General features: G+C 40.3%; 2 protein-coding genes across 3 annotated transcripts; both read right to left on the minus strand.

Annotated features, from left to right (window-relative positions):
- Positions 1–75,319: 75,319 nt before the first annotated feature.
- On the minus strand, positions 75,320–147,520 carry TGFB2 (transforming growth factor beta 2; the record flags this gene model as incomplete). Of its 2 annotated transcripts, XM_084245960.1 has the most annotated exons (8): positions 75,320–75,589; positions 77,632–77,785; positions 79,803–79,980; positions 81,486–81,596; positions 81,695–81,827; positions 98,807–98,970; positions 132,890–132,973; positions 147,175–147,520. In XM_084245960.1, the coding sequence occupies 8 exons, from the start codon at positions 147,518–147,520 to the stop codon at positions 75,431–75,433; spliced, it is 1,329 nt and encodes a 442-aa protein (XP_084102086.1). In that variant the 3' UTR covers positions 75,320–75,430. The 2 variants fall into 2 exon arrangements, with proteins under 2 accessions (XP_084102086.1, XP_084102087.1); XM_084245961.1 differs by lacking the exon at positions 132,890–132,973.
- A 15,767-nt stretch (positions 147,521–163,287) lies between these two features.
- RRP15 (ribosomal RNA processing 15 homolog) lies at positions 163,288–193,208 on the minus strand (the record flags this gene model as incomplete). The annotated part of the gene is made up of 5 exons (XM_084245700.1): positions 193,046–193,208; positions 183,882–184,156; positions 181,450–181,547; positions 178,553–178,745; positions 163,288–163,401 (listed from the first exon to the last, which is right to left on the minus strand). The coding sequence occupies exons 1-5, from the start codon at positions 193,191–193,193 to the stop codon at positions 163,288–163,290; spliced, it is 828 nt and encodes a 275-aa protein (XP_084101826.1). The 5' UTR covers positions 193,194–193,208.
- Between the last annotated feature and the right edge of the window lie 95,150 nt (positions 193,209–288,358).

The raw sequence follows: 288,358 nt of genomic DNA on the forward strand, positions 1-288,358 counted from the left end.
CGCAATTGTTTTCACTTTCTTCATTACTCTTGAGATTGAATTATTTCTTGTATGTTATCAACTATTTGTGTTTCTTCTGACAAATGAAATTTAAAATATATACAGACCTACATTTGTTTCCACAAAGCTCAATAAGATAATTGTAAAATGGGGAAACTTGGCTAGACAGCAGAGTCTATGAAAGGGAAAATCAAAAATTCAAGGGGAATGTGATAGCTGTCTTCAAATATTTGAACAGTTAGCATATAGAAAAGGAATCACGCTTAGTTTATATTTTTCCAAAAGGAAAAAGTAGGTCAAGCAGATGGAAAGTTACAGGTTGGCAGACTTGAACTCATCTAAAGAAAAACGTTTTAAACTGTCTCAGTTATTCAAAGATGGAATGGGTTGCCTCCCATAGTGAGATCCCTGGCACCAGAAAGTTCAAGTGCATAAACAGTCAACTGTTGGAAAAGTACTGAAGGAAGGGCGTCCTGTGTTAGGTAGACTGGATGACTTTGTTGTGTTTTTTTTAACCATTTAGTTATCATTTATTCTTTTTTTTTTTACTTATCAGTAGCACAATTTTTAGAACACAGTTGGTTACAAATGAATGGTTGTTATATCCATTAGTTTCTTAATGCAATAAAAATTCTGTAATCTACCAAGTGAAGTTTTCTTCTTGCCTTGCCCTTACCTCCCTGTAATGTAAAAAATGAGAGTATTCCTTTGAAAGGATTTCCTAACGTAAACTGAGACCATCAAGTAATTTTCTTTTTGGAATAGATTTTATTGTGAGAAAATTGTCTAATATGAATATATTCTAGTTTTGAAAACATCATCCGTATTCATAGACCTTACACATCAACCTTATCATGGATGGTGAATATGTTTTTCTGAAGTCATTTTTAAATATATCCAATTTACATGAAGACATATAGCATGAATGTTAACAAATTAGTAATTTCATTTCATTTCAATTTTTATCAAAAGAATCTTGATCTAGGGCCTCCCCTGTGGCGCGGCGGTTGAGCACTGGACTGCGAAGCTGCCAGCAGCCTCTGCAGAGCAGGTTCCACCCCCGGCCGCTGGCGAGGGTCCCACATGGAGCGAGTCCCACATGGCGCCCTCTGCTCCCCTCAGCAGTGTATTTCATCAGTCTGCCTGTTCTGTTCCCTGCTCTGGCTCTGGTGAATTCTCTCACCCTCCCGCGCTTCAGACTGTACCCAGTGCTTGTATAAATAAATAAATAAATCTTAAAAAAAAAATCTTGATCTAGAAAAGCTCTTCCAACCACCAATCTTTGCTATTATAAATATATAAATGTGGGCTCGCAGTAGTTTCTTTACTGAATAAATCACTACCTATTTATTTTATATCAACTACCATGCAAATATGAATGGAAATATCTTTCAAGGTACCATTTTTATATCATCTAGTCAAGAGATTATGGCAGGTTTTTTTTTTTAACTCTTTCCTGCACAAAAACTTAAACTCATTTATTTAGCTACTCATTTATTCAACTTAGAATATATCTCTATTGTATTACAAATAAAATTATGGGAGATATTATGTTTTAAATTAAGTCATTTCTTTTTTTTATAGTTTTTTTTTAAAGATTTATTTAGTTATTTATTTATACAAGCACTGGGTACAGTCAGAAGCACGGGAGGGTGAGAGAATTCACCAGAGCCAGAGCGGGGAGCAGAGCAGGCAGAAGGACCGAAGTACACTGCTGAGGGGAGCAGTGGGCACAGGAGAGGTCTACATGCCATGTGGGACCCTCCTCCAGTGGCCGGGGAGCAGCCGGGGATCGAACCGGTGCTGCAGAGGCTGCGGACAGCTTCACAACCCAGCGCTCAACCGCTGCGCCACCGGGGAGGCCCAAATTAAGTCATTTCTTAAAGCATATATCTATGCCCATAATAATGGACTAACCAGAAATTTAAAGAATTGTCTAGTTTTCAGGCCTGCTAGAATTGGAAGTAATTTATGACATTTACTTTATGTAATTTATGTCCTTAACGGTGATAAAACTATTTTGCATTGAACTAAACTATAGATTTTTTGAAATTAGATGTGCACCCCAACAGTAAAATGAAACTTCTAGTTATTGTAAATGGGCACTATTTGAAATCCACACGTGATAAGATCAAAATGATGAAACATGTCCATCTTTCACTGTCCCTCTCCTCTCTGGTTCACCTGGTAAAGTGAAACCTGCATTTCTTTCCCTCTTTCAAATTCTGAAGAAAGAAGACTGCTGAGCCTATCTATGCCAGCTGAGGGGGTATTATCATTCCAAGAGAACATAGCCCCCCCGTGGCTGCATTAAGCAGTAGAAATCAGCCTTCAAATTTGGTTTATTTTAGCATGCATTGCATTGCAGAGCATTGGGACTCTGGATCAATTAGTCAGATCTAAAGCTTTAATTCATCATAATGCAGAATGAGCTAGACACACTGTGGTATGCATTAGAGCCCCACTCTTTCCAATATTCCACGATGGGTTTTGGGTTTTGTTTTTTTTTTTAATAAGCCCAGCTTGTTAAGTGATACCAGCTTATGTTGTGCTATATGATCCTGCTGATACTGCAGATAAAATATAGCTGCTATTTATTTCGGTAATTTAATATGGTAGAAGGACTTTGAGAAATCGGGCTGTTCTCATGCTATTTCAGGGTAACGTGGGCCCACCCTGATCCAGAGAAATCAAGTTAAACTAGGCCTGGTGTTTTCCATTCTGTTTAGTAGCAACGTGATTATTCTGAGCTCTGTTTAACCCCAAGAAATCTGAAAGCACTAGCAGGTCAGGGAGGGAGCCATAGATTGACTGTTATGGAAGAGCAATCCCGCTTCTACCCTCGATACTGTCTGTATTTTTGGCAAGCCATTTATGGTTTCCTACTCCCATTTCCAATTTAGGGAACTAATAACTTCTTTCAGGAATGTTTTCTTTCTAAAATTGTAAGGGGGACAAGAGTGTATCCGACCTTATTCTTTTTGGCTTACAATAGAAGTATACCTAAACACCATCGGGAAACTCCAGGTGATAGAAAAAAACAAGTCACCCAGAAGACCTTCTCTGTCTTGTTCTGGTAGAGTGAATCTGAAGAACTTTTAGTTAAAAGTTCAGGAGTAAAAACTGACAAAATCAAGGCAAACCAGGCTAGTAAAATATCTGAAAAGTCCTGTACCTTCTCACTTCATTGCCTTTGATATACTATTCTCTTTGCCAGGATTTGCAGTCCAAGTCCTCTGTGAGTGGGTTGGATGGCATCTATACAGAGAAAAGGGGGTTCTGGTCTATGTAGAGAAAGGAAAGGGTCATACCATACTCATCTAGAGAATTTTCCAAATACACATGCGTGCTCTTTCCCTATACTTCCTGCCTGCCCCCACTGGGAAAACTAGTTTTTAAAGTATTAATCCACTGACTGGATTGATGTTTTTACACATTTAATGCAAAAAAAGGTAAGTGAAATAAATAATTTTCAGAGCTCAAATGAACTCTTCACTTCTCTTTTTCTCCATCTACCCTTCTTTTTTCCATTCTGGTATTTTTGAAGGAATGCTATATGTCAGGACCTCTGCTGAGTACTAGAGATGGAGAAATAAATCAGACTTCATTCCTGAGCAATGAAAGGAAACAAAAACATAAATAATTCATGGAGTGGCCTAATTGAGACTAGAGTGAAACATACTTTAAGAGCCAAAGGTCCAAACAGGAGGACAAATGCATGGAGATGGCATGTGAACACCCTTTGGTTGGTGCATTGAGCATGCCTTTTCAGAGTCCCTCCACCCACACAGGACCTGGTGTCCTGCACAGCTGCCGGGAGGATGATTTGCAATCTAGAACTTCAGAAAAATTAACTCCCCAGAGTCTAAACTTTGACCAGTGGGAGACAAAAGACCAGAAGGAACTCAGTACCCAATTCCTCTCTCTGTTATCCTCTCCATGGATGCACTGAAGAGGGGTTCTCCCTACAAACCTACCGAAATGAGGTAGGTGAGTAAACCCCCCATGAGGTGAGTAAACTCACCTGTTGAGAAAGCTACTATGTTTCTTTGCAACTCATTGTGAAGTGATGAAGTAATCCACCATGTCTTATGCTTCTCCATCTTTCTTTGTCTCAGGGTGCCTTTGTTCCTTAATTCCTCTGTCTTAGGCTTGCACCTCCCAAGGAGGTGTTGACATTTTAATCTTTGCCTCAGACTCTTCTTCCTGAAAGATCTGGATTTGTGAATATTCAATGATAAAGTATTAAAAGAAATAAACTCGATTTTTCCTCTTTGAAATCTTGTTTGTTTATTTTATATATTAAAACCAATGTTATTTAAATACCAACAAACTATTTTCTGGTGATTATACAACCAAAAATGAACAAACATTTACCCATTTTCTGGGAAGTGGAATTAGTCTGCTCATTCATGCTGTATTCATAAACTAGTCCTAGCTCTGCAAATTGTATAGAAACTGTTGCCAGATATCTTTTCTTCAGCAGTTGATCTTCTTCAAGGGTTATGTAAGGCAAAGAACCTGAGTGTTATTTGCAAGCTATCAAGAGACTAATCCTCATACATTTGTGATGAAGCGGCCATTTAGGAGCATTTTTCTTCTAAATTTAACCTGTTTCCTGAGCTAATCCTCTCCATTTCATATGCCTTCCGCTCTGCATCCCCCCATACACATGATGGAGACCAATTCGCTCTTCCCACTTTTGTGGTTATCCTTTACTTCTGGTGAAAGTGTAACAGGGTAATCCATAGGAAAGGAGAGATTACAGGTTCCCTGCCCTTCCAAGGAAGTCAGGGGTCATGGCAGATCCATGGCATGATGGGAGTTGTCATCCTCAGTGCCTGAGATCTTTTTTGCATGGATGTGGGGGTGGAGTCCATAAAACATCCCTGGGTAAAGTCCATTCAAGACATACTTTTCCCCCAACAACTCCCCCCCCACTATTTTTTTTAAAGATTTATTTATTTATGCATTCAAGAACTGGGGTACAGGCCAGAGATGTGAGGGGTGAGAGGATCCACCAGAGACAGAGTGGGGAACAGAATAGGCAGACTGACTGAAATACACTGTTGAGGGGAGCAGTGGGTTTCTCCGTGGCCGGGGATCAAACTCGTGTTGCAGAGGCTGTGGATTGCTTCATAGTGCAGTGCTTAACTCCTTGCGCCACCAGGGAGGCCTAACTTCCACCTTTTTATCACCATTTCTATGGCAACAAAGGTCAAATGTGTGCATGTTGGGGTGCTGCCATAGATGACAGTCTATGCTGGGGTTCCCACTATCAAAAGAAATAACAGTCAGTCATAATGCATTATCCATGGAAGGAAGATCTGTTAACTACTACCATTTGCCTTTCTTCTCAACTTCTTACCACTTTGTGCACAGTCCATATGATTTTCCAAATTATTTCTTTATTAGGATATGCATCATAATTCTGTGACTTTTACTTTAATTTTTATGTATGCATACTTGAATTTTACCTCAGTCTCCTTCCTGACACCTGTCTAAAATTTTCCAATAGCCACAAATCGATTATTTGGAAAAACAAATTTTCTCAACCTGCAGCAAAAACTAGTAGTTCATAGAAAACAAATGTTTGAAGAAAATAAACTATTCAGATAAAACCACCACCACTCCCATTCTGCCAGAAAATTAAGTCCATGGGTAACACTGGTCTATTTGATTCCCTCCCCAGAACTTGGAAGACTTACAGGGCCATGAACATTTGTCCAAGAAGTGAATGAATAACTAAATGGGCAGAGTCCTGCTTAGAATTCATGCAAACCTAGAAGCAGGTCTCAATCTTACCCTACCGAAAGAAGTAGTGTAAATATAGCCACTCCAAGAGGACTTTCTTGGATTGCACTCCATCCCTAAGCCACCCTCCATCTTTTGAACTTCCATAATTATTGATCTGCTCATCTTTATGACAATAATCACTTTCTACCTGGAAGCATACTTGCATTAATACATACAAGCATACTTGCATTAGTACCTTTTTGAGTTCTAGTTCAGCTTCCTCTTATCCACTGCATGGGCACGACCTTTGTGCTGCTGAATAGGTAGTTTGTGTGTGGAGATGAGGGGTCATAAAACTGATTTAAAGTATCCCCCTTGGAACTACCATCATTATCCCAATCCAAGTAATATGCATAGATAACAGGAAATTAATCTTGTCTCAGCAACCCAACACATTTTCCTCATATGCTCAGCAATAGCTTACTAAGTCATATAATCCATCCTAGAGGCTTTCAAGGGGGGAGAAAAGCCCAAGGCAAAAATTACATCAATATCGCATTTCCCCAGAGTATATGCCCTGGGCATTCATCTGCTGATTTATCTTCCGCCATGTACATACTTAAGACAAATTGTATTATTATTATCACTTATTAAAGGAAAACACAGGATTTCCCCCTTGTATATTTCTTCTGGTTGACCCCAAATTTGCTCTCAGCCCATTGCTCTAACACTCACTCTGATTTCCCTCTAAACTTCTGGATCATAATTCACCCAGATCATTAGCAATTTTCTTTCCTTATTGCTTGATTTCTGCCTGCCCCTGGGTGGCTTTATTTTAATTAGGAAAAAAAATAGAATGGAAAAGTTTCAATTGTAAACACACAGAGGTTCTGTGGGCAAATATGAGTTTGGCAGGAGAATGGCCCGTGGTCAGCTTAGCTGCAATTTATTGGCTCAAAAACAAGAACAATTTTGAAGGAAATTAGGATAGTTTTTTTAAAGTGACAATTTTCTCCATCAGGTAGATTACACTATTTCCTGTTATTTTATGATACTGATATTTCACTTATACATTTTCTCCAGCTCCCATAAAATTTTCCATCTGGAGCGTACTTTTCTAATTTCTTTTAAAGCCTTTGGATTCAGTTTCTCCTTTTCTTTCTTTCTTCCTTTTCTTTTTTCTTCAAGAGTCAGTCTCCAAGAACCTTTATCAGATCTCAGGGAACATAAGTTTACATCTTAGCTAAGGAGCTTACCTACTCCCAGAAAGATACCCTGCAGGGCAGGGGGTGAGGGTGGAACCAGGCTCAACTACTAAAGTTCCCTTCGCCTGAAACTTTAGCTCATGCCTTGAACAGCTTACAATGAAAATCCTTGAAAATTAAGACTCACCACGGGGCTTCTAGCCGATAGACATTTTTCCACACAGGAGATGAAAGGGCAGGTATAACCGGGGTTTCTTTCAAAGGGGAGAAACAGCCATTGGCTGTGGTCTGTAGGAAAAGAAAAAATAAAGCAAATGTCCTTTCAAAGCTTAAAAAGTACCAAGCAGATCTTTTTCTCCAAACCTCTTTCTCCCAATGGATCTGTAAAGTCTTCCCAGGCAAAGACCTTGCAGAGGAAAAGAACGAGCCAGAACAAAGGCTAAAGCATCATGCGGGTAAAGTTACAGGCTGATTACAACTCATGTGATGAGATTTTATCACTGATGGAACAAAATGGGAAACATTTCTTTCTTTGGGGACATTATTTCCTGTTTCTTTCATTCCAGCAGCTCGGCAGGTCCTTCATTCATCTTTGTTTATTACCCACACGGTGGTCTCACTGTCCCACAAGGCCCTCCTCCCTACTCCTGAGGGCGTGGGTCAATACCAGAATTTTAGGGTGACTACCAGAATTTTACCAGGAAGTCCTGTTTTAAAAAACACACAAGGATGGTAACAAGCAGCTTTGCCAGAAATTTTTAGGAAAAAAGTTGGGAGTGGATATTTAATTCTGATAGGTGAAGTGCTCCCTCTGTCCAGTGAAGGAGAGGACAGGCAGGCTGCTGTGGGGCCACTGGGAGGTCTGCTATGAGGCCTGTGTACAACCAGGGAGCACATACAAGTGCTCCGTGAGCTCATGGGGCAGAAAATGTAAATGATGCCCAAGAAACTCCTGTGGCATTAAGAACCAATAACACTGCTCTCTTCCTTGTCTGTGTTCTGAGTGTCCTCCTGGCATAGGATTCAAGTGCTCTGCTTGTGTACAGGCAAAGTCAATATGAAAGTGACTCTAGTCATTGAGATCATATCTAGACAACTATCTGGATAGTTGATATTAAAGAAAAACTGTTGTGGAGACAGAAGCTTCCCTGTATTTCCATTCAAAGTGCCTCTTGATGGCTTGATATCACATTCAAAATATTGCCCAACGTATTAAATACTTGGTTCATGTTTGCCCAGTGAATGAATGAATGAGTGAGTAAACTGAGCAGATTGTGGATTTCCCTTTTGCTCTCCACAGTGTCTGAAATGGTATGCCTTAGGCAAGTAGATTGAAACATTTTCTATTACAATTTTACTGACCTCCCTCATATATCTTACACAAAATTACAAAACTTGCTAGTCGTTCAGAGGTTCATAGTCAACTTTCATGCCATTGCCTTCTGCATAAGCAAAGCCACTTCTTGAAATAATAGTGTCAGTCAAGGAATCACACAATTTTGGGTAGCAAAAACTATCAAAATAGAGGTTTTGGGGGTGGGGGGGGTAAGATTATTTCCTAGAAGAAAACATCAATTGCAAATTATCCAGAGAAACATTTACAAAGAGAAGGCAATTAGCATTATGCTAAAGACAGTATTTTGGGACATAGTCTGCTAATTTATTAAAATTACAATAATGGTTTATTTGTTAATTTAAAATATCATTTTATCATTGTTTTGAATGGTGGTTATACTCAGAGTCTAAATCGTCTCATCTTTTCAATCCCCCATTTCAACATCAAATATTTTTCTGGCTTTGTCTTGCAAGAATAATGTACGTAAGTAAAATCAGCAAATGCTTAGGAACACTGCCCAGTTCATTTTGTGCAGCTCCTTCTAAGATAGTTAATCACATTTGTTCTCCCTAATGCTTTCAAGAATTCCTATCCATGCACATCCTTTATTACTCTAATTTGTCAAACTTTTACTTCAAAATGTTACATAAATAAGGAGAAACTTTTGTGCTTCTCTCTGTATCCCTATTATCAAAGAAGTATGTTGACAATGAAATAAGATAAATCTAACCACCAAGGAAAGGATGAGGTAGATGTCCCGTAGAAAGGAATTGAAAAATTCCCATTAGACTGACTTTTGGACCCAGTGGAATAATTTGGATATTTGGCATAACCAAATAATTCTTAAGGAAACCAGTTAATAATTTTAGATTGTGTTAGAAAAAAACATTTGGAACCTTTTTTAAAATTGTGGTAAAATACACAAATATAAAATATACCATCTTGACCATTTTAAAATGATATTTCAATAGTGCTAACTAAACTCACATTATTGTGCCATTGAGCTTCAGAACTTTCTCAGATCTATTACACAACTCCCTTCTCAGCACCGGACAATTAGCATCATACTTTCTGTTTCTATGAAGCTGATGACTCTAAATACCTCATATACAAGGAATCCTGCATTTTCCCTTTTGACTGGTTTATATCACTTAGCATAATATCCTCAAGGTTCATTCATATTATAGCATATGTCAGAATCATCTTCCTTTTCAATGTTATATAATATTCCATTGTGTGTATATGCCACATGTTGTTTACCCATGCATCCATGTGGGTAACTCTGATTTTTTTGACAGATTTGCTAAGATGTTTATTAATCTGTTGTCACCATGTCAACAAATTGTATTATCTTGTTCTCTTGAAATAAATGATATTTTCATATCAGAGAGGGAAAATGTGAAATAATTTTTTTGCACTGTGTTTCTCAAAAATGGTCTTGCCTGACCCAATCAATATATAAATAATTTGACTTTTCAAAATTTAGATATTAGGATCATTTTGTTCTGTCTCTCCTTTGATAGTAATAAAAAAGTCATCAAGTTTTAAGAGCTTATTTGTAAGCCAAACTCAAGGTCCATGCTTCTGGAAATTCAGGCCTAAGGTACAGAGCTATCTTTTGGATATTACATCATGTTAAAGGAAAACATATTGGTTACAAGTATACTAGCTGCGCCCTGGTCGGCACAGGCATTGACCTTGCGAAGGAACACTTTTGTGACAAGTAAGTGCCTAACAGAAGGGAGCATTTTTTCTTTTCTACATATGATCTGTTCCCCCAGTTAAAAGTGATATGTAGCCTGGAGGTAGGAAGATTACTAATTTGGATTGAATACTTATGAGTTGCCAGATAAAATACAGAAAAACTGGTTACATTTGAATTTTAACTAACCGAGGGCAGATATTTTTTTTTCGTTTGTTTTTTTTTTAAAGAGGCATGAATTTTTATTTATTTATTTGTTTGTTTGTTTGTTTATACATGCACTGGGTACAGTCAGAAGCACGGGAGGGTGAGAGAATTCACCAGAGCCAGAGCGGGGAGCAGAGCAGGCAGAAGGACCGAAGTGCACTGCTGAGGGGAGCAGCGGGCGGCAGGAGAGGTCTGCGCGCCATGTGGGACCCTCCTGCAGTGGCTGGGGAGCAGCCGGGGATCGAACCGGTGCCGCAGAGGCTTCGCAACCCAGCGCTCAACCGCTGCGCTACCGGGGAGGAGGGCGGATATTTTGGCATGAGTATGTCCTAGGTAACCTTCAGGAAACTTTAAGTTAAAACATTCTTCATTGGTTAGCTGAAATTCAAATTTAATGGGACATTTTCTATTTTTATTTGTTAAATCTGACCCATGGAAGAGTAATACCACCCGCAGGTGTGTACAAAACTCCAAGTGAGGCAGCAAGGACTGTGTGAAGATGGGTGGAACGTGAAAGCAGAGCCACACCTGGCAACCCCAGCAAGAACAGGGCACAGACATGCAGCCAGGCCACCAGCAACGAAGGAAATCCCCAGGCCACCAGTCAGAGAGACAGTTCTGGCTACAAAGCAACTGAACAGCACTGGCCTCAGCAATCTCAAAGAAAAAGTCTAGCTTCTAAGAAGGGTTTCTGAGGTCTCCAGGTATCCTGCCAAAGAGGAGGGGAGTGGATATCTCAGAACTGAAATTCTAACAATTCTGAGTGGTTAGTGGGGACCGCTTCACTACTTTATTTTAATCTTTTTTTTAATCTTTTTTTAATAGAGGCATGTTTTATTTATTTATTTGTTTGTTTGTTTGTTTGTTTTTGTTTATACAAGCACTGGGTACAGTCAGAAGCACGGGAGGGTGAGAGAATTCACCAGAGCCAGAGCGGGGAGCAGAGCAGGCAGAAGGACCAAAGCACACTGCTGAGGGGAGCAGCGGGCGGCAGGAGAGGTCTGCGCGCCATGTGGGACCCTCCTCCGGTGGCCAGGGAGCAGCCGGGGATTGAACCGGCGTCGCAGAGGCCGCGGGCAGCGCTCAACCACTGAGCCATCGGGGAGGCCCTTCAATACTTTATTTTAATGCCACTGCTGTGTCTCCAGTCCCTGCCCCTACCATCACCACCACACCCCACCCCCAAAACACACACACACATTCCTAGTATTATGTTCCCAAATGCCAATGCTAACTAGACTTCTCAGGAACAGAAAATGCTTCTTGTGCACCCCCTGCCAATTCTCTAAGCATCTTTCCCCACATTCTGCATTGTTCTTCCTGCTTGCCTTCCAGTAGATGCCTCCACAAACAGACACATCACTGAGCTGCCCAAACTTTCAGTATCAAGGGAAACCCTTCAAATTCAAAGAAACACGAATAACTCCAAAAATGAGAAACCCAGAAATCACTTAAAAACACAGTACAGGTAAGTCTTGATAAATTCCATTCCAAAGTCTCAGTGCTGAGCATAATGTTCTATTTCATCTTTTACCACTTCCTTCCTGTATCCTTAAAAGAAATATGGGAATTATAAGTAACAGAATCAAAAAGCCAATATTCTCTTCACATCCTCCCCGCAGGGTCAATGTCACTTACTTTCTCTATTCAAGAAGTTTGACAACTTGGAAATCAGCTACTGGGAAGTCTGAAAAAGCATCTACCCTCTACATATACCTTTCTTTAGACACAAAATCCACTTGAAGTCAGTTTGGAACATTAATCTAGGCTGAACCCTTCCCTAGGCTGGGTCCTTGCTCTTAGCAAAAGAGAAAATACAGCAATGAAGACTCGAAGGCTTGCAGGATGAGGTGAGTCATATGTGGAGTGCAAAGGTCCGAGACTTGGTTTATCCAACAGAGGACAAATACGGTTGGCTATTGTGAAGAAAGTTGTTCACAACACATAACTAAAATTTATTCTTTTGGGGAACAAAACCAGAAAGAGAAAATTGAATTAGGACTTAAAAATAATTATTAAGCCTGATTCAACGCTCCACAGAAAGGATCTTGAATTTGCAAGGACAGAGCAGACACAGCAATTGATCTGGGAGGTTTTAAAATGACCCATATGTGAGCCAGTTGCCCATGGGATGGGATTTGAGGGTTTCTGGAAATAACCTTTCAGTTGATCTCCCTTGTGGGCCAGTTGTTAAAGATATCTATAAAAATGCATAGGGATGTAGAAAAATTCACAAACATGCTATATCTCTGAAAGTCTCTTGTCTCTCAAAATATTTGTCAGATCACAACTTCAGCCAAGCAGCTCACCAGAGGGCAGATCTGCACAAAAGCACATGCTTCTGGAAAAATTAACCAAGCTCGACAGTCAACACACAACTAACACATGTCTTGTCTTTGCTCTGTATTTTGCGATTACAGAACTGTCCCAGATGGCTTCACTCACATGTGGAATATAGAGAAAGAAAACAAAGGAACAGACAAAACTAAACCAAAACAAAACCCTAGAAATACAATGGCAGAGTTGAGGCTACCAGAGGAGGAAGGAGGGGAAGCAAAGGCACAGGGGACCCACCCAATGGATGGTTATGGATTATTGGTGGTGGGTTTGGTGTGATAACAAACATCTGAAGAGGGGTGACCCTACACCCCTAAATCATAGAATATTGAAAACCAATGTTACCTCAATAAGTAAAATACAGGGCCTCCGTTGTGGTGCAGGGCTTAAAGTCTCAGCACTATCCAGGGATCACCAGCCACTGCAGCATAAGTTCGATCCCCAGCCAGGGAGCTCACCCCACATGGTGTCACAGACTTCTCCTGTCTCACCTGCTGCTCCCCTCAGCTGTGTATCTCCCCACTCTGTCTCTGGTGAATCCTCTCACCCCTGTACCTCTGGCTTATACCCCAGTTTTTGTATGTATAAATAAATAAAAATAAATCTTATAAAAAATAAGTAAAATACAAGTTTTAAGGACCTAGTTTGTGAGTATTTTCTCCTTTGATTCTCAGAATATACATGGGAGCTAGTCAATTTGCTTCTATTTCGTGTCCTGAAAAAAAAACCCAAATGTCATACTTTTCTCCCCAGATCACTCCTGATCATGTCTTCTTAACACTGCCCAATCTCCTGGACCTTGCCACTTTTCTCATACTCCATGTTTCCAGAAAACTGAAGTCCCCTGCAGTGAAGTGCTGTGCTGGCAGTTCTGGTCTCCCTGACTAATAAGATGCAGTTCCTGCTTGGCAAAACATTCTTTCCTCAAATGTTCATTTAACCTTTGACATCTCAGCTTAAAGCACAAAAACACTTAATCTGAGCCTTTAAGGTCACTGAATGTCCCTAAACATAATCACTAAAATATTGCTTCTCCACGCAGCTTTCAATTCCATGAACACAGAATTCACACCCAGTGTACACAACAGTGTCTAATGTTGGTGCTTAAAAAACACTTGTTAAAACAATGAATGAAGTGACTTCCCCAGCATCCCAGGGAGGTTAATGTCAGGCCTGGAACAGGAATCCAGTCTCTGATTCCACTAAAGGGCCAGTTGTCTATGTGGTTGACTGATTTATGTGTTTTCACTTCACTCCTCTGTGGAGTCATCCAGTTTTTGTCTTTCTCCTTCTGACTTGTTTTGCTTAGTATAATGCCCTCAAACTCTATCCATCTTGTGGCAAATGGCGAGATTTCATCTTTTTTTTAAACAGATGAGTAGAATTCCACTGTACTTACAGATCACATTTTCTTAATCCACCCAACTCTTGTTGGGCACTTAGTTTGTTTCCATAACTTGGTTACCGTGAATAGGACTGCAATGGATATAGGAGTGCATGTATCCTTTCGAATTAGTATTTTCTACTCTTCAGATAAATACCTACATTATGACAAACTATCTCACACCTGTGAGAATGGCTCCTATCAAAAAGACCAGACACAAGTGCTGGCATGAGTATGGAAAAGAAAGTACCTTTGTACAATGTTGGTGCAACTGTGACAAGTTTGGGAGGCTTGAATGGATAAATGGAGTAGATGGAACTGCCATGGGAACCTGGAATTAAGCTTATGATGCAAACAGCTGATGATCCTTTATGCTAATTCAGATCATCTGTCAGGACCCACCTAAGACTAGACACCCTAACCAGTCAATGATGCCTGGAGTATAAACAGAGCCTCAGGACCCTCACTCTATGTAGTAGACTCCTCATTCCTGCCTGCTGCTTCTCTTAGCAGTGTACTTCAATAAACCTGCCTTTTGTGTTCTCTCTTGATCTCTGGAGCATTCTTTCACTCCTGACAGGATGGATTGTTTCATTGTTATCTGACATGCATGCTTTTCTCTCCTTGAACAACTACACTAACATGAATTTTGCAATTCAGAAGTTGGAGTATTGCTTATGGCTCCCAAATGCACTGCTCAACCAGAAACAATCTGATATCTTTCTTTTAAAACAGAAATTTCTAAAATGATCATTGATCATTGTGTTGCTTTTAAGGGGGACACAAGCCCTAGCTCTTCATATTTCCTTGGGAGGAAGGTAAATTCCATTTCTCTCTCAAGAAGGGAAAAATGAAAGAAATGGTTTGTCCTTTCTATCTCTCATTTAGTCCCTAAGAAGAAAAAAGTAGGCTAAGAGATTGGCGAGGCTGGAATATAGGTAACCTTGGCCTTCCAGCAGATTCAAGCTTGCTTGCCATCTCTGCTCCTCCTGTGAGAAGCAAACTTACACAGATGCCCTGATAGACACAACCTACAGAACTAAACTGTGCTGTTCGCAGCTTGGTAAATCAGTTCAACTTATGGGGAAGCAATTAGGAAACTTGACTACAACCTCTTCTTTAAGCCAATCTGCTATTTCCAGTCCAAAAGCCAATATCCATTTATCTTATCCCACTGTCTATCTGGCATAGAATTTAGAAGAAGACAAGGGGATAATTAATTACCACATCTCAACGACAGTCTAATTTTGATGGCCCCTCAGAGCCCTTGTCTTCCATCTCAATGCCATCAGGAAAAAAGCAGGTGTTCATAATTTTACAGCCACCCTGTGGACTCTGCTGCTTACAAGATGTGTGACTTGGGCTGGATAAGAATTGCCTCAATTCTCTGACTTAAAAACAGGACCAAAAGCAGCTACCACGTTCTGCTTTTGTGAGATTGCAATGAGTTCACTACATAAAATATCAGGACGGGGTCTGCATAGAGAGGTCTTGATTTGAATCCTAGTTCTGGTTTCCCCATAGAGATAAAACTAAGAGGACGGAATACAGAGATGTCGTTTGCATTAAGCATACATTGTTTACCTAAGCGGAGAGCACAGTGTTTAAAACTCTCTGGATCACTCAGATTCACCAAACATATTCAGCTGTCCCCATATTTTCCCCTGGGGATCCCCGCCCCCCCCCCCCCGAAATACTGCTAAGAAAGGTGTGTATGCGAAGCTCCTTTTTACTGCAAAGCCAGTAGAAATAGCCCCAATCACCCGTGTGAGTGGCAACTGAGCTGAGAGTTTCCCTTCAAGCCTCCAGCCTGCAATAGTATCTTTGGAAAACTTCACCAGGAAAGCCTCTGAGAATTTTTTTTTTCTGCTCTTACGAGTAAATCCAAGGGGGACAGATAGCTGAGATAAAGCGCTCACACTGGCTCACTGAGACCATTGTGTTTAAGCAAACACCTTGGAAAGGTAGGACAGTCTTTGAATTTTTTCCCCTCCTAGAAACCGAAACTAAGGGTATGTAGGGTTTCCTTATCCTGGCCTCTTGTGCAATTTCCTCTTCACTCTCTACTTCATTTTGCTCTACTTGTCATCACTTCATATTCTAGGGGCTTATAAGCTCTCCTTTGTTCCTACTATTTTCAGCCTCCTCCTTATCACTGCACTGATAGTGGTTCCTTCCTTGGTCAATGGTCTTAGCCTCCGCTCTGAAGTCCCTAGACTGACTGGAGCCGCCCAGCCGAATCCCCCTGGAACTGATGGTGGGGTCCTTTTTCTTGCCTGAGGTATTTTCAGTTTCTTCTCTGAGGTTGAAATGGTGAAAACAAAGGAATGATGTACTCTTTTGTGGCTCTGTGAGCATTTATCCCGACAAAAGTTTCTGTCCAATTAAAAGCAACGGACTGGGAGTTACCCTGCAGTTTTCTGTTACAAAAACAATGGTGTGTGCACACGTGTGCATTGACTTGGCTGATGATACATTTCAACAGGAAGTAGTAACAATTCATATTAATTTGCATCCAAGGTCCATTTTATCCACTTGTGGGTTAGGTAGCTGCCTAAGTTACCTTAGTCTTCCCAGCCTGCTCGCTGAACACCTGAAGTTACCTGAGAGGTGAGAGCCTTTCAATCTCCATATAGGGATAAGGATTACAATGAACATGTGAACATGCAACTGAGTTAGACAACACCTTGATTAAGTCAATGGTTCTCCATCTGGTCTGTTCCCACCTCACATATCTGCAGGGGGTGACACATCCAACACAGCAGTGTTCTTGTAACAGGGTGGTCTCCAGGAAACGGGGAGGTTCTAGGCTTCCTGCCCCACCCAAGAGGAGGGTGGAGCTGAGCAGGGAGAAGAAGCTGCAGAGGAGAATGAGAAGGAAGGAAGCAGGGTGGTGAGCCAGAAGGAGACCTGGGAGAGGCACATGGAGCTGAGAGACACTTGAAAAAACTACACTTGCCTTTTGGTCATGGACTGGGTGAAACAGATGTGGGTCAGAGACTCGTGGGGAGGTGACAATGGCGATTTTTGTCTTGATTTTGATTTTGTTCTTTTCTTCCCAGACTTGCCTGGTTGTTTCTCATCCTTTTCTGTGGGTCCCCACTGAAAGGTGCTTTGGACTTGTAGCAGGCTTTGGGGCCTTGCTTTGGGCCAGTCCTGCTTGGGTCGACTTTTACACATGAGAGGATGGGTAACTTTGGGTGCTGGAGTTAGAAACTATATTCTTTGCCTTTCCTGTATTGTTTACTAATTGCATTAAAGTTCCTTTTTCATTAAAGTCTCATATGTTTTGTGTTGATGTGGCGGATGGCAGAACCTATTTAGAGCAGGCAGGTTTGTGGGGTCTGGGCAGCCCCTCTCCCTGCCCTGTAACATTCTCAGGGGCCTTATTCCTCAAAGGTTGAAGTTAGGGGAGCAGAACACTTCAGGAACCATTGGCATTAATTCCATATATATAAAAAAAAATAAGTGTGATAGAGGGATAGAGACTGGGGGAAGAGAACCCTAGAATGGAGAGGTCATAAACACTGAAGACAGATTTGGTGACCATCTTTATCCTGCCCAAGGCTGGTCTGTCAATATCCAAAAGCAAAAATGCCACCAGGATAACTCAGGTGCTATACCATCTAGCCACTCAGATAGCACTTCTATAGAGTTGTGAAAATCACCCACCTCCCTTTATCTACTCTTAATTGAGTCTCACCAAACTCTTAGTGTGAAGGACCCCACCTTGTCAGAGATCTATCACGCCCAGCTATCTCTACAAGTAGAGGCCCCACAGTACCGTGCTGAACAAAGAGTGGATAAATAGGAAATATTCTGTGTCCCACACCGAAGGAGGGAATTAGACACATTTAATTCTTATTCCTTCGCCACTTACTATAGCTGTGCTATTTTTAAGAAAAGGAAACAGAAACAAAGTATTTAAAGAACTTGATCACACAGGTATTGACCTGGAAGGCCTTCAGTCTTTCTATATCATTTCCTCCTCTTCCTTTATATTCTGCAAAAAGTGCTCAAGACCCACAGATCAATTCCTAGTTACTACTGGAGAGATGGACAATGCAACCCGGTACCTCGCTTGGTACACTTTCAGTGATGACAGAATTAGAAATATTCCTGGGGCCGGAGGGGCGGAGGGGGTGTTCCCTGGTGAGGCACCCCGTTTTGTATCGGGGCTGCCCTATAACAGTGGCACAAGGGGTTTAATGCAAGGGGTTAAAGACGCAGCACTATAAAGCTATCCACAGCCACTGCAGCACAAGTGCTATCCCTAGCCAGATTGGTGACCCATGTGATGCAGCAGACCTCTCCTGACTCACCGGCTGCTCCCCTCAGCAGTGCATTTCGGTCAGTCCACCTGTTCTCTTCTCCATTCTGTCTCTGGTGAATCCTCTCACCCCCCACACCTCTGGCCTGTACCCCAGTTCTTGTATGCATAAATAAATAAATCTAAAAAAAAATGAATATTCCTAGAGCTTCAAGCTGGATACTTCTGCTCTAATATTACATAATCAGGTGTAATAGGCATCACCTCGGAGTGAACTATTGAAAGTGTTCACAAAACAGACCAGTTTGCTCATTCCCGGAGACATATTGTAACGGTGGTCCCCAGGAAAGGGGGAGGTTCCCTGGCCCACCCAAGGGAGGGTGGAACTGAGCAGGAAGAGAAGAAGCTGCAGCAGAGACTGAGGAAGGAAGCAGGATGGAGTGAGAAAGAGACCTGGAGGAGGCACATGGAGCCTAGAGACACGTGAGGAAACTGCGCTGTCTTTTGGTCATGGACTGGGTGACACAGATGTGGGTGAGACCCGTGGGGAGGTGACAATGGCAGCTTTTATCTTAATTTTGATTTTGCTCTTTTCCTTCCGGGCTTGTCTGGTTGTTTCTGATCCTTTTCTGTGGGTCCCCACTGGAAGATGCTTTAGACTTGTGGCAGGCTTTGGGGCCTTGCTCTGGGCCAATCCCATTTGGATGGACTTTTACCCATGAGGGGACGGGTAACTTTGGGGGCTTAATTTAGAAACTAGATTCTTTGCCTTTCCTGTATTGTTTCCTAGTTGTATTAAAGTTCCTTCTCTTTAAAGTCTCATGTTTTGTGTTGATGCGGCGGATGGCAGAACCCATTTAAAATAGGCAGGTTTGCGGGGTTTGGGCTGCCCCTCTCCCTGCCCTGTAACAATAGGATGGAACATCATACCTCTAGTCTCTAGCATGCATTGTGGTCAGTAGCTTGAGGCCATATAACATCCTCACTCTGCCTGCCAAACTTCCAAAAGGAAAGCTGGATTCCTGGTATAGTCTTGGACAGTGACCCTTGAAATGTGATTCCTTAAGCAGCAGCAAAGGCAGAACCTCGGAGCCTGGTGGAAACACAAATTCTCAGGCCAATCCCCAACTTACTGAATCTAAAACTCTGAGGGTGGAGTCCAGCAATCTGTGTTTTAACAAAGAAAAACCCTGCAGGGTATTCCAAGGCACATTTAAGTTTGAGAATCACTGAGCTTCCCCCTTTGCCTTTATAATTCATCATCCATTGGTCCAAGCAATCAGCTAAACCACAAAGATTTAGTGCTCACCAGCTGAACAAGACTTGGTAGAACTGTAAAAAAAAAAAAAAAAAAACCTTCTCTACCCTCAAGGAGTTACATATAGAGACTAAAAAAGCAAAGAACAATTTGCAACAGCACACAAACTCATGCAACATTGTCTAGGTCAGACTGATAGAGAGAACCATGTGGTTGTTACATATGGTTAGCAGAAATCAGCCAATTATAATTCAGGTGAACAGAGAAAATGCATAGTCAAACACCACTTCAAGCAACGCAGAAGATCTGTGGATTGCTAAATCACTGTAGCAGCCAATGACTGGCTTAAAGCTGATCCCTGAGAAATGGGATGGTTCTTGGAAAAAAAGCATAAAGGACCTGAAATTTAAAATCACAAGCAATTCCAGATTCTACACATAATTGTGTTTGGCTGCAAACCAAAGGCTTGCGTGCGCTGCGTGGGAAGTGCTTTTGGTCATGCATCGAGCCATACTCATGCCTGTAGACAGTGATCGTCACATTTAAGGATTCCAATCTCATAGTCTGAGCAGATGACTAAGCACACCAGTCGGTGCAGTAGATAAAATTCAGCGTTTTGAATTGACCCGGGCATAAGGGATTAAGGTGTCATACTTGGTCAACAAAGAATTGACTGTCAATTCGCCAATTTACTGAATGCCTTCTGTATATAGAACACTTATTGGCTATCATACCTACATTTGAGAAGTTCAAAAATGTCACAGGGATGCCAGAAACAACAAATAACCAATTAAAAAGTACAAAAATCAGAACAATGTCAATACAGACTGAACGGTCTTAACTAAGCAGCCTCATCCAAGGAGTAACTGGAACTGGATGCTGTTAGCAAAGGAAAATGGAACTAAAGTATGGAAAATCAACAGAAGGTAAAGACAGGAAAACAGAATGAATAACGGTGGGAGGCAAGAGGGGGAAAGGATTCAAATAAAATCAAGAACCCTGATTTGCCAGAGAATAAAAACAAAGACCAAGCAGCAAGGAGGGACAGAAAGGCCTAGGGGCTTTGAGGAGGTAAACAGCACAGACAATGATGTGGGCTGAGTGGGAGAGTAGCCAGCAGCAGAAGCTTAGTCATGGTGTCTTAATCTGGACTGCACTCGAGAATCACCAAATATCCAACCCAGGCCCATGAAATCCTAATTTCTCCCAAAGATAACAAGATATTTGGCGCTTTTTTTTTTAAAAGATTTATTTTATTTATGCATCCAAGAACTGGGGTATAGGTCAGAGGTGTGTGGGGGTGGGGAGGAAAGGGGGCAATGAGAGGATTCACCAGAGACAGAGCGGGGATCAGAACAGGCAGACTGACTGAAGTACACTGCTGAGGGGAGCAGCAGGCAAGACAGGAAAGGTCTGCTGCGCCATGTGGGTCAGCTCCCTGGCCAGGTATCAAACTCGAACTTGGCAATGGCTGCCAAAAGCTTCATTGTGCTGAGACATAACCTCTTGTGCCACCAGGGAGGCCCCATTTGGTACTTTTTGATCCTTCTTTAGTCGTTTTGTGGAGTTGTGCGTCCTTGGGTTCACTCTGGGAAAGGTTTCACCAGAGCTCCCATTTCAGTGGCAAGTGGCTAGTTCCCCAGGCAGGTTTCTCCACGAGACTGAGATGTTGGTTATATTTAAAGAACAGGTTTATTAGGGAAAAGGAAAGGGACAGGTTTGCTGAGAGAGGCATGCATGATTGCAAGCGGACAGCCTTGAGGAGAGTTGCCTCCGCTGAGGGAGGTCAGAGAAGTCTGGCATGGTACAGGTCACGGGCAGGAAGAAAGCTGCTGCCCTGCTGCCCTGCAGAGGGAGAGAGTGGGTGAAAAGAGGCACCTGCATAGTCACAGGTGGGCAGTGGGAGTGCTGCCCCGGGCCTGTGCAGAAACTGTACTGATATAGTCCTTTTCTCTTTGGGAGGGGTCACTCCTCTGTGGAGTGGCCTGCTTGTTGCTAATGTTGGGTAACAGGCAAAACCAGGAAGGGACCAGAGATTCCAAGGTGGGCCCAATCTCTATATCTTTACCCTCAGGCCTGTGCTCCACTCCCGATAGCAGTCTGATCCTGCCTGGGTTTCATGCCTTGTGATAAGGCACTGGTACCTAAGGGTCACAACCTCTACAGCTGGGTTAATGGTCATGTTATTCCCCTCTACCCCCACCTCCTTGTGTGGGTCAGATTTTAGTTTTGTGAGGCCTCCTTTCCAGTCTTTCTATTCTTGTCCTCCATCACCAAAAGTTACAAACATTTGGTGAAAAGTTATTTGACAAAATCAACTATGAATCACAAATAGATCTTGTTAAATTTGAATTCTAGAGTCTTATCTGGATGACCTCCACCCTTCTTCAATTATGCCAGAGTAGGGAGGGGTCAACCTTTCCTTCCTTGTATAAGTAATGTATTCTTTGGAGAAAATACGCAAATTCAGAACTGTGTGAAGAGGCAAAAAACAAACCCATAATCTTAACCCTCTGAGATAGTCATCAGTGTCATCTGGTATGTCCACTGCCCCCACTCTGGCCCCAACTGCCACTCCCTTTGTTCCTGGACTACTGCAGCCATTGTATGAACCACCAGGCTTCACCTTGTCCACCTGTCCAATCTTCTCCAACAAGCTAAGCAGCTCCTGTCTCTTTTGTCTCCTTCTACAGTTTATTTTATCCCAGGAGACACTATCCCTCTGTAAGATCCCTAGTTCTCAGTTCACATGTCCCCTTATCAGAAACCTTCCATAACTAGTCTAGCTGAAAGAGCACCCCCAACCCTACCACTGCTACAGCATCTTCTGGCCCCTTACCTACTCAATTTTGCTTTTGAATACTTAGTGCTACCTGGTGTGTGTGTGTGTGTGTGTGTGTGTGTGTGTGTCCATTTCTTGTCTCACTGTCTGATTTCTCTCACCTGAGTGGAAGCTCCAGGAGAACAAAGACTCATTCACTGCTCTACACACAGCATATAATACAGCTCCAGGGAAGTGATGGGCCTTCAATATGTGTTTGTTGAATGACTGAATGAGTAGATCAATGGAATGTGTATACACTGTCTTCTTTCAACATGTATTGACACTTCAATTCTGACTGATCTCCAGCACATCTCTTAGGTAGGGCTGGACGTACACCACCTTCAGAATCAGGCACATCTATCTGTAGCCAGGAGGCTGCTATGAGGTCTATGGCAGGTAGAGTTGACTTTGTTCATGCCATCATCCAAATCATCCAATGTTCTATGCAAGTCTCTGCCTGAAGCAGTGTCTCAGCAGCGCTCCAACCACAATAATCAGATATAAAAATGCCATACCACAAAGTCTGGAGGAGTTTCATCTGGTCCCTCATGCATGATAATCTCATCTCCAGTTCCTCTTTTCCCAGTCTCCTGATCAGACTAGAACTTTCCTTTTTCCTCTTGTCTAATCCCAGCCTATGACTGCTTCACTTTATAACTAAGATTCTGCAATTTCTCGCCAGTAAAGTCTCCCCTGTTGATGATGACGATGATGATGATAGGTTGACTCACACTATTTCTCTGATGATTTAAATCCCCTGGTAAGTGTAGTTTGTCAGTCAGTAACATTTATTGACCATCAAGTGCAGTGCAGTATGCCAGCTGCTGAGGTAAATGATAAAAATTTGTGTTATAAATCAATTGCTGCGGCCATGGAAAACACTGGATAAAATGTATGGAGTGATTCGTTATGGAACCCTTTGGTTCTATAGTCGCAATCTTCTTCTTTGGATTATTTTTATTCTAAATCCAAGACATTTTATAAAAATGTTCATTTCAATCCAGTGAACATAACTAATTAGGAATTAGGAATAATTCAAATTAGGAATAAGAGAAAAACCAGATAATAAAAGCTTTGTAAACTTTCATCAGAAAGTATAAAATAAATGGAAAACTGGTTGATTCTCACCAAAATGAACTTTTTGGGACTCAGCAACAAGAACTCAGCTCCCTCTGTATGAACCCTGTATTTCAGATTCAACTTCTTTAGACTATGTGACAATTCAACAAGTCTAAGTTGAATTGTTTTCTTCCATACACATGCACACACACACACACACACATGAGTTTTGTTAAGAGAATGAATGGCTTAACCAAGATCGAAGCAAATAGTTAACCTACCTAAGAGAACAAGGCAGACAGTGTGGGCCGCCCTCCCAATGTGCATTCTTTATTCCACCATCATTACTAGCAGCCACATTTTGTATGGGTCAGCATTGTATGTAGCCCAATGCAGGCATCTTTCCAGAATCTTTGCAGATGGAGCTGGTTGTATCACCTGGCACAGGACAATAAGAGTAAAGTGGAAGGGGGTAATTTGAATGTCCTAATGGTCCAGTGCAGCTGGCAGACACCTTGGTCCTTTTTCCCTTTTCTCAGCCTTGACAATAGATAACATACCTGTGGGGCAGAACAGTTAGCTTGTACCCAGGAAGATGCAAACTACATGATCAGAATAGTGGGGTTTAGGGGGTAGTTAGAAGAAGACTGTGCTCTCAGTGGCCTCATGAATGGCCCTACCAGTCCCTATCCAGGACCTTGTTGAAGCTACTCACTGTCACGTGGGCCTCATGTCATCCCTGCTGACAGGAGAGACTTCCAAGGTCCTGCTGGTGGGAGATTTGATATGGATGTCTCAGATACATTCTAAATAATTCATCCTTTTCTCTCTGGTTGTATGTTTTATCCTCCACCACTCCATCAACCTGGTTCATATCACTATGATTATCTGTAAAATTTTGTTTCTTAAAAATAGCATTTTAGGGCCTCTCCAGTGACGCAGCGCTTGAGCGCTGGGTTGTGAAGCTGCCCGCAGCCTCTGCAGCGCCGGTTCGATCCCGGACTGCCAGCGAGGGTCCCACGTAGTGCGCAGACCTCTCCTGCCACCCTCTGCTCCCCTCAGCAGTGTATTTCGGTCCTTCTGCCTGTTCTGCTCTCTGCTCTGGCTCTGGTGAATTCTCTCACCCTCCCACGCTTCTGACTGTACCCAGTGCTTGTATAAATAAATAAATAAACTTTAAAAAAGGCATTTTAAAGTTTTCATGGACATAGTCCACCTTAACATGATTGTAGCATTATTTTCATCTCAGAATCTAAGTACTATTTGTTAGCTATCTGTTTAAAGTCTATGATGTGAGGGCATCCCTGGTGGCGCAGCAGTTGAGCGCTGGGTTGCTGGGTTGCGAAGCTGCCCACGGCCTCTGAGGTGCTTGTTCGATCCCCTGCTGCTCCCCGGACACCGGAGGAGGGTCCCACATGGTGCGCAGACCTCCCCTGCCGCCCGCTGCTTCCCTCAGCAGTGTACTTTCTGCCTGCTCTGCTCCCCGCTCTGGCTCTGGTGAATTCTCTCACCCTCCCACGCTTCTGACTATACCCAGTGCATGTATAACAAACAAACAAAACAAAACAAACAAATAAATAAATAAATAGATAGATAAATAAATAAATAAACATGCCTCTAAAAAAAAAATCTGTTTAAAGTCTGTGATGTGGAGCATGGAGGAAAGAAGCCTATATCACAGAGTGTACACGCAAGTTTACACTCTGAATCCTGTCTTAGCCCTTGACAAGCTTTGTAATCTTCAATACACTAGTTCACATTTTCTTTCTCTTCTGTCCCATGAATCCTGCGGTCCCACATTCATCATAGCAGTTGCCATGTCCTGCAGAAGTCACTCATGTCCTTTCCTTTCTCCCCAACTGTATGGTGAGTATTTTGAAATTAGAGACAAGTCACTTCAATGATTCTCTTCTCCACAGCACAGACCCCACCCCACCCCTTGCTACCTAAAGGATATTCAATGCATATTTGTTGAAATCAAAAGTAGACCCCACAGCTGACTAATCAACTTCCCAAAAATGACATTTCCCAACAAAGAGAGTTTAGAAAACATGGAATCTGAAGATATTAGAAGTAGCTGGAAGGTGACCGCCATGAGCAACCAGAGGAAATAAACCACGGGAATGCACCCACCAAACCAGCATGGACATAGCATCTCCCATGGAAGGGCTCTGGGCCTGCTCAGTCTTTCTCTTATTGCTTCTTAGAAAAACACATGGAAATTTAAGAGGCTACTCAATGGAATTCAAAGTCAGTTGGAAAGAACATGACACACCAGACCTCAAGTCCATTGCGTTCCTTAGACGTGGCTTCTTTCCTACCCAGGACTGGATGGTGTGCAGGGAGGTAGAATCTTGTTCTCCAGACATATGACACCAGTATTAGTATCTCAGAGCCACTTGCACCTGAGGGCCCCAAGAGCAAGCAGTGCAGAAGGGACTGAGGAGGTGATGCTGCCTCCCTAGCAGGCTCCTCTGTGCCCACTTTCTTCAAAAGCAATTGGCCTGTACCCCAGCTCTTATATGCATAAATAAACAAATCTTTCAAAAAAAGCAAAGCCAAATAAGAAAACTCCTCCAGGACCTGGGAAGGCAGGCACTAATCAGTAAATGACAGGTAAGATTCCTGCTAAGACCTTTTTTTATCAGGCACTGTGCAAATCACTGGCAGAAACATCTTGCAGCACCCTCATGAGATGCAGGCTACCACGATCTAATTCACGGATGCAGAAACAGAGGCCTAGAAAGAGAAAACGAACCATGGGAAGTTGTCCAAGTAGAGAGGGAAGGATCTGAATGGAAACTTTGGCCCATGATAACAACCTCAAAGAACCTATTGTCTAATTGGAAACATGCTCTTGTACACACATAGGTGTGCATATATCTATATATCTATACATGAACTCACACAGATGCACGTATAGACTCACATGCATGCCATATACTCTGTGTACATGTTGACACATATAAATCCACACATATCTATACATACATCATACACATGTATGTTATCATATACACACTCATAATATACATACATACCCATACACTTAGTCATACACACAAACACATACCTACACACAAATATACATTGCACCCACATTAATATAAACACGTATCACATATGTATACACACACATACACACACTCACACTCAAATGGCATCCAGTCCAGGGATGCCTTCCTCTTTCCTTTTCTGTTCCTCATAAAGGTCATTGAGTTAGCCAAGGAAGCTCTCTTAGAGAAATCACAGTGTGTTTAAAGGTTCTGCAAAGAGCAGAGACACAGAAAGATTTTTCAGTCATGAGGTGATGTTTTGGATGGAATGTTTTAAATGATCAATTAATATATCTCATTTTCCTGACCTCCTGAGATGACGTTTTGATCTGAGGAAATTACTTGCCACAGGTTTGTTTTGTTAAAAGTCAAAAGGATAAATACAGAAGACTGTCCACCTATCAGATTTTAAAAAATAAAATCCCCTCTCACTTTATGGAACTGTTCCCCTCTTTTTTCAGTACAAATAGAACATACTTCTTTTATTACACACAATGTCACAGACGGCAAGGAGACTATCCTTCGAGAGCTTCTATTTGAAGTGGTTCAATGAAATGATGAGTCGCATTCTCAGCGCTTTTTTCCAGGTTCTGAGATATTTTCCACTTTTTTCCTTTCCCACAACTAACACAAGGAAAATGGACTGTGGGTCAGGTAATGTAAGCAACAGACAGGGAAATTATTGCCAAAAATGTAACCACCCCATCCACTCCAAAGGAAAATATTCATTAAAGTGACACATGTTAATAGAATTGAACTCCAAACACTTGTTTGGACATCCAGATGTCGGAAAGTGCCATATCCTGATTAGCTGAAATAGTCTCAGTTCTTTCAGATCTTCCTTCCTTATTTTGTTTTTTTTTTTTTTTTAAATATTATCTGGTGTATTTTTTTTTTTTTAAGATTTATTTATTTATTTATTTATACAAGCACTGGGTATAGTCAGAAGCACGGGAGGGTGAGAGAATTCACCAGAGCCAGAGCGGGGAGCAGAGCAGGCAGAAGGACCGAAGTGCACTGCTGAGGGGAGCAGCGGGCAGCAGGAGAGTTCTGCGCGCCATGTGGGACCCTCCTCCGGTGGCCGGGGAGCAGCCGGGGATCGAACCGGCGCTGCAGAGGCTGCGGGCAGCTTCACAACCCAGCGCTCAACCGCTGCACCACCGGGGAGGCCCTTCCTTCCTTATTTTGATTGCAAGTTAAGTTTCAGGAAAATTCTTTCCCACTACTGTCTACTGATCACATCACTAAGGCATGTAAAAATCTTCCTTGTTTCCTATAAGAAGAAATGGAAAGCACAACCACAAATATTTGTGTAACTGTCACCATGTATTATTGGAAGCTTTGTTCAGTCTGGTGGAGAGTTCTTGCAGCGAGTCCTCCTTGCTGGATTGTCTGCAGACGCTTCCGACACGGAGGCCACGCCAGACACACCCACGCCCTTACTCGCTCGCCCTCAGGTTTTTAAAAGTGGCAATGATTTTCCACTTCTTTGATCCTCTTTCTGAAGTCTTCAGATGGAAGGTGTGTGATTTTAAGCCATGGGGAAGAGGAAAAGTGAAGAGGCTACTGTCTCCCATCAACAGCAGTAAAGGGAATCCACAGAAAGAGAGAAAAACATGCTGGGATCCCGGCCAGCCCAGCACCATGGCCTATCAGTCACTGGAGAGGAAGAAAAGAGTGAGAAGCAATAGTCAGAGTTAACTCTTTCCTGGCATGCTCTGAGCCAGATGCCCGGAGTTCCATTTCTATGGAATTAGATCATAAATGGGACCAAGCTCGCTGTTCACTCACTTGTCACCAAATAGCAAGAATGTGATGTCCTAACATGGAAAGAATGTCATGCCCTAAACATTTATTTCTGACCATGTCTTTCCCAGCCTTGAGATCAAAACTTCGGCTAATAGATAAGCATAGGTCATGGACCCTTTCTGCTACCCACTCTTTACCTCCCCTGCTAGAGAGCCCCTGCTTGCCCAGCCTGGCACATTCATGCATAGTTTCGCCTGGCAGGGGCTGTGATGATCTTTAACCTCAGTTATGTTTGTCCAAGAAGTCTGCCTCGCATTTTCTCACACCCATTCATCCCTCTGGTAGGAACACAATTCCTCTCTACATCTTCCCTGGTCTTGCTGGTGTTTCTAGGAAAACCATTCTGTATTTTATGAACTGAGTAAAGACTGCATTTCTTCAACTCTATTACCCATTCATGTTTCTATATGCAGCATGTGTATATCAGGAGATATGTGGGAGGGCAGAGGGATCCACTGGTTTTTCTAAGCACTCAAGGGTTAGCTTGCATTTATTTTTGGGCAACATCATTATATGCCAGAAGTGGCCTTACTGCCGTAAGATCTGTGCTTGAGGAGTGATTCTCCACAACAAAATCAACAGAGTTTCTTTCCCAGTAGTCAAATGCTTTGGTCCCTGAAGAGTCCATTCTGTGTCAGTGGAATGGTACTTTCTTATAGAGAAAATTCTAGGTCAACCATTTTGCCACGGGCTGTCTTTTAATACCATGGCTGTCTTCCTAACCCCATGACTTGCATTTGCCACATGGTTACCCAGAAAGAAATCAGAGGATTTGTTTGATATCAGATTTTCTCAAACTTTAAAAGAAAAAGAGAGAGAAATTCTTTTTTTTTTTTAATATTTGTTTATTTTTATACAAGAACCGGGGTACAGGCCAGATGCACGGGAGGGTGAGAGGATTCACCAGAGACAGAGCAGGGAACAGAACAGGCAGACTGACGAAATACACTGCTGAGGGTAGCAGTGGGCAAGACAGGACAGGTCTGCTTCGCCAGCACTGCAGAGGCTGCTGACAGCTTCACAGCGTGGCACTCAACCGCCTACACCACCAGGGAGGCCCTGAGAGAGAAATTCTTGATGATGAAAAGGAAAACTGGCCAAAATGAATGACCTGAGTGAATTAGTTATTGTATACATATAAATTTTTATTTTGGCCAAAGATCATTTCACTGATAGTTTTACCAAAAAATATTTTCACACACATCACATATATGCATATATTGTGTCCATACCTAGGCATTGTGTGTAGGTATGTGCATATATGCATATTTGTTTTTTCTTTCTCTTGAATCAAATATCAGTGTTCCACAAATTGAAGACACACACCAATGTTTTCTTTTTCTCTAATTATTCCCAGGAAGAAAAAAAAATCACAATAATCAGACTCATTTCAGGGGGTACAGTGACTTGATGTGTCATGGACATTACTGCATCCAGTCTCGGCCAGTGATGTCTTAACAGATAAGTCACTATGAGCACAAGTCTCCCAGGGTTACCAGTAGGAGGCTGTGGTGGAGTCATCCCTTATATTGACTTGAACTGATTCACACTGACCAAGACTTACTTCTTCCTACTGAGAAGCCATCCTTCAAAGAATCCACTGAGAGTTTCTCTCTCTAAGGATAGGAAAACCTAAAGTGCTATCATTGTTTTTTTCAATGTTCATTGGGTTTTCTTTCCTTTTTTAATTAATATCATAAGTTTCTGTCTTATCTATTGTTTTTTTTTTTAACTTGAGGTAACGTTGGTTTACAACAGTGTGTAGGATTCAGAGGTTCAGGTTCACACTTCTTGAGGTCTATGTCACATACTTCAACCACCACCAGGGCACCCATAATCCTCCACCACAACCATTAGGGCCCCTTACATATTTTCATCACTACCCCTGCTATTAGCCTCAGTTCTACAAATAGATTTTTAGGGTTTGTTTTATTTTGCTTTTGTCTGTGCCTTTCTTCCCTTCTTTATATTCCACTAATGAGTGAAATTATTCAGTATTTGTCATTCTCCTGACTTATCTCACATAGCATAATCCACCCTGTGTTGTTGCAAATGGCAACTGTCCATCATTTCCTATAGCTGAGTAACATTCCAGTATGCTTATTAGACCACATCATCCTGGTCCATGAGGTCCCAGTACTGAACATCTCCAGATGTCTCAACACCCTCCTTTCTCCTTTCTACTCTTCTAACCAGACCCCATGAAGAAGTGTTCTAATCAGGAATTTTTCACTTAAAAAAGAAAAAACTACAAACAGAATAATATGCTATTAACTATGTATAAATGCCATTATAATAGGATCAAAGATATTAAAATATTTTCCATTGAATATAATAACTTTACTTTTTTGGCCAAGATTACAGTTCAGCAACTCTGGATGAGGAAACTGCTCTCTTTTTTCTGTTTTGATGTTCCCACACTTTTAGCTTTTTTGATATTTTGTTCTTTAATACCTAATAAAAATACAAATAAAATGTTGCCTTGCTTTTGACTCCCTCATTTATCTAGTAATTCTCCTAATTTACTTGTGAAAACATTCAGTTCATTTTGTTGGTCAAAATATTTCCCCAAGAGAGAATGCCCAAGATGAGATAGGTAACTTTTTTTTTTAAGACTTATTTATTTATTTATACAAGGACTGGGTACAGTCAGAAGCATGGGAGGGTGAGAGAATTCACCAGAGCCAGAGCGGGGAACAGAACAGACAGATTGATGAAATACACTGCCGAGGGGAGCAGCGGGCGCAGGAGAGGTCTACACACCATGTGGGACCCTCACCGGCGGCCGGGGATCACACCCGCGCTGCAGAGGCTGCGGGCAGCTTCGCAGCCCAGCACTCAACCACTGTGTCACCAGGGGAGGCCCGATAGGTAACTTTTTTAATGGGGACTTTTTGGTAAGAACCATTTTCTGTTGACACATATGATATATTCAAATCATTGTCAATCATGACTCACATGTGAGTAATATTATTTTCAGGATCATCATGTTTACACAGGATCCTGTCAGGGGGACAGTGAGAGCTACAATTGTTGCTCTCCTCCTACAATTCAGGATCCACTTAAACATCAGCAGAAAGAAGGAAGAGTGCAAGAGGAGTGAAAGGAAATGAGAAAGGAAAGGAAGATCAAGGACCAGCTCTTTCATGTACATTAATAGGCAAAATTAAAGATATTGAAATCATTGAAGGCTTCCCTAACTCATCTCCTATCTAAAACAGTTCCCATCTGTCCCCCAAATCATTCACATTGGCTGAATTACTGAGTACACTCACCCCTTTCTGACCTGGCCAATATTAGCTTAAATACAGAAAATTTCATCCCAAATATATTTGCTCATTGTTTGAATAAAATCATTCATATTCATTAAGCTCAGTAGGTTTCAATAGCTTTCCCAGCATCTCAAGTTTTCTTCCCATGAATGATGTCTCTTGGTCTTTATAATAACCAGTAAAAGCCATTGCTTTAATTGTTAAAGTAACAACCAAAAGCACTCAGGTCTTGTTATTTTGGCCCTTAGCAACATCCAGCCCCTAGTTTGCTGAAGGGTGGGAAAGGCTAGGGAAAAGCGAAGAAAAAGCAGAAACCTGCTGGGCATTATTCTAATCAGGGCTTTCTATTTGGCACCAGGCACAGACCAGCGCCTGTTCTGCAGGGCACTGGTCCCCGGGGTGCTGGGGAGGAGAATAGCAAGCCGAGCAGGTGCTGGCTTCCCCTACCCAGCATTCAGGAGCACTTTCATTTGGTTTGTGCCAGCGAGTTGGTGGGCAGCTAAAGAAACCCTAAACTTGCTCTGGGGCAGCTCAAGGAGTGTAATGCCAATGAGCCTTCCATGCCTCCAGACCAAGCTGCGAGGAGCACCCTGAGAAAGAGCTCAGAGAAACAATGGCCTTGGTCTGGGGAGAATATTACAGCTATTGAGTCAGCGAGCGGGTGAGAAATGTCTATCTTTCCTTCAAGCAGTAACACAATCTCCCTTCTAGAAGTGTTGTGAAAAGGGCCTCATTGCATGAAAGCACAGAGGGAGATTTGCACTGCACTTTCTCTTTCTTTTTTGGTCCAAGGACGACTCTGGCTACAAAGGGGGATTGCTAAGGATTATGTAAAGAAGCAAGATGGTGGGGTGTAAAGGAAAGAGCACATGGCATGAGACTCAGGAGCTCTGGCCCAGCTGGAAAGACATAGTATCTAACTTCAGCAGGTCTAGGTTTTCTCCTCTGTGAAGTATTATTCAGGTTGTGAAAAGCTGACTTGTAAGTGAAACCATTTTAAGATGAGGCCAGAGTTGGCACTGAAGAAAAACTGCTTCGCTGTCTTGTTTAAACTGGGTCAGACCCTTGGTTTAGGCAAAACTATCAGCATCCCCAGAAGCCAGCAAGAACCAGAATATATTGTTTCAAAGGAGTGAAATTTTCCTTACTTTAACCTTGTGACTCCTCCACCTGATCATTTCACCTTATGATCCTTCAACTTGAACTTGTATTTTGTGACTCCTTCAGTGGAACATTACATCCTTTTCTTTTCTATCTCTAACAAAATCTTTATCCCTCCTCAGGATACTATTTGGGTTTCTACCTAAATCTGTGTTCCCCAAATTGAAATTCTTGCAATGCTTTGATCCCATATAAATGTTTTTTTAATGACCTCCTAAATTTTTAGGTTAATAGACTAATTTGTCTCTAATTCACCTGCCATTATGAGTTTCTGACACTTATGCTACTTATCAGATAGCTGATATTATCAAATATTGGTGCCCAGCTGTGTGGACAACACACTTGGGTGAACCGATATGAGTCCATATTCTGTAAGGTGTCTCTCCTTCATCTGTAACAAAAGTCAATGCTGAGGGAGAGAAAAAGTTCTTGCAATAAAACAAAATAAATTCTAATCTCCAGAATTGGAAATCAAATTAACTACCATAAATTAATAGCTGTCAAACTGACTGAATTGTTCATTGTTTATCAAAATAATAGTCTGAGAAGGAAAAATTAAGACTACAGTATAAATAATACTGAACAGAAAACATTAAACCAATACAACACAATCCATAGTGTATGAAGGTAACACATAAGTAAAATGTGGATAAAAGGAAATGGGTGGAAAATTGCTGGCATTTGATATTGGACTATTGGCAATACTGATAGTAGAAAGATATAAACCAACTCAAAAACTCCCAGAAAATCTTGCATACAAATCTACTAATTATCTGCAGTAACTCTGAAAGATACCTGGTATGAAACCTCAGTTTTGTGGACTCAGCAGCAGTTATCTCATGAATAACCATAATGGGATGCCATTATGGAGGATTAGAGGCAAAAGTGTCACTTCCCCTCCATCTGGGAAATCAGGCAGGTTCACTGAGTGAGAACCCCCAGTGACCCATTAAACTAAGTACAGATAAAGGGTGAAAAAGTATCTATTCAAATCTTCCCTCTCAGACCTGTCTGCTTCTCTGCTGCCTCCCAGGATTTAACACAGACATAAGACATGGAAGAGACTCAGCAAAACTTCATTGAATACATTTGCACACTTAACAGGAGGGTGAGCACCCCTTCTATCTTTTTCATCTTTGTCATTTACTCACTACTCATTCATGCAAATACTATGAATCAATGACTCCACTAGATCAGGGAAATAAAATGTGCTCTAAACAGACTTGATTCCTTTTTAAGGGTGAGCAACTCTAGTTGAAAACAGACATTGACCAGATAATTACATAGAAATGCTGTATACAAATTTAAACGAAGATACCTACCAAGAAGGAGAAGGTGGAACAATGAGAAGAGAAGCCGCAACTTGGTCTTGGCTAAAGGATGAGAAGACTAATTCCACAAGCTTCCTTGCAGCACGGACTGTTGAACTCATATGTGAAAAAAGAGTAGTAGCCAAACAGGCAAAGATGGGAAAAATTAATTTTCCCCCTAGTCATAAGGACTCGCATGAGTAGAACAAAGCCTAGCAGATGGGAGAGAATTCTGAAAAAGAGGTGGAAGTTGCTGGAACACAGAAAGGGAGAAGGAGATGCAAGAAACACAGCAGATGTTGGCAGCAGCTGCATCCTGAAGCCAAAGTCTAAGTAATAGTGAGAATCACCATCCGTAGTAGTCACATACTTTGTGTAGTTCCCTCTGCTATGAGCTGAGCTGAGCATGCCTGGAAGGCAAGGCTCTCTCCCTCAACCTCAATCATATAAAACATCAGGCTCCTGAGTTACACTCTTATGCTTTCCAGCACACTGCCTCTTCCATGTACAAAATCCAGGAGTAGACAAACCTAGATAGAAAGACACAGATAGTAAATGGTTTCTTTTTTGCAAGCCATACATCCTCTCTGTTTTTATTGTTTCACTGTTATTCATTGTGATTATCATCTCTGTTCAGAATTCTTCAAAATCATCTTAATTTTCACACATAGTCCTTTTGAAACATAATCAAAACTTCTAAGAATCTTTGTTTTTTATAGAGATTACCAACAATGAAATGAAAACCATTGGATTTAGAACAGTAGGTACAGGTTTGCAAGTTACTGATTATTGGTTGATCATAGGTAAAACACATTCCTCTCTTCCTCTACATATTTTGGGTCATTACTCAAGTTGCTTGATGTAGGCATTTTTAGAAAAGTTAGACCCCTCCCAGTAAAATGATATCTCATAGCCAAACCATTGTGGGTTTTCTTAACTAATCTGTGAGTAATGTAGGCACAGAGCAAATAAGCCCTTGTCCATGTAAGGGCTGACCGAGAGGCCTGAATGTGCCTCGCCACCATGGAGATTTTTGCAGGGCTTATGACATTAGACCTGCTGGAAGGGCAACCACCAGCCACTACATACCTGAGATGCACAAAGATCTTTGAGGGAAAGGATCTTGCTTGGAGGAAATTCCAGAATCGTTTTCAAATTCCCAGGTCTGGAGACAAAATAAAAAATTCAGAAGACAGCATCCTTAAACTTCTATAAAGAACACATAAAAATATAATACCAGACTTTCCTTAAGAGATTTTCCATTCAGCATTTTCTCATGTTATTTTATATTATAGAGCACACACATGCAATGTTTAGTAAGACACAGATTTTACTCTAAGAGAGCTGCTTGCTGGGTTTGAATTCTCACTATGATTATCTAATAAACTCCTTGTTTATTATTGAGAACTTTATTTCAGTCAACACGTATAAGATGGGGGAAAAAAACAACTGGCTATATTGGAGCACTGAACTCCCTAAGGCAGTGACCTTGCCATTCCTGTACCCCACCATTTGGGCAGGTGCTTGATGAATGGAGGAATGAATAAAGGAGCAAACACGTACCCTAGAGGCCAGCTTTGGCTAGATCCAGTTTGATCCCTCACACAGTTTGTTTGTGCTGTTTTTACTGCAAGATTTATGTATCTTCCCTCTGCTTTTCATTCCGAAAGAGTTAAATCAGTTAACAATGATTCCTAAAATGTTAACGGTTCCTAAAATGTTAATAACCCAGCAACAGAGATATTTATTTAGGATATTACTTTGTGCAATGTAGTTTTTGTATTTTGACTCTTCTTATTTTTTTTCTAATAACAGACCTGTAATTGCTTATCCCCCCTCTCTCATCAGAATGCCAGTCCCTAATGTGAGCTGGGACAGTGTCCCAAAGGCTGGAGATACCAAGAAGGCATCAAACATGACTAAGCTCATTGGCTAGAGGTTGAGATCTGACCAAGCAGGGGGTTATTTTAACAACTCTCTTCTCCCTCATCCTACTCCTTGATGCTGCTAACACTCAGTCATCCAGGTCAGGTCAGTATCAGAATCCTACTTTTATTTAATGTCTCTTCTATGCTTAGCCAATGAATTGACTGGTAATTGTAACATTATTACCTAATGTTCAGGGGTAATATCTTAGGCTGCTTTATTTTTTCCAGCCTTCCCACAAAGATGGTAACAACTGCTCATTCTCTTAGAAAGACAGCCTGTTTCTGGTCCCGGCTGTGGTGGGGCCTTCAGAAAGTCAGGACTTCTCTGAACATTAGTTTCCTTGAATATAAAACAAGATCACTGGAACTGATAGTCTTGAAATCCTTTTTAACTTCCAATGACTGTGATTATTTAATACTGAAGAAATGTTCATTACTCAGCTAGAAAGAATCTCTGGCACCTACAAGTATATTTTGAAGGAAGTGGAGTTTAGTAGTGAAATCTGACCTTTGAAGTACCCTGAACAATAGGGACATACTTTCTGATGCAAATACCCATTTGGTACAAGTGACATAAATTAAGCAATCTTGGAGAGTCACAAGAAAATATAAAGGAATCTACGTTTGCTGAGCTCTGCACCCAATTTTCCCAAGCCAGATGCAAACAAATACTTCAGTGTGGTCAGAGAGACTTATTGTTTTTTAATCTGATCTTCCTGTACTTGGAAAAGTAAGTCAGCGAGTGGTGGAATTTGGGGTTCAGAGCACAAACGGACATCCCAGTCCAGTTTTGACAATAGGGCTAATGATGTTAGGCACCTCCCTGGCTACACAATTAAATGACCAAATCTAGAGACTGCAAAATTCCCAGGCAGTTCTCTCAGAACCTGTTTTTAGGAAGTCTGTAGCCTTGCTATGAACTTCAGAAAATATCCAAATATTTCAGCAGTCTCACATAGCATCCATTTCATAACATTAGATGTCAATAATCCAAAAAGCTGTAATTCTAATTTTGGCTTAAATTACCACAAATTCATAATTTCTTTTGCTCACATAATGCCACATAATGGCTTTCAAATCCCACCTGTGAGGGACAACAGAGACTAGTATCAATGAGCATCAGCTCTGGAGTCCTGACTTGAATTTGACTTATGTTCTGCCCCTGACTACCTTGGTGACCTTGGGCAAGTTGCTTTCAGTTTCCTCATCTTTAAAATAGGGTCATAATCTCAAATTCCCAAGGCTGTTGAAAGAACTCAGTGAGGTAACACATGAAACGAACCAACTAGCAAGGAATCAGTAAAGACATCTATCTTTTGATGATTATTTGTCTTATCCACTCTTTCAGCAAAAATCAAGAGAAAATGGGAGCTAATAAATTAGGTTGCTCAGCCTCTGGATAATTAGACAGAGAGGCAGCTGCCAGGCAGACACAACACTAAAACCACTGGCACCATCAGCAATTGCAGCCCCTTCCCATGGCTTCTGCTGAGCTAGTGTCACAACTGTGTCCTAAAACATGGCAATCGGGAGGCTGCCCACCTCACTCCCCTATCCTCTTGCCTTTTTTTGAGGTAACCTGGTTTTTATAGGATATTCCCTTTCAGATGTTGTTACTATACCACACCCACAACCAAAGTGCCCACAGTCCATGCCCATAATCCATTTGCTTTCCACTTTGTTTTCACCCTTTCCTGTTCCCCTCTGGTAGCCCCAGTTCTATATTCAGCTTTCTGGGGGTTGTTGTTAGTTTGGCTTTATCTGGCCCTTTGTTTGAGTTCCCTGTATTCCACATATAAGTGACACCATCTGATATTTGTCATTTTTCTTCTGACTTTTTTTTGCTTAACATAATCCCCTTCAGTTCCATCCATGTTGTAGCAAATGGCAAGACTTTATCCTTTTTTAATAGCTGAGTGCAAAAGCACAATGAGATTCCACCACACACTTATGAGAATGGCCCACATCATAAAGACCAGAAACAACAAATGTTGGTGAGAATGGATAACAGGATGGAGGTTTCCCATCTTCCTACCTTACTAACAAAATATGATTCCTTATTGTGTAGATACAACACCAACCAGATGCCCTTGGACTCTGTTTTTACTCCGCCTTATCCCATAAGGTATCAGATGGATATGGTTGCTCATGGTGAAATGTCTGAGCCCCTTCATGGCTTCAGAGAAGTTCCAAAAGATGCCAAAAGGAAGCATGATTCCTTCCTCTTGGGACCTTCTTGCATGACAATGTGTGCTTCAGGAATTAAAATAGAAGCTTTGTTTATTGTAAGCTTAAAACTGGCCATCGGGAAGTAGTGCCTTTGTACCATGACTTTCTGTGACTTTTCTGAATTATAAACTGCTCTTTAATATTCATTAGTACAAAAAAGAAGCATTTCTGTTGTTAGGGTCAAAGAATTAAGTGCTGGTGATGCTCATTTACCCAAAGGAACAAGCCCATTGATTTTCATCTGTTCTTTCAAATTCTTCTTTCCTATGATCCTAATCTCCCCTCTAGCTTTACACCTTGTTTATATGTATTTCAGAACAGAAAGGGATATCGAATATGATATCAAATCATAAATCCATTTCAAGATATTTAAATAAGTTCCCACACCTGCATGTAAACCCATAGGAGAATATTCAGGTGAATTCTGTAGCCCATGTCAATAAATAGAGAAATTAGAGAGAGACTGCCAAGAGTACAGTAGTTGTCAGGCAGTTGAAGAGCCAGGGCAGAACACAGGAGCACTCCCTGTTAATTCTATTTAATTATTTCTCCACACTATCCCCTTCAGAGCAAAGATAACACCCAACCTTTCTTGGAAAGCACCATATTTTTCAAGTTATGTTTCTTTTGGAGTTGTTCTGGAGACAACAACATCATTAAAACTTGAGGCGAGGGACAGACATAATGTCAATCTGGTTGCTATTAGTGTTTTGGAAACTCCAAATGAAATGCTTCTAGTTAGCAACTAGAGGTGTTGATCAAACAATAGTTTCCCAGCCAACCTAAAAATTGGATGTGCCCAGATGACTTTTCTCTCAAGCATTGGAATTTGGGGGCATGTGGATAAAGCTTAAGTAAGGATGATATTGACCTTAGCACAGCCATGGAGGACCGCAGCTTATTGAGCTGAGTAAGACCACAAATGTATGACCCAAAAGCTCTCTTATTAAGTTTATGACTTGCCAGAGACTGTCAGTCCCTATGATCTGACCAACTTCACGACCTAAAGCAACTTTGCTCCGATACCCTATGCCTTGCCAGTCTGTGGTAATCTATTGAATAATTAATGAATTTCCCACTCACTCTTGTGATCTGTTTTACAAACTAGAATATACTCAAGGCATGAAAATATGGGCAAGCATTCAGATATGAATTTCTGAAATAAGTGCAAGGAAGTCTCACTGCACACATACAAGTTATGTTGACATGGAAGAATATCTCCCCATCGGTCTGAGTAAACTATTACATAACAGTTAAGCTATAATAAAATCCTGATTCCAAATCAAATAAGTCTCCCAGACTTCTCAAATGAGTCACCAACAGCTTTATAAACATACAAAATACTTGACAAGGAAGTCTCTGATAATTTTTTAGTAATTATGTCTGCAAATTGTTACTTGCTGACATCACCATTCGAAATGGTTTCCCATAAGCTTGCATTGCCTCTGTTCACATCTGTTCATTAATCATTAATGCTTTGAATAGTTCTATCATTATTAGGTAATTCACAGCATTTACATGATTCCACAGCACTCTCCTCATTGGGATTTTTAATCAGTGGAATCAGTGAGATCAAAGTCAGTCTCCCTCTCCTTCCCATGGGCAAATTCACAATACTGACATACCTTGATCCTCCAATCATATTTCACAAGGAAAGATGACACAGCTCTGAACATCTCCAAAAAGAAAAAAATGATAAAGAAGGAGGTAAGGCTGGTGGGAGAAGGGGGCACTTAATTGACATTTTGTGTTAAAAGACATTTCAAAGCCCTGGCGTCATCTCTCTTTGTGTCGGATGTGGAATTTAAACTTCTGCTATGACATGTGATTCAAGAGCTAGTCCTGAGCCAAAATGAATGTCAGATACTGGGTTCCACATACTGGGTTGCCTGGCCAGTGTGCAGGAGAGAAAAGCAAAATAAAACAGCACTGATAATCTAGAATAAAGAGCCATGTCAGCTGGGTATGTGGGTTGACCCTGGGAAGGAGAGCAACATGGCAGAAAATTTCAGAAAAGACCTAGGTAGGTAGTTGGGAACAAGAGGACTCCTTGGCTTACACTAGGCCATTATAATGGATGTGACCCAGAATAAACTAAGTCCTTGACCTCTCTGTAACTGTACTCATCCAGTGATAAACACTGGCTGCCTAGAAGCCTGAGAAAATACAATATTTAGAGGAGTTCAAATGTGTCTAAATAGAATTTGGACTTCTCCCTAAATGACCTGAGTGGTTGGCATGCCAGAAGTTGGCCACTGGAATGAACATGGTTGAACAAGCAAAGGAATAAGCACAGTTGAAAACAGAATTGCTATCTGCATCAGGCCTGAAGCCTTCAGTTTAATATTTAGAATCAATACATGAGAAAGATGTTTTCTATGGAAGTTGAAAGTTTTAAGGGTATGCCTTAGCTTAAAACAAAAGAAGAGTTTTCTGTCATTACCAACCAAGCTAGTATTTGGACTGGCAAAGTAGTGATTATTTCACAACAGGAAGTATTCTGGTAGACCTTGTACTGAGTGTCAATAGGTGCTTCATTCATTCATTTTTTCTTTCATGGTACAGTGTGGTTGCAGCATCTACAGAGCACACCTAAGAATGCACAGATTAATTAGATAGAGTGACTGATGTACAGTTCACAGGATAGTGCATGAGACACATACAGAACAAAAAATAAAGCATATGATAGCCAAGGACAAGCTGACATCATGACCCAACCTTGGATCACATATGAGTTCTGATTTCAGAAGGACCTATGACATGGAGAATGGTATATATTCGTTCACTGGGCCTCTGATTGGTTGCTTTTCTGTGCTTGTGGAAACACAAACCTTCATATCTGTTGACCATGTGTAGGGTAAATGGTTTTCAGGCTTTTCTGCCCTCCTGCCATTAGGATTTCCCTGCCTGATGGGGCACCTGTATTCGTTACTTATTATAAGTTGTGTTGTTTCTTCTGTGGGCCATGGCTCAGTAGTGAAATATTTGCCAAGAGAAGCAGAGGCAGGAGAGAGAAGGGGAGAAAGAAATCCAGAGAAGCCCAGAGTGAAGAATTGCTGGGGTCTTGGAGGCCTCCCGGCCTCCTGGCCCCGCCGGCACCCCAGCCTGCCATGTACCTGGTTGCTGCACTACATGTAAAAGCTCAATAAAAGCCTGAGAAAGCCACCGAGGGCTCCAGGACTGCTCCTTTAACCCATCTGCTCTGATCATAGAAATGCTCCTCCGTCCCATCCTGCCTCTACACCATGTTACTGGAAATAAAAAAAGAGATGTCTGTCCCTTTAATTTAGAGAGGAATGGTGAGTTGGAATAATAGGAAGAGAATAGAACAAGCAGTGCTGTCCAAAACAAGCTAATCAGTAGAGGGGAAGATAAAGGAAAAATAAAATGGTATCGGTAGACTCTTAAAAATCATGCTTTCCATAGCAAAGAGCTTGTTCTCTTTCTGCATCTGATCCAAGAAATAAAAAGCAAATATCTTATCATCATTCTCATTATAAGACCCTTCTGACGCAGAACCATGCATTGACAAGAAAGCTTGCTCTTTCTCTCTCTCAATTTCTCTCTCTCTCTCTCACACACACACACACACACCACCTTTTCAATAAACTAACCATAAAAATGACTTAAAAATTAATAGTCATACAACCTATGCCAGAATGTTTGATACTAATTTTCAGATCCAAATAACAAAATAAATATTGACTGGATAAAAAACTAAAGTTAAAAAAATGAAAGAAAATCTGCCTATTTTATATACTGTCCCTGGAGTAAAGAAACCACAAGATGAGAACCGTGAACCAATGTTAATTATTTTGAGGAACTGTGAAGGACATGAAAAGTGACAAAAGCCTGCAGAGAGAAAAATGTGGTTCTGGACCAAGCCCACCATGGGCTTACTGAATTAAGCAAGAAGAATTAAGTTATTTCCTGTTCTGACAGATGAGAACCTTGACCGTCTGGGAAGGACATTGATAAGGTGAGTCATGATGTCTCTATATCATTTTGGAGAAGATGAAATCGCCCATTGGTTGATGACTTTGCAAGGTCTGTAATCTAAGTGGGGGGGTCTCTGGACAGCACGCACCTTGGAAGGAAGAATCTCATCACAAGCCATAGATATCCTGTCCAAGTTCACATATTTGTTATTGAATTAAATGAGGGTGCTGACAGTGTCCTGATTACAACTCTAGATTAAATAAAACAGAAAGAAACCTATTTAGGTGAGGGAATTCTGTCCCAAAAAAGATTTTGTCAAAGTGGAACATTGGACCACCTGGCAAAGTGAAAGGCAATCAATCTAATTTGAGAATTTTATAGCTGATCTAAAATAAAATCTAATTTCAAAAGTAAAAATAGAGAAATATTGTCTAAGAAGAAGAGAAAATTTGAAAATAAACAAGGTCACTTCATCATCTACTGCCAGTAGGGAAAGTCAATGCCAAGTCAAAAGTCTGACTGTGAAGGGAAGATCAAGACCAAGCGTGGAAATGGAAAGAATGTGGGTTTCAGTACAACCCAAAGAAGAACTTTCTGATATCTCAAGCTGTTAAAAAATGTAATAGGTTCCTGGAGGAGGGTTAGAGGTATTGGAGGGACTTTTCCCTTTGCAATTGGATGGGTCTGTCCTGTCTGATACAAGAGTCACTAAGTACTTGTGACAATTGAGAGCTTGAAGCCTGGCTAGTCCAAATTAAGATGTGCTTCAGTTGTAAAATATACTAACTTTTGATGACTTGGTATAAAAAAAATGAATAAGAAATATCACATTGATAACATGCTGAAGTAATAATATTTTGGACTCGTTGAGTTAAATAAAGCATAGTGTTAAAACTAATCTCACTGTTTCTTTTCACTTTCTTCATGTGGCCATTAAGATGTTTAAAATGACTTCTGTGGTTAAATCTTTGGCTCTCTATTGCTTCTCAGCCTTTTGGCTAAGATCAAGTGTAAATCTTTGGCTCATTCTATTACCAATGGAGGGGGCTGATGTCCAGACAGAAGCTGATGATCCTGGACAGTGTTGAGGGGGCTGGGTTAGGGGTCAGGATGGAGCCCGTTCCCTAATCCCCTTCAGATTCTATATGCCTTACTATAGGTTAAAGAACTGGAGGAAAGCTGTGAAATCAATACATTCTTTGTTACTAGCTTGCAAATGCCTTTCTAGCAGCAATCACGTGTGGGCCTGAGTCCTGCTTAGGTTAAGACCATTTGTGGAAGAAGCTAAATGGCAATGACTCATCACACAAGTGTCTTTGGATTCTTGGCATTTTCTCACAGGACCAACATGCAGACCAGCCTCATGGTGGTATCTGTCACCAAAGAATCCTACACAATCAAATCATTTTCCTTTTAAATAGACACCTATAAGTAATCTTCCAGAATTTTCTAATTATTTCTTACAGTATCTTAGAGATAGGATGTTTAGGAGCTTCACAAATGAATGAGAAAAACAACTTCAGAAATGAGCAAAGCAAGCCAAGCTCGAGTATTTACTCAGTGTATTAAAGAAAATGAAGAGGAGTGAGTAGCATCTATATCCATAGATGGCTTTATAATGAGTGTTCGTCATGTTCCAAGATTGAACAACTTATCTCCTTATCTAGATTATTCCAGTCACTTCGAAATCAGTATGCAAAATTCCTTCTAGGAAGTATGTGCTTGGTACAAGCCACACAGAGATTGCAAAAAGGCTCACTATTTTGGGAAACCATTGACTGTCAAGAGGAATGGAATTTTCAGATAAATCCAGGAAGCTATAGAGGAAGAAATACTGTTTTGATCACTATAAAATATAACCTTCACCTTCCTCCTTCTAGATATTAATAAAACCTTGAATGAATTTATAATCTAGCAAATATGTTCATCATCATGAAATAGAAGATGTGAGAATGGAAAGAGGAAGCCCTGAAACCTACATCCCCTCAGTCTAGTCTGAACTTAAATTCTACCTGCAAGGATTCTGTTCATGAGGAAACCAAAGTGAGATTTTCCCACTTGACATGAATTATCTTAATTGAGGCTGGGCTATCATCCCGCCTTTTTCTGATTCCAAACTTCTCTGTGTGCTGATTTGGGGGAGTCTCAGAGGAGGCCCTGTTTAGGCCTTAGTAAACTATATGTGGTAGAGGGGAGGGTGGGTGGTCCTTGAGACAGCACCAGTGATAGGAGAGAGGGAAGCTAAATGGTTAAGACATAGCTTGTACCCCTGGGAAAGGCTGTGTCTAGGAAGTTCTTGATGCCTCCTTTTCCCCCTTGAAACTTGTATCTTTTCACCTTTAATCACTGTGTTGCTGTAATAACAACCTCTTGAGAACGATGTGTCTGCATTTCTGACCCCAATTCTGTCAAATGGTGTAGGACTCTGGTCACCCTCACACCCAGGAAAAAAAATGCCTGGGAACTCAATACCATCAAATCAGAGTCTTTATCCTAACAATGGGCAGGGGGGTGGGGGGGGGACAGAGAAACCTAGGGAAACCTAAGGAAACAAGATGATGACATTTCTCTCAACATAAAGGGAATGAGGGTCCTCCCTGGTGGCGCAAGGGGTTAAGGCACAGCACTATGAAGCTATCCGCAGCCACTGTAGCACGAGTTCAATCCCCAGCCAGGGAGGTGACCCACATGGCGTAGCAGACTTCTCCTGTCTCACCCACTGCTCCCCTCAGCAGTGTATTTCAGTCAGTCTGCCTGTTCTGTTCCACACTCTGTCTCAGGTGAATCCCCTCACCCCCTGCACCTCTGGCCTGTACCCCAGTTCTTGAGTGCATAAACAAATAAATCTTTTTAAAAAAAGATAACAGGGATGTTTCAAAAAGGTGAGAACACCACCATGTAATGGCTTTGTTGAATCAAGCTCTGCAGAGCAGTCTTCAGAGAAGGAGGAAGGAAGAAGAAAGTCTCAGAGATGGATTTCTCATAGAAGAAAGTCTGAGAAAGAATTAGACATAAGGGCAGAAGCCAGGGACAGCAAGAGCTAGATGGAGGAAATGTCAGGGACAGTGAGACTCAGCTCTGTACAACTCCTACATCCAATATATGACCAAATTTAGAAGTAAACAACAGCTGGAGAGGAAGGGAAAGGCAAGAAAGAAGAGACACATTATTCAGGTGCTGTGAATGTGAGGGGGAGTCGGATATCCAGGATGGGGCACCCTTATGTCAAGGAGAGGACAGAAGGACAGCAGGAAGCCCTGCAGGCAAGAGGACAGCCACATGTCCCACTAGTAGATGTCTGCACATGTTCCAAAGCCTCAAGTGTCTTGACCATTTTGTGCAAAGCACAGTTGTAGGTCCCCTTGAGAGAAAGTGCTAGAAGAGAAGGCATGAGGCAAGAAAAAGGGAAGATTCACGGCAGGCAGGCAGGTGGACAGCTGCATGGATGCCAGGAGCACATACCTCCTGACTTGGAAGAGTTTATTTTCATGCAGCCTTTACTATCTGCTTCTTTGCAACCACAGTTGTTGATTTCAAAGTTGTAATAAATAAGAAGCTGGCCCAATAGTGGTTCCTGTGGCTCATGGGACAGAAGGTGAAAGAACCAATCACTCCCCTCAAATTCATCTTCATCCTCAAATAATAACTCAATAATGAAGGGCTCTGGAAGCAATCAGAGACCAAAAAAGAAAAAACCATGCCTAGAAGCTCTTTACATTAAACTTCAGAGTCCTGTCCTGCCAGTGTCGGATGAGAATGGTTATCTTCCAGGACCATGAAGGACCCAGAAGAGGACAAATCGAATAAGAATAGAAACATGCTTCAAAGGGAGAACTCAGTTGTCAAGGTCATTCAGGAATAACGCCATGCAAGTGCAGATACCTGAATTATCTAACTGAGCAGAGTGAACTGTTGTGTTCGCCCTTGCCAGCAAGGGTAGAGAAAACTAACTCCACAGTCAGTGGCTCATAAAGACTATTTACAAAAAGAAAACAATTCCATATTTAATATCCCATAAAGGTAACGAGCTCACTAAATGTGTATCAAAATGATGGATGACCAATACCATTACCGTTCTATGCATTTATGTATCTGTGTATTTACGTGTTTGTTTGTTTGTTTGTTTATAGCAGAGATATGGAGTCCAATCTCTCTCGCAGAGGCTGGGGTCAACCTGTAATGGAGAATTCCCACACCCAGAGCTGATCTACATAAATAGCATGTGCTAAAATTACCATCTGGTATAACAATCTACATCACAAGATTCCACATTTCCTGTTACCCAGGGTAAGTAAATTTCAAGCATGAGGGAAAATTTTAGCAAGTTTCTCCAAGTACCTTTACTGAGAGACTAATGTGGCTGACACTGAGGGGAGGGGAAGGGAAATTATGAGTACAGTTTTCGCTCTTTCATCTCCCCCTGAATCCCCCCAGACAGAAGAGAAACACCACCCCCAACTCTGACTCCTATCTGCCAGAAGATCAAATCTGCTTCTTTGGTCCAGGCAGACTGTACAAGGATTTGAAACACCATTTGAGAGGAATGGTATGCATTTGAAAAGCTCTTTTCTCTTTCCTTGTGGTCTTCCTGCTGCTTCTTTTTCCCTCTCCTGGAGTGAAGACATCAACATGTGGCCAGAAACACACCGGGGAACATCATCTTGGCATTTTGCATTTCAATAGACGTTCACATCTGAAATCACTCTTAGGCAAAACGAATTTGGACTTTTTTGAAGAGTTTCTAACCATGAAGGTGTTATTTTTGCCATAGCTACAACTGCCAAGCTGTCTACCTGAGGCAGGTAAGGTATGTCCTACACTTTTTAAGGCACATCATGTTTATTTTTACAATGATTTTTTTCAACAAATCATGCTGATTGGGCATTTGTTCACATAACTATAATTTAGGGGGGACACAACTCAATCTGTACCCACCTGCATGAGGCTTCCTTGGGCATTAGTTAAACACCCATCTCTCCTTCTGAGGGCCATCCAAGACCCCCCAAATCATAGAAGCACTCAGGGTGTCTTTCAGAACATGGGACAAGTCAGCTTCTCCTCTCTTGGTTTGACTGTTCTATTTCTCTCTTATCTATAAGAAAGGGTGATACACAAATTAAAAGTGTAAACTATGAGAAGAAACATAACTACGAGGAAAAGCAAATAGTTGACAGCTACCTTTGCTTATGAACAATGGCTATGCTTATTATTAATAATACATATCTCTTTATATCATAATTTATAGGACAGATCAACAGGGTTTTTGTGAAAATCAGATAATAAATATTTATAAACCAAGAAGAAAAGTAGAGGATATGATGCAGGTGCTTACAGAACAAAGTTGAAGACAAATTTTCACAAAACTTTTATTGGCAAAACTTAAAATATAAAAATAATAATGGAGTGCAATTTTTTTCTTTTTTCTTTTCTTTTTTTTTTTTGTAATTTGGATCTGCTAAAGAGAAGAAAGAAACCCCTCTTGGGAAGGGAAAGGATAACATTTTTCAGAGTTGGAACTCAGAGTTAGTGTCCCTTGCCAGCAAACTGGTGCAAGATGTTCACCTACGCACGTCATTCTTGGTTTACTGGCTATACAAAAACTGGCACCAGACTGGATTGGCCCATGGGTCAGAACTCACCAACCTCTGACGTAGAGTCTCAGGAGTTTCAAATGACCAAAATGTTCTCAAATCTACTATCTCATTTGTGCCTCATAATGTGAGGAGTCTAGAAAAGTTCATTATTCCCATATTATAGATGAAGTAGCTAAAACTTTCAAGAACAAAGTGGTTTCCTGAGGGAATACAATAGTAAATGCCAGAGGAAGGACTTGAAGTTGGACTTCTGAACTCAATTTGGGACATATGCTAAATCTCTGTTTCCTGTGATTAACCATGGATAGCAGTCAAATGAAAACCTAGTAATATCTCAAAATAAAAAGTGATATTATCCAAAAGATTTTTGGAATCCCATTTTTTTCAGTGTCTATCAGAATATCTTCAATGGTGGTATACCTTCTTCCTTAGACATAGATTAGAGTTTTGGAAAGAACCAAATCCTTTGATGCCATGATTCAAAACAAGCTAAGTTTGAGTCACAAACAAGGTTTGGCTATAGTGCAATTAGACTTTTTCCTGGACTGACCTCAAAAGTCAATTCTGAAGACAATGTACAAATAGAGACACCACCCCCCACTCCCTAAAAAAGTCTGTAAAGAAAGGGGAGCTTCACTAGACAAGTGTATTAGTCTCCCAGTTGACTAATCTTCCTACACTTTCAGAATTAGGAAGGACATGGGAGATAATTTTTTCCAACTTCCTTCATATACAGGAGAAGGAAACAAGCAATCTCAGAAAAATTACTTTAAAGAATAACACTCATTTGAATTATAAAATCTAATATCTGTTTTTTAAACCCATCTTCAGCAGTAAAAAACATTGAATGAATTCAGTATATGTTCTATAAATAACTCTTAGTGGCATTAAACTAGCAAGGGTAAGATATTTACCCTAAAATGATTGAAAAGTTTGGTCTCCTTAGGACAAGCTAATGAAGACCTCTCAAACTCCATGAAATTATGACACTATGTAAAACCAGCTGTAATCAAAATCAAGCTTTGCAGGTAGTTTTGCTATTTATTATTTCCTATATGCCTTGCATGGTATTCATACCATCCTCAAAATCTTACATGGTAGTCAACATTATCTCCATTTTATAGATATGGAAATCTGTCTAGAGAAATTTACCTAAGATAACATTTATTGCTAGTGGCAGATATTAAATCCCCTAATCTGCTAGGATTCAATAACAGAAACAAAATCACCAGAAGTGATATCTATTTGACCTTATATCATTACAGGTTAAGCAGTATATGCTTCTGGGCTAATACCAGCAGGGAAGGCTTTCAGGAAAGGAAAGATGGGTGTGAACTGGGGGAGAGTAAGGACAAACTAAATCCATAATGACAAGCTAGAACCTATGAGGATAAACTGAAACTAATGGTAACTTCTCATGTAAGCTGCCTCTAAGCTTCCAACCTCCATATTTCATATAACCTGCAGAAAAGCTTGTCCACTTGCCACAATGCTGCATGTGACCCTGTCCAGGCTGTCAACTTCTAGTTTAATGAAATCATTGCTGTGTTGACTCTTTGACTAGCTTAGAGCATTAGACCAACAGAGTAGTGTCAGGAAGCAAAAATTTCTCTAGTTTATCTCTGGGGGTGATAATAAAAGAAACCATTGACATTTCTAGAATAATGATTCCTAGAATGAAGAATCCAATTTAAGGGAGGAAGAATACCATATATTGACCACCAGTTTTGAGCAGATAGGCCATCTTGGAGGATATAACATAGTCTTCCAAGCTATTTACTTCCATTTGACACTGAAAGAAGTCTTCAACAGGTCATCCTACCTATCTATCAGGCCAGCTGTTTTAGAGTTCAGGGAACCTGGTAGAACCAGTGCATTAAATGAATATGAGCCCCACTGCCAAATCTAATTTGCTAAAAATTGAGTTGCACATGCAACTCTCTCTTGTCTTCAGAGTCTGCTTCAACCTGATCTCATACCACTTCCACTTACTATCAGAGTATTTCTATGTATGTCATCTTATAACCCAATTTTTTCCTCTCCCTAGGGCCTTAACTACTGTGCTATCCTACCTTGGAGTTCATAACAAAGTGAGGTTAAATCAATTTGGTATTGAAGGAAGTAACAGATAGCCAGCATTCTTTTCAACATTCTGGAGACATTGTGTTAACATTGATAAGTTCAAATATAAAGAAGATTTCATGGAAGAAATCTTTCAGCAGCCCCTGAAGAAAGAAAATGGACCATGTCTGATTCATAGTCTTAGAGATAATGACCTGTGACCAGTAACTATATAGGAGGGAAGAGCTTGCAAATTACATATAATTTGAATTCTAAATATGTTTTTAAGTAAATATGTGCTTCCCAATTTTTCTGATAATGCATTCCCATTGCAAAATAATAAAATATTCAACCTCTTCTTAATGCTTCCATTTCCTTCTCCAGCTTTCTAAAATAAAACATTATACAATCTATGGTAATTACTCAAAAATATAACAAAATTCTACCATCAACCTTAAAACATTCTGCATAGATTTTGACAAATGTAATAAACTATAACTTTCTGATAACTGGGTTGCCCCTTTGGGAGTTTCTAATTTGATTCAGGCTGATTTGATTCCTGAATCTATGTAGAGGAAGAAAATAGAAGCATTTCCTTTGTAAAGCAGATTGTTTTACAATTCCTTTGCAAAAAGACTGATCCAGAAAGCAGAACTAATACAACATCGAAACACCAAAAAGCCCAGTTTCCATGTTAATGTTACTACTTCACCCATCAGGTATCCAAGTAAGATCCCACCTAAGTTGAAAGATGGCACACCTATGAGTAAACACATTAGACAAGGTAACATTTTACAAGTAATAAGATGGATGTTGGGCCCTCCTTGTTAGCCTAGAGGTTAAGTCTCAGCACTATCACCACTATGGCCTGAGTTCTATCCCTGGCCAGGGAGTTGACACACATGATGCAGCAGACCTCTCCTGTCTCACCCACTGCTCCCCTCAGCAGTGTATTTCTGTAGATCTGCCTGTTCTGCTCCCCACTCTGTCTCTGGTGAATCCTCTCACCCACCCCCTATCTCTGGCTTACTCCCCAGTTTTATACAAAAACAAATAAGAGGTTTTTTTAAAAAAAATAAGATGGATGTCATCTAAAGTGCTCTCAAGGCATTGCATTTACAGAGATTACAATATCCACAGTAGAGTCAACATCCCTAGAAATTTGAATAAGAATTTTCCTTCTAGCCTTGGGTGATTTGGATTCTTCTCCAGGCTTGCCAGCGGGAGCTGGGGTCCTGAAAACCTTGGTCCCACCACCAAGGCTTTTGACAGCTGGAATTTCTTTAGTTTCCCTGTGGTGATTGTCTCACCCTGGCTACTCTTTAACATAAATGAGAAATGAAGTTGAAAAAGCAGTGACTGTCAAGGTCAAAACAAAAAGAAAGAAGTGGTAACTCAGACCTGCAGTTACTGTCAGAGGCAGAGGCCATCTGTGAATTGCACTTAAGCCCAGCAGCCTGAGCACTGGCTTTGGAATGCATCATCTCATTTAGGGAGCCTCCGTGTTGAGCTCTAGCAAATGCGAAAATGGCTCCAGCCTTGGGAGATCCACCAACTCGTCGTTCTGGGAGGCCAGCTCACATCTCACCTTTTTTTCTTCTATTGAGATACAAAATGGACAATTCACATAGATTCATGGAGAATTAGGTTTATATGTTGAGTGGTGAGAAATACTAGTGGGGTGAGGACGAGGTACAGCAAGCGGGAGGCACGTTTTGCATGTATCCAGACACATTACCTCCAATCCCATCTGTAATTCTATGCCCCACTCTGAAGAGGATGCTTACAATCTTCACGGGTCACAACACAAAATCCTTTATTCCCACAGCAAATAGTATTTGAACACGATGCTCCGTGCAATTAAGGTTTTTTGGGATTTTTTTTTCCCCTTCACATATGGCAATATTTATCTTCAAAGTTTTCCTCTTTGGCTCACGGGCCTCTTTGTAAAGCAGCTGGTCCTGTGTGGCCTAATTGTGAGATGATTGTTGTGTGGTTCAGTAGCATTGTTTATTTGTACAGTGGTTCAGTGGAATTTATAAACTGCATAATATTGTTCTAGACTGTTTTTTTGTTATTAAGAAGTCTCATTTGCCCCAGTGTTCATGACTGGGATTAGAATGAGATGGAGCATTCAAAACGTTTTCATCTCTACTTTCTCTGTTAATTAATGACATTAAACAAGAAACTCTTGCCATTCAATGAAAAGAGCGAAGCAAAATATGGAACAAGAATGGGAGAGATGAATCCAGTTGAAATCAATCTTTCTTTTGCCTACAAGAACTTGTTAACAAATGCTCAAATATAACGAAGACAAGCTGTAAGTTATTTCTAATTAGTCCTAGCTGTTCTCAGGAAAATCCAGTCAAATTGTGGAGACTTTCAGGAAAGATCTCTGGCTATTCTTGGTCTGTCCCTGATAAACCCTCAGTAAATAGTCCCAGGGACTTGTCACTCCTGCTTGGATGATGAAATTGTCTCCAGGGTTGCCAGGCCTATAAAAAGTTCTAAGAGCAATATGACCTTCCAATTTGGTGCCTTTATTAAAAATAAGCTGCATGTGGCTTTTTGTTTTTTCCAATAAGAATATTTCAAAATAGAGCATGAACAGAATTCACTAGGGATTTTGGAGGTTTAAAAAAAAAAAAAGTGATGGCTCCAGGACTTGAAACCTTACAATGTTAAGACAACCTGATGCTGAAAAGAAAGATTTTGAGACAAGTGAGATGTCACAGGGGGAGGGCAGTGAGCTCTTGGTCAAGAGCTGACTGTGTGGCATTTTGTGAATGAGTCATGGCCCAGTCTGGTGCTCCACCTTTTCATTCCCACCAGCAGACCTTATCAATAATCCCAGACATAGTCAGAGACTTGTGGAGAGACTCATGAACTAAATTCACAGGAGTTTAATGTGCAAACCAAAAGGTCAGTTACTAATTTAGCAAATGCTTGCCCCTCCCAGCTGAGACACCTCGTTCCAAGTGCTGGATGGTTGGGACGTTGGGTTATTAATCTGAACATGGCTTGGCTAGCATGAAATGAAACAAATTAATAGGAAGTGTCTGGATAGTCATGTCATTTAAACAAAGATACAATTCAATAAAATTTCTATTTTCCCATATGCGGATATCTGTGTTCCCCCAAATTTTGTCATTTTAATCCTCCAACTATTACTTAACTTGAATCATTAACTCTGTCATCATTGTTTTCTATGCTGCATGCTGTATTTAAAAGTGTTAAGATTTTTGCTAAGCAGTGATCAAATGCATCCCAAAAGATACACTGACCATGTCCATTATATGCTTGTCATTTCTTTCATTTTTTTATTTATCCCATCTCTAAATTTCTTGGAGGACCCCTGCTGTCACCCCAATGAATTATAATGAAGCTTCAGGATTTAATCATTCACTGAAGATATATTCATTTATCTGCACTGCATTGAGATTATGTAGGGACCTGGGTTGGGTACAGCTCAAGGCACAAAGGGCAGAAGAGATGAGTTCTGCTGTCAGCAAGCCTTGAACCCAGTTAGGGAGAGATTCTCTCTCTCGCTCTTTCTCTCTCTCTCTCTCTCACACACACACACACACACACACACACACACGTTCAAAAGCACAATGCTGCATAGTACATGGCTCAGTGCCTATAAGTAGTGGAGCTCAAAGGAGGGAGAAAATAGGATTAGAATGGGCAAAGGGAGATCAAGGAGAAACACTACAAATTCTCAGGTCAGGCAGGACTTCTCAGTGTAGGCATTACTAACACTGCGTGTCTAGATCACTCCTCACTGGTGGGGGCATGTCCCATGCACTCTGACATGTCCAGTTGTATCTGTGGCCTCTATCCAACATACCAGTAACATCCCGCCCACCTACACACACACAAGTGTGACAACCACAAAGTCTTCAGACATTGTCAAATATCCTCTGGGCTCGGGGCCAGGGGCGGGTGGGGGGGTTAGTGGGGAAGGCAACTCACCTCTGATGAGAATCATTGGGTTAAGACCTTCAACCCTTTAGTAAAGTATTCAACTGGTCCTTAAAGATGGGTGATCAGTGGCCAGGAGAAGAGATTGGGGCTAAAGATTTGGAACTTGTAGCTCAAGGATGTGAATAGATTTTGTCAGGGAGGCAGGGATAGCAGGGAGAATCTAAGAGAAAAGGTGGGCCTGGGACTGGAAATAACAAAATATATAACTGTAGTTATGAAATAAATTTCTTTTGTCCTTGAAGAGTTATGAAAGTTCTTAAAATGTTTCTATCTTTATTCTGAATTGGTGATTTCTAATTATATGATTCTTCTTTAAAAGGACTTAAAGTAAAAGGAGGGAAATGACTATACACAACTATTTATCTGAGAAGGCATCTACATAACCTATAGGAACAAGCACAATTGTGGGCAGGACCCTAGAACAAGAGATGTTTGGGGGCAATGAGCCCCCACCTCCTTATGTGCAAACTTTCTTGAGAACTTAAAATCTCAAATGAATGCCTGAAATGTATTATGATTACAGAGCACAATTCAAAATGAGCAACATCATCACAGCCCGTGGTAGAATCCCTTCCAGATGCACGTTTCTATCAGAACTGCATGCACATGAGTAAAAGTCTCAGTCATCATCAGCACTCACTAGTTTCCCAAAAATGCATAAAGCCACAGCCAGCTTAGAGAAAGAAATTGTTAGCTGTGCACAGTGTGTGACTTTGCTGGGGACCCTGGAGGTTGGACCCAGGAATGACCCATTGACACGATGGTGGGTCTGTCTATACCCTGTGGAGAATTCAGCAGCTCACTGAATCCAGCAGTCTCCAGGATTCATTTTGTAATAATTTTAGCAGGAAGCCAGAAGCCCCAGTGAGTCATGCAGAAATACATCCTTAAAAAAAAAACCAAACAAACAAAAATCCCTAGTTGACTTTTTGACTTGTTCAAATGTACAGCATTTTTTAAAACTCACCAAATAAGCAGGTACAATGGGGAAACCAGGTTGGGTGTCAGCTAAGGAGATCTATTAGCCTGAGATACGGTGTGTCCAGGAGCAGAAAGGGGCAGAAGAAGGACCGTCCATTCAGCCAGGAAACTGGGATCTAGCTGAAAACGTTACCGGCCCGTTGACTTCATTTCAATTCTTTTTCTTACTCTTGCCTGGACTGTAGTGCATGGGGAGCAGCAGAGCAGAAGCAAGACTGATTCAGAAAGTCTGGTTGCCAGACAGTCTGTCAGAAACAGAAAGATGAAAAGAATTCTGTTTGAGAGGCAAGCTGGACATGGCCGGCCTGCGATCCTCGCCTGCAGAGGAAATAATCAGAATCTCTTGAGTCCAAAAACTCAGAGTAGAAAGCTGCCCTCATTTTGTTGTTTAAGAGCTCATGTTCCTCTGATTTCCAAAGTTCTAGTTAGGTTACAATTGGAAATTTCCACAGGTATGGGAATTGTTCTCACACATTCTCTCCTACACCTCTTACATAAAACCATTTCTACTCAATAATTGTTTCAATTATAGACAAACGATAAGGGTGATCCTTATTTGGGCAGCCCCTTCTTTTCATCTCTGACTTTTTTCCCTCTCCTTCCCCATTCACCACCACTTGCTTCCTTTAAGGAAAGAAGAACCTTCTCCATATGACCTACACTAGAATAGCTTCAAGACCTATTCTTAGACTGCTACATAAGGAATTTGCTCACCACTCCCTTCAGGATTAAGGGGCATTGCCCTTTGGAACACAATCTTTACAAGCTTGTCAGGATATTTTTAAGAATGGGAAAACCCAGGGTATAAACAAGAAGGGTTCAAAATGAAAGTTGTTTTTAGACTTGAAATTCTAAAATATATAAAGCTACAGGTAATTAAAATAGTTTTCATCCTAGCGGTCATGCCCCTCTTGTTTCCTCTACAAGCTCAGCTTATCTTGGGCTGAACATTTGCGTACACACACACACACACACACACACACACACAGAGACACAGACACCCCTTGATCCTCTTCATAAAATCCCACTGCCACCCTCTCTAGATTTGATCATAGCCCTAAAGAAGAGCAGAAATATTGCCCAATTTTCAACAGATCAGAGATTCTTCTTGCCAAGGTATGCCCCCAAAACTGTTCCTTAAAATGCTGGGGGTAGTTTGAGTGTTTCTACCCGCACTGAAATGTTAGTTATGTCTCCAAACCAGTCTTGAACTCTTGAGGGTGTAATGGGAAAATGCCATGGATGTACCTTCCTGAAGTTACCATCAACAACCAGTCTCCGAAAAATGGACAGAGAGTTCATTGAAAAGAATGGAAAAAGCTCAATGACATGACAGGTGTATAAAATCTGCAGTGGAAAAGAAAGAGTAACATTTGAAAGTTTAGCTCATTTCTGATGATCTAGAGGACATTTTTGAGGTTCCACGGGGCACATGCAGAATCACATGCTTATTGCCAAGCTGTGACTCCATCTAATATAAGCTATGATTTAATGGATCTTTTGTTTTCCACTAATCTAGGACATATGGCATCCCCTGAAGGACTAATGGGGGCTGAGGATAATGTGAACTGTTTGCCCTATTTGGGGGGCAAGAACAGCAGCTGTATGTTGCTGGCACCCAGAGGGAATCAATTTCTCTCGTTGATTTTACCCAAATTGTCTGAGTCTGTTTATGTTTCAGGGGGGGAAAAGTACCCTTTTGCAAACGATTTTTAAAGTCTAAGTCAACTGATATGGTATCTGGGATTTGTTGCAAAATACTCCAGTAAGGGAAATGTGTAGAAATATATACAGAACAGTTCTAATTGGGTAAAGAGTACATAAAAGTTTGTTAGACTATTCTTGCTAATTTTGTGCATGTTTAAAATTTTCCATAATAAAAAAGCCTTTTAATTTTTTAAGTAACAATTTATTTTTAATATCAATTCTTGGAGCTTTCTCCTGGCTTAATTGACATAGTGAAAGCATACATGCAGCTAGCTGCCTCATTTTGGAGCATTATGAAGCAGTGTAAGCAATCAGAGAGCTGGTTTCTTTACTTACTAGTAGATTTCAGGCAAAGTCCCTTAGTCACAATACTTAGCAATGTTACATTTAAATTGGAGATAATAATACCTACCTTATCCTAGGTTTGATGTGAAGGTTAAAGAAGTTAATATCAAAAAGAGTCATGAACCAACAGGTGATTCATAAATACACTGTTAGCTTCATTTTTCAATAATGCTGTGATGGAATAAAAATGTTGAGTTTATTTGCCTCCCTGGTGGCACAATGGGTTAAGCACAGCACAATGAAACAATCTGCAGCCTCTGCAGCATGAGTTCAATCCCCAGCCAGCCAGGGAGCTGCCCACATGGAACAGCAGACCTCTCCTGGCTCACCCGCTGCTCCCCTCAGCAGTGTATTTCAGTCAATCCACCTGTTCTCTGTCTCTGGTGAATAATCTCACCCCTCAAACCTCTGACCTGTACCCCAGTTCTTGTATGCATAAATCAATAAACCTTAAAAAAAATGCTCAGTTTATTTCAGACTCCCAAGAAACAGAACAAATGTTCAGTTAGACATGTATTCAACCTACACATATTAAGCATCTTCTGTGTGATTTGAACTGTGTTGGGTATAATGCAGAACAGGGTATGATCATGATTTCAGAGTCAGATATATAAATTAATATCCAATAGGAGAAGAACTAAAATAAGAGTATGAATGAGGAACCCCTGGAGCCCTGGAGAGGCTATTGTGAGCTCACACCACAAGGTCATTGGGTCATTATTTGGGCTTTCAATTGGGGCATCATACTGACCACTGAGCCCTGCTGCACAGCCGCCGGGGAATCCATCCAAGCTCCCAGCCTTTGCCTCCCCTGGCCATATCCTAGGTAACCAACAGACAGCCGCGGAAACGGAGCATACACAGTGGAAGGAAACCAGAACAAATAACTCTGGCATTTCCCTCATTTCAGGACAGGACATCTGAGTTGTTAATAAACAGAGAACAGAACTGTTAGAAGAACTAACAGACTGGAGGGCCTAACTGGGGGAGCTCGGGAAAGGGTTGACTTTGGGCGGTGGGGAGACTGAAGAAGAGCCCTTGAGTACTGGAGCAGCAGCGAGGGAGGGGGTCAATTACCGAGCCCCCAAGGCATCATCAAGATAAGCAGTCTTTCAAAGACTCTGCCTTTGGTCAGGGAAAAAGAAGACTGGCAAATTTAAAGAGAGAAATAGCTAAGTGGCGGTGGTATGCAGAAAGAGGCAATGTGTTGACCATTTCTCCCTCCTATTCTCTATTGGCACACTAAATGCCATTCTAGAATGTTACCGTAACTTAATGAGTCTCTTTTAGGAAGTGTTTGGTAGTGAGTCAGCTCAAAACTATGTATGAAGCTGCAAACCCTGCTTTGATTCCGTGAAGCTCCTCAACTGGCTTTTGCTGGTTTGGAATCCTATTTCTGGGGCAAGGGAGGACCTGTGTGATGTGCAGGCAAGGTCACCTTAGCCACCAGGGTCTCTCAGAAGGTATTTGCTCCTGTCTGCCCAGGGAACTTCCAGGGGAAGAGGGGAGAGAGGGATCAAAACCTGGCTGACAGTGATGCACTCTTAGGAAGAGAAGGCAGGTGCTACTTTCAATGAACGAAATGTTTTCAGAAGAAGACCTTTTGCAGACTACAGGCAACAGACAGAAAGGAAACAGACACATGGCTGAATGCAAGGGACTTGGGGTGTGTGGACATTATCCTCATATATTCTAGGTCCAGTCTCCTCTGGAGTCTTTGCTGTGGCTCTGACCAAGCCTCCATTTTGGCCATCTGCCTATGTAAGCTTCACACATATTCCCCTCCACCTCATGGCTCTTCAGAAAGTCAGCAACAACCATCAGGGGCCACACTGGACAACAATTCTGGTGAAACCATGACCTGACCTTAGAAATGAGGGCCCTTCCGATTATATTTAATCATTTCCAAACTCTGCAAAGTAGGCCATGCTTATTAGCCTTAGGGTCATTTAACTCTTGCCTCTTGAATAAAAATTATTTGCCCATATATGAACAGTACTAATGTGTTTGTTATATGAACATTATAAAAGAAATAGTAACACAGAGGCATGAGAACTATTATCCCACCTATCAGATATAGGAACTACTAAGATTTGGGGAAATTCTCTGCTGAACCTCATAGTGCGTAAGAGGATAGATTTAGAGAAAGTTGCTTACTTTCATATTCTTAGCTCCTGCACTTGAGAACTCTGTGATTTTGGCCAGTCTGTGTAACATCCCATTGTCCCACGTTCCTCATCTGAAGAATAGAAACTATAATAGAATCTATTCCAGGGTGTAATAGCAAAGCCTAATCTCTAGAGACGATGCCTTGTAATCTCCAGGAAAAAACATGTTGTAGTAAAAAATATAGAATGGTGGTTCAGTTATAGCTGAGGAGCAGAAGGAGGGGAGAATTCTAGCTGGCAACCTAAGTAAGTGAATCTCTGTGATGGATTATAAATTGTGTACCTCTGAGCCTCCTGGCAGCCAAGATAAAAATAGATAATCGATGTTCTATATTCCCTCATAATCTCATTAAAGAAAAGCTACCTGTTATGTCAAGAAAGACATAACCTATTAGTAGTTGACTAGAAGAGAAATTATTATATGGTCTTTTATATATGGGGCCATAAAGATCATTGGAAGGGCTATGTTTTCAATTTTTACCAAAAACATAAATGTTCCTTTGGCACCCACCTCTCATCTCTCTTGATGTTCTCCAGGTGCATAATCATTTGCTTTCAAAATTGAATAATATTGGCAAAAACAAACTGAAATCAGCCCACATCCCATGGATTGTCCTTTACTTCATATCTTCTACGTGTTTTATCATAAGTCTGTGTGGTTTAATGTCATATTTTGCTTTTTGGCTACATATATTCCTACTGACACTTTTTCTTGACAGAGACAATGCATGAATTTATTCCCTCTAGGAAGAGAACGTGAGAAACACGAGAGACTGATTATGATGTTAGAAAAAAATTATTTTGCAAAACTTGATGAAATGGGTAAGCCATGCTTAAACATACTTGAGAATAATGGAAAGTTCTTTGTGGGCTATTAACATACCTAAAACCAATAACTAAAAATAGCCTTCTGTGTGTCTTATCTATATTGTTCTGTATAAAATCCCTCCAAATCCTACTATATAACACTTGCTTTCTGCCAGAATCACTGCATTTCACATCCTTGAAAACAAGAATGTTGCATTTTTAAGTGAATCTCATGTAGATTTTTTTTTTATGAAATGGCTTCAATTAATATATTTCTATCATTAAAATAGCACAGGTATGAAGCAGATAAAAGAATGTCAGTGATCAGAACCAGAACTCTAGAAATATGGAAAGTCCCCAAAGCATCCAAGGAGCAGACTTCCTTTTAGAAAAGCTGGTTTATGTTACAAAAGATCACAGAAACATCAGGGAGCATTTTCTCTGTGTGTAAGAATTGTTGAGTAAGAGGGAATAGGATTTGTAGTCAGAGGATGATGTCACAACTTTTCCAAGAGGGATTTGGGTTTGCTTTGTCATCTGTGCATTTACCAGTGACTCTGTGGGGATGGTCTAGTCATGGAGGTGGGGGCAGTGCATTCTTTGTGTGCCACCCACGGGGCACTTCCATGGTGTGAGGGAGGCTGTCAGCCTGGGTATGACTAGCTAGAGGGGACTTGGGTCTAAACGCCTCTGTTCTACAGAAATGGCACTGACTTTTACAGGTTCAGACTCAGATGAGTCATGTCAAGTCTTTCCCACCTTTTAGCAACATGACATGCACCTAACACACAGCCATTTCTCACCTGGCCTTGGTGAGTGTATGGACAAGAGAAATGGGGAGGTCACAGGAGAACACATCAAGCAAGTTGAGGAGAAAATTTCTACTCTAAGGTTCCATGACTGTCTCCAGTTGGTTCCCTTTGTGGGTTTTCTTTCTGGTCTATTGAGGACCTGACCGGCAGCCCATGGAATGTGTCAGCTCTAATTGCCTGTGTGGATTGGCACACGTCATGCCTCAAAATTGGAATGTTGACATATGTAACATAGTCCAGAGGAGGGATAAATATGCCCTGGAAAAATATCTCTTTTGAACATTCCTTAAAAGCAATTGTGTTCTGCTGTGGTAGGGGACAGACTAACTTTACAGAAACAGCGAGCGAATTCCCAGGATGCCAAAGTTCCAAAATGTGTCAGGACACAGCTACCTCCCACAGACGTTAAAAAAGCAGACTTCCTCTTCCCTCCAAGGACATCAGACAATAGCCAATTGCTCTCTGGGGTACTTCGACATGGTGGGAGCCAGGGCGGTGTTCCAAAAAAAGTGGGTAATTGGAGAGCTGTGAAGACAGACAGGGGCTCAATGGACCCGGACTGGCTTGGGGTGAACCTCTTAATTGATGAGCGATTTTCACAAGTGTGGCCTGATGGGCAGGTAATAGCTGTCAAGTGAGCCCTGTTGGAACAAGTTTGAAGAAAGCATGAACAGTCTCTGTGGTGGGTGGGGAGGGGGTGCAGCCTGGGTTGGGGAAGTTTGCCACTAAACAAGATGTCGTGAGGTAAGCATATATTGCAACTGGGGAGAAGAAAAGACACTGAATTCTACCGAGCACTGCTATGTGCCAGGTATAGTGAGTTGGCATTTTTACCAGTTTTACCTCAGACACTAAATAAAGGCCAAGCACCCACATTCTCATGTAGGGTGTGTTTTTCTTGGAAATAAGTTGTGGCAAACTGTGAACCAGTTGAGCAGTAAATATTGGGCCACACAGACCAATCTGTTCTCTGCTTGGAATAATCCCTCTGTTCCTGGCACACGGATGCTGGGGGAGATAAGGAGATGGTTGGACCAAGTATTACAACACATAGGGAAAATAACCCTGTCATATATGATAAACCCAGGTAATGTTCCTCTTGGCTCACATGCATTCCTCATAAAAGGCACATATGCAGATGCCATAGAAGTTGTTAAAAAAAATTTTTTTAAAGTAGTTATTTTGGCTACCTAAGATTAAATCAACTAGCTGACTGATTTAGTTATTGGAAAAAATAGCAAAATTGGTTGTTCTCTTTATCCTGTGAGAGGGAGTTGATTAGAGATGTATGGTAAAGCCAGAACTCTTGTATCCTTTGGGGACAGAGAATCAAGAACTGTCACCAGAGAAGGATTTTCTACAAGAGAGACTTTCAAGAAAATTCCCATAGAAAAACTCAAGTTCACAGGAAATGTCTAGTTGAGATGATGGATCACAGACCACCCCACTTGCCAAACTTCCATTACAATCTCCTGCAGCCACCATCATGTGAAGGAACAGTTCTCCTTTTCATCCTGGGAGACATTCTTCTTGGGAAATGATAAACTGTGGTCTTCTAAACATTTCATGGTTGCTGTTTGACATTTTCCCAAGAGACCCAAGCCTATCCTTACCGGTTGATGGAATGGATAAAGATGCTTCTTTTTTAGAGAGGGGCATTATTGCCTGTGGAGCTCTAACTAGATGTACAAACATCTCCTAGCAGAAAATGGAGTTGAGACACTCAAGATCCCTGGAGATGTGAATGTGGTCTGTTACCACGTGACGTTATTAATTCTTATCTTCTGACAGATAGTCTTTCAAATATTTGTAGGGTCTGGAAACTATCTCTCACTGAAATGGTCCTATTTTTTTATTATAATTTTTTTTTATTTTTTACATCATTGTTCATTTTTAAACAATATTTGCTTTCCCACACCTCTTCAGGTGTAGTCCCCATAGTTTCCTTCCCCAATGCACCCGTGCACCATCACCTCAGTCCCCTGTGCTCCTCCCTCCCTCCCTCTGATCCCTCTCCCTCCTCCTCCCCTGCAGGATATCTCTGATTTATAATTGTCTGTTTTATCTTTGTTGCATTTTGTACAGGTTTTTTTTTTTTTACACTTATGTCTTATTTGGTTCCCTTATATTCCTGCTGTAAGTGAAACCAGCCGATATTTTTCTTTTTCCTTCTTGCTAATTTCACTGAGCATAATTCCTTCTAGCGAAAAAGGAACTCTCCTACACTGCTGGTGGGAGTGCAAACTGATCCAACCACTATGGAAAGCTGTCTGGGGGTTCCTCAGTCTACTAAAAATGGAGCTACTGTTTGACCCAGCAATTCGACTCCTAGGGATCTACCCAAAGGACACAAAAACATTGATCCAAAAGACCACCTGTACCCCTATGTTTATTGCAGCACTATTTACAATAGGTAAAACCTAGAAACAACCCAAATGCCCCAAAATAGATGACGGGATCAGGAAGATGTGGTATATATACACAATGGAATATTATTCAACAGTCAAAAAAGATAAACTCATGCCATTCGCAGCAAAGTGGATGGAGCTTGAAATGGTCCTATTTTTATGAATATTTTCTCATGTATGTATTTCTTCTTGGTTAGAAAGTAATTGAGAAGCTGCATCTGACTTACCTGGAAGAGTTTTCTTGTAATTGTAAAATTGTCTTCATTTTCACTCCAATGATCTGATTTTGTAGGTGTGGGATGGACCTATGAGTTTGTAATTTTAAAGTTCTTCAGATAATCCTGTCATATATTCTGGCCTGGGGTCACTAAAGGCAGACAGACCCTTCCAACGTCATGAGAGGTGAGAATTTAGATCTTCCCAACATTTCAAAATGTCTTACAAGGAGACTAGGTAAAAGAATTTCATCCAGTTGGCCAAATCTTTATTATTGGTTGAAATAACAAGACTGGTAAAGCTCACTTTGTAGAGTTTATTATTCCTTGAACTTCCTTGGGAATAGTCATTCTTCTCTACACTTCTGAGTTAAACTGTTATGGATTAATTGTGTTCCCCCAAAAAGATAGGTTGTCGTCCTAACTTCCAGTTCCCAGAATATGACCTTATTTGGAGATAAAACCTTTACAGAAGTAGTTCAGTTAAAATGAGGTCATTAGGTGGGCCCTAATCCAAGATGATTTGTGTCCTTGTAATAAGGGGAAATTTGGACACAGAGATAGACGTGCATACAAGGAAGACAAAGGGAAAAGACACAGAAGAAGTCAGTCATCTACACACCGAGGACAGGGGCCTGGAACAGCTCCCAACCTCACAGCTATCAGGAGGAATCAATACTCCAGCCTTGACTTTGAACTTCTCTCCTTGAGAACTATGAGACAATTACTGTTTATTGTTGAGCCCATTTATGGTGCTTCATTGTAGCAGCCTCAGTAAACTAATACATAAATACTAGTCAATATTTGGTGGTCCAGCCTGCATCTACATTTCTAATAAGCTTAATTCCTCTCCATTGTAAGTATGTTTCCTGTGCCCTCTGTGAGACCCCTTCTCCCTTCCACTTCCATTAGAACAGAAGTGTGCCCTACTTTCATCCTTCCAGATTCCTGATCAAGAATAAATAAACCAAAATCAAGCCTGCCACCTTGGAATTGTTCCCCAGCCTACACCACTGAGGGGAACTAACATGTACATACATATTTCCCTGGGGAAAATTCTGCAGGAGTAATTCCTCAGATGTGACCATAAGAGCCTGATCAAGTGGGCAATATTCAGGGGTGGCCAGGCCTCCCTGGGGTTCCTCTAGAACTCCCACACCAGCTCCTAGCTGTGTTTTTGCCTCTACAGGCATCATATGGAACCAGTGGTTTCTTGGAGCCAGGAGAGGCACAAGGTGAAGACATTCGTGGTGATGTGGAATTGAGTATATCACCAAACATACAGCCACCATGTGATTTCAAGCTCTCCTCAGATTTCTTACTGTTTAATTTTGTTGCCAGTGAAGAAATGAGTATTATGCCCATATTTGAAGATAAGCCAACTGTATGACTTCACATTACTCTCAGAGCAGTGTTGAGTTACACAACTTCTTCCTTTGTTTGCTCCCAACATCCTGAGATTCGGGATTTTCTATATGATTCAGAATGGAGATTTGGGCCCAAGGAGAGGGCTTCCTCTCCAGGGCTGGCTAGACCTTCGTGATGTCACCTGACTCACACATCTGTGTTCTCTCAGTTGAGTTGGCATCCATTGAAGAAAAAAATTTCACTTTGGGGGAAAAGACTGTGAGATTATGTTGGGTCTTTTTCTTCACCACTAATTTTTGCTTTGCTGTTTAATTATGCCTGTTCTCTTAGGTTGAACGATTTTCCTAGTTTTGATCTCAGCACTGTCTCCCTCAGTACATTTTGTTCCTTTTACTTACTAGGTCTCTGCCCAATTACAGGAACACACTCATTTCTTCTCCAAACAGCCATTACTTGGTGAAATAAAGAAACCAACTGAAAGAATTTCAAAGAAATAAGGAAAATAAGGAGACCATCAGGGAAAGATATAAAGCAATACTTTCATTTAACAAAGGTCATTGGAAAACCTTCCCTTTGCAATTTCAGGTGGAGTTATTCATAGCTGTTAATATAGCTACTTAATATTTCTATTAATTATTTCTCCAGTCTCATAGGATCGAGTTGTGATGGTTCAAAAGAGGCATAAAAATTACATTTCCTCTATTGCCTTTGACATGGAATGTAAGTAGAGTCAGGTCTTATATTTCTTTGTTTAGCATGTAAGATGTGGTTACAGAGACAAGAGGAGGGTTGCAGAGAATGGAGTACTCAATTGAGTAGATTAACAATAAAGAGATGAAATCTAATTTTTGTTAGAATTGTAAGGCAACAGTCTTTGATCGAAAGAAAAACCAGTGTTAGCTTGAAGCCCAAGGCAGGTTTTCGTGAAGGTCTGGAAGCTTACATTGTCCTGGCTTTTTATTTTTATGGGCCCTTTCAAAGACTGAATCGAATTTTGTATTTGCAATTTTGATTCTTTAAAAAAAAAACAAACAAAAACAAAACTTTCTTTTATATAAGGTTCAGGAACACAAAAACGTCCAGTCTGTAGCAAAGGAAGCTCTATATAGTTTATTTCCAGACAGAAAATCACTATCTTCTCTAGACTAGTGACTCAAATGAACACAGTGAGTGTTTGAACTCATTTCCCCCTGGAGACACCCTAAAGAAATTTGTCATGAGTGCATTATTCATAAGGATTTCTATGAAATTTGATATTATAGTCCAAGTAGCTCAGACAGAGTTTGCACTGTCCCACTTAGTATCTCTTTGCTTATATGTGTTAAAAAAGAAACATTTAATATACACACACACATACACACACACACATACACACACACACACACACACACACTGATTCCCAGTGATGCACACCTGAAACTTATATGTTACAATGCATTGTTACTTCAACAAAAACAAAATAAGAAACAATAGGTCCAAAATGGGTCATTCGTGCTGGGCCCCACCATGACTGAATCCATACCCTAACTGCAGTTTTAGCCTCTCCCAAAATGGAAATCTAAACTAATCAATCCAGGTTTTCCTGGTCTGTACTAGAGAGGTCATTTACATGATTAGGGTACCCCTATCTCCCCTATCTTCCTCTAAAGGAAGGTGGATTTGCCCGGAATAATCCTTTTCTCTTATTAATGATTTAATGCCACCCTCTTTCTTTTTTAATTTTTATTTTATTTTATATATATTTTATATCATTTTTCATTTTTGCATAATGCATGCATTTTCATCTTGGTTATAGTCCCCATACAATTCCCACCCCCCTTGTTTTGATCCTACTCTCTTCTCACCCCCGTAGTGTGTCTATGGTTTATAGTGGCTGCTTGATTTTGATTTTTACTTTATTATAATTAGTATTTTTCCTGGTCCCTTATTTAGGTTTTCTAAATTCCTGCTATGAGTGAGACCATCTGGTATTTTTCTTTTCTTTCTGGCTTATTTCACTGAGCATGATTTCTTCCAGTTCCATCCATGTTGCTGCAAATTGCATAATTTTATCTTTTTTGATTGCTGAGTAATATTCCATTGTGTATATGTACCACATCTTCTTGATACAGCCATCTATTTTTGGGTATTTGGGTTGTTTCCTTAGCTTAGCTATTGTAAATAGTGCTGCTATAAACATAGGGGTGCAGGTGCCCTTTTGAATTAATGTTTCTGTGTCCTTTGGGTAAATACATAGAAGTGAAATTGCTGGATCATATGGAAGCTCCATCTTTAGCATATTGAGCTCTCCATAGTAGTTGGACCAGTTTGCACTCCCACCAGCGGCGCAGGAGAGTTCCTTTTTCTCCACATCCTCACCACCATTTGTTGTTGCTAGTTTTTTTTTTTTTAATATGTGCCATTCTCACTGGTGTAAGATGGTATCTCATTGTAGTTTTGATTTGCATTTCCCTAATTACAAGTGATATTGAACATTTTTTCATATGCCTGTTAGCCATTTGCATTTCCTCTTTGGAGAAGTTTCTTTTTAGCTCTTCTGCCCATTTTTTGACTGGGTTATTTACTTTGGTTTGTTGAGTCTCATCAGCTCTTTGTAGATTTTTGTGATCAGTCCTTTATCATTAGTGCTGTGTGCAAAAGTTTTCTCCTAATTGGTGAGGTGTCTCTTTGTTTTGGTTATTGTCTCTTTTGCTGTACAGAAGCTCTTTACTTTGATGTAGTCCCAACTGTTTAACTTTGCCTTCACTATCACAACTTTGGGTGATGTGTCTTTAAAGATGTTACTGAGGTGTATGTCATGTAGTGTTTTGCCTATATTTCCTTCTATATATTTTATGGCTTCAGGTCTTATGTTTAGTTTTTTAATCCATTTTGAGTTGGTTTTTGTGCATGGTGTGAGGTAGTAGTCAAGCTTCATTCTTCTGCATGTAGTGACCCAGATTTCCCAGCACCATTTATTGAACAAACTTTCTTTGCTCCATTGTACATTCTTTCCTCCTTTGTTAAAGATTAGTTGACTGTAAATCTGTGGGTTTATTTCTGGATTTTCTGTTCAGTTCCATTGGTCCGTGTGTCTGTTCTTGTTCCAATACCATGCAGTTTTGATTATTATGGCTTTGTAGTATAGTTTGAAGTCTGGAAATGTGATACCCCCACCCCCCCCCTTTTTTTTTTTCAGGAGAGCTTTGGCTATTCAGGATTTTTGGTGGCTCCATATGAATTTTATCAATATTTTTTCTATTTCTTTGAACAATGTCACTGAAATTTTTATTGGAATAGCATTGAATCTGTAAATTGCTTTTGGTAGAATGGCCATTTTGATAATGTTAATTCTTCCAATCCATGAGCAGGGGATATCTTTCCATTTCTTTGGAAGGAAAACAGACCACCACAAAAACACACGTTGTCTTCTTCTATTTCTTTTAACAGTGTTTTATAGTTTTCTTTGTATAGGTCCTTTCCCTCTTTTTGTTCAGTTTATTCACAAGCATTTGATTTTTTTTGTTTCAATAATGAAAGTGATGGTTTTCTTGATTTCCTCTTCTACAGATTTATTGTTTGTGTATAGGAAGGCTTCTGATTTGTGTGTGTTGATTTTGTATCCTGCTACTTTACTAAAAGGATTGATTAGTTTAATTAGTTTTTCTGTGGAGTTTTTGGGGTTCTCTATCTATATTATCATATCATCTGTGAATAGTGATAGTTTTACTTCTTCCTTCCTTATTTGGATTCCTTGTTGTCTTTCTCTTGTCTTATTTCTCTGGCTAGTACTTCCAGTATTATATTGAAAAGTAGTGATGAGAGTGGACATCCTTATCTTATTCCAGATCTTAATGAAAAGGTATGTTGAGGAATGTCCCTTGTATCCTGAGAATTTCAAGGGCCTTTATCATAAATGGATGCTGTACTTTGTTGAAAGCTTTCTCAGCATCTATTGATATTATCATATGGTGTTTATATTTCTTTTTGTTGATGTGTTGGATTACATTGATTGATTTTTGGATGTTGGACCATCCTTGTCATCCCACCCTCTTTCTAACTATAAAAACCTTCCATTTTGTGTTTTGGAGAGACTGTATTCTTGTTAGAGGGAATGTTGCCCAATTCACAATGCAGTTATGCCAACTAGAACTTTAAAATCAAGTTGGTTGGATTTCTGTTATTTGACATATATAACCATCAATTTTATCAAGAGCTTTGCCAAGGGAGGCTTATATAATGTTTGTATTTTCATGACCACAATTGTTAATTAGCACAAAATATTAGGTTGAACTCTATAGAACTGACAGAATTCAACAATGTATGACCCATGAAAACCACTGTTTCTTAGAGAGAATTGTGTGTGCTATATTAATAAATGAGAATGAAAACCAAGATGGCCACTTGGAAGAAATGATAAATATGGTAGTTTCTGAAAGGCAGTAGAATTTGGCCAGGTTTGTGGGAATGGTAAATTTGATATTTTTGGTATAAAAATTCAGGCCTAGTAATATGGTAGATCTTTTTCTAACATAAGAGGATGTAAAATACTGAACAAGATCAATATACTATAGGTATATAAATGGTCTCTGAAAAGGGAAGAAAAAACAGATACTTACATTGTTCACCGTAATAGAAAACTCTTGAATACTTTACAGGAAATTGTTCATGTAAAGCACTGACATTGTTGGTTTAGTTAGTCAAATAAAACAATGCTCCTATTGATCCATCTGTGAACTTCCACCGTGTATCTACTCATCATTGAAAGATCATGAGTCTTAGATGATTTTTAGTACAATCAGTTGTATAACTTCTTGATGTTTTATTTATGCAAGAAAAAAGATTTATTTTCTTTTAACTGTTTAAATATCAAGCACGGATGACTTGAGGTTTGATGTTAAGTTTCCTACAGAATTTAGCCCTTTGGGATTTGTTTGTTGTTATTGCTGATTGGTTTGGTTTGTTTTTTTGTTTTTAAGCCACTACATTTAATTGTAAATCTCATTTTACTAAGCACATAACAGATTACAACAAATAAATTAAACATATAGAAAAACACCCACCATTCTTATAGGGTCCCCCCTCGTATTGTTCAAGCATAAGTTAATCTCAAAAAAAAAAAGACTGGTAAAAGGACTTAGAGAAATTGTTTAGCTTTTGTTTCTAAAGAAGAGCTACTTTCAAATTCTGCATTGAGATATCGAGTATAAATTGAATGCATTTCAGTTTCCAGAGCTTGGAAGTTATCCCCCCATCCTAACAAGTGAAAAACTGAACAGGCTGAAAATTCAACAATTCTTGACTCCACAAGGGAAAGGGAGGCACAGGGCAAACTGCTGTCCCCAAGGCTGAAGATGTAGGCACGGGCACAAACAAGGATGAGGAGATACTACTAAATAAACATATATTTTGAGTTGTTTTAGGTTTCATGGTATTTGAATGGTAGTTGATGAATTGCTGGAAGGTCAGTGTGGACAACTATGTGAAAAACTCCAAGGGACCTAGGCATAGAGAGGGCCCACAATATTCTGATGTTTACCTCCACATGCTTGACCAGATTCCCACAGTAAATTCTAGAAAAAAATCTCCTAATGTTCCCAGCAAGAAAGGTGAAAGGGACCATTTTGAAATACAGTGAGCACTCTGTTCTTACCAAGCCTGCCCTCAGGGGCAGCTGGTTGACCAGAGGCTAACCTGCTGGGGAATTAGCAGAACCTAACTGACCTAGGGGATGGGAAATACCCAACTGCTGCCCTCTAGCCACCCTGAGCCACTGAGGAGGGGAAACATTGAGAAACTCTTGTGAGGGCCCAGTCCAGAGGCACAGGCTCGCTGAAGACCTGCACCAAATCACAGACTATAGACGCTACCCAATCACATTACTCAGGCTGATTTACAAAGCTTTCTTTTACCAGCTACATCAAGAATCAAGCTACCAAGAAGAAATTACACAATACAAAGCAAAACAAAAACAAACACAATTATAAACCAGAGACATCCTGCAGGGGAGGGGGAAGGAGTGGGATCAGAGGGAGGGAGGGAGGAGCACAGGGGACTGTGGTGAGGCTGAAAGGGTGAATTGGTGGAGGAAATTCTATGGAGACTACACCTGAGGGGGGGAGGGAAGCAAACCTTGTCTAAAAATGAACAATGGTGTAAAATATATATAAATAAATTTGAAAAAACAACAAAAAAAGAAATTACAAGGCTTACCGAAAGGCAAAAAAGAAAAAAAAAAAAAGGACAAATTGAAGAGAAGAGAAAGAGCAGACATCAGAACCAGGCACAACAGGGATATTAAAATAATCCAGGGACACCCCTGGTGGCGCAGTGGTTGAGCGCTGGACTGCGAAGCTGCCCGCAGCCTCTACAGCGCCAGTTCGATCCCCAGCTGCCAGCAAGGGTCCCACATGGCACAACAGACCTCTCCTGATGTGCCCACTGCTCCCCTCGGCAGTGTATTTCGTCAGTCTGCTTGTTCTGTTCCCTGCTCTGGCTCTGGTTAATTCTCTCACCCTTCCGCGCTTCTGACTGTACCCAGTGCTTGTATAAATAAATAAATAAATATTTAAAATAAAATAAAATAATCCAACAGAGAATATAAAGCAGTTAATGCTAAGAGCTGCAATGGATAAAGTAGATGGTATGCAAAAACAGATGGGCGGTATCAGCAGAGATGGAAAATCTAAGAACCAACAAGAAATGTTAAAGAAATACATCACACAGTACAAATGTGAGCCACATATGTGACTTTAGAATCTCTAGTGTTTGTGTTAAAAATGGAAAAGTTGAATTTAAATAAAGTGCTAAATTTAATCCCATATATCCAAATGAGTATTATTTAGACTTGTAAGCTATAAAATAAAAATGAGATATTTTACATTTTCTTCTAAATCTGGTGTGTGGCACATCTCTGATCAGATTAAGCATATTTTAATGGCTTGTGTAATGAACAAGGAAGTTCTAGACTCTCCACTTACAAAATGACTCATCTTGGACATATCATCAAGCTTTCTAATCTGTTCACTTCTCTGTGCAATGGATTCCATAAAAGCCTCTGTAGCCTCTAGTGGAGTATAAGGCTAAGTAGTTGGCCTGGTAGGTACTCAGAAAACCATAATTCCCTTTATCATCACCTTAGGAAATGGGTCACCCAACTAGCCACTTGGTCTTCCTTTGAGATTTTTGTTGATAGACTTAAAAACAAGCTAAATGTGAACTTTTGCCCTCTGTTTGAAACAATTTCTGGTCATGGACCCAAAGGTTAACAGAGTCACAGAATCTTCTTAGGTATAACTGACTACTTGATTCGTCTATAAGATAAAGATCTGAAGGGTTTACATGGTCAGTATCGAGATGGAGAAGCATGGGCCTGAGTTACAGAGTGAATGACAAGCAGAATGCCAGAAACCTAAGACAGAACAGTTTGGGGAAGAGCATGAAGACTAGTGTTCACTAATCATCAACACCAAGGTCAAACACCAAGCAAAGTCCTCCCATGCCCATTCACTTAGCAAAAACAAGGACAGAAAAATGACATGTAGTGGTTCAGAGTGACTGGCAAATTTGCCAAAGCTGATGCAGCTCTTAGGTGCCTTTTTCACTATCCTGCGATATCCTCCTATTCTTACTCATGACAGGAAGGTGATGTGTGCTGCAGTGAGAAGCTGGGGCTAGACCTCTGCAGAAAAGCAGGAACTAATTATTTTAAAGTTAAACGTTCCCTCTCTTAATGGGTTGAGTATAAGAAATCAAACACAGATTACAGAAGAGGGAACCATATTTCTATTCCACCTTAATACTTGCACAAATATTTGGTGTCAATGTTTAGATAACACACCAGCCACGATCTAGTTTTTTCATTGGGTAAAGCAAGACAACCAGATTAAGCCACAGCTCCTTTTTTATTAGTCTGTTTGTTAAGAGACTGGCAACTCACTTGCAAAGTCTGGTCTTGTCCAGAACAGCCAAGGAAACCTGAGGGAAGAGGGGGTTTTTGGTACAGTGGTGTGGGTGAAACAGAGAGCAGTGCTCCCAAAGACCAACCCCAAAGAGCACGTGGCTCTTGTTATATTGCCTGGCCCAGCCACTCTCCAAATTATGGGACCCCAGGGGATACTGTCTAGACCAGTTCTTTTGGCCCTGGGGCTGGCAGAACATGGAACCAGAAAGCCAAAGCATAGTCCAAACATCTCTCTGCATTTTTTTCGGGTAGACAGTCAAGCTGGAGGGAAACTAAATCTCCAACAATTACCCAATGGCAAGAAACAAGAAAGAAAAAGGCTGCATGCACAGCATTTTCTTTAGTCCATGAGCGATGCCCTGGCTCTCGAGCTAGAAAGCATGACCTTTCTGAAGGGACTATTCTCAAGAAAAAAAGCATAATCTTCAAGATGGTGACTTTTCCAGCTCATCGCATCAGAACTGTGTGCTAATCTCAGTGATGACACCAACCACGGTAGGAAAAACACTTCAATATGTAATTGAAATAATTTATTGAGCACTAGAGCACCACAAAAACAGACACACATTGTGTTAAAATACAGCGTAATCAGCCATCAAAATACAAAACGACTATTCTTATATTCCAATTTTTTAACCATGCCAACTGTAAAAAGGTACTGCTGCTTAACACATAAAAACTGCTGCCCCACCCCCTGCTAACATTTCCCCCAGCCCCTCCCCCTCCCTCAGCAATATTTACTTATGGGAAATACAGACATTAGAGAACCCCCAAACTAAAAAAAAAAAAAAAAGATTCAAGAGATCTTAAAATAGAGCATTTAAAATATTATCAGTGCATTCATGAGAAAAGACAAAATAATACAAAACAAAATGTCATTCTGAGAGGAAAATACCTGCAGAAATAAAAGTGATTTACATAGAATGAATGGAAAAGTGGAAGAGGAAATCAAAAGCAACACACTCAAATCTGGGATTGGATTATATCCAAAAAAAAAAAAAAAAACAAAACAGGTTGTGCCATCCAGCCCATCTCTTGCTTTTCCAGTTTTTAAACTCATAAATCCAATTCATCATTTTTTATTAATGGTCAGGAAATTCCACAAAATTAAAGTATACTCTACCCAACAGCTTCACTTTGGATACACACCTCACTGTGCTGCTCTGTAGGTGAAGCTGCAAAGAGTCCATTTGACCGATTTATTTTTATCTTAAAGTTAAATAAGAAGCAGCTGACAAACTGACATATCCTACAGACCCTGGTGTCAGATGACCTTCTCTGCAATCATGTGGCAAATCATTGATTAAAGCAAGGTAAATTCTAGCCTCAGATTATAGATAAATCTCATTCAGGGAAAAGAGTTTTTTGATCAAGGGAGGTATTGACTTGGGCTTTTTCAACCTTCAAAGAACATCTGTAAAAAACCCTAATTTCAGTAAAGAAATCTAAATCACCTATGCTGACCTGGACTTTAGCCTCCCTTTAAAAATTCAACTCAAATGTAAATCTTTCCCCCTGGACACTAAAAGAACTTCCTTATGAACTGTCTGTTCTTAATTAACAACAGATTCTGTGAAAACACTGATTAAACCAAGTTAGAGAAAACTTGCTTAACTCAGTCCCCAAGATTTGGGGTTTCAGTCAGATCTTTAAAAACTGGCTAAAACAAAAACATTTCATCTCCATTACGTACTTATCTCTAGTTTTTTCCAAAATTGAAACTTTAACATCTGAATTGACTAGCAACGCTGCCTGGAAGATGGAGGAAGACTACTGAACTCAAATCGATCCTTTAACAAAGCACATTGGAACAAATACTATAAAACATGATTTGTAGTGCAAGTCAAAATATAGGGGCTTTACTCAAAAGTCCTGGCCAGCTACAGGAAACACCCAATTCAGAGTGATCATTAAAAAGAGCCCAACTTGAAGCCCAAGCCAAATCCTGGTTGACATTCTTACAGAATATTAAAAATATGGTAAAAATTCACACATTACACGTGAAGTAGTTAGTGTTTTGATTTAATAGTTTGCAAAAGAGATCTGCAGACGTGTTTCCATTTATACTGGCTTCTAGGCTCTTCTATTGCAATAATATAGGTATGGTTACATATACCGAAACAAACAAAAAACCCTCTAGCCCAGCTCTATAGCAATACTCGAACGTCTGAGGTTGGACCAGGACGTTGCAAAAATCATCTCAACATTTCACTGGTGTACTAAACTGACAAAGAGTCATTTACAATGAAAAAAGAAAAAAAAATAAAGCCTTACAGACTTATTCTGACTGAAAGTTTCCTTTATTAACAGGCTTTTCAGTTTTGAATCTTACAAGAAGCTTCCTTAGGTGCTTGGTATGGGGTCTTTATCATAAGGCAAACTTGCTTGGTCATCTAGAACTCACAGGGGATTTTGTCCCCCTTTTTCCCTGGCTCATTTGAGTTCAAGCTCTGTAAGCCATCCATGAGCTCCTGGCAAAGTATTTGGTCTCCATTTTATACACCTGTTTTATTTTCCAAGGGCCATGAAATGTTCATTCTATAGGGACACACAATAAATAACTCACTGTTAACTCAAAGAGGAGGAACGGGCAGGAGGCTATTGCATAGCGTTACAGAAAAATCAAGTGAGGCATGGTACAGAGACAGTATGTACAGCAACTCCACTTCACGGGATTTTCCTGTTTTTGTTTGTTTGTTTGTTTTCTTTCACATAATTAACACTAACAAATTCTTCCAGTGTTTATTTTTTTTTTCTTAAAAAAAAAAAAAAAAGGTTTGGCTTCTCGTCTCTCTCACTGACCGAGTAGGTGAAATGCTGAATAAAACCTTCCACTTCTTTTTGTTTGTTTCAGATGCCAGTTTTAACAAACAGAACACAAACTTCCCAAGGGTTGGACGTAGTACCGCTTTTTCGGATGTCGTTGGACGCTGCCGAAGCAAGCCTCCCTCGTGTTTTCTTGTCACAAATGTTGTCCTCGTCGTTGTCATGAATGGCCCATCTTCGGAGAGTCTTAACTGCATTTGCAAGACTTCACGATCATATTAGAAAGCTGTTCGATCTTGGGTGTTTTGCCGATGTAGTAAAGAATGGTGAGCGGTTCTAAATCCTGAGACACACAGCATGGAGAAGCAGAAGCTTCTGGATTGATGGTGTTGTATAAACTGAGGACCTGGGAGGACAAAGAGGGGAAAGACAGCATCACAAATGAGTAAGAGAAAAAAAAAGGGGGTCACTCTTTTATTTTTTTAAAGAACCACCCTCTATTGTTATCAGACATAATGGCAATTCAGCCATCCGAATTATTTTTGGTTGCCCTTGTCCTTTTCTTAATTCTGAATTATAGTCAAATTGGTAATGAGTTCCTCAGCCATCCTTGAATTCATTTCCCACAGAATCCCTTTATCATCCATCTTAAACAAATGCTTCCATAAAAGTTTGATTGGGCAAAACTACTCATTTGCCAGCTTTTTCCAGCCACCCCCACTGGTTTTACTTCAGTCAGAGCTTCCTGCATATATTCCCCAGGCCCTGGAGACCCCAGTCCTCTTAGCGGTTGGTGTCATTTCTACACTAGCTTTTGCATACTGTTACTGTAGCATCCCTGAGGGCAGCGGCAGGGCCCTGCTGGGAGAGTGAAGGGTTCAAAAGCAGCTTGGAGAGAAACTACAGTGGGCAGAACTTAGCCCCCATCTCTAGCAAAGGGGAGCCTTTCACCCACAGCAGGCAGGCAGTAGGCTCCCCACTGACGATGAAGAGACATTTCCAAGGATGCCATTCATGGGCTAGTCAAACAGCAAGTGACCTTTTCCTCGAGATTCACAGCCATTTTTTCAGCCCAAGACAGAAGACCAGTTCAAGTCAGCCACACTGACTACTTTATTAAGCTCCCTCTGGCTGCTTGGGGAACTGTCCAAACCACATATGTGTGACCATGACAGTTATTCTTCCTCTGTCCTTGAAAAACAAGAGTGCCCTCAGCCTTCACACACGCCCTCTGTGTAGCAGGGAGGAGAATTATGTTTCTACTTGGCACCTGGGCTGGGCCCACATCACAGCCGCTGTGGCCACAGCCCTGAGGAAGCAGCCTGGCCAGAGAACTCAGACAAAGGGACAGGCACGAGCAAGTTTCCCTCACGTGGCTGAGCATGTGATGAGCCCCCAGGGCTAAAACCTCCAGGGGAGCTGGAAAACAGCAAGGGAAGAGGGGGGCCCTGTGCATCCATGCAATGTCCAGCACTTGTGGGCATATTTATGTAGAAATCTACTTTGTGTCCCACTCACGCATGATTTTGCATAGGAATTAAAGAGGAATCTTACAACACAGGCTGTCTAAAATAATTGGTAGCCCCCCAGACTTTGAATTCGGGTGAAGGTGTGAGGTGATCTTTCTGGCAACAGGTTCATTTTCCTACCCTGCAGGGAAGGCAATGCTTCTAATACCTCTTTAATAAGCTGATTTACAGTGGCAGAATCTTAACATGCAGCCACGTTTCAAGAATTAAACTCAGTAGACAGTGCAAACAGAGGCCTGGCCATAAGCTTCCAGCCTCACAGAAGTAATGTAATAAAATCTTCAGCTGCATCTACTTTGGGTTCTGTTCAGAAAGACTTAAAGATAATTTTCAAATCATGCTCACATACATCATCTCTTTGTTCTTCATATCAACTCTCAAGTGTGACATTAATTATTTTAAAGATAGTTTTAAATATAGACCTTCTTACAGATAAGAAATAGAGCTTTGGAGAAGTGAAGTGAGTCCCTCATTGCTAAGCACTAATGGTCTTCTGTGACAAAGCACCCACTGATCCCTTGTTCTTTCTAACATGACATTCCCTGATGTGGATGATAATGGATCCTTTTTAAGTTGGTGGTCTGGGTCCCCTCCTATCTTAATGACACATGACACTAAGTGTTATACTGATTTCAAAAAGATTTTTTTTCTAGTTATCTTTTTTATATATACAGTTGTTAAGATATCTAAAACAAAGACAAACTTAAACCAACTGTCAAGTTGCTTGTAATCTCACTGGGAAGGCAGGACCTACTGTTGAAACTGTAGGTGATTTCACAGATAGCCTGCATTCTTCCTGTCATTCAAAAGGATTTCTCCAGCACCCATTCACGTGCAATGATGAGAGGGCACCAGGGTAAATGGAGTTCATTTGGAAATACTCTCAGCAGGTAGAAGAGGCAGGTCCGCCAGTACTTACTCTGCTGTGTTGAGTGTCTGAACTCCATAAATATGGGCAGGCTCCAGCACAGAAGTTAGCATTGTACCCTTTAGGTTCATGTATCCATTTCCACCCAAGATCCCTCTTGAAATCAATGTAAAGAGGACGCAGGCAGCAATTATCTTGCACATTTCTGTTTAAAAAAAAAAAAAAGCAATGGAGATTTTAAAACTGGGTTTCTCCTCCCTGCCTCTCATCCCAAACCAGGGGGTAAAAAAAAAAAAAGATTCATTCATTTATTCAACAGGCATCCAATAAGCAAGCATCACAGGCTGAGTTTTTAGTGGCTTTATCTTAATCTGCAGACACTTTCACGAAGTAGAATGATGGTAATTTGTTGGACTGCTCTCCTTTATGAGTTCTCTACTGGATACCTTTGTCCATGACCTTGAAAGTCAAACCTTTCATGTGAACAGACAGGGTTAAGCAGAGAAATGGTTGGCAGAGGTCAAACAATTTTCACCCAACACTGCAGTTTGTCATTTCAGTTCTATCACCCTTTCAAATGCAAAATGAAAGAAGTATAAGAGCTATTTCCAAAGAGCCATCTAAGGCATTATCCTTTCAAAATCATTTATTTATATCACATTCCTTGTTCTAGGAATGAACAAGAGATAAAGAAACATGGAGTCTTGCTTAGTACAAACACTGGCTCTGGTCACCAAAACATGCCATTTTACTCGGAAATTCTGACATTTTGGGCACTTTATCAGTGAGGACATTTGACTGGCCCATAACTCCCAAATAAAGATGAACAGATGGCCAACAGGCACGTGAAAAGATGTTCATCCTCACTTACACCAAGGGCAATTCAAACTAAAACAATGAGAATGGCTATTATCCAGACAAGAAACAAGAAGTGCTAGAGAGAGTATGAGAGAAGGGAGCCTTTCTGCACTGTTGGTGGGAATGTAAATTAGTGCAGCCATGATGGGAAGCAGTGTGGCAAGCCGTCAAATATCTAAAAAAGGAAATTCTACACCATCCAGTTAGCCTCCTTCTGGGTATTTATCCGAAGAATATAAGAACACTAATATGAAGAGATTTATGCATCCCCATGTTCTTCATAGCATTGCAGAAGAATTGGAAACAACCTAAGCACCTACCAACAGATGAATGGATAAATGTGGTATTTAAACACAGTCAAATGTTGCTCAGCTATAATAAAAAAAGATGGGGTCCTGCCATCTGCAATAACATGGAAGAACTTATTATGCTTAGTGAAGTGAGTCCAACAGAGAATGACAAATGCCTCATTACACTCATAGGTGATTCACAAAGAAATAAAACAAGTGAATGAACTAGATAAAACAACAATAAACTTTTAGACTATAAGAGCAAAGTGGTGGTTGACAGAAAGGAAGTTGGGGGGGGTGGTGAGTAAATCATGTAAAAGGGAACAACTGTAGAGAGAAGGATGGAATTGAATTTGCAGTCTTGAACTTAATTAATGTAGCATATACAGGGGTTGATTTATAATGATACACACCCAAACCTTACATAATGGTATAACATAAGGTGACTTAAATAAAAATAATTTTCTTAAGAAAAAAAGGGCCTTCCTCTTACCAGCCTGGATAAGGAATCAAAGGTGGACATTCACACTCTCCTTCCAGGAACTACCACAAATGGGAAATAAATTCCTCTGGCCCCCATTTCTTTCATATCCTATGGCTACAGGCATGACAAAGAGCATGCCTCTGCTGTCTCTGTCATCTCAGTTACTGAGAATGAGATTTGACCACGGTTTCACTCCACAGTGAGGATGAAGGCTCCATATCAATGGTGAGGCTTCCAGATTAGGGAGCCATCTTCAGGCACCTCAAATAGGCTGAGATTTGCTCTACAGAGCAGACAACTCACTCAACTCATTTTTTTCTTCAGTCTCAAAGAGCTTCAGATTTGGGGGAAAACCAGAGGGCTAGTCTTCTCCTCTCATACATGGTTTGATGATAAAGAGCTGATGGGTGCAGCCCAGGCATGAGTGTTGTGAGCCCCTAAAAGGATGATGTGAGGAGACACTACAGCTCTACTGTATTCTACCTGGCCTTCGGCAAAGAGTGTGTTGGGGTCAACTCGGAATGAAAGAAAGGACAAAGGCAGTATGAGATAAACAATGTAATCACTTTGTTTAGTTTTATTGGCTTTACCTAAAGCAATAGGCTGCATCCAAAGCACGCTTCTTCCGCCGGTTGGTCTGTTGTGACTCAAGTCTGTAGGAGGGCAACAACATTAGCAGGAGATGTGGGCTCTTCCCACTGTTTTTTTTCCTAGTGGACTTTATAGTTTTCTGATCACCACTGGTATGTGTGGAGGTGCCATCAATACCTTGAAAAAATGCATTCGGGTAATAAACATTTAGCTTGACCTTCATCAAATATCATCAGCCATATTTTTTCCCTTTGTCTAGTGTCACAAGCAGCAGAGATGATCGCAGCAGCAGCAGCTGGCTGTGGTCATCCCCACAGACATAGCAATGGCACAACAGGTATACCCCAGGGGACAACTGACACCGGTAAAGGGGGGTCTTGACGGAAGCCAGCTCAGTGTCCAAGAGAGGGCTCCTGGTTGGGAAAATCACTACAGAAGGAGGCTCAGCCCTGGACTCCAAGGATAGTCTGGGCAGTTTATCTTAGTCCATCCTCCCTTTAGGCTGCTTAATCCCTCAATGCGGAACTCACAGTAATAACGCACCCCATCACCACTGGTTCTCTCTCTTAGGATCACAACTAAACTCAAAAAACTTTCCTCAGGAACATAAGCTGAGACTTAACACTAAATTGCAGTGAATTCGGTTCCAGTGAAACTGAAGTCACCCTTACCTAATGCTATTTTGGGGAGATGTGAAGAAAGGGCTTTTTCATTTATTTTATGGCATCCTCAACACTTTCCTGATTCTGCCAGAGATGTAGACACTCACGCTCCCTAAGCACACTCAGGAGGCTGCCAGTTTAAGCATCGAACCTCCACCCTCTGGAGAATCATGACGAGTTTACAGACTAAAAAAACTCTCTGGGCTCCTGGGATGCTTTTCCATAAGGAAGAGCCACGGTAGCCCTCTGCCAGTGGATGGGGATCTCTGGGGGTGCTAGCTAGTGAGGGAAATCAGCTCTCTGACCTGTACCTGGTAGCAACTCCCCTCTCTCCTCCCATCATTTAACAACTCGTTTTCTAGTCTTTTGAGTGACTTGAATCTTGGGCATCTCCTCATTCTCCCTGACTCTGGGATGGTTCACTAAATGTTAAAGAAGATGGGGAAAGTTAAAACTGGCTGCAGGTTCATCAACTCCTCTAAAAGTCTGATATGAAAACCACTTGTAATATTAGGCATTGGATAGGAAGGGTGGAGTGTTCTGGTATCTATAATGTTAGTTACAGAAGCCATATGCCAAGGGGTACTGCCTACTGTGAAACACAGCTGCGGTACTGACATTAGGTTTGCGGGACTATCAATCGATTTCCTTGAATGCACACTACCTTCTTCCTCCAGAATAATAGCATACATGGAAATAATAATAATAGCATAGATGGAAAGCTGGTTTGCTTAGATGGAATAAAATGTTTAACTAAATATTTAATAGTTTGGAGGGTTGGTGAATCAGTTATCAAAGCATCACTGGGCAGTGGGTCACGTACAGTGGGAACCAATCCTTTCCCTCCAAGCCTTCCTGCCTCCATCTGTCTCCCCAGCCATATATTTGCCCAACCAATGAAACTGCCCAGCTCTCACCAGACAACAGCAATTTCACATAAAAACAAACTTCATCCCCCTCCCATGAGTTATCAACAAAGTCCCTTCCCTCCCCAACCTCACAAGATCAAGTTTCCTTTACCTGCAAATCTTGCTTCTAGTTCTTCACTTTTATTTGGGATGATGTAATTATTAGATGGTACAAAGGTGCAGCAGGGACAGTGTAAGCTTATTTTAAATCCGAGATTCCTATCTGGAAAACATTAAGTCAAGGAGGTCATTCATGTGCAATCAACTCACAATAACTTAGGGTCATTGAGCATCTAGGGGGGGAAACAGGGTGGTTGTAACCTTTGTGGTGGAGCCACTCATGAACAGCATCCGTGACATCAAAGGACAGCCATTCACCCTCCGCTCTCGTTTTCACAACTTTGCTGTCAATGTAGCGCTGGGATGGAGATGTTGAATCTTTGGGTCTGAGAATCTAGAGCAGGAGAGAGCAAGAGGAAAGGCTCAGCTGGCATACCGACAGCATGACTAAACCAAAATCATCAACAGTATTCCAACTCATCATCTAAATTTAGCTCCACGCTCATGGATCCATGTATTGTCATCTCAACAGCGACCACAAACGTAAAAACACAACATCAGGCCATTTGGCATGAAAAAAAGGGCTACTAAATCAGCTGTATGTTATGACAAAGGTGACAGCAACCATAAAACCAAGTGTCTAAAAGAAAGTGACAGTAATTATTTTACTTTGCTGACATAAGCTTGCAATTTACATTGCAATATGTCAGCCATAAATTCTATGCTATTAAGTTAATTGTCTTGTTGTTCTGCTTCCCTATGTATTTCATTTGGGGAACAGGGAGGTGGAGAGAAGGGAAATGGAGGGGATCCAGTTCCAAGGATCCAAGTTCTGAAGGCAGGGCTTGAACCCCTGTAGACCGAGGAAAAGCTGGCTGCGGGTTTGGGCAGGGATTGGATATAGCTCAGGGAACTTAGAACGTGGTTTGATTGGTTCCTAAAACACAACCATTAAAAGACACCCTCTGAAGACCTTGAATTATAAATCTGCTTCTAATAAAGAAAGGTCTTAACCCTGGTTCCTAAATCCACTGACATGAAAATATGTGGCCTGCTTCCACTTTTGAGGGAAGTCTCTAGCTGGGATTTTTACCCTCAATGTGACTTGTTGTGATTTATAAAGATATTCCATATCCCGTGGACTAAGAATGAATGTAGGCAGGAGCTGTCTGGCACAGTCCACAGTGAGAGTCTGAAAGCAAATCAGCCTGGACGCTGAGACCTCAGAATGATGCATTTATTTCAAGTAAGAGCAACTCAGTATGTACTCGGGTTGCTATAGGTAAGGAATGGTTTAGGTGGCTTTAAAAAATTCTGTCTTTCAGTGGTTGTGTTTTAGGAATGAATCAAAACACGTTCCTAAGTTCCCTGAGCTATATCAAATCCCTACCCAAACCCTCAGCCAGCTTTTCCTCGGTCTACAGGGGTTCAAGCCCTGCAGTTTTATATTGCCTTTATGACACTGAGTTTAACTCCTCCGTGGCCATTTCATATGCACAGGTTTTGTTTCTCCAGTAAGTTCATAGCTTCGTGAGGGCAGGGATCATGTCTGCAGTCAGATATCATTTCACAGCACAGAGCTCAATGTAATCAATATATATTCAGTGTTACTATCTGGATATCTAAAGATGCATTTACTATCCTTTAAAGCTTGAGAAACAAAAATGCATCATCTTCCACTGATTTTAAAAATGCACTTTATGGGCCTCCCCTGGTGGCGCAGATGGTTGAGCGCCGAGCTGTGAAGCTGTCCGCAGCCTCTGCAGTGCCGGTTCGATCCTGGCCGGCAGGCGAGGGTTCCACATGGCACGACAGACCTCTCCTGTCTCGCCCGCTGCTCCCCTCAGCAGTGTATTTCGTCAATCTTCCTGTTCTGTTCCCCACTCTGTCTCTGGTGAATCCTCTCACCCTCCCACGCATCTGGCCTGTACCCTGGTTCTTATATAAATAAATAAATAAACCTTTAAAAAAAATGCACTTTCCTTCCAGGTCTGAACATGATTTGTTTCAGGTCATTTGGCAACAAATTCTTCCCTGAATGTTTGGTGTTGTAGCAGACATTTTTCCTGGATTAAGCAAGTTTAGAAAAGGAAAAGAGATTCCTATGACTGGACTCTGGGTGCCCTTATGAATTCTAGACTTAGACCTTACTCTACGGATCTGCCCTTAAGGTCCACTAAGCCCCACTTGGTGGAGAGGATCAAAAGGTGAGTATAATTCCACATATGCATCGGAGAGGGTCCTTATGCATGAAAGAAAGCCATGGACTTGATTTGAGGGCTGGGCTCCCTGGCCTGGGGTCCTGGCACACATGATTTCCTTTCATTTAAGCCTTACACAATCCTGTAAGGTAGATTAAGGAAACAGAAATGTGGGGACATTAAGAGCTTTGCAGCAAGCACGTCGCAGAGTCAAAGCAATCCCAGGTCATTGTCCCACTTTGGTGAGGTATTTTGAAGGTCAAAAGAGTGGGGGACTTAGGTTTGGATCAGGAGCTCCCCTCACTTCTTTCCATATGACAGAAAACATTCGAAGACAGAAGCCAGGATTTTTAATAAGATTATAATAAATGTTGGGACAAGACAAAAATTTAGCGCGTGGAATGCACACAGAATCAATGCTGACATTGGCCTATAAATTTAAAGTCATAATTTGACAGCAGGCCAACATTACCCAGAAATTACTCCCAGTTGGGCAGGTAAGATACCATGTATCCATGTATCCAATTCAGAATAAATGATGTAGTTAACCTCACGTAAGATGGCAATGATAAAAAAGAGGTTAAGAAGATGCTTCAAGCATTTCCATCTGCCTCATTGACTAAAAACCAGCAATACACAGAACTCAAGCTTGTCTTTAACCTCCTTCCCCAGATGACCTCTTATAATGCATTACTTCATAATCTTTTATATATTTTGCCATGCTTCTAATTAGCACAGTATATTATTCATCTCCATATCTAGTGTTTAGACACACTGTCTACAACAAAACATTACTTTCATTATTGAATTAGTTATATATATGATGTATGTATTTACGGTTTATGAGATGCTTATGATGTTTATGAGTTTTATATAGATATATAGAAGGCATGATAGATAGATAGGCAGGTAGATAGATTGATAGACTGGTGGACAGATAGCTAGAAAAATAGATAGATGCTAGATAGATAGGAGAGAGATACGGACAGACAGATAAACAGTGTTCCTGAAGACACAGAATTCTTTTTTAAAAAATCATGACCTCATTGAACGAGTGGCAAAAAAAAAAAATACAAAATGAAAAATCTATAGATATTCTTCACCTCATAGAGAAGTAAGCCTAGATTATCAAGTTTTGAAAACTAGCCAAAAGGAACAAAGCTCTGAAACTTTTTTCTGTTTAAAATCTCATTACAAGATAAATTCTGCCTCAGCACAGAGCACTGGTAAATTCTAAGGAAAGGCAATTTCAGATCCTCACATGGATGAAAGGTCATTGATATCTTTTCACTAGTTCAAGAACAGGTCAATTTACACCAGCTAGATAGCCACATAATTCTGAAAAAGAGAAGTGACTTTGGTCTTGTCTGTGTATTTGCTGTCTCCACTTTATGACCAAGGAGTTCTTAAACCCACTTGTTGCAATTTAACTCCATTCTATCTTAACCAGCTCTCACTGGGAAGAGGAAACAGCTGCTTTCCATCACTCATAGACTATACTTCATACTCTTGGAGACTACTATTAAGTCCCCCTCAGCATGCTCGCTCTCCCTCTCTAAGCTAAATAAACCCAGGTCCCTTAGCCTATGTTTAGAAAGGCGGTTTCCCAAACTTTTAATCATTTGGGTCTCTAACAAAGATGAAAGCTACATAAAAGTACTCCTCCCACAGCTTCATGATTTCACTTCAGAACTGACTAGAAAACCTTCTAACCTCATCTTGGTGTCTCAAATCTTTTATTTTTTTAAAATGTTTTAAGATTATTTATTTATTTATTTATTTACACAAGAGCCAGGGTATACAGGCCAGATGCATGGGAGGGTAAGAGGATTCACTAGAGGCAGAGCAGGGAACAGAACAGGCAGACTGATGAAATACACTGCTGAGGGGAGCAGTGGGCGAGACAAGAGAGGTCTGCCGCGCCATGTGGGATTCTCCCCCGCTGGTAGGGATCTAACCTGCGCTGCAGAGGCTGCAGACAGCTTCACAGCGCTGCATTCAACCGCCTGCGCCCCCAGGGGAGGCCCATTGGTGTCTCAAATCTTAACTTAAAAGGCATCTTCTTTCTAAGAATAGGTATGACCTCCCACACTAAATTAAACTGCAAGGAAAGAAAATCAACCTGTTAAATACTATCAATTAGTACTTTCTTAAATTCAGGAGTTTACACAAAAATGACCTGGTCAGTCAACTTCCCATTCTGTTTTAGCCTTTGATATCTGCCTTGTTTCAGTCTGCCAACAAGTTTCATGCCAACAAGTGCATGAATATTAGCAGTCACGGGTGTGCAGCTGTTGTTTTTCCTAAAGCCGCCATTGCTTGTAAAGCCCTTTAATGCATCTCATCATGAAAAAGATAATTTTGTTGAGCAGAAGTTTTCTTAACTGGACTCCATTTAACTGGCTATTGACCAGTGTTCCCTGTCTGTTCTATAGCATAAATTGGCTGATGCTCACAGCTTGCTGGGTTCACTGATAGTAAGCTGTCTTCTGGTATATTCCATGCACCCCTGGTTTTACCTGCAGAGTTGTGTGTGAGCCAGTATCAATTATATATATATTTCTAAACCTGCTTATGACAGTCAGGCTTGATATTGGAATTATACAAATTTATTAAATGATCTAGAAATAGATGAAATACAAGAGCAAAAGTAGAGAGGGTTGTTGATTCTTGGAAAACCTTGTTGAAAGTCTTAGAAAGTTATCAAAAGACAATTTGCTTAAAAAATATTTTTCTTGGGAAATTTTGTTTTCTTCAAAAAGTAAATGTGGAGTTACCATGTAATCCAGAAAATCCACCCCTGAATATATACCCCAAAGAAGAGAAAGTAAGGAGTCAAATAGATACTCGCATATCAGTGTGCATCACAGGGATATTTACAATAACTGAAAGGTGAGACAATCCAGTGTCCCCCAGGAGATATATGAGATAAACAAAATGTGGTATACAAGTACAGTAGAATTTACTTCATCCAGAAAAAGAATGAAATTCTGGTGTGTCACCTTGTTCCTGCTCATGGTCTCCCTTACCAAATGCAAGTCAGAATCATTCTAATGAAAATGATGAGCATTGCTCATCATTTGAAGGAGCAAGGCTACTCCTTCAACAAAAGAGCAGCTAACTGACTATAGGAGAAAAGGACTCCACTGTATTTTGATCTAATCATGAACAAAAAGTCCTCATTGTGCAACAGAAACAAATACACTCCCTCTAAACAATGGATTGAAAATGGATTTGATTTATAAGTGAGAGGACTGAGGGTAGGATACTGATTCAGAATTTCTGCAACATGTAATAAAAGAAGAGGAAATGGCACGAAATCACTGCCTCCTGTGATTTGAAGGCCATTGTGAAGGAAAACAATACAGTGTAAGGAAGGTCTTTATATTAGGACATGTATCATGGCATTGCATGTGCTTATCTTTCTGGACATTTTTACAGCCCTTAATAAAAACATATTAAAATAAAAAAGGAATTAAATTTTGATACATATTACAGCATAGATAAATCTAGAAATCATTATGTTAAGTGAAATAAGTCAGATACAAAAGGACAAATCTAGCATGATTTTGCTTACATGATGTACCAGAACAGACAAATTAATAGAGTGGAACTAGACTTGAAGATACTACGGGTTAGAGACACATGGATTGGGGTGTTATTGTTTTTTTTTTTCAATTTTTTATAGAGGCATGTTTATTTATTTATTTATTTGTTTGTTTGTTTGTTTTGTTTATACATGCACTGGGTACAGTCAGAAGCGCGGGCGGATGAGAGAATTCACCAGAGCCAGAGCGGGGAGCAGAGCAGGTAGAAGGACCAAAGCACACTGCTGAGGGGAGCAGCGGGCGGCAGGAGAGGTCCGCACGCCATGTGGGACCCTCCTCCGGTGGCCGAGGAGCAGCCGGGGATTGAACTGGCGTCGCAGAGGCTGCGGGCAGGTTCGCAACCCAGCGCTCAACCGCCACCAGGGAGGCCCCTGGGGTGTTATTGTTTAATGGTTACAATGTCTGTTTGGGATGATGGAAAGATTCTGGAAATGGATGGTAACAAAGGTGGTACAACATTATGAATATACTTAGTTCCACTGAATTGTATACTTTTAAAATAGTTAAAAGGTCAATTTTGTATTATATATATTTCAACACAATCAAAAACAATTTTTCCTAATTTTAGATGTGGGAGAATTGCCATCAAAGAAATAATTAAAGGAATAATATTAGAAAACCCCAGAAAGATCCTTAACTCAAGTTGCTCAATTATTGTCCTGAAACTTGACTCTTCAAAGAAACCAAAAACTAGAAATTGCAGACAATGTACTGTGGATGTGGTTTATGCAAAAAGAATAAGACACAGATTGTCAAGAGGCAGAGGGTAGAGTCCTTGACCTTGTATAACACTCAGCAGGTAAATTGTGTATTACACATATATATACACATACACACACACTTTTCATTTAAAATATAAGTTTGCATTTCACACCTATACTTTTATAATTACCTGCTTTAACTTTTTCCTTTAAACAACACCCCAACAACCACTTCTGATTGAATTAGAAAAGAGGGCTTCTAAGACACTGAAAATGAAATTTAGCTGCTCTCACTTAGGTACCACCCACAGTGATGTTTGAATGTCACCTTCATCACATTATTGATATATACATCTATATACATCATATCAGCAATATGTACACAATGCCCATCCACAGCCTTTGGCAAGGCTCTCAGCTCTTCACTGAATTGCAAAACTCCCTACACAAAAGGATTCATCCATTGCTTTGCTATTGGAAAGCAGCCAATCAGGGAGAGGAGAGAGGTAAGTCACTGATGTTACCCAACAATTTGGGGGCAAAAAAAAGAGAAATGGAAGTCTAGAAGCAAAATTACAGTCAAAAGAAATCTTAGTATTAAAGGAATAATGCTGTAAAACTTTTCAGGATTCAGCTTGAACACCAGGGAGATTCTTCTTGCACTCCTACAAGACATTGCAGAGCTTATAAGCAAGCACTGGGAATTCCATTTTACTTTCCTATTCAGACAGGAAGTGACTTAGAAAAGAACCACAGGGTCAATTCAACCAGACATCTAAAGGAAAGTTGAACAATAGGGTTGTAGAGAAAACCCCACATCAGATTAACTAGTTATGGGCACATCTGACTATCACTTTTAAATACATTTGATGTTTTTAATGTTCAAATTCATTTAAATGTTTGTGGTGCCTGGAATAGAGTAATTAGCAAATGTTGAATTAAGCATTTATTGTGCTGGCTAAGTATTCTCTCAAGTCCAGAATGTCATGAAATACTAGTGCCAGGTAAACGAGCAGAGGCCATCTGCTCCACTTCCACTCAGTTCGTTCTCTTACATCTGCATCCATGAAGACTTCTCCTAACAGTAAGAGCACCACATTTTGAGAAAGTTCATCCCACTCTTGGACAATTTACCTATTAGAATCTTTCGTTATCTTGGACTCAAAATTTCCATCAACTAGTCTTAGTTGATAATGGTATCATTGCCTCATATTATACAATCCCTTTAGTTCTTCCAGTATGGCAGCATCTTCACATTCTTGGGCTTCCACAAAAACCTTGTGAGGTGGACATCATGGCCCTTGCTAATGACCTTTCACCATTGAAGGAAAGGAAGCCTGGAGCCTGGAGCCCCTACCTGAGGTTCTGGAGGAAACATCTTAAGATCAGTGATGATTGCTTTCCAACAGTGAATTTCACTCTCTGGAACAAGATGTGGAATTCCTTTCCTACTCTATGTCAAACCCCAATCACGGGAGGTGACCTCCCTCAACTGCTTCCTTTAGCAGAAGATTTGAGATGCTTGAGATGCTTCCTCCTTGTCAGGCCCCTTTGCAACATCCCTCTTAAAATCAGTTTTTCAATAAACTGCACATAAAGCCTAGCAGAATATGGGGTGTCGACAGAATATGCCAAATGTGGAGGGGAGGGCCCGTGGCTTCCTTTGTTCTGGTCGCTATTCTCCATGCAAACTATTTACTTTTGGCGGCAGCCACATAACACCATTGAGTCATAGTAAACTTTTTTGTAAAATAAACCCTTTGTTCTTACACAAACGGTTCAGTCAGATTTTCCACCCCAAATCCCTTCTGGCATGATATGGAAAAGAGGGAAAGAAATAAAGGAAGGCAGGGAGGAGGGGAAGCTTGGTTTTTCTAGCCAGTGGTTCTTCAACTTTAGCTTGTATTAGAAATGCCTGGTGGGGGGGGGGGTGCTTATCACAGCACACATTGCTGAGAACCAATCTCGGAGCTTCTGGATTAATATGGGTAAGAGAGGCGCCTCCTGGTGGTGCAAAGGATTAAGATGCAACCTATGAAGCTATTCGCAGCCACTGCAGCATGAGTTTGATCCCCAGCCATGGAGCTACCCACATAGCGCAGCAGACCTCTCAGCAGTGCTGCTCCCCTTAGCAGTGTATTTCAGTTGATCTGCCTGTTCTGCTCCCCATTCTGTCTCTGGTGAATCATCTTGCCCCCTAACACCTCTGGTCTGTACCCCAGTTCTTGCATGCCTAAATAAATAAATCTTTAAAAAAATTATGGGTAAGTTGTGGGTGCAGATATTTGCATTTCTAATAGGCTTGTAGGTAATACACTAGACTTTGGTGCAGGAACTACTTTTAAGAATTGTTGCCCTAGTCAATATCTATGCAATTCATTTTTTGAACCTAAATACAAATTAGGGGTGTGTGTGTGTGTGTGTGTGTATGTTTTGAATTTGTTTGACCTTGGTTTTGAAACTTTAGGACTCTCTCTAAGTTTCAACATACAAGCTAGCCCTTCTATCCACGTACTACCAGCGAGTATATATTCAAAATCTTCACTAGGTTGTTGATAACAATGTTAAATGACAAAGGGCCAAAATCATAGCCTGTTGCTGAACACTTAGGCATTTCTTTTTTAGTCACCCAGTTTCTTTAAATTAATACTCATGGTCTGTTGTATACAGCAGGGAAAAAAGTAAAATTTGATTTGTGTAAGTGAGGTATAGCTTAGGCCAGGAGCTCTTCCCATCTTTGTCAACTGGCAATCCAATCCATTCCACTTGGGCCTCTTGAGGAAAACCCCGAGCTTGCTAAGGGCCTTTGGAAATCATGGCTGCAGTGGAACAGCTCTTGGATTGTTAGATCAAGCAAGCACAAACTGTCCCTGACTGGATCAGGATTTTCCTATTGATGAAAGGGGTTAATAAACCCCACCCTGTATGTTTGTGAAGAGAATTAGATGGCACAGAGCACGCAAAGGGATGAGCACATCGCTTGCTATTTAGCAATGTGAATTATTATAGTAGTCTTGTTCCTTACCTCGTCAAAATCTTCCCGAACCTTCTACTATCTATGTAATAAACTCCAGATTCCTTAGATTGGAGCTCAAGACACAACTTGCCACCAGCCTTTCAACCTAGACTCACCTCCATCCTTGGAACCTAATCTAAACACTGTTCCTAAAACACAAGTTACTCATCCCCATCCCTGTGCTTAGACTGCAACCCCTATCAGGATGTTTTCCCTCTCCTGCAGGGAGCACCTCAAAACAAAAACACACCAAAAAACCACTTTCTTGATCCTTCAGTTTAGCTTTTCAATGACTTGCTTATTTTCACTCTAAAGTCAGTTTTCATTTTCTAGCTCCCCAAGCCAGTGCTGGGCACTCTGAGCCCTTGCATTCTCTGGCTTCAAGGGTAAACCAGCAGGGTCTGTGTGCCAGTTTCCTCCAATGAGCTATCAAGCTTCTAAATGGGAAAGGAAAACTAACTTATTTAAGTCACCACAAGCCCTGCATTCACTAGCAGCTTAAGGAATACATAATAATTAGCGTAATTTCAGAGGAATAGGCTCCCTGGGTTGAAATCTTGATAATGCCAGCATTTAATCTGAGACAAAGCACACTCAGGAAAGAATTTCTTGACTCATCCACAAGAGGAATCGCTGAATCTCCAACAACAACAAAAAAATCAAGATTCCTACTCTGGAAGACTTTCATTGGCTGTAGTCTTTTGCTCTTCATGACAAAAGACAATAAATATAAATCCTACATGTGATAAAATATTTAATAGGGTCAGTAAATTTGTTTAGTCATTCATTCATTCATAGAATAGTTGCTGGGCCTCTTCTATGCACTTAAGGCCCCATTTGTTCATTTGTTTGAATTTATTTTATAGTTCACTTCCTCCCCAGTTAAACTCAAAAGTATTAAGTATTTAGTGTGAGCAAGGCATTACATTAATATCCCAGGACAGTAAGAAGGTTCCTGTTCTTACCAGGAGCTCATGCTATGGTAAGGGAATGCAGACATCTCAGAAAAGACTGAAAGCAACGTGTTCACAGGACTCAACAAAGTGACATAGGCAGCAAAACTAGCCTGTCTATGAGATCAAGGTAGGATTCCTGGAGCAAAGAGAGGATTCACGTGCCAGGCTACTGGGCACTAAGAGAACACAGCCCAGGTAACAAGAATGTGCTAGATCATGAGAAAAGAGAGCCAATCAGTGTGTCTTTCTTTCTCTCGGGATATTTCGTCCTTACTAAGCACTGTGTGCTGGGCCTTCTGGAGAGTTTGCTTGACAGGCTGTCTTAGACTCTTACATATGCCTTAACAAAGCAGCACAGACAGGGTGGCTTAACACAACAGAAAGTTGCTCTCTTATAGTTCTGGAGAGTAAGTCAGAAGTTGAACTGTTTTCCAGGCTGTGGTCCATGTGAAGCCTCCTGCCTCCTCTGGTATCTGGTGGTTTGACATCCTAGGCATGCAGCTGCATAACTTCAATCTCTGCTTCTGTCGTGGCTCGACATTCTCCCTGGTGTCTGTGTGTGCAAATGGTCATCTTCTCATAAAGACACTGGTCTGTAGTATCGAGGGCCTACTCTAGCCAGATTTCCAGTCATGGTCACTAATTATATCCAATGGTCCTGTGTCCAAATAAGACCACATTCTGAGGTCCTGGGGATTAGGACTTCAATATCCCTTTTTGAACAGAACACAAGTCAACCCTTACCAGTAGGTATTCTTACATTTCATTGAGTTGAGCATGCTCTAAATATTTGATCTACCTGTGAAGTCCTTCAGAAGGAAAGAACATTCTGGCTCTTTCTTTTTTTTCCAGTCTTTTTCACTGCAGTTAACATAATCTCTCCATATCAGACTTCATAATCTCTCTAATAGCAGACTACACTAGAAGGTCACACATGATGAAGTGACAGATAAGTCCCTGAACTGTCAGAATTACAGTGGAGGATAGAAAGGACTTCTTGGAATTTTGTAAATGTACACATGAACACACACACAACACAGAGATTAAATAGAGATGATGCAGACATAGAGATGGGGGTGGAGACCAAGGAGGACCAAAAGTCTAAGCAATTTCATGTCATATTTTACCCCATCTATATACTTCATGTTGAGAAAGAAAATGAGGGAGGAAAAGCAAAAGTGTGAACTTCCAAGCAATCGTAAGTGGGACACATATCCATGTGTAACTATGATAAAACATGGCAGCTATAGATGTTTAATACACACACACACAAACACACAAACACAAAAAGGAAAGCCTCTCTTATGTGACAAAAACACCTTATAATTCCATTTTGTTTCCTTCATCTTTTTTCATTCTCCACAGATGGGCCTTTGTGTTGACTGCACATGTGTGTATACAGGTAAATTCATTTCTACAGCTCTGAGGGATGAAGGAGCCCTTTGTGTGAGGGAAACCCTCTCTAAGGGTGCAGCCCAATAGCCTCCATAAGTCCATCCTCTCCACCACACACACAGGACAAATGCTGCTGGACAAAGTCAGCATTACAGGCCCGGACAGAACAATGCAAAGACAGCATTTAATGAAAGTGTGAAGAGGAACTAAGTCAAGACCTGAAGGCCAGTCAGTCCTTGAGGCTAAACCACACAGCCAAGTACATTGGATTATCCAGTAGTTTTCTGCCTGGGCTGGAGATAGGAGTTGTCTCCCAAGACTGCTGGCTCTCTGGAATTGCAACTGATTTTCTTATTTGCTCTCCCCTTCCAGTCCCACGCTGACTAGACACTGACACACACATCCTGAGAAACACATCTCCATCACTCTTTTCCTCCTCCCTGGTCACCCATAATACATGTGGTTGGTAATGTCATCTAAGTCCCTTACATTCAGCTGAGGACTTTGATTTAGAGGGTATGACTACAAAGTAATGAGTTTAAACAGAAAATAAAGTTGTGAGTCTTTTTTTTTCTTTTTTACAAACACACAGAGCTTATGAGTTATCCAAGAATATCAATTTCTTTAATTTATTATATAATTGTTTTACTACAGGCTCATTATCCACTTAACCAATATTAGTGTTGAGTAACAGAAAATGGGTAGAGATATATGTTTCTCCATAAGTAGTTAAGATAGATATCTTTTAAATAAATGTAGTCAAATTTCCAAATCCACAAAAATGAATGCTGTTTCTCATAAGCAATTTCCACAATGTTCCTGGTGCTTGGCTCTTATTTGGTAATTTCTCTTCAGTTCAAAGACATTTATTGAGCACCCTCTCGGCAGCAGGCTCTGTTCTGAGAGTTTCTCTAGAGAAGAGATAAGATGATAAACAAAATGCAGATGGAGGCAGGTCAAGAATGACCAATGATGACAAATATGGAGAAGAGATGTGCAGTGAACAGAGGTAGGAAGCATTGACAGGAGGGACCTTTGAAGGAAGCAGATAACCTTTGAAGGAAGAAAAGGGCAGGAACAAGAGTCTTGTGGGCAGAGGGAACATCAACTTAAGGCCTTAGGAGGGAGGGAGAGCAGGCAGGGAGTTAAAAAGGAAGAAAGCAAAAATCTAATCAACTAAAACTAGCAGTATAACAGGGTGGTCCCCAGGAAAGGGGGAAGTTTCAGGTTTCCTGCCCCACCCAAAGGAGGGTGGAGCTGAGCAGGGAGAGAAGCTGCAGAGGAGACTGAGGAAAAAAGGAAGCAGGATGGAGAGCCAGAAGGAGACCTGGAGGAGGCACATGTTGCCAAGAGACACGTGAAGAAACTGCGCTTGCCTTTTGGTCGTGGACTGGGTGACTCAGATGTGGGTGAGACCCGTGGGGAGGTGACAATGGCAGCTTTTACCTTGATTTTGATTTTGCTCTTTTCCTCCCAGATTTGTCTGGTTGTTTCTGATCCTTTTCTGTGGGTCCCCACTGAAAGGTGCTTTAGACTTGTGGCAGGCTTTTGGGGCCTTGCTCTGGGCCAATCCCGTTTGGGTGGACTTTTACCCATGAGGGGACAGGTAACTTTGGGTGCTTGATTTAGAAACTGGATTATTTGCCTTTCCTGTATTGTTTCCAAATTGTATTAAAGTTCCTTTTCATTAAAGTTGTTACAGGGCAACCCCGATATAAAACGGGTTGCCTGACTGTGGGTCCTCACCTGCGCACTTAAAAGAGACTTATTAATATTCAACTGCAGGCACACACAAAAGGTTAATAAAAGATTTATTTACAAGGGAAGGGAAATGAGGAAATGTACAATTCAGGGAGAAAAGAAGGAAATAAAGTCTTATATGCGTCCTACCCATTCCGTCGACCAGGAATCCCAATGGCACACTGAGAGCTGGTGAAGAGCCAAGAGCCAGGAGGCCAAGAGAGAGACCCAAGGCCCACATGTCTGGATTTATACCAAACCTGGCAGCTTAACTCCACCCTCAGGTCCCAGCAACCCTCCCTTTGGTGATGATGGGATTTGTGTCCTGATGGCTTTGGTCTGGAGTGGGGGTGGAGTCCACAAAGCCTGTATGGAATTAGCTCAGGACAGCCTTTCCCCCCTAACAAAGTCTCATGTGTTGATGTGGGGGATGCCAGAACCTATTTAGAGCAGGCAGGTTTGCGGGGTCTGGGGTGCCCCTCTCCCTGCCCTGTAACAGCAGCTGAACTCAGACTGACAACTACAAAGCTCTACTTCTTTCCTGCTCTCACTGTTCACCAGCCAGGCCAGGAGACTAGCACATTCAAATGGGGTGAAAATATGATTGAAGGAGGCCCTGAGGCAAACTCCAGAAACAGTATCTGAGAAGCCAGACTTTACAGCAACAAGGGTTGGGGTGAGTTGCCATTTTTCAGAGATTTTGAGCTGATCATAAACGTAAGAGACTTTTTTACAAAAGTTTAAGCTCAATACTTTGGATCTGCAGTGACAGAAATAATAGTAACTGTGGAGAAGACAGATCTGTGCTATGAGCCCCATGCATCCTCGCTACACTTGCAAATGACAAGTCTGCCAATGACAAGTCCTTGCCAAATACTGAAATGGAAATGGTCCTGGGGACATGACTTCCTCAGAGTTCCCAACAGGGTGAAGCCATCCCCGAAGCTTCCTCTGGGCCAGCTCCAAAGCTGGTGTTCTTTCTTCCAGACAGGTAACATGGCCAATAGCATGTGGTCTGGTGCCAGGCTGGTTGGGTTCAAATCCTGACCCTGCCTTCCCTGTAGCTGCGTGGTCTGGGCAAGTTCCTTAAACCTCACTATTCCTCAGTTTCCTCAATTGTCAGATGAAGAGAATAATACTAGCTACCTCACAGGGTTATTACTATAAGTATTAAATGAATCAATCTCTATAGAGAACTTACAATGGTGTTTTACCCACAGTAAGCACTCTGGTAATTAACAATGTCATTGCTGAGTCACATTACACAACAGGAATACAGAATTATTACTTACCATTCATGATGATCAACATGTCTCTGAATACAGTGGGGAAGGACTAGTGTTCTCACTAGTTTTGTTTTTGTTTGTTTGTGAGGGGGAGTTTCATCTGCTCATAAGGTTAGCAGACTCTGGGCAACATCACAAACTATGCAAATGATAAAGATCCCATTAACTTACGAGCACGCAGGCCAATCAGTTTGAGAAAACCTGAGATTATTAATAGCCTTGTGCAAACACAGTGTTTATTATACCTCATGGGTTTTTTTTTTTTTTTAAAATGAGTTACTATACTGTGTGTGTCTCCAACGTGGCGCCAGAGCCAGGATCAGTACTAAGGGGATTGTATGCTGTAAAGTTCTGCACAACAGGAGCACAGTATAACTATTTTTTTTCAGTAGCACTTTTTGCAAGTCTAATTTAACAGACAGTCAGTTTTTTTGGCTGACCTCTTTTTCTTTTACACACCCTTGGGCAATATGCAAAATGAAAGCTGAACTGAGTGTGTGCTTGTGTGTGTGTTTGCACACATGCGTGTGCATGTGTTTGGGATTAGGAAAAAAGGGGTAATTTTCATTGACCCCATTAGCGCTGCGGTCCTACATCGATAGGAATCTTGCTTTCAATTTGCAGCATTAGACACCCTTCCAAAAAAAAGCCCTACTCCAACCACCTCAAATTTTCACTGTTAAGTCTTAGGGGCATATATATATATATATATATATATATATATATATATATATGTCTTTTGCAGAGATTTATACACACACATATATGCTGCGATGAAACAGATAAATGTATGTTCATTAAAGTGGCTACTGATTCACTCCTCCTGCACAAAAATCTTTTTACTTATTTTGCTCCACAAACATCCATTTACCCTCTCATCCTCAAAACTGAAAATTCATTTAATATGTATTCTGCAACTTGAAGCCAAAAGTAAATGGATATGAATGACTTAGGGTTCAGTCACTGTTTTGTATATCAACTGATCTCCAAAAATGAGATTTCATCACATTAGATAAAATAGTTACTGACTAAATGTGAATTCAAGAGGGCATTAAAATCCAAGTACTAAGAAAAGAGGTCAGAGAAAACAGGAGGACAGACTTTATTTTATTCTCATTCACTGAAGTTCTGAGAGCATATTCTGCAGAGGGAGGCGTTCCCTTTCAAGGCAAATGTAACTTCAACTACAACTATTGTGATTTCTCTTTTTATGGTGAGGCCCACATTTTCATAATAAATACAAACAAAATTATTATCCAAATTATCAAAAATTCCAAATTTTTAGACTTCAGAACAACTGGAAGTTTCCACATCCAAATGTCAATTTCTTTCCCTCAAGGAAAAGTCATGTTCTCATACACACCTACCCCTTACATACCCCTAACTTTACTCAGGGTCTATTCTTGACCCTCTTTAGTTTTGCTCTTCACATTCCCTGGAAGGCAGCCTTCTATCTGTCTCTCTTCACCTCCCTGGACTGAGACCATCTACCTGATACTTCAAGAAGACCCTGCCTTTGAACAGGCCATTCCTTCAACCAAGAATAACCAGCCCTCTTCACTTCTGAAAGTCCTGCTCCAGCATCTGCTCCCTGGTTATATCTTCCCAACTCTGCCCTCTCTGCTTACACACATTGTAAAACACTATGACACATTCACATTACTTATTTACAGGCCAGCCTCCCTCATCAGACACAGGACTTTTAAAGCAGTTTTCAAGTGCATAAAATCATCAAGAGCTTGTCAAAAATGTGGGTTCCAACTTGGTAAGTCAAACCTAGGACCTGAGATGGTGCATTTCTCACAACTTCCAGGTAATGATGATGCCACTGCCCTGTAAATTCCACCTGAGTAGTAAGCTTTTAAGAACATCTCTGAAATCTCAGTAACCTTGGCACATCACCATCACCATCACTATTACCAACCATCATTACCACCATCATCATCTTTTCACACAGATGCCCAGCAAAATGGATTTAAGGAGATGAGAGATCAGGACTTCCAAAATAAAGGTGATTGGAGGGAGTGGGCAGAATCAAAGGGGAAAAAAAAAAAAAGTAAGATGAAGTTAGTAAAGAGACAGGAGTTGTGAAGGGGGTGTGTGGATATTTTAAAAAGACACAGAAGATAATAGGAAGATGAGAGAAGAGAAAAGGAAGGCCAATTGACTTCTCTCATCTGTTAGGTTGGAGTCCTAATTATCTGACTGTCCAGATTAGAGGGTGAACTGCCTACCCATGCATGCCATTGAAGACCCAAATCCAGGGCTTCACCACTTCATTCTAAAAGGTCTTCCCTCCTGAGTGATGGATGAATGAGCTCTCAGTGTGAGAGTAATAACAGAGGGCCTGGATCCTGATTGAGTGTAGAGAATGGTTTATATCAGCTTAGAAAATTCTAAGACAGCAGAAAGCCTTTTACTCTAAGAACTTAAACTGATTATCCATTAAAACAACCCAAAAAGAAGTTACCTGATACAGTTCGATCCGTTGTTCAGGCACCCTGGCTTTTGGGTTTTGTAAACGGAAGACTCTGAACTCTGCTTTCACCAAATTGGAAGCATTCTTCTCCATTGCTGAGACGTCAAATCGGACAATTCTGAAGTAGGGTCTGTAGAAAGTGGGCGGGATGGCATCTGTAAAAAGTTAGGGCAATCATTGAGAATGATCGAATTCATTGTATTCTCAAAAAAGACTGCGCAGCACGAGATAGGCTCAGGAAACCATAAGGGAAACATCTACAGAACGATTTTGTTTCCAATGGCCAATTTAATACCATTAACAATTTAACCAGAAAAGAAAAATAAACATGTGCATTTGGTTATAGGAGCAGCAGATTAATAGAGATTAACAAACCACTTCCAACTCTGCGGAGGGCATGCAGTTAACCCTATCCTTTGAAAGTTGACAGAGTGGTGGAAAATCCTAGATGGTTATGAATTGGAACAAGTTCATGACAGTTGATGCCTGGAGAGCACTGTCGGGCTTGTATACACTTTAATCAGATGTGCCAAGAAAATAGCTCCTAATGGCAAGCAGTTTGCCCATGTATTTTTTTTCCTTGAAATGTTGGCGTCCAGATACTTTCTGCTGTCCAGGTTCACATATTGCATCCTTTTTGGCTTCAATATCTTGGTTTTTTACACCAATGTGACCAAATACATCCTACCTAAGCTAGGCTGAGGAAATTTGAATTTAAAAACAAAAAAACCATACCCACATACTGGCTAAACCAGGTCAGTCTTAAATTCTTTATTCTGAATAAATGCCCACTGCAGGGAGGGAATGTCAACTAATGAACAGAACAGATGAGCCCAAATGTTCTCTGAGCTGAACCATGTGGAATACAGAGATGCAGACAGCACCAATAATATCACAACATGCCTTGCTGGAGTTTTGTTGTTATTTTTAATAAACAATGACAGTAACCTGTCATTGTCTTTGAATGTGCAACTGAGGCTGCATCAGAACAAAACAGGTGTGATTTTCTCTCCACACTTCACCTATAACACCAACTCACTAAGCCATGTGTCTACAATTTACATCCAAAATCTCCTGCAAACTTACTCTCCTAATGACTCATTCAAATCTACTGCCTCCACTCCTCTTCCCTCTCCTTAGTTCCATTGCTTTCTGACAACCTGATCACTCACAGTTGATGATTTCTATTATTTCTGCATTAGGTTTATTCGTTTTGCTTTCCCCGAACCCCACCCACCCCCATCATCACCCCCATGAAATGTCAAGAACCTCATGGACAGACTATATTGGCCTGTTATTTCATGTTCTCCACATACCACGACAGGGCTCTGTACCCCAAAGTCACTGTTTGAGCCAATGGTCATTCCCAGGAATCTCAAGAGACTTGAGCAGCCAGTGATTGGCCAGACTAGCTTATTAATAAATGAGTCTATCTTGTCAATCTTAAAATGGAAATAAATACCTTTTGTGACTTCTTGGGAAATTCATTCCATGACAATTCTAATGGGAAAAAAATACTAGGGATACACTGAACTTCCTCACCTTAAGAGCTCTGCACTTCCTCCCCCCTTGGGAGATTTTCCCCACCCACCCCCATTCTATGTCCTTATGGGCTCAGAAGGCAGCTCCAGGGGAAGGATGAACTCCAAACGATCCTCTCTGTTCCATGGCTGCTTCCTAAAATGACTATAAATTGAGACTTTATAGAGCGTGAGCTAGATGTCTCAGAAACAAACAGAAAAACCCCCAAACCGAAAGCATCCCTATTTTGAACAAAAGATCCATGCAGACACAGTGATTCAGGCACCCTGTACTATCATGTCAAGATAGTTGGGGGTCAGTTTTCAGGAGGATAAACATCAGTACCCGCAGAAAGGTTTGGGGAGCTCCCCAGCATAGAAAGTTATTTGCAAAGGTAACTGTTGAGAAGAAATTGATCCTCATCTCTCTCTCCTGCAACATGGCCACCCCAGCTCAGTGAACAAGCTGGCAGACCCTGACCAGTCCAGCTGACAGCAGGCTGGATACCCAGGTGGAGATACCTGGACAGGGCTGTGGCCAGGCTCTAGACTTCACACACCCTCTGTTCAGCTAGAACCTTCCACAGGCCATAGGCTGGATGGCCCTATGCAAGGCCTTCCTAGAGACAACAGAAGCTTGCAACTTGCTTTGAAAGAGCATGCTGAAAGAACAAAGCTAAGTCAATGAGCTTCCTGAAACCAGTGAGAGTAAACGTCTCTTTCATTTCCCCATTCCGTTGAGTGGGACCCACACTGGCCTATTCCACGTCCGCAAATACCCATCTTTCACACCCACCCGCCCGGATCTTATCCTTCCATCAAGTTTGTAAATAAGTGCTCTTGAGATTTATTTTTATTCCCCTTTGTGTTTATTAAACTTGGGACTTTTTCCCCTTTCTGGGCTTCTGCCACATGCACACACGCTTTCTTTTTATGGCTGCTTTGGAGCATGAGGTCAATCTTGTTTCTTCTTCTAAGCAATGATCCTGTCCTGGGCTTGTGAGCTCTGAGGGGGCATTTGCAAATATTTACAGGAGGAGCTGGATATTAAGTGCAATTGGTCTGCTCTGCACTATACTGAGGCAAGCCGCCTTCTGCCCCTCTGGCTGCTATAACCATTTCAGCTGTTTATATTTCAACTGCCTGATAACACAGATCTGGATTGTGGGCTCTTGTTTCATAAGGAGAAGCAGTTAAAGCATGAGGTAAAATGACAGCAGAGCGGCCCCCACTAAAGTGACATGGCTTTAGTCTTGGAACCACAGGGAAGAGACCAGGCCAGGAGGACACAGCAAGTCTCCCACCACCTGCCCCAGTCACACGAGAGCAGATGCTTTATGGAGATGGAAGCGGCCACTACTTCCAGGCTGGCCCCAGCTGCCCCTGTGGACATTGGATATGGGTCACCAGCCCCCTGCCTGGCTGAAGAACTTGAGTGATTTGTAAAATATTTCTGCATTTGGTGAAAAAAAAATGCAGAAAATTGTCCCTGCCATTACCTCATGAAAGCTTTTAGATGCAAGTTGTGGGGACCGGAAGTGATCCATTTACACCAGTGAGTGGAGTCCCAGTGGACTGATTTCACCACAGGTCTCAGCAGCCAGAGTGCCAGGGCCGGTGTCTCACTGCCTGAAAAGCCTTGATTCATGCATACAGCCTGGAAGGAAGGCGCTTTTTCTCTGCTTTCTCTAAGAACTCACTTGCTCCTCTGGAACAGGGTCCCCCCATTTCATTCTGGTCCCCTCTTCCCCTGCCAGGTGGTCAGGTCCTTGGGCTCACTTTGCCCGCTTACCCACACTCACATCCCAGCTGGCTCTTTCCTCTCCAGCTCTGACCCACTTTGGTTGGTTCAATCAAATCAATTTGCATCAACTTTGGATTTCAGAATCCCAGGCTGATTCTGCTCCTTTCTCCTGGGAAAATTTTGAGAAGATTCCTGAAGGCCATCAAGCAAGTGTGTCTCCTTACCTCCAACCTGACAACACATTCCTGCTGAGCCAAACTTGAGAAATGGAGAGAATGAGGAAAGTGAGAAAATCTAACTAGCTCTTCATTTACAAGGTAACAATGTACAAAAGACCTAATTATAGCACTTACTCATAAGCTGCTTTTATAAGTACTATGTTGACTTGATATCTCTTCCAAAGAAAATATTAGCTCCTTGTATATTATCTTCTCCCAATGGAAGTGCCTGGAGCTCAGGCATCTTTATTTATCATCCTTTGTTTCTGCACAGCCTGGGCTGCTGCACAGGCATGAGACCAGCGCATGAATGCAATGCTCTGCAGTCACCATCCTGAAATAGTTCATCATCCCAAATCTGAATTCAGACTCTGGCAGCGAAGGCTGATGGGACAGGAGTACGCCCAGAGGGCTTGAAACCTCAACCTAGAGCCTCCGGCTATCTGCTGCCTCCCCAGGACAGATTCTTGGATTTCTGGTGTTTGTCTCTGGTGCCTTCCCAGGGAGACCTGGGGTCAGGCACATTCTCCATATGGTCTCAGGGCAGCCCATGCAACCCCTGTGCCAATCAGGAGTGCCAAATGGCATACCTGGGGCACTGAGGCAGGAGCACCATCCCCTACTCACTCTGAGGTGAGGATTTCCTACTTCACAAGAACTGACTATTGTTCGAAAGCAGAGGGAAAGCAGAAGCACCAAGTCCCTGACAGATTCCACTTAGAAAGACCACCTCCTCTCCCCCTTCCCATCCGCAGCAAAGCAGATAAGTGTCCTTGGCATGTCCTTGAATGGCTGCAGCAAGAGAGAACTTCCTTCCTGCTAGACTAACTTAATGAGAAGGGGAGAAGAGAAAGAAGCTAAAAGTCCCTTGGCAGTTTATAGAGGACTCTGTGTGGGTATCCCCCCCTCCCTGCAGAGAAGATCTATAACCAACCTAAACTCCTTCTGTCAGTCAGGGGCCCAGAGAATTCTATCTTCCCTCCAAATGTCTCCATCAAGCAATACGCCTCCCTGGACAATATTCAGATGAGGGCTATCACAAAAAAATGTTAGTGAGAAGCAAAAGCTGAAGATCTTTTACAAGAAAGTCCAAAATGTGATGAACTCTGACTGGGAATATTGATTTAGGGCCTGAAAGAAGCATTCCAAGGATGTCCAGTGCTCAGCCCTTGGGAGAATCACAGTCCCATCACCAGTCTGCTGTTCATTCCTTACTAGGTTGGTTACCCCGCAAAACTGGCAGGAGAAAAACAGCATGTGAAAGGTTTTGATCCTGGGTCAAGGATCTCTGGGCATTTGTATTTGCTGTAGTGTGGACATCAGGTTGTCAAAGTGGTGTCCCAGCCCCACAGCATCTGCTTTATCTGGGAACCTGTGATTAATGCAGATGATCTGGGGGAGCTCCGTGTACCTTCAAAGTGCAAGAGACACACTGGTGGACTCCCAGCTGCTGGGACCAGTGATACTTAATCACAAGATGCCAGGGGAGAAGAAAGAGACCTGAGCACCCAGCATCAGCTTTCTGGGAGTCAGCATTGACCAGAGCCCCCAGGGGCAATAGATGAGCCCTTGGGGAATTTCCAAGATGAGCCAGGTCAGTGGTTCCAGGTGAAAGGCTGAAGATGGGAGGAGGAGAGGAATTGGTTGGAGCCTGGACTTTAAAGCTTGGTTCCCCTCCTGGGCCTTACAAAGCAGCCCAGGCACCTGTGGATTAGGGAGGATCCTACAAAAAAGGGGCCCTCAAATAGTGGGCATGAGGCAGCATGGTGGGCTGCATGGTAACAAACACCTTGGTGATTCTTATGTACCCTAAAGTTTGAGAACCTATAAACTACAGAAGAGAAAGATTCCACTGCCACAGATAAATAAGCAGCATCCATGATGGACTATATGTTTTTTTAAGTACTGATCACCTAACACACTCCATAATTGACTTTTTAAGTTGGCTGTTTATACCAGCTCATGTCCGCCTAGGATGCAATAGCCACAAGGACAAGAGTTTTTGTTGTTTGGGTCAAGGAAGTCTCCAGCATTTCTGGGAAAATACAGAACATGCAGTACATGAGAAATATTTTTGAATGAATTACAAATAAAAGAACAAGGAGCATCGAATTTTTGGATCAAGCCTCATACATAGAAAAAAGGAATAAGACAGAGAAAAATAGAAATCACAGTGACACAAGCTCTGAGTCCCTGATGATGGAAAAATGGACTTTCTCCATGATTTGCACAAGTTGTCTGCCTTGACTGCACATTTTAAAGCTGAAGGACTTTGCAAGGTCTGATGTCTGGGGTCCAGCCCCTGAGCATCTGCCTCGTTGGTCTGGAGTGGACTGCTCGAAGCTGCACAGGAGATCCTCCTGCCCAGAGAGGACAGAGTTGCTCAAGGAAAGGAACTGATAATACTTCACCTGAAGCAGGGCCAACTCAGAAACAGCCAATTCGGGGTCTTGCATCTGGGAAGTTTTTAGTTTCCTTCGAGTCAGGGAGTCATACTTTGGCTCAAGATATAAGGAATTTTCAAATAATTTGGAAAAGGCAAAAAAAAAAAAACAGAAAGAAGGAAAGAAAGAAAAGAAAAGTAGGGGATGGTCTGTCCTTCGAGGTTGGAAGGTCTCACTGAGTTATGTGAGGTGCACTTTGTTCCAAAAGATGAATGGGCTGACCTAGGTCTGCTGGCAGGCTGAGCAGCATACCCACCCAGCCCACTTTGAGCCCTGCCATTACATCATTTTCCTTTTGACATAAGGAGCCTCCAAATAGTGTTAACTCCCCCAAATCCCATTACATTTTAAGATTGTCACTCACCACCTTTCTCGAGTCATGTGGGGGAGGTTATTCTATGCTCATCACCCGGCTCCATTCCAGACCTACGGGATGAGTCCTGGGTGATTCTGTTTCACACGCAGGTGTGATAACAGCTACCCTTGACTTAGCCCCAGAGAACTTGGCTGGTTTCCCTCCCCATTACTCAGTATCATGATCTGGCGAGGGAAGAATAAAATATGTCCATCCCGTTGTCTGCAACCTATAACAGAATGGCCAGGTCTCACGGTAGCCTTGGAATTCTGCTTCATAGTCCCATTTTCTGATAGCTCAACACAATTCATTTCTGCAAAGAAGCTGTTTCTATTACCCATATCACAGATGAAGAAATGAGGAGCGAGGGAAATGAAGTCACCCTTGGCTAAGGCCAAGGAGAAGTTGGGGTTTCGAGCCCAAGTTCTGACTTTTCACTACGACGTCAGCCTTACACACAAAGGTGCCTCTTTAGCAGATGGCCTCAACCACCTGAGGCAGAAATACCCACATCGGCTTTGGAGCATTATTAAGGGACAAAAAAAAAAAAAAAAAGACCAAAGATGAGGCTCCTTCTCAACTAGAGGTCAGCTTGACTTCACAAGAAAGCTGGAGAAACTTAAATTCCAGACCCAAAAATTTCACTGGTACTCCTTAAAAGCAAGGCCCTGACTTGGAGAACAAGGCGGGAGTTTGCCAGTCTGAGAGTCCACCATGAGAACACTTCGCCAATACCAGCATCGCCCAGGATTTTCTGGACCTCCATGGAGACCTGCCTCGCGCCTCTCACACCAGCAACGTTGCCAGGTGGGCTTCTATCCCCAGCCCCTCGAATGAACAGAACAAACTCCTTTCCTTTTCCAGAAACCACTATTCTTTTCCTGCAGCTCCGCAGTAATTGGCATGGACTTTCGACATGCTTAATGAGTGTGGTGGCCCCTCATTCCTGACATCCCCAGCTTGAAGGGAAGCAGTTTGGGGTTCATTAGACATCCCCCAGTGGGCAGCAAGACAAGCAACCCACCGAATGGTGGCAGGACCATAAACGAGCTTCTATTTGTGTGTGCACAGACACTGCCAGCGAGAAACCAAGACAATTGTGTTTTGGGGTTTTCTGAAATTTGTCTTGGCACACTGGATGTGGATTTTATTTCACGACCACATCCCAAACACAGCTGACATTCAAGTCACAGCAATTTAACACAAAATGACTGAGAAATAAACAGCACATCAGCGGTGGGTTCTGACGTGCCTCCGACCACCCGCCCCATTAACTGTAACACGGCACCGGTGCATCTGCGCTTGCAGTCGGAGTCCCCGAGAGGACCGGGTCAACCTTGACACGCCGTTGGCAATTGTGAGTCTGACTGTGTCAGTCTCGGCTTATGTGACTTGGCCTTCGTGGAACTGCTATTTGAGACCATGCGGACTGTCGGCGTGGGCATGTGGGCCTGGTGGACACGCTGCAAAATAACATAATAATAGTGTGCTGGCCTGGGGGTTGATTTTCTTGAACTGTGACAGACACTGTGTTTCTGGTTTCTACCCCAAAGTTTCCATCACCCTCATAAACCCCCAGCAATATGGACACAGCTCTTTCATTTCAACTCTGCATTTCTCATCCTGCATAGGGTGTATGGGATGTGTGCAGGGTTGGGGGGGCAAGAGCTGTGTGGGGTGTGTGGGGGGCATGTTGAGTACTAGCAGTAAGAGTTTGGGTGATAAAAAGGGGCAGGTCAACTACTAAGCTGAGCAGCCAGAGGTAAGGCGAGTGTCGGAGACATTGGACAATGAAAGGGATGGGGTGCCTGGAAACTCTTTTTCTATCAGGTGAACCATGAACAGGCCAGAGCCCCTTGGGGTGGCAGGCTGTGCTCCCAGTTGGAATAAGCCACTGAAGCAATGCTTTGCTGCTACTGTCTCATTCCTCACAGCATTTGAAGCTCTCACTTTAGGAGGTTTTCTTACCCTTTATCTTTCTTCTTTCTTATCATCTTTCCTTCTTTTGCTCCATTTTTGTTTTCTCTTTTTCTTCTCCTCAATCCCCATGTATATGTCTTTACAATATCCAGGGGGTGAGGAAGTAGTGATTGGGGTGCACCCATGGCAGGTACAGAGATGAGGACCCCCAGATAGTTACCCATACAATTTTTCCAGAATTCAGCTCCCAACACAGTAAATAGCACAAAAGCAACCAGTACATTAATAGATTTCACTAACTCATTGAACTTGGGAACTTGACTTCTTAATAAACCAAAAGCAGGCTTTATTTTTATCCCTTCTTACATTTTGAGAAAGTGAGGATTAAAATCTTTCTGAGATTACACCAAACATTGGCAATGTAAGGAATCAAGTGCAAGATCTTGCGCATTCTTGTTCACCCCTGCAGAGATCATCTTTACCCCACATGAACTTTAACATTCCCCTAGTTTCTAGAAACTACTGTCTTGTCCCTGGAGCTCTGCAATTGGATTTTTTGACATGCTTCAGGGGTGTAGTTGCTCCTTACTTGTCTGAAAAATCTTTCTTTAATCTTTCCAAAATTATAGCAGTGATGCATGTAATGGCCGATGCGTGTCTGTTCTCCATGTTTTCTATAAGCTTCTTGCTTGTGGCCTAATTTCTTTGTCAAGCAACCACCTAATTACTTTGAAGCCCTGTGCTGATTTGTAGTTCTGCCCCAAAGCTAAGCTAATAAGTAGTAGGGCACACCCTGCTAAAGTTGCAAGCTGTTTACCAACTTAATCAAGTGGCATGGGCTGTTATTACCAATGTCTTAAATCCTTGACTCGGGAGGGAGTAAATACGAAGAGGAATAGATATCTGGATTATCTGGTTTGTGAGAAGACAATCAAATATAGCTGACATTCATTCTCTGTGAATCTCTGCACCGAGTTGGAAATGAGAGCAGATGAAGGGACCATCTGACACCGTAGGAGATCTCTCGGTGTTCTTGATATCAAATTCCTTTTTTAAAAAATTGAGGTAATACTACTTTATAGCACTGTATATGATTCAGAGGTACAGGCTCCCACCCCTTCAGATGCTTACCATACCACGCCCACCACCAAGGAGCCCACAGTCCTCAAAAACAGTCCAGTGCTCCCCCCCCACACACACACACCCTGCTTTCCACCCTCCACCCTGCTTTCTTTCCACTAGCTACTCCTGGTAGCCTAAATTTTACAGTCAGATTTCTAGGGTTTGCTATTGGGTTGGTTTTGTCTGACCCTTTGCCTGACCCTATATTCCACATCTGAATGAAATAATCTGGTATTTGTTTTTCTCCGCTGACTTATTTCGCTTAGTATTATCAGCTCCAGTTCCATCCAAATGGCTGAGTACAGTCCAGTGTGTGTATATACCACATCTTCTGAATCCACTCATCTGTCTTGGAGCACTTAGGTTATTTCCACAATTTGGCTATTGTAAATAGTGCTGCCATATACACTGCACTGTATATCCCTTTGAATTAGTTCTTTCGCATTCTTCAGGTAGATACAGAGAGTAGAATTGCTGAATCATGTGAAGATCTATTTGTAACACTTTGAGAAACCTCCACATTGTTTTCTATAGGAGCTAGATAGTCTATCTTCCCACCGACAGTGCACACGGGTATGTTTTTACTCCACACTCTCCCCAACACTTGTCGTTTAGGATCTCTGTGATATGGAATAGGTCTCACTGCTGTTTTCTCTATACAACAAGATAACAAGATAGTCTTTCCCAGGTAGAGGGTGCACACCCAGCTTCAATCCGACCAGCTACACCTCTTTGTCTTGGGCTGGGATTGATTTACCCACAAGATCTATCCCAGGGAGCTAGTCCTGCCCCTCAAGATGATTTACTCCCTTTCCACTTGACCCTACTTAGGAATTTTGAAGTCAGTTCCCCGTCCCTCCATCTCTTTCCCTTTTTTTCTTTTCTAAGCAAACATCTCTATTTCCTTCTATTATTTTTCATGAAAGACTTTACCTTTAGTAAAAATTTCTTCTTTGCGCCTATCTTAAACGGAACGTAATTCTCAAGCAGAATAGAATAGAACTATGCAGTTCATTATGTGGAATTTAGGTTTTTATTACTGCATCCCCACAGTTTCTCTCTCTCCTCTCCCTCCCTCTCTCTTTCCACTCACATCCTATGTTTCTATGTATTTTGAATGTATAATAAATTACTTGTCTTGGGTTCTTTCCATACAAACTATCTTCGAGATGTCATTATCTTATATTTTATACTCCAAATCCTTTTTTTGTACAAATCTTATAATATAATCCTCTTTAATATGTGCTTATTTAATTTGATTCTTCATTCCAAATATGCCAAAATGGATTTAAAGTCTGATAACAAACTCGTGCATTCACTTTTTAATGGCTATTGTAGGGGACAGAGTCTTAAAATGAGAATGATCCTTAGTGTCTTCTAAGATTAGTTTTAGGGCATACATATGAGGAACAGTGACGAGCAACCTCAGAGCCAGTGGGTGGTGCTCAAAGCCAACTCTAATGTAAAAGGTGGAGCTTTTTGGACTCTACATGCTGACTTCCTAAATGGGAGCTGCTGCGATCTAGGGGCACCAGGTGAACCTTACCAAGACTGAACACAGGTATTTTCAGTTTCTGATTGCACCTGCTCTCTGTTCATCAGACACTCTCTACAGGTAGGACAGATGCAATCTGGCCAAAGGCAGGTCAATAATTTCCTTCTGCTTCTCTCACTCCATATGTAAACAAATCTTCCTTTTCTTCCTCCACATATAAATAAATCCTTTCAAATCCCTTTTCTTATTTCTCTCTCAGAATCTGCTTTTGGGTCTTTTCCTCTATTCTTAAGCACACAGATGAAGACTCACAAAGCAGGTCACCCCCTCCCCCACGTTTGCCCTATAAGACGCAGACCTGAATCCATACCACACTTGTTCCTTCTGAGGGACTTGCACTCTCCCAGGCACCACCACTGTGCCACCCACCTCCAGGATAGACAACCAAGTCTATGGGCAAGGAAACTTGGTGCCACACAACATCGCCCTGGTTTCTAATTAGCCCGGTGTGGTGCATGAGCTGTGTCCTACTGTGAATCATCAAAGAACATGGCCAGTGGGTCAGTGCTGAGGAAGATTCCAGAACCTACCTCCTGCCAGAATGCCTATCTTCTATTAATCAGTGCTCAGATTTGTTTCCAATATGCTTCCTTAAAAATCTGAAAAAAAGGTCTGCATTCCTCTCTATGGGGAAAGTTAGCCATGAATGTCCAATATAAAGATGGTAGCGGTCAGAATTGCTGGAAAGGAATTTTCAGTTATCAGATGTCCTCACTGGCATTTCAGTAGATGGGTATTTAATACCTTGCAAAGAATATTAGCACTTAAAAGGATGGTGCTTTCTTAAGGTTGTTAGATGTATTCATGAAGGGTGTGTGCTCTTCCCCTCTCCTGTTTATATTGGCAACACAGCGATGGGCAATTAAGATATGGAACATACAGGAATTATAGGAATCCAGATGAACTGCAGCATGAACAGTTCTGGAATGGAACAGGGAGTGTTACACTTGTTTCGAGAAATCATGTTCACTTGGGTGCTAAGCAGCTCTTTGTTCTTCAAGATACCATTTGTGAGAGAAGGAAAAAATGATCTTTAAAGTAAGAATCTCTACTGCAAACCCAGACTATGGTTAAATACTTTAAAATGTTTGAGGGTAAGTTACTTTTAGTTAATTGAGTTATCTGAGAGCAAGCCCTATAAATTGAATTCTCTGAGAGCAAGTCCTATAAATTCCATCTTATAAAAAGCACACATTTTAATCTGCTCTTGGAACACTGAGAAAAAACCAACTAAAGAATAAGAGTTAATCCAACCCGTGTCCATTTACTTTACACCCCAGGATAGATGGAGGAGTTGTCATTTTGAGAATGGAAGGTAAACTCTTAAGAAGAAAAATGCCAAGTGTCTTCTCTTGGGGGAAACTCAAGTTCTGTCTTTTAGCCCTTGCTTTTCTTCAGATGGCTTCAGAAGTCTTCATGACAGGGTCAAAACTCAGGAGGTTTCTAGAGCTTTCCCTTTTCTCATTTCTCACTGGCTGTTGTGTGGACTAGATGGACAAATGCCTTTATTTAGTTCCAAGTCAATGGCTCTCCAACACTTAAAAAATATTTACTAAGTCCTCTCTAAAGAAGCGTTCTTTGAATATAGCCAGTGCTTTTTAAATGTGTTAAGGTAAAGCAAACAGAATTCCCAGGACTCCACGAAGTGTGTACACACCAAAGTGTGTACAGAACCAGGATAAAACAGCAGCGAAGTAAGGTAAAGAGATGGCAGGTTTGCACAGGCAGCAAGGCTCACCAGATGTACTTGAGGCCCCCAAAAGCAAGACACACATTTATTCACCAGGTCGGGGGGGATTTATGTCACTGGAGATGCCCATTTCTTGTACTGGTCTTATTAGACTGTTTTTAAAGGCCAGACAACACATCTGAAAGATCTCCCTGTGTTTGAGAACTGGGAAGGTAGCTCCATAACCTCTTCTGAAAAAGTAAATGTCAACGTTTGGTGTCCAAGTGAATGAAGAATGAAAGCACTGGCCATGGAGGGCCACCAACACTGTCCCCGCCAGAGATTTCTGGCAAGGGAAACCTGTAACTCCTCTCAGTTCCCTTCAAGTGCTATTAAATACCCCAATAATTCTCGTTAGTGAGGAGCTAGTGGTCATGCTTGGCTAAGGCACTGGATTACTGATGCTGAAGGCCAGGAAGAGTCTGTAGACACATCCATTTCACCTCACTGGGGAGCTGCCTCTTTACCTTACAGAGGTACTTGTAATAGCTGAGAAGTAGTCCAGTGTGTAACCGGGCTGCACACGGACCAGCACTAAGGACTGACACTGGGAGCACTTGAAGGATCAACACTGAGAACGCCAGGAGGACAGTGAGCACCAGCCTGGAGGCACAGACTCTGGGAACCTTGGAGCATGACAGCACTGGGAGCCTGAGAGCTGGGAGCACTTGCATTTTGAGCACTAGCACTGGGAGCACTAGGAGGAATGGCACTGGAAGGACTGGGAGGACAGGGAGCACTAGGACCCTGGGAGCTTAGAAACACTGAAGGGGTGGGGACCACTGGTACTGAGAGTTTGGGGTCATTGGGAGTACCAGGATAATTAGCACTGTGTGTACTGGGAGCGCTGAGAAGCTGGGAGCTCTGACTCTCTGTGGGGCATGGGGTTTTGTAAGTTTCAGGAGCACAGGGGCTGCATCTGTCACTTTCTCACCCTGGTTTTCTAGCTCCAGACCCAAGACAGGAGTTCCTAGCACACAATAGTTGCTTAGGAAACCTCACAAAGCAAAAGGAAATGAATCCTCCTCTCAAACAGCTAAGTCACAGGATGTTGCTGAAAGTCAATCACAATCCTGGGTGTCTTCCTTATGTCTCACAATGCACTTCATTTCATCTAAGTTGATAACCCTATACACCGGGTCTTAGCATCCCCAATACACTGCTGAGGAAGGCACCATTCAGAGGCCAAACAGTTTTATTTAAATTGCTCCCAGGACAGTTTAAAGTGAGTGCTAATCCAAAGATCCCCTGACAACCGGCTGAGGAACTGTAGCCAGTAAGACATAAAGCAGCGGGGTAGCACCATCCACGACACATGTCCTAAAGTGAAGGCCAGCAGGCTAAGATGACTATTTCTGACACCTTCTGGTTATTCCAACTTGAAGAGATTCAGGAACATTCCAACAAACACGCTTTGCTGGGGGAGGTTCACTCCTTGCTGTTATTACGAATCCTAGTTCTGGTGCTGAGAGCAGAAGTGTCTTCCTCTAAATGCATAGCCACCCAAGGGTGCCGGTGCCTGTAAGGGCCCATGCTGGGGCAGTGATTGATGTGAGGGCAGTCACCGTAAGGGCCATGGCCTACCGTGCCCTTCTTTCAACAGGTCCATTGGTATGACCACAAGATGAGAGAGAAATGAGGGGGAGAATTAAGCTCCCCATGTTTCAGGGGACAGTGAGATGTCTTTGGAGCAATCTGCTCTTCTGAGTGAGGGAGATGGCATTAGGGCAGTGGTGGGCACAGCAGAAAAACTCAGTGATGCTGTTTGACCACCACCTTCAATGATAAACTACTCCTCGGTGTTCCGAGCATGTCTACAATTGCCTAAGTTTATAGCACTTTGTAAACTTCCCTCTGGTTTTTGGGAGGCAGCTGTGGCCTCTCTTCTCTCAGGATGGCTGCAGAGAAGCCATTCTGCCATGGACCATCAGTGCAGTCCAAAGACATACAGACTTGTACAAAGCCCCGCTGACCCCTTCGCTTCCTTTTTTGAAACAAACTAACAACATATTACTCATTTTTTGTTGTGGGAAGGAAGCCTCTAAAAGGTAAATATGGCTCCTCTATAGTTGTTCTAATTGTACATTCCATGTAACCCCAAGCCCACAGTTTAAAGTCTTGCAGGGGATACAGACACATGACCTTGCTCTCAGTGGATGTTCTAGACTCATTCATTTCTATGAAGAATTACCCTAAGAGGGTGTTGCGGGGGGAGGTAAATGCAGACAGAGATACAAGCTTTCTGGCATGTTTAGCACCTTGAAATATCTCAGAGAAGGCTCCCAGAATCCTACACACACTTTATGAGTCGCTCACATATATACACACACAGTCATCACGGAGCCAGTGGTATTTTCCCAACTTTCTATCAGACCACCTTTTCTCCACAAGTCAAGAGTGAGAAAAGGGAAGTGAAATTTCAAGAGGAGATGGGTCTTTGGCCCAGGTCTTGAACTCTGAAGCAACTTGGGCCGGGGCGGTCTCACCATTGACCATCCAAAAGCCCTTCAGGTCCCAGAGTTCCCTCACGTCTAAAGAATATTGAACTAGACTCCTCCATCTCAGCTAAGCGAACCATTGCCTACACCTGAGGTCACAGGGATTCAGGGTTAGAAAGTATGAACCTCTGTGGCTCCACATGTCTTTTCTAGCAATACAGACATTGTGCTACTAAGCCGGCTTCCACTCTAAGCCATCCTTTCCTCTCTCAACCTCTAAAGAGTGAAAAGTCTTTGACAATTTTCAAATTCCCCCAAAGAGAAAACTTGGGACTTGTCTTTCCCAAACCATCTTCGTAGCTTCAAGGGCATCCCCCCCTAGAGTCTACCCCCACCCCATGTGTGCCACATTCCAGGTGCTTTTCTAGCTCCTGATCCAATATTGTCTGCGGCAGCTAAGTGAGACGACTTTGGTTTTCACCTCGACATGTGGTTTTGTTAAGCCTTTCAGTAAAAATCTCCCAGACCTCCTGTTTAAAGGGATGAAGGGCATGTGCCAAGGACTATCACTCCTCAGGAAGAATTCCCATGTGAGCCTGAGGCTGTGTTGCCTGGGAGAGACCTTGTGAACTGGTGACCATTTCACAGCCAGAGCCACACTCAGATGTGACGATGGGTGTGAAAAGTGGTGTGTTAAATGCAAAGAGATGATTTGGTGCAAGGAGGGGAAGAAAACACTATTCACACTTTTCCCAGAGATCACACAAAAGTAACTAGCATTTGTTTACATTAGTTCATGTAATGGTCCCCACCCGGACCCCACTACAACTTTTGAGATAGAAACACTGCATTTAAGACTACTCTGAGGCTAAGAGCCTACAACCAGAAAGTACTAGTGAGCAAATTATCAACCCAGATCCTGATAGGCGTTTTTCCATCTCCCATACCGCTCCCCACTCCCGGGACTTGGGAAAACTTCATCAGCATTTCAAAGCAGAGAACCCCAGCATTTTCAAGGTGGTGCCCTGAGGCCCTGATGTATCAGTCTAAGCCACACCTGCACAGGGCCTCACATTCTCTGGGTCCACCCCAGAGACCCATGCAGCCAACCTGCAAGTGTTCTGCAAACAGGTCACTCACCAAGTGTCATTTTAACCATTTTCAACTGATTTGAAGTTTTGCTTTCTGTTCCTTTTTAATGAGGCCCTAAGGATGTTAAAGGACAGTATGAAACTCTGAGCTGAAGGAAAAATGACATGAGACAAATGAATGGGAAACCCATTGCCTGGAAAACCAAACTCCCATCTGCAAGGCACCAACTGCAACAACAGCAGAGAGAATTGCCCGTACTACCTCAAATAAGCCTCCCAGGACTGTGGGAGATAAATACTGTTTTCATTTCCATTTTGCATGAGGAGGTGAGGAGACTAAGGCTTAGCAGGACTGAATAATTTTTCCAAAGTCACTGGTGGAACCAGCATGGAAGCAAGGTAGCAGGAGCTGCTTTTGTTATTTCACACTGGAAGGTAAGACAGACCCATATTACACACAATCTTCTTTATAACTCACAGTAGAGAACTTAACAACTTGCTGTTCTCAGCTTTACAAATACCCCACATACTTGCTAAGGCTTTTTCCAACTCAGGTCATCCTAATTCTACTCCACATACATAGTTATTTAAATTATCTACATGAAAAAGATTAGAGCTTCTAATCCTATGAAAAAATGAAAGACAAGACGCAGTCATTAAAAACCCAGAAACACACCCAGCACATCCAGCACACTTGTGCTACTGAATTCCTTTGCTCTTTTTTTTTTTTTTAAATGAATCAAGATGTTCTGGAAGAAGCGGGGGAGGGGGAGAACCTCAGTGAATTACTTTATACTCTTTGAATAAACCTTAAATAAATTTTCTCTGTAGCTCATCTTTATAGAACTGTCACACCACCACAAGATGGTCACACGGGGCAAACTCTGATGCTGTAAAGAAGGAAGGGGTGGAGGGAAGGCAATCTGGTGCCATTTCACAAGTTGGGGGGCACTCAAGCATGCGGTACTTTTTTATCAGTCCATGTTCATGCTCTACCTTTTTAGGTGGGGAAATTCAGAGGCCACATTTCTTACTGGAAAATATCTGCCATGGAAATTCTCCACAAACTTATGGGTCATTTTGTTGCAACTACTTTGCGGGGTATGGGGTGCCCCTCTCCCTGCCCTGCAACAGTACTTTTTTGTCAGTCCATGTTCATGCTTTACCTTTTTACGTGGGGAAATCCAAAGGCCACATTTCTTACTGGAAAATATCTTCCATGGAAAGTTCTCCAGAAGCTTATGGGTCATTTTGTTTCAACTTCTAATGCCATAAAAACTGATTCCCCGGACAGCCAGCAAAGCTTGCCAGCCCTTCAACATGCATGTGTCTTAAAATCCTCTGGTTAAAAAAAAAAAAAAAAAAAAACTCTCCTCTGTCATGGTGAAAGAGATAAGCAGTTAAGCAGTTTATGCAAGGCCTTCCACTCTTTGGTAAGAATTCCTATTATCCTGTGACACCAATAGGAGCCTGCGTGACAAGACCATGCCCCTGTACCACTTGCTCTCCCAACAAAAAGGAAAGGTGCCTCTGAAGGCCAAGTGAGCCGTCTTGTGATTGCATTTCAAAAGATTCTTGGTGATTTCTTGATGCAGATTCATATTTCCTACAGATGATACATTTGTTGAAGAAAGAGACACAGGTTTTCCTGCCTGCAAGTAGGGACCCTTGCAAAGATGACTTGCAAATCCCGGGAGGATTAGACATTCACAAAACATGGGCTACCGAGTCTGTCTAAATGTGGCCTCATTTCTGCTCACTGTCTTCCAGGGAGCCTCTGCTCACATCATAAACCAGATTCCACAGCTTTGTCGCAACATCCAAGAGCAGAATCTAATCTTTTTGTCCTTACTAGTTACCCTTATACCCCCTCGTCCCTCCCCCTCTTGCTCCCTTCCCTCTTTTGGCCTCAGAGTCCTCACGTGTGTATTAATGTACACTCATTTTTGTGTTTTAGTGTGTCCAATCCTTCACTATGTAACTATCCAGCATTTGTGTTTTTGATTTTGACTTGCTTTATGACACATCATTCGCTCACACCCCCTCATCTTTGCTGTAAATGGCTGCACTTCCTGCTTCCTCAGGACTGTGTAGTATTACATAGTGTAGACACACCACACCCTCTTGACCCACTCATTTACGGGGGAACCATCAAGCTGCTTTCATGCCCCACTTTTGTAGATGGCGCTGCTGTGAATGTTGTCAGAATCTGAACATCAAAGGCTGTGTCACACAGGACCCATCCCCTGCGTGGGAAGTGCCTTTCCTTTGCTTTTGATACTTCCTGGAAACCTTTCCTCATCACCAAGCATTGAATCCAAAGTGCAGTTATTTCCAAGGAGACTCACAACCATTTACAGTAGGTGTCATATAACAGCCTCCTCACGCCCTTGTACATCGTGATCAAACGTGGAGATGAGGACCTGAAGGGAAACTGCACCACACCTCCTTCCACAAACGACCCTGATAGCAGGTGTCTATTAAAAACCATTCACCCTTGGGAAAGTAGCTAAGTGGCTGTGGAGACTGAGGACATCCCGGCTCTGTGTGGGGAGCAGGAGGTGGTGCTTCTGACTCGTTTCCCTGACGCCTGGCTGCTTCACTACAGATGTGTTACCCCTCCTCCCCTTTGGATTTAAGATTTCAAATGGTGGAAAATCCTTCCTTGGATTCAGTTTCTATGTCCAAGGCCCAACAGGACACAGAGGTGTTGTGAAGCCAGTGGAGAAAAAAAACCTGACTTTCCATGGAGCAAAACCCTGACTGCTGACTTTAAGTTGGAAGTCAAACCAATGTCTTCAAATGACCCACTTTATCTGTCCTCAGAGAGAGTGTCCTCCGGAGTGTGTGAGGACCGGTTCACTTCTGCCTGTGGCTCTCTCCCTGCTCAGACAACAATGACCAAAGGGCTTAATTTCATACCTTTACTTTTATGATTTTTCCACCTTGTATTAAAATATTCCTTTTGGGGGCCTCCCCAGTGGTGCAGCGGTTGAGCACTGGGTTGCAAAGATGCCCACAGTCTCTACAGCGCCGGCTCTATCCCCGGGTGAGGGTCCCACATGGCGCGCAGACCTCTCCTGCCACCTGCTGCTCCCCTCAGCAGTGTACTTTGTCAGTCTGCCTGTTCTGTTCCCTGCTCTGACTCTGGTGAATTCTCTCGCCCTCCTGCGCTTCTGACTATACCCAGTGCTTGTATAAATAAATAAATAAATCTTTTTAAAAAATATTCCTTTTGGGGTGAGACTCAACCCAAGCATAAACCCCCCAAGCAAAAGGAATGGAAGTAGAACAGGGACTCTTGGAGGTGCATCGGGGAGAAGGCTCCTTGGTCTCTAATTCCAGCCCCACTGGAAGACAGCCACAGTACTTCGGGGTAGGGGGAGATATTTCCAATACTGTGATTTAGTTTCATACAAACACCCCCCTCAAAAAAATTACAGCTGTGTTGAGGGTCCTCGTGGCAGCCCCCATCTGGTGAGGGCAGAGGACTCTGAGGCTGCTTTCACCATCTCCTTGTGCTGACTGGTGGGGATCTTGTCATCATCTCCTCCTCAAATGAAGTGATGATTAAAGTAAAATATGGGACATTACGTGTGTGCTTCTCTGGCAACTGCTCATCTCTTCAGTTGGAAAGTAATTCTCCCTGCTCAGCCTACAACCTCCCCACTGCACACAGAAACACACGTGCATGCACACACACACACACACATTCTTAATGACATTATCTCATTCACCAGCTCTGTTTATTGACATAGAGGATTCAGTACAGATTGTCTGAAATTCTGCTTCCACCCCCCTCTCCTTTAGCAACACCCCAGAGAGCAACCAGATCTGCCTATCCTGATTTTTAGGGGTATGTTTTGTTTGTGATCTTGGCACAGGCTCCTGATGAAGACTTAGTGGTTTAACACAGAGCGATGTAACGTTTGGGATGCAACTGACCCAGATCCTACACCTGGCTTTGCCACTTACAAGCCCGCTGTGGGTGAATCTCTTAACCTCTTTCAGCCTCAATTTCCTTATTTATAAGATGTGAACAACACCCGGCATGCAGGACCGTAGGAAAGCGAGCGGAATGAGCACCCAAGGAGGATGCAGGCTGGGGGCCTTGGCTCCTTCTAGCCCTGCTCAATCACTCCCTTGCTCTATACCACTTTTACTAATTACAAAGGCAAAGCTGGAACAGAGGTAGCTAGATGGCTACCCAGTCACTCTGGAAATACGCTCTTCCCATCTGTAAAATGGGGAGAACACAGCATCTACCTTGTAGACGGTGAGGATAAAATTGGACAGTGCAAACAAAAACACTGAGTGCAGTGGCTGGCACAAAGTAGCACCCCACCTTTTAGCCTCTGTCATCTCTTCCCAGATGCCCAGGTGCCATCCCAAGAGCTCTTTCTGGCAAGCCAGTGTTCACCTTCCCAGCTCCCTGCTCGTTCAGGGCGTCCTCTGAACATGCACTCCCTCCCAGCAGTACGACCCAACCCCCTCTGCTCAGCTCTGCTCTTCATCTCCAGATGAAGCGAAAATCTGGTAAATATTACACGTACAAGGTAACAGGTCTGGAATGCTTGGCATCCCGGGCGGAGTGCAGTTGCTTCTTGGCACCCAGGCGCGTCGACGCTGCAGCCCGGGGCCAAACTACATTTGGCTGCTTCATGCAACTCAAATCAAGATATTAAAAATCCTCCAACTCTATAAACATTTGTACTGTTTGCTAATCAAAGGGGTTAGCTTTAAAAAAATCTAAGGGGAACTAGCCTGCTGATGGTTTTTTTTTTTTTTTTTTTTTACAGTTCAGACCTTGTAGTGTACTGCATATCAATCAGGGCATCAATTGGCTTCCACTAGATAAGAGATTGATATGCATTGGGCAGGTGGATGTTAGTGCTCAACTTCATGTCCTTAACCATTACACACTCTCTTGCTGCTTTTGTGTCGTAGGATCTGGCGATGGCCTTGAGCTTCCAATGATGAGAATAAGTAATGATAATGGTGGCAGGTGGGGAGTTCTGTCTCTCCTACTCAAAGCTACTGATCTTGGCCAAGTGATTTAATATCTGTGTGCCTTGATTTCCTCCTATGTGAAATGGAGAACATAATAATATCTATTATTGCCAGAATCAAGTGAATCAAAGTCGTGACCATGCTTAAAAGAGCTTACAGAGTTAACAGTCCGTAAGTATTATTGTTATTCTTCACTGAATAACATATGTGAGCAAAAGAAGCTGGATAAGTCCTCTGTTTATGAGGGGGTCACGTCCTGATAAATCCACGGCAGTTTGAAAATATTAAGTCAAAAGAGCATGGGATGCACAGCGTCAGTTACTATAAAGAAAATGCAAACCCAACCAGGGAGAAAGCCCCTCACACCTGTGGGACTGGTCCAGATCAAAAAGACTGGGAGCCACAGAGCTGGTCAGGGTGGGGAGCAAAAGGCATTTGTTCATTGTTGATGGGAATATTATTTAGGGCAGCCTCTATGGAAAACAGTATGGAGATTCCTTTAACAACTAAAAATGGAAATACCATATGGCCCAGCAACACCACACCTAGGCATTTATCCCAAGAAAATGAAAATTCTAATAAGAAAAGAATTATGCACTCCTCTGTTCATAGCAGCATTATCCATAACAGCCAAGCCATGAACCAAACGAAGTACCCATTGACAGCTGGCTGGGCAGAGATTGTGGACTGTAGACTCCATGGAATACTATTCAGCTATCTACAAAGACGAAAAACTATCTTTTGGGACAATATGGATGGATCTTGAGTGATTCGGGAAGAGAAATAAGTCAGACAGTGAAAGACAATTACCAAGTGATTTTTCTCATTTGTGGAAAATAAACAGCCTGAGAAAACAAAAACTGTTAAGGCACAAGAAAAATAACTGCGAAAAAGATGGTGGCTACCAGCGGGAGGGGAGAGGAAGTGGAAGGGGGTTGTTAGGGCACAGGCCCCGGGGATTTGGGGGAGGGCATGGGAAACAAGTACATGTGTTCAGGGGTGAAGTGGTCTTCCCAAACATATATTTTTGTAAACAAATGGTAAATCAATAAAATTTTGAAGAAAGAAATGCATTTAATACATCTAATCCACCGAAAATCAGAACATTAGCCTTGCTGCCTTAAAAGTGCTCAGAACACGTATGTTAACCTACAGCTGGGCAAAACCATCTCATACAAAGCCTATTTGATAGTAAGGTGTTGACTAGCTCCTGTAATTTACTGAGTATTATACGAAAAGTGGACACGCTGCAAGGTACAGGATGTTTCCAGAGTGCCCGGTGAGCATGGAGCAAACACACCTCATATTCCTAGCCCAGGAGAAAATCAAATTCAAAAGCAGAGTTTGGTTTCTACTAAATGCATATTGCCACCGCACCATCATGAGCTCAAAAAATTATAAGTGGAACCATTGTAAGCTAGGAACTATCTGTACTTAGCAAAGGGTAACTGGTTCCTTGAGTAAGAAAAGCTCACTGCAGCTGGACCTACATCAGGTCACCTTTTTTCATTAACCCAAAGCAAGTAGGGGGAAAGCCATACAGTGAGATTAGATCTCAGGTACTGCCTTAAACTTCAGCCTTCACAGTTTGAGAGCCAGGACTGAACTTCTCTTGCTCAGGACAGCAGAGAAAGGACAGTATTTTCCACTGTTTCCATTGTATCTTCCAGATAGCTAACTCAGAATGTTAATAAAACCTCGTCCCAAATGACAATCTCAGGAGAAAACATGACAGCTGACTCTGAGCATCAGGACCAAAGGGACAAAGAAAAGGCAACAGGCAGCCTGTCCCAAGCACCACAGGGCTGGCAACGGGAGCTGGAGGCCCCTCTGGCTCAGCTGGCCTGGGAGGGAGCTGCCGACATGGGCAACACCACAGAGCCAAACAGCAAGCAGGAGGGGTGACCTGTGAAGGGCACACGCCCTTCCCATCTCTTCTTCCAGTAGTCTCCTCCCCCAGCTGCCCTGCACATTCACAGCTCATGCCACTGCCTGGTTACCTGTGCATGACAAAGAAAGAAGAGACTACAACATGAGCAGCGAATTAAAACTAAGGGGTGTTGGCTCAGGAGGCCTCCACGCAGGATTGTGTTCACAGAGGCTACAGGAAGAGGTCCAGATTTGGAGGAGTGAGAGAAACTCTGGAAAATCTGTTGGGATCTCAGCCTACATCCCTGAGGGCCACTATCTTGCATACCCAAGACAATGGGCAGTCTCTGCCTGGGCCACAGGCACCCACAGGGCAGTAGGACTGGGCTTTACAGGCCTCAGGAAAGGACCAGGCGACCAGCACAAAAATTGCACTTCTGTTCTTGGTGCTTGGAGAAAAGCAATGGGAAGGACATTCAATTGAGTGAATCACAGAGCTGATGTGGGGGGTAGGGCTGGTGGGGAGGGATGTCCTTGTGGTTAACCACATTTTACTGGGGGGTTTATTGATTGCAGTTGTATTGAGAGAGACATGACTCAGACAAACCATACCCGAAGCCACGTAGGGCTCTGGATTCAAATGGAATTTCAATGTATAAGAATGCCACGAACCAGGACATGTGTAAAGCTTTGCTGTCGACACAGACATCGTCTGCCTCGGTCATTTAACAGCTGAAGTGCAGACTGAATTTTCCATCTCCCTTCTCACTGCACTGCTGTGACTACTCCGGGGTCAGGTACACAGAGTCTAAGGATGTCCAGGGTCCTTTCTTGTAAAAGTTGGTTTCTATTTGTTTGTAAATATCATTCAACAACTTTTTTATGGTTCTGACAAATCTGTCTCTATGTGAGGCTAGCAGTAATAGAACAATAACAATAAAAAGATCAACAATAATAAGACACTATTACTACTTGTTTTCAGAAGCAATCCAGCTAGGATTTATTTAAGGAGAGTGACGAGCGAGTGATGTCCCACCGAGTTGTAGATCAAAGAATATTATTCTGCCTTATTTACTTCTTCTGCCAATTTTTGAACAATATCTGAACACTACTACCCTCTTATAGAAACGGGTACTACTTTTGATTCTTTCTGAGACTTTCTAAAAATAGACATGCCTTGCTTTTCCCCGTGATGCCAACCTGATATTAAAAAAGTAGAATCGGGAATTTCTGGTTTTCCAAAGGTGTGCAGAATAAGAAAGCGAGAAAAGGAAAGGATTCACTGATCCCCTTGAAAGGAATGACAATTACCTGGGCCCCTGCCTTGTGCAAGGCATTTTTTTATGTGCTTGACAATTATTTCTACTACCGTCAGGAAGTAGAAACTTAAAATGTATACCTCACAAAGGAGGTTCAGAGAGGGAGACAGATGTGCCAAATCTGACAAAGTCAGAACATTACCCATATCTGTGTAAGTCAGAACATACACAGAGCCTGCATTTCCTTTTCACCACTGTCCACTTGGTGTCACACTCAAAGGTCATCTCTGGCTCATAAGCGAGTCACTCTCTTGGCTGCTAACTGTGGGTCATGACCAGAAAACCAAAGGTTGACATCTTCACAAAGCTGAAAGGAGGGGACCACCGTCGGCTACAAGAAAGCAAAAAAGCAGAGATCCCCAAGTGCAAACTCGTCTGTCTAGACGGATGACTAACCAGGGGTCTCTCCAGGGTTACACTTGAATTTTCTCCATTCAGCCTGCTGGATATTTAGCAATAAAAAAAATAAAAACCTGCTTAAAGGCTGTGGTACTAATCCATCCCCTCCTGCACTACCCAGAGAGTGCTTTAAAAGTCATCTGGTTGCAGCCAGCCTGTGTTAAAGCTCCAAGCAGAAATCAGATGGAAACAAGAAGAGTTTTCAGAATACTGTGCTATCTAGCAAAGGACCCCAGAGCGCAGGTCTCATCACCCCTTTACAGGCCTGGTGACAGACATTTGAACTCACACAGGGAGTGGGGCTAATCCTGGGTCCTCGCAGGACTCTCCTTGGCAAGAAGGCATCAACATGGGGCTTCTTCTCTTTCACATGAGCTGGCAAGCAGCTCCCTCCTGCTCCTCCAGTCCCCAGGGGACTCTGAACTTTTTCTAACTTTGAATATGAAAAAGGCTACTGAGAGTACAGGAAAAAAATCAGTTTCAGGCTGAGAGATACAAACAGTGGCTGGTGATGACAGCTTATATATATATATAAATGTTGCTATGATGAGTATACAAAAAAGTTCACCCAGGTAGGAATGAAGAGTTGGCTCATGGACCACATGCCCCATGGAGAAATGGAGGGGGTACCAGTTGAGCAAGAGCTCTCTCGCTTCGCGGGAAGCCCTCAGCAACAGGCCAGCTACCCTCTCTATTCTGGCCTATATTTACAAAATCCATCCACTCCCTCATGTCACAGATATTGGTTGGGTCCCTGAATCTGCCACATTCTTTCCTATGTATGGGGACAGGAAGGGCTGCCAGGAACTGGCAATGGCATTCCCAGGGCCCTGGCCAGTACCGTACTGATCTTTAACAGGTATTAAAGGATTAATGGGTTGGCTTAAGTAAGTACTCAAATTTACTAGCCTGGAAAACAAAACAAAACAAAAAGTCACTCCTATTCAAGGAATGAGATGAAAAAAATACCAGGATTGTATAATGTGCAGGCCACTGAATGCCCAGTCTGGACAAGAGGATAACTGGAGATGCCCCACATCACTGAACCGCGCGCATGTTCACTAGAAAAGAAATCAAAGGGGAGGCATAGAGACCATGGGGCACTAAACTCTGAAGCTCCTGCCTAGACTCAAGCCCAGAAATCAAGCCCTTGGGGGTCTGCTGCCTGCCTTGAGCTTTTATAAGTTTTTGGAGGATAAATGCTGGATTTAAAAGAGAAAAAACATCTTTATTTCCCCTTTTCAGAACAGAATGATGGTCTAATCATTCTACTAATCTAGACTAATCTTAACAGGTGTTATTCTCACCCAGTGGATCCTTTTTTCTATTTTATAGTTTCTTATTTCATCCAAAATTTTCTTTATATTTACCATCCTATGTGGATGATCCATAGGGCGAGCTTTGAAGCCAGACACACCAAGTTCAAGTTCTAGACCTTCCACTTATTAGCTGTGTGACTGTGGGGAAAATTACATGATACCTGTACCTCTCAGTTTCTTTATCGATAAAATAGAGACTAGTAGTAGCGTTGATCTTATTTATAGTGTTAGCGTACACTTTAACACAGAGTTTGATATAAATATTCAATATTGCCTGGCCATCATCATCATTCATTTTATTATTATTAAAGTCAGAACCCTCCCTCCTCATCTGTCAACAACCCCATCCAAGTATGTGTCTTTTCTTCATGCAGAAATTCGTTCACTATTATAATACGAAGAGCCAGACAGAAACTCATCATTGTAATAAAAACCAAGTAAAACCCCACAAGAGAGATTCTGAAATCTTGCTGCACAGTAGAATCACCTGGGGGAGCTTCTGGAACAAAAGATGTCATGTTCCACCCTGGACCAATTAATCTGAATTTCTGGAGGTGGACTCCAGGTGCATCATGCAGAGCCAAGGTGAGCATTCACACTAGAGATACTGGAGACCACAGCCTGACGGTCAGTGCTGCCCAGAAAGGACCTGAATGACAATTTCTAAAGCACAAGGTCAAGTTTCTGTCTCTGCCCAGTGGGACCAGCTTACATTGTTGGTGAGTTGTTACAAGTGCTTGGCCTGTTTCTTTTCTGAAAAAGCCTGCTCTCTCCCTAACAATAGCACTGTCAGCAGTAATCCCCAAAACCCTGGGGGGCACACCTCCCCAGGGAGCTGCCCTCCTGCTCTCCTCTACAAGGACAATGGACCAGCTAAGGAGCCTTGGGAATGCAGGCAGCTCAGACCAGGAAGACAGAGCAGCCACCCCTGCTGTGGAGGCGAACACTCTGCGCCAGCTCCACTTCAGAGCAAAGACACAATCCAACTGAATATTAGAAAAATATGGTCTGACCATTTAAATTTCAGAAGGATCCAAAACCAATTTAGACTCCAGTCGATGGACAAAGTTCACATTCAGCCAAGCAGCTCCAGCAATTGCATCATACGCACAACAGGGCAATTCAGAAATACAGATGTCCGGCCATGTGCAAAACAATGCTTTCATTTTTTCTGTTCTTTCCCACCACTGACCCCCAGAGCAAGCTGGAAAAGCTCAGCATCTGCTCCTACTAAGAATAGGCTGTGGGGACGATTGAGAACTCACAAGCACCAAGTCACCTGGCACAGGCAAGGGCGATCAGCAGAGGCACTGCAGGAATCCTCGGGAGATGCCCAGGGCCGGGCGGGGTTCCTCAGCACTTAGCTCAGGTAGGAGCATGCAATCCACCTGACAGGTCACTGTCAGGAGACCTAGGTCCCGGTTGCACAGGATTCTAGGAAATGCTACAGTCCATGACGTTTAAATCATTGCATTGGCACGGGACTCACACACAGAGAGGAGGAACAGGACACCAAGCTTATCTGGCAAACAGTTCCACGTCGATAGACTTACACACTCCAGGAAACTTAGCCTGGACCCTTCCCAGGGACAAGCTACACATACTGCTGGGTGGGTCAGGACCTCGGTGGCAACCTGGGATGGAAGAGCCAAGGGATGTCCCTACATGTGTTGAAGGTAAGCTGCCTTGGAGAGTTTCCCAGGTACATAAACTTCACAGAACACATCAAGGCTTGTTTCAGAAAGCTCGTGCTCCCAGCCCTGCCTTTTACACTAGGTGGACTTGTCTCAGGTGGAGGAACAAGTCACACATGCAAGTGGAGGGGAATAGCACAGTCCTGTCTGTCTTGTAAAGTCAACCTACTGATTACTCAGAAAACATCCATTGTAAAGTCACTCATAATTTTACAAGTAGAGCAACAGGGTGGATCCAATCACGTCATACCCACAATATGGAAAGTTTTCAACATGGTGAAAGTCATCTTCTCTTCTCAACTCCACTCCGCACATCGTGGTAGACTGGATCACTTGTTGAAAAAGCTAGGCCCTGCCCCATCCCACATGGTCACTCCCTTGCACCCCATTGCTGCCCTACTGCCCTCAGGTTGGCCAGTGGACCATAGGTGTGGGTAATCACCAAGTCTCACAGTCTACCTAAAGGTTGGCATGCCCAGGGTTATAGGTTGTGCCCTCAGCCCTGATCCCAGAATAATGATGGCAGAACCATAATCAGCCTAGAAGTTTATATAATATGAGTGGGAGATAAATCTTAGTGGTGTGCCCCTGAGATGAAGAAGAAAGCTGTAGATAGTGCCTCGTTCCAGAGACCCATTCGAACACAGTCCATAGTCGCATGGATTTCATATGCGAGGGGGTGATGGTGATGGTGCTTCCTGAATTTATCAACATGGACTGACACATGCTTGCTGTGTTGACCATGCCCCGCTCCCCAGCCTGCAGCTCCCCAGCCCATATTTCTCAGTGGGCCTCCAGTAGGTCCACATTCACTTTTTCAAAAGTCACCCTCTGTACTTCCGCTATTTCATGATTCAAGATGTGCATCATCAAGCTCACAGAGGAAGAAAGTGACACAAAGGGGCAAATCTTCTTCCAGGAAACATGCACTGCTTCCTGTTGCTACTTGAAGACAGCCTATCTGCTGTAACTTCCATGGTCACCTTCACACTGCCACAAAGAGGACCATCTTCCCCTGGAGAGATGCACAGTAAGTGCAGCAGCTCTCCCAGCCTCCAGACCCTTACTTATCGGCAACCTCAGGGTGTTCACACTCTGTCCTCGTTTGCTGCCTGACTTCCTCACTAAATTGGAGGCTCCCTGAACACAGGGCACAAGCAGCATCCTCCAGGCTCAGTGTGCCTGGCATGCAGTGGACTCATTGGGGTTTCCTGTACAAGGGATGGAGGGATACAAACAACATCCCAAAGCAAAGTCTTGCTGTTTCAAACTTAAAAGTTAGAAAGCAAACTCTGATCCAACAGAAATGATTTTGGACTGATAAGAGCCACAATTTGGTGTGTATCCTCACTTGAAAGTCTCAGCCAAGGCAGTAGGCCTCAATAGGCTGATCAGAAGACCCTTTGAAGGCAGACTTTCAACCTTACACAGGGGAAGTATTCATTCTTCTGGGCTAAGGCTTGGTCCCCTCATTTCACGTGTTTCTGGCCACTGAGTAGAAGATGACTGTTTCTGGACATGACAGCCAGGATACTCTGACAGCTGCTATTCCACATTTGTCAACAAGAGGTGGGAGAACTTTTCAGAAAATCAGGGGGTGAGCTGCCAGTAACTCGGGGTATTAATTTAAAAAGATAAAAAAAATTCTACATATAAAACTCACTGTCTTCTGCTTATCAAATATTTACTAAAGAAAGAACTCCACACCTGCAAGGTCTGTGTAAAATTCTCGTATGGTTTCACCTAGAAATGCAGCTGCAGAGTGCTAATCCATGTCACTGCAAGGCACACATGCCCCACCCTCAAAATTGACTTCATGCTCCAGTCTCAACTTAGCCACAGGAGATTCTTGGCTAGAACCACCCTACTACCCATTTTCAGAAGAAGCCACAAAAACTCTCCAATACCCAGCATTATGCCATCACTATTGAACCACCTCTCCTATGGCCACTTTTCATAAAATTTGAACATGTCAGAAATGGCACCAGCTGGTCCCTCTGCCAAAGCTGCTCCCCCAGATGGCCAGAGATACTTTCTGACCTCCTAGTCTCTATTTAACTGTCACCATCTGAAGGGAACCTACAGCCCCAGAGTATGGAAATTGCACCAACCACTCCAGCCCCCAACCCTGCTTTACTTTTTTCCTCTCCGATATTTATCACATGCTACATTCTTATTTAATCTTGGCATTAATTGTCTATCTTCTTGGCACTAATTGTCTATCTTCTTCTTCCAGAAAGTGAAGCTCCCCAAGAGCTGAATTGTTGCTGCTTTTTCACCAAGGGTATCCCTGCTTTCCAGACTGGATTCTCACCTTGATGGCAGACTGGGGGATGACATCAGAGAGCATAAGGATGTCCTGTTTTTTACCTTTGACTTCCCATGATCTCTTTCTGCATTTGACATCTATCTTAAAACTACATCTGTATTTGCAGTTGATGTAAAGATCGTTTCATCAGAGGTTGGTTGGGGAACAGAATGAACATGGCCAGCTGTCCCTATTTCAATAGCCACGTGGCCTGTTTTGAGATACCAGCTACACAGGAGAAAACTGGATATCGTTCAAAATAGTCTGATGATCAAAAACACTACAGTAGTTAAAGAATGTTCGTAACTGTCTGGTTGGAAGCCAAACCAGATCGTTCAAAAATAACACCAGAATAACGGGAAGTTAAGTGGCTGTACAAAGAAAAGACCAGGTAATTTATTATTAACTTTACTTCTAAATTGCTGGGTCAGATTTTGATCTGTTCTGATACCTCTGGTTAAAAAAAAAAAACAAACAAAAAAAAAAAAACACCATTTGGAAAGAGAACACTGCAGTTCCTCGAAGCTGAGTTTGGCTGAGATAGTTGAGTTTACATTCCAGCGGGGCTAGCTCCTTACCCCATGGAATGTCTCAGAACAGGATTCAGGCTATGAAAAGTTCGGCAGTGCTTTGACCAAACACATCAGAGAATTACACGTTATACACTGGCTTAAATCTTATATATGTCACTTATATATTCGTTTGGAAGATCCCGCTTCCTCCTCACCCATTGAAGGCATTGAGTGTAGGGGTTCACTGCCCAGCACAGCTTCCCAGCTAGGCATCCAGCCACCTCACCTCCATGATTAATTTACTTCCCCACATTCATTGCCTGCATTGCCCCTCTGTGGTAAACAGTGAGCAGGGGATCTGTGTGATCCCCTTAACAATAGGTCTGGCTCAATAACTGCGTGCAGAGCACTGTGCAAAATTTCACCTTGTTATGGTTTCAGGTCATACAGCTGCAGGACCAGCAGATCACACAGAGACCCTGCTGAGCCTGAGTCACACTGCACTGGAGGGCTCTGAACAAGCAGACCGGCATCTTCAGGGCATCCACTGCCTGGTGCTAACCCCAGCAGGTTCGAAGCACCTGCAGTGGCCGTAAATGTGAAAATTCCTCACCCCACCCACCTGGCTTTTCTGACTCTGCAGGTCCGTGCTTGGACCAGGGAAACTGTCCCCATGACTGAGATCACCTTAAGGGGGTCACCCTGGGATAAAGTCCAGGGTCACAAGCAAGCTTCTTAAAACCTCTTGCTCAGTAAACATTTTGGAAAAAAAAACAAAACTGAGCTTTACTTCATGAATTTTAATCCATTCATTTGCAGAGAGAATGCCTCTATTGCTTACTTCCATGTTCTTATATCGTATTGGCAAACTCTTGACGCAAACTAACCACATCTTAACCAATATTTGGGGGGAAATGAATTGAAAAAAAGATGTGTTCAGTAGCCAAATGGGCAGTGAGGAGCAAGGACTCCTAGTTCATCCTCCAGGGGATTTTATTTCGAGCTGATGAAGCATCAGAGCTGCCAGTCCCAGTTATTGGGGTCAGAATACCAGTCACCAACTACACCCAGGTTGGAGGCGGCAGAGAAGCGAGAGGCGCCACAGGCCCTCGCTCCCTCCAGCCACTCCCAACCTCTCCTTGGAATGGAGAGCGGTTCACACAAGGTGACAGGGATGGCCCTCGAGCCGCTTGGCACGGGCGGCCTCCACTTAACGAGTGTTCAGAATCACACTCAGCATGGAGAAATTCACCCTGACCCTGGACGTCTGCCCCCTGGCATCTGCTCACTTACATTTTTACTCAATTACTATTTCTAAGAACAGAGACAAAAAAAAAAAAAAAAAAGTTGCAGAGCCTCAGCAGTCTTGCAGGGACGGTCTAAAAGGGGTCTGTGGGCTGAGGAAGTAGAGCTGAATCTCTGGGTGCCCCGTCCCCACACCCTTGGAGACACGCCTGGTTTTCCAGACTCACCCAGGAGCAGGGTGGGTTTCCAATGTTTTTTCACCAAAGAAAGAGGGAAGCTTGCAGCAATTAAATAACCCCAAGTGAGAGGGAGTGTCTGAGAAGAAAACCCATAAACCCACACAAAGAACCAGGGTAGGCCTCACCACTTATTTCACTATGGGAGGAAAAGACGAAAAGGAAATCAATCCAAAGTCATAGGTAAGAAAATTATAAAATGTGTGGGCAAAATTCCCAAGGGAAGTAGCAGAAAGGGGAAGTGTCTGGGGGCTTTGGTGTGGCACAGGGCAGAGGCCAGGCCTGAATTCAAATTTGGGCTCTGCGACTAGTGAGTCCCCTGACGAAGGACCAGGCATTTACCTTCCGAGCTGCAACTTCCTACAGAATGGGTCTCCCCGCCGCCTGACTCCCCAGCTGTCCAGTGTACAGGACTGGGATAAGATGTCTAAGCCCCAGGGACACAGGGACAGACCCAAAAACCTTTTCCATCTCTCATTACCTTTGCTTTTTTTTCCCTCTAAAAGCTATCCGGGGGCAGGAAGAAAAATCAATCAACTTTATGGTGTAGATAGTAAAATCCAAATACTACTTGAGAGACTAAAAACAAATTGTAACCGGTCTCAGAAAGCATGGATTCACTCATTTATTCATGTGGCAGCTTCAGCCACTCTGGGTCTCTCTATACTAAAATAAATTAAGTTTTTAACAGAATCCATTCTTTTGAGGAAACCTTAGCTTAGACCACTGTAAACAAGCTATCCTGAATCCTAAGAAGCAAGGTTAGGCATGGTAAATTGCAGAGAAGCATAACCCACTGTGTAGGCCCCTGCAAGCATAATGAAATCATTTCTTTTGTCTCTGTCTGGAACCACAATTATACAGTCATGAATTGCTGGACGATGGTTGGGCCAATGACAGACCACACACACAACGGACATCCCAATAGGCCGCCCTGTGTAGTTGGCCAATAGGCAGCCTAGGTGTGTAGTTGGCTGTACCATCCAGGCCTGTGTAATTATACTTTATGACATTCACAGAATAGCAAAATCACCTAACAATGCATTTCTTAGAATGTGTTCCCAACATTAAGTGACATATGATTGCAAGGGCAAACCCTTCAGGCAAACCCTCAACAACATAGCCTTAACCAGTGTCAAGGTGGCAGACCATTTCCTCTCTTCCCGAGCACAGGATAGGGACAATGGTGGGGGGAGAGGGGCAGTGAGTTCTTGAGCATCAGGATGCTCTGCCTCCTGCTCCTTGCTGAGTGGACTCCTGCCCCTGCATCCACTCACTCTGCTGAAGGCTCACAGTCCAGCATGCAGTAAGCACTCCATAACAATGGGCTGAACTGATAAATGTTCCAGATATAAAAGGGCTGAGGCCTCTAACTTTTATACCCCACAATCTAACATGGCTCTGAGGGGCTTAGTTTAAGAGGCAGGCCTATGTGGTTTGAGCAAGTGGTCAGCGCCCAGGTCCAGCTTGCTGAGGGCCCAACCCATGGCAATTCTTCCCTCCTGCAACCCAGACACAGCAACAGGAAGGCATCAGGAGTGTTCTCTGCAGGCCTCTGCCCAGAACCGCAGAGAAAATTGCCTTTCCCTTCAGTTCAGAATAAGAAACATTAATTGAGCAACTATTCTGTACCAGAAATAAGAACATTGATACAAATAAGATACAAAGACAGGACCCTTGACTTTCTGGCTGTACTGTCCACCCTCCAGAGTGCAGCCTCCTTGGGGGGGGTGGTCAGGGAACCAATATTCAAAATGACTCTGCGGCCCCCAGAACACATATCTCCAATACCCACCATCCATTCTTTACACACTCTAAGCAAGTAGGCAATTTATATCAAAGCCATTCACGAGGTCTTTCTCGTGTGAACTCTGACAAGAAAACTTGGGCACCCCTGGGACTGGTCAGCTTCAAAGCCAATGTCAGAATTCTCCCTGACCCCTGACCATTTCCCCACAGGAGACAAACACGAAGGCAAACTTGCTAGCACTACGTCAAATGAGGTAGAAAGCAGTGGATGTACTCACCAAGGTACCCACAGAGCACCTGGGACTGTCTGGAGCACAAGCTGCCCACTGAGCCAGAGGGTGTTGTAACAACTGAGCAGACAGCTAGGAGTTTTAAAAAGTACAGTCATTACTATTTGACTGAGAAGAGGCCTCACACAGAACTATACAAGATTCAATGTAGAAGAGGATTCATGGATACTCTTATCATTCCCCAGGAATATAAGGTCCCTGCTACTCAGGGACAGAGGCTTATGTACCAGGAGTCCCAGGTCTTTCCACATCCCTTATACCAAGAATCAGCCTCCTGAATCCCACTTCCCCCTTCACACACTCTAGTGTTAAAATAACCATGTACAATTTATATACTGAAATGGTAAAATAAATACCTTGATTTATATTAAAGATGAATCGGAGAGGCCCTGACCTCCTTTGACAAAAGGCAGCCTACCTTTTAAGAATACAACTCTGTTTTTCATTTGGCTGGCCTACATTTCGGTTTTCTTAAAACCAGCTGTCATCATTTCTTACCCGCACACAGAAACTCCTTCTCCAGTCAGAAATGCAAGTGCATGTTGGTTTAGGGCTGCTGAGCTCCAGTTTTAAAAGCAAGAACCACCTGGGATGGTTTCAGTGTATCACGAAGGGTCTTTACTACAGCCAGAAATTTTGAACTTTGCTTTCTCTCAAGTAATAGCACTGAGGTCTAGGTTACTGTCATCGTATTCTTACAAGAGAAAATAGATCACCCCAAACCTCAAACCAAAGATAAAATATTGCTGAGTGTTCAAAAACTCTGGGGCATAGTGGAGAATTCATATGGGATCTTTGCTGAGAAGTTGGAGATGGAAATCCTACAGGTCACCGATTTCCTGTGGTCTTCATTCACTCAAGCTCTGCTTCTGTGAGAGGAAGCAGACTTTGTAATACTACCCCTACCCCTGAGGGTGTTTTAGAAGATTGAAATGAGAGGATATATTTAAAAGAGACTGACAAGCAGAAGATGATCATGGCGGGTAATAACAGTAGCTATCTCATTATCTGATAAGTGAATCCTTGACAGCAGGCCAGCAGGCCTGAATATGATTCGCGCCTGGAACTCACACAGATTATAGTCACACACTGCCAGGGACCCAGGGCAAGTCTTCTAGAACAAATGCTACTCCTACTCACACCTGACTGAAAACTTCCTTTGACAAAAGATGAAGACCTGGTGGGACTCCTTCCTCAATTTTTGCCAGGTTGGTGCCTTTTATCTCGCAATTTTAAAACGGATCATGAATACTATAGAGCATATGTGAAAACTGCTGGCACAGGGACTCGGGAAAGTTCTCATCACTGGAAAAGAAATTGATAATTTTGGTGACGGAGGGTAAGCAGATCACTGTGTATACAGTGATCAAGTCACTAATGTTGTGCATCTGAACTATATATTGTGACATGTCAGTCCTACCTCAATAAAAAATAATAACACATAATAACGTAAGATGGTGTAACATCCACCTTTAGCCCACTCACAAGGTCCCCGGGACATGATTATCACACCTGGAGTCTTCTTTAGCTGACATTCGGAGAGTGGCAGGACTGGTGGCCTGGAATGCCAAGGCCCAAAGCCCAGGCCTCTGGGACACACATGAGCTGGCATGACGCCGACATCTGCTTACATGTGCTTTCACCAAGAAGCAATGATGTTGTTTATTTTTAGAGCCTTCTCCGCCGTCTTGAAGAGAGAAAACTCCCTCCAATAAACAGTTGGCAAAGACAGGAAGCTACACAGGGTATAAACAATCACAAGATTAGCAAACTAAAGTTCTCCTTTGAAGCTGACCTCTAACCAGAGAGGTTGAAAGTTACCTGAAATAGAGACATCACCTGAGGCAGGCAGACTACGCAGAATGAATGCTGGGTTAGCAATACTTTTTCTTCAAACTAGGCCCTCTGCATTTCTTGGGGGGATTTAACTCCTTTCCCTGGGAAACAGCACCTTCTTCAGGCCAGTAGTTGTCGTGGTACAGAAGAGGGACAGTTCTATGACCAGAACAGGAGCCTCCAAAAGTGCCCCTGGCCACCCAGGTTGACCGAGGGATGGGATACGATCATCATTTGCAATTTCCCACCAGTAGTCTTCAAGAATGCACTTTCATTTTACTTTTGCTCTGCTATAAAGCCTCTGTATTAAAATCTTTTCTTGTCTGTCTTCTCTCTCTTTTTTTTTTGTTAGTTTGTCTTTAGCCAGGCCAAAGGAAAGGAGTTGACAAAGCAACTCAGAAGTTTAGACCGTGAATCTGATGGAGATAAAAGTGATGCTAATAGTCACTATATAAACCAAAGAAGCAATTCTTAGTTTTTAAAAAAAGGAAAAAAAAATATTCACCAATCTATCTGCTTTTCAAGGTATTGTACTCTGGATACACTTTTTTAGGTCAATGAGACCTTATGGAAATGCTATGCAGAATGTGAAACCCTATGAAAAATCTGAATTTACTTTTAGTCTTAATAGTCTTCTAGAAATTAGGATTTTAAAAGTACTGGGACACTCACTTATAGCTAGGGGGACTCTGTCTCACAGAAACCTTAAGTCCTGAAATTATACTACTGTATGGGTAATTAGCAATATAGCAAAAAGACTATGAAAGCAACTATAAAATTGGGGGTCATTTTTGTCTGCAGTGAAACAGAAAAAATAAATAAATAAAGGAACAAACCCAAACTGCACAGTGATCCCAGAGTATGTTTTTGAACTACCTGCCTCAAAATCACCTGATCTTCTTGTTGACAGGCAGATTTGTGGGCCCCTCCTTAAACTATTGAATAATAATCTGGGGGGTAGGGAATGGGAGACAACAGCTTCAGAATTTGCAAACATCATCAGCATTACAGATGAATCTTTGGCAGGGCAAAATTTGAGAACCACAAGAAAAGATCTTTGTGACTTACAGGTTAGGAAGACCTTTTACAAAATCTCATTTGATCTAAAAACAGCTCAAATATGTGGATAAAGAAAAAATGATTCCATCATCAGGGTTATTTGTTCTGTATAAACAGTAGTTTTTGCGGTGCAAAAGTGTCTATGAGGTAGAGATAAAGATATTCCTGCTACAGTAATATCTTAAGCAGAACTGAATGTAATTAAAAATACTTAACTGAACTTTGTCGAAGTAACTGGTCCTGGCGTCAATCCCCTCGACCCCACCACACAAAGATATAACACATCCCTTGCATGATTTCATAAGAGGGTACTATCATTTCCTCCCAACACCACAACTGGAATAAGTTTCTCCTCCAAGAATCACCAGCTGATGTTACCGAGAAGGGCAAACTCTGATCCCAAAGGTATAAACACTCAGGGTCAGCTTGCCCTTTCTACAAACCACACAGTGGTGCCAAAGAGTTAGTGAAGTCAGGTATGATTCTGCCCACATGGCTTCATTATTGATAGTGATATTTTCTGACAGTGGAATTCTTCTGAAATCTACCTCTCTCCAAGACAAATAAGCACCTGTCACCTAATTCCAGGGAAGAGGACAGAAGAGGTTGTTCGGGACTAGAGCACAGATGTGATCGATGACTTCAGTCAACAAGCTTACCACCTAGGGCTTCACGCTGGAGGAGGTTGAGGGGACACTCCATGCTATTCACACCCACAGGGGCCTTAACAGGCATATTTAAAGGTGAGAAGTATAGCTCCATACCTGAAGCAGCAGCCATAATTCAGCTTTGGTTCTGCCCAGTGACTTCCTTTCAGTCAGGAGCTCCAAGTGTGCTTCTCTGTTTCACATTCCCAAACTCTGCAGCCCAAAAGGGCAAGGTGTGAGCTTGGATGTGGAAACATTTCCTCACAGAAACTCCTGACAGACCTCAGGTGGGTGAGAGGGAGTTCTTTAACAAATATCCACCTTCAGCTAAGAAATGTCCTCCATCTGTGGTCTTTTCAGTGTTTTGGTTTTTTTTTATAATTTCATTTATTTTTGTGTAGAAGAACTGGGGTGTAGGCCAGAGGTGTCAGGGGTGAGAGGATTCACCAGAGACAGAGTGGGGAACAGAACAGGCAGATCTACTGAAATACACTGCTAAGGGTAGCAGCATGTGAGACAGGAGAGGTCTGCTAGGCCATGTGTGGGTTAGCTCCCTGGATGGGGATTGAACTCAGGCCATCGAGGTGGGCCTTCATAGTGGTAGCACTGAGACTTAACCCTGAGGCCACCATGGAGGCCCTGTGGTCTTTTTGTCTGTCAAAAGTAGAATCAGGCCACCCACCTTTTTAAGCACTTTCTCACCCAGAAATGTAAAAGTTAACATTAAATCAAGTCAAAGTAAATTCAGTGCTATTGTCAGTAAGATGTCAAAGCTGAAGCAAAATGGGGCTAAGCCAATGGATAGGGAATGATGCGAACAACAAAACAAAACCTCTAAATGCAAAGGCTAAATAGTGACCGCTGTACCTGGTAGAGACAGAATAAGCACTGATGGATTTGTTCTGTGAAGCTTGGAGTTACCAACATGAAAATGAATCCCAAACTGAAAAATTAAATTATACTTCCTAGAAAAATTCCCATTTATGTTTTAGTCACAGTGAATATTTTAGGGCTTTGACAACACTTTTAAAAATATACACAAAATTCTCTTTTTGATGGTGTTTCTTAATAGATTTACATGGCCCAGGGGACTTACGGTCAGTCAGGTCTTTCTCAATACCCAACTTTGCATTCTCATTCACAAGATGAAGCAGCAAGTAAGGACTCCGACAGCAGCCAGGTGTTATGAACAAGAGGTTAGTGGTAAACTAGTCTGTCAGGACACACATGGAATGTGTCGGTGTGGTGGGTTAGAGAGGCAAGCCAATGGACAGACCATGCTGAAGGCCACACTTTCCTTTTTCCTCCATGAGACTGGAGAGAAGCTATAATATTTCCTGAAATCCAAACTCTCTCCCCCAAAGCAGTCTTATTCTCAAATACCCACTTGTAAATTATTTTTTTCAGAAACAGTCTCTTCTTCAAGAAAAATCTGCTCCATGTCCCCAACAGGTGAACAGCCGGGAAGGCCGGACTCTCAGAAAGTGTTTTCTAATTGCTTTAAACTCCTCAAGTTCGTGGCGCTGAAGTGTCAGCTAAGCTCCACGTCTCTGACGTATCAATCCAAATGCTCAGTTGGGAAATGAAGGCGGACCTGGCTCAGAAAGAATCATTTTCTCAGCACCTTCAGACTGTCCCTCCATTGAACAGATGCTGAATGCACACACTTCCTCTTGGACAGCAGCGATATCTCCTACCAGGGCAGCGGATTCACTCAGGAGCCCCAGAAAGCCAAGATGCACTCTTAACGACTCTCTGATACCACATCCTAAGTGTCATTTCCTCCCAAACCCTGGGCGGTGACTCCCAATCACCTCCCTTTCCTCCCATCCATCTTCTTACTCTTTGAAATGTCTACTCCCTAATGTCATTTCAGTGCTAAAGTCTATTTTAAATGAATTCCCTGACAGCTAAGAAATGCTGTGGCCTGTATCTGGTTCTGGAGGTGACATGAGGCCTTGGCACTTGTCCCATGACTGCCTGACTTGCTCAGCCTTGACCCCAAATGTCCTGGCTTCTTTCTCAACAGAGACTACAGCAAGGAGGTGATGAAAGACGGGTCAGGGAGGAGGGGTGAAGTGGGCCCAAAAACATAGTCAACAGAAGCACCCTCTTCACACCTTTTGTAAACACATCCTTTGTCTTTGGTTGGATTTGGGACTTGGTGACCCAGAGAGATAAAGAGGCAAGTTGTACATGACCCCTGTGCACAGAGAGGTCAATAAAACAATTTCAGCATTTTTTCCTCCAAATGTTTTGAAAGAGTTTTGGTAAAAATGTGAACAATTAGTAACATCTTGAGATGTCAGAAAATCAAAACTGGAAATGAATGCGCTGAGCCCACAATACGAGGTCCTAGGTCAGAGGAGTCTATTATGTGGACCTCCCGCTTTGGGTTCTAGAGGTGGATGTAACCAGTTAGCAGCTCTTAAAATTTACCAAATAGAAAAAGTTTTTGTGGGCAAACCATGCCTCCACTCAATTTTATTTTTTTTTAAAGATTTATTTATGCATACAAGAACTGGGGTACAGGCCAGAGATGCGGGGGGGTAAGAGGATTCACCAGAGACAGAGCGGGGAACAGAACAGGCAGACTGATGAAATACACAGCAGGCGAGATAGAAGAGGTCTGCTGCGCCATGTGGGTAGCTCCCTGCTCGGGGATCGAACTCGTGCTGCAGTGGCTGTGAACAGGTTCATAGGTTGCGTTTTAACCCCTTGCACCACCATGGAGGTCCTCTATTTTATTTTCTATGAGTTGCTATGAATGCATATGAACCATGCAATTCACTGATTGACATATTGTTTCTATTTTATCATTTCTAATATACAGATTCTCACTTTTTGGCAAGGGTATGTTATAATGCATTGACAATGCAATTTCTTTCTTCCAGGCATATAAAAGGCCAAAGATTTATACGATCTGAAGAGAAACCAGAGTATCTCTTCCAGGCATATAAAATACGATGCATCTTAAAGTCATTGATGTTTGAGATGCCTTGAACACTAGCTGCCAGGCCAAACAGACCTACTAAACACCAGAAGCAGCTGGAGTAGGTCTTTCTTTACATTTGTCATAGTCACCCCTACATAAGCCCAGGGAACAGGAATTATCTTCCTCATCTTTACAAGGGAAGTAAGTATAGTCAGGTTTACGAAGGGGTTACTACCTGACCAGAAAGCCAATAGTGCTGGAGCCAAGACATGAATTCAACAGAAAACAACCTCACTGTCAAAGAGGCAGCTTTAATACTTACCCTGAGAGAGCCAAGTGGCTAAGCAAAACATGTGCCTTGAATACCTGCCACCATGGGCCTGGACTAGGATGGCTTGTCTGTGGGGCCACCTCTTCCCTTCTAACCTCTGAGATTCCTTTGGTACAAGTCCCTTTGTACAAAACATCTTTTAGTGATTTCTTTCACTTATCAGATCCATCTGACTCCGAAGTCCATGTTCATTGTATGCTACCCTGCTGCCTTCCCAAATCAATGGGTTCCATAAAAGAGATAAGAGCAACCCCTCAACCACCATGATGGAAGTTTCGGCAAGGAAAATGCTTACGGTTTAAGACCAAGACAAAAGATTTGAGGCATCACAATTTTGATATCAATCAAGAGCAGAGATAAAAGTTGAAAGTGTTAGTGGCAAGAAGAAAGACGGAGGGATGGATGCCAGGCTTCAGAGTTATATTTCCTTATGGAGGGAAGGAATCTGGAGCCCCACCCCCCACCCCGCCCCCACCATTCCTGGTAAAGAGGAGAGTCAGTCACTCTTGAGTGGATGTGCTACATTCTGCAAGAGACAAAAAAAGTCACAGGCTCCACGTCCTGGTCTTTGTATCAAGACCTCTGTCTGTGGTACAAGAGAAAGCCTTCCTTTCGATAACACATCCCCGATGCAAATAGCTATCCCTGTGTCTACACATGTCATGAGAGAGACTGTAGCACGGACCCTATTGTGTTGCTTGTTAGGACTGTATGAGCACATATGTATGAAGTATGTTAAACTACAGCTGGCACACAGGATCCTCCTTCTGGTGATTCGTGCTTACACTCTAATGGGGAATGCTCATTCGTTTATTAAATGCTATTGAGCAAATACCAAGTGCTAGTTTCTAGAAGAACCCAGATAAGTCAGGAACCCAGATTTTTCCTCTTCTGAGTAAGTTTATAAAGCAGTGAAGAAGAAAGCCCAACTGCAAAAGAGAGGATGCTGAGATAGAGCTGAGCGTCAGGACTGCCAGTATGCAGGCAATCGAGAACCCAGCTGACTAGAAAATCAGGAAGGTGGCATCTGATCACATCTTGCAGGATACCGCATGTTAAAAGGAGGATCTCTGAGCAGAATAAACAGCAAAAAACAAATGTCCAGCGGCATGACAATAAATTGCCCATTTGGACAAAAACAAATAGGCAGATGTGGCTGGATATGGTTTTTACCCAGGGATTTTGTGAGGGCCAGGCAAGGAGGAGGGGCCAGACCCTGAAAAGTCTTGGATTTTATCTCAGAAATTCGAACTCTTACCTAGAAATCCAAATTCTCAAGACCATCTAATATGAGGAGTAGAGAGTATTAGATATACTGGATTATCAGCTTTGACCTCTCTCTCCCCTGCCCCTTAAATGACAAAGGTCATGTAAGGAACAATCTGAGTGAGCAAGAGAATGGATTCACTGGTGGAACTTAGAAAAAACTGAGATAAAGGTAGCAAGGCATCCAGTTCCCAGAGTAAACCTTTTAATCATGTTTTGATATTTCTTGTTAATATTTCATATAATAAGTAGTCCTTTACACTTAATTATTAGCAGTATTTCTTAATGTCACCTAAGATTCCCATACATCTTAGGTGTATGTTGACCTACTACGTGCCTGATATAGAGCTAGGTGCTTCTTCACACCTGTCAAGGCCAAACCCGACAACTCTTGGAAGCAGGGATCTTTCTCATTTTGACAAGAGGAGAAGCTGAGACCTGTTTAAGAGAAGTTAACCACTATCCATGTAGATATTCCATCGTAGTGAAGAACAGAAGGAAATTCAGAATTGGGGAAAGAGGTCGAGGGGGCTTTATCCAGTGTCAAGGCCACCAAGTCTATCCTGGGAAGCAAGGCAGTGGTTTCAGGAAATTGCAGTGTGTTTCCACACCCACTTCTGGGATTCAGAGGTCAGAAGAGAAACCAGACGGAGGACAAAACCCCAACCCACTGGTGATTATGTGAATGTCTCCTAAACAAAAGACAGAGGCCAGTTTCTCAGTCTAAACAACCCCAACAAGAAACCCCTAGCATGTGATTAAATTTAAAATACCTGGAGAACACTGAATTCCTAGGTTAAAAGCCATCTTTGTTTAAGAGATAGTCAAAAAAAACAAAAGCACACCATATGGTTTCAAAATGACAATGGAAGCATTTGTTTATCTGGGCCAGAGACACATTTCATCAAGCAGTTCAGAATCTGCAAGTGGAATGCACCCTTCAGCAGAAGGACGTCCTGAGCGGAGCAAGCACATCTGGCAAATCCAACTCCTCTCCAGGACCCTACAGACCCAGAAATGCTATGGCAGGATACAGAACGGCCATCCTCAGAACTCCTCATGCTGTCTCTGCTTGGGGCTCACCTTACAGCTGAACCTACAGTGTGGGTGGGGGCAGGCAGGGAGGAGTAGGAACAGAGTCCCGACTCCGGGTGGGGGCTCTGCCTGCACAGGCATCCCAGGGCCAGGCGCCTCAACTCTATTTTCCCTAATCTTCTAAAAATGCAGCTTGAAGTGTGTTGTAATCTCTGGACAAAGGCCTAGCAGTCAGTGGCCTCCTCCGTCCTAACCCATTTTGGATGTGGGCTGAACCCTGAGTCATTAGCCCTGTCCTCACATCTCAATTTTCTCAAGGAAAAAAGGGTCTGTCATTCTTTCATGCCTTCTTATAAAAGATGTTGCGACAGGTTACCTAATATCAGCTGCTTTTCAACCAGGGGAAGTCATCGTCCCAAAGGTGCAACTCCTTGAGTAGACCCCAGGGGTCGCTGTGGAGACACAGAGGGCTCCTGTCCCTTTAGAGGTCAAGTGACCCCCCACCTGCCCTTTCAACTTCCCACAGCCCAGCTCCCTGGGGTGAGCACTACTCTGGAGAGGCTTCAGGCAAGTTAGCCTCACTTGGAACAGAGACTAAACAACTGCTTCAGCTACAAACCTGCATTTCTAAGAGGGTTTTCCTCAGTCTTTGAAAAATAACAGAAAGTAAAGAGGAAAATCCAGAAAGAGAATGTGGCCTAAATTACAAGTAACCACAATTAGGCACTAGCATTAGGACAAGCAATGATGCAATAAAAATGGGGGAATTAGAATTTGGTTTGTTGTGTATTAATAACTCAATCATTGTAGACATCAAGAAGTTCGGCTTTCTCTCTCTCTCTCTCTCTCTCTCTCTCTCTCTCTCTCTCTCTCTCTCTCTCTTTCTCTCCCTCCCTTACTCCCTCTCATACACACACACAAAGAATGAAATTCTTGAACATAAAGCAAAACTACTACTGTGTTCCAGCAATTGCTAATATTTTCCTTCATTGGGCAATTAGCCAATCACCCAGCAATCTGTGTACAGAAAGCCACATCCATGTAAAATATTCAGTCAAATCCATTCTACATGCCACAATTTCATGTGGAAAATTGCAGGGGAAATAGAGAAGGAGATTACTTGGTATTAAATGTTTAACATTCATGTGAAGCAGTTGCAATGAAAACCTCATTGTGATTTTTCAGGCTGTATATTTCAGTTTATCTAATTCAATATGATAGAATAAACCAACATGATTATTTATTTTCTTCAGTTGCCTAGCCTGGAGATTCCACTCTTCATTAGCATGAACTGCTTATTTTCCTTGCCAGGGAAATCCAAGATAATTCCTCACATCTTTGTCTTCTAATATCCCATTGCTACTGACTATACTTCCTATGCAGAGGGGCACAGCCATTGCTTAGGCTAAATGCATGGGGAATTTTGATGTTTTTAATGCAGGCACTTTATGATCAAAATTAGAGCGTGTATGCTATCCAAAATGATGTAATTCAAACTCCCACTTATTTAATTTTGTGATTATCTTTCCATTCATTGCTCTCATTGTAATGTTCTTTTGATCAAAGAAACATTTTATTTTTAGGTTCTTACTTTTAAAATGATACTACTAGCAACATTCAGTAACCCAAAATAAATACCAGGGTTATCAGGACTTCTTAAAAGGAGAATTACTGATATTTAGAGCCAGATAATTTGGTGGGGGAGGGGAGGTGTGCACACACACGTGTGTTAAGGGGGGGCTATAGGGACTTGTCCTGTGCATTCTAGGCAGGCTGTCAATATCCCTGGCCTCTGTCCACTTAATGCCAGTAGCTAGCCTCTAGTCCAAGTCTGACAACCAAAATGTCTCTGGTCATTGCCAAATGTTCTCAGAGGGTGGGTGGGGGCAGGGTGGGGGCAAAGTCGCCACAGTGAGACCCACATTGTGTGCCTAATCTATCTGTTTTGAAACCAAAAAAGGTGAGGAAAGAAAGAAAACAAAACTTTTCATCTCTCCTCCTTCCTCTTTTCTTTTTGACTGTCCCACCCTCTATACCTAGATTTAAATAGTCAACCATCTGCATTCTTATCCTCTGTAATGGAGTTACTCTTTCAAAATTTCTTAAAAGCCTTTTGCAGTGTCATTTGAATAGATGCACCTTCAACTTCAAGTGGATTGTCAGAAGGACTAGAAGTCCACTAATCCCACTGGGTAAATGATCCGGTAAACCTTAGTATAACTCCACTTTGAGCCTTAAGCTAACAGCATGCGAAAAGATCAATAAGAATAAATTCAGAACTAATCAGGCCCCTTCTTTCAATGTTGACACAGTATTATTTATATCCCATAAATACCTTCTTGACTAAAATTCATCCTAGGAGATTGGCATCTGGCCAGTTCTATTCATATTTACTGTATTTATATAGTATGCTTGGCCAAGGATAATATTTAAGACAAAATATGCCTGAAGGCATATACAATATCTCTTATATTTTTACTTTTCAATCTCCAGTGCTAAAAATATTTCGTCTGAACCGTAGAAAATGTCCCACCAAGTGCTATCAGCAATCTGTAATGATATATAGCTCATTGAGTATAATCAGAGCATACTTGTAATATTTGAGCTGAAGTCACTCCCTGAACACTAATAAGTTGGTGGTAAAAAATGAACCAGTGATCTTTCCCAGGCCTTCATCTCTGGGGCTTCTGACCCTCGCCGGAATCACTGTAAGAAATGATAGGCACACTCTCCCCACAGCCACTCCAGTGAGGGCCTAGTTAAAAGCTAGGCAGAAAAGTTCTAAAAAGGGAAAGCTGATTTAGAAGTCAAGGTTATGCTTTCAATTTGCTCGTTAAAAATATGGTAGAGTGATTTCTTCTTCTTTTCTTCCTTTTTTTTTTTTTTTTTTTTTTGGAAGGGTTCACTGTTCACTATATTCCAGTATAACCAGAAAGTGCTGGGAAATCAGTTAACCTACTTGCTATAAAATTATCCACAGTCCCTGCAGAGTAGTATCAGCCTCTATGAATATGACTTTCTGCTCCTAAATTTCCATACAGCACACAAGCGTCAAAAATGTATATTTTCCTGGTGGCAGCCATTTTTTTATATACTGGATTTGCAGAGATTTCTAACTTATGTGGTGGCTAGGGTTGGGAATCCACACACTGATGTTCAGTGCTACCTTCTGAATTCCTAATAATCTGAGAATTTTCCCAAATTGGTGATAGCCGAGATCCTCAGCTAGCACTGGCTCAGGTCAGCTCCCAAGACTGGAGTCTGCTTGAAAGAACAAAGAATTGACCCCCTTGGGTCACTGGCTCTCTCCACCTATCTAATGATGAGCTCAGACCTCCTGCCTGGTATAAAAAGTGCCAGCAGTTCATTAGAGCCTTGCAGTAAACACGGAGGGATAAGCTGCTCAGATTCCATCAGACAAACTTGCCTTTCTCCCCGAATACCAAGCAACACTGATGCACGTGCTGGAGAAAGCAACTGATTCAACTCCCTGTTTGGTCTCCTTGGTTTTGGACTAATTACAATGAACTTTCTTTCCTAATATCTCCTTGGCTCCACCCCAGGTAGAAAAGCTTTCCTTCCCCAGGGGAATAACCAGGGTGGAGCATTATTTATCACCACTGTTGTGGATGGAGCCATAATTACAATAAAATCAGCCTGCTTGCCAGGATCTCCTGCATCTGCTCTGCTCTGGAACGAGAAGAGGAGAGGCTGCAGCCCCAGGAAGGTGGCCAGAAAGACTGGGTTAGACCCAGCGGCTGACATTCTGAGTCCATCAAGTACAAGACATGGCAAGTCACAGAGCTCCCCAGCGTCAAACTAAAAAGAAATATTAAAATAGAAGAGCACCACCCTGCAATTAGTACCTCTAGGATAAAATTACCAAGATGGCCATATTATCTATTTAGGCAAGACACAGAGACTTTGTGCAGAGAGCCTGCAAGTATATAGGGCATGTTAAGGGGAGGAGAGAAATAGGCAACCAATGAAAAGTTTATGACTTGGGATTTGGAATACGCAAATGTTGAAGTGGTATTTTTTTTCTTTTTCTCCTTCCTGGTATTTAACCCTGTCAGGTATCACTGAACGCCTCCTCTTTCTTTTTCTTTCTTTCCCTTTTTTTAAAGATGTGAAAATAATTCTAAGCTAACTATCCTCTTCCCTACCTCCCTAGGAAGTGCAGAATAAATCACTTCATTCCCATTGCTACTGGATGGCAGTTGGTTTTGAGGACAGTGCTCTCAAGAAAAGCCTGTAAGGAAAAAAATCGACTGTCTTCTGCTGGCTCTGAGATTTAGGAATGTGCCCAAGGAACTGCAGGAAGCCTTTGCAAGGGCAGCCAGCGGCAGGCTCAAGGGGGAGAAAGATAAACCCTAAACCCTTAAGAAAAACGATCTGCTACACCGGCGATCTTAAGAAGGCAGGCAGGTTTGGAGGAATTCTGGAAAACAGCATGAAGTAAAATCCCTTCTAGTCGTCAGAAACTAGGCTGTCTTTTCTACCGCTCCAGGTGAAATCAAAAGGGAGGGACCGGGTTGGAAGCTCTGGCCCGGGGGGGATGTAAAGGGCCACAGATTCCAAGCTGAGGGTTGTCGGTAGGTTTCCCTAAGGGTCTCCAAATCGGGTTTTGTCTTGTCGGTGCTGACATTTCAGGGGAGCTAGAGACAATAGCGAAAGCTGGGGGAACCCACAGGTCCTCACGCAAAGGGGCGCCTTCTGGAGAGGCTACTTTTGAACCCCTTTTTTTTAACCCTTCTTGCACCGGATTCCGAGGGAGACTCCAGGCCAATGGGAGCCGAGACGGCTCACCTCCCCAGGTTTCCCGGAGCAGCTCTGTCCCCGGGGGCGCCCCAGGGTTGACAGAGGAGAGTAGACTCCTAGCTGGTGGCGGAGGGAAGAATTTTCGGGGGAGAGGAGACCAGAATCACGCCTGAGAAAGGACGGAGGCGTGGGGGGCAGGGAGACAGGGAGAAAAATCAAGTCTAAGGTCAATGTTTTCGAGCCTAAGGTCCCCAAAGCCCACACTGGGGACGGAGAGGGTAGGACGAAGGACAGCAGGGGGAGAGCGAACGGAGACCTGGAGAGAGAAGGGCGAGCCCCGGAGGAGGTGGGGGGTTGAGAGCAACGCTGAACCTCGAAATGGAAGGGAAAAAACAGCACTTACTTTCGGAGGGCAGGAAGGACGGCATGTCTATCTTGTAAACCTCTTTGGCGTAGTATTCCTCGTCGCTCCTCTCGCGTTCGCAGGCAGCCGCTCTGCGACTCGCCTTCTCCTGGAGCAAGTCCCGGGTGCTGTTGTAGATGGAAATCACCTCCGGGGGCACTTCCTCGGGCTCGGGATAGTCTTCTGGGGGGCTGGTGAGCTTCAGCTTGCTCAGGATCTGCCCGCGGATGGCCTCGATCCTCTTACGCATGAACTGGTCCATGTCGAGCGTGCTGCAGGTAGACAGGCTGAGCGCCACCGTCACCAGATGCAGGAGCAGAAAAGCGCTCAGCACACAGTAGTGCATTTTTTTTTTCAAGGTGGAAAACTTTTTTTTAAGTGGAAAAAAAAAAAAAGGTCGGGGGGTAAAAAAGAAACCAACAACTCTCAAAGTACAGATCAGGTAGATATTTTTTTTAATGCCAAACTTTTGCAAACCATCGAGCGTCAAAGTCCAAGAGGGAAAAAAAAAAAAAAAAAAGGAGCTTGCTGGAATTCCTTTAAAAAGAAGCGGCAAGTCGTTTCCAAAGTGGAAATAGGAATGCACGAGGGGCCGGGGGAACCCTAACTTTGGGGAGCAGGATAAAGTTTCCTGGGAGCGCCGAGATGGGGGAGGGAAACAAGACGAGTGTCTCGGAGGCAGAAATGAATTTAAGAGGAGGAAACGGAGTTCAGTGTGTCAGTTTCGGACGCGGAGTGGCGGATCTGAACTCGGCTCCTCCGGCCAAAAGGGAAGAGAGGACAAGGTCCCGGGGCTGGCAGCTGGCGCGGCGGCGGGAGGGGCTCCGGGGCTCTGCAGGGGGCCCCCGGGCTGGCCCGGCGGGAATTTATATATTTAAAGAAGGAGCCGGGCGGCCCGGCCTTCCACCGCGGCGCCGCGAGCAGGAGCAGCCGCAGCTCGGGACCGCCGGGGCGCACACGTGTGTGCGCGTGTGTGCGTGTGTGAGTGTGTGTGTGTCCGTGTGCGCGCGCTGGGGGCGAGCCGGGCGCGCCGCGGGGAGGCGGGTGCGCGGCGCGGGGTGCTCGGGGCGCGCTCGGGTCCTGCCGGGCCGCGGAGGTGCCGAGGAGGCGACGATCGGGCTCCGGGAGCTGCGCGCTGTGGCCTCCACCCCGGCGGGTTACTCCACGTTGCCGCCGCCGCTGGCCCGTGCGTCCAGCCTCCAGCTCCCTCCTCCTCCTGCTCCTCCTGCGCCTCTCGCTCCAAACGCCAACCCCGCGACCGACGACCCGCTGCCGCCGCCGTGGCTTTCGCCCCTGCCAGCCCCCGGGACCGCTGACTTGGGGGGGCTTTATTCCTAAGGGCGTGGCGAAGGGGTTCCCTTGGGCTCCCACCCTCTCCTGGTTTCTCTCCTACTTGCACTTCCTCGCTTCGGGTAGGTAGGCACTTGGCAACCTGAAATGCACCCAGTCCTGCTTCCTTCTCTCGCCTTTCTGCAGGCAGGCAGCCCCTCCGCGGCTGGTTCCCACTGCCTCCCTAGACCGTTATCCTACGTTCTCCATCCCCTCTCCATGCTTCTTTCACTTGCTTCTCTCTCTCTCTCTCTCTCTCTCTCTCTCTCTCTCTCTCTCTCTCTCTCTCTCTCTCTCTCGTCGGAAGCTTCCGGAGCTCCCCTCTGAGCGAACCTTCTGCTGCCAGCAGATAACATCACGATCTTTCCTGGGAGGAGAGATTTATAAGTTCTCTCTGAACCACGTGTTTGCCTTCAACAAAGTGACGTGCTAGGATTACAGTCAGAAGTCCTCTCGTTTGCTCAGACCTCCTTTGCTGGCCCTGAGCGGTCGAGGGGGTGCGCAAAGGAGGGGGAGCATGGGGGAGGGGGCAGGAGGTGGCGTGTGCGCCCTGACAACAATGATTTACGGTATTTACTTTATATAGTCATTTTGGACCGGTCTGCTGAAGGACAAGCTAGCAAACCTCCCGTTTCTACTGAGCGTGGCTCACTCTGTTTCCCAAACCCGAATCACTTGTTCTGGGATGGAAGCTCACTCGCTCTGCTCTCTCTCTCTCTCTCTCTCTCTCTCTCTCTCTCTTCCCCCTTTCTCTCCCCCCCCCCCCAATCTCTGCAGTTACTTAGGGCCAGGCCAACACCAAGCCTAGTCCTCTCCAATCTAGGAATCACCTCCTACCTTTTCATGGAATCATTTTCTGAGTTTCCATAACATGTGAATAACACCCTGTCCCTAGGCTGATCTCAGCATATTTGGGTCTAGTCTCCTCCTTCATTTGACGGGGACCTGCTGAACACAGAGCTCCATCTTTTTCACCTGGAGAATGAAGTCTATTTGCTTGTCTTGCCGTCTGAGTGAATAAACAGATAGCCTTTCTCTGCTGCCGGAGCCATTCTTGATGGCTTTCTCTTCACCTTCTTCCCCCGCCAGACACCGGCGACCACCTCATTCTTTCCATGGCACACATCCAGGGAGCCGGACGCGAGTGTGAGGCTCCGGTTCTGTGCCACACTTGACCTGGCATTTTCGATTTCATCCTAGTCCAAGTTAGAGGAACACAGAATAATTCTTGCCACTATTCACTTTTCCCTTTTACCTTTAGTTACTCAAAGTCAACATTTTCATTTCATCTTGATTCCGTGCACTTGCCGACTGCACAGATGATTGAAACTGGAAACTGTTGAATTTTCCGCCAAACTCAAAGTCTCTATATTATTCTGTAGTTCAGATGTTCCTTTTATTGCAGAAAGTCATTGGGGACCTTCTCTGACTTGGAACTTACATTGTACATGTGCATGGGGCCTAGGGCTGTATGAGCAGTACAAGTAACAATAGCTAACACATATTCCAGTTAGTAACGCGGTCATATACATGGTCATATACTACCTAGAAAGCGTGTATTACTGTAATTACTCTTATTTGCCAGTGAGGAGTGGACAATAGGTTATGGGTCTTGCTCAGACCCAAGTCAGGGGTTGAGCTGAAATTCGGTCAAGATGCTTTGCCTCTGTTCTCACCGATTCTGTACTAAAAATCACCAGCTTCAGGCCCCTAGGTCTGGCAAACAGGGGTTCTGGTGATGTATATTTGGAAGAGAGCAAGTGCACTCTATTCCCCTTACAGATTTTTCAACTCCTAACATCACTTAAAGCCTCTGAGAATCTTGCAGCGAACTGTTCAACTCTTTCAAACCAGCATATTCCAAATTCCCCTGAGCTTGGAATTTTCTCTCTATTAACACATTTTGGAAAACTCTGAAGTAAATGACTTGTTCCAAGCTACTTCAGAATAATTCTAGAGGTGATTTATCAGCAGTTTCTTTTTCTTGAGGCCAATTTCAAATTGAAGCAACTTGAAAGGAGTTCGATAACCAGCAGCTCTTCCAAGAGTCTAGGCAAAATATAATCAAGAGGAGCTTCTTTGGGGCTAGAGGTTTCTTCTAGAAACCTCTAGATGTTCAAGAGTCCCAGTAACCCACCTGTACATGAAGCAGGCAAGAGAACATTCTTACATTGGGGCAGTCATAGAGCACAGGGAAGGAGCTGTCTGCGACCCGGAGGCGTGAAGATGGTGCTTTGGAATAGGGCTGGAGGCCTCAGAGTGCTGTCACTGATGATGCCACACTCTGCCGAGGACCTGGCGCCCGCCTCCCCTTGAGCCAGGGCAGCGACCTTCTCGGTATAGACACACCTGAGCTTACGAGGATGCAGATTAGATGTGGAGAGAGCAGCAAAAGTCCATCTACATCACTTCTAAGACAACAACCTAAGCCATAAATTCTTTTGACAATACCTCCCTCCCCAACATAAACACACACACGTTGTCTCTAATACTTAGCTCCTTGAACACACCACTTACTTAACAACCTCTGAGACCCTTGACCTGTTTTAAGAGGCTGTTTTTAATTTCCCCAAAGCCCTGGGAGAGCTGGGAAATCTGCTGGCTGGTAGGAAGTGTAGCATCGTAAGCAGGAGAGGAATCCTCCTGCACAGGTGAGTGCTCCTTTGAGGGCAGAAAGGGCAAGATGCATAAATGGATCCTCCCTGCTTTTGGAGGGCTCTAGGAATGGTTTAATGTCCATGTTCAAGATGTAAACATTGACTACAGTTGTGAAATCTCCCAATGCGCTGGGGACTTGACACGTGCTCATGGTAGAGCCTCTTTAACTCCTGGAGAGGCGCCAGTTCTCCTGACCACCCCAAAAGTTATCTAAGCAGTGTAGACAGTCCTGATTGGCCAAAGGAAGCAGGAGAATAGAGGGGTTAAAAGAGTAGTTTGCAGAGGTACATTTTTTTCGAGTTCAAATTTCAGTCACTTTCTGGCTTCATGATCCTGGCACAGTTACTCATTTTGTGTCAGTTTCTTCCTTTGTGAGGCGGAACACTCAGTGCCAACAGCGCGAGATGGTGTCACACCTGTCACACAACCTGGCACTTTACCTGCTCTTCACGTGTCACCACCATTAGCTCACCCTCTCTCATCTCATCTTCCTTTTTTTCTGGAATAAGAAAACACACGGGGACTCTGTGTTCCTCAGATACAAGCAGATGAAAAACCCAAGGAGACACCTGTCAGGATTTATTTCATGGTTGAGTCTCCTAGTGGGCTCTGTTGAGGTACATGGTCATTGAGGACTTTTAAACATGACAATATTTTGTCCCCAGTAATTGTAGGAAGAAAGGACAAGAAAATGGACTTTTGGTGAACAGAATCATGAATGGCTGCCCAAGTTTAGTAATGTCCAAATTCAAGATTGACTTTACAGGCTGAGATGGAATTGTGTTATCCTGATCAGAAAGGTAGAAGGTACAGCTTTTTCAGCCACTAGCCCTTCTCTGCTCTCTGCTCACTTAATGGGCCTGGGCACTTAAGTGATATGGCGTTCCTACAAGAGGCTAAACAAATGTCTGAGATCAAGATAACTAGGACTCCCTGTCCTGGAGTTTTACCCCACAGAGCACAGGCAAGAGATCATAACCCAGGTCTCTGTGCAAACACTGATGAAAGAATAACTCCATTTGTAATGATCCTGAAAGCCTCCCATAATGGCTTCAAACATGAAATCCAGGAGGTGGGAAAAAGAAATACAGGGGACTCCTGTCATTGATTACATTTCAATGTAAATTGTGACATTTGGTACATGTAAAATGGGAAGATAGAGCAAAAACCTTTTTTTTTCCTTCCAATTTTGTCTTTGATCAAAAAATGTTTGGTCTGTAACAAATTTTGTCTCCGATTCTGCATGCAGAGCTCAACACCTTTCTGTTCTCAGAATCCTATAGTGGAGTGATCAGTACCCCCATCCCTCCAACCCCCAAGCCAAGACCATTCTCTATCTTGTAGCTATAGGTCAATCTAAGAATGAACTGATAAGGAGAAAGAGGGAACAATGGATGTGCTCAAAGCTAAGAGACAGGGACTAGGTGAGAGGAAGCACAGCAGCGGGTTGTGAGGCTTTATGAAGTGATCTGTGATATACCGTGGGCACTGTAGTCTGACCCTTTGGACATATAATTAGCTGCTGGCCTATTGCTTGCCCTGAGACCAGTCCCTGAGGAGGGAGGTCTTTGTTGGGAGCCTGCCTCTCAGGCTCCACCCCCCCCATCAGTTTCTGGCTTCTGCCCCCTGGTGAAATTCATTCACTGAAATAGCATTTAATGACTGATATAAATAGCATTTAGTGACTGATAAAAATAACATTAGCGACTGATATAAATAAATGAACATATGGGGACAGTTGTCGGGTAGTTAAACTTGGATATAGGCTTAATAAAATACTGATGTTGATAAAAAAAGAAGGCGGCAGAATTTTCCTTAGTTTTCAGGGTAGTTTAATTCTTGACTTACAGAAATCCTACTTTCAGGAAAAGAAGCAGGCGCATACGCACCTAACCATCCCTCTCCCACTACACTCACCCACCAGTCCATTGTCCCCAGACACACATCCTAAGCAGGGAACCAGGATTAGGTTTCAAGGAGAGAGGAAGAGGGACAAGTATTGTCACAATAAAAACAAGAGGTGAGGAAGGGAACGGGAAGACAGATGAGGGTAAAAACATAGAGTAACCTTTAGTTTTTAAGACATGTGCTCTTTGAGTGAATTTGTCATCCTTTCAGCGGGCTTCATAGGTTTTGTCCAACTCCGAATAGGTAAATTTCCACTCGTCACACCGCCCGTTTATATTCCCAACAACCTTGCTTTTCTGTTGCCTCAATCATGCTGCAGTGAAAAAAGAAAAATAAAACAAAAGCCAAGAGGAAATTGTAATTACACCTTCAAAGAAAACCTTGATGTAGTTTTTTTTGTTAGAATGGAAAAGCAGTAAATAAGTATTTTAAGAAGCAAAGTATAAGTATGCTTTAAGAAATCTGTTTAAAAGCAAAGTCAAATGGGTCGTTAGGATTTGTAAAACTGCAGAATAATGACCACAAACTTTAGTGATGTTTGTTTCAAGTCTTAGACAAGAAAGTTCTTTTAACTAGGGTTGAACATATAATTTATCACACAAACCTGAGCACATTCGAGAGAAAAGAGGATGCCATTCGTAAACATATTGCGGCAGTCCCACTTACCCTATTTAAACGGAGCTACTTTAAACTTGGAATCTGTAACATCAGTCAGACATGCATTTCTTTTAGTTACAATAGTCATCAATTTTCCCAGCCTTTTCCCTCTTTGCCTGTACTGCAGATTAGAATAATCATCATCAGAGCTTCCTTTTGAAAATACTTGTACGATTGTAGAGTTGGTAAAAATATGCACCCCAAAATAGGAAGCCCCTCACAGGGACTTGGGTAACCTGGTTTTGAGTGGCATGAAAGTCCCTCAAGGAAGGAAGGAAAGAAGGAAGAAGATGAAGGCTGGGGATGAGCATGCATTTCATCTATTCTGTGTAAAGTCCAACCATTTGTCAATGAAGGAAAAAAAAAAAAACAATGGATAAAGAATTTGAAAAGTATAAAAATGAATTCTGTCCCCTTCCTATTTCAGTGTCCGGAACAGCACGTTCCTATGTGCCATTTGGAGAGCGGGCCACTTAGTACTTTTTGCACAGTAAGAACAGTAAGGGCTTCACGTCACACCGACACCTGGGAAGTTAACTTTACTACATGCAAGACTTGTTTCTGGTGAATGTGAACATTTTTGGGACTCAGAGTTCTACGATTTCTGCTTTTTTCTTAGATTCCGCAGTTCTATCTGTGTCCTTGTAAGCACAAAGGCGGTACCTTTACGGTTTCTATCAAATGGCAAGCTGTTTACCACACGCCAAAGAAATAAATCCCAAAATGGGTGTGTGTGCTATGACCTGAAGAGATGTCAGCCATATACAGATGATTCTGGCTGCCTGGTTATTAGAGATAACAAGTTTTGTTCTTGGTTTCTTTAAGAGGTCTTTGTTTTTCAATGTCACATTAATTAAGATCATTAAAGGACAATTAAATCTAATCAATCCTGTGGCAGCACTGATTGTTCAGAAACTAGACACTCATCTGGTTGTGGGAAAAAGATTTTTTAATCTAGAATTCTAAAATAGCCTGACTCATGCCACCTACTGGAGAGCAGGGGTATGGCTTACAAGTCTCTATATGGAGTAAGCCAACTTGTGATTATCTTCTCTGAGTATTCACCTCACTGGGAGTACAGTATCATTTTGCTGTATAATATTTTCACACTCTGACATGTTTAGCAGTTTCACCCTAAGAATATTTTCCATTTATCTTCTCTTTTTCAGACTAATGTCACTATTTGATAAAAAAGGAAAACTATTATTTCACATATATATGGGAAAACAGGTATGTATGGGAAAAGATCAGGAACAATGGAATTTCTTTAAAGTGTTAGTTGCCTGTTGTCTGCTCCAGTCAACAATACTCAAAGGTAAAATCTAGTCTTCATTTCTAAAGCTTACTTGGAATATCTAATAGCAAAATGTCAGCACTGACACTTTTTGAGTCATCTGATGTCATAAAATAGCAAAAAGCAGCTTATGGACAAAATGTATGATAGTGATAAAAGGAGCAAAGTCACATCCTACAGACAAAATCATGGGCCACCACTCTGCTAGTTACAATAGTTTCATTTCTGCAGCATCCAGAAAACTAATGTGAAGTTACCAGACATACTCAAACACTATAATAAATTCTCCAAGTACACTGTATAATAAACTGACATTAACAATCAAAATGAAGCCTGGGGTGGGGGTTAGGGGGATATGCTACTTCAAATTCTAAATGCCAATGCCTGGAAAATTTTCATCTTTTGATATGTGGTGTCTGCTTCTATTTTCCACTTATCATCGGTTCCTATCGTAGGTAACTGACCAAAGAACAGGACATGCCCGTTCATTTGTTCAGAGCAAAGTTCAATTTCTAGAATCTCATTAATAAGATATAAATATCATCTAAAACATAAGGACTCACTCTTGTGTATAGCTGCTCTGCCACTTGGGCTTGGACTTGACCATATTGGCTGTGACTTTCAGCAAATTAATCTACCGCCAGCTTCCAACCTGTGTCTTGGGGACAATGGCAGCACCAACATTATAGGGCTATTAAGAAGACAGTACGAGTTAAGGAGATTATAAACCATAAGCAGAATCTGCCACATAATAAACACCATGTAAGGATTTGCTGTTATTACTTTTCCAAATTTTCCTATTTGTTCTTTTCCAACTTTTTCTATTTGATTGACTGATGAGACTATCAAAACAAGATGCATGAAAGCAAAATGGCAATCCTGATTTCTAAATAAATCCAAAAAAAGAGGTCCTCATTTCAAAATAGATTTTTATTAATCAAGAGGGCACAGAGGAGCAGTAGAGATACATGAGAGGTAAAGAGCTTTTTGTGTGTATTTGTTCAATATTCTAAGCAAAGTAGTTAGTAAAATTTAAAAGCAAATCATACTCTTCATTCAGTCCTCTCCATATCAACCCAGAAAGTTCTACTAGCTTTTTGTATGTCAGGATCTTAAGTGTCAGATTTGTCTTTCCAGATGGACTTCTTAAAAAAGATTTTACACCATTTGTTTCTTACATTTTCAGTTCGTGTATTATTTACTGGCAAGTGCCCTTAAGGGCTGCCAGCAAGGGCAGCAGCAACGGGGAAGCACTAACGTTCACATCCGTGTCCTATCACTCAACTCATACTTACTGTGCCTTAGATTAAACCAATAAATACTGTAACGCTCTTTACAAAGCTTTTCTTTTGGTAATCAAGATCTTTTCCTGAGGAGGGTTCCAGAAGTAGAGTTATTAGTACTCAATAAGTACATACTCTGACGCACTTTAAACTTCCAATGGGGAGGGGGGGTGGTGTCCCTGGTCTAAAAGAGGAGCTTTACAGTTAAGTCGGAGATGAGTGACACATCTCCAGGCATAGCACTCAGTTCCCCAGATGAACAAGAGAACATTCTTGAGGCTTCCTCCAAAGCTGTGCTAGACACACTGCAGACATCACTCAAATCCTTCTGGTCCCACAATACATCCCTCCACCAGATTTCCATGCTGGCTTCAAAGGTTGAGGAAATCAGGGTGTCAAGGACACAGAGCTAGTATAAGGGCTACCTGAACTCTGAACTCAGCTTTGATTCCAAAATTCTGTTGTCGTCTGCCAGTGAAGGCTCCTATCTCAAAAACTGCCTAATGTATATATATTCTCACTTATCAAAGAGAGTAGCAGGTCCTAAGAACCAAATTAGGGCAGTTGTGTGTCATGTGGTGTAATTATTCCTGGCTTCTTGCCATTTTCAGAGGACACTATTACTTGAAACTTTTGGACTCTGAGCTTTTATATAAACGCACTTGAGCGCCCAGTGTTATTGCACGAAGACCAACAGCAGGAACAGCCGCTGTTAGGCTTCGGGTATCTCAGGGTTTCAGGGCTATGGCTGCATCTGGTCACCTCGATGATGTTTTCAGATCTGATATCCACCCACTGTTTATGTCCATTCAGAGGGAGGGGGTGCTTTTATATCAAAGACCCAAGTCTGGTTTCGCAAGCACTAAGCGGCAACTGTCCAGTCGCCCCGGGGGAACCAGCAGCTGCAAGGCCACCCACGCAGAGGTCGCAGCTCTCAGCTGTCTCTGGGCTCAGCCAAAGGTCCTGACCCCACACAAATTTGATGTGCCTGCTTTGATGTTTATGAATTGCTGCATTAAAAATGCAGGATAATGATGCAGGGGTTAGAGAAACTGTTATTTATACAAATGTGGTTAACACCTCATCATTTTGAACTTGTTGTGCTAATAATGCTCATTGTGCTCTGTTTTTTTGGTCCCTGCCCCACCCCACCGCCCCCAAATCTGCAACCTGCATTGGCTCTGGCAGGATATCGGGTGTGTTCTGGAAGTCTGGAGGTGTTGGACAACTCTCGGGTCCTACACTGCAGGCACTTCAGGAAACCTAAATAAGGAGGCTCCCCAATCTGAGTGCAAAGTTTGGGATTTCATGCAACTTAGATGGTATCAGATTCTGCTGCTCTGACAGTTCTCACGCTGCTCCTTCTAGTACACCAGAAACATCCTCTTTTCGAGTACAGTATTAAGATTTAAAGTTTGGTGTGTTAATTCTGAAAGCTGCAGATGAGAACACTGAAAAATGAAGGTAACAGTGGTTACCTCGGGCAATAATGTAATTATTAAGCAAAGTATCTTTTCCAAAATAAAAAGGAAAGAGACAAGTAATAACCTCATCAATGAAACTGTCAGTATTTTTAGAATGCTGAAATTGTATCTCTAAAATTTAATGGGAAAAACTCAATATAGACTTATGATCCCCAAATTTATTTTTATTGTACAAAATATATGCTTTGCAATTTTTTTCTCTTCGTATTAGGCAGGTCACCAATGAAAATTTAGTTAAAAATTCACTTCCTTTGCATCACTAGCCACATTTGAAATGCTACAATGGCCAGTAGAGAAATAAAACACACCCATCATCATGGAGTGCCATCATCATGGGACTTAGAAACTAAAATTATAAGGAATTACAGCCATTCTTCTAATAGAATCCTTGCTTACTTACTCAGATGAAAATCTAAGAGCATCTGAAATTAATACATACTTGTGCTATTGAGGAAGGAGAACAAGAAGAGTGAGGTGACCACACAGGACTAGACACTCAATAAAACATGCTGTGACGGTCTCTGGGGCATGTCTTTTGAACACAAGGTTCATCACACATCAAGATAAAAAACCCATCCTAACTTTCTGAAATCATGCTTAGTAGACTAGATAAAAAATATGAATGGGATACTCTAAGCTGGTAAGCACTCTCTGGAGAAACTAAAATTATTTAAGGATTGTTAGAATGTATCGTCAATCTTTAACATTCTGATTTGGTTCAGAACAGCGCTTAGCCTTTTGTGAAACACCAGTCACTGATTCTAAATTTTTTATCGGCTCCTCAAACACCATTCTACTTCCAAATCTGCTCAGAGGTCCTCTCGATTAATACATTTCATCAAGTTTCAGAAAAGCTCAGCCGGCAAAAATGTTCACCAGGCCTACCTTTGCTGCAGGAGTCAGTAAGATTCATCTCTCCAGCTGGCCAAAGTTCAGACTCCTGTTTTCTTGGGGAAGGAATGAGAGAGCTTTTTGTAGGCATGGAGTCGTTCTCTCTCCTGTTTCCAAAATGTGTTCATACTGCCAATTCACCTCAAATAGTCTTCGTACTCATAACTTCTGCAGGGCCTGACTGAGTAGGCCTATCACTCACACTCCAGGGGACAGGGCTGTCTGTCACAGAGATCCCCACAGATGAGCTGTAGGAAAGAGCCACCTGAATTTTCTTCCCTCATTGAAAAACACCCCTCTCCCCCCACAGTTAACCTATAGATAGCACACCAACCAATTCATCTGTCCACAGCTTTGGATGAGTTTCATTATTCTAACATACTAATTTAGCTTTCATTTTAACTTTTAAAAGGTTATCTTTAGCAAATATTTTTAAAGTCCGGGCAGATATCTGATTTAGTTCAAATTATCACTGTGATACCAAATTGCCACACTATCCAAATCATACCATGAGGTCTTACTGCAGAAACTCTAAAAAAGGAAGAGGAGATTCAACATTTTGGCCTTTACAGGAGGAAAGTGATAATTTTGTTATAAGCAGTATCATTACTCAAATGATTCTAGCAGTTTCTGGAACGGGTGCTTTATTAACTCAAGGTACATGGTTTACTTTGTATATAATTATGTTGGGAAAGTTAAGAAACAACAGTGGCTGAAGGTGCTCTACACATAAGGTAGAAATGTACTATTTGCTATTTTATATGCTGCTGTGGATTGAATGAATGTATGCCCCCCCCCATCATATTTGGGAGCCCTAAATTGCAAAGTGATGGTATTTTAGAGGTAAACTCTTTGTGAGGTAACTAGGTACTGAGGGTGGAGCTCTGGTGAACGGGACCAGTGGCTTGTAGGAAGGGACACTGATAGCGCAGGGATCAGCTGTGCACACAGCAGGAAAAGGACCCTTAGCAGCGAAGGCACCCAGAGTTTGGTTTTCCACCCTCCTGAAGTATGAGAAACACACACACACACACACACACACACACACACATGCTTCCTTAAGAAGTCGCAAATGGGGCTTCCCTGGCGGCGCAGGTGGTTGAGCGCAGCACTGTGAAGCTGTCTGTCCACAGCCTCTGCAGTGCGGGTTTGATCCGGCCGGCCGGGGAGATACCCACATGGCGCAGCAGACCTCTCCTGTCTTGCCCGCTGCTCCCTCAGCAGTGTATTTCAGTCAGTCTGCCTGTTCTGTTCCCCGCTCTGTCTCTGGTGAATCCTCTCATCCTCCTGCACATCTGGCCTGTACCCCGTTCTTGTATGCATGAATAAATCTTTAAAAAAAAAAAAAAAGAAATTGCAAATGGTTAAAAATATATTTACTGAATTTTCAAATGTTGGTTGAAAGAGTGAAATTCATGTGGCACAAACATGCCCATGTAATTCACACAGCGATGGCACCATAGTCATTAAAAAGCCTATCCCATCTCACCTAGGGCTCAAGCCCCCCGTACCTAATGTTACCAAAAACCTATAATGAAATAACAAAACACAAGTACATACAAAGAGAAAAGTTATCCAAAGGTTGCAAAAGTGCCAACTTACTGATTTCATTTTCTACTATCTCTTTTATAGAAATACTTATATTCTTTGAAGATTCCTTGACAGTCCTTTTCTTAGATACCATGAGTCCTTTAATACAGCTTATGTCTTCAGCTTGTCCCTTCACACTTCAACCTCAGGGCTTACTGAGGCATCTAGAAACTGGAGGCAAAGAGCTTTTGAATGAAGCTCTGTGCTCCCATGTCCTCGAGACTAGTACAGGTATCAGGATTAATATGGGGGTGGCCACTGAATATTAGGTACATTCCTATGCACTAAAAACACACTGAAAAGCCCTGTTTTCCAGATTTAAACTTTCTCTTCTCACCCACTTGTTACAAAAGACAAAATATTTTTAAGAACTTGACTTTATCCCCAGATAAACCTCCCAGAAACTCTTACTGAATCATTTTACAGCCTATGTTCTGAAAGTGAGTCTCAAACTATTCCATCCATGGGGATTCCAAGAAGTGATTTCCAATGAGTAGAATAAACCTTGATCTCTGCAGAATTCTAGGTAATTAATTCATGCTCCAGTTACATGTAAAGTACTAAGCTCAACGACCAAGATGTTCCTAAGTTGCTTTCAGCCCTAAACAGTATTATCTTTGACTTTGACTTAGTGCTCAACACTAAGCATCTGCCCAGCCATCTAAACAGCCAGGTAAGGGAATATAATACCCAGGAACTAGTAAGCTGGTAGTTATTTTCCCTAGTTCCTTCTAAACAAATAAAAATAACCTCTTCATTAGCCTGTTACCTGAAATAGCCACCAAAAATAAAACCCCAACATTCTTATATTTAGGCAAACGGGGGATGCAATTCTTTTTTCCCTCCTCCTTAAAGAACACAAAGACAAAATAGGAAGATGAAATTATTCATCTGATTGATATTAGTGAATTTAATGTCAATAAAATATTTAGGGTAAAGGTGACAGAGCTACATTATTTAAAATGTTCAGTTGAGGAGAGTCATTTAGTCTACAATTATGTGCTCATCTTTAGATGCTTATTTATAAGTGGTGGTATTTTGCTTAAAACTTTTATAATCAGGATGTAGAAATAATACAAACTAATCACAGCTTTATGGTTAAAAACTGTTTCATGAAATGTGTGTGTGTGTGTATATATATATATATATATATATATATATATATATATATATATACAGTCAGCAAACATAGTGATTTTTTTTTTTATACTGGCAACTCAAGTTTTATTTTGGAATAAAATAATTTTTGAAAGGAGAAAATATGTTTGAACATTCTCTTCCTTACTTTCATTTTGAAAACTGTTCAATTTTAAAAAAATGTTTAAACCAAGGATTATACAATGAATACATTTTAAAACAACTTTTCATAAATGAGAAGTAATTCACCCATTCCTACCACTCAAATGTTCTATTCAGCGGAATTTTGGTAAAGTTTTAGTATGATCCAGACATAGATTCATAGCAAAAAATAAAGTATCTTTAATTTGGGGGAGGAAAAAAACGTTTTTAAGTGCTACAAATAATTCTTTACAAAATTATCTACATGTTGGCTTATATAGAAATATCTGTATTCAGTTACACTGGGGTATTCGGCGCTCCCGTAACACTACCGAGGAACCTGCTCACGTTTATTTATATTACACCAAAAGAATGGCAGTTCCATAATTCAGTAAGACTCAAAAGTTCAAAAGCTGGGGTCAATACAAACATGCGTTTTGAGTTCTGCTGGTTTGATCACTTGATAACTTAGAAGGGCACCTTCCTTTATGGTCACAAATACCAGGCTGTGGGCTAATTTAACTTCAGTTATTTAACACTTGTAATACTCAGATGGATTTGAAGCATAAACATCTCTGCTAGCACAGGGCTGGGGAGAGGGCTACCCCGCAATACCTAACAGATGGAAGTATGTGCGGGTGGGCAACAGGAGGGAGCATTCTTACTACAGCAAGCTGTAGAGAGAGAAGGAGCTTGAAGAAAGCAACAGATCCCAAATGTTAAATCATTCTCCTATAAACTTCAGATAGGAGGTCCAGTTTCACAGACATTTTAGAATGATATTAAATTACTTCCTCTTCTCTTTTGTTTAATTGTTTAACAGCTAGACACCAAAAATCACCTGACTGAAAAATCTTGAACCCAGAGGTGAGGGCATCAATCTCACCGCAGAGGTGGCATTCTGCTGCAGACTACCTGCTGCCCCCCCCCCCGCCCTTCCCCATCAGTGCACACGGGAGAGCTAAGCTGACTCAGATATTTAGGGAGGGGGGAAAAGGAGACTAAAACTTGTAAAATATACTTCCCAACAGATCATGCCTCATCGCAGAAGTTGAACATGAGCATTTCCACCTCAGTAAATCTCACATGCTAAAATAACCTAAACTTAAAATAAATCTAAGACTTTATCTATACGTATTATTTAGCACAGAAAAGGAAGTAATATAAAATAGAGATTTTGTATGTTTCTTAAATCCTGTTTGCCAAAATATCTAAAAATAAATCCAAAATCACAAACACTATAATTTAAAAGTTTACTACACAAGTTTTTCTCAAAAGTTCACCAAAACAACCAACTCTTGCCCCACAAAACCCCACACACATATAGGTCAGTAGCTGCAAGATAAAACGTACTAGATTGAGTTCATGTTCACTATGAATTGCTATTGCATTCAAGAAACACAGGTGATATCAGAACAAACCATGTCCACGACCCTCATGTAAACCTGTTAACGACCCGGCAAAATGCCCATCTCATTGGCCCAGCAGAAATGTTTCTTTTTACAACTGTTTTGAGGAATAATGCTTACAACTATACAAAGTTTGAAAATATAAATTTAACAGAGTTTATGTGAAAACAGGGAAACATGAAAGCTGGTAACAGTAAAAGTCTTTGGCTTTCTTACAAACAGTGTCCTTCATGTTGGAGCACGAAGTACTTTTTTCTATGAAAAAATTACATGTCCAGGTCATCACATGTCATCACATGTCATCACATGTCCAGGTCGCTGGCAGGCCCTGGTCAGCTGTGGTCTGGCTCGTCACTTTCCTTGTCCCAGTCCTTCATGGACGCTCCCATCATGAAGTCATCCCGGAGGATCGTCCATCCTGGACCCTCTTCTGCTTCCACTGCACTCTGGGGAAAATGACAGAAACCAATATTCAAAGGTCAATTTAATCAGAAGGAAACAGAAAAGTCCAAGCCACAAAAATAAAAATTTGTCAGCACTTAAGTTTTATACCAAGGCCAAAGCCAAGACAAATCATAAGCTATACACTAATCATACATGTACAGATATATTAAAAGAACTACACGTTAATGAAATATTTTAACCCCGTAAAAGAATCATGGAAGCAAAATATCTATTTTATCTTTTTTTTTTTTTTTTGGCAGTAGGGGGAAAAATGTAGGACAATTTAGGTTTGGTAACAATTTTCAAAATCTGATAAAGTGCTTTATTGCACACAATGTGCTTTAATGTTCAGCGATAACTTATTACAAAACTAGATATTTAACAGAATCTTTAACCTAAATTATAGAAGAGAAAAGGAAACTAATGTGGCACTAGGCTAGGCTTTTGCAGATACAATCTCATTTAACATTTGATCAAAGCTTGAACCAAATGTTCTTTATTTAGGTTACAATCTCACTGCCTGTTCCAATCATGCAATCAAAAGACTAAGCACAAGCTAAAATTATAAATAACTGAAGCAGACAATAAACATAGCAGTAGTTAATTCATCTTGTTTGTTTGTAGGATTTATGTAAAACTAGAGCGCTTAGGATATACAGCCTCTGGGTCCATGGTACAACAGTGCCACCTTGTGGTACTAGTTAAATAATACAACATATGCAAATCTCAGCGCCGAGATTTCTTCTCTTCATTCCACAGATAGTCACTGAGAACCGTGTGTCAAGCATTGTTCTCAACACTGGAGATACAGAGATGAATAAAACAAAGTCCCTGTCATCGTGGAGCTAACACCTATGTGCTCTGTTTATTCCATTCACAGGGACATACAATGTTGGAAAAATCTCTCTAAATATGCAAAACCCCATGCCTTTGTTAGGAAACAGTGTTATCTTTATGGAGGTCTAGTAATCATATGAAATACAATTTTAAGAAAAAGGACACTAAAGACATTTTCTGGATTCCAAGATACTACTTATCTAATTCTGCCGAAACTTCAGTAACAACAAACAGACCTGAAATAGTCATTACATTTTAAAAGTAGGATGCTACTACAAACAACTGGCCTACTCCTGCTTCCTGGGACCAGAGTTCAGCAGGTCTTGAGCTTCAACAGAGCCTAAAGACTGCACAGATTTCAGCACGGACTCAGTAAGTTACACAGCACACTCTGTACTATAGTTTAACCAACATAAATAAAAAACATCTGCGCTAGTTAAAAGCCAACAAGAAAACAGCTCCACTCCTCATGTTGCACGGATAGGAGAGCAATAAAGCAGGAAAGTAATTTATATCTCTGCTCACGAGAGTACGCTAACACCTCTCCATTCCTCATTTCTACAATATCAAGCCTACATTCCTAAAACATTTTCTGCATCTATTAGATTGAGTTACCTGGATAACTGGATAAAAGGCCTTGTCCCCTGATCCAACCCAGATTTTCTTTGCCAATTTCCTCATCTCAAAGAAGAATAGAGCTGGTCCCAAAGAACAGAGACCCACTTAAAAACAACAATTCTAAGACTTCGCTTGCAAAATTAGTAATTGAAAGTTTTCCATTAAATTCTAAAAACTGCATGCTCCCTGGTACAGTCATCACAGGTACTGACTAGTAAAGAGCTGTCCTGACTTGCTATGGGTCTGCTTATCTTAAACAGTCTGTTCAGCCACCATTTTTGTTACCCAAGGTTATGCATTCCTATACAAGACCAGAATGCCCTGGTCAATCAGTTATAGGAGACTAACCCTACAAGGTGCCTTTCCTATCAATCAAGAGCAGAAAGCTTGATCACCCTGGAAAGGATATGCATTATGAGGTATCACCAGGGGTGCCTGGGGGGCTGTTGACTGATATAACAAGGGACCCCAGAAGATGATGAGACTGAAACCATGGCTACGGGTTTAGGGCTTGCTTTCAATCACAATACTGAGTTATCAAACAAATGAGAAGTGTTTGGGGGGCAGACTAACGATCCCTAAAACTATAGATGACATAGCACATTTTCTAGTTTCATCCTTCCCTTTTCTCCTTTTCCTCCTTCCCCACACAACTGATACTCTATGATTATTCTAAGAATAAGGCCAGGATCTTGCTCTTCAAGCAGCATCCTACATTGTAGAGCCTGCTCCACAACTCTATCAGTGTGGTTGCCAATGCAACAACTTGCACATTTGTATTTACACCCATTCCTGCACAACCTCAGGGGTAAGCTTCACATTTAGACACCCACAGCCAATCCACTATCAACATGCCACCACCAGAGCAGGCACTGACTGACCCCCACGAAGAGTGAGTCCTCGAGATGTCACGCCACTGGCCAGTTTCTGTTGGATAGCACAGGAGAATAGGGCACAAGCAGAGAATAGGGGGGAAGGGCAGAATGCAGACACAACTTTAAATAGGTAGTTCAGGGGGAAAAAAGAAATGACAATGGATCAAAGGATACATTAATCAAACTGTTGAGACCAGTCTTCTGAAAGATGTTATATCAACATGTACTTTTGGCAAGGAGCAGTAACAGAATAAATTCAGAGCTTCTGTCAACGTCTGATTTGGTGGTGGAGATATTGTTTTTTATTCAGTCACTGCAGTGCACGTTACTGAGTCCCATGCAGGATGCACTTTACCAAAGAGTGAGAGCAAATCAACCAAGAGAGAGACACAGGTCCAGGAATTGGGGAACACGCCCAGGAGAAAGCCCAGGATCACAAGAAATTTATGTTGCAGGAGACAATGTGTTGCATCTTAAGAGCAATAAGCAATACGAGACGAGAGAGAATGGGGAATACTGGGAGAAAATGGCTCAAAGATAATCATTTATATATATGTGTTACCTGAGGCAATTTTATTTTGTAAAGCTAAGTAAACTGAGGAAATCAAATATGAAAAGCAAGGCAATTATTAACACCAGGAAAAACACACAGAAAGAAAATACAATGAAGGAATTCTTACAACCATTTGTTTGCAACACTTGTACAGGCATAATAGTAAATGCTGACTATTGATTTAGCAAAATAATATACCACACTGAGGATATGGGAGAAAAAACAAACTTTATAAGAAAATGTAATCTTTACCATTACAGAAAGCCATATATTAACACCATAAATTAATCAAAAGATATGACCGTGTATATTAATTGGAAAAACAGATTTATACATGCCAACAGCACTAGCTTTGCTACAGGGCAACCCCAATATGAAATAGGTTGGGCCCTGTAACAGTTAGATGAAAAAGCAGTTGCCCTGGGGCAGGAGCCATGGAAGGTGGGCAGAATGAGGCAAAAAATTGCTTTACTTTATACTTCTGGGCAAAAAGTATAAAGTACTTTTTGGCCTTTTTACTACATGCATAAGTAAAATTTAATTTTAAAATGGGGGGGTGGGGAGGGGCCTAGGATAGCAAGAAAGGAGCAAAATTATTCTTCAACCATTTCCATAAATCCTAAATTTTGCAAGCCTACCCTAATATCTCCCTGAAGAAACCCTCTGGGTTTTATGAAGCATGATTCTGCTCTCCTTTCTAACTTACTCAATGAAAAAAGGCTAAAAACATGAATTATACAATGAAGTTATTATGTGACAGACACACTACATAATATTGCCTATTTCTAGTAAGATCTCTGGTCAGATATCCATTAACATTCTCATTTATATAAGAAAACCAGGGCTTGAAGGAGGAAAGCAACTTACCAAAGATCAGGGTTAATAAATGGTTGAGTCAATATTCAAACCCAGTCCATTTGATCCAAAGCCCAAGTTCTTTCCACAATACCACACAGTCCAAAACTTACTGAATAAGAAGGCGATATATTACTTATAACCTATAATCTACACAATAGTATGAGTATTAAAATACAATGAAAAAAACAATATGTTTTTAATATCATTTTATACAGAAGTCAGAACATGGGCAAATTTTATTACACAACGATTTACATAATCTCAACTTATCTTTTTCACAAAGATGATTTACTATTAAGAGAAAAAAGTTCCTAATTCCTTTCAGGACACACAAAGGGAAGACTGCTCAGAGATTAATATAAGGAGAAAACTTAAGGCAACATGCAAATGTGACACTCATTGGAAAAGCTTGCCTGGGGTGATTCCTAAATATAGTCCAATAAATGTTCTGACATCATGCATGAGAACCAAGGGCTTTTGTTTTGTTTGTAAAATGGAAGGAGTAGCAATTTGATGCATTATTTTTATAACAGGAATGAAAACCAAGAGAATTCTGGATTTGAATGTGAATTTATGGCATTTAACTACTGACTCCAACACTGCAAATCAGAAAGCTTTAGAGGTCCAGAAGTTTAAAGAAATTAAAGGCTCTTCTGAACCTCTTAACTTTGGTATAAATATAAGGTAACCTGTATAAATATACAGGTAACCACACCATACATGTTCATGACCATCTGTGGAAGCCATGTTGACATCTAAGCACAGGCTGGAGTGAGCAAAATTTACAACTTATGAAATCTGTCAGATTCAATGACCTGAAGTGACCTACAAGATAAGACTTTGTACCTACATCAGCAGCAAAGTGAAAATGATTAAATGCAAAACAGAAACCCCCCGACACAGGAAACAAAATAATCCCACCCTCTCACTGGCCTGGATTTATACAAATATTTAATCAAAATCATACAGAAGCAGTCTGTGTCAATTTTGAAGATGAAGACAGCCCTTAAAAATGTTAATCAACTTCCATTTCAAGGTTCAAACAACATTGGCAGCTACTGAAAAGAAAACTGAAAACAGATTGGAATTATTCATTAATCTAACACCAAATAATTAAAGGATTTATCCTCATTTTAATTTTGAAAGGGAAAAATTAGTCAAATCCTAAAAAAATAAACAGCATAATCACATCTATATTTAGCAATCAGCAACAGTTGATTTCATTGTTTTTCCTAAGAACATTCCCTTTCCATTTTAATTTAGTTTCACCTAAATTAAAAACAGTTCTTAGCACTCGCTAAATTCATTTTAATACCCTTGTTATCACAAATTTTTTAGTGAGTGATTTACAAATGGAGTCAGCAATCTCCCTGTGACCAGGTAAAGCAGATCTGAAAGTGCTGCTGTGAAGAATACGAGACTGCACACCTTTATGTAAAAGGTGTATGCAGGCAGGGACCAAAAAATGTGAAATATAGGCCCAAGTCTTTAGAATATGAGTAAGAATATCATGTTTATCAAAAATGATTGAAAATTCTCCATCTGGAATTTATGAGAGTTCCAAAGAACAAACTATAGATTTGAGATCACATGAAAGGCCTCGTATCAATACAAATTCAACTTTACTTGATTCTCAATTACTAACAAACAATTCCTAGCTGTCTTGATCCATTTCTGTCTTTTCCATTTCGCAAAAACCTGTTTTAGGTTCATTTTGACTATTTTTCTAGAAAGAGCTTCTTTATTTTTGTTAACTGTTTGTATAGTTTCCAGGTCCAGATGCTGAAACTATGTCTTTAATTACAGCCCAAAGAAATGTTAAACATGGAGAGCCCTCTAAGAACTCCTAATTCCATCTAGCTTTCTAAGAATTCAGGCCTGCCACTCCTGAAAATATGTTTTGATGCATTTTTAAAAATCCATTGCATGGTTTTGTTTAATTCCATTTGTTCAATTTTATTATGTGCTCGCCACTTCTGCCCCTGCTCAAAGAGGTTCCATCTGGTGGCATCTATTCCAACTCCACTTCATAGACCCAGCGCCAGAGCTGAGCTTCAGGAAACACTCCTGTAAAGCAGTCTCCTGGTTGGTTATATTCTCTTAAGAACTGCTAATAGCTGAGAGTTGACTAATCTACCTAAAAGGGCAAATTTAACATCTGAAGGAGCCTTTTGACACAAGTGCTCTATACATTTTCAGACTCAATTAGGAGCTTGAAATATTCAGAACATACCCTGCTAGTCAGTTCTGGGAGCATGCCTTTGTTCTTGTAGCTGATGTATTACACAATATGTGAAATTCAGATCTGTAGACAAATTAACAGAGCTATGAGTTCATCTAGAAAGCAGACACTGATGGTTTAATATTGCAAATTTATCAGGAAGTCTGAGAAAACATGTAAAAGTGCTCTGTAAAACTCTGAAAAGCAACACAGATGGAGCTACATTGTATCTAGCGGACTATGCAGGCTATAATTTATTTGCTTAAACCAACAAAAGATTTAAAATAAATGGGAGTGTCCTCACCAGATTTCCAATTATTTAAAATAAATGGAGTGTCCTCACCAGATTTCCCCCAAAATAAATGGGGGATTCTAGGTCTGGGTCACAGTGTGAGGTTTGGCTGGGGACATCTCGTCCCAGGTAGCAAGAAAGCATGCAAAGAAAAGTGGGGTCATGTCACAGGGCAGCCTGTGCTTACCCTGGTCCCCAGCACCACATCTGCAGATGTGAGCCCCAAAACAAAAGGGGGAGGCACACTTGGCAGCACTGGGGTTAACAGCTACACCAACCCCTCACTGTGCAGAATAGTCACTAAAGGAAAAGGACATTCACCCCCATCTTTAGAAATGTTGTTCATTCATTCCAGAAAAATAAAAGAGAAAATCACCATTCTTGTAAACGGCAATGACACAACTGTTCTAGGCAACGATCACCAATCGATGCTAACAGGCAAGTGATAAATGGAAAAGGTCTATGTGTTTCACAAGTACTTATTCCAGAAATTACTTTCCAACAGGAGGGCAACTGCACCTTTAAGGAGGAGACATTTGTTTAATCAAATGAATAGCTGATGGGTCTCTAGGTGATGGGATAGTAAATGTACAGTGTCTGGGCCACCTGTGGAACAGCTCTGCTAAGTGACTGGCCCAAATCGTGACCCTGGTCCTAACTTTCTGCTCACAGGAAGATGGCATAGAGGAACAAGCTCAAAGATATCACAAGGAAACAATCAGGAACATTCAGATCCTGGATTCATTCTTTAAGAATATTGGTATTGGATGATGATACAATCTTTAAAAAGGGTATGGAAGGGTGGGGTTGTAAGGGCCTGATCTAGAATAAAACAGACCAGGCACTGTTCTTGCACTTTGCCTGCACTCAGTTTACCCCTCCAAGGGTGATGATTTTAAACAGACTGGTGACCTAAGGCCTGGAGTCAGTGGTCACCCATGGGCAGTCAACAGCAGAGGGGGTGTTTTGAACCCAGGAAGCTGCCTGCTCCCAAAGGCCCTGGCCATCACCATGGTGTGTATGATCTATAATACACCCCTCCCCGCAACAGCCTCACTGGCCTCCACCTCAAGGGGTGATTTCTAGCAGAAAACACTAAAATATTCTTTGGGTTTTTAAGAAAGCAGGATGGGTGCAAAAACCTGGCACAACATTCACTTTGTGCAGGATAATTTAAACGAGCCTCAGCCTCACTGATGAAATGACATATAGGCAGCCAAGGCAGCACTGCAAACAGGGAGAACATTCTTCAAACAGGGCCACAGATAGAGGGAACTATTATGAAATTTTATTTTAATAGTAACTAAGGATTTCTACAGCTGCTCTGTAATTAGTCCTTACTCCTATTTTTATACCGGTAGTATACCTATAGTATTCCAAGTAAAATGCTGCAGGGATTATATTGCAAACCAAGTTCACTTCACTTACGAGGGTCATTCAAATCCAAGACCATCGTACATGACAACTAAACACAGCATATTTTATAAGAGTGAACACGAGAAACGGGCGTCCCACTGTCCCCACCACAGCGATACACACAATCCTGCTCGTACTCATTTCAACTTGGAGTCTCCCTTTTGTCTAAACTCTCATCTATTTAGGCATTTTCAGTAAACAAACATTAAGCAGAATTATTTACAAAGTTTGAATTCCACACATTCCAGCTGAAGCAGCTTTAATGTGAGAGTGAAACACAGCTGCCCTGCAAGGCAGGGGCAACTTGAGGACAGTCTTTCCCCAGTCCCACGGGCCTTGCACGCCCCTCACTCTATAGAAGAACTCCTGAAAACTGCAGAAGGACCACCTCTGGCCCTGGAAGGCATCCTCCAGGCCTAGGTTTTCCCCTCTGGGAGCAGGAGCTAAGGGGTCCAGGAACCAGAAGGAAGAAAGGTACAGTGTAAAAGTACACAGCAGTCTGAGTCTTTGTCTAAGTGAAGCATCCCCACTACTAACACAAGCTATGAAAACTCAGGTGGCGGCATTTATAAGGAACGTATGCAAAACTGCACCCCCTAACTTGTTTCTGTGTGTGACATTTAAAGTGTTCATATCACAAATTCACAAAAAATACTCACTTAGCCTCTTCCAGAAACTTTCTCCCCCCTGTGCTACCTATTGAAATTTGTCCTGCAATCACTAAGGAAACCACTTTCTTACAGAAACCAGGTAGTATTTTCTCTTGTTGCAAAATCGTTATTGTGACCTGTATGAACAAAAATCTAAGGTGCTGTACTGGCAATTCTGAATACATGGAACCTTGCAAAAAGCATGCAATTTCACAGTAAAAGTAACAGACAACCAAGCTTTCCTAACAGCTGCCAGCACACTCTGCTTTGAGATTCAGGGACTTAAAACACATCACTTTTGCTTCAGTTCTACTTTTACAGAAACAGACACTTCAAAACCCAAGAAATCTGGATTCTAGAGCAAAAGGAATGACTACATCTTTGAAGTTAAGGCGAAAAAATTAATGCCTGCACATTTTGCATACTGATTATTCAACATATCGGGAAAACAACTCTATAGAGAGGTAAGTATAATGAAGTATAAGAAGTAAGTATAATGAAGTATAATGTTTAAAAAAAACTTTTTTAAACAAAAACCTTTCTTATGTAAAATAAAGGGTTTTTTTGTTCACTTAAATAATATCCTATAGACAACTGATCTTTTTTTTCTTTTTAAAGATTTATTTATTTCTTTATTTGTTTGTTTAGTTATTTATGCAAGTATTGGGTATAGTCAGAAGCGTGGGACGGTGAGAGAATTCACCAGAGCCAGAGCAGGGAACAGAACAGGCAGACCGACGAAACACACTGCTAAGGGGAGCAGTGGGCGCGGCAGGAGAGGTCTGTCGCGCCATGTGGGACCCTTGGGGATCGAACCGGTGCTGCAGAGGCTGCCCGCAGCCTCGCAGCCCAGCACTCAACCGCTGAGCCACCAAGGGAGGCCCTAGACAACTGATCTTTTTAAAGCAATCACTCAAGCTGGACACCAGGGAATCCCAGCTCAACCCAACACAGGATGGTCTGGTGCTGCTCTTACTTGGCCCAAAGGAAGGAGTCACAGGTCCTAGATTAGAGAATGTCCAGATAATACCTTGGACCTATAAACTTCCTGGGTCTCTCCCTGAGCTGTCCTTTTACCTGGTCTTTCCCACTATCCTTCTTGTTTCATCACAACCTGCGGTAGACATCACCTCCAAAAGCCTCAACTGGCAAACATGTTCCGCCCTTTACAGTGGACAGTGTCACCATTCCTGACTCTTCCTAACACCTCATTCCTTTAGTTCCAAATCAAGAAATCAAGTCCCTCTTTGCACAAATAGGTTCCTCTTTTCCAGTCGGTACCCCGCCCCCTCCTGCTGTATCCAGGTACTTAGCTGCTTTGATTTTGAGGATAGCCTCTTTCCCTCCCTCCCACTGGCTGGCCTTTCCATTCTTCAATCTACTTTTCCTCAAAAATAGCAAAACTGATCCACTTAAGTACAGGATGAAAAATTACAACTAGCCCCAAAATGCCTAAGGACTAAAGTTCACATTCCTTAACAGAATAGAGACTGAAAATCTGACCCCAACTTACTTCCTCAGAATCCCTTTCCCTAGCTCCCTACCCATCATCAGCAAACACCCTACATTCCAATCTCTATGGAAGAAAAATAGCAAGAAAAATGTAAAGAACATGGAAAATGAAAACAGGTAGGCCTTAGCCCCTCTGGTAGCACAAGGACTGGCAGGTCTCTTCCTGCTCAGCTGCCCAGGTGTGCCTTCCCAAGGCTATGCAGGAGGCCCACCAGATCCTTTACCTGCAATTATCACTAGTGAAAATCTCTATTCATTTGGCTCCTGTCTCTGATGCTTACTCTGTTTCTTGTAAATGCTTTCAAAGACTTTGTTTCAATATATTCTAGTTTCAAAGTCACTGAACACTTGTAATCTGTGGTTTAATCAGATTCTTTAGTGTGAAGATAAACACTTCAACAGAAATATTACTCATTAGTGCTTCCTCTCTCCTTACCATCAGAGTTCTTATTACATGATGAACAACACTTTTTCAAAGCATTTCACTCAAAGTACCTTTAGTTACAGACTTGAGGAGTCTAACCATCAACTAGTGTCTCCACTGTTTGTTTCAGATTCAAAGAGAAGTTCTTAACAATCTTCCGCAGGATTCCTAAGGGCCTGAACTATGAACGTTCTCTTAGAACTTCCCCACCAATGACTCTAATTCCAGGAGCAACACCTATACCATCTGCAACACTTTTTGTAACAATTTTACAAATTGTTTGTTTTCTTTCTTCCATATATTTGGTGGACTGATTCATTCCATAGAACCATACCACCAAGGAATCTGACATGCAATACTTTACACCAAAGTTTTATTTTTTTTCCTGAAGTATCTTCCTTTTTTCTTTTTTTTTTTTTGAAAAAGTGGTCTTTCACTTCCACTAATAGTGTCCCTTTTCAGGCCTTGCCTCACAGAAATACAAGTAAAACGAAATGAAAATAAACTAAGTCTGTAATAATGCTTTAACAAGATTATGACACAAATGACAGTGAACAGAGAAAATAATGGGCATTGTTGAGATGTGGGTACTGGGTAGCGAATTCACCACGTGACTTACTTCTACACATAAGTTTTGCAATATGAAGAATTTAAGAGAAAGAAAAAAGATTGCTAAATGCCAAAGGAGAAGTGAGTTTACATTTATTAAGGGGATGTATATCTTCTATACAAATGACCTTAGTATGATAAGAGATATTCAACTGTTATTAAAAAAAATTACAAATGTAATTAAAGAGCTCATTTTCTATAGATATATAATAGTAATTGCCTTAAATTCTAGTGAAAACTTTCTGATTTACAGATATAATCTGTTATCTCCCCTGAAATAAGCCCATCAACTATCTTTCTCCTGTACTGTACAGTGTTCAGGCTCAGGGCCAAGAAATAAAGTACAGTAACTAGTGACTATATGTCAGTTTGACATCTCTTAGAATACCTGCAAGTCTTAGAATTCTCTTATCCTAAAAATGATCTTTAAAAAGCAATTATGCTTCCTTTTTTGCCACTAATTAAAGCTTTCTAACATGAGTTCAAAAATACTTTATTCCAGAAGTAACACCTGCATACAATAAAATTAACAAAGATAAAACAATTTCTAAGGGTAACAATATTATCTGAGTCAGCAGAATCAGAGGATTAAAAATATCTTGATAAAAAGCTCATGTTTCAGAAATTTTTTAAATAGCAAAGCTAAAGCTCCTAAAGAGTAAAGAGTCAGAAATCTGAATAGTGTTGGAGGAAAGTTAAAAGAAAATCGAGCAATAACTTCATATTTCTGAGGGAAAATAATTTCCAACATGGACATTTCCATTAATTAGCTTCTAGTGACTGCTATAACATATTACCACAAAGTGGGTGGCTTAAAACAACAGCAATTTATTCTCCTACAGTTTATAATTTGCCAAGGCCTCACTTCCTCTGGGGGCTCTGGAGAAGCCACTGTCTCCTCCAGCTTCTGGCGGCTGGCGGCTTTCTCTGACTGTGGTCACATCACTCAACCACTGCCTCCATGGTCAACTGCCCCCTCTGTTCTGTCTACGAAGTCTCTCCTCTGTGTTTTCTATAAGGATACTTATAAGGATTTAGGACCCTTGCAGATTAATTCAGGATGATTTCTTCACCTCAAGATCCTTACCTACCTCTGCAAAGACCCTCTGTCCAAATAAGATACATGTACGGATTCTGGAAATTAAAACATGGACTAAGCATTTGGTGGTGGTAGGGTGAACACACCCTTCTACTCACCACATATGTGCAGCCAACACATCAATAAAAGATGATACCTAACCACTTTTCCAGAAAGCTGATAAATGTGACCTCATCAAAATGAGGGCAAACGTTAAGAGAAAAAAAATCCTTAGTTTAAGAAGCAGGCTACCACACAGGAAAGAGGCAAAGGGAATTCCCAGGACAGTAATAAAGCAAAGTAGCAAAAAGACAGTACAAAGAATGACAGTATAGATTAAATAGCAAGATGACCATGAAAAAAATAATACTGAGAGGGCTTAATGGTTGCTTTGGGAAGTATGGGAAAACTTTGGTGCACATAAAACTAAACAAATGAATACAACACACACACACAAACAACAGCAACGAGGTAAAAATTAACTCCAGGGAAACAAACTGTAAGGAAATAATGTTGAAGGAAGAAAGCAGTATTATTGTACATTACTTTACGCAGCTGTGAACAATGTTTACTCTAAATACTGATTTAGACAAAAACATTAATATACTATATTGGAAGGACAGAGTATGGGAAGTATAGGGTCGAAGAGAAATTATTTTCCATTAGAGATAATAGCTAATATTTGTAAGAAATAGTGTATTATTTAAGTTATGGAAGAAAATACTAGAAGAAAGCTGAGTTTAAATTGGTTATCTTGGGAGTGAAGGGGCAATACAAGGTGGAAATGGATGGGAAAGAGCAATGGTTATTCTGTCACTCATTTAGTTTTGAAACTGTGCTCCAACTGCTTTGGAATAAATAAAATTTTAATGCTGAAAAAAAGAAAGTTCTGAGAAAAGTGACTTATTTGGCAACTTGGCAGAGTTAAGAAACCTTTGTCATAATGTCTCAAAGCTCCTTATACCTGGAAGGAGGTTTTTAAAAGTTAATTTCTATGCCATAAGTATTCCTAAGGAGTTAAAATATATATATATATGTGTGTGTGTGTGTATACACACACACACACACACACCACCAACAGCACTCCTAAAGTATACGGACTATAATGAATCCAACATGTTATATTATTACAACTCTATCCAGCTTTGCTCAATATAAAACTACTGGCTCGTTTTTATTTTTTTAATATAAGACTTCAGTGTCACAACTATGAACCACAGGTATAGCTGGGTAATGGAGATAAAGACACTACAATAAAGGTATCCTCAGATTGGTATCCTGATATATCAAGTTTATATATGGATGGACTTCAGATTCTGAAGACTCCACATAGTGTAACTACCTGCAGGATAAAAGGCCTATGGGCCTGAATACCGTTACCTTCAAGGAAGGGACAAAGAGCAACCTCCATAAAAGCTCTTCTATCATTCTGTTTGAGGAGGGGAAGAGGAATGTATTAGGAAAGGGAGCTACAGCAGTCATGCTATAATGAGGTAAAATAAGAGAAAAGGGGAACTCTTATCCTGTACTTAACAACTTTCTTTGTCCACTTCTCAACCCATGACTCACTTCCGAATCATGCTTTATTTAGCACAACAAATCTATTCCCTTCCCTCTTCTTCAACTGCCTTAAAAGTCCACCATGACAAATCAACCCATATATCGATCTGTGTACTAAATGGTAGTATCAGTTACTTTGAAATTCCCCCTCCCCATAGTCGCTTAATTTACATTACTGAGAACTGGCATGCAGTTCTATTAGTTCTATTTACTTACTTGAAGAAGTTATTGTCTATCAGAATTCTAAGGCGTTAACTTATCTAAACACAAACATTATAGTACTTTTATAGATACTTAGATGTAAAATCAGGTAAAATAAAAAACAAGTCTGGTTGTTTTCCATAAATATGAAATCAAAATGAAAACAAACCTATTAACTAGAAATGTGCCAGGATGTTGTTGGCATGGAGCAGGGAGTTCTAGAAACAAACTACTTTTAGAGCAAAGCCACTCTAGTTTACATCTCAAGCAATCTCATGTCCCAGATTACAAGTATGCCTATGATCACTGAAGTAGAAAATCAAGACAGTCAAGGACAAAAGTGCAAACAGTAAGAAAGAAAACGCAATGATACCATTGGAAAAGACCCTTCACATATTTTCATAATTCATGGAAAAAAAATGATTCCAAAGCAAAAACAATGCATCTATAAAACGTTAATTTAATACCAACAGGGAAAAAAAGTCTTTCCATTTTCATCTTCCCACTAGCTTTCTCATCTATTGCTAATCATCATTCTCCAGTTCTTCCAGTGAAATGTCAATAGCGAGAATGCAGCCTGTTCTTAACTAAAAAATTATAAATCCCCAAACACAGTACCCATGTGTTTATAATTACTTCTGACAAATGCTTGAAAATAGCAGCACCAGTGAGAATCATTATTTTATAAACATACAATTTGGTTCCTTTGATAGTCATGAGAGAGATAAAGTTAAATAAATAGCTTAGAAAACCTTTGCCAGAATTAGGTAAAATGGTAATTAAGGAACTTGAAAAATACTTCAATCCTAGGCTAGCATGAAATTCTTGCCTGGGTTTCAATTGTTTTCCCAAACACAAACAAAAAAACATGACAAAAACTTGTTTCCTGACCAAAGTACGTTGTGTTGGCAACAAATATCAAGCACTTTTGAGACTACCTATCAGAACCTTTTGCCTAGTACATTAAAAAGGAAAACAAAGTCATTGACCAGGCTGTCCCACCTCCCAGCTGGCCCAGCATCACTAAAGCTGTCTCAGGGCAAGGATGACTTCCCCCCAGGTCCGTCAAAGTGCTCTTCTTGGGCACATCCTAGAAGGTATACACTGTCACAACTACAACAAACTGAAGCTGTAGCCTTCACTTATGCTTCTGTTCTCCAAAAAGTACACAAGCCAGGATTTCAGAGAGGAGATAGTTCCATCGCTAACAGCAGTACCAGAATCTGTTGGTTCCTAGTCTCAGAGCAAGAATATGACGTTAACTGACAATTTCCATCCTGAATAAAATCATTATGAAATTTAAGGACCCAAACTTTGAAATTTCACTGTGGGCATAAAGAATTATTAACAAAATCTTTAAAAAATATTTCATAGTGTGCTTTTCTCCCTTAAAAGCTCTGGGCTTAAGAACTGAAAGTCATGAGCTGAATTCCATATAAAAAGCCTTACCTGTTTGGCTTTTGGGCTTTTCCCAGGTGAACTTTTCTCACCATCCATCCCTCTCAGAACACTGATGAAATCTTTCTTGGAGACAGTTGATATCAACTTAGCACGCTTTCTCACAGAGCCCCCGGCTTCTTTCACCTTCTCATCCACGTTCTTTTGATGCTTCTGGACAGCGTTGAATAACTGCACCACTCCTCTAGAGAACAGAGCAGAATGGTGACAGTAAAGTGCAATTACACCAGAACATAGGCTCTGAGGGTTGGAGCAAGGTGCTCTCACAGCTTAGAAAAAAGGCCAGCATTCAACAGGCAAAAGCACTGAATGAGTGGTTAAATATATCAGAATTTGAACAATGAATATAATTTCGGAGTAGATAATAAATAATAAATATATGTGAGCTGATACGTGGTTTTTTTTCCTCTTCCAGTTTTGCTTTTTATTTATTTTTTCATTTAAATACTTTATTTTATATAATTCTTACATCTTTTTTCATCTTTGCACAATGTATGAATTTTCATTTTGGTTATATTCCCCATACAATTGCACCCCCCCTTATTTTGACTCTAGTCCTTCCTTTCCCCGCCCCGCACCCCCAGTGTGTTTCTGGTTTATAGTTGCTTGTTGATTTTGATTTTTTACTTTGTATTGATTAGTCTTTTTCCTGGTCTCTTATTTAAGTTTTCTAAATTCGTGCTATGAGTGAGACCATCCGGTATTTTTCTTTTTCTTTCTGACTTATTCGCTGAGCATGATCCCTTCTAGCTCCATCCATGTTGCTGCAAGCTGCATGTGTTTATCTTTAGTTTTACTCTTTTTAAATCACCTTTTGTGCAATTAGAGAACTAAGAATTACTTGTAACACAAAAGCACAGCCTCTCAGGTAGCTGCCTGGCCATCTAACTGTAGGAAAATTTCCTGGATCACAATTTCATCTCTAAATAGGAAAAATTACATTCTAGTAGTTTTAAAAGCATTCAACTAGATCATCTGCAACTCTTATAATGTAAAACTAATTCCAAATTCTATCTTAAAAAATGTTTACTTTTGTAGTGGAGCTCATTCAAAGATGAACTGGAAGATTCAGACAATGGCGTCCATTGCAACAGCCATGAGTGACACTGAGTCACGAGTGACCCATGGTGCAAGGTGGTGGGTCAGGGATCCAAGTGTGAGCACTACTGGCTTCTGACAATGTCATATGACAAAGAGAATGTACAAATCACAGGGATGATTGTTTTATACTGACTACAAATCAAAACAATAATTTGAATATATTGGGTAAAATAAATTTAAATTGATTTCACCCCCTCTGTTTCTCAGTATGAGAGAATTTTTATATTTTGACTGGGTAGCTCTGGTTTAGATCACTAGCGTTCCTTCCAGCTCTGAAATTCTCCACTCTATTTATTTTCGCGCTATAATCATCACTGGGAGAGGCTATTTACCATGAGCCCCCGAGATCCCTACACATTCCTGCAGCGTTTTTCAAGGATGCAAAGCTCTGCCTGCTATTTACACAGACATTGCTTGCTTTCATTTTTTAATATTTTTATAATATACTATTATTTTACATCCTTGTTCATTTTTTTCCACAATAAAGAATTTCTTTTTTCAGAAGTAATACCCAGCCATTTCTCAGGGTTGTGTCTGCATTAAGCAAACTTGAAACCATGGCAATGTCTCCCCACAGGCAAAGAGCAGGCTTGTTGCTTCCTGCTCTCTACCACCAACCTTTCCTTGTACGCTGTGCTGCCCTGTGGAGCAAGGGGATGTTTTTGCCATGGCTGATAAAGTCCTTTGTCACTAACCCAGAAATCTTGTGTCCCCCCTCCTCTGCATCCTGGAAACTTCAATAGGTCAACTAACTGGCTTATAAGGAAGGTAAAATACCAGACCCTCCACAGCAGGGCTGGGTCCAAGGTGAGCAAGTGTGCGGCCCCACGTATAAAATTTAAGGTATTGCCCTCATATGCTACTGCTGCACTTTACTTAAAGTTCTTTAAATGCATGAACTCACTTATCAGGAAGCTCTCCAGAGGAGGTAAAATACTCTTCTGCTTTTACAGATACATAAACGGAGACAAAGAAAATGAAGTAGCATTCTCAAGGACACACCGCTAACAAGGGTCAGTGCTGGGTTTTGAACCCAGCAGGCTGGCTCCATTGCTCACACTCTAAACCACCACACCTCACTCTCTCATTTTCAACAACCAGCTAGATTAGAACATGACCCCAATAACGTAACCAAGAACTTAAAAGTAATTCTGCTCAATGCAACTGCCTTACTCTTTAAGTAGCAACCAAGTGTCATCTCCTCTGTGAAATCTCCACCCAAGTTCATCTAGACAATCACTGGTGCTATGTTTCTACCACATGGGACAAACCTCTACTCCTCCTATAGTTCCTACAGGGAGCAGACAGTGACCAGCCAGCAGCCACCAGATTATATTTATCTTTGGGCACAGAGGGCATCAGATCAGTCCTGGTGCCCTGACACATGCAGAGTGAAAGAATAACAGGAAGCTGCTCGCTGGGTGAGGCATCATGCCAAGGATGTCATGCCAAATCACCAAAACAATCATCTAGGCTAGACATTTAGATAACCATCACTAGAGAAATGCTGTAAGAGGACTGATTACACTGTTCTTCTGATTATAAAAGCAAGATCAGTTTCAGATAAAAAAAAAAATAGGTTCAGAACAAATATACACTTAGCACAATATATTTTTGCCACATGAGATGTGCAAAATCTTTGGTCGAATTCAGTTATTAACCAGGCAGCCTGGATATAAATCACTGGGCTCTGACAAGACAGAACTTAAAAATCAAACCTACTCAGAGAAGGATCACTATCAAAGCTTTATTAAACTTATTTTTTAAAGGGCAAAACACTGTCTTACCTTGTTGCAATTCTCTGAAGATTTCTCTCGGTTTCTTTGTCTCTGACAACATCTGGCTTCACTCTGCACATCATTTCCCATTCCCGCTTCTTATCAAGCTGTGTTATAAATATTGTTGTGTGAGAGAATATTAGGCATTTTTGAAAGTGCAGCATACTTTGATATGATACTCCATGAAAGGACAAAGGTAATAAATCATTCGGGCTTAGTCTGTCATAGGGACTTTAACAAAACCCACACTTTTTGGGGTTCAGCTCAGGGAGCCTGTGGTTAGCACTCAGCATGTCATGTGAGAGGTATAATGTGAGCTGCTGTCAGGCTCTTGACAGCAGGGGCCTGGAGCGCTGCCAGCATGCTCAGAGGCAGGACCAGAGAAGGATGAGAGAGTCGCCTCCTGCCAGAATCACCAGGTCAGACTGAGCAGGAAGACCCCTAAGAGCCTAGGTCTGAACACACTGCTTTTCTCTTCTCAGAAGCTTCTCAGAAACAGAATCATTAACACCTCAAATCAGCTTTTAAACAAATAGCATCATATACAGACAGATCCCACTTAGACTACTTTTCATTTCACAAAAGCACGTAAATCTACTTTACCTCTTCCAGCATAATATCCTTGCCATTAAGGGAACATCAACCACAAACTACAGCAAACTGATTCTGCGCTATAATTAAAGTAGAAGGGAGTCAGGAGGTAAGAGAAAATCCTGTAGACAGCATGGTCTTATTAGAAAGTGCCTGCCAGTGGAAGCCTGGTCCCAGGACCTGTTCCACAAAAAGTTTCCCCAGAACCTCTACTGGGGCCAACATTCCACCAAACAGCAAAAGCACTGAATACGCTGAACTAATCACTGAAAAGTCTGAACTAATCACTGAAAAGTTGGTGAGCATCGAAATGATTATAGCTGATGGAGAAGTCTTCTTTATCTCTTCCTCTTCTCCATTCATCTATGTCTCATTTTGCATTAATGAAAATTTTTAATCACAGTAAAGCCAAAGTTCTGCCATCACTGTAAAAATCAGCCTGATTCCTTGCTAATGGAAGTCATCCCCCAAAACAGATGCTTTATCTTAACTGTCCTAAAATTCACCATCATATTATGCCACAAATTAAAAAAAAAAAAATCTTACTTTTAAGGTTAAAACCATTGATTCTTAATTATCCCCTTGGGGTATTTTAATTGGCATGAATAATACCCCAAACATTTTTTAACCTTGAGATGTATTTGTATACCTATGTGTTGAAATAAGTGCCTGATACTCTGCAAATTGGTAATACTTACTTAACATCAAACAACACTGACTTCCACTGGGCTATGCAGACAGCCTTTGCCGCTGCTCGGTCACCGTGATTTCCCACCTTCTGGAGCCAGTATCCTCTCCAGCCTCTCAGCCCTGGCCTAGAACAATCAGGAGACTCACTCCTCTTCGCTTCATAACGTTGCTCTAGATCTCCTTAAACACTGGCACTTGAGGGGATTAAGGATTCTCAGAGTTCTAAAGCCTCTCACAGCTGTTGCCAGGTAATCAAGATTTAAAATGTATCTTAAATAATGTACAATGAGAACACTGAATGAATTACACAATACACTAAGTTTCTAAAAGCAACACCTGAAAAGCTTTGTCTTTCTATAAGACTCTCACATAAAGCAACTAGCATTAAGAACAAAGAAAACATTCATTGTGAAATGAGACAAGGGAGAAAGGAGTTAAAAAGAACTGCATACTGATTCAAATCCATTTTTCTTTCATTTTTACCTAAAACATACCTCTTGGAAATCAGTACTTTTAATACTGCCAGTACAATATAGAAAGTTATTTTTCTTTCATTAAAAAATGATACCTATTTCAGTAACAAAGTACTTTAGGCACAGAAATATTCAGTAAGTGTTTAGGGATATAGAATTATTATTGTTTATCTTTACGATACGCTACAGCAAACAAGTCCAACTTCTGTCCTTTAATTAACAGACTGTACTAATCTAGCCTCTACCATCAGTGATTTAACAAAAGGTATAGCTATTCAAGTTTATCTGGCAGTGCAAAAATTTTCAGAATTATAACCAACCCCTGACAACAGCTTCACAGACTTAAATTATAAACAGGCTTTTTAGCAAAATATAACGAACATAAAAATCTATTAGTTTAGAACCTAATAAAGTTAGCAAAGGGACAGCTAAAGTGCCCAGGAGTCACGGCCATATGTATTATCACTTGATTTTGAAAAGCGTTCATACTTGGATTGCTTTGCTTCGATGGTTAAAGAGTGAGCATGCTCATTGGAGCACTTCAGCCTGGGTTTCTGGACTTCACCTTGGCTATACACACCCACATGAAAATTAAGTTAAGAACAGAATGTTCGTTGGATGAACATGGAGAGGAACCACAGCCAAGAACTAGACGATCCAGTCTACAAAACAAATGGCAGGACACACCTGTGCTCTTTTCTCCAGTCTCTCCTGCTTTAGCTTCTCTTTTTCCTTTTCCAGCTCTTTGTTTTTGACCAGAATGGTGGGCTTACTTTTAGGAGTTTTTTTGTTAAGGATTTTAGCCATGGCATCCGCCCAGCCAGCATTAGTTCCAGCACTGGATTCTGCAGCATTTTTACTGTAATCATCACAGGGTTCAACTTCCTCCTCATTGTCAGCTTCTATTGCTTCATCATCATCAGAAGAGTGATCCTTTTCCGATCCATAGCTTTTTACAGAACCTAAAAATAGGATGAAATGCATCTTTAATCCCAAAGGTGGAGACTTCCAAGGTCATCACAAGATGCCGGGAGCCTTCATAAAGCTAGCAGTTCTCTGTCTTATTTTCCCAAGGAACTTTCCCAACTTGCACAGCAGCAGCAATGGAGAACACACACCACCTCCCCTCAGTCTACTGCCATCAGCTCCCCAAATCTGGCCCAGTCATGTCGACAAGGGAGGCCTCAGCAGCTTTAGCCCCGGGACCAGGTGGCAGAAACAAATCTAACAGCCCTCACCCCATTTCCTAGCGCCAAGGTGGCGGAGGGTGCGGACATGGGACTGGTTTCGGGGTATGTACCTTAACTGTGACCTGACACTATGTGAAGAAACTACTGATTATTTTAAGAACAAGTAACAACAACAAAAAAAAAAAAAACGTTAATCTACCAAGAAAATCAGTGCTTCCATGATACAGAGAAGACACAGTAACATCTCAGTCAGCTGTTAACTTTTGAGTGATCTTCACTCTCTTAACTTTTGCCACGAATTAGGGGCATTGCTGAAGACCTGATTTTTATTAGTCACTGTAACACTTAGAATTTTATTTTTATTTTAGTATAATACTGTACTTTTTAATTGCTGAGAACTCATGAAATGAAAAATACGGAAACTAAATACTTAATACATGTCAAAGAAAAATTTGTAAACAGTAGAAAACAGCAAACAAAACAGAGAACGCATAACATTTTATGCACATATATAAAATGAACCAAACACAGTAAAAATGAGTAGCTTCAAAAAATTAACAGAACATTACATAAAATTAAGAGTTAAACACAGAAAGCAAAATAATATATTGTTTTAAAAACAAGATCTTTTAATATGCTGATGGTATCAAAAATATTAAAGAAAATGTTAAGAGCAAGAAGTTACCAGTAATTTTATTAACTTAATGTGCTGCATATTTAATTTAAAAATTTTTAAAAAATAGAAATTAATTTCCCACATATTCATTTGAAGGCTTCTTTATATCTTGGATGATAGGTTGTATTTTTTTGAATGCTAGGTAAGTTTAAGAAATCTGAAGAGTTGTGATTCTAGGCCATGACATGCAAATCAGGTGATATAAGTGTATTATGGTCTGTCAAATGAAAAAACCATCTAAATTTTACTAAACAGAAGCTAATAGCATTATCCTGAATGAAATTCTGTGTTTAGTGTATAGCTGACTCCAGCCATACAATCGCCCACCAGAATGGGACACAGAACTAGGGCTCCATGAAAAGTGTGTCCAAAAACAACTGCGAGAGTATAGCTGAAAAACGAATACATTATGCCATGTGTTGTACTCCTCGTCAGTAGCTGCACAGGTACTAATAACAAGAAACAACTCCCTGAAATGTATTTCTTCTAGTGAGTGTTTACCTAAGTGTAAAGAGGCATAATGGCTTCAAAATTTGTGTCAGAGACTTATATCTGGATGATTAAAAGCAGAAGTTTTGCCAGCTCTGGGGAAAATGTCAAAGTGACAACACTGACATCTAGTGTTTTGTCTTGATGAATTCACACACAACTGGCTGCAAATTTCACATTTTTTCAGCTACACTAGAAAGAAGGCCAAAAGCTTTCTTTCTAACAACATCAAGTTATCTAATCCTCTGGGTCTCAGTTTCTTTTGAGTGAAGTGGGGATACAAACAGTACCTACTCTAGCTGGGTTGTTATGATAAGTAAATGAGGCATCAAGTGAAAAGCACAATGGAAGCACTAAGAATCATTGTCAATACCCAGAGGGCAGATGACAATACTGTGAACTCAGAAGACAAATTTCAAGGGGATCCCAAAAGGATGGCAAAACCCAGAGAGGGGAAACTGCATTTTGCTTCCGCTGTAACTCTGCCTGGGGTCTTGGTTACAGCAGGTGCTTCATGTGCCAGGGATTTGTCAGGAGCAGGCTATCTCCAAGGTGGTCAAGGTCCTGCGTGCCTTACAACTTCTCCAGAGTAATGACAGCACTAACTAGCTCACATTTAGAGCTGGACATGACTTAAAACACTTTTATGTATTCTCTTTTAAACGTTATGACACTCTGTAAGTTGCTTTTATTATTCTGTTCACTCAAGGGATGATTCTATAGTTCAGAAGAGTAAAAAACCTGCCACAACAGGAAAGGCGGAGGGTGACAGGCTAGTGTACCTGAATCCCAGTCAACTCAGACAATGGGCACTGAACTAATGCAAAAATACTCACTACACAGCCTAACACAGATTGAATTAAAAAAGGAACTAATCTCTAAGCATCCATTACCCACTGCAGCCCGCTGTCCACCCCATTCTGATTTTGCCTAAGTAGGTGACTAAGAGCCCAGTGCAACAACTGTGTCCCATTCTAGCTATGGGATCACCTGTTCTGCTCATTCTTCGTGATCTCTCCTGCTAATTATTCCTAAATTTTGAATATTCAAAAGTGATGCCTTAAAATTTTTTGAAAAGCAATTGCCTTTAAAGAAAAAAATAAATGAAGTCATCCTGGGTTTCCACGAAAGTAACGGAGTGCTAAATAAAATGGAGTGCTACAATGGAATATTACTCAGCAATCAAAAAGATAAACACATGCAGTTTGCAGCACCATGGAGGGAGGTAGAAGGGATCATGCTCAGCGAAATAAGTCAGAAAGAAAAAGAAAAATACCAGATGGTCTCACTCATAGCAGAAATTTAGAAAACCTAAATAAGAGACCAGGAAAAAGACTAATCAATGCAAAGTAATAATCAAAATCAACAAGCAACTATAAACCAGAGACACACTGTGGGGGGGGGGGAGAGTAGGGAGGGACAAGGAGAGGAAGAACTAGAGTCAAAATAAGGGGCGGGGGTGCAATTATATGGGGAATATAACCAAAATGAAAATGCTTACATTGTACAAATATGAAAAATGATGTAAGAATTATATAAAATAAAATATTAAAAAAATAAAATAAAATGGAGTGCTATCTTGGGACAAAGCGTCAGATGTGATTACACGTGCCACCCCACAAGCCAGAGCAGGCCTTGCCTGGAAGCCGTCTGTTTCCTGAGTCTGCCCTGTAAAGTGCTAACCCACTCCAGTCAGACTGTGATATACTTCATTTCCTAGGCATGTTCCTTTGCTATTTTAAGCAGCTCAAATGATGAAGGAGGCTCTAAGCTACAGTTGATGAAAAGCACATTTATCTGCTAGGTTACTGTATCTTAAGAAGGGCTTTGTAGTTTATCAAAAACGAAAGGATGGCTCCGAGCACTTTCTAAACTGGATTGTTATCAAGTCCTGTGTTAGAAGCACATGGTCATTTTTCAAATCTGTGACCAGAACAATTCAGAAAAACATGGAATTACCTTTCCTCCCTACTAGCTCAGTCACAGGGGCACTATGAGTATGTGGTCAAGCACAGTGTGACACTGGACATGACCAAGGCTTTCCTTACCTCCTGGGCTGATTGACTGAACTATAGGAGCTTTTCTTTTTCCTCAAAGGACAATACACTTAAGAATCAAGTTACTATGTCTAAACTTCCAGTGCATCAATTCAGTACATCTGAGTAGTTAGACACTCAGTGGTAGAGGTTATCACCCGCCCCCCCACTTATAATACTTGACATCATCAACCACTGTTTGCATTTCTTCACCTGAGTTGACGAACTGACCAGGCAGGCTGTGTGTGTCTGTGCCTTCTTTTAACACTACATACTGCAGCCAATCCTCCAACCAGGTATCAATTCAATAAATCTGAGCAGTTCAAGGTCAATTCAGGTAGGGATGCCATCCTACCCTTTATAGTGCTTGATATTCATCTATTACCCACTAAAATGGGAGCTGCAGCATTTCATTGTCTGCATCTCTGCTTCGTGGTCACCTGTGACTTTACCAACTGTGATTACACTGCAAACCCTACTGAAAAGCATCAAAACTTACCAAAAATTCAGTCTGAATTATTTTGCTGTCATTCAAGTTTACATTATATGCAACTTCTGTTAGTGTTTTACTCTCACTATCTGGTACATGAGAAGAGTATGAAACCACGTAAAGAGAAGCTCCTGCTGTATTGTTATGAATAACTTGAGTACCACACACCAAGTGTCAGGTGCTATCCCAATTCCCAGATACAGCTGTTACCCAAGTTGAGAAGTTTCCACCTCAAAGAACTAGGGAGCGTCTGCAAAGCCTGACAGACAATACCTATTATCTATAAATTTTGATAGGTTTCGATAGGATTGTGAGTTTGATAAAATTTAAATAGCATCTTGCTAAAGGGGGTTGCTTTGAAATGCTGATGTAAGGAATATATCAATTTTTATGATTCAGTTACAATGCAAAGTCAAGTGTCTGATTCATTTTCTTGACAAAATGAGCTGGTACATTTTAATAAATCTATTAACTTACAGTGATTCCTTCTGTGTCTGAAGCCCAACTCAATCTCCAACCTTCACAGTTCTTCAGTATCCATTATTTGAAAATATCTGATAATTTAAAAGTTCTGCCAAGGTGACACACACAAACATCTGAACTAGAAAACCTCTTTCCATGAGTCACCTTTCCAGAAATATCTGATTTCACGACTGGAAAACTGCAACTTCTTATATTAAATAGCAAATGCTGAGTTACTCCAAAGGAGCTCAATTACTAAATTCATTACAGAAAAAGCCCTGCTACTTATCTCTATCAGAGATGCAGTCTAAATCCTGAAAGAACAAGTGGATAGAGACAACTAAGTTGAAACCTAAATGATATAGAAAAGTTGGTTAAGAGGAAGTAAAGAAAAAAATAAGAACATGTTAGAACAGTAGAAGAATGGGTCGGAGGAGTAGGTGCAAACTGTGCCCCAAAAATGAGGAGGCCAGAGTGCTGTGACCATGGGAAGGTGCGCATGTTGAGGATCAAGCGGGCTAGGGAGGCAAACTGTTACCACATCAGGGCAACACTGTCCACCCTTGTTATTCATGGATCCCTTATTGGGGAAATGAAATTGAGAATTCAGGTTTGTAAGGTCCAGGTGTCTGTGGAAAAACTAAGCTTAGAGAATCAAATCATTATTAATGCTAAATTTTACCATAAATACACGACATCAGATAATGTCAGAATAAAAGACATCATCTTGCATCTCTGGCTTTAACAGTTCCCACTGAGAGGCATTCATGTACAATGCAAACTTATCTCCAAGCCCCTTTTCTCATCTGTAAAACTGAAATAGCAGTTACTTCACAGGGTTACCAGAGGAATGCTAATGTCTTATCTGGGGAGCACACCAGCCTTTATGTATCACTGTTAGCAAAGACTGCAAGGCTTAGATGACAACAGAAAAAGGATTAGGAGTTTTGTTACATAAAAAATGTTGTCCTCACCATCAGTGTTGATATTTGAGAGTCTGTACTAATGTGCCAAATATAAGCACATTACAGGCAGGAACTCATTTAATCTTCACAGAAATCCTGAGGCAGACACAAGTATGGATCCATTTCACAAATGAAGAAACTGAGGCAGGTAACAGTATATAATCAGTCCAAAGTCATTACAAACACAGGTGTCTCTTAGATGGTTTGAGTAAAAGTGGGGATTTGTTTCTAGAGATAATTTGTGGATTTTAGGAGGGAAAAATAAAGCAGGCAGGAAGGATGGAATAAGAAAGGAGGCCGGCTACACTGATAAACAGTGGAGAAAGCGCTGTGGAAATCAGATCATGAAAAGATTCCTGAGTGATGAAAACGTTCTGAATGGAAAAATCTTTTCTTCCTGAGACAGAGCGGGTAACAGAACAGGCAGACTGACAAAATACACTGCTGAGGGGAGCAGCAGGCGAGACACCAGAGGTCTGCCGCACCATGCTGGATTCTCGCCAGCCAGTTGGGATCGAACCCGCGCTGCGCTGCAGAGGCTGCGGACAGCTTCACAGTGCTGCACTCAACCGCCTGCGCCACCAGGGAGCCCCCTTTCTAAACAGTTTTTAAAAAATTGTATGTCCTGATTTCTCAACCACATAAAGGTAATGGTCGGGATACAGGCTCCAGACCCAAATTCAGTAGTGACTGTGTCATTTATTCACTTGATGACTAGCCTATAGACTGGTGAGCTAGTCATAACCTCTCTGTGCCTCAGTTTCTTATCAGTAAAATGAGGTTAATAGTATCCATCTCATAGGGTTGTTGTCAGCACTGAAATGATATATACAAGGAACTTAGTACCAGCACATAGTAACCGCCCCCCCCATAGAGTTATTGAAACTATTCTCTGATTACTCTAACAGCAGAGTATGCCTGAAATTTGCTATGAGTTTATGAGGAAGTTGGTTGCTTAGAAAGTTGAATGTTTTCTTTCCAAAAAATATTTCACATGAGGCTCTTCTCTATCTTCACTGTCCTGCCCTTGTGCCAGCCCAGTTTTACAACTGTCTACTAATTGCCAGAAGTCACCAAGCAGTCTGCAGTGGTATTTGTAAGATGTGTCACTCTCTAGCTTCAAAGTTCTCAGTAGCTCCCAACTGCTTCCCTGATGGAGACCCACTCCCCTGAACACAAGGCCTTTACAATCTGACTTTAATTCTCATCCCAGCTTTACACAGGTAACATCTCAGAATAGTTAGGACCACAGTAGACGATTCATTTTGTCCTAAATGGACCATGCATATTAAGACACTACAGGCCACTTCACATTCTTTCCCCTATATTTGGCAAACTGTACTTCTTCTCTACAGCCAGGTTTAGAAAACCATTAGTCGTTTTAAGATCTGGAGAAAAAGCTGCCTTATTCATTTAGTCAATTAAAAAAAAATACTATCAAAAAGTGCAGTAAAGTCTTGTAAAAATAAAGATAAATAAAACAGCCTCAGCATTTGGTCAATGTGCATCTATTAGGAGAGGGTTCTATAGATTGGTTCTATAAGATATGGATTTGTCTCAATCCCTACCATTTTTAACTAGAAGATGATTTTACTAATCACCTTTTTAACTATTATCTACTCAGACTCAATGCATTGCATTCCAGTCCTGTGTTTAATCTCTCTCTTCACTAAGACTGTAATTCTATTTTTTAAAAAAGATTTATTTATGCATACAAGAGCTAGGGTACAGGCCAGAGATGCAGGGAGTGAGAGGATTCACCAGAGACAGAGTGGGGAATAGAACAACCAAAATACACTGCTGAGAGGAACAGCAGACGAGACAGGAGAGGCCTGCTTCGCCATGTGGGTTGCTCCCTGGCGGGCCAGGGATCGAACTTGTGCTGCAGAGGCTTCAGATTGCTTCATAGTTCAGTGCTTAACCCCTTGAGCCACCAGCAGGCCCAAGATTGTAATTCTAGAGCAAGTGTTTCTTCAACCTTCGTGTCCTTGACACTTAGAGGGTGAGTGGAATATCAAAGAACACAATTTCTCATTAAACATGAACTGGGTGATTTGGTTTCCACACTAGCCTAAAGCACTCTTAAACCATAATGTTAGTGATCTACAATTGTGACAGTAAGTAGTACCTCTTCTTCTGACAACCCCACCTGAATTTAGGTATTGAGTTAAAAAAAAGATTAGCATAACTATAAGTTCCAATTCCTTCCTTAACTCTTCTGGCAGTGGGTGAGGACTCTCCTTTCTAGCAACTGCTGTAGTACATAAGTTTCTTTCATCCTGGCCCTGGAAGTCCAGATTCATTCATATATTCACTTAAATATCTGTGAAGGTTTCAATCTGCAACTGTTTCAAGCACTAGGAATATAGTGCTTGAAACAGTTCTATAGTGCTTGTAAGCTCTACTCTTGTACAGCTTACACTCCAGCTGGAAAAGGAACAGCAAACATGCCAGATAGTTTGGGAAATGCTGAGAAAAATAAAGCAGGTTCCGAAGTCAAAAGGGAAGGTAGGGAAGGAAAAAGAGTAGTGTCAGTACACTGGCTAGTGTAGTCAGAGACAAGCTTCGCTGACAGATCACAGATTGTAGGAAGCCAGAGAGAGAGACAGTGTGCCATGTATTCTAGACAATAAATCAAGTATGAAAATCCTGGTGTAGGAGCGTGTTTAATGCCTTATACCATGAGGATAACATTATGGCAAGTTGACAGGTAGTGAGTGGAGAGGAGCTGACTGCCAGATGATGAGACAACCTGAGCTATGTCATTCAGGGTAAAGATCCTGAAGGTTCTGAGACAGGAAGCCACTGGATTATCTTAAGCATTTTAGGGACATGATGTGGGGTACATTATAAAAAAAAAAAAAAAAGCTCTAGCAACTACTGTGGTTAGCAACGACTACAAAGGAGCAATAATTGAGTTAGAAAGGAAGGGATTGTCTGCAATTCCTTGTAACCCATCAAACTGGTACAAAGACTGAGGGCTGAAGGCTTTTGCTCAAAAGATAGCTTTCCTTCCTTGCAGTATCAAGTGTTTCTGAGAGTAATCAACTGCTTTTACTTACTCTGCTTTTACCACCTACTCTTTTTTTCACTCATTACTAGCTGGTCCCTCCATCTCAAACAAACGCACACGCCTATGGCCCAGGAAAAGCCTTCCTTTGACCTCTTTTGGTCTATGGCTCCTCATTCCCTATGAAACCTCCCCCCGTTCTTGTCATTTCAAATATCCTCCTTCCATTCACCCTTTGCTAACGTTAGCTGCTTCTTTTTGACGCCGTGAACAGCAGCAGTTTCGTTCGCTTTAATTCACAAGTGACCCTGAAAGCATCTAATCAAAGAATGTGGACGCTCCAACAGCTGACAGCGTCCCTTTTCTGTACATCACCTCCCCAAGCCTTTTCACCATAAGCCAAAGTTTCCCTTTGAGGCCACACCGAGTCACAAACTCGGAAGACGAGCGGTTAAAACCCAGTCTCATCCCCTGCTTCCCTCAATTCAGCCCGGCCTTTGCTGAGCGACCGAAGCTCCGTGCTGGCCCGTTACCTCCAGTAGCGGCAGCGTCTCTGTCCTTATCTTCCACCTCCGAAGTTACAACCCTGGCTAATACTTTGATCTTCTTCTTCTTCTTCTTCAGAGAATTCTTCAGCTTCTTCCCCGCACTCGCACGTGAGTCCTGCATGGCCGCAGCCATCTTCCCTCGCCGGAAGCGTCCCTGAGACGCGCGTTCCGCTGTCACGACAGGAACGTCGGCCTTTAGTTCCGGGGACACAAGTTCCGGGGCAGGACTCTGGAGCCTGCACTTCCGGGGCTGGCGTCTCGCACGTGGGTGGGAGCCGTCAGGCTGCGGTGGTGTTCCATGAGGCCCTTCCCCTGTACCGTGCCACCCTGCCCTGCCCAGGCCCACGACTCCCGGCCCGCCGCCTCTTCCCTGTTCACTTACAGCGTCTCGCAGGTGCCCCTTGCATGCCCACTGCACTCGCCGGCCGCTGGGAGCGAGGACAGCCTGCGGGCAACCCCTCTGCCCGACGGTCTCCCTAAAGGTTCTCAGCCCAACACCCTAGACTTTAAAGCTGTCACAGTCTCCCTCGGATTAACCCTATTAGTGGCTCCACTTTGCAAACCTAGCAATTGTTTTCTTTCCCTGGGGCCAGCCCCACCCTTCCACCTGCGACCCTGCGCTGACCCAGCGCTGCCCCGGGCAGTGGAGAAGGCTGACAGCTCAGGTTTCACCCCCTAGGGCGCTGTGCTCCAGCCTCCCAGCCTCCCGAGTCAAGTTCTCCCCTAGGTTAGACTCTGCTTCCTGCTTCGGCAGCTGTAGGGTAATGGTTTTCCGGCTTCTCTGCCCTCCTACCATTTAGATTGCCCTGCCTGATGAGACCTCTGCAGTTGTTACGTTGTTGTGTTGTTTACTTCTGTGGGCCTTGGGAGGAGTATTGAGATAATCATCAAGGGAAGCAGAAGGGAAGAAGAGGCAAGAGAAAGGAGAGAAAAGACTTGCCCTGGTCTTGGAGGCCTCTTGGCCTCCTGGGTGCCCTCACCCTGTCCCCACCCCCACCCCTGCCTGCCGTGTACCTGGTTGCTGCACTACTTGTAAAAGCTCAATAAAAGCCTGAGAAACCCACCGAGGGCACCAGGACTCCTCCTATACCCTGTCTGCTCGGATCATAGATATCCTGCACTGTGCCCATCCTGGCACTACAGCAGCCCTATATTCCCACTGGGCAGCTATCACATTCTGTTCCCACTAGCCCCCTAAATTGTTGGCTCCTTGAAAGGAGGGATGCTTTCTTCACCATTCTACTCTCAAAGCTAGCACTAGGGCCTAGCCAGGAGTAGGAGCCCAAAAGTATTTTGGAAGAGATAGATGAATGAATGAATGCATGCATGCATGCATGCATGCAACTGAGCAAGGTTATTGAGTCACACTGATGTGTTCTAGAGAGGAGTCATAGTCTAAAGTTTCCCTAAGAGTAGCGTTGTGCTTGCAGAAGCCTTCATGGCTTTTTGAACCCCAAATTAACAAAAGAGGTAAACATCTCAGTTGAATATGTTGCAGAAATAAAATCTAGCCTTTTACCTAGGCAGGGGAAGAACAAGGGGTACTTCGGGAATGGTGAGGTCAGGAAAGCTTTATTGCTCATGCATGAGGTCCCAGACCTGAGTAATCCCAGTAAGGTCTGAGCACCAGTCTAGGGACAAAGGCTTTCTTTTATACATAACCATCTTACATTGATAACATTGGTCAGTAAGCACAAAAGTTTGTGACAAAACACAGGTATTCAAGGATGCCCTGGGAGATCAATCAGCCTAGTGGCTGTCAGGCCTTGTTAAAATGTAACCTCCTTTAGGTAATCTCATCTAGATAGGCTTTAGCGAGGCAAAACTTGTTTACATTTACTTTGCATTATTTACTGTACCAGACCTGTGACTCCTTTAGCAGAAAACAGGAAAGATTTCATTTGATTAGCGATTCCCTTTCAAATACATTACAGTTGATGTTTATATTGGTAAAAAAATAAGTTTACTTCCCAAACATTCAACACATCTTAAATCTGTTTACAAGAAAAGTTTTATTTTAAGTGCAATTGGTGAAAAATAAATTCCAGCTTGAAGACAAAAAGCAGGGTACCTCCTGGGTGCTCCTTAGGATATTGTTTGTGCCTGAAAGCTTCTCAGAGTGAGCTTCACCTGTTTCCTGCTGACCTTCACATTTAGCTTTCTTACTGCCTAGTGCTAAGAGTTCCTCCAAGCACAGGGAGGAACAGAAGTGAAATTAGAGAAAAAAATGATTACAATGGAAAACAAGCTGTCTTGCATATAGCGCACCATTTGTTAATATTATTTGATGATTCAGAAAAATGTTTTGAGCATTTTACATTTTAATGATCATTTATTTACCTTAAGGAATTTACTACTTAGTCACAATTTAAGAAATTGCTGTGGAGGAGGATTGATTGATTTGTTAGACATTCAGATTTTTCTTTTTTAAAATAATACCAAATAGGCTCTAGGTTTTCCTGCAGAAATCTGATTTTCAAAAGGGGATTTGTTATTGAGTGGGAGAGTTCTGCACTAAATTATTTAATCTTCACAGTCAGCCAGTGATTTAGGTACTATTGTTCTCATTATACAAATGAGGAAACAAAGGCACAGAAAAGCTTAAATAATTTTTCAAAGCCACACAAGCCAGTAAGTGGCAGAATCACATTCAATCCTAAGTAGTGAGCTCCAGTGTCAGTTCAACCACCGCGCAACATTGCCTTCTGAGACTGTTATATTTTAACATTTAATGAGTATGACTTAGAATAGACCATGGATATTTCCGGCAGGCATTGCAATTCATAGATTAGAAAGAAATCTCTACCATCGCAGTGCGCTAAAAGAAGTGATGCATACAAATAGAATGTCCATAGTATGAAGGAAATAACTAAAGTGACCCATATACCTTATGTGACATACCTGTCACTGTTATCAGTTTATCTCCTCTCAGCTCCTCAGTTACCCTTTTTGGTTGTTCTGTGAAAATACAACTAGGTCCATTAAATATTTTTCTTTTGCCTACCAGTAGAGAGCGGGAGAGTGGCATTGTAGGAAAGGCCTCCTCTCCCTGGTTCTGGGATGTTTCCTTCTGTAGCTGAGAGGGACCGCTCCAGCACCTGGCTCCTGTGATGCACACAGGTCAGCAGTATTCAGTGGCCAGCAGCATCCCCCAGAAACATACCCCATGCAGTTCACAGTGGAATACCTGCCCATAAAGAACTTTTTCTGGTATCTTCAAGGGCGTCTATTTTCAGAAAGTTCTAGTAGGTAGATTTACAGCAAGTTCTGTTGTCACAGCACTTGTGAGGCCCAGTTATACCCTCTCCAACAAGGCCTGGATCGTGTGTGTGTGTGTGTGAGAGAGAGAGAGAGAGAGAGAGAGAGAGAGAGAGAGAGAGAGAGAGAGAAAGTGATTCTTCCTTGGGTTCTGAATCTCTCCTGGGAGTGCTCTCCACTTCTTTTATCTTCAATTGCTATACTCCTTAGTATTCTCTTCACTTCTTACTGGACAATCTCTTGTTACCCCAATCCTGTGTTATAGTTAACAGTTCTTTATATTAAACTTTCTTCTTCAAATTATTAAGCAGTTTCCATCTCCTGTTTGACCCTAAGACCCTTCACAAAAATTAACTCTAAATGAATCAAAGATTGAAATGTAAAAAGCAAAACTATAAAACTCCTAGTAGATAACATAGAAAACCCAGATGACCTTGGATGTGGAGATGCCTTTTGAGATACACCAAAGGCAAGATTCATGAAAGAAATAATTGATGAGCTAGATTTCATTAAATTAAAAACTTCTGCTCTGCAAAAGACAATGTCAAGAGAATTAGAAGACAAATCATGGGTTCGGAAAAAATATTTGCTAAGGACACATCTGGTAAAGGGCTCATTCAAGATATACAAAGAACTCAAAACTCAGCAATAAGAAAACAAAACGTTGATTTAGAATTCAGTCAAAGACCTTAACAGACACCTCACCAAAGAGGATGGGATGGAAAATAAACATATAAAAGATGTAAATTTCACTTGTCCTCAAGGAAATGCAAATTAAAGCAACATCAAGGTACCACTAGACCTTTGTTGGAATGGCCAAGATCCAGAACACTAACAACACTAAATGCTGGTGAGGGTGTGGAGCGACAGGAACTCTTTTATTTTGCTGGTGGGACGCAAAATGGTACAGCCACTTTGGAAGATAGTCCAGCAGTTTTTAAAATAGAACTAAACATATTCTTGTAATATGATCCAGCAGTCACATTTGTTGGTATTTATCCAAAGAAATTGAAAAATTAATGTCTACAAAAACATGCTCTTGCAGATGTTTATAATAGTTTTATTTATCATTGCCAAAATGAGGAAGCTGCCAAGATGTCCTTCAGTAGTTCAATGAATAAACGACCTATGGTACATCCAGATAGTGGGATATTCTCAGCACTTTAAAAACAAGGGAGCTATCAAATTATTAAAAAACATGGAGGAAACCTAAATGCATATTATTAAATGAAAGAGGCTAATTTAAAAAGGTTTGATTCCATTTATATGACATTCTGGAAAAGGCATTCTGCAACAATAATAAAAAGGTAAGTACTTGCCAGGGGCTGAGGGAGGGGTGGGGAGAGATGAGAAGAACACCGTAGATTGTTAAGGCAGTGAAAATACTCTGTATGATACAATAATGATAAATACATGTCATTATCTTTTTTGTCCAGTCCTGCACACTATACAATACCAAGTATGAAGAGCCACAATGTCAACTTTGGATGATGAGGATGTATCAATGTAGGTTCATCAATGATAACAAATGCACCCCTTTCATGCGGGGTGTTGCTAATAAGGCAACTACATGTGGGGGGAGCAAGGGGTTCTGTACTTTCTCCTCTGTGTTTCTGAGGAACTAAAACTTCTCTCAAAACATAAAGCCTTGGAAAAAAGGAGGGAGAAAGGAGAGACAGGCAATAGATTTGGAGAAACTATTTAGAAATGTTTGATGAAATGTTAAATGTCTGATAAAGGATTATGTCCAGAATATATGAAAAAGTCTCAGAGCCAACCAACCCAATTTTTTAAATGGGCAAAGAGATTTGAACTAACAGTTTACCAAAAAGGTGTACTAATGGCAAATAAACACATGAAGAGATGTTTGACATCATCAGTCAATATAGATGTTAAATAGGGCCTCCGCTGGTGGCGCAGGCGATTGAGCACAGCGCTGTGAAGCTGTCTGCAGCCTCTGCAGCACCAGTTTGATCCTGGCCAACTGGCGAGAATCCCACATGGTGCAGCAGACCTCTCCTGTCTTGCCCGCTGCTCCCCTCAGCAGTGTATATCGTCAGTCTGCCAGTTCTGTTCCCTGCTCTGTCTCTGATGAATCCTCTCACCCTCCCATGCATCTGGCCTGTACCCCGGTTCTTGTATAAAATAAATAAATAAATATTTAAAGAAAAAGAAGATAAATGTTTTTCAATTTCTTCATATCTAAAATCGAGGGGGCTGGACTAAATGGCAAACATCTTTTCAGCTTACATTTCTATGCTATTATGTAATAAATTTCCAGGTACACTTTTTTCCCCAAATCATTCTCCCTTCATCCAGAATCTATGATTTAAGACAAGTTTCTGCAAAATATTTAATAGCAGTAATCTTCAATTAATAACAATGATAATAATTTGTTCTAAAGTTTGTTTTTTTCTAAGTAGTCACAGGGTGGCACATATAGCCATGAACATAAATTGTCCTGTGTCAAAAATCTCCAAATATGGCAAAATGGATAGCCTTCTTTTGTGGGAAACATAGATGCTTATTAATGTATGTACCCAGGAGTATCTCTTCTGGATATTGACCCTGAGCATGGCAGAAATTGCTAGTAACAATCTTTCATGTGTGATACCTTAAGTCTTTTGAAATCCACTAAGGGACAAGTTACTGGAACTCCATTTTCTCACCAACCAGGAAATTTTACTCTCTAAAGGAATGGGGCCACCATTCCAATCCATGCATTCTAGGCACCTTCTGTTCATATAGCTGTTTCCCAATCTTGTCATCTTTATCTTAAGGAATTATGTTTCTGAATCCCTTAGAAAATCATTAAAAAGAGGATCATGTTCCACTTGATCTTTGCTCTCTTCTAGCCCTGAACCTCCGGTTTGTGATATAATTAAGACCCAGGCAGTGGCCTCATTATTCCTAACTAGACTGAGGCAATGTTTGATGGCCTCTTTAGAAACATCCCTGTAAACAAGAAAAGGACAGATTACATCATCTGGTTTGTGTTAAACAACGGAGCAGGTGAATACTGGCAAGACTAATAGGCTTTATTTCATTTGAACAAATTGCTCTTGGACTCCTGGTCTCAGAGCCTGCATTAGTGAGCCGAGTACTATCATGCATCAAGGAGACATATTCCACCTTGCATAAAACCTTTCCATTAAAAACTCACCTCGCTGTGGGAGTTAACAGTCTCTTAGGCAGTATTCATCAGCAGTGACAAGATTTGCCCAGCATTTCTGAATGATCTAGCAAACAAAAGAGAAAAGTGGGCTACCTTGAGCCTCCCAGACTATCAGATTCTCATTTCTGCCAGTGGAAATTGCATCCTGGGTCCTGTACAGGGAACGGCTACTCCCTTCCCATTGTGACCATTGAACCATTATCTGTGTGCCCCCAACAGACCAGAGGCACAGCTGGACGATACATCCAGAGCATGGCTTTTGTTTCCTCCTTCTGAAATAGAACAGCTATATCACCCAAGACAGGTGATTTTTGCCAGTAGTAAGATCCCAAAGTCCAGCCTTCCTCGACATGCCATTCGTTCATTCATTCATTCATTCATTCAACATTTAAAGAGCATTTTCCATGTGCCAGGTGCCAAATTCCTATGCATTTGTGATTCCTAACAAGGAAGATGAGATCCTTGTTCTTATTAAGCAAATATTCTGTGTGAGCAGACAAACAACTGGCTACAGATAATGGTGAGTGTCAGGAAGAGATGAAACTGGGTATGACAACGGGGACTGTAGTAAACTGATACATCCCTAGTCTGGCCCTTCCTACTTCTCAGACAGCAGCTGTGCCCCTTATTATGTGAATCTGATTTCTACAAAACAAAGAACTGTAAGAGTTAGTTTTTTTTTTTAACCATTTCTTTTTCTTTCTTTTTTTTTTTTTTTTAAAGATTTATTTATTTATTTATTTATACAAGCAGTGGGTATGGTCAGAAGTGTGGGAGGGTAAGAGAATTTACCAGAGCCAGAGCGGGGAACAGGACAGGCAGACTGACGAAATACACTGCTGAGGGAAGCAGCGGGCACAGCAGGAGAGGTCTGTACGCAATATGGGACCCTGATCGAACCGGCGCTGCAGAGGCTGCGGACAGCTTCGCAGCTCAGTGCTCAACCTCTGAGCCACAGGGGAGGAGGCCCTGTAAGAGTTAGTTTTAAAATGCTTTTATATCTCTCTTTGTGCTGAAAACCCTACAAGTAAAGATGAAAAGCTATGATAAAAATTGCACAGCTCATTTGTGTCAGAAGCAAATTAGAAATTGGGTTTCTTAATTCAGAAATTGCGAAGACATTCATTCATTCATTCAGAAATTAATTCCTGAATTGCAAATATAGTGTTTTTTACTCAAGTTTCTCTGAGTACCCAAGCTGTTTCTTGGATATCTGCCTGTTCATTCACTAGGTCTATAGGATTTAAACAACGATGTATGAGGTATGTTACCCTTTGCCCTCTTTCTAGAACTTTAGGTGTTGCTTCCAATGACTAGTTCTGGGAAAGTCAATCTCATTTCTACCCTTGGTATTATTTCCAAACACTAAATTTGAAATGTTTAGTTTGATGAATGCTTATAATTTATAGACTCGTGTTTGTCTATAACACGAGAGAAAACAGCCCCTGCCTGGAGTCCCTCATGTCCCTTTCCACTGCATCTTCTGCTTCTGCCATCAGCCCCTGATAACAAACGGCTCTGCTTTCTAACAATATACATTAGCTTTTCTCAGAATTTCATAGAAAAAGAATTGCATTTAAGTTCTATTTTTATTGATTTTGTAGCTGTAATTTCATTACCATCATCAACATTATCTGCAAAGATTTTTATCTTTATAAAGCAAAAAAAATCTTCCTGAGACCAATGCTAGGGATATTGTAGTTCTTCTGATTTGCCCTATTATGTCATAAAATTCTCTTCCCCCACACACATAAACAAAACAATAAGAGAACTGATGAAAGTCATGTTATTCCTCTTTCTTGTGCTTAGCCAAAAGCATTTTGGGCACAGTGAGCCAAAATAACTAATATATCTACACAATTTTTTTGAAAGATTATTTAGTTATACAAGAACTGGGGTACAGGCCAGATGTGCGGGAGGGTGAGAGGATCTACCAGTGACAGAGCGGGGAACAGAACAGGCAGACTGACGAAATACCCTGTTGAGGGGAGCACTGGGTGGAGCAGGAGAGGTCTGCTCGCCATGTGAGACCCTCGCAGGCTGGCCAGGATCGAACCGGTGCTGCAGAGGCTGTGGACAGCTTCACAGCGTGGCGCTTAACTGCCTGCGCCACCAGGGGAGGCCCTACACAATTTTTTAATACAAATTAAAAATGTACATAAACTTGTCAACTTACATATATATATTTGCTAAATAGTCTCTTTTTGTCAAAGTAGATCAATGGAAGGATGGGAATGGTTTTAACAGGTGCTCAGGATCCTTTGCTCAGGAAAGACGGCTGGATAATCGAAATGGGCTCATCTAGCCTGAGTTCCCCTTCAAGCAGGAACGCAATGTCCTTCAAATCACAGACCACCCCAAGGTTTGACTTAATAAAATGGGCAGAGTCAGAAATGACAGTGGTAAGCAGTATGTCGGAAGCAAAGATTTCCAAATCTGGACAAGGAAGTAACCATTTGAAATCAGATGGGCAACAACACAACATTTGGCACTGCTGGTTCTTCTCCAGGCTTCCTGATCAGACAGAGCAGACAATGGCCAAGAATATTCCTTGTGTTCGACTTCCTAATCCCTCTGAAATCTATTGGCTTCTTTTCATCCTACTGACTCTCCTGAAGGGGGGGGGGAGGGACAATAATGAATTGTGCTTGCTAGTGTGAAATTCCACCATTATTATTTTTGGATGGTAATGCTGTCGCACGCTGTTGGCACCTGGTGGTTGTACTGCTGAACATTCTACAAGGCACAAGATGTGTTGCTCCAAACAAAGAATTATCTGACCCTACATGTGCCAAGGGTGAAAGTCCTGGGTCCTAGCCCCTGCCTACCTCTCACCCTCATCTTGGGCCTCTCTCCCCTGATTATTATGCTTTAGGCAGGCTGGATTTCTGTTAGTTTCAAATATGTGTCATTTTACGCCTTCCAGTCACTTGTGTTATTTTCTCTGAAGGGTAAGTTTGCTCCCCTACCACTACTCCTATACATCATCTAAACAGGTCAAGTTCCTTCCTCAGGGAAACCTTACCCACTGTCCACCCAGCCACTTATATCCTCAGAGGCATGCTTAGGATCATTTCACAGTGTGTGTAGAGTTGAAACTACAAATACAAATCTTAAGTATTGACAGCTGGCTAGTGGGAGAGAGCTGTGCCGGGCACCACCTCTGCAGGGGTGGAACCAAACAGCTCATCCTTCAGAACTTAAGTTTTCTGTCTGAAATGATTATTGACTGACAGGCATTTTACTCAAATAATTACCAAGCACCCTCTATGTTCTAGGGATGGTGTCTCGCAAAGACACAGGAATACAAAGACGAATGTGGTAGGTTCTCACGTTGTATGGTATGTGTTTAAAGCGCTATACCAATGAAATGCAGGCAAATCATTGAGAAAGTGACTGATTTGGTCTATAATCATATTTTAATCATGCAATAATTACTTATTAATTGCATATTAAATGCCAAGCTTTTGTGCAAATACAGGGGGTACAAGGGTACATTGAAAGCTGTTTTCACTCTGAAGGAATTACCAACTAAATGGAAAAAGCAACTAATTTCATTGGACTTTACATTTCCTTTGGATCTCATCCATTACTCACCCTTTCTCCATGAATGAAGTGCTGTAATCAGTCCCAAATTAACAAAGGAGGAAACTGAGCTTTGGAGAAATCTGTTGAATGAAATGAAATTTTTTGAGTCATCTCGTATCTGATTTATTTCCTATTGTGTCATCTCCAGCATGTAGTGGATGGTGAAGATGTATTTGTGGCATGAATGAGTCGACTTCCTTGCCAAACATTACAGCTTATTAAGTGATGTGCCACGATTACCTGCCTTCAAAGTGCTTTTGGCAACCATATGCTACATCCTCAAAATAGCTTCATATCTACCTTCTCTTAATGTTTGTCTACTTGATGGTTAATCCATGAGGCATGGAAGGAGACATATAAGAAGAAGGGGTAAAGAGGCATGCAGGGGAAGCAGAGGAAATGTTCATGATTCATTATTGCTCGCTTTCTCGTCAGCTAGTCAGAAGTCCCTGGAAGATCAGGCTGTTTCTTTAATGAATCCCTTTGGCCACCTTATTAATGGCAAAGAGCATTCAATTTTACACAGAAGTTATATAATAGCAGGAAAACTTCCACAGCTAAAGGAGAGACCGTTAGAGCTATGCTTCATTTTCACAACCATAGACATAAATTTAAGTGAGATCTCTCCTGCTAGAGATGAAATTTTTGATGGTTTTATAAATCCCATGATATGCCTTTCCTGTTAACTGTAGTTGACTTTTCAAAGCAGTGTCAGGAAAGCTGGCAAGGTGGAAATTATACAGGAAGGTTCTTTTTACTCCTAAAATGCTTAAATAAGAGTTTTTCTGGGGAGGGATACTATGAGAGCTAAGTGTAGGATCTATGAGTAATTGATCCTATGAGTAATAGCTTCAAGAAGATATACACACACATATACACATATGCTGTGTTGTTAATAACTCATATTGAATAAATATCTATTGAGAGTGAATATTGAACCTGGGATTTGCATCATGTCATTCCAACCCTGGACCAGCCATGAGCATTAAACCTGAATCACAGTGGTCTGCCATTCATAATCTCAAACACTTTTTTTTTCTGAGTTACATTTGTACATTGTGAAAGTTACAAATGGTGGTTATTGACATGGTTCTGTCACTGATAATGACTACCAGGTAGTATTGTCTCACTAGTTCATAGGCATTATCCTTATGGAGAGACTCAGACATAGCATCTGAGGTTAGACCAGCAGAAGATGCCAGCTCCACTCTCCCTTCACCAAAGAAGATAAGCTCAAACCTGAAACCTAAAGAAGGAAATTCTGATTGTCATTGGGGAGTTTTGTTTGCCTGTTCCTATTTGTCATGAGAACATGATGGATGGTAGGAGAGGGTAGTTGATAGATGTTTAGAAGATGAGAGAGAGCTCATTAGATGTTTAGAAGATGAGAGAGAGCTCACAGCAATTCTGCAGTCCCTTCTATCTTTAAGTTTGGGAGTACAAGGAGAAATTAATGGAGGTTCAAAACTAATCCTAAAGAACCAGAGCAAAGGGCCTCCCCTGGTGGCGCAGCGGTTGAGACCTGGGCTGCGAAGCTGCCCACAGCCTCTGCAGCGCCGGTTCGATCCCCGGGCACCAGCGAGGGTCCCACATGGCGCGCAGACCTCTCCTGCCACACCCACTGCTCCCCTCAGCAGTGTACTTCGTCAGTCTGCCTGCTCTGCTCCCCACTCTGGTGAATTCTCTCACCCTCCTGCGCTTCTGACTGTACCCAGTGCTTGTATAAACAAACAAACAAACAAACAAACAAATAAATCTTTAAAAAAAAAAAAAAACAGAGCAAAATCAATTCTCAGTAACTGGGGTCATTGAGACAAAGAGGAGTATTTTATCTGAGCAGGGACACCAGGAAGCTGCATAGTGGTGTTCTCTTGAATTCAATGTGATAAGTGCTAGTCAGTCTGTTCAGAAAAACATAAAAGATACCAGAACAGGGGGTAGTCCAGGGAAACCTGGTTTGATCTGGGATGAAGGAAGTAGGCTGAGGACTTATTCAAGGCTGTGCAATTTTTCTAGGGCTAGCACCAAAGACCTCATATTGGGTGGCTTATAGTAACAGAAATTTATTCTTTTACAATACAGGGGACTAGAAGTTCAAAGTCAAGGTGTCAGTTAGGTTGACTGACAGGCATTTTACTCAAATAATTACCAAGCACCCATAAAGCATGTTTTATCAGGAAAACCGAGCACCCTCTAAAAGCAAAGCCTGCTTTATCAGGAAAAATCCTTTCCATGCTTGTCTCCTAGCATTTGGTAGTTGCCAGAAATTCTTGGTTTGTAGACCTATCACTCCAATCTCTGCCTCCATCTCACATGGCGCTTTCTCCACTTTTTCAGGGGAGCCCATGGCTCTAGAAAGACACCAGTCATTGGATTTAAGACCCGTGCTAATCCAATATCACCTCCTCTTCACTAGATAATTGTAAGATCCTGTTTCCAAGTAAGATCACACTCATATGTCCCAGAGATTAAAACACCACCATATCTTATTGGAGGAGACAATTCAACTCATGGCAACATCCTTCCTTCTCTGCTTCAGTGTATCTTCCACCATTGCTCACCAGCTGCCTAACTATTAATGTCAATCAGGGTTCACACCCTGGATGCTGCAGGACATGAGCGTTCATTTGAGATGCTTCTCCCCTGATGTTCACTGTTGGCTCAGTGCTCTGCAGCAGGTTGGGCTTGTGATTTGAACCACTGGCCCTTTCACTGCAACAGAAGTGGAAGTGGGTGGAGTGGTGTGGTTCAGGGAGTAGGGCCACACTCCTCTCGTCATTCCCAGCTCCCTCCAGGTATTATTGATTGCCACTGTGCTTTCATCTATCATCGGCACATCTCAGAGCCATGGCCATGCCATTTATAAACAATTTGCTGTTATTTTATATCCCACTTTTACTTATGTCTTTCATTCTTTTTTCGCCATCACACATTCAGACATAAGAAAGTCCAGAGATAAGTGCTTATAATGAAACACCAATGCTATCAAGCTTGAAGCTTCTGTTGCAATTTCAATAAAACGTTTTTCTCTTGCAGCGATACTTTTTAGGATTCTGAGACACTGAAGGGAAGGAAAGGGACTTTGTCATTGATTGCTATATAACTTTGAACATAAAAGTTCCAAATTAGATGGTGTAGGGGAATTCCAGTGTTTTTGAAATTTCCAATATAAAGGATGTGATCCTACTGTAACAGAACCTGAAAACATGAGTAACAATACCAATCTTACAAATCCTAAATTATTTCAAATTAGTTTAGTTTCATGAAGCTACACTTTACAGTTTATTATGTAACCTGAATTTTGCTTTTTATATACAATGAAGTCCAGATTTTGCAGAAACATTTTGTTTCTTCTGCAATGGGAATTATAGAAGGAAATGATGCCCCCCAACTCTATCTAAATGGCAAGAAACCTATAAAATGCTTTCTATTTTGTTAGCATTTTCTCCTTGGTAAGTATTTTTAAAGAGAGGATTGTTTGCAAGTTTTTTTTTTTTTTTTTTAACACAAAATGCATTTCTAGGCTTTCTGGAAAAGCTTTTCCTTATTGTCTTTACTGAAATAGTAATCTTTGGGAGGAAAAAGCCAGGAAACCACGTTAAAATTGACCCAGAATGCACCCAGATCCCATGAAAATAATCTTATTTGTCAAGTCTCCTTATTTATATTGTCACATTGGGCAACCTTGTCATTGTTTTATGTACAGACATACAAGTCTATTTGCATGAGCAAGTTCAAATACTTAGGCCTTCAAGTAGAAAGGAGTGTTGGTTTCCAACACTCTTTAAAGACTCTCAATCACTTATGACCATTCTAGGATACCACGACAAAGATCTCCCCTCTAAAATCAGAAATCTTCTGTGTCCCTTCTGTGGTCAGCTCCGCTTTGGAAAGCAGCCTTCCCTCCCTTTCCAGGGAATGCAGTCAGCCGGCCACCCTTTCCCATTCTTTATTTGCATGTGCTAGCCTTTTTATTGCAAATAGGGCTCTAAATCTTACTTTAGAAATGGCTATTGCACTGTGTGTGAGTGCATGTGCGAGAGAAGCTATCAATAATGTTAGTTATGAAAACCTGATCATAAGTGTTTTGAGTCCATTAGCCATTTCCTTTTATTTATGTCCCCTTTCAGGCAGGATTTGAAGCCAATATTCAAAAGATGAAGTTTGGATGAAGAGCAACACAAGGGAGTATAAAACACTGTCACATTTTTTTATACTAGAAAATATTTCTTCCTTATACTATTTCTTTAAACAGTGCCTAACAATAGGTAACCCCTGGTGGTATAAAGATTGCAGAATGAGGAAAAGGGCCAAGGATAGGTGTTATTTATCATCTATGCATCCAGCCACACTCTATCTCATCCATCTATCTATCTATCTATCTATCTATCTATCTATCTATCTATCTATCTGTCAATCTATTCTCTGTAATCTATCTGCCTATCTTATCTATCTAGTCCCTTCTTTATGATTACATTTAATTACTCTTTGGAAACATTACTTTTTATAAACCAATTTTAAAAATTACTTATGTCCCCAATAAATGTACCACAGACAATTTTAACATATTTTGCTCCACTTCCTCTCCTAACAGAAATTCAGCTCATGATTTATTAATAATAATCTGTTTGTTCTTATTTGCTGTTTTATCTTCCAAATAGCATATAATATGAACAGTTGAACCTGCAAAGAGAAATGTTTCTCATGCCTTTCCTGGTATACAATGGCTGTCTACTGCGGAGATTGCTGGTGTGTAGTTACCGGTTTAATATATCCTGAAGCCATGGTCTGACCCTGACACAGGGAGACGTCAGCCCGGGGATTCTCTCTAAGCCTCACCCCTGCCACAGGGAGCAGGGCTGTGGCAGTCACCCCCAGAGCCCAAGGAGAAGCAGGAGAGAAAACAAGACCCACAAGAAAGGGGATGCCTCAAATCATCTTTGATGTTCAACTGAATATTCTAAACATGAAAGTACATTAAATATGAATATAAGCATTTTTGTCAAATACGCTTTTATATCATAATCTAAGCACAAAGTAGAACACACTTTTTCCAGTAAGTCAAGGCATTTGGGGGTCTTTGAAGAAAAGAATCAAATATTTAGTCCAATGTCTAATAACAGCAAGTGAGATTGTTACTCAGTGTTGGGCCAAATGCCTCACTTGAGCTCTGCAGACTTAATAGTGAGGTTCTGACTTTTCCATTAATTTCCATTAATGACAATGGAGATACGCTGTTTCAAATCCTCATGCAGACCCAAATGAAAGCGAGCACTAGCTCCTTGAGTCACCTAGCCCTTCTCTGTGGAATCATTTCTAATTGAATGTTAAGATCAAAGTTTAAGTTTATAAGAAAGAAAAACAAGTGCAGATAAATAGTTATTATCTGACATCCTTATGAAAATTCATGACCTGCAGTTTTATCAGAGACCTTATAAGAATTCTAATTGTGAAGTATGCAGAGCTATTAAATGGCGAGTATGCTTCAGTCTCTTGATAAGAAGTGAGTTAAATAATTGTCCTGTTTAACTTGTGCTTGTTAACCTTTAAGGTCAACTAGTTTGAACATACGTTTAATGAAATCCTGGAGCCAGAATTTATGATACTGCTGCTGAATGTTAAATTGGACAATTTACATAAGCAGGACATTAACCTTCCGAGCACTAAATAGCATTTTAGCACTTAGCTGCTGGGGACAATAAGGGACATGTTCTATATATTTGTGATTAGCTTGCCTGGAAACTCTCGTGATGACCAATTGGCCTACCAAGTTTAGCAGCATAATTAAATGAATGGACTCAGCCTAAGTAAATTATCAGTGCTGTGTACAGTATATCATTAGAGTCGGAAGGGGAAAAAAAGATATGAATAATTTAATAACATATTACTAATTTATCAATGCTAAGTGACTTCGAGGAGGCTCTTTGTAGTTCATTGTTTTAAATTTGATATTTGATTTACTGCTCATGTGATGACAAGGGAGCCTATTTCATTTCTTACCAGAAATATAGAGAAGCCATCGATTTGATTTGATTTTCTTTCTGGGGTGAGAGGTGTGGTGTTTTCTTCTTTAGTGAGAGGACCAAACACCTACCACTGTGCACTGATTAGCAGATGAACTAGTAATTGGTCACAATCAGATGGATGCAGTCTCTACCACTCGCTTGCCTTCCTGAGGGGAGGGCACTAACCCCTGAGCTGCTCATAAGCCCAGTTTGCAACACAGCAGCAATTACCATTATGATTTGGAAGGGTCAAGCACTGGGGAAGCAATATGCACTTCACCTAGGAGTGTTCCTGCTGATTGTGGACCATCAATCCACGGGCTGACTCTCCTGGAGTTACACTCTGGAAACCAGTCTGACTTGAGGGGCTATTGAACTTTAATGGTCAAGTGCCCATTTGAGGAAATAGCACCCTGAAGTCAGCTTAGACCCCCCCTCCCCTGCCCCTTAGACTTGTAGAGCAAACCTGGCCCAGATCTCAGTCCATGGCGGTGACAACTCCAAACTTATTTCTGAGGAGCCCTGGGCTTTTACTTCCTTGTGCTTCCCTCTCAACCTCACTTACAACTTTCCTGTCTCTTTTGTCCTAAGAGACCTTCTGAATGTTGTATTTGGCCTTTTTGTGGCTTCCCTGCCATTTTGTGCTTTAATTACTACCTCCACCATTTTGTGTTCTAAGGACAATGAGTCACAGTGCTGAGCCCCTCATCTTTCGCTGATCTTAGTCTTCAGCCTTAGTCTTCCTGGTCCTCTTTTCAAAGGAATCAGACTGCTTGTCTCCATCTTCCCAAGGTCCCTCTTAGGTTTGCCTTCCACGCCAAAATATCAGCCAAGTATTTGTCCAAATAAGCATTTTCTGAAGGGGGAAATGAACATACATAATGTTTGTAAATGCAGATTCTAGCTCATTGTACTCAGTCAAAAAGTCTTAGCTTTTTTTTTTTTAAAGATTTATTTATTTATTTATTTATTTATGCATACAAGAGCTGGGGTGTAGGCCAGAGGTGTGGGGGTGGGGTGGGGTGAGAGGATTCACCAGAGACAGACGGGGGAGCAGAACAGGCTGATGTACTGAAATACACTGCTGAGGGGAGCAGAGGGCGAGACAGGAGAGGTCTGCTGTGCCACGTGGGTAACCTCCCTGGCCGGCCAGGGAATTGAACTCATGCTGCAGTGGCTGGCAATAGCTTGATTGCACTGTCTTTAACCCCTGTACCACCAGGTACCCCCCCCCCAAAAAAAAGTCTTAGCATTTATTCGTTATTAGTCTTACTGAAATTTTCCAAAATAAGTGAACCAGAGACACTCTATGGGGGGTGGGGTGCGGGGAGGGGAGGGATTGGGGTCAAAATAAGGGGGTTGCAATTGTATGGGGAATATAAAAATTTAAAAAATTATACATAAAATAAATAAATAAATAAAAAAATAAATAAATAAATAAATAAATTGTTTAAAAAATATGATGTCAATCACCACAGGGGGAAAAAATAAATTCAAGGGAATATGACGGGAAAAAAAAAAAGCTGAGTGATTCCTAGAGAAACTTTTGTTGTTTATTTATAATTTTAAAATTATTTACATCAAGCTATTACTGGGTATTTGAGTGCTGCTTGTGCAGATGACAGCCAGAATAATCCTTTGACCAAATGCTGTTTACAGCCATGTTTCAAGCAGTTATGGTCCACGGTTTAGCAGCTACTGTATACACATTGCTGTGTAAGAGAAGTATTTCAGTTCAAGTGAACATTTTCAATTGAGATCTTAGATTAAAATATTTTATAGGTAGGAATTCTTACTTTTTCTTTGTTGTTAGTTTGCATTTCCAAAATTAATTCTATATTGTTCTGTAATGTAAAAGAACTCAAAAAGAATGTTTGACATTTGCTTCTTTGAGACTTCACCCTTGCAGCTACGTTTTACATAGTTGGGGGAAAGGAAGGGAAAGCTTTTTTCCGATTCCTGGAACCCTTTCTCTAGAATTCTCTACGAGAACAACTCTGGTTAAGTACCCTTTGGGATATCTGTGAGTCTGCCTCTGCCTTCAGATGTTCTAGAAATTGACTTTTGGGAATGTTTTGCATAGTGAAAAAAATACTTGGATTTGGAGTCTGAGGACCCAACTTTGTGTCTCATTAGGGGTTGCATATGTGGATTTTCTTCACCTGTCAGGTATCATTAAAAACACTGACCTTTCTCACTTCATTGGAACAAGTGAGGTGGTGAAAGTTCTTTGTGAATAATAAAGCATAGGGTAACTTTTTGTAATTGTTCCACTATAATTATTCATGAGACTATTGAAAATGTTCAGAGAGTCAGACATAGTGTCTGGCCAGCAAAAGAAGTCTCATTTCGCATCACTGATGTGTCCTTCATCTTTAGAATTAAACTGACCGCTAAGGTACTTCCCAGATCTATTAGGCAAGCATGTTTTCAGACTTCCTACAACTTTTCTATTGGTAGAACTCTTCTCTTACTCTAGTGCCCAGCTTGAAACTTCCTCTATGTATGTGTTGACAATATTGCTGAATGATTTGCATACCATTGTTACCACTCAGGTAGTCTATTGGTGGCTGGATCAGTTGAAACTGTAAATGTTTGTTTTTTTTTCTCTTTAAGTCTTCCCATCACCTCCCACCTAGACAATCTCCAGGTGCTTCCACCAAATTACTACCAAATTACCTTCTACTCTGGAAATGCAAAATCACTAGAATAATGGCCATATCAAGAGGAAATGAGAAAGAAGAACTTACAAAGAAATCCTATAAAAGGGATCCTGCTTTCAAAACTAACCAGATATGGTTTATGGATTAGCTGATAGTTTGGATTAGTAAAATTGGCAATCACTGTCAATACATTTGATAACGCTAGAGTTCAAGGTATCACTACTGGTTGAATTCTTTTTTTCCTAATTCTAAAATGCTCTCACTTGTTTAGAGTAATTTCAGACAACAGATGCAAAAGGCAATATGTTCACTAATGCTTTGCGACACACCTTCTCTTGAGAACATATGTAATTAAATTTTTTTGAATGATTAGGTATGGAGAACAACTACTGAAATAGATAGATCTTGGTATCCAAATAATCTGTTTTGGAATCTCTGTGCTCCTTGACAGTTACCACTTCCATCTATTTAGATATTAGAATGAAACTGCTTTTTTTCATTAGCTACATTGCTACCTAGATACCAGAGAAACATTAATTTCAGGATATTTTTCGGAGGATGAAAATTATCAAAAAGATGCCCTCTTCTTATTGGCCAATATAATATTAGCTAGAACTGCTTTTCATATGACTTTGATGCCTTCAGCAGATTTCCTTGTCTCCTGTTTCCTTCCAAACCATGTTTTTCTTTCTTCTCTTGGTCTGGAATAAATTATTTCATGGGAAACAATAACCTTACATGATTCCTAATAAGCACCTGGCTAGATATAGACAGACAGATGTTTTCATATATAAGGACAAACTCAAAGAAATTGAAAAATGAAAGTGTTGGTGTAACCCTCTGAAAATATGTGAAACATTCTTTCAACTTCATTGCTACCATCACCCATTTTGCCAGGAACATGCTTCCTGTTAACTGGAAGGAAAAAGAAATTTCTCTGACATATTTTCCACTCAGTCCTCTTCAAGATCATTCCTTTCATTGCTTTAGTAAGTCAATCACCCTAACAGGTACCAGTTATTCTGTGCCTGCCTTGGGCTAAATAGAGCAGGTGACAAAAACCCTTTCAGGTTGTCAGGTATTAATGTAAAATACCCTTAGACCTCCCTGCTTATTCATCTTCATCTAGTTGACTAATGCTTTTCCCATGTTGTTACATGTTGGTAAATTAAAGAAACCTTCTAGACAGTTCTGTCAACAGTTTACTGAAATGTACCTCATTAGTGAGGGTGAGCTGTCATATGAGTGCAATTTAATCCTATTGAATTATCACTCAAAAATGCCTAAGTGCTTGGTTCTGTGCACTGGATAGAAGGTTTGCTGCTAATACTGTCATGATTCCAGTTTGATGAGAGAGGAAACAAGAGAAAAATATGCAGGGTCCCTTCTGTCCCCACCTGTACCTCTCTCTAAAGTGATCCTCCTGTCAACACCTGGGTTAGAATATGGCGTTTCATTGTAGATCAAAACCATTGCCATGGATCATTTCTTTTCAAATCTAAAATGTAAAGAGTGAATGCTGACTGCTACTTTCTTTATATCCCTGTCCACAAATGGCAGATTCACTGGGACACAGGCCAGCCAGAACCTGGAGCTCAGGCTCAGGATCTCTGCGTGTGCTTCTCTAATGCAGGTGGAAAGCTTTCTTAGAAGATCGCATTGGTGACAGAGTGGATCCTCTCACCCGCTGCACCTCTGGCCTATACCCCAGTTCTTGTATGCGTAAATAAATAAATCTTAAAAAAAATTTCACTGATGAGCTGCTGTGAATGGGATGGGAGTTTATAAATGGCCAAACAGCATGAGGTTGGTTATTTTTCTTTAGTTGTAATTTTGTAGTGATTTTTATTCCCTTCTGAGGTCAGCTGTGTTCAGAGAAGGACAGAAAACCAGGGGAAGCAATTGGTGCTGGGTAGGGACCTTCTGCTAACCTCTCCTCTCAGAATTCACTGCAGGTAAATTCTCAGTTATTCAGATCTTTGTATTATGGAGTCAAAGCCTAAATTCATAATTGTTTTGATTTGCCAGTTTGAATTGTCTAACCTATTTCAATTGTGGAGGTTCTCTGTAGTAACTAAAGATAAACAGCCAAGAAATATATAGGCAAACCAAAAAAAAAAAAAAAAATCTCCCTGACATATATCACAGACACTTGGTAAGGTGAGCTACCTATTGTCATCATAAAGGCTAATATTTCAGATTTAGTAAAGTCACAAAGGGTTGTGCTGCCTTCTTATCTCCCATATAAACACCTGGCTAGATATACAGACAGATGTTTCATCTATAGGGACAATAGATGTGTGTGATTACTATGGGTTATGCCCTGCACTGTGCATTTTTTTTAAAGATTTATTTATTTATGCATACAAGAACCAGCATGTAGGCCAGAGGTGTAGGGACAGAGTGGGGAGCAGAACAGGTGGATCGACTGAAATACACTGGTGAGGGGAGAAGTGGGTGAGATGGGAGAGGTCTGCTGCACCAAGTGGTTCGACTCCCTGGCCAGGGATTGAACTCATGCTACAGTGGCTGAAGATAGCTTCATAATGCTGACATGTAACCCCTTGCACCACCCAGAAGGCCCCTCTGTATAGTTAAGGAAGCTACAACTTAGAGAAGTGCCTGGGAAGGTTATCAAGCTCACCCAGGGCAGAACCAGAATTTGAATCCAGAGGTCATGCATCCACAACTCCACAGCCCCAGGGTCACAACTCTGAGGCCATGCAGAAAGAGCTGGTCATCCTTCTGGACATTCTAACTTGTCACTGCTATTCTCCGAAGGAGTCAGCAACCAGGCAATGCCAGGCCTGTGATTTGCACTTGGCCTTCCAGTTTCTGGAAAGCAAAGGTTTTGGTTTCTGCAGCTGTTTTCCCATCCTGTCATAGGGGATTAGCTCTGATGCAACATTTGTGCATGGTGATGCAGGTCAAGGGGGAATGAAATAGGATCCTATAGCTTTGGGGGCCTGTCTGATGTCCCCATGACAGCCCATTTGACCTTACCTGCTTGCTGTGCTTTTATAAGCATGAGGATTGTAAATTATATGGCTGCTTCTTAGCCCTCTTTCCTTTCTCCAGCCTTCCTCCACCAACCCTCCATGTACCTGTCAGGTTTCACCAAAGATGCACTAAATTCTGAATGGTAGAAAACTAACTCTACTTAACAGTGAGTGAGAAAGGGCATAGAGTCTTACAATCCCATCCCATTGGCAGCTGAAGTTGTCTGAGAAATAAAAAGGGAAATGCCTGGAAGAAAAATTGTGGAAAGAATGCACTTTCATACTCATTTTTTTCCTAAAAATAGAGCAAATATCTTACGGTCACTTGGGGATAAGTATGAGCTCACATACCTGCCCTCAATACCACATTGCAGTCTTTTCTTGGTGAGCAGCATGTTTACTAAAAATGCAAAAATCTCAGTCTCACCCCACACCTACTGCATCAGGAACTCTGGTACAGGGGCCTACCTTGTAGGTCATTCTAATGTAGGATTAGGTTTGAGAACCACTGACGTAATACTTTGCATTATGGTCCATTAATACATGTTCTTCTTGTATCTTATGAAAACTTCTTGGAGCAGGAACTGTATTTGTGTTTCTATAACTTAACTCACAGATAATGAGTGAGTGATGGTCTTTGCTTTACTGTAGGTTATAATCTACTAAGGAACATAAAACAAGCAACTCTCAAGTCTGTGAAAGAAATAGGATTTCAATTTATCATTCTGTGTATTGTACCTGTGGGAGTACTAGACATACCTCTGGTGTCTGGCTGCTCCCCCTCCATAACAGACAACACCCACAAAGACACAAATGAGTGTCTCACTTTTGCCTGACAAGCTTTAATACATCTTTGCAAATTTCAATTCTAAATGATGTTTTTTTTTTTTTTGTAAGCAAGCACAGAAAGCAACTTAAAATCTTTCTCTACTGAACAACTAGCAGAGTAATGTAGTTGATTCTTTAGAGAATTATCTACATATCAACATCATCTTTTTGGAGCTGTCACCATATATTTTGATGTATAAAAAAAGCAAAGCTTGTCGATCAATTTACTATAAACCTTACAAGTGAAGAATGGCTTGCTAGCTTTTTTCAAGGAATTATTCATAGAGTTCACGGTGAAAGTGGTGGTTTCATGTCATTCTTTCCTCCTGAAAAGAAAGGAAATGCCAGTAAATTAAATACCGATGGTAACATTCCATCATTATGAAAAAATTTAAAATTCTTGGTCCATGCAATCAGTTATAAAGTGAGGTGTTTGTTTGCTTTGTTTTATTTTGTCAAATCACATAGAAAACTGATGTCTTTACATTTAATTGACTATTCATTCTTTTAATCTGTATACATAGGTCTTTTAAAATTGAATTATCTTAAATATGGGTGATTTCTACAGTCTAAAGAATCATATGACAACATTCAAAAGGAAATGTCAGGCTACTTTTATTTTAGAAGAGCAGGTAAAAAGTGTGAATTCCTTCTTTCTTTATACCCTGTGCTTTTTTTAATCTCCAGATTAATGAATGCTTTAAGTGTGAAAACCCAGGCTTTCCAAATACCCTATTCTTCCTTTAAAAAGAACCAATACTACCTTCATCTTCTGCCCACTCCCACAAATTGATGGGGGAAAGAGGTGGTAAGTTTTAGAAATTAAAGAAATGATTGATTGTCTGTAATATGCTTTTCCAGTTCTGTAGAGGCAACTAACTGCATTAAAACTAGTTGTTTCAATTAGTTTTGTTTCCATTCCTTGTTAAAATGCAGTGAATTATTGCGTTGTTAACTATAGCAACATAGCAACTAATATCAATGAAAAATCATGAGTCAGAATCAAAAGAGGTCAATTATTCATTCATCTGATATTATTTATTTGTTGGCCGACTCAACATACATTTTTGAGCCTCCATCTCTGTGCTAGGAAATTCAGGTAAAATAAGCATACGATGTAATACTGAGAAGTTGCCTTTAATTAAGCAAGAGAAGCAGCCTTTCTCATATTCAGGCAGCCAGACTTTTCAAAGACCACTTAGAGCAAGATAAGAACCAAACTAAGGGTAAGAAAAAGACAAGCTTAGACATTAACACTTGAAAGCTGAGTATTAGAACTGAAGCATCCAGAGGGAAGAGGAGGTGAGAGAGGGCTAAGGACAAAGAGGGAAGGAATCACAATGAACTATGGTGGTGGACTATGGGTGATTTGCTAGTGGGTATACTATGGTGTCAATATCTGATAGGGGAGCCCTAATGTTCTCTCAATTAATATTGCATTGGCATATACATATATATTACATATATGATACATACATATATATCAAGGAATATACATACATATTGGCTCATATGTATGTGTGTATATATACATAGTATTTTTTATTTCTTCAAAGAGTAGCATGATGCATACACATCATAAGCCCCTAATAAATGTTGATATAATGAATAAAGACTGACCCACATTCAACCAAGTTATGATGTAAGATGGTTGATTTCCAAAGTGTGGTTTCTAAACATTGGTTTGTTAATACTCCGTTTTCTTATTAATGTTGCCTTAGTTCTTTCTGTTTGATATCAGAAACATCATGAACACATCGCTGGTGGAAGAATTTATCTATAAATAGCACCAGCTCTTGTCATAGATCTAAGTTTTGTAGACACTGAGAAGATACTGACAATCATTATTACTGAGTTTGTATTTCTCTTGAATCCCTTAAAATAGGGATAAAACACTGGAACTTTGATACGTATGAAATAAAGTGAAAAGAAACTAAGAAAAATCTTGATTATAAATAAAGGAAGCCTCTATACCGATGTGGTTAATTTTTATATAGTTGCAAACTAAATAGAACTGACTTAAAAATCCCTTGCCAAATATTTAATTTATAGCATGCTATCAAAAATAAGGGATTTCAATATGAATTTTAGATAACTGTTTGTTGATTAAAACTGAGAAAATTTTCCAGGTATGCCTTCAATTTGACAATGTTCTAGCAAATACCTACTATGTATTTTATTGAAAACCTACTATGTATTCAATAAGTAACACTTTTCTAAGTATTTGGGACAGAGCAGTGAAAAATCTTCTTTCCTTAAAACTTAACCCTCAATCTGTACTGATTTGCAACAGAAGGACTGTGGAAAGAACAGTGTTTGCTTCCTAAATAAGTTAAGAAATGTACCATTTCCCCTTTTCTAATATATATTTAATTACTTGACGATACGTATTCTTTTTGTCATCTTTCCAAATAGAATGGAATACTTTAAAAGCTGTTCCCAAAATGCTTTGATGACGGTTTGGTGAATTCCCATTTAGGAAGATTTTTCTACTCTACTTTACAATTTATGGTTTTATTTACATCCCATTATTACTCACTATATAGCAAATAGTTTTATCTAGCTATATACTTAGGAATATCGATATGTTTAAGTTTGAGTCTTCAAAAAAAAAAACAACAAACACAGAGAATTTACCTGAGGATAGGAAAAAAGTAAGCAGGAAAAATAACTTACCTCCGGTCATTAGTGTAAATCCAGTTGTCTGTACATTATGGGGAATTAGTCGCTTTTTAGAAAGAGCTTTTAATTGCTTCATCTAAGTAATGTGGGCAATGGCATACGTGTTTTATTTTAGGGTCTATCTAGCCCACTCAGAAAATGTAATGGACCTAATTTTCATTTAGTATAGGTCTGTGCAGTTCCTAAAACATCTAAATGGCTATTAATTTAATCAGGTAATTTAACTATAGCTCTAGAAAAGGCCACCAGCTAGTTGTCACGCAATGATTACGAGGATGACATTTCTATCCCATGATGCCAGAGGCAGACTTTGATACTTCATTTTCTTTCTGAAGGTTAAACTCAGATAACCTGCCTTTGGCATTTAATTAGCTACATATTAAATACTCTTTTAATAATAAAATGATTAAAAATTTTATTGCTTCTCAAATGAGGCCCTTTTAGGTAGATTTAATGACTTGGTTAGAGCTCTGTAGTTTGTGAACCAAACCTTTCTTAGGCCAGTATGTAGTAATGATATGCTTTACAGCTTGCAAAATCTGTATTTTATTCAAATGATGGCCATAATCATTTTGGATAAAACTTATAATGCTTTCTTCTGTGTTTTTAAGTCTAACTGTTAAATGTCATTGGAAAATAACCAGAAACTCGTTGATTTAAAATTTCCAGAAATTATCAAGTTCAAGATTAATAAAGAGACTATGAAGTCTGTTTAATGTGCTGAATCTGATAGACTAATTGTTTACCCTTTAAAAAATCATTTGCCACTATTGAATACCTGCAAAAAAATAATAAAACTACTGTGGAAATGATGGAAAAGTGTGAGTGGACTACAAATCCTCATCTATCTTTAGATGGATGTTAATATTGGCTGTTCAGTAAAAACAGTCATCCAGAGACCATTCTTTGTCCATCCTTAGCATGAGTGTGTAGAGAGGGATTGAGATAAAATATCTGTAACACAGGCTGAAGAGGCAATACTATTACACAAGAGTATAGGCAGTAACTATTTTACTTTTACTCTTTTTCCAAGTTTTTACTTCATTTTCAATTCATTTTATTTTCCATAGCTGTACATGTTTTTCTGTGCTCAGTGCAATGAAATCTGACAAAAGGACACAACCATAATAACTACCACCTCCATCAAGCCAAGGAAAAACTCAATGATCCCATTTTAGAGTCTCCCTCCATTGCTTAACTATTTTGAATTGTCACCTAACTTAGCTTTGTTTAGTTCTACAGCATCATGTGGATGCAACATGCAGGGGCATACTTCTTTTGTTTAGCACACTATTTTTGAGATGTATTCAAGCTTTAGCACATGCCCCTGGTTTGTTCCTTTCTGTTGCACGTGGTATTCCATTGAGTGAGCCCATTACTATTTATATATGTTCCCCTGCTGATGGACACTTAGGTTGTTTCCAGTTGTTCACTATTATCAATAAAGCTCTGATCATTCTCCTGCAATTCTGTTATGAGCCGATGCCTCCATCACTCTTGAGAAAAATGTCTAACAATGGTATCACCAGGTCATTGTAATACTTATATATGTAAGCTGAAGAGAAACTGACAATAACTTCACTTTTTTGTTACTGATGTAACAGTTTGATAACATGATTTAGGTTCCAGGTACACAGTCTAATAAATGAGCACCCAGTGCAGTTGTCAGTGAGCCTGGATCAATCCCTCTAGCTTGAGAAGGATAAAAGGAACTAATGAGTAATATACGTGTAACCAGTGATGCAAGTCTGTTTAGAATTTTAGTGGTGATTTTTTTTCTTGTTTGTATAAGTAAAAATATCTTCTTTAATGGATTTGATAGAGAGGTTACCCTCTCCCCCATTCCACATCAACAGAGTACTGTTTTTAATCTCAGTTTAGGTAAATGTGAATATTGTTCTTTGATATTTGATTTGTTGGAGGAAATAAGAGGAAAAAACTATAAACACACAGTCAATCAAGTTAGGATGAGAAATGTAAAAGAGAACACCTGTTACTTTATCAAATACATATAATTAACTAAAGTTAGATAAAATCAAACCTTGCAAATGGTAATAAGTTTGGGTCACTAGGATTTCTAACAAGCAAGAAATAACAAACAAACAAACAAACAAACAAACAAACAAAAAACCGAAAATACTTGCGGTTCTCTGCTTTAGAATCCAAGATAAGCAGGCCCAAGTTCTGAGCCTCCCAGCTCCCTCTAATGTCATCAGTATACTTGATTGTAATTTTCCAAGGAAAAACTTTTTCCCCACTGGAATTGCTATAAATCTCCTCCTGACCTGTGGATTTCCCAGCCCAGAAAGCTGAGAAATATGTTTGTTGTTTAAGCACCCAGTCTATGGTGTCAAGAGTCAGGGTGATAGAGGATATATACCTCAATTCAGACAGAACTGAGGGTGACTCTGACCCCTATGAAAGTTAAGACAAGCCACCTACCTTATTTGAACTTTAGCCTCTTCCTCTGAAAAGTGGGGAAACCCCCCCCCTGGGGTTGACTTGAGCACTAAATGATTTAGATGAACGTAGAGAAAAATTGTAGCTCTTGAGCCTCTGTGAGTCCTCAGCAAGATCCTGTGCATTGTTAGTGTTCTGGTTCAAAGCTCCTCTATCTAAACTCCTGAGAGTTTTTTGTTGAATTGTATTGGCCTCTTATTTTGGGTTTTTCTCTCTGGGGGATTGTTAGAGAGCTCTCAGGATTGAGTGAGGTTTGCAGAAGAAGTTTATTATTCGGGCAGATACTCATTAGTAGGTTGGTATTGTCAATCATGTGTTTCCCACAAGGGGAGAGGCTGGCCACAAGGCCAAGCAGGATTTCCTCCAACTTCTTCTTTGCTGGGATCAAGTCACTTCAGTATCTCTACTCTCCTTGCCTGCAAGCTACAGATCCACCTTGGAAAGCATGTTTTCTATGAGTGCACAGGAAGGGAAAATTAGACTGGATTTTCCCCTAGTGCCTGCAGTGTCTCTCTCTGGAACGAAGCGAAGTTGATTAGTTTTCCAGAGCAACAGGAGAGTCATTAGTGCAATTGTATTAATATACTCCTCCAGTCAAAATCTCCCAGCCAGAGACTTGGGTACCAGTAAGAAGTAAGCCAAATGTATATTTGATGACTGAGTCCATAAGTTTAATTTCCAGTGTGACCTCTATAAATTGAAGACATTTATTAAATTTAATATGGGATCTTTTTCTATTAAAGTCTGATGATTGATTTGATTTGTATGTGGCTTAGAGTTCCAAGTAAGCAAAATTGGAGCTACTATTTAATCTGAACATTGGGATTGATGAAATAAATTATAGTATATATATATTCACAATGTAATATGCTATAGCCATTAATAAAAGAGTCTTGGGAATATAGTTATTGACATGTGAAAATGTTCACAGTATGTTTTCCAGTGTGAAATAAGGCAAGTCACAAAACAGTATTTACATTATTTTCCCAGAGTTTCAGGAAGTATTCAAAAGGCACCAAAGTATTAACTTTTATTAATTCAAGGTAGTAGGAAATTTGTTTTTTTTTTGTGTGTGTGTTTTCCATGTTCTTATAATTATGCAAGGAAAACTTTTAATTTATGAAAGACATGCCAATTCAAGCGGTAATATACAAGTATAATGAATACTGTAGCTAGCTCTTGATAATTTCAGTTGACATTTATTTGTGGACATAAATATTTCAAGATCTAGTTCATATTTTTAATTTGTGAACATTTTGATCTATTCACAAAGCAAAACAAAATAGTATGAATGAATCATTCATTTATTGCAATTTCTTGAGTACCTAATACTTGTGAGGTGCTAATTGTATAAAATTAAAACACTTAGGATAAATGTTATTATAACCATTTATTGATGAGAAACCTAAATTAGAGAAATTAAATGACTCATACAAGTCTAAGTAGCTGGTTACAGAACAGGATTCAGATCTAGATGATATCCCACCCCTATATCCTGCCTCTTAGAATAAGAAACAGAAGGATCAAATCACACTTCCACTGTCTCAGCTAATACATTGCCCCTCTCTGATTTGATCCTGAACCTTGAAATCCAAGTTTTCTCAGCTATACTGCTCTGTCTTCAAATTTGCCAATGTCTTGTTGTGCAAGGTAAGTTATGGACAATCCACCATCAACGTGGTTGGGGGGATGAGCAAGGTCTGGATATTGGGAGGTGTGATTTGTTGGAGGTCACTGAATACAATCTACAGAACTTATAAATAGATTGTTTCAGGGAAATATAACTAAAATGGTTGAGGAAATGAAATGGGAGAAAATGACCTGTTAAAAGATTGTCAAAATTTCATGTCTGAAAAAGAACATGGAGAGACAATAATGTGGATAAATAGATGTGAACACTTTCATCAAAGTTAGAAATAATGTAATGAGAAATTACTATTTGAAACTAAATCTAAATAAATTTCAAGCAAAAATTTTCAAAAATTATGACTTACAACTTCATTTATCTAATGATTAGTTTGGGGGATTTCTTATTAGAAGAGAAAGCAGTGGCATCAACTAAAAAATGATCAAGAAGGAAAGTGAACAAATTTTTTTGTGTTAGGACTATAATGTGATTTAGAATAAGCAATAGTTACCAAAAAAACATCAAAATAACTCTGGGGAACTTTGAAATGTAGATGTCTTGATCTCTATGCCTCAACCTGGAGGGAACATTTCAGGTCCCAATTTTCTCAAAAGATGATCTCCTCTAAATTTCTGTAATGCTATAATTATTTAGAAAATAAGTAGGCTGTCAATAGTATTTATAAGCATGAAACTTTGTCATAAGAGGGAACTGGACTCACATCTTTGTTTTTTCACCTACTACCTGCAGAAGTTCCGAGCAAGGCGTTGCACTCTTCTCGAGCGCCAACCTTGTGCATCCCCATTCTTCATCTAGAAAATAGGGCCAAAAATACCAACTTTAAAGTGGTTTTGTAGGGATTAAATGAAGCAGTCCATATAAAGTCCTTAGCATGGATGCAAATTGTGAACGATTATCATTGTTACTAACAATTTAGTCTTTGATGTCCTTGTTGGCTATAGTAATGAAATGGATGGGCCATAATGTTGGTTAAGTATGACAATTTCTAGTTTTCCAGTTACGAAACTGATAGGAAAAGCAAGGTGGTTTATTATTGAGGGAACGTATTCTCTTGTGCTTGAAAACTGCACTATAGTAGAACTAGCTTTTCTACTAAAACACAGGGTTATTTGAGGGAAGTAACAATGGTAATGATGATGGCAGGGATTCTTGTTATCTTTTACTGAGCTCCTACTATGTTCCAAACACTGTTCAAGGCATTTAGGTACATTAGCTGATGTCAGTCTCTCAGCAGCTTATTAGAAATGTGGAACTGAGTATTGGAGATCCAGTTTAAATTACTTCTCCATAGTCTGCTTAGCAGCATAGTGAGTATCTCAATGTGCTGACTGAGGCAAATATGAACTTTAAGACCTAGTTAAAAATAAGAATCTTACATTAATTATCATTATTGCCTCCTCAAGTTCTTATTGAGAGGATGAGAGAGTAAGTGACTGACTGAATAATGAAGATAACAAGGTAAGATATATTTAGGACAATAAGATTTCCAACTTCTTATTTAACTAAAATAAAAAACACACAAAATATGTACCAAGCAAAGTTGTTGCTCTTTGGAAGGAACAAAGAGGATACTTTGGAATTGTTTAATTCTGAAATTGCCTTCACTGAGAGATTTTGTTTCATCTTACTCTCTCTCAAAAACACATACCTTTTCAAAGAGCTTGCTAGTTCTTACTGTTTATTTCTCAGCATTTATAACGCAGGAGAGAAGAACCCATGGGTAGTTTAGGCAAAAAGATGTTAAGGGAACTTATGATGGTGAGGAGCTATTCATTTCAGGTATTTTCCAATTCTGCTTCTCTGTCTCTAGGAGTCTAGAAGAGTCATAGCTTTGTCCAAGGTGGCAACTGCTACCTGCTGTTGTAATCAAACCTTCAAACATCACAATAAAGTGTGTAGCATTTTCCTTCTGTAATATTGCTGTGGTGTCACCCTCTTTTTCTTCCCTCTGGTTGTTTCTTTGGCTATCTCCTTACCTGACATTATTTATTTGGGTAGGGTGTTTACCACACTCTTGCCTAAACCAACTTTTTTTCCTCCTTCTTGCTTCCCTGCTCTAGACGCATTCTCTTTATGCTCATTTTTATGATTTGGGGGAATAGTTTTAGTTCTTTCTAAATATGTGTACACTCTGAGGGTCTCCAGAGGGTAAAGCTCTTGATACCAGCCATAAATCTCAGTTTGTGGGGAGAAGTAGGGATGCAGGGCAAAGGGGAGATTCTGTGATTATTTTGTGATTTCACAAGACCCACTTCACTACTTTGGTGAAAGGAAGGAAGTGTCTCAGTGCTGCCTGATCAACAAATGCACATTATTTTTGCAGACCAAATACTCCATAGAGGAAAACGGCATTCTGGCAAAAGCCATTTCCAAAGACTGATCTCTTGTGTGGGGCTTGTACTATCTGTGCTCATTTTGCTTCTAGCAGTCTCAAATGCTCCCAGCTGAAGCTAAGTGCCCCTCTGCACAAGGGTTGAAATTGCTTCCCCGCTGAGGCCATAACAGGGCATCGATCCTCATCTGTTCCCCACCACTGAGTTCTCCATCACACACTGAGAACAAGCTGCACCCTCTGACACCAGCGGGACCTGGCTTTTAGAAGTAAGATTGAATGGCCATTAGAAGGGGTGACGGGTACAACCTGACACAACAGAGATCATGGTCACGGAGTCACACGGAATTGTAGAATGGTAGATCTAAGTCTCCTTCTTTAGGCAACATCCTGGCCAGCCCCTTCATCAATGTTAAAGTGTGTAGAAACAGATGAAGAAACCGAGATCTGAAAGGTTAATTGCCAGATCCAAGGTCATGTTGCGAATTGTTGTCCTTTTGTTGTTCCAGGTCAACCTTAAAGAAAAGTGTTTTTTCTTTTTCTTCAGAATTCAGAGTTTATGGATCATCAGTTATAATGGTCTGAAATAGTTCCCCTTTGAACTCATGTGTTCAGTAGCATGCAGTGGGAATCTGGAGTGACTTTGTCATCCACTACAGGTAACATAAGAAGGAAAAGAGATGTCTGCACTTAATACCTTGTAATTTATTTGGATTGAAGAAATATAAACAATAAGGGTCAAAATCAAGTGTTTGATGTATATAGGTAAAGAGAATTACATTGAACAGGGGTCTTAACTAATACCTTAAGGAAGTTGATAGATATTAATAGATAGAAGACCATTCATTTATTTTGGATTGTAAAATGAAAGTGCCAAGTAAGAATGTATACCCTGTGATCTGAACTCTCCACCTATTTCACCACTGTTTTCTAGAGATTTTAGCAGCCATTGAAATGTGCTTATGACCCATAATAAAATTCCAGGTGGATCTTGGCCCTTGGAGGCACAGTTTTCTCTCTTGAATCTGGTTTCCTCATCTCTCAAATCTAAAGTCATCAGATCAGGTCATCTTTAAAGTCCCTACCAATGTTCACCTTCTATGTTCCTTTGATTAATGAGTGACCAAAGACAAAATGCAGACTCTGCCAGATGTTCAAGCAGATTTACATTTGGATCTGAGAAAATTCTTGATGCACCTCAATAGTTTTAAATTATTTTTTGAGTGGTGAGATGCCACAGAGAATTTGATATGAAACTCTCCCACTAGGATAACTGGCTTTAGAGCTGTGCACAGTCGACCTTGTATTTCTAAGACAGATTTGGGTTAATTATCATGAATTCCACTGGGTAGAATGGAACTTGAGGATCAGAACAATCAAGCTCAAGTTATACAGGCACGGCAGCTTAACCACTGTGACATGTAGCTGACAATTCTTATCAAATGATAAACCCCTTTTTCTACCCCTTAAAATAATTGTCAGAGGTAAATAAGGACTCATGTCCACTGAAATTTTTCCATGTCTGCCAAATTATGTCAAAGGATACAGTGGCAATAACTGCCACCAAAAGCCCCAAGCTAGCAACAATCATTGAAATAGTTTTTGTGAATGGTAGAACTTGTATTTATAGATACCAGGCACCAGCATCTTGGATACAAGTAAACACCATAGGCAATGTAGTGTTAGCCAGAAGTAATAGTTACTATTTATAGAGTACTAACTATGGACTTAGAACTATACTAAATATCTCTGTATATGTTATGTAATTTAATCTTCTATAATCTCATGAGGCAGATACTATTATTACCCCTATTATTCAGTAAAGAATCTGAAGATTAGGTTAAGTGCCAAAGACCCATCTAGGAAAACAGGAAAGCTGAGATTTGAAACTAGTTTTGTGTGGCCACACTGACAAAATCCCAAATCACTATACAGCAGTGCCTCTCAGTTTGTGATATTCTATAGGAAAGAGTATTTTTACGTGGCTTTGATAAATCAGTGTAATGGAGGAGGAAGATGAGAGTGCAGACTGATTAGTGTGTGGGGTGGTGGTGGGTGGCAGAGCAGGGGAACTCTTCATTTGCATTGACTTCGGCTAATTGTTTTTACTTCGGAACTTGCCATGATTTTAGGTCAGCCTATATTTTTGCTGATCTGCTGCATCACTAGAAGCAGAGAGGCAGGTGAAAGAAAGGCTTGGTGTGCCCCTTCCTTGAGAAACTTCACTTGCAGACACAAAGGATGCATCATCCAACCCAGGTGTGAACAGCAAGTTCAGAAGCCATTTCCTTATTTAAATTTCTGATTTGCATTGTTGTGGGAAATATTAAAACTCTGTTTTAGGATCTGGGGACTATCAGCAAATTTCCAAACCTAAATCAAAAACAACGGTGGTTAATAGTTTATATGACCTCATCACCCCCCACCTCAATGTTGTTAAAAATAATGAAATGGAGAACCAACACTCTGAGAAGGTAATAGGCCAATTTATGATTCTGAGCCTCTGTTTGATCATCTGAAATGTACAATTTTAGCAGCTTTATGCCTTTAACAGGTATTTCTTTAAAACAATTCCTGCTTGCGTTACTGTTTTGGCTTGAAAGAGAAAATGTGTCCTTCAAACAAGTTTCTTTCCAGGCTACTTCTGTATGTGAATTCCTTGGTGGTGACTACTCAGTGTGTTCTATCATCGTCTCAGAGTTCGATTCATTACCCCTGTTCATTATTCAATTTGTTGGGCTTCAAGCACCTGAATAATTGAAAGCTATGCAAGTATTATAAATTATATTGTCCACGTTCATCATCCCCATTTTAGCCTTTATGGCTTCACTGTAAAAATTCACTGTGTTGGAACCTTACATACAAGGTCTTATATTGAAAACAAATCAATTTATAAATACATTTTTTTCTTTCCCAAACTCAATATTTATCAAATATAACATTTTTCAGTTATGGGTTTTATGGCTTTTACTGCCACAGCAGGACCAATGAAAAGGATGTTTTACAAGCTCACTTATTCATTCTCTTTTTGCAACACATATTTATGGAATGACTTTTTTTTGACAGTGGGTGACCAGGGCTAGGGCAGACTACTCTCTTTGAGAAGAATGAGAGTGAAAGCATGGTCTTTATGGCCTGGCCTCCACCTCAGGATATTCCTAAAATAAAACAAAGAACAAGAATCCCAAAACAGGTCTTCAGCAAGGCAAGGCTGCCTCCTAGCCTCTTGCACTAGTTTCTTACTGGCCTGGGGCTGGGGGACTCTCTAGTCACTTGGGCAGGGAGTCTAGTTCTTTGCTCTGTAATGGACATTGGAATACATTTCTCAATAGAGTAAAAGAACTACACTTTAAAACTTGGAAAGGGGGCCTCCCTGGTGGCGCAGGTGTTAAGCCGCAACCTATGAAGAAATCCACAGCCACTGCAGCACAAGTTAGATTCCTGGGCATGCCAGGGAGAAACCCGCATGGCAGGACAGACCTCTCCTGTTTCGCCCACTGCTCCCCTCAACAGTGTACTTCGGTCTGTCCATCTGTCTGTTCTGTTCCCCACTCTGTCTCTGGTGGGTCCTCTCACCCCCTGCATCTCTGGCCTGTACTCCAATTCTTGTATAAAAATAAATAAATTAAAAAAAAATAAAACTTGGAAAGGAAGAAAAGAGGAAAGAAAAGAGCATGTGGGTGAGGTTTGAGGGATTCATGTCTCTGGTTGAATCATGCCTGAATAGGAAGGCAGGAACATGCCTGTGGTAGAAAACTTGTGTGATTTTAACTGTATCCTGTCCTGCTTCTGCATCATTCGATTATTCATTGATAACTTACAGATGGGGTTTCTGCTCTTATTTAGCCCAAAATTGGCTAAAGACACAAATAATAAATAAGAAAGCAAACAAATGAGCATATATAACAGTTTCATGAAGCCTAGGAATGGAGAAGCATCATGGAAAATCTAGAGGGGCATTTCTAAATGTTGAGGTCACATCTTAGGGGTAAACTCCCCTGGCAGTGGAATGTAAGGGGTAACTTGGACACTCTGTAAGGATGTGCTTTGACATTTTCGGTTTTCACAAAGACAAGATCATAGGTGCATATAGTTTTGCATATTTCAGCAGAATAATGTTCATGTCAATCTCCATGTAAATAAAGATTGAGAGTATTAAATTGTATATCATAATGTATCCGTTATTGATGGATATATATATATATATTTATGTATATTGCTTTCATATGTTTTGTTGAGATAGGACATATCTTTTGGGACATAATACCAATATTTCTTAGCATAAATGTATATAAATGGAATTTCTGGGTTAAAGTGTTTACACACTCAAAGTTTTGATACATGTTGTCCAAATACCTGTGGAAATTTGTGCCAGTTTTCAGTCTGCAACGTGATGGTCAAGTGGGAGGCAGCATAGGAGAACGATATCAGAGTGGACTCTAGATTTCAATCATTTGGGGTGGAAGCTCAGGTCCAGCACTCCTGAGCTGTGTGATTTGGGATACAAAGTTACATTACATCCCCTATCTTTGTTTCCCTATCTAGAATGCGGGAATAATCATTTATGGGACTGTCGTGAATATGACGTGAGGAAAGCCATGCTAAGCAGAGAACACAGAACATGACATGTATTAAGAATTACTAGGATTTACCCCATACACTTGTTGGTCATGGATATTATCATCTTTTTCTGTTGTTAACATTTTTACTGTAAAACAATGCATGCTTATGTAAAGAATGTCTCAAACTATGTAAAGGATATTGACATAATGACACCCTCTTCATCTGCTATTTCAATCCCCTGAGATTACCACTGAAAGATGTTTAAATTGCTGCTATAACTGTCAATTAAACAGCTGCACCCACCATTCCTGAAATCCATTTTAGACAAAATGTCCAGACTGACTTCCTGGAAGAAGAGGCATTTTGCTCCCCCCCACCATTATGTCATCTGACTTTTGTCAATTTATTTGTCAGTTCTTTAAGTTTCCAGTTAATTTAAGAACAACATTTTATATAGCATATCTATATTGTTAGAAATCTTGTCTCCAGCCCTTGTATATCCTTTTTAATGCTTGCCTCCATAAATCCCACTAATGTGGATGAGCCTGTTACTACAATGGGCCATCTTGCAACTAACCTGTCCTCACCGTCTGTCTCCTTAGTCTGGTTGCCTGGGACAGTCCTAGTTTATAATTTTGGTTCCAAGATAGTTTTGAGTAACTTCCCTACACTTTCAACACTGTGTTATTTAGATGATACCTTATATGTTCACCCAACTTATAGCAAGAATATGAGCAAGCAAGCGGGCATATCCCGTACCAAGGTTGCTAGTAGGAGAGAAATCTGGAGGCTCCTGGCCCCTCATTTTGTTTCTTTACTCAAAACGGAGTGCATTTTCTCTGCTTTTCTAAGATTTCATGTCTCTTCATACAAGTTCCCAGACTTGAGGCCCATGTTTTTGGGCTCTTCTTCATCTAAAGGGTGTCCCTCATGTCTGCCTATCATTCTTCTCAAACTCATATTTCTCTCACCAATCTTGAGATTATAAAGAGAAGAATCTGATTAGAACTGACCCCAAGGTAGATTAGTGACTATCTTGGTCATGTCATTTTCATGATCCTTTAAAAACCACTTCCAATTTATAGAAAGGTGAAGAGAACAATAATCATTAAAAATTTCACATTCTCAGCATCAAAACTTAAAAGTAAAACATTTCCAACGCCTCTGGATTCCCCAGTGTCTGTGCTTCTGTGTAGCCTCCACAACTGCCAAGTCCTTTCCTTATCCCACAATTATCACTTTTCTGAGTGTTGTGTGGTTCATTTAAAAAATTGCAATGTGTAGTATATAACACAATTCATAGCGTTGACTTCTTGCTTTAAATTTTTATGTAAATGATGTACAATTTGGTTTTTTCTCCCCAATATCCAACTTGGGAAGCCCTCCCTGGTCACCCATATAGGGAGAATTTGTACATTCTCTCTATTCTCTGATATGGCTCCACAAAAGCATTTCCCTACTGACCCATCAGGTGCCACATCATTACGGACATTCTCCACTGCAAGGTAAAAAGCAAACTGCCAGTCAAGTAGTACCAATTTATAGTCCCACCAGCAGTAAAGAAAAGATTTTATATCATTGTAAAACTATTTAACTCAGGACATCAGGCAACCAGTCAATATTTATTGAACTTTTGTTGTCAATAAGGTACCTGTCATAGACACTGATAATAGACACAGAGAAATGTAAGAATCTCTGTCATCTGAGTTGGGGAAGGAGAATATATAGGCACAGTGAACTCCTTTATGGATGAATATATTTATCAAGTAGGGACTATAAGGCAGTCACTGTCCTAAGCAGTGGAAATTCCCAAATAATTGGAGGAAAGACCTGATCAGAAGTAAGAACAGAGGCAGACAGTAATTGAAGGACATCCCAGGAAGAAATGTTGTATTTCCTTTTCCTTTCCTTTCAATATTTCCTTTTTTAGTCCTTCTATTGGACCTTCTGAACAATGGTGACTATGTCCCACATAGATGCATGTTTCAATTACTAGGGGGACAACCCCCAAATGAAAGCCTTTTATAAATGTGGATAGATGGCTTGATTTTTCAAAGATTTTTAAACTGTTGTTTGTGCATTCCAATGTCTGAGATAAAATATGTATTTAAGTGAATAAGCTTTGCACTATTCTAAATGTACTTTGGAAAATTCCAGCTTTCTATATATAGACTTTTGTTTGCTAGAGTACAGGGATTGTTATAAGAAGATATAAAAGCTACTTATTTTTTATGGGACATCTGCATAAATCTTCTATCTATAACGTGATCTGGTGACATAAATTTTAGCAGCTTGTTTCTGTTTCACCTGCTGTGGAACCAGTGCTGTCCTACAGCAATATCCAGGGGTGGAATTGAGCTATTTGCTGGTGTCATAAATAAGAGAGGATGTCACGGCTGTTTTCATTTGACTGAGCAGTAATGGAGTTAATTATACTTTCCGTCTCTTTGTTTTTGATCTGTGTTTCCAAAGTCATCTAAGCTTTTAGGAGTTCTCATATTTTAACTCTTCCCTTGTCTGATTGGATTTCAAAGCTTTGGGGATTTCACAGCTATTGATTATTACTTTCTTTAAATTTCCACCTTTCATTTCATTTGTAACTGTGTAGGTTGTGATTCAAATTAATTCTTCTAAGGAATATTGGCACTGCATCAATAGATAATCCTTAATTGAGCATTTTGTATGTATTATCTATGTACAAATAATGTTTGCAGAAGCTTAGTTGTCTAGCCCAGTTTTCTAGCTGAGGTAGACACAGAAAGGACTTCTGAAATGTGACCCACTAATCCAAGAAGAGTGTTAGGAATGGAATTAGAATTTTTGAGTATTTTCACCGAGATTAGGAACAGTTGTTGAAATGAAAAAGGATTTCCGCAATTTTTCTGCAAGACTATTAGCTATTAAGTTGAGAGATTATGTAAGTAGGTAAATACATATATTTATCATCCTGTCTATCCATGTATGCTTGTGTGTTTGCATGTGTGCATGTATGCATATGTGTGTTTGCATGTGTGTGCGTATGTGGTATGTATGTATTTATCTCTATGTATCTATAAACATTTGGAAACATTATGTTAGTTTTTCATCTTTATTGATGTTTTTTGTATCTATATAAAATCTGATATACTCAGATTATTAAATTATTATAGTACATTAGCTTTAATTAATTATCCTCTTGACTTTCAATGTAGATACTCTTATTTAATTAGCAGCTAGGCTCCTAAAGAAAGAGTGGGAAAAATTATTTGTTTGTTTTATTCTTGTAATTGTAAATACTAAGGCATTTGGAAATGAGATTTTTAATTTTTTGCTTTTATCAATTGCTAGACAATTTGAATAGCTAAAACAGGAAAGTGGAAATACTATTCTCATATACACACATACACATGTATGCATATCTAATATACATTAAAGTTATAAGGCAAATTTATACTTTTATGGTTTACTTTGATTTTTAATATGATTTTGCTTTATAATAGGTGCAACTATTTATCGGAATGTTACTTTGGGATATGCGCAGCTTCACACAAAAGCTTTCCGATCCATCTTATAGATCGGGGTTTGTTTTTAAAGATGATTTAAATTTCCCAAGCTGCTTATTTTATTCAAATTAAAAATAGTTAAGAAATCCTGACCTAAAATTATTTTATCTAGTCTTCTGCAGAAATGACTTTTACTATTAATCATGATTAATTACTATTACCATGATTGCAGCCATTTTTATGATGAACCTATGAGTCAGTTATTTCATTATGAAAAGAAAGGTTCACTGCAGAAGCACACTAAAAATGGAGCTGAGGAGTCACGGAGGGATTCTGTTGAAATGTAGGTAAGACGTTGAATGTTAGTACACTAGATGGTTGAAAAAGATACTTCAAGTTTTGACTTGATATTTTTCATAAGGAATTCAAGTAATTCTTTTGGGTAGGGAAGAGTGGATAGGGTTGGGATCCCTGATAGTTATCAGGGATTTTCTACAGATTTGCAGAGGATAATTTCTCTATTGCTGGGTACTGAGGCATCACTGCAAAGATATATTTTTATCTTTTAGAATATTGCTGGGAATTCTCATTGGTGACTTTTAGATTATCCCTGAACTCACAGTATCAGAGTGAAAAGGTGTCATGGCAAAATTGCTAAGCAAGCTGATGAGGAATTAATGTGTGTGAGATTCTGCCCCTTGTCATAGGACATACCTGTTCAAGGAAAACCTTCTGATATTTAAAAAGAAAAAGTTGAGTGCCAGAGTAAATCAGCATTTTGCACAAATTTAATGGCTGGATTTTAACTTGATTACAATTAAATTGGTTCTGCTATTCAAAAGTAGAGAAAAAAAATACACTCACCCAGAACAACTTCAAAAGAGTGGAAAGGAAAGGGAAAAACAAACATATCAACCATTGGCTCTGGGTAGCTGAGCTTCAGCTTTAGTACTATGTGTGTTCAAGTGAAAGAAGAGTTCTGTGTCCCTTGCTCTTTTACAGACACATGTTTCAACCACGGATGCAACATAAGCCACTATGAAATTCAACATTTTTTTGGCATTAAAAAATATTATAAGCTAGAATCCCAGCTTGTTGGTTTCCTGAGCTGTTTAGGAAGTCACATAAAGGGAAAATCAACATTCTTAATACATGATTATTATGCATGCTAAGGAAAGTGCACACTTAAAAGTAAATTCAACTAAGCAATAGCCCTTTAATAAGGAAGGTGACATTTTCTTCTCTTTGAAGCTTTTCAGCCTCCCAAACCGGTTTGCATATTGAACTTACCAGAACTATTTTCAACTACCTGGAGCAGCTGAGCATGAAGAACACCATTCTCAATGTCTTTAGCTACAAATTTGTAAGCAAATGGGCTCCAGAGGCCTGGTGAGGAGGGGCGCACCCCTGAAATCCTGCCTGTTTATTACGGAGGAAGTTCTGATCAAGTTTATGATGTTAAAGACTCCACCATATCAACTCCATTGGAGAGCAGGACAAGCCATTGTAAATAGGAACCATCAAAGCATTAGCCATTTCAATGAAATGAAGCAAATCAATTGTTTTTTAGAAAGGTGCCTTTCAGATCTCCTTTCTCAGTTTCTGAGTCTCTGTATCAAGTTCACATTAAAGCAACTTGTGCTAACAGGATTTTAGCTCAGGATCTTGGAAGGTCAGTGACTTGGCCAGTAAACCATGATTTCCCTAATCTATGGTAAAACCATAACCTCATCACTTTAAAGCCATTTAAAACAATTCAGCAACATTAGCATTAAGATAGAAACGAAGCAGCTAAGATAATTGCAATGACTCAGCTTGTGAATTTGCTTCTATCAATCAGTTGCCTTTATTTAGTAAGACATTATTCCCCTCCCCTGCAACATGCTCTGGTTTATCAAAACTTATATATGTATCAGATGCATGTAGATTTAGAGACAAATTCGTTTTTTTGAAATCAAAACACCTTTGGTTAATCTACTGCAATTTGTGTTCTGGAAAATAATTTTAGCTACAAAGAGGATACTGAGTGCAGTTTCTATATAAACCAGTCAGATGGTAATTGCTAATCATATTCTGATTGTTTTTCTTTAGCAAATCAATGGAGTGGTTTCTATGTAACAAACACAGAGCTAGACACTTCTGTGATGTCTCAGCAAATGGAACTATTATCGGCCCCCACACTGAGTTTCTAGAGGTCAGAAATCTTATTTTTTAAATTGCTTATCCACTGTCCTAAAATAGTGTCTGGTGTAGATAATAAGTAAGTTCTCAAAAATCTTTCTATTGGATAACTATAAATATATGGGGATTTTGTTTTTTAAAAATTAACTTCTAGACTGAGAATTTGAATTGAAATTTTTGAGTATCCAAAGCACATTCTTTGAGAACGGCAAAACCAAAAGGATAAACTATACAATTTTTTCCCAGGTGACCACACCAAAATTCTACAGTGCTTTATTTATTTTTGATACCCATTATATTTTAATTAATTTTCTATTGTGGTAACACTGGATTGCAACATTGTATAGGACTTAATGATACAGGTTCACACCTCTTCAGATGTCTGTTACTGCACCAAATCCAAGCATTGTCCATTCTTAGTGTTTTAGAAGTAAATATTACTTTTAAATTGGGAAGAGACTGAGATGAGGAGAATCCATTTTACCTGAACATTATATTAATTTAAGAATGAAAACTAACCAGCAGCAAAATAGAAGGTTTGGAGTATTTCTCTGAGGTGAATTACATATTAACTAAAACTTGGTAATTTGAAAGAAAACATTTTATCCATAGTCAAAGCATTAACTCTCTTTAACTTGGTTAGATGTTAGTTTTAAGTACAATCTACCAATATAGATGGGGAGGGGATAAGTAAGTAGTAGACAGATACACAGACATTTAGACATATTATAGACAGAGGTTATTTCATTTTAATTAGGAGTCAGCCACTGAGCTAGGTACTGCAAAGCTCAGCGTTGAATTTAAAGACAAATTTTCTGACATGGATGTATTCACAATCTTTGTCTGCAAACAGATATGGCTACCTAAGCATGTACTAGTAGCCACTTTACCCTTTGTTGTTCCACCCAATTTTTCTCATTTATTTCTCACACAAACCCTGAGAGGTAAATATGATCATTTCCATTTTATAGAAAGATAAATGATACTCAGAGGTCAATATTTAAAAAGTGATGGAGTCAGACTTTGCAACCAGATTTTAAAGTGCTTAGTTCAGGTGTTTTTCTGCTTCTTTGTGGCTTCTGGAGATTGTGGGCAAAGGATTCTTGTCCAGTTCCAAGTAGCCTCCAGTTTTGTCCTGCTTAAAAGGATTCTCTATACATACAGATGAGCAGATTGAGGACAATGAAGCATATCTCTTGAGCTTCTATTATATGTCAGACATTGTTGCATGCACTGGAAATATAAAGGGTTCTTACTCCACCACTGACAAGCTGGCACAACTATTTTTATAGCTAGCCTTGATGCAGTGGGTTCTGAACTCAACTACAGGTAGCAAATAGAAGGAACACATGTAGTGAGGAAGGAAGGTTGGATATGAAACTGGAATCAAGTCCTGCCTCAAAATTCACAAACGAAATAAAATCAGAAATGGGCCTATTTTGGAGAAATTTATAAAACATACAAATACTTTTGAAATCATGACTCTATGAAACTGAAAGGCCACAGTTATTGGTGTGTGTATTTTCCTCTTCTTACCGTTTCTTATCCAAAGACTAGGAATAATGCTGCAGAACGTGATTTATAATAGCCAATGAAACTGTTTTAGAAAAATAATCTGACCACTTTAAAAGATCTGATGGTCATAAATTCAGACTTACTGGGTAAAATAGTATTGTCCAAAAACAAATCACTTCCTGACACCCTAAATTCAGATTCTAGAATTGCTTCTTACCTGATATGTGTTCTTGAAATAATATTACTTTTCTGTTGCCCCAACAGGTGATCACAAAAAATATTAAGAGAAGCAGTTCGGTGTTAAAGTCTCAGATTCTGGAGTAAGCCAGCTCAAATTGAGAAAAAAATTTGACCTATTGCTAAGCTAGCAGCAGTATGACTATACTGCTGGGTAGGTTACCGAACCTCTCTGCAAAATAAGGAAAATGAAAACAAACCTGCATTGTGCTAGTGCAATTTAGTGAACAGCTTGCCATTTCCTTACTGATTCAAAATACCATCTTTATTGTCTATTAAGTTTTTATATAAAGCAGGTAGATCTGGGTTTTATTATTCTATATCATTGAACCAGTTTCATATTTTATTAACTATTTTAGCTTTATCAGATATAACCTTAAATACCTAAAAACTCAAATCTATATCATTCTTTCCCTCTACACACACACACACACACACACACAGATTTTGCTAACTTATTCTTCTTTGTGGTGATCTTAAATAATTTTCTAAAGCCACAAAATAAAAATCCCTCTGAATTTTGATAGAAATTATGTTAACTCACAAATTAATTTGAGAGATTGACAATTAAATCTCTCCTGCAACAAATGTCAATTGTTTTCAAGTTTGCTTTCATATCCCCTAGGAAAGTTGTGTGACACTCTTCACAAAAACTTGTATCTTGCTTATATTTATCTCTTATTCTTTTCTACGTATTCCTTGTAAAAGTAAGTGGAATAATAATTTTTTTCATTGGTTCTCTGATTAGTGCTTTTTATGGAGATGTTACTGATTTTGATATTTATTTTTCAACTGGTCACTTTCTGAATGGTACATATTAAAACTATCCCCAACAATAAGTGTTAGAGAGGATATGGAGAAAGAAGAACCTTATTACACAGTTAGTGGGAATGTGAACTGGTGCAGTCATTTAGGAAATCAAACTGCAGTAACCTTAAAGCACCGAAAATGGAAATACCATATGACTCAGCAGTCCCACACTTGGTCATCAATCCAAAGAACATGAAACCAGGAACTCAAAAAAATATATGCTCTCTCATGCTTATTGCAGTGCTAAGCGATGGAGACAACTTACGTGACTATTACTAGAGGATCAAGAAGATGTGGCCTATCCATACTATCCAATGCTATTCAGCCCTAATGAAAGAAAAATGTTGCCATTGCAGCAAAGTGCAAGGAGCTGAAGAGAATTATGTGTAGTAACACAACTCAGAATGACAAGAACATAGAGTGGACATTTACATAGAAGACAAAATGACAAAATAAGTACTTATAAAAACTAGCAGACAATAAACAAAGTCAGGCTTCTGAGGGTGAGAAGAACAACGGAAGGAGACAGGGCCAAAGGAATGGTAGTAAGAAAGAGTAAAAAGACAACCTAGAATGCCATAAAGAATGAACAAAGCCTCTGGTCTTTTCAAAACTATCAGAGAATGAAAATACTTCTTGGTCCTGGCGGGCTTTGACCACAGACATTTCAGCGAAGCATCCACTGGGTATCTGTCTTAGTGTTTTTAGACTTGGGGGTGTGTACACACAAGCAGATGAGCCACAAAATCTTTTATTTATAGATGTGTAAGCATTGGGGCTGTTTCTTTTCTACTGCTAGGTTCCAAAGAACCGAGCAAATTTTTCATTATGTGAAAAAAGGTGAAGGCAGGAAGGATGAATGGCAAAGTTGCTCTGAAGCAATGAAAAACAGACTACAGGCACAGAAGAAGCCAAATGTGCTATCATGTAGGGTTTCTATATCAAGGTCATCAGAAAGTCATATCATTAAAGCCTATAAAGATATTTGTGAATATGGGCCTCCCTTGTGGAGCGGGGGTTGAAGTCTCAGTGCTATCAAGCAATAGCCAGCCACTGCGGCATGAGTTTGATCCCCAGCAAGGGAGCTACCCACATGGTGCAGCAGACCTCTCCTGTGTCACCAGCTTCTCCCCTCAGCAGTGTATTTCAGTTCTGATCCCCACTCTGTCTCTGGTGAATCCTCTCACCCACTACAACTCTGGCCTGTACCCCAGTTCTTGTATGCATGAATAAATAAAAATAAATCTTTAAAAAAGATATTTGAATAAAATCAGCTGTAGTAACTGAATTTATAGAAAAGATGCTGATTGGTTTTTATATTTTCTTAAACTTTCAAAATCATAGCAACAGAGGCTGTCAACTAGCCCATTCTTACATGAAATGAATGGGTATTGTTGTAGATTGTAAATATATTTGAAGGAGTAGTGCATTAAAATTAATCTTTAAAACAACGTACAATTAAATCTCATGCTATATGTTATTAGTGTGGACAACAAGGCTTGCTCATTGTTATATCTGGTTTGATGGATCCCATTTGCATTTATGTCTCCATTATTGGAAAATAAGTAGCTTGAGGCTATTTCTGTATATTCAGTGCTTAGTATCACAACATTGTATGTGTAACAGGCACCAAATTAATATTTTTGGTTCAGAGAATGATACTTTGTTGGATACTTCCAAGATGTTAGACATTTAAAAATAAAGAAATCTAATTTGCAATTTAAATCACATGAGTAGAGGCCAATGTAGCCTAGATACTACTTTAATTTAAAATGCTTTGTTATAAATATTACAACATTCTATGAGATTCTTTACCAAGTGATATATAAGCTAGTGACTATCATTTCTGTTATTTCTAAAGCATGCATGCATTTCTAAAATGTGTATTTGAATGAGAATATAACACTCTTATACCTCATTATAATCTATATTATAATTAAAATAAGATTATCATTTTGTAATGAAATTTAGGTAAACTAGTCTGTAAAAATCTACAAAGCCCTAAGAAGGAAGGCTATTTAACCTTAAGAGCCATTAAATATGCTAACTATAGACAACGCATACTATAGTGTAAGAAGTCATAAGACAGATTTTTCCCAAGTTAGAAGTATCTGTGAGGTTTTCATAGTTGTTGATTACTTACTCCTCCTTAACCTTTATACCTATTCCCAACTCAAGTTATACTGATTTTACGTGCATCAGTCCATCCATTCCCCCATCCAATCTGGACTGCTTAGGCAGAGCATCAGTGGAGGAGGCTGACTATGAAATCTCTGGAAATACTGAGTCTGCTGAGATCTCATCCAGCTATCATCCAGTGTGGTAGGAGGACAATAGCACAATATCTTGGACAATGAATTAAAACTCAATCCCAGTTCTGATCTTGTTTGCTAATATACACTTAAGTCAGTAATTCAGCTCATATTAAATTATTTCTTTATTTAGATGGTAGAATGACAAATACCACAGAAAAAATGAAAAATTATTATATTACATGTGTATCCCCATTTGGATCAATGAAATTTTAGTGGCTAGTATAAATGTTGAAGGTCTTTAAATTTACATGTGCTCTTTTCAAAAAAGTCTATGACTTAAAAAAACTATTCTCTACTTATATTCTGAAGGATATGTGAAAAGATATGCCTAAATAATTTCTGATTTCATGACCGTAAGGAAAGACTTGGAGACTTTTTACTCTTTGCCAATAAGTCATTCCTCCCCATTATTGGCTACTGTCTGTTTTATGTGCATTGGCTAAGGTAAAGATTTGATAAATACCTTAATAGCATAAAACCCTAATTTAGTCTAAGCTGCTAATGAGAGGAATGTCTCCGACAGGTAATGACATACCTTTTAGGTTTTTATTTTATTTTATCATGGTGTTTGCATTTTTAAAAAATTTTCTCTAGTACCCAATCATCCTTAACGAATTAATCGAGATCGAAGAGTTGTAAATGAGCAATTATCTGACACACACATAGCTAGCGACTATAAAATATTTGCATTATGTGCTATTCATCAGATTTAAGCTATTTTCCATGTTCATGTGGCTGTAGGCTCAATGCCCCTGGCTATAAGCAGGTGAAGTGATGAAAATGCCCAGATTCATCTGGTTTTAACACACTAGTGGAGAAATTAAAATATTAGTTGTTGCTTTAAAAATATATAAAGAACTCTTATCACTTAACATATAAGAAGAAATGAATATGACAGATGAATTCCTTTTATAAGGGAGTTGGATTGGGAAAGAACACCCTGTTTCTAGTTCAGCCAAGTGGCCCACCAGAAAGACTTTCCTGCTTGGCAGTGAGTCCCTCCGCTGTCCTACATGACTTACAGCCTTTTCATAGCTCTGATTAATTTTATGGGCATTATCTGTTTTTCTAACTCACTGCTCTATATTTATTGTCTTTCATGTCTAGTGCCTAGGAAAATACTTGACACATAGGTACTCAGCAAATATTTATTGAACTAGCCAGGAGGCTAATTTGTACATGCCTACTAAACCAAGTATTATTTGAAGACACATAAGCACTTCTCCTTAAGGATACCTGAAGGGACTCTATCACAGTGGGCTAAAACAATGCCAAATATTCAATAAGAATGTTGGATGGTGAAAGATGGAAATTACTCTTCTGATGTAAACGGATAGAGATGGTGATTTATAATCCTGTACCCGGAAACATTTATAATGTTATAACCCGATGTTACTTCAGCAAACAACATTAAAATAAGAATAACTAGGCATGGTTGATAATACCCTCCTCCTCCAACTGCAAAAACTATAAACACCACGTATGGTGATCCAGTAATAACTCAAGTGCCTCCACACTGGCCAATTGGTGCAACCCTATCTAGAAATGGATGAGGGACAATGTTTCTGGTCAATCTTACATGAATTTTCTTTATTCTTTCTTTCTCATGAGCTTGATTTTTTAATTGATTTTCTTCTTCTGTAAGTTGTACTGGTACCAGTGCTTTCTTGTATCAGGAATTTGACTAAAGGTATAGGAGATTCTTGTCTAACATTGTTTAAACTGAGGTTGTAAGTAGAATCGTCTATAGTAATTTGTCTCTTGGGTTTTTGCAGCACAGATCATGAAGGAATGACTTCTGCAAAATGCTGGCTGCAGTTTTTTTTTTTATTAGGTCAGGACTGGGCTCTCAGGAGAACAGTTCTCGCCATAATTTTCTAATCTAGTGCATCATAACCTGCAGCTCGTAGAAGAGCTCTTGGGATCCAAGAAATTGAATGCAAAGTTGTAGATGTGCTATCTTCCATTTCTGCCTTCTTCAGTCTATAAGAAGGGTCAAATCAAAATGACCTGGAACCTCCACATCCTGACCTGAGCTGTATTTTTGGGGAGTACTTCTGTAAAACCCTTTTTTACTGGGCTAGAACAACATGCGGTGTGTAACCTGATGCAAATCTCTCACTACTCAGAAGAATGGGCATTTCCTAAGTAGCAGTAGAGACTTCCTTAATCCGCAACAGTGCAAGGCTCTGAATCAAATTATTTTCCCATCACCTTTATGTAGAACAAATAAAACCCAGGTTCCAGATAAAGGAGTAAAAGGCAGTGTCCTCAGTGAGTGTTCAGAAATAAGCTATCAACTAGATAAAAGAAGAAAGAGCAAATAAGAACTTAATAAGATTGGGACTGAGATGTTTTTTATAGATAGGCAGTTTGACACAAATCAAATTAACAATGAGAGACCACTTCATACCTGTGAATATGGCCCATATCAAAAAGACCGGAAATATCAACTATTGGTGAGGATGTGAAGAAAAAGGAACTTTCACTGTTGGTGGGATGTGGACAGGTGCAGGCAGCCCTTGTGGAAATAAGTATGGTGGTTTCTCAAAACATTAAGAATGGATATAACATATGATACAGCAATTTCACTCCTAGGTTCTACCCAAAGAGTACAAAAACCTTAGTTTGAAGGGATATATATACTCCTATGTTCACTGCAGCACTATTTACAAAAACCAAGTCATGGATATAACCCAAATGCCCCACAACAGATGGTAGATAAAGATGTGGTATGTATACAAAAATAGAGTACTACTCAGCTATAAAAAATAAAGTGAAATCTCGGCATTTGACATTTGCAACAATGGATGGAACTGGAGGGGATGATGATAAGCAAAATAAGGCAGGCAGAGAAATACAAATACCCTATGATTTCATTCATATGTGGAAAACAAAGGAAGAAAATAAAGGAACAAAGTTAAACCAAAAGAGCCTAGAAATCTGACTGCAGAATTGAGGCTACCAGAGGGGAAATGTATGGGTGAAAAGTAAAGGGGGGAAGGAGGCCCCAAAAACTGTGGTAGAGGATTATGGGGGTGATGGTGTGTGTAGTGTGGTGACGTGCATCTAAAGAGGTGTGGACCTATATTCCTAAATCACGTACAGTGTTGTCAACTAACATAAACACAACAAAAAATCATATAATTAAAAATATTTTAATAAAAAGTAAAGGGATATTTTTTATATTGAAAATAATAGGAGGGAGGATTTGAGTGAATGTTCTCCAATTCTTGGTAGTTGTTTCCTTTCCAAATATGTTTTATTTGAGAAAAGTTGGGGTGAGTACAAAGTAATCTAGATAAATGATGATCAAAATGTAAAATGAGTTGGGGGAACAGTGTTCCTCAAATGTGCGAACGTATTGTTTGGAGGCAAATTCTTATTCGGAGTTGAGGTGCAGCCTGAGTTTCTGCATGTCTAACAGGTGCCCTACTGCCTATGCCACTGCTCTCAATACCCCTCTTTGAGAAGCACAGCACCAGCAATCCTCACTTCTTTCTTACTTTGAAAATTTTCAAATATTCGAGTGTGTAGATTGCAGGATCTGAGTAATTCCAATTCACCGTAGAATGTGGGATGCATGTGGGTTATTCTTGGATGTATTCCATGTAAACAGCTTAATTAATGACAGGTCGCAGCATACACATTAAGCACCGTTGGGAAAACCAGTGTTTTAGTTCAGCAAGTATGGATTATGGAAACATTCTCTTCATCGATGTTAAGTCCTTTCAGTCTTGTCAACAAATCCTTGTCTATGAATCTGGAAAAGTGGTTGACAGAATAATAAAGGCAAAAGCTTCAGTAATAGCAAACACCAACAGTGTTTTCATTCATTTGGAAACACCTCATTTCAGATTAGAAGGAAAAAAGTATGTTCAAACCACATAGATGGAAAAAAATCATAGGATAAGTTACTATAGGGTTAAAACTGAGTATAGGGTTAAAACTGAGTATGTGGGCAGCTAAAGTACATGCCACTTTTGAGAATAAAAATAGTGTGTATCTTATTAAAAGCTGCCTGACAGGGTCAGCAGCCTAGTCGCAGAACCTACCAAGAACAATTTCAATTTTAATAGGTTTTACTATGTATTTCATAAGCATGCCCATTGAAATTGAGTCATCAAAGCCTCCCAGTTCCTCCAAGACAGATTTTAGCCTGAGAGCTTGGAGTAATTATCCCACTGGATGTTAGTCTGTGTGGCTATTTCAGCCTCGTTCATCATTTCAAACAGCTACATACTCTGCCTGCTAATTTCTTCCGATGGATTAGACGCTCTCACTTGTCTATCTTTTTTTATTTCTGGGGGGTGAAATATGGCCTTCTTCCCATGTTTTAATAAGCTGAGCAGGCATGCACCACTGCACAGCTCCTGACTCCTATTTCTTTCAGCTCAAAGAATGATCTTCTGGAGGGAAGAGCTGGGTGTAAATGTGAAGGTGAAAACTTGGCCATTATACCTGCAGCCGAAACCAGCTGCTTTCAACAAGGGTAGAAAACCCAGTTCTGAGCCACGCCGGCCTGCCTTTGCTGGTGTGTAGTACATTCTAAACGGCTCTTCCTCCTGTATTTCACCTCTGCTCTGCCCCGTGCCTCCCATTAAAAAGCCACAATGCCTACAACTATTCATTGCAAGAGGTAACTTCCTCCGTGCTTCTCAGTAATGACCCTGTTTGAGCTTCTGAATTCAGGGGTTCAATGATTTCTTTATTCTCTGACCTCCCAGTGAGAACACACAATTTCACATGCTGCAATATCAGTCCTTCTTAGACAGGTGGTGAAAAAAAAAAGACAGGACTCCTGGTAACAAACCCACAAAGGTTTAAATCCTATCTGCCACTTAGAGCTTTGTGATCTGGTGTAAGTTATTTAACCTCTGAGCTTCCATTTTCTCATCTTCATATAGGGATAAATAATCCTTCAGTTGCAGGATGGTAGGGGGGAATTACCAAAGATGCCTACCAAAGAGTAGTAGTATATCTCACCACTGGGATATACTATGCTTTCTTTATCCTGATCGCCTGATAAATGTGTCTTTTTCCTTTGTTGTTGCTATTCTGTCAATGAGCTGTTAAGGGTCTGACAGCTGTGCAGAAGATTCTAAAAGGGCAGAAGGCATGGAGAAGAAGCAAGGAGACTGGCTCAATCAAGTTACAAGTCTAGGTGACTGTTCACACCCATCTTCCCTGGACAGACCTGTCTAGGGGCTGCTCACGCCCTGGTGGCTCCATTGGCACATCTTGACATCGGTTGGAACCACACATACTTTCCCTGGGTTGAAAATCAGAAATTGACCCTGTAACCCAAGGTAAAGAGGATGGCAGGTAGACTGCTCCTTCAGATAAAGTCTTCAAACTGATAAAGGCCCAGGTAATAGGGGCTCAATTTTCTAACCGTTAGAAAAGGCCAGTCTCTTGAGAGATGGCAATTTAAGGAAAAGCTTCTTTTACTCTCGGCCCAAGAACTATAATGTATTTGCTGATAAATTGGAGATGGATACTTTTTATCCAGCTCAGGAGAAAGTGCAAAAGGTAGTAATTGGTAATTCTTCCAGAGATAGTGGTGCCGCGCTCAAGTCACTCTCGAGAGATTTTTTTGGGAAATGTGATATCATTTGGAATTATATTAATAAGAGTACTGCCTAGCTCGGAAAGTTGGAATTGGTAGAAGTTTTTTTTTTTTCCTTCAGAAACATAAAGCATCTATATTCTTCATTTACACATAAATTATGTAAGTGGATAAAATCTTCATCATTAGAGAATGACCTTGATGTTAGGACACGTTGATATTATAGGTGATGTTCTTTGAAATTTTGCAAATTTTTGACATTAGTTATGGTTCAGTGCCAGTATCAAGATCATTAGTGTTGAGTCAAATACTTTTGTATTCACAGGGTAGTAATTAAAATGACATTTCCAACTATTTATATATATTTCATCCAATGAGGCTATATGTATATACGTATATTTCATCTTCAATTTGTCACTCTTTGTAGTTTCGTATTTCCTTACCCATTTTTTTTTTTTTTTTTGGCAATGGGTGAAGTGAAAGGGAGAATGTGTATCCACTCTGGCAAAGGAAGGAATGGTACAAAGAAAAATCCATTAATCCCATGAATCCTTTATTCCACTCAAATTCCCATAGTATGTGTTGTTTTGTTGTATTATCATTTTTCTTTCTGCCCTATGCCACCAGTGAACAAACAATTTCAAAAACAATTCTTTTATGTTAAGTGTAGAAATGAAACTGCCTCAGAGACAAAATCTCCTTTCAAAAAGATGGTAGCTTTGCATATTCTAATGAGCCTGCAGTCCAAAACAGAGAAAGATGGTTAGTACATATACTTTTGCTGTGAAGGCTAATTGTCTGACAACTTAAATGAGAACCTAATAGAATAAAATAGAATAAAACTCCCTCATAAAAATTTGACACTGTGGCTCATCATGTTGACATATGTGAGGTTCTTATAAAAGACAGATTTTTTAAGCAAGTGCATCTGATCTTGTATAAGCAAATGTGTGCATTTTAAACATGGGCTTTCATCATCACCTATAAGGACAAGTTGTCCAGATATTTGGAAGGTTAGCATCCTTGACCTAAAAGGACAGATGAATGTAACGATGCTATATCTGAACGATGAAGCAAATGAATCATATTACTTTCATATCTTATAAACTCAATATTAAAACCCATGATGCTTCACTGACAAATGCTAATTAAATATTTGACATGAGGTTGTATGTGAGTTCATATAATGGTTAGGAATTAAGAAGCAAGAAAAAAGATTGAGATGAATGATTGTACAAGTTATTTTTCCCTGGTTATGCCTTATGGTCTAAATAGTTTTTTATTATAAAGGGGGAAAGAAGCAGGTTTTAGAATAGTTCAATAAGAAGGTAAACAAAAAGTTCACTCATTGTCAGGCACAGAAGTAAAATAACACTATTAGTATTTGCAAGTTTCCTCTAATCTTTTATATGCACATATTTTTGCATTTGTTTAGCAATTTAATCAAAACTTAGATGCCATTTGATGGCTTTTTATTCCATTGAAGCACTCTTCTTGCTTTTATTTGATTATCATATTCATCCCCGTAAATGAATGTGGTTCATTCTCTTACAAAGATGTTGCACAAGTTTCCTACCCTTTCTAGTAATGGGTAGTTACAGATATTTTTTCAGCTTCTAAGATTATGAAGAAGTCTGTGATAAATTTCAAAACATATACTTTTTTCGCAAATTGAGCATTATTTCTTAGAATAAATTTTTTGAAATGGTTACTTTCCTAGAGGATAAAATAAATTTAATTTTCAAGAGAGATTTTAATCCATTCTAGTTGTAGAAAACTTGAAAATACAGAAAGATATGAAGATAAAAATATTATACACAATCCCACAAACTAGAAAAATAATCAGTAGTAGCAAGGGTTTTTTTCCTATACACAAACACACACATACACATACACATACACGTACGTGCAATTATAACACTGAAATTTCATTGTGTGTACATATTAGGATTCTACTATTTTGGTTTCACTTTACACTTAGTAATAAGCATTTTCTTAAGTTATTGGTTGCCAAAATATGATTTTTAATGAATATACCACTATTTACTAGTCATTTCCTCCCTGTTTAATTTTTAGAATGTTTTTAAAATTTTGTTGTTTTAAATAATAAATTTTCATGTGTATCTCTGATTCTTTTCTTCAGGGTAAGGTTCCAGAAGTCATGTTACCTGGCCCCTGGCTGTGCCTTTTAGTCATCCATTTGCTTTCCAATAAGTCATATCAAAGTCCACACCTGGCTGGGTATGATCCCTGTCTCATTGAACCCTTAGTAACATTTAGTATTAATAGTATAAGATTCTACCATTTTTAACTACAGAAGTGAAAAATGTTAGCTCATTTTAAAAGTTTTCACAAATTTTTTACTAGTTAATTTTTCTATTACCATATACTGGTTTCCCAACTTGTTTAGCAGATAATGAATTTTCATAAAAGTATACATCCCTATTTTAAGAAATATAAAAATGATAGATTATAAATTATATTAAATATATAAAAATAAAATACATAAATTATATTTTATGTATAATAAAATGAAGCATATGAATTATATATATAACAGATTATATAAGAAATCCAGTTACAAAGATAAAAAAGTAATTATGCTAAAAAATATCTTACCATTCAGATATAACAATCACTTTACATTAAATGATCATTATTCCAGACATCACCAGGCAAGTGCACATATTTTTTGAAGCCACTTTACAAAGATATGATTGACATTTAGAAAACTGTGTATATAATTCCATGTATATAACTTAATGAGTGTGGGAGTAAGTGTACATCTATGAACTCATCACCACCAAGGCCATAGTCATACTCACCACCTCCCCCAAATTTTCTCCTACCCATTCATCATCACCATCATGGTCATGTGAGCATGTTACGAACTTTTAACCTAAGATCTACCTTTTTAACAAATTCTAAATACACAATATGGTATTGTTAACAGAGGCCACTATGTTGTAAACCTTCAGAACTTGTTTGGTATCGATGAAACTTTGTATCCTGGACTATACCCTCTCTAATTCTTCTGCTCCTACTTCTAGAAACCATCACCCTACTCTCTGCTTCTATGAACTTGACTCTTTCAGATTCCACATTTCTTAGTAGCCTAATTATCATTGTCCAGGAGTGTTGGTTAGTCTGTATTTTAAATCCATATACAAGATGGCTTTAAACTGGAAAGAGCTGTAAACCCTTGGGTTATAAGCCACTGCCTCCCATTCATAAAGGTAGCTTCCCTTAGTTCCACATCTTGCTATTCCTGGTAAGGTTCCTTCTATTTCTATTTTGGAATCATTGTCCAAAAAGTCTCAGATATTCCTGAGCATGGACATTAAACATGGAATATTTTTAAGTCTCATGTATTGTGCTATAATTTCATGAAAATATTTCCATATTAAATAGAGTCGAATCACATCTATGTATCCTATCTTTTTGAAACATGAAGTAATTTAACATATGTGCTTTCCTGTGTTTGTCAATTTATGTAATATATATTATAATATCTCCATTTGTACAGAAATTTAAATCAGGTTCACTCTGTTGTCTTATTTTTGATTCCTAATATACCATTATTACTTCAGTTTAGGATGGCTTAATTGATTATATAAGGTTATATAAGCATCCTTCCTCTGCCCTAATTTTAGTCCTATTCTACAATATATCCACCTATTTTGATTCTAATGATATACTCTTTTCTATATAACTTTAAAAAGATTGCAAGCGCCTCACAGATTTTTTCTGCATGTTAGCTTTTTACTGTATCTTGGACAATTTATAAAGATTTATACATAAAATGCTGTATTAAATCAACAGTGGTGCTAAAATTGCTTTGGGTCTGATAAGGCAGACACTGCACTTAATAAATCATTTATTGATTATAAAATGCTATTTTTGCAAGTTAATTATTTATATTTCAGAATATGGAAAAATTAAAGCAAATATGATGCCTTAGAATGGAAGATAATATCTTTTCACAGTCACTTCACAGCTCATAGATATTTGGACTAGAAATGGAAAAGGAAGGAGAGAGTGAGACTGACTTTGACAATGAAATTAAGAGAAAGAGGTTTGTTTCCTTCCTTTGTACTTTTGAAATGTAATATATAGCAGGGCCTAAAGAAAACCACGCTAAAAGTTCATGAATTTGTCTACTCCACTTACTTGCAAACTCATTTTTTAGACCGCCTGATATTCTTTCATTGCTATAGGTATTAGAAATCAAATAGTAGCAAGATTTAGTGAATTCTGTATAGTATGTGCCATAATTTGAAAACTTTGATATATTTTTGAGGCAGTTCAATATGGACACAATTCAACCGTAGCTCTGAAAGCATTTTCTCTTGGATTAAGAATTTAAAGTTGTTGATTAATTATTGTGAGGTGAGTGTAGGAAGATTAAGAATACTGTCCCGAGTAGTTCCAACTCATATTCTGTGATCTGGTGCTATCTTAAATGAGAGTAAATATCACTTTCTCTTCATGTATTCCTACCTATCTGAGTCCATACTAAAAGAATTTCATCATATTATTTTCACTTAAATTTGCCTACATTTTGTGAACATGTGTTTTGATTTCCATATACAAACCTTAGCATAAACACCATCGCTAGCCAAGTGACCTTGCTAACAACTGGCAGGTATAACTAAAGTCAAATTATTTTGAGTTAAATGTTACCTAATTGACAGAGAATGAAAGAGGAAAGGAATACTGAGGCCATTGTAAAGAATTAAAACACAATACTATTAGGTTTTGGCCTTCCTTGCTTTGGGTCTTTATATCTTTAGCCAACATTAATTAATAGTGTTAATTAACATTAGTATTTCATAGTACTTTGGGAGGCAAATATTATCATCTTAATTTTAAGTAAGATCAAAGAATAAATGAAGGTTTATGGTTTCCTTTAGACTATAGACGGTATAGATTTTATTTTCTACAAGGAAAATTAAAATTATTCAATAACATTTTTAAATAAGAGAGAAGATGTAAAAGTCCCTGTTTATAGCACCTGGCACATAGTAGGCTTGCAATTACTGTGTCTTGCATTTTTTAATATTTATACTTAATATTTATACTTGTTAAGGGGGGAGAAGCCATTCATCTGAAATGCATATATACAGAGAGAGTGTGCTATGATTTTTACATGTATTTAATTAGTTATTAATTGGAAGAAGTAGAAAGCATTTTGAATGCATGAATTTATGTTTTCTGCTTTAGAAAGGGCCAACAATTTTGTTAAAAGAAGAAGGCAGTTGCTATATTTTTCCAATATCTCCATAGAATGAGATTATGGATTCTCTTTAGTACCTAATGACACCTATGTTGATATCAAACTGTGTGGTAAATTTAATCAGGTCAATAAAGAACTCAGTAAATCATTAATAGGCTTTATAGATCTAATACCACCACATTAATGGCCTGGTTAGATTTTTCCTCTTAATCTAATTGGCTGAAATTTCATCTAAATTTATTAGGGGTTTTAGTGTCATATTGAAATATTCTCTATGTCAGATTGTTCTTCCTTACAGCTAACGTAAATTCTTCATGAGACTCTTCTTTAATATGAAAAGATCCTTGTTTTGTCTGGTCTTTGTTGGTACAGCTTTGGGAACAGGGCTCAGTGGACCCCACAGGTATCTGGAAAGCTGCCAACCTAACTGCATATCTTACTCTCCTTTGAGTTAATAAGCAGTTATTCTCAAGAATCTTTCCTGCCTTCTTGCTTAGTAAACAAAGTTTGCTTTCAGTTATCTTGTATGAAATGAAAACTTGTAACAATTCTTTGCATAGTTTTAGTCTCCAGCTCCTCTCCCCTACTTATGTGTCCAGATTTATTAGTTGCTTGAGGTAGTGATGAAATTTCCACATTCTCTGTAAAGCTTTTGGACCCAGCTTTTGCATGAACATTATATGACAGCAGCAGAAAGCCACCGGGTTGATAATGAGGATGCAGGACTCAAGCAAGGGTGCCAAAGATGGGCCTGGAGGAGTGAGCCAGGGACCAACAAGGAGCCAGCAGGAAGCGAAGGATTTTAGCCTAGTGAAGTAGCCCCCTCTGTTCCCTAACTCCTAACTCTTGTCCCCCAGGGCAGCCACACCACCTGGCACAGAAAAGCAGCAGAGGTGGCCAGCTTCTCACAAACTTTCTTATCGTTGGTGCATCCGAAACCTCAGGTATGAATTCTCATCCTAGTATTTTCTAATATTTATTAGCAGGAAATAATTCTAGCAAGCTGTGTCATCTTCTGTGCCTCAATTTCCTTAACTGAAAATAATGAATAACAATGATAGTATCGGTGGCAGTTGTGATGAGGGGTCAATGAAGTAATAAGTCCAAAAAAGATAAGAATAGTGCCCAACACATAGTATTCTTTCATAAGATGTTAGGAATGGTAATGACAATTATAATAATGCATTTTATGAATAGTTTACAAAAAAATGGTGAATGGTGAAAGAGATTTTTTTTATGCTAAAGAGTAGTAACAATGGTACACAAGTAGTAAAATGAGCAATAATATCATAAGTATAGTCATCAACCTATAGTATTTAGCCTGTAATATCGGCTAAATACTTGTTAGTCAAGAGAATCTGTGATCATAGAGATTTCACTCAAGCAGCTCCCCTGACAAAAATGCAGAATGATGAATTTCATAAAATTAGGTTTTATTGCATGAACGATCAATGGAAAATACATTTAAATATTGTCAAATAATAGCGTGAAATAGACACGGTTTTTTGATTGACTTCCCCTCTTTCATAGAAGCCCAGAGATAAGCAAATTGAGTTTTTCCAGGCCAACTTCAGAATGATGCTCTCTGGCATAAAATTGTTGAAATTTGCTGCATAAGTGGATAAGATGTCCAAATTACCAAGGCATTCATCCTTGAGGTGAAATCAGGCACTTCGTAGTTAATAATTCTATAAAACCAGCCACAGTGTTAGTGATAAATATACCCAGGGAGCAAGCTGAATATATTCTTTTGTGAAAATTCCTTCATCAAATAAAACTGTTGAATGTCACTTAATATCAGTGTCACACTTGGCTATTATTTGTTGATGCTATCAGATATTTCAGGATATGCTTGAATCAAGGAACTCAAGAGCAGAGTAAGAGTCAGCTCTTGAAACATGTGCTGTACAAAATGAAGAAGGATGCCATTTTTCTCAGCTTATCAGTGACAACTCACATTTGAAGATTTTTGTCTTGAGCTGGCTCTTTTGTGAGCCATGAACTTTACTAGAAAAGGTGAGTCAGCATCAGAACGGACTCAGCAGCTCCTCTGCATATTTTAGCTAATACTGTGGCAAAGCAAACTGTCCCTAAATGGAGAGGCTGCAGTTAACTAATAGTCATTGGCTTAGGTTGCCTAGATTCCATGGGTCAGGACTCCATGCAGGTCTCAGCGGGGTGAACCTTCTGATTATGTGTCCTCCAAGGTCAGTTAGTGGGGTTCAGCTAGTGGATGGGCTCCTGTTGGGGCCACCACTGTTTCCCCAACATTCCTGGCTCTTAGCTCGGTGACTGGGCACGGGGCACATCTGGGACTGTCAACCACGGCATTCCACGTGGCTTCTCTAGCACAACACTCCAGGCCATCAGACAAGGCAGCGGGATTCTGACAGAGCCAGTGTCTCAAGTGAACCAGGAGTAGTTGCCTGGCGGATAAGGCCCATTCACAGGCACAGACCACACTGATTACAAGCAGGTTATAAGTTTAGCTCAGATTCAAGGAGATGGAAATAGCCCCACTGCAGGGTATACCTATGTAAAGGTGTCTCATCATTACAGAATTTTTAAGAAATAATGGCAGCTTGTATGTTTGAACACCTGCCTCATCATTTTACTTTTACAAAGGAGAATGTTTAGAGAAATGAAGAAAAAATGACTTCTCTTTCTCTCTATCTCAAAAGTAGATCCCATAGCAATTCAATGGAGTCATAGAAACAATTTTCCAGATACATAAGGACCTAAAAATGCCCACACTCAGTGAGACTATTGTTTTTGATTCTATCAAATAATCTGACCATTTTGATGAAGTAGTCTAATAATAATATAGGTTAAAAAACTGAGATGATACATATATATATATATGATACCATAAATATATATATATGTGTGTGTGTGTGTGTGTGTGTGTGTGTGTATATATATATATATATATATATATATATCTCCCAGCTATTGGGCCTGCATACATATATAAACTTATACATCCTAAATAGTCAGTATGTTCAAAATAATTGAAGCAAAGCTTCAGTCTTTCCATTATAAGAATAGTTGTTCCAGACACACAGACCAATGGAATCAAATAGAAAATCCAGAAATAAACCCACAGATTTATGGTCAACTAATCTTTGACAAAGGAGCAAAGAATATGCATTGGAGCAAAGAAAGTTTGTTTAATAAATGGTGCTGGGAAAACTGGGTTGCTACATGCAAAAGAGTGAAGCTTGACTACTACCTCACACCGTACACAAAAACCAACTCAAAATAGATTAAAGAACTAGACATAAGACCTGAAACCATAAAATACATAGAAGGAAATATAGGCGAAACACTACGTGATATGCACATCAAAGACATCTTTACAGACACTTCACCCAAAGCAGTGATAGTGAAGGCAAAGATAAACAGCTGGGACTACATCAAATTAAAGAGCTTCTGTACAGCAAAAGAGACAATAACAAAAACAAAGAAAAACACCACCGACTGGGAGAACATTTTTGCACACAACACTAGTGATAAAGGACTGATCACAAAAATCTACAAAGAGCTGATGAAACTCAACAAAAACAAAGAAAATAATCCAGTGAAAAAATGGGCAGAAGAGCTAAAAAGAAACTTCTCTGAAGAGGAAATGCAAATGGCCAACAGGCATATGAAAAAATGTTCAACATCACTTGTAATCAGGGAAATGCAAATCAAAACTACCATGAGATACCATCTTACACCAGTGAGAATGGCACCTATTAAAAAAACTAGCAACAACAAATGTTGGCGAGGGTGTGGAGAAAAAGGAACTCTCCTGCACTGCTGGTGGGAGTGCAAACTGGTCCAACTACTATGGAGAGCTGTGTGGAGATTTCTTGACCTACTAAACATAGAACTTCCATATGATCCAGCAATTCCACTCCTAGGTATTTACCCAAAGGACACAGAAACATCAATTCCAAAGAGCACGCCTATGTTTATAGCAGCACTATTTACAATAGCTAAGCTTTGGAAACAACCCAAATGCCCAAAAATAGTTGACTGGATCAAGAAGATGTGGTACATATATACCATGGAATATTACTCAGCATTCAAAAAAGATAAACACATGCAATTTGCAGCAACATGGATGGCGCTGGAAGGGATCATGCTCAGCGAAATAAGCCAGAAAGAAAAAGAAAAATACCGAATGGTCTCGCTCATAGCAGGAATCTAGAAAACTTAAATAACAGACCAGGAAAAAGAATAACTATAAGAAAGTAAAAATCAAAATCAACAAACAACTATGAACCAGAGACTCTATGGGGGTGGGAGGTGGGGAAAGGAGGGATTGGAGTCAAAATAAGGGGGTTGCAATTGTATGGGGAATATAAAAATAAACTTAAAATTAAAAAAATAGTTGTTCCAATTTATGGGTTCAATTTGCTAGAATCCACTTGGTTATATGGTCAAGTTAACTAAATTTTCAGTAACCCTGGCAGATGCACTGAGTGATTGAGCAATGTGCTAAACATTTTTATCTGTGGAAGGAGAATGACACAACCAAAGGAAATGAAGGAAAAGATAAGATAGCGCTTTTGTTGGGGGTAAAAGACTCACACCCTATTTAAAGAGTTATCTATGTTTCATCCTCAGCTCTGCCACTTCCTTTTATCCTTGATCAATATATCTCAGATAGCTGGAGAAGCAATCTGGTGACATTTTCTCTTTCTTAAAAAAAAGCTACCTTTTTTTATTTTAGTGCAAACATATAGTTTGTTCTAGTAACCATAAAATCACAAATTTGCCAAGATTTCATTTTAGAATGTGGTATATCATTTCTGACTTAAAGAATGACATTAACTAATAAAACTTATATTAATCAATGTATAAAGGAAAACATTCAATAAGAGCTAAAGTTTTGCATAAAAAGTATTCCAAGGGTTAAATCAATAGCAGAGGGCTTCAACTCCTTGCTTAAAATATGCCCCGTCTTAGGGGAAAAAAAAGAAAAATGATGGGTATTCAGATGATTGACAACCTTTCCAAATAGAAGTGTTGCTATAATTAAGCAATAATGTATGAGTGAGTGTACATTATGACAAATTGGAAGCTTGGTTGATTAGATTGAGCATATAAGCTGTCAGTATAATTATCATATTTTAATCATTTTTCTCCATTTTTTATAACAGCATTGTCTTCAGCCTCATTTGGTGCTTATTAGATTGATATTCTAAGAGGAATTGTACAACATAAAACATGTCCTTAAACAGGATGAACTTTAGATAAGTCTTTAGTTATGTCTATAAACATTTATAATGATTGCTATTATGTTTCTATTTCTTCTCTCTACTGTTGTACTTTGTGTGAAAATGAAAATTTCTTTTTCAAGATAAAATAGATCTATGCAGCAGATATGGCTCCATGAAACATATTTCAATAGAAGAATATAAAATATTTATTAAAAATGCCTTCCAAGTGCAGGCTTTTCTTTTTCTTCCATTGCCTGTACTTGATGGAGACAAGTCATTCAAATGGATAGATAAATCCTTTAGGACGAACACTTGGCTTCTACCACTTGGTACCATTCACTGTAATTACAAATATTGAATCTGTTGACCACATAGGAAAGGAATGTTTGAATGCAGGAGGGAGATGGAGATGATAGTCCAGCTTCTACTCATGAAAGTCTACTATTGCAAACAAGGAGAGACTCCTAAGGCAAGGTAAGCCATCATTTATTTAAATGCAAAGCCTGCAAACAGATTCCTTGGATGCTATGATGTAGAAATGCAGGGAAGACCTTAAGTGTTTTGAATATCAATGTTCATTTCTCTGGACCAAATCAGGATGCTGACTGGACAACCTCAGAAATCCATTTTCATAACATGCAAAGAAAGTAATCCCGGACACTCAGTTCTAAAATTTTGTCTCTGTGAACCACAGTGTTGGAGTCATTGAAGGACATGAATATGACCTCCTAGAACCTGGCATCATCTCTGTTTCCTCCAGTTTTTCAAGGTTCTAAGAGAGATGCCAAAATTTTGAATATGTCCCTCATTCTATTCCCTGACCTCAAGGGGGTACAAGCTACAGTATGTTCTCATTTAGTCATAAACTTTTACTGGGACCCCAAAATGGGCCTTGTTAAAGACTTTTGTTGCATGGAAATAAATGATGTGATAGCAATACCTTCACTTCCTTATAGCAAGAGCTGTCCAAACCATAAACCAGTCATTAAGCATATTGGTGTATCCAGAAGTTTCACCCATTACTCCAAAATCATGTCACCTCCATTACTGATTCTGTCTCTGCATCTCTGTATGGTGTATTGCTTGGCCTCAACAGCCAATCCATGGAGAATAACTCACTTTTCAAGACACCCACATATCTGTATTTTCAAGCTGTGTTTTTGTGGTACTCAAGCACATTGTGAAAAAAGATGTGGACATTACATTGAGAGATTTTCTATATATTGATCACAGACTAAGTCTGGTACAGTACTAGGCTACTAGGCAAATATAGTATATTACCTGGCACCTAGAAGTTGGAGTAATTATTTGTCATACTCAGGAGGGAATTACCAATGATGCATAGGTTACTATGTGAAATTGGTGGCATTTTTACAAAGACATGGAACAACGCACATTTCTGAACATTGGATTGTTAAGGGGAGAATAGAAAGTTAACTCAGAACAAAGGCATATGAGGAATCAAGGATGAACAACAAGAATTTTTTTTAAAGATTTATTTATTTATTTATTTATACAAGCACTGGGTACAGTCAGAAGTGTGGGAGGGTGAGAGAATTCACCAGAGCCAGAGGGGAGAGCAGAGCAGGCAGACTGAGGAAGTACACTGCTGAGGGGAGCAGTGGGCTGCAGGAGAGGTCTGCGCGCTATGTGGGACCCTCGTCCGGTGGCCGGGGATCGAAATGGCTCTGCAGAGGCTGTGGGCAGCTTTGCAACCCAGCGCTCACCTGCTGTGCCACCAGGGAGGCCCAACAACAAGAATTATTGTTGAGACTTGACATTCTTTTGATTTGTGTTATAGACTGAATATTTGTGACCCCCAATGTTATAATATTTGTGAATATTTGTGACCCCCAATGTTATGGTATTTGGAGGTGGGGGTCTTTGGAAAGAAATTAGGTCATGGGGGGAAGCCCTTATGAAAAGAATTTTGGAAAAAAAATAGCGGTCCCCTTCCCCTCTCTTTCTCCTTCTCTCTCCCACAATGGGTGGCTTGGCACTCTAGCTAAAGTAGAAGGGAAACCTTAGGGTAACCTCTATTGATCCTGGAGGAACTAGGGCACATAAATAAGTGACTTGGGTAGAGAGAAAGCAGAGGGATCAGAGTAGGAGCCAGAGAGAACAGAGAAAGTAAGCATTTTGCTAACACCTGGCTTATATTCCAGGAAGTTAGAGGTAAAAGGTATAGTCAGAGATGTGGGAGAGTGAATTAATGGCATCCTGGTATTTTCAACCAAGGGGGTTTTATGGATTTTTCCCTAATTGTTTTTTTTTTTAAACTTTGTCCTGGGGGCAATAATTTTAAAGGACTTTATGCAGGATCGTTGATTAGGTTTGATTTTTTAAAAAGATTGCTCTGGCTGGCAGTACTGATTATGCCAGAGGACAAGCTCAAAGCCCAAAATCCCCAGAGGTAAGTTAACAATGCATATTAATGGGGTCTCTTTTAAAGTGTGTATATATATATGAGTTTGCTTCTGAGATTAAGATTTGCTTCATTACATGTTCAATAATAATTTAATAGTTGATCAGTTCATATAATCAAGAAATGCTTAATGAACACATAGTAAGTATGCTAGGTATTTGGGTTACAAAGATGAAGAGCTCCCTTCCTGGCGATTTGCCCATTTGTTGACATAGCAAGGCTGACATCAATGACCAATGGCACCTTTGCAGTCTGAAAGGTACTTGTTACCCAGCCATGTCTTCTTTTCTAGGTATTTGGGCTTGATGTATTCCAACCATTATTTCCACCCTCACCCCATACATGCTGATGCTGGAAATACTGTGTACCTACATACCTAAAAGAATCTACTATGGTGACATCCAGAATTTGTAGACTGGTTCTCTTTTCCAAGCATTTCTTCTCTTCTCTGATTTCACTATTTCAGGTTTGCTAGTGCTGTGAAATATTGCAGTGACCTTTTTAATTCTTCTGAATTTTTACAATCTTGGAAATTTAGCACAACAGCCAGAGTTTAATCATATTCACTGATATAAAAGACAAAATAAGGCTCCTTTAAATTCTGTGGAAGATGTCACCTCTAAGGTATCAGAGCTGCCTGAGATTCCCTGGCCACCTCCCGTTTTTCATGTGTCATCACTACATCAAGGGCTGACACATCCATCCACTGTTTATACTGGAACTTGTAAGTTATAGACACCTGTCTCTGATACACATTTTGAAGCTCACTCACCAGGATATCTATATTCTGTATTCATTTTTCTTTTCTAAGAATGGCCTTTCAGATTTATTTGTAATCATATTCATTCAGAAATTTCCAAGTCTCTGCTTTAATTTTGAAAATGTATGTTGTTACATGGACTATTTAAAGTCTGCAAAACCAGAGACTATAGCTACATGCGTCACCAGGCTGACTACTCATTTATGTAAGCGAGTATCTAACAATCAGTGGATGATTCTTTAAGTCAAACCGAATGCTTAGTCTGATTCCTTGAGGGTTTAGCAGAGCCCAGTCATTTAACCAAGCATCATTAGAGGTGTCTTAGTTTCAGGTCTCAATTGTGCAGTTCAATTGATGTATGAGATGGCCTCAAGAAAAGTAAGAAAGAAAAAGAACAATGTTCTTCACCTAGCCCAAAGTGACAGAACAGATCTGCTCTCTGAAAATCCCTATCCATACAGCCCTTGTGATCATGGTGATTGATAAAGGATCCGATCAGCTCTGAGCTGTGTGGGTGTCAAAATGATAGGAAAAAACAGCACTCACCTTGTTCCTGCAAAGAGTTTCGAGAGGTCCACCACTAACACAACTTTCCAGCTACATCCAGGCTCTGTCCTTTCAAGGAATGTAAGTGTTGACTGATTTGTATTTGTCCTGACATTTTGTTTTACAGGTAGCCACCTTTAAAGGCAAACTCCAAATGTTTTCTCTTCCATAACTGGTTTCTCAAAGTCTTAAATTGAGCCCAGCTATGGGTATAGGTGTGCTAGAGCAACTGAGAAATTATATATATGTATTTTTCTTTTGCTTGCAAACATTTCTTCCTGAGGGCATTTTGTGGATTTTCCTGTCTACAGCCATGAAGAGCTAGCTTGCTGACTTTCAGTTTGACAGTTTTTCTTCCCCAGAGAATGTGTGTCTCCTGACAGTCTGTGTGGTCATTACTAGCCTCAAAGATGAGTCTCCAAGAAAATTGAAACCACAGGGTTTTGGGGAGGAGAGATGGATGGACTTTGGACTAAATAACACTTATTTTATGTCTGACGTAAGTAGATACCAGAAACATCATAATATGGATGCTTGAAGAAAGGATTTTTGTTGTTCTTTATACGATAGAACAGATTTTCCAGTAAATTATTAATTCAAAAATAAGATATATTAATATAAAGTATAGTTGCAAGACTACATAGCAAATTTGTAATGATCTAAACTTTGTCAAATATTTAAACTCCTAAGCTGTGCATATTACTGACCCTTCACCTTAAAGTTGTTAGCAAAGGAGTTCTTTTTCTTAAGTTAAAGTTGCTGATCTCTTTGTTGAGCTGGAAGTTACTGAGAAGAAAAAAAGCGATGTCATTGCTATGATCTGCGACTGGGGAGCTTCAGGCTCCATAAATTTGTTTTATTTGATTTAGATTAGGCGATAGATAATGTAACTGGACACAGTTGACATGAAATTATTTTTTATTTAAAGAACAATTTAAAGAGGGACAAGCTTATTAAAAAAAAGTTTAGCAGGCAAAGCAGAAACATAAATAGAATATGCAGAGAAGCGGTAAGAACAAAGAGGGAAGAAATCGCAGTGGACAATGGTGGTGGACTATGTGTGCATACTGCAGGTAATATCAGATGAGGGTATCCAAATAATATATCAATTAAAAACAAATAAAAATAAATAGGTCAGATATAAAATAGTCCTAGCACCCAATTATAGGCAACACATTATTAACATTCTAATATTACTATTTTAAAATATGCCAAGATTTAAAAAGGTATAGTTGTGATCACTATGTATATAAAATATTTATTTATATGTAAATCAATTCTGTTTATTTAACCTAACATTATAAACAAGATAATCTACCAAGATTATCAATAATATTCTGAAATTAAATAGCGATATAGTCTTATAAATTCTTCAGTAGCACTGTTAGTTGCCTATTAAATATCCTTTCCTCCACTGAGCCTTTTGCTAGGAAAGCTCAAATATGTTGAAATGATTTCCCCTCCTTTGTATGATTTGGAGGAAAGTGACTCCTTTCTTGGATCATGCCTCAATCTTGGATCTTGGATCATATTTCAATCATAGTGGCCTCATAACTCCATTGATTGGTATAGGAGCGTGTTCCATGTACCAGAGGTAGTCTACTGTTTTGCTCATACTTACATTTCAAACAATTAGTCTATTCCCTGGCACTAATCAAGTAATGAAAAATGATTGTTGAATGGATGGATTTTAAATGTTAAAGAGCTTTTCATTCAATAAGAATCCATTGGAAGAGACCATTCTTTCAGACACATTGCTGTGTCTGAATGTGATGCTCAGGACTGTCGCTGCCATATTGCAACAAGTGTAAGGAGGAAGACACCATCCCATAAATGAGGCCAAACTCTGACATTCAAAGAAGCAGAACCCAAGCCAACTCTGCAGATCCCTCACTTCTGGATTTCTTGAGGTAGTAAATTTCCTTCTTCCTTGTTGTTCAAGCCAACTTGATTTATGATTTGCTGACATTTGGTGCTGAAATCATCTTGACTGTTATATGCTGTTTTACATTAGGAGTTTCTACATTTTTTGAATAATGTGTTTAAAACTTTAGAACTTCTCAATTTGACTTCTTGCCAATAAGGACATAATAAAATTTCTCACTAGATATAACAAAAAGTTAGATGCTGATTTTTGAGAGATTATTCTTATGGGACACATATTTTTAAAAATTCAATAAAATTTGTATCTTTCTAGAGGACCAAAAACTTCTGAATCCCACTCTCACTGCTTTTAACACAATGCATAGAACAAGACTACCTTTCATGACCTTCATTTCTGCACCAACTTTCCAGAAGAATGCCAGTTTTTTTTGATAATTATTACTGCATAACAAATGGCCCCCAAATTCAGTGACTTAATCAGCAACATTCATTTTATTATTATTCATGGTTTCCATGTCAGGAATTTTCTAAGGGCTCAGTGGATATCTGCTATGGGACATGTATTATAGTCTATTGATGACAAGTTTGTGGCAGAGGTATGGTGGGGTAACAATCAACTAGCTGTTGACTGGGCATCTTGCTATTCTCATGTGGTCTCAGGACCCTCCATGTGACCTCTACTAATGAACTCATTGGTCTGCCTTATAGCATGGTGGCCTCAGGCTGGTAAGATGGTTTACATGGTGCTGATGGTTTCCAGACAGAAGCAAGCCAAATGAATGCTACATTCCCTTTTATGATCTAACTTAGAAGTCACGGCTTCATTTTTGCCTCATTTTATTTTTATAAGTGTGCCATGGTCGTTCCAGCATCAAAGGGAAGGAACTGTCCTCCCTCTCTTGATCACACATGGCAAGGTTCTAGAAGAGCCCATGGACTGAGAGATATTGTGGTGGCCATCTTTGAAAATGCCACCTGTCACAACCATTAGAAATCATTCTGTGTGACTTATTTCTTCCTTCCTGCTCTCCTTCCACTTTACATTTACTGTTTTCTATTTTCTTACTAGGTCTAAATATGTGGAATAACCAAAACTGCAAGTTCTCAGAGTTAAGGAAGTCATTCCTTACTTCCATGCCATCCCAGGATCACTTGGATTCCATAAGAAGGATCAAACTGAGTTAAGAAAGGGAGAGAAAGAAAGAGAGATGGTGTAAAATATCACGAGTTTGTGCTGAAAAATATGAAGAGAATGATGTATTTCAGAATGAGTGACAACAAGTCAGATATAAGAAAAAATTGAAGATAAACAATAAACTTGGGAGAAATAAATTTTAAAATCAAATTCTTATAACAACAGTTAATTTGTACCTTGCAAAGAAATTTTAATATGGCTGAGCTAGTTGTAAATACATATCATAATATCTCATAAGCACCTCCATTTAAATTTTGTAATCAATAACTTTGCATAATATGACTGACAGCATACATTATTTAGTTTAAGAAACTACTCAGTTTGATTAATGGACTGAATGTTTATTTTAACAAAACCATTACAATAAGAAATTAAAAGTACGTATCACAAATGAGCAAGTCCTAGAAACACACAAGGTTTCTTTATGGAAATCATGTGTTCTTTTATTGGGAAAAATATGAAGCCATATTTAGAGACTCAATCTTTCAAGAGACCTACATAAAATAAAATTCTAGCAGAGAATGGTAACATTCAATCATTTACATACAATCGTTTCCATAAGTAAACCAAATGTAATGTGCTCTTTTTGGTAGACTTCCCTTTTGTGCTGTGATTCTGTTGAGATCACACTTACTGTGTTATCATCCAGGAAAAATCCACAAATCCAATTTCAGAAGTTTTTCCATGTAATGTAGGTCATGTCACAGGGAGATGCAGGAGAGAGTTACATCTGTTTGAGTCAACACAATTTGGGACTGCCTCTCTTCAGGACCAAATATTTCTTTGGTTCTTGTTGATCTTGTCCTTCTTATTCAAGCATCATGTTTAACACACCTTATCAACATAATGTGTTTAATTATCTGTCTCTCCCATTTGACTGTGTGGACATGAATACAGGGATTGCTCCTGTCTGACGCATATCACAGACTGAAAGAACAATGTCAGCAATGTTTTATTCAAAGAGGAAAAGAACTGTGTGTGTGTCTGTGTGTGAGAGAGAGAGAACATATTGGATGAATAATTATGTAGAAATTGGCCTGGTTGTGTAATTCCATAGAGTCAAACTAGACCCGGTGGTGAATGTATCTGCAAGACAGATTTAAGACAGTGCAAGAAAAATCTTTTTCAAAACAAGAGCTTTCCAACAATGACTGAAGTTGGCTCAATATGAGAACCTCCTGTTGTGCAAATACAAGTAGAAGCCAAGTAAGTCTTTCTCAGGAACAACAGAGAATGGATTCCTGTCCTGTGGGGGACAGTGAGATTAAGTAAACTCTAAATCTCATTCTAATGCTATGTGTGTAATCCTAGCGAGGTTGCAATTCTAAATGGAGTGGATTAGGAAAACCTAACAGTCATGAAGCACCCTTCTAGACTGACACATCCCTACTCTTAAGGGATACATTTATGAATGAGGGAGGGTGGACGCTGTCCTCTGGAGCTGAGATTCCAGCAAAGGAGAGAGGTGATAAAGTTAAAAACAAAATACAATAACTAGAGCTATAAAAATAACATTAGTACAGTGAGTGACTGGGTGTGGGACCAGATGCCTCAAAATGAACCAATGAACAAGGAAACATTCTGTATTTTTTTATAACTATAAAAGCAAGCATCCAGGGTACATGTTCTTAACATTCTCTCTGAAAACCTATATTATGTACATGCTAAACGTTGGAGACATACAACTTGATCTGGGAGATTTACAGCCATTTGGGAAAGATAACTATGTCATTAGAGAAATTGCTATATAGTAAGACAGATATTTGAGTAGTAAAAAAAAAAAGCATAGAGAAGAGATGTTGTAGGAGATAATCAAGGGGAGAAATTAATGCAGTAAAAATCATCAGGAAGATGTAAAAATTAAGAGAGATCCAGAAAGATATCATTATATCATTTACTAAATAGAATATGGTAAAAATAAATCATTATATGTTGAAAAAAATCACTGTATATTAAAAATCATCAGAAAATCAAATGTTCAGATTATGGTTAACATGATAACCAAATACATATTATGGACCCACATATTTGATCTGTTACAAAAGTCTGACACACTTCTACATTTAACATACATCATTTCACCACAACAAAGCAAAAACAGACAATTTTAAATCAGAGACATACTGCGGGGGAGGAGGAGGGAGAGGGATCAGAGGGAGGGAGGGAGGAGCACAGGGGACTGAGGTGATGGTGCACAGGTGCATTGGGGAAGGAAATTCTATAGGGACTATACCTGAGGGGGTGGGGGGAAGCAAATATTGTTTAAAAATGACCAATGATGTAAAAAATTAAAAAAATAAAATAAAATAAATGCACCATTTCAGGCTCAGGGCCCATTACTATGTGCAGATGTTCATGCAGCAGATGGTACTTCACTATTGAAACATCACCAATGTAGGTACTAGCGACTACACACTACCTATTTCATGTACCTACTTCAGTAACATGGAGCCCAAGTGTTACTTAATTTGGAAAGTTTGTGATATATGATTCTCATCTCTCCCCCCCTTTTTTTTTTCAGTCCAAAGAAAATAATCTTCAAGCCTTCACACAACTGTGTCTCTGCGTGTGTTGTCATAATTTATCTTTCTGTTTTCCTCTCAAACATGAATAGATGCCTTTTGGAAGTTTGTGTTCTCCTTTAGGAGAAGCTGACTGATATTGGAGGGAAAAAACAACATTTTTCATTCATTGATTATACATTCAACAATAATCATAGAATTTCTACTATGTGCCAGGCACTGAGAACAAGAAGGCCAGCAAAAACACACACCACCCTTTTTTCCTCAAACCTGCCCAAACAGCAGCTCTCACCTGCCAATGTTAGGAAGGAAGAACACAGAATCCCCATGCAGAGATCTCAAAAAGTTTATTTTGCAACAAAAATATATTCACTTTTAAGAAAAAGAAAATGTGGGTTTTTTTTGGAGGAAGGAACAATATTTATTATGGCTAGAGTTTTTCTTCTACAGTGTTTTGAAATTTGTCATAGACTTATTAACATGTCTCTGCTAAGAAAGAATTCTTATCTTCAAAGCATTTGGAGACTTCCCATGTAACATAACTGCATTGTAATTATTTAATGTAAGCATCAAAAGAAGTGTCTCCAAAGGGAAGAAAAACTTCTATGGTTTCCATTATTTGACAAGCATCCCTAATATTTCCTGGGCTGTAAAACAGAACAATGTTTTATGTTACTGGCAAACGTGTTTCACCCCTAAAAATCCCTTCAAGACTCTCTTCAGTGTTTGGACTATCACCTTCTCTTGACTGAATGAATGGGATGTTTTCATGTCTTTGATGCAGGATGTTATAAAACAGATTCTTTGCTATCCACAGGACTGAGTGTTCCAGTCCCTGCAATGTCCCAAAAGTTCATTCAGAGAATTCACCATAAACTAGGAATTCCCTCTTCTGCACTACACACATGGTTTCAAGGAGGAAGACGAGCAGCCAGCCCACTGGCAGCCTGTACATGGATTCATTTACAGCGTGGGGAGCGAGGAATGACCAGATGTTGATCTAGTGGTTATCGCTTATCTGCCACGGCCGAGGATTTACGAAATGCTTCGGCAGAAACCTCCTCGATCTCAGCAGCATTCTCTACGCTGTGAACCGTGCTGCCTCTCAGAATGAAGACATCAAAAAGCCACGCCAGAAACAACCAATTTAGCACTAAGACTTCACTTGCACGTACCCAGTAGAATGGGGATACGGGGCAAATACCGGGATATGTTTTTTAAAGTAACGGAGATTTTAAGGAACATAAATTATACAAAAGCTTTCTTTCTGGATAATTTGTTTCAATTGTGATATGCAGAGGATAATAAAACCAGTGAATTTTAAGTTTTGATTTTGAAGTTTAATGGTGATTTTAAAAAATCCCTGGTTATTATAAAAAAAAAATCAAGGGCTGTGCTAAAATTATCAGAGGAAATTGCATAAAAAGATCTACTTTATGAAATATTAATATTCCTAATTTTATTTTTAAACTGCTTCTGTAATTTACTTCTGCACAGTTTCAGCAGGATTAACTTCACTTATTATAAACAAATTTTACTCTATTGGGATGTTAATCTTGGGACATGGTTTCAAACTTTGTGATGCCTTTGGACAATTCTAATAAAAAATGTATTATGGAATAAGAGGGAATAACTTATGATAGCTTTTGTCCTGAATTATCTTTTGAATGCTCAGCAGGAATGAGGATTACATTCAATAGAATGTTTGGAATCTTTTGTCACTCTGGGTCTTTTAAAAATTACTTTGCAAAATTTTAACTTTTTCATTTGCTTATTGAGCAGGTGTAGGAAAAGTTCATTTGAAGTCTAGGATGTGATGTGAAACTTACTTTCCATGAATAAATTTGATAAGTAAGCTATTTTTAAATGCATGTTCATTATTATTTTAAAAACAATTGCTGCCTAATATAGTGATCCCCTCAAAATAATGTCATTAATATAATGTTTAGGAAATATAAATATAATAGTCATTGTACACCCATTAGGAAGAGGTGAACTATTACACAAGATACCTAAAAGATAAAAAAAAAACGAAAGCATGTCTTAAAATTTGTAATTTGGTTTGTCTTGTTTCGTTTTTCTCCGATATTCCTTCTTCTTACCACCAGATGTCAGACTTTCACTGCAAATTTTTTTTCCTTCCCTTGCACAGGAGACTCCCTTGTCTTTTTATTTATAAATGTTCAGTGTTCCGAAATCATTTCTTTTTCAACTCTAGCTTATCATTTAAAAACTTGCCTTTGAATATGCATTTATATTCACTGATTTTAGCTGTCTCAGGCATACATATACAGGTTCTTGGTAAGTATTCCTCTTTCAGTTCACTCTTGTGAGTTTTGCATTTATTTTGAGGTATCTAAGTTTATACAATGCACATCAATAATAGATTTTCTCTTAAAATAAAAATAACATACAAAGATGCCAAAACAAGAAGGGCATATTTGAAAGAGTATAGAAAAATGGGCAATAAAAATTAAAGAATCTCATAATACAGTTTATTTTTGATTAAACAAAAGCCTGGAAGGAAAAGACTGTGATGCGGTTCACATAAAATCTAGGTATTATATAGGTTTTATTTTTTAGCAAATATCAACCACATCTATGCCACAACTTTTAATTATCTCATTACAGAAGTAGTATAATTTAATTTAGCATATTTCATTAAGATAAATTTAGCTGACAAAAATTAAATCTCAGAATGTTGTATTTTCTTTTAATTTTGTACATACTATGGTCCAAATTAAAAATTTTTTTAATATAAATTGATCCTTTCTCTGTTATGTATACATTGTTGTGATGTTTAATTAATTTAGTGTAAGAAAAACTATTCCATCTTCTTAAAGAATCATGTTTTTTATCTCTGTGTCTAATGCCTGAAATGCCTAAATAGAAATCCAGTAGAGGAAACAAAATGTAAAAATAACTGAAGAATTTCAGTAGTCCAGTTTTTATGAGTATTAAGTTTTGTTGATTATTTACTAGTTTAATTAATATCTGATTCTATGAGATGCAGAACCTAAGTAATTCCAAGCAATGTGTAACTGAAACAAGATAAGCCCAGAAAAAGCATATTCTGTTTGAGTCATTCAAAATGTTGTTTTAGAAAAATCACATGAACACTATTGTAAGCTTAAGCATTAAAGTGTGTTCATAAATTGTTAAGGACACAGAGCACTATAAAAATGCTCTACAGTTTATGTTTCTGACTTGCCATTTACAACAGAAAATTATAAAGTTACCAAAGAACTAGTTACAGTGAATTAATAAAGGACAATTATCTGAAAGCAAAGCAAAGCAAAGACTGCAATGATGTGTGCGAAAAGGAATTACCTTATTTAAACTGACTCTCTCTACCCTTTGAGTCTGTCTGCCTCTTGGCAATGTATCAAAAATAATGAAATTAATGTTTTTCTCTGTCTTCATTCTGCTAAAACTGTTGTTCTTTCCAACTGAAAAATAATTCTAAAAATTAGTAAGACTGACAAAGAGTCCTGATTTCCTTTGTGATAATCATTCATTGTGTTTGAATTTTAAATAGTTTTATTAAAATTAAAAAAATGGCTTTACTCTATTTAATTGGTAGTCATTTCTCAATCACAAATATATTGCCATTTCATGGAATATGCTTTTGAAATCTTTTTTTCTCACATAAACTAGACATTACTTATCAATGATTTTTATCTTTTCACAAAGCCTCATTCAATCTGACCTCTTTTAATGAATATGCACATATTCTTTATAAGCGAATAAAACTTTGCTTTCACTTGATAGCAAGTACTTAATCCTCATTATTGAGACTATGCTGAAACCTTGAATACTTGTCAAAGATTCATTGTATAATCCTGGGTTGGTTTGGCATTCAGTGATTTACGCAGGGGCTCTGCTTACAATAATTGATTCATTCCATACTTAAAACCCACTGATCTCATTACAATTATGGGAAGGCATTTTAGCTGTTGCAATTTAGACTTACATCAAAGAAAAAGAAAGAGGCACCCTGTACCCCCTTTGGATTTCTGCAACATATGAAAGAACTAGGTCATATCATGTATCAAAATAAAATCTCTGTACTGACCTTTCTAGACTCAAAAGGTTGCCCTGGAAATAAAAATAATGAAATGTATTTCACTTGAGGAATACTTGCAGAGTTGAGAATGAAAGAAAATAATATCAACTTTATTATCTTCATGTACCTACTTTTCCCCAACAGCAATTTTACAGTATCAGAATGACTAGAAATAGTTTTGAACTGTCAATGCTAACATTTAAGTCTGTGTCTACCAAGAAGCTATCAGTTCTAAGAACCCACAATGGGAAATGTGGCATTTTAAATGTCCTTGCTAAATATTTACGGCATATTAGCTTATTTTTAAAGGTCTATGACATACATACTAATTGAAAACTAATTTCAATATTTGTAAAACCAATAGATCATATTAATCATGACATTGGAATTTTGAAAGCATTGGTAAAAATGCAGTAAGTCACACACACAAAAAAGTTCCTTTTTATCCTAATATTTTGAATATGTAAGAAGACAGAGACTAATTAGTGAAGGAAGTGCTGTTTAATAAAGGCAAAGTGAAGTAGCATTTTTCTTTCATAAATCATTTAAAGGTTATTAAAGGAAAAAGGGGAAGATTGTACATTTCTTCTACTTTGGTTCATGTAATTGAACTTTCACTACTGTTGTAAAGATTGAAAAAACAATAATCATGGTTTACTAACATTGCAATTCTATCTGTAGCAAAAAACATGTGTTTTACAGTGAAAAGGGATAAGAAGCATTCTCAAGCATTTATGAAGAGCTACATGAAATAAATAAAATGAAAATTAGGTTGAATGTACTTAAAAGTTTACTGCTTGCGAAACATACTCTTTCAGATACTACGATTGTTCCATAAATAGCCACCTCTAGCTTTGGGAGGGCTTTTCTCTGATGTGGGAAAAAGAAACTGTGAGTTTTCCTGCTAATTCAGAGTATTCTTGATTTGGCTGATGGGAGCTTGATCTCCCAATCCTAATATCTTCCAGCACAGAGTAATCTAATTCATTGACTTTTCCAAGCATTTTAAAAGTTTCTTTTCATCAGGGACGGTTTGACCTTCTTTATCCATACCACTCTAGAGGTGAGAAATACAGTAAAAGTCACTGATACCCATTAGTTAGTAGCCCAGAAGCCCACCCTATACAATTGTACCCACAATAGCAAATTATCTTTGTACATAAAAATATTCAGATTTTTAAATGAACTGTTAAATACCTGATATCATGATGACAAGTGACAAAGAACTGTATTATGTCCTTTTAAAATGTTTTGATCTTAAAATTGTGAGATATAAAATAGTCTCTAAAATTTTGTTTGTAGCAAAATGTATTTGTTAGACACTCAGAAAATTTACTTGTCTCTCTTCTCTCACTGATGTGTTTTATTCAAATATTAAAAGCAAAGCCAAGTCTTAACAAATGATCAATTCTCAGCAGAAAGGATCATTGTTTTTCCTCAGGTTGCTTCAAAACTACAGAAGAAGTTTTTTAAAACCTGTATTTGCTTGAACAAACATGTATTAAAATTACGTCTGTACTTTATTTTACTAAATAATCATTTAATCATTTGAATAGAAGGGTAAAATGCATTCTAACTAATTCAATGGGCAGTATGAGGGGCATTTATCAAGAATGCTTCAGTCACTAACCAAAACTTTTTGAAATGATGATTATTATTTCCAATATTGAATTAAACATTTTAATTCAAAACAGTCAGGTTATAAGCCAAATAATGCAACATATAAAATTGACAGAAACAGAAGGGGATTTTTATGGATCATATTTAGAATATATTGGAGTTTTAGGGAGATAGTAAACACATTATTTCAAGGTTATCTATGGTTTTAGGCATTAATGAATTTTCTGGATTTTGAATTTATATTCTTTTGGTTTCACAAAGCTACATTATAACCAGCAGAGGGAAGGAATACCTACATTGCATTTTCTTGGACCTCTATGAAAGAAATATTAATATAAATGATTGCTGCTACTTTCCTCAGCCTACTGTGACTTCAGTAAGGTGAAAGGAATAAATCTTCACGTTTTAAGTTTTTCTAATAAGAAAGTTAGAATTATCTAAAGATCAATGTTGAAGGGCAATTTTAGTAAGAATAATTACAAAAATCTAAGCTATTTTGGAACTAAATCCTTAAGAGTTGACTATTACAGTGAGATAAATTTTTTAAATCACCTAATTTTCTATTAGCTATGTCCCTTTTGTCTCATCTAGCATTTAGATTTTATATACCCTGATATATATTTTACTGAAATTCTAAAATAGACATTGCCCATAAAGAAATATAAGATGTACCAATTAAGCAGATACTATTATTTAAAATAATAGTATTATATTATTATTTAAAATCTATACTATTATTTAAAATCTCCCTAGAAAAAAATAATGGGAGGAATTTCAAAATATTGACAGATTTGCAATTGCATAAGATTTTTATTGGCTTAAAAAGGTATTCATTACATCTTTTTTATTTTCATATTTTATTGAAATAGAAGACAGCTATATATGGGTGTTTGTTACTCTTGTAGAAAAGATTTCACTTTTCCAGGAGAACTAGTACCCTAAAATGTCTACCCCTTCACTTCTGTAATTGCAACCATTAATAAACATTTGTGTAGCAATGAGATCATCAAGCAACACGTAAAGTGAGTACTTGACAAATTCTGGATCATGTCCTCCATTTGCACTACATTTCCTTTTTCCATTGGGTTATACATCTTCCTCTTCCCTTGTTTGTGCTCTTAATTCACACCTGCCCAGGCCTGGCCAAGAACTGCAATGGTTAAGATAGCAAACACTGGACTCAGAAACATTTTCTGTAGCTGGTGCATGTAGATATACACACACGGATTTATTTTGGACGCTTTTTTATATCACTCTCCTGGTTTGTCCACATTTGCTCCTGAGGGCATTTCTTAATTCCCCTCCTCTCTCTCTTAGCTGTTGATTTCTTCACACCCCCTTCCCTTAATAATGTTTTTGAAACCCCGTGAACAACTACTCCCCATCTCATTCTGTAGATGGATACATTAACTTTCATTTAAAAATTGTCTTTCTTGGGAAAGCTAGCTTTGTTACTGGATGTCTTAACATTTTCTTTGCATAGGGAACCAGAACATTCTTACGTTTCCCTTTTCACTCATCATGATGCCAAATAAAGACTGATTTTTTTGATAACTTGTAGTCCAAATAATGAGTCCTATTCTCTTGCTTATTTCCTGAACAGAACTTTAAAGAAAAATAATAGCCTGATAGTAACCCCTAAAGATGATTTAAATTTTTTTTCTCATTTGCATAGCAAGATTTAATTTCCATCCCTTAAATATGACGAATTGCTGAGATTTTCTCCAGTTAATGCTTTTAACAGCTCCCAATAAACTTCATTAATCAGGCAAGCTCGAGGCCCAATGTGTAGCCTGGAAGCAGCTAATTTGCTTGATGAGACCCCGACTTTAGTGAATAAACAGGTGGATAATCTGAGGGCTTTATGGCCTTAATTACAGTCTAATCAGTTCAGCGGTTGGCGGGCAAAAAAGAAAGAAAAAAAGGAGGGGGCTCCTCAAAGCCACTTTCCCTAAAACAGGAGCGACGTGCACCCGTCCTGGAGACACCTCAATTACTAGCTGCAATTTCTCCTCGCGTCGCTTTCCTCCTCGCGGTTCTCTCGGCTCGCGCGTCCCGCTCCTGAACCCGGTCTCCCCTCCCGCTGCTCTCCCAGGCTCGGCTTCTCCGCACCCACGCGCGCCGCGCCCTCGCGCCGCACCTCCGCGGGCGCCGGCCGCTCTCTTTCCTCCGGTAGTTGGGGTCACTTTGCTCCCCCTCCGCTCCGCTTCTCGCGCTTCCCTCCGCCTTCCCCGCCCCCGCCCCCCACCGCCCCCGGCACCCCGCCCCTCGCCGCACATCCTCCCTGTCACCCGTGGGCCGCCTGACGAGTCCCTTCAAGGGCAGCCGAACTTTGAAGGACAAGACAAAGCTTCAGCATATGGTCCAATCCCCAGATGTTTGTCTTTCTTCCTCCTCCACGCCCCACCTCCCCCTTCTCGGGGTTCGTTAGGGAACCCGGCCGGTGCTGCCTCCCTGCGCGCACAGCCCGCTCGCGCGCCCCCACCTCCAAGTTCAGCGCCCGGTGCCAAGTGGCTTAATTCCCCTTGACGTCTTTTGTCTCGCCGGCTCCCTTTCCAGCAGATGAGTGGGAGGAAGGCGAGGTTTCTTTGGACCTAATGATTTATGTTGAACTCTGCAATTAAAGGCGATCTCCTGGTCAGTTAACAGGACGTGGGTGCGGAGGCTGGACCCCAAAGGGCTGTCGAAGGCGGCGGGGCAGCCGAGCGCCCCGGGCCAGGCGTCGTGCCAAGGCGCTTTCGCCTTGCGGGTCCCCGCGGGGGTGCGGGCCAGGGGACCGCTCGGGGTCCCGGAGCAGCCCAGACCAGGGAGTCTCCGAAAGAAGATTGGGGGTTAAGGGGGTGCGCAACCTAAAGGTCCCCCACTCCGCCACCCCGGGGTGCGCTAGCACCTCCAGGCCCCAGCAGCGGAGAAAGTGAGCCTCCAGCCCCGCCGACCGACTCCTGCTGTGAAGTCGGCCAGGGGCTTGCGGGTGAGGGAGGAGACCCTCTCAGTGTGGTCAGATGCGGGGGACACCTTCAGACTGGGTGGATGGAGGCTTAGGCGCTCTGGGCAGCTGGGGAGAAGTCCTGCCTCCCGCGCGCAGCGATGGGGATCAGGCTCGGCCCCAGCCCCCTCTCCGGCAATTTGCGCCTCTGGATGGAGAGGGCGTGCTAGAACCAGCCTGGCTCACTCAGGAGCGTGCCCAAAGCAGCTCGGTGATTAGCCCTCAAGTCTCCCTACTTCGGACCAGCCAGACTTCCCACCCATATCCTGGGCTTGTCTGATGACCCGTGGCATCCGGGCTAGAGAATCCGCGCATGTGACCACACCGGTCCCGGGGCACAGGGAATGCAAGGCAGTTTATTCCTACCCTTCTACCTCAACCCCCTTTAAGCTGTGACCAGTTCGTTAGCACCCAAAGAAAGTCAGTTTCCCCCCTTTCTTAATCAACTGCCTTGATTTATTGCTAGCCACGCCACCTTACTGGCGACTGGTCCACAAAGGCAAGGAAATGGCGAAAAACATTCTCCACAGTGGAAACAATGAAATAAACAGGACGTGTATGTTTGCTTGTATATTACCCTGTGAAATCCGATTGTCCCAATAAGTCGCCTTCCAGTAGTCTTATTCGACCACATTCAGGGTAGATGAAAGCTAATGCTGAGTAGGAAAGATAAAAGGTAAACCCCGGCAAAATCTACTCTGTTCCACAATTTTTTTTTTTTAGAAGTCTGAGCATATGGCCACGTCCTGTAGAGCAGACAATGGTGGTTCAGAAAAAAATGTAAATTGTACCCGAGAAACTGAGTTTAGTATCCAGATTGGTTGTTTTCATTGTTACTGTCCTTCCACTTCTACATTTGGTGGGGAGAGTTCTCAAATAGTATGGTGGGCTGTTTTATTTTGGGATTATTCCTTGACCGCCAACATTCTTTAACAGGTAATATTATTGTAACCAAAGTATTCATTTAAGAAACCCAAAAGTCCAATTATATAAACAATGCACACAGTACAATATATTATTAATACTTTATTCTTGTACAATAGAAAAACACAGCAGGATCAACTCCAATAAAAATTGAGTGCTGTGAAACAGGCACTTTAAGATATGTTTTCACCATATATCTTCAATTAATAACTGAATTAGTGGAATATGATTTATATTGTATATACTATAGTTCAGTGTATTCACAAATAGATTATAGCATTTACTCAAGCCATTTAAATAACTAGATGAAATCAGAGGTTCCCAAAAAGAACTGAAAAGCTGGGGGAAAAATTCCACTGCTATTGTGAACCAAGTTCGATTGTACAGTCCTTTTGGACAATAGGTGAGCCTCCACCTCTTGTTCTTTTTCTTTTATGTGATCATAAAGGCAGAAATGTCTGTTTTGCGACTGGGTGAGTGAGACGTCTCCCAAAGAACGGCCGTGGGCAGTGCTGTCTACATATCCAAAGCGCAGCTTCCTAACAACGGATCCCGGCTGCAGGGGTGCGCTCGCACACCTGAGCGGACCCGGGCGTGGGGCTGACTGATTTCTCTTTTGTGTTATGTCTTGACAATCAAAATGCATTATTATTTCTTTCTCCAAATACAATGGGAATCCCTCCTTCCCCGCCCCCAAGTTCTGAAAATTCTCAAACCGGCCCTGGAGAAATACAAATGCACAAGGCGACAGGCGAAGCAGGCCCTGTGTTCAGCACTCAATCATTTCCTGTCACAGGTGCAGCCACTATGCATTATCCTGCCATGATTGATAGAGTGGGTTTGTGCAGACTGGGGGAGCTGGGAGGCTCAGATGGGGTCCTGTCATTTGGTCTCCATTTCATGCTACCTGTAGGGAAAAGGACGTTCTTTGCCAGGATTGGCTGTTTAGTGAGTTTTAAATTTTAGCTCATATAAAATGGAAAGGTCATGTTTTCTACAAGTGAGATGTAGCTTTAAGCTTTATCTTAGCACAAACAAAACAAAACTGCTAATCCTACACAACGAATTTTATTCCATTGGTAGGTGGCATGTTCAAGAAGCATAGCTACAACTATTTGATTTCCCATAATTACTTTAAGGATGGAAAGTTATTTTTCCTCAACTCTTAGTCTTTAAATAGAAAAAAATAACAAACATGTTTGGTTTATACCCCCATGGTTTAAGTATTTGACAACCTAATATTGAACTTGAGGTCTCTACAGTAAGGTTAAACAATGTACTTGTATCATTTTTGAAGGCCTTGATCAGACAGTGGGTTATGCTACTATATGCCATTCGATAATATACTACATAAAGAGTGTGTCGGGTACAGGGGAATTTTTATCATTAGAAATTGTGACTGTACTTTGTCTTAACTGGGACCAGAGTTTTGAGTTTACTTTTGCTATGATCAGTCAAGATCTTAACTAATTAATGTAAGATCAAAGTTGACAACCATCTCACCAGTGTTATATAAAACTGAAATCCTCTAGGTCCTTCATTTCTTTTTGAAATGGCTAAAGGCAAAATGATTTGCATAAGGAGGTCTCAGATTTTAAAATGTAAAACTTCTTTCATTGGGATTATTAAGTGGCTTTCAGTGCTGTCCACAGATGTTCATGCACCCACTGCAATGCTTTAATGTTTTTCCTTGTGATTTTCACATACAGCCTGATAGGTGATTAAAATGATAGAACTGTAGTGGGGAGTAAAATGGCTTTAAAGGATTCATGTTTGACACTAGAATATTCTTCCCTCAAAATTTGCCAACTTCATTTTGCTTCCAAACATCAATTTATGTTTTGTGAATTTTTCTTAAACTAGCAAATTATATATTTTTAAGTTAAAAAAAGGAAAAGCTTTATTTTACATGAGTACACATAAAATTATTAAACACTTAAAGCTAAGCTACATACATATGGCAAATTACATTTTTTAAAAAGGTTTATACATTTTAGCTGATAAACACCTTACTAGAAAACAGGCTTACACCTATAAAGGACTTTTGTTTTTCTGTTTCCCCTATTATAGCAGCAACATGGCATAATATGACAACTTAAAAATCTGATGGCCAAATAGCAAAATATTTGAGGTAAATGTTTACATAAGAAAACATTTTTATGAAAATATATTGATAAAAGATCATTTATGCTATCATTTCTATTGGAATGAAAAAAGCAAGAAATCTTAAGTGTTTTCTGGTAAGCTTTCAATGACTACAAAATTGATGGACATTATTTAAATGAACACATTGTGGAGAGTACGTTTATTGCTGTATTTGTGGATATAGTATCTGTGCATTCAAACAATGCCAACCTCTGGTTTTAAACATTTTGTGTATTAGTTTCACTTGACAAATGTTAAAACACCAGCACTCCTGGGCTTTAAGTTATTATCTGAAGGGTCTTTAATATTGTAGCTCTCAGGACTTTCTATTTTAATATTCTAAAATATAAAGAAGTAACTTTAAGATGCATACCACTTTATTGTGAAAGCATTAGGCTGTTCTAGATCCATAGTGAATTCTGCTTGTTTTTGTTCCATACTAACCATCATGCAAGGCCAATGCTTATAGTGGCCATGATGCAAAATGTTCCTTAGCAAGGCATTTATTATTATGAGATGAAAAAATGTCCTCTTCCTTATATTACAATATCACTGGATTAAGTTCTTATTCAAAAAGAAATGACTTTTATGTACATGTTGAGAAACCTGCCATTTTCTTGAAGAGCAGTGAGTTTTAGTTCTGCATTGAATGACATTTACGACTTACCAAAAAAAATTACAAGGTGGTGATGATTAAATAGACAGTAATATTGTTAGGGAGTAAAGGAAACTCCCAATGAAGCTGGGTATTAAGAACCTGTGCTCTTCACTTTGGGTTTTTGAACACCTTTAAAATATTGACACAGACCCCCTATAGACTGAAAAGCCAAAATGAGAGGCCACACCATGGGCAAGTTCACTTTTTTTCTTTTTGCCTTTATATAATTTGAATCTCTCAAAAGCAGACCTGACAAAGTTGCCAGTGTGGCTGTGGGTGAGTCAACTAATGAGCCAGAGGCTGTAGAAAAGGGACATTTAGGTAGTCTCTGCAACTGCTGTGGCTGAGACCACCACAGAAAGAGGAGAAATTAGAGCATCTATTCACTCCTGTCTTTCAACACACACACACACACACACACACACACACACACAGAGGCATTCTTTGATGGAGATTGAAGAAGCAAGAAGATAAGGAAAAAAAAATGAAAACCCAGAGCTTACTTTTTTTTTTTTTTTTTTTGCTTAGCATCTTAGCATCCTGTGGCTCTATTTTGTACCTCTGCTTCTTGAGGCTGCAGAACCGTCATTGCCTTTTAGTCCAAAGCTAGAACAGTATCTCTAAAATACACCTTGGAGTTGAGTAAGCTTGCTGAGGAAGCCAAACCACAACTGGGTGGGAACTGGGAAGCCAGAATTCTCTCTTTTGTGCATCCGTGTCCCCCAGTATAACTCAGTGCTGCTGTTTTTTGCTTGATGTCTGACAGTTTTTGGTTCTTCACGGTTTATAAGGCTCCTCTTTTCTATCTATAAGGGGTTGTGCACACAGCTTGCTGATGTAACTATTTGTAATAGATTAGCATAGTGATTTATTAGTAATAGAATGAATAATATACATAGGATTATTTCTCAAGTGACAGCATCATAATTAGTATTATAAAGTACAAAAAAAAAAAAAAAAAGACAGGACTTAGTGCCTGTCTGAGAAAAAAGACAACAACATGTAACCAAGTCAGGATAAGGGCATTCATTCAACTCAAGGGATAAACTCAGAATATTCATCTTTTTATTTTTTCTAGCTAAAGAGTAATTTAGAAAAATTACTGGGGCTACAATTCTAAATTGTGTGAAGACATTGAATAAATTCAGAAGAATTTAGGTGGAAAATGTGATTTTCCAAGGCATAGTTGAAACCTAATGCAATAACCTAGTTTAGCTGAAAAATTGAAAATACGTAAACATAGCTATTCTGATGAATTCTGGCACAGCACGATTGACGTTGTGGACTGTGGGTGAACAGTACCAGCTTCATCTTATCCCTCACTGCTGGTGTCCCACCCACCAAATCAGACCTACCCAGTCATATTCTTCAACAGGGGGACCAGGTATCTGCCTTTTAATAAGCTCACAGGTAATTATTTTGCATAGTAAAATTTGAGAAACCATTATCTTAAAGTGTGTTAAGACAGTTTAGTCTTTCTGAGAAATGTATTTTCCTACATAGTTTATATTTTAAATGTGTCTATCGAAGCTATTTCTTATACAAGAAATGAGACTAATAATAAGCCTTATTAGAAACTTGAATCTTCTGTGTAAATTCCATTTTAGACTTTCTATATCATTTGCTTAAGTTAAAATCTTTAAATTTGAAATAATGTGCAAACTTTCCTATGTTCGTTTTAATAGCATAAGCACATGTGTGTTAAGTGGTTCTTTCTAAATATGATGGTTGGTTGATTGTTTAATTTTTTTTTAAGATTTATTTATTTATTTATACAAGCACTGGGTACAGTCAGAAGCACAGGAAGGTGAGAGAATTCACCAGAGCCAGAGTGGGGAACAGAATAGGCAGACCAATAAAGTACACTGCTGAGGGGAGCAGCAGGTGGCAGGAGAGGTCTGCACGCTATGTGGGACCCTCACCCGGTGGCCGGGGATCGAACTGGCGCTGCAGAGGCTGCGGGCAGCTTGGCAACCCAGCGCTCAACCACTGTGCCACTGGGGAGGCCCTGATTGTTTAATTTTTAATGACTGTACATGTGGTCAAAGACTCTGACGAACCAACCATAGTTTTTGACAGTCTATAATAAGCCCATGTCTCTTCTATTTCTTGCTTTCAGGGCCTATCCTTTGAAGGAACTGGGAGAGAAGGTAGTTAATCAGTTAAAACTGAGATGCCTGCAGGGGAATAAGTGGTGTATGCAGATTGGGTCAGTCAATGTTTCTTGAAGAGAAGTATGGAGAAAATCTGCTGAGAGAGTGCTACTCACTTCTGTGAATCTCCTTTAAATTTTTTTTAATTTACTTTAAAATTTGTATTTGAGTAACATCAGTTTGAGAGTTCACATAGGCTTTGGGTGTGCAGCATTATAATTCAACATTTGTATAGACTGCATTATGATCCACATCAACTGTCAAGTTCCCTCCACAATCACACAGCAGCTCTCCTTCATCCAACTTACATACTTCCCTTCCTCTGGTAATCAGCATTTGCTCTTATAATCTAAGAGGTTGTTTTTGGTTTTTGTTTTGTTTTCTTTACCTTCCACACATGAGTGAACTATACATTATTTGTTTCTCTCCCTCTGACTTATTTCACTCTAGGCCCATCTCTGTTACTGCTAAGAGTAAAATTTCACCTTTTTAAAAAGGTATCTGAGCAGGGGCCTCCCTGGCACCAGGGGTTAAGTGTCAGCACTATGAAGCAATCTGCAGCCACTGCAGCACGAGTTCGATCCCCAGCCAGGGAGGTGACCCACATGGCACAGCAGACGTCTCCTGACTCCCCACTGCTCCCCCCAGAAATGTGTTTCAGTCAGTCTGCCTGTTCTGTTCTGCTCTGCACTCTGTCTCTGATGAATCATCTTACCCCCTGCTCCTCTGGCCTACACCCCAGCTCTTGTATGCATAAATAAATAAATCTTTGAAAAATGATTTATTTATCTGAGCAGTATTGTATTGTGTACATATATACCCCATCTTCTTTGTTCCAACAAGCACTGAGATTGTTTCTTTACCTTGGATATTGAAAATAATGGTGAGGTAAATATTGGGGTGCATGTATCTCTTTCCAGAAGTTTTTTTTTTTTTAAATAAATTTTATTTTTATATTCCCCCTACAATTGCAATCCCCCCATTCTGACCCCAATCCCTCCCCTCCCGGCCCCCACCCCCAAAAAGTGTCTCTGGTTCATAGTTTTTGTTGATTTTGATTTTCACATTCTTATAGTTATTCATTTTCCTGGTCCCTTATTTAAGTTTTCTAGATTCCTGCTATGAGTGAGACCATCCGGTATTTTTCTTTTTCTTTTTGGCTTATTTCACTGAGCATGATCCCTTTCAGCGCCATCCATGTTGCTGCAAATTGCATGTGTTTATCTTTTTTGAATGCTGAGTAATATTCCATGGTATATATGTACCACATCTTCTTGATCCAGTCATCTATTTTTGGGCATTTGGGCTGTTTCCAAAGCTTAGCTATTGTAAATAGTGCTGCTATAAACATAGGGGTGCAGGTGTTCTTTGGAATTGATGCTTCTGTGTTCTTTGAGTAAATACCTAGGAGTGGAATTGCTGGATCATATGGAAGCTCTATGTTTAGTAGGTCCAGAAATCTCCACACAGCTCTCCATAGTAGTTGGACCAGTTTGCACTCCCACCAACAGTGCAGAAGAGTTCCTTTTTCTCCACACCCTCGCCAACATTTGTTGTTGCTAGTTTTTTTAATATGTGCCATTCTCACTGGTGTAAGATGGTATCTCATGGTAGTTTTGATTTGCATTTCCCTGATTACAAGTGATGTTGAACATTTTTTCATATGCCTGTTGGTCATTCGCATTTCCTCTTCAGAGAAGTTTCTTTTTAGCTCCTCTGTCCATTTTTTGACTGGATTATTTTCTTTGTTGTTGTTGAGTCTCATCAGCTCTTTGCAGATTTTTGTGATCAGTCCTTTATCATTAGTGTTGTGTGTAAAAATGTTCTCCCAGTTGGTGGGGTTTCTCTTTGTTTTTGTTATTGTCTCTTTTGCTGTGCAGAAGCTCTTTAATTTGATGTAGTCCCAGCTGTTGATCTTTGCCTTCACTATCACTGCTTTGGGTGATGTGTCTATAAAGATGTCTTTGATGTGCAAATCACGTAGTGTTTCGCCTATATTTCCTTCTATGTATTTTATGGTTTCAGGTCTTATGTCTAGTTCTTTAATCCATTTTGAGTTGATTTTTGTATATGGTGTGAGGTAGTGGTCAAGCTTCATTCTTTTGCATGTAGCGACCCAGTTTTCCCAGCACCATTTATTGAACAAACTTTCTTTGCTCCAATGCATAGTCTTTGCTCCTTTGTCAAAGATTAGTTGACCATAAATCTGTGGGTTTATTTCTGGATTTTCTATTCGATTCCATTGGTCTGTATGTCTGTTCTTGTTCCAATACCATGCAGTTTTGATGATTATGGCTTTGTAGTAGAGTTTGAAGTCTGGGAGTCTGATGCCTCCATTCCCTTCTTTTTTTTTCAGGAGAGCTTTGGCTATTTGGGGTTTTTTGTGATTCCATATGAATTTCATCAATAATTGTTCTATTTCTTTGAAGTGTTTTCTTATTCTTCAGGTATATACCCAGTAGTGGAACTTGAATCATAAGGTATTTTAATTCTTGATTTGTTTCCCCCAGAAATCTCCATATTGCTTTCCATAATGGCTGTACCTAAAAACTTCCCAACAGTTTATAAGCATTCCCTTCTCTTTACATGCTGGTCAATGCATATTATTTCTTGTCTTTTTGATAATAGCCATTCTCACAGGTGTAAGAAATAAATCTCCTTCTTGCTATGAGATGACAAAGACGTCTGCATTTAGTCCAAGGAGCATTCCCTGCCAATGGCACTTGCAGATTGCAAAGCCTGTGGCACCACCACCTGAAGACATGCTGAGTCTGTCCTTGAGGAATTAAACCACAAGTATGATTGACTATTTACACCAGCAGAGTTCAAAGTCAAGAAGAAGATGGACGAATTAATGCATTCTGTTGTATTGGACTTTGTTGAAGAGAGAATAGTTGGATTTTTTTTTTAAAAGTAAAACCAAAACAAGTAGTGTCTACCATCAATATAAAATGAGTTCAAAGATAAAGTTGCTCTTAGTTACAAGTGACAGACTCCATATAAAACTTACTGAAAACTTACTGAAATCTAAAAAGAATACTCTCCTTACAAAATGGAGGAGTATTTGGACTGGCATCAGAAAAGGCCTGAGTACCTCAGTGATTCACCAGATAGTCTTGTTTCTTTCCTTCAGTCTGCCTTACTTTCATCCCAGACCCAGTTTGTTCACAGATCCAAGATGTTTCCAAGACCTAGACCTCTAGGCTTATTTGTGTAATTGGAAAAGAAATTTAATTTGTACCAACATTTAACCATCTTGATAAATTTTGTATTGTCATCTTTGACCCAATATGCTATTAAGGCAATTTATTACTATAATTAATTTAGCCCTGGTCTCCACTGCTACTTTAACAGCTGAGGATATTAGGATCTTTGGAATCCTAAGCCTTGTCAAATAGAACATAGGACTGTTATGAAGGACAGAAAGGAGGTAAAGGGATAAAAGTCAGAGATATCAAGGAGTACTTCTTGTAAGAGGTGGCCTTCTACGGTCTCTAGAAGCTGGTAAAAAGTGAAAAAAGAGAAGCAAGTCCAAAGTCCAGAGTGAACAGGGATGACCAGAACAACCAAGAGGTGCTGACTGAACCTGATGGAGGGCACAAGAATTAATTTTGTTCTTTGGAGTTACCCTGTGTGGAGACACTAGTTTACAATCAATGGGATAAGCAATAAAGAATTATTATAGATTGGTTGGGCAAAAGAGTCACCCAGTAGAAATATGCACTTATACTACTTAGTTCTTTCTCAATCTAGCTGCATGTGTCTTCATTTTTTTTTTTTAGCAAACAATTATGTGAGCCACAAAGATGGCAAATACAAATACTACCTATAAAAGTCCTCAGCCCAGTCACACAGGTCTGCTCCCCCGTTTTCAATTGACAAATACCACGCCAAAAACTATACCAACCTCTTGCCCATGTCATGCATTTATTATTAAAAATGATAACCTATGATGTTTGCTTTTCTATAGAGTATTTAACATCCTCTGCCTGCTTAGGGGACTGTAGATTTAGATTTGAAGATCCCGCTAGCTCTTCTGTGTGGCCACAATAAAATAAACGCTAATGATCTGTTGGGGAGGGGCAGGAATGCAGATGCCTTAGCTGCAAGCAAGTTCTTTGCAGAGAGATGCCTGTGCCAGAACTTGAAAGCGCCGCCCCAGCGAGGAAGGTGCGGGGCCTGGCTGCCTCCCTGCTCCCCGAGGAACCCCGAGTGGCCCGCTGGGCGCGGGGACCAGTGTCAGGAGGCGGGTGGCGCTGACGGCCGTGAGTGATTGCACCATCAGCGTCCCGCCGCGATCCATCATGCGGCCCCAGCCGGTGAAGAATCACAGCCTCAGCAAGGTGCTGAGCCCGGCAACATATCATTAAACAAGGTTACCACCGGCAGATTTGTTCCCGTGATCAATCTGGTCAATAACCGTTCCACCTCGCGGTACCATCGCCTCCACCCCCCACCTAAAACATAAACAAGTATTAGGAAAGCACTTGCAGAATCATGTCAAGCTTCCCGAAGACTTCCTTCCTCCTGCGGCATTCCGCAAGCTTCTTTAAAAACCCTTATAAATCATGAAAAATAACCTTTACTACAGGATATATCCTCAGGCAAGCGATCTACCCTAATTCCATATTTTATTACCTGATACTGACTGGTTTTTCCCCCCTTTTCTTCTCCAATTGATTACTGAATAGCATTGGGAAGATTTCTTTTTTTTATTTCCCCTCAAGTCTGCATAGCTCACTAGTTTCTTGCCTTAGGAGGTCCCAAATGAGATAGAAGTAAAACACTTACTGCTTTTACTACCCAACTTTAATTCTGGTGTTTTGCATTTAACTCTTCACTTGCCCTGGCAAATTACTCAGCGGTATTGGAGATTCCTCTCACAGAAAGTATCTGGACTTTACATGGACTTGGAACTGGGAAATATCATAATCATTTGAATTTGGAGAATTGAACAGGAGTCTCATGAGAGAAACTATTCAGTACTCAGTTGGAGAGTTCAAAGCGGAAGAATCTAGTACATAAAAGAATTAAACAAGAAAAAATACACAAACATAAATGCTTATTCCAAAAAAAAAAAAAGAAAGAAAGAAAGAATATGGTCCAAATATTGCAGTCCTTTCCAGAATAGAAAGAATACTTTCCAAATAGAGTCCATCCTTTTGGACTACTCAGTCCCCTTGACTATTTGTGGAATTTATGGTTGTGTCTATCCATAGAACTAAAAAGGTGTATGTTATAGGAGTAAAAAGAGACCCGCAGGTGGCCTTGAGTTTGACCTTAAAGGCCGTGACAATAATGATATGACCTGATTATGATGAAACACAACGAAGTCATACTCCTCTCCAACTTCCAAAACTTTCATCACTATAAAAGAAAAGCTTGTTCAAGTCCCTCTTATGACAGTCCCAAGGAGACAAAAGATTTTATTTTTAAATTTTTCTAGTGAAGGGTTTCTTAAAAGTTCCTATTAGGGAATCACATTAAATAGGATAATCCATATAGAATTCAAGTCACCTAATCTATTTTTTTTATTCTTTCATTTAAACCCATCTTCTTCCTTCCTACTACTTGCTGAAGGTACATTGTAGCTGGACATTTATCTCTTCATAGACAAAACAGCATTTAAATTAAGTGGTTAAATTAATCTTAAATTAAACATTATTGGGTGAAGTTAATTGCTGTAGAACAAAATATAAGTCTGAGACATCTTGCCCAGTAAAAATTTGGACATTGCAAAGAAAATAGAACTTATTGTATATATCTCAAAAATATATCATTCTTTCTCCCTTTAAATATGTATTTCCTAAACACAAATGGATTAAAAATGTTTATTCTTTAGTCCACTTGTGAATATTCTTGGAGTAAGCCTTACCAGTAAAGTCAGATATAAAAGACCATCTAACCTACATTGATCACCACTAAGAAACGGATCGCCTGCGAGTTTGATTAAAAGCATGCATTGTTCTTTCAGAATGTGTGTTAGTTGATTTCATTCTAATATGAGTTCCAAATTCTCCCCAGGAATATCATTTCATGTATCAAGGTTGATGACATGAGAAAAGTGTTATAGATTAGTAACTCTTAATTCCTTTATAAGAGAAAAATAGAAGAGATTTGTAGTAGGCCAGGGTCATGCCTTTAGTTCGACAAATATTTATTGAATGCCTATTGTGAATAAGGCACTATGTTTTCATTTTTTTTCTTATAATAATTCCATGGTTACAGATTACATTGCTATGTTCAGAAGATACTAAATCTGAGTCATGTCGTAGAGACTTAATTTGGTTAAAACCTAGATGACTTATGGTCCAGACACAATATTCATGGCAGTTGTGTAATGGGCTTAGGTAGCTCTTATAGTACAATAATGCAAAAAAGGGAAGGAAGCTATTGCTTCCATAATACACTATAATTTGACTTAGGCTCTGTGTAGATAAAGTCATCAATAACTCAGTAAAAACAATTTCACATCTAAGCATCAGCTCTAGTAACAAAAATGCCTACAGTCTTGAGAGGAAGCTGATGGAAATACAAAGCATTCTATAATCCATATCTTTCTCTTGCTATTGTTTAATGACTTAAACTCAAGTTTAGAAGGTCATAAATGAAAAAATATATTTAAATGAAGATGTATTAGTTACAGGTGACTTTAAAAACTATTTTCATAGCATTTTTGATATTGTTCATAAAATAACTTAAAACACTACTAAATATCTAAATGCTGTTAAATAATAGCATTTCATTTTTAATTCTAGTTACATTGGAGTGAGAATATTTTTCCTTAAGGTCTTGTAAGACTTCCCCATTTGTGTGTGTGTGTGTGTGCGTGCTATGTGTGTGTTATATATGTATCTTTTCTTGTTTTTCTGAGTTCCTATTGTAAATTCTAGTTGTGTGCTTCTCACAAATTAGATAAGTTTTAAAAGCCCTTCAACTCCATTTCACCTAATTTTATTCCCAGTGGAAATACCGTGGGAAAGTCAATCAAATACTTTAAAAAGATTTTATCATGAATTGTACTTCTCACTCTACATTTGATTCTTTTTTTACAATTTTTTTTTTTTTTACTTTTTTTTCCACAAGGTAGGATTTCTCCCCTCAGGCTACATTTAATTCTTAATTCATGTGTCTTTCCTAGGAATTCCATTCACCTCAAATCAAATGTGTTGGTGGGAATGCTTTGTGAATCCCAAGCATAATTTATGGCACTGACCATTTTCATTTGCTTCCAGGTTTGTTTTCTCTGGATCATTTCCTATAGACACTATATGGTTAACACAAAATATCAAGAAAACTGGAGTTTTTCACTTAACAGAGGTTGATCTCGTCATTTCTGGAACATTATCAAGTAGCATAATGGGATTGGAATGAGATTCAACACCAAATGTTATTTTGTAGTGTAGTGTAGACCATTCTGTTCTGGTTGTTTGGACTTCCAGTTTCATCCCAATAACACAATTTCACATGTGTCTGTAGAGAAAGAGCAATGTGTCTGGCAAAGCAAGAGGAAGTTCTGGAGTGGGCATGAGGAGTGGTATGCAACAAGATTTTTGTTTTTGTTTCATATTGAATGTCTTCTGGCCTGGCAGTGAACTCACTGAGGCATGCAGGGAGATAGCTCAGAGCTACAGATGATGGGATTTTCTAAGCTTTGGCTGAAGCAAAAAAAAAAACTGTGGACCTGTTTCCCAAGGGCTTTGTTTTTAGTTTCCCATTTCAGCCCTTTAATTTCCGGGCACGACATGTTGGATGGTTTCCTAGTTTTTCCTGTTGGAGTTCAATGACAAATAGTTAGCATATGGAGATTCTGGTCCCCTCAATGCACCCTTTATCTGCCCTGAAGATATTATACCAGGTTTAGAGATCTTCAATGGCAATAATCTTATCAATGTTGAGACTTTGGGGTCAGATATGGTGTGTCTTTCTCCACAGTATCAGGCAGCTATGTGGTGGTGTTGCTGTTTCTGGATAGAGCTGCGTGCAACATGGCAAAACAAGACTAATTGAGAGATTCCCTGTGTCCAATCAGCCATGATGCATTAAGATGGCTAAACATGAACAGCAGGAACCTGTAAGTTCAGGCTCTCGCAATTCATCTCACTAGAACAGACAAGTTGCAGAAATCCTGTCTACTAAAGCACTAAATAAATGCACTTGCTCTCGCAATGTTCTTGATGGCTGTTGCAAGCTTGCTTTATTCTGCAAACTTAAGGACTGCTCTCTGAAGCTCTATGATGACTGGGGATTTCAAAACAGAAGCTCAGGGTCTAAAGCAGTCTCCAGAAAAGTAAGATGATCCGAGGATTACGTGGTGAGCAGTGGCATGGGTCCACACTGGTGTTCTGAGATAGGAGTCAGGAAGCTCTACTTTCACCACCATATCAGGAAGGGTTTTATAAAGGAGTAATACTTGAAAGTAGGAGACTGAGCTCCAGAGAAGCATGGGAAAGGAAGTGTATGAAAGAGGAATAGAGCTGGTAAGGCCAGCCCCCAGAAGAGTGCAATAAGGCAGGTACCATGTCTGTGCTGGTAAGAGACTGGCTATATCAGTGGGCAGACCCATCTCCTGAGGAGATGTGCTGAGAGGTCCAGTTCTAATGCTGAAAGAGAGCAAAGGAACACATCTGTGGCCCTGGAGAAGGATTCGCCTTC

This window comes from Talpa europaea, assembly GCF_964194135.1.
Source record: "Talpa europaea genome assembly, chromosome: 10".
Lineage (NCBI taxonomy): Eukaryota > Metazoa > Chordata > Mammalia > Eulipotyphla > Talpidae > Talpa > Talpa europaea.